This window comes from Camelus dromedarius, chromosome 18, assembly GCF_036321535.1.
Source record: "Camelus dromedarius isolate mCamDro1 chromosome 18, mCamDro1.pat, whole genome shotgun sequence".
Lineage (NCBI taxonomy): Eukaryota > Metazoa > Chordata > Mammalia > Artiodactyla > Camelidae > Camelus > Camelus dromedarius.
Window position 1 is genome coordinate 31,326,117 of NC_087453.1, and position 243,793 is coordinate 31,569,909.

At 39.8% G+C, this 243,793-nt stretch overlaps 1 protein-coding gene across 1 annotated transcript; it reads right to left on the reverse strand.

The window, feature by feature from the left end:
* Nucleotides 1–107,028: 107,028 nt before the first annotated feature.
* On the reverse strand, nt 107,029–243,542 carry LOC105101171 (serine palmitoyltransferase 3). Its single transcript, XM_010994272.3, has 12 exons — nt 243,072–243,542; nt 214,721–214,903; nt 200,999–201,153; nt 200,206–200,354; nt 176,508–176,632; nt 174,419–174,512; nt 155,995–156,100; nt 146,616–146,835; nt 137,696–137,822; nt 118,112–118,247; nt 113,428–113,557; nt 107,029–110,536 (listed from the first exon to the last, which is right to left on the reverse strand). The coding sequence occupies exons 1-12, from the start codon at nt 243,177–243,179 to the stop codon at nt 110,423–110,425; spliced, it is 1,647 nt and encodes a 548-aa protein (XP_010992574.2). The 5' UTR covers nt 243,180–243,542; the 3' UTR covers nt 107,029–110,422.
* Between the last annotated feature and the right edge of the window lie 251 nt (nt 243,543–243,793).

Sequence of the window (243,793 nt, forward strand, 5' to 3'; positions counted from 1 at the left end):
TTGAAATTAAATTTAGTTATATAAAAGAACAAGTTACATCTTGCACAAGGGAGCACTTGACTTAGAAAACCACACCTGCTGTAGGATCTGCTGGGTGTTTCTAAATGATTATGTCTGGATAATGATAAAGCTCAGGAGACACTGATACACAAAATCAACAAGTGAAAGCAATTTTTGTTTACATTTACTAGCCCTTCCCAAGTATCTTCTTAGCTTTGTAATAGCTTCCTCCCTGGTTTTTCCACCTGCATCTCACCCTCCTGCCTCTGTACAGACAGCAGGATACTGAATTCTGTTAAACTCTTAGATCACATTCTTTCTCTGTTTAAGATCTTCAGATAGAGGCCCATGCCCTTGCAGTGGGTTCCGGCCCTGCAGGGTCTGCCCGTTCTGCACCATCACTCAGGCCCAGCTCCCGGGGGATCCCCTCAGAGATGCCGGCTGCACACACACAGTTCCTTTTCTTGCAACACCTCCCAAGGGCTCGCTCCCTCCCTTTCTATAGGCTCTTACTCCAAAGTTCTCCTCTCAAGAAAGCCTTCCTGACCATTCTTATCTAAAATTTCAACCTCTGGAACTCCCCCACCCCAACATCAATAGATGGATAGACAATTTATTGCCTGACTCCCAGACTAAGATAATATCCCCAGGAGGCCGTGGGTTTGTGTTTGTTTTCATCACTTTTTTATCCCCGGCAGGGAGGATGGTGCAGCTCATAGCCTGGGCCATCTGTTCACTTCTGTTGAGAGGATACAGCGGCACATATCTCCCAGGAAGATGAGCACGCCATCCACAAACAAACACGTTCCCTTCCTCTAAGCAAGATGCACTGGTAGGAGAGCAACAATCTGTAGGAAACTCTTTTGCTTGGGAGTCCAAGATCCAACAGCAGATTCAAAGATGAGTTAACAATGAGGCACTGTCTCCTCACCATAGGACCCCGCTTAGCTCTTTTGGTCACACCTCTGTGTGAAGGCCCCCCTCCAGGAGTGGATACCACCACACTATCCTCTGTGCCCCACCCCCAGCCCCAACCAGCCAGAGGGAGCTGTTTCCAGAGAGGGAGACCCACTGTGCTTCCCATGCCCAGGACTGCATCCTGTGCTTGGTGCATTTCATTGAACTGAACTCTCCTTTTCTGATGCTTCCGAGATACAGCAGCACCTCTCTGGTGGATAGTCTTTCTTTGAATGTGTCACCATGTTTAATCAAGCATCAGTCAGATTTGGGGGCCCTGGATATCATCACAATGCCTGCGCATCTCTATTCAAGTCCATTATAATTAGAATTTAATTCTGAAAAGTCCTATGAATTTTTGGCTTCTGAGGGAATATCATTGTAGCTCTAGAGAATGCTTCCTCTGACTACCAAGACTTGTACTTGCAGATAATAATAGGGAATCATGTACAAGGGTCAATGAAAATAATAATAATTTAATTTAATCAGTTCCAACCATCTGCCAGAAAGTGCCCTAACCTTTTACATGCAGTAACTTAATATAAGAATCCTAAGTGGTAAATGCTATCATCCATCCCATTTTACAGACAAGGAAACTGACACATACACATATTAGGTAACTCACTAAAACTGCATAGTAATGAGTGGCAGATCTATTCTATTTTATATAACAGTATTAATATAATAATAATAATGATAATAATAATAATAATAATAAATAAAAATTAGAAAAATAAAACAAGGATAATAGTTAAAATATTTAACAACCTGCACACTAGTATAAATTACTGTATAAATAAAATTACAAGTCAAAGCATAAAGGAAAAAATATTTCCGTTTATTTTTTTAAACTAAAGCATAAATAAAAATAAAATCATAAGAATGCTTGTCAAGTTATATAAATTATAATACAAATCATTTATCAAGTCAACCTAATAGTTTCCCAGTCATATGTTGATTCTAGAAAATGTTGTGGGATCTTTTGCGGGATGGGGCCAGTCCCAGGTAAATCTATTTGACTCTGAGGTGACAGGGAGATGCTTCAGGCTCTCCTAATGTTTTCCTTATTGAATCAAGAGTGACTAGGTCCCTGGTGCCCAGCACTCTTCTGCAGCCTCAGAACAGTGGGGTTGCCCACTGCCCTAGATTTATTGACACCTCAGCCCCCACCCCCAACATGCCACCATACACAATATCAGGAGCAGTCCTGGAGCAGTGCCCTGGGGTGCAGTTTCTGTGGATGACTGGATAGGAATACCACACAAACAAAAAAAGGCTAGAAAGATGCGCAGACAACCTGATAGCAGGGTTATCTCTGGAGATTAGGGGAGGAAGACAAAAAGCTGTCAGACTCCTCTAAACACATTAAAAAGCAAATGTTTTCTTATAATACTTCTGTAAATAATATTTCATAGAGATATTTCATAAATTAAAAGTTCCATTACAGATACACACTACTATATAGAAAACAGATAAATAAGGACCTACCTGTATAGCATGGGGAACTCTATTCAATTTCTTGTAATACCATATAATGGAAAAGAATCTGAAAAAATATATATACATATATATGTATGTATGTGTATAACTGAATCACTTTGCTGTACACCTGAAGCTAACATTGTAAATCAACTACACTTCAATAAATAATAAATTTTTTAAAAGTTCCATTAACTATTAATTTCATCAAGCTAACTAGTTACTTGGAGGAAACAAGCTTTAAAAAAAAATGAATATCCTCTATCTGTAACACTAAATTCTAAATTCTTTCCATGGATCCACATTTCCCTCCTCAAACCTAATCCACTTTAATCCAATCTAATCTAAGTTTGTTACCTGGATAACAATTGAACATCAGCTCACAGTGTTAGTGCATAAGGTTCTTTGTTGTACTCAGCTATTGATTCACTTAAAAATATTGTTTTAATGAGCACCTACTTCCAGTCACAGTGCTAGTTAAGGAGTGAACACAGCTCACAGCACCATGAATAGAGACAGGAATTTTACAAGTGGAAAGGAAAATGTACGATGTCTTCACTGGGGACTCACAAACAATAAGAATAGTGAAGTTAAGAATTAAGGGAAAGAGCCAGACCTGAACTCACAGGACACTGCTGGCACTAGAGGATTCTAGACTAAGTCAGGGAACAGTGCAAAGTCACTGATGGGCTTCTAACAGCTAAGTCCCCCAATCAGATCAGATGCACATTTTTTAAAAAACCACTGGTGAAGGTGGATGTGGAGAGAGCAACCTGTGCCAACCACACCTGATTTTCAAATAGCCATAGGATTAAAACATAAAAAAATGCAATCAATGCCAACACTCAACTAGAAATGATTTAATCCCCAGTAATTAGGAAATAATGAACAACAAGGGGCAGCTCTCGTCCATAGAGAGAGCAAGTAATAGAGTTAGACAGGGTTTAATGTGGAATCATAGCAGCACAATTCCACCCCAAATTTCCCAATTTTAACCAAAAGATAATTTAAAGGGAAAAGACTGATCCTGTTTTAACTTAGTCTTTGCTTTATCATTTGTAGGGACGGGGCTGATTGCTCCTCCCTGTGACCCCAAAGCTCCCCTACTGGGATCCTCCACCTTCACTGAGATGGATGCACCGTCTGTGTGTTCTCACAGATGCTCATGTCTGGATTTTTGTTGATGAATCAAATAACTGCGGTCTTTATTAGCAGATGTTTACCAACTGCAAGTTTCTGATTCCTGGGGTCTTAACATTAAATGCTTTTATTTCCAATTCAGCAACTCAGCCAGTTGTCACTTTTTTTCCCCCTTTTTTAGATTGGTGTGTATTCTGATAAAGGGTCTTTGGAGGCATCAATTCTGAATGCCTGGATTATTACACATCAGAATTCTGATCAGGGCGTGCTACCCAGTGAGACTGAAGTAATGTGCTTTTATCATGCAGCTGACAGGTGAAATGTTGTTGCTTATTTTATAATAAGCATCACACTTGAAACTAGAGGCATTTGCAGCTCTGAGGGGCGATACATTCTTTCCGTTTATGGAAATGCAGACATCCATCTCACATGGTCCTCTTTAATATGGAGGTCTGTCAAAAGCAGCCCTGTCTTGCCAAGTCAATTACAACTGGAAAGCTGGGGTGAACAAACACCAGCTTTGGTATTTTATTGTTTATTCCCATTTTCATTTTACAAAGTTTAAAAGACATGAAAAAAGTATAAACAGGAAGTGAACCGAGCAACCACTGAAAAGCCTCCTGTTTTCAATAAAAGTGTATTTTAGTCTGATCCCAGTACTGTCTTGGCCGAGTGCTGGGCGTGGCAGCCACAGTGGGTCTAGGAGGAATTCACAGAGGTGGCAAGAGGTCAGGTGGTGGCCGAGGGTGTGCCCAAGAAGAGGATTTGCTGAAGCAGGACTGGTAAATCTGCAGGCTCAGTGCAAAATGAGAATGCATGAGGATTCTTAAGAGAGTGATGACAGAGCATCCCTGGGGCCCTTGTAATTGTGGGGTCCTGTGTGACATCTTGGCCCTGCCTGGAAGCACAAGTCCAGCCATGGGCATGCCATGCGGGTCAGGGCTCTGCACGGTGTCTGAATCCAAGAGGCTGAGAACCATCCACTGTGAGAAGAGATTTACAATGGGTTTCTTTAAACATCCTTGTCAGCCTCAAAGCCTTTATTTATTTTTCGTTTATGGACAGAGAGGCAGAGATCAAAAATACATTAAAATATAAACAAGGTTTCCATTAAAGGTATTTATTTCTTGTAAAAACGAGAGAAGATTCAGACAAATGGTTGAAACTAACCCATCTGGGTAGAGGGTGGAGGGAAGTGGTTGTCAACAGCAGATTTTCTGCTGATAGGAGGAAAGGGGATAAGGCTTCTCTAGAAACAGCTGGTTGCCATGGTGAAATGGTAAGGGAGCGTTTCCTCAGCTTTTCTCTGCATATTTGGAAATACAGAATTGAGGAGAAGGCCTGTGGGAGGGGGATGTCAAGTACAAGAGTGACATTTTGACCTCATATAAAGCTGTAGGACATGATCTCAGAGGAGTTAGCTGAGGGGAGGGGGGGCGGCAGCCTCTCTCTCAGGCCTGCTAGAGGGAGCAAAGCAAGGCCAGAGTGCAAGTTTCCCAGGAACCTCCAATTTTGGGGCAGGATGATAAGCCCTTCTGATGAGCATGGATCCTGTATCCAGAGCTGTGCCAGCATCCTGCTGTACCTCCCTTCATTTAATTAGTCTGCTCCTCACAGCCCACCAGCAGGGCACATATTATCACCCTCATTTTGCTAAGGAAGAAACTGAGGTCAGAAAGGTCATATCATTCGGCTAAAGTCATTTTGCTATTAAGTGGCAGGCTCTGGCTTTGAATCTTGACAGGACAGGGCCTATTAAAAAACAAAAACAAAAAAGCAAAGAACACACACACAAAAAGCAAATGCAACCAGATGGGGCCATGCTGCAGAAACTATACACTTTGTAGCAAGAATACTGGTGTAATAAATAATAAGAGTGGAATAAACTGTAAGATCAAAAGTTTAATTGGAGATGATGGTTTGACATTAGTCCCTATGCCTTGAATTTTTTTTTGAATCGATGTGTCTATTTTCTTGTATCTATTAGAAATGAGGTTTATAAGGTGATTTGTAAAGGCTCGTATCTTAGTTTTTCATCAGAAGAGAAACTGTCTCCTCTTTTGAAGGATAAAGAGCAAATACTCAATCTAATAGCAACTCAAACTGATACTAAAGGCTTGTCATACTTTTAACCCACAGGAGGAAGAATAAGGGAGGTACCCAGGAGGTTAAGAGAAGTATATAGTAAATGTTCAATAAATGCCTATTTAATGAATGACCACAAAATGGGGAGTAAAGGGAGGGAGAGGGTACAAAGGCACATGTAGTAAGAAGATTAGAAAATTTTTGTTTCTGCCACATTCTTATTCCCCTTCAATAATGCCAGTGTGTGCTTCTAAGCAGGTCGCTATAAAGTAAAGTTCATAAACCTTCACACATTGTGTCCTCCCCAACCAAGGATTTATTTATAAACCTACTATTGTCATGGGACTTGCATTTTATGGGCTTGCATTTAGCAACCCTGAATCCTCACTGCAGCTTCTTCATTTCTATGAAGAATTTCCCTTCACATTGGTTAAGGATTCTTGGTTACAAAAGGTTTTCCATCTCGCTCTACTCTAGGTCACTCACTCTCCTATCCTAAAAGTGAGCCAAGGGAGGTAAGTATCCATTCTTCATTACTGTCCAACAAGGGGCCTTAGAACCACCATGGAGTTAGGCAAAGTGGATCTTTACATGGGGCCCCTTTTTCTCTCCTGCCCCCTTAGAACCTGTTCTTAGAAACAGACAAGCCTTACTTGGTGCATAACCCAGTCACTGTTTCATAAACAATAGTCAGTGAATTGTTTGAATTAAACTAACCAAAGGAATAAATCTCTAATAGTAGAAGTTCAGGCACCAATATAAGCCAGGAGGGAAGACATTCTTGGACAAGGAGCTTTTCCGAGTGTAACTTAAATCTCACATAATGACTCTCTGCATAATCAGAAAATCTCTGCCCTACATGGAATGGAATTCCTTCCAGCAACACTTAACCCAAATCCCTTCCTGCACTGTTCCATGGAGAATGAGAAAAGTGCATTGCTTTCCTTCACAGATAAATTTTTCATATATTTGAGGATTATAATACTGGGGAGGAGGGGTAAAGAGAGATTGATTTATTAATCAAGTGAAATATTTATCCACAAACTTTCTTCTATGAAGTATATGAAGTAATCCAAATACATAAAGCTAATATTCTTTCAAATTAACTTGTACCACATATTTAATTGCTTATGCCTTTCCACTAATTAGCTGGTAGTAATTATACAATTTTTTTTCTAATCTTCATTATAGAATATGTTTCAAGAAATGTGAGCACTAAGGTTCAGGTTTTTTTTTTCTATTGAGTGAAATGTAACAAAAATCATACTGTACTGGGTTCTAAAGAGCTGCGTTCTAAAGCGTCTCCATTGTATGGCCTTGGTCACTGAATTTAAACTCCTTTTGCTTTAGTTCCTTTGTTGGCAAGATAGGAATTTAATTATTGAAAATTCTGTTTTACCTACTTTGGGCCAGGTGCTGGTCAGAGTGCTTTGCAAATGTGAATCCATTTAATCCTCATGGCAACCTCCGGGAACAGTACTATTAACAGACTTGTTTTGCGGATGAGGGAACTGGGGAAGAGAAAGTTCAAGTAACGTGCCCAAAGTCGTATAGCTGGCAGGTCGTAGTCAGGACTTGGACCCAAGCTCTTTGGTTCCAGAGTCTAAGGTCTTAGCCATGACACACCAGCCTGCATCTCACAAGCTGGAACCCTGGGTCCTGGAGTAGCAAAGAGCTTTAGGGGCGACTTAGCCTACAACCTTACTCAAGGGCCAAGGGGGCTGCAGCCACCAGACCTCGGGGCCATAGGTAGACACGATTAAGAATGGTCTCACCTAGGGCAGGGAAGCTGGGATGTTTAGCCATCCGCTCACATTCCTCATCATTTAAGGATACTCCTGGGGGAATTTGCTCCCTGACACTTTGAGCCCATGTCTGCCTTTGCATCCTACACGTGCTCCTATGGACAGAGAAAGCTTTCAGGCAGAGACACAGGTGCTGAAGCAGGAAAGCAGCTTTAGGGCACAAGGGTAGGACACTGACCACATGCATAACAAAGCACAAGGTACAGATACCCAACTGTGAACATCTTATCACTTAAGAACAGTGAGATAGTCTTCTGTGTGTGCAGATACCGTCAGCCCTCCAATATAGCGGTGTTCTCTCTTCCTGGACTTTCACTGCTGCCAGTTACTAACATCACTCAAATCCAGGAGCATGCCAAGTAATGAACAAGAATTCCATAAGAATTTCAACAGTTTATTGATTCATTTAACAAGTGTCTTGAGCGTCTCTATGAACCAGCAACCCTTCCAGGCACAGGGGATACAACAGTAAATATATATATATATATATACATGTAGGCAAAGAGTCTTACCCACAAGGAGCTTACCTTCTGTTAGAGGGAGACAAGAAAAAAACATAATTGATATGTGAATTGTATTATATGCTGGAAGTTCAGTGCTATCGGAAGTAAACAGCAGAATAAGGAGATTCTAAAGTGCTTTCGGGTTGATGCAATTTTAAATGTAACAATCAGGGAAGGTCTCATCAAGGAGTTGACGTTTGAGTTGAGATTGGAAGGAGGTGAGTGTCAGTCCTTCAGGCATCTGGGGTGTGGTGGGGGTGGAGAGGGAGTGAGATGAGCATTCCAGCAGGGGAACAGCTGGCACATGGGGATAGATTGAGGGACACTGGGAGAAGTGTGGTTATGCGGCTGGATGGGAATAGTTACGTGGGCGATGGTAGGCTTGGGATCAGACAGGTAAAGCTGTGTCAGGTCCTCCAGCTTTATGGGGTGTTATAAGACAGGCAGAGAACAGGAGACAGTAGGGGGGCTTTGGATGAGATCAGCCCATCTGCTCAGTTAAGAACAAGCTTGGAGAGCAGAAGAGAAAACAGACGTGTCAGTTTGGAGGCTGCTGCAGTAATCCAAGGGAGAGATGAAAGGAAAAGCTGGCCCAGGTGGGAGCTGTGAAGATGGTTGACAGAATCTGGCCATATTTTAATGATAGAATTTCCAGAAAGTCTAGATAAGGCATACTACAGAATCACAGCACATCATAGAACATAAAGCCTTAGGACTGGTACTCTCATGTTACAGCTGGGGAACCTGAGCTTAGAAATTCAGAGAGCTAGAGTTACCTGCCCAGGGACACACAGCTGAGCTGGGAGTAGACGCCAGGACTCCTAGTTTCAATGTCCCTGGACTCCTACTGAGGACCTCCAGTGATGGAGGCCAGCCTTTTGCCAGGGAGAGTCTACGAGTAAATGACCTGGCCTTGTTCCTGCCACAGCTGCCCCTTAGCCCTTAAGAGCAGTGACATTGTTCTTGGCAGAGGTACCCAGTCCCAGCTAACAGCCATGTTCTCATGGGAAGTTTACACCACAGAATTCTCTTTTAATTTATGGATGTATGGTAACCTCTGGGTAGAACTTTGGGGTCTTTTCATGATGGTGATGGTGTGCGTGCTGATGGGAACTTGCTCACCACCATGAGGAATGTGCTTTGCTCCCTTCTCTTTGGTTATCACCTTGACATTTCTCACAAACGCACCTTCTGCTTTGCTAAAAATGCCTATGGGACTATTTGGCTGTCAGCAGCAAAGCTCCCTTGGGTAATCTCAAAACACAAAGAAACAAAACGCTGGTTTCCCACACACCTTGCAGTCTATTTGTCATCAGTAGGGATGTTTACTGATCACACCGCTGTTTTATATATGTATTATATAAAGAAACTTCATAACAAATGTCTAAAGACTGATTTTCCACTCATATGAGGCTAAATTAAGGGCACTGGCTCTGGAACGAAACCAAAGTAATTTGGAGGAAAGGCTATTTTCTCTCTCCCATGCTCTGGCACTGAGATGCATCTCCTCCTCTCTCTTGTTAGACAAATTTAATTAATGGGAGCACCAATTCATCACATTTATCTTATATTTGTGTACAGAGTGTGATGTGTACAATTGTTTTACATACTAACTAAGGGGCTGTTCGGATTTTTCTTAAGTTAGTAAAAGAATCAGTTTCCATTCCCTGAGCATATATCCACCAGTGAGAAGAGAAGTCTCCAGAAGCCTGCTGAGAGACAGGAAGAGGGCTGACTTGACACAAAGCCAGCTTTGTCCCTTCCATAAAGCTGCTCATTCAGCTTTCATGGAGACTTTAATACGGGGCCCATATCTGCCAAGTATTATTCTGAATATCATATTTTATTCCCAAGACTAAGTTAAAGATCTCTCTCCCAATACTGATAACAGAAAAAGTTAAGCCTAACTGATTTTTTTTCAATTATCCTTTCCCGTTCTTTCCTTTAGCTTTGATACCCTTGTCATCATGTTCTGTTTTGGAATCTACAGAGTAACCAGTGTTTTTTTCAAGTCATGGGACATTGAATCCGAAACTCCTAAAATCTGAAATCACATTTGCTTTTTACAAAACACAGATAACAAGCTCCCATCCTTATTGTCCCCCCTTCACTCAAGATCTAAAGATGGGGTTCAAATGGAGACACTCAAGGAAGCTCGCATTTACCTCTGCTGATAAGAAACACTCTTGGGGCAAAGTAGTGTTACCTCTGCTTAACTAACTTCTGATGAGGAGAAAGAAAATTGGAGAGATCCAGAGAGGATGTGCTAGAAAGTGGGAGACGTGCCCAGACTCAACATGAAAAGTGATTTTGATGAGAGGAGTTTATGAATATGTGGGGGCAGAATCTGGATTTAAAAGTGACATGTTTACCGGGAGATGAGATGTTCATGCCTGCTTAAATACTTCTGTGGGGTTATTAATAATCCTCAAACATAACAAACTCACAAGGCATATGTTTCAGTTACAGTGAAACCAAGTCACTGCCTCAGGAGGGGGGAGAACATGCAGAGCTTCTCCTGAGCCCCATGGCACTGTCAGGAAGCAGCCAACTTTGGATTTGGGTGAGCAATGGTGCTGCTTCAATTCCTGGCACCAGGACCCAGGAATCTGGCATGGAGGGAAGGAAATGAATTAGATCACAGGCCAGGTGGGATAGTCATTCTGTTGGACAGCAGGATGAGCTCCGCAAGAAAGCATACACCATAACTCTGCCGAGTCCCAGCAGAGACGGACTTTGTTGCACTAAATACTTCCAATAGGACAAATATGTGACTTGAGAGTGGAGGAAGGGAGGATTTCAAGATGTTCATTGTGTGTCTGTTGCATTTGAAGCTAGTTATTTTACCTGTCTCTGCACTGGCTGCACACATTACACACTCATCTCCCCATCAGTGACCCTGCTTTTGGCTTAGCTTCTTTTTCTTCAGAAAGATAGTTTAAAAGTAAGGAGGTTATCTGAAAAAGAGTGGCATATTCAACCATCACTGCTTTAAGCAAAACTGGCATGCTGGAAGATCATTTCTCTTGGGTGGGAGCATCTGGGCACTAATCATGACCCTCGACCCTAGGTCCCTGCTACACAAAATGTGATTCATCAACCAGCATCATCACAATCCCCTTGGAACTTATTGGAAATGCAGGATCTCAGGTTCACCCCAGACCTGCTCAGTCAGAATCTGGATTTTAACAAGACCCCTGGGGTATTCATGTGTCTATTGAAGACTAAGAAATAGGGTTGTGGGTTACCTGGGATCATAGGGTCTTCAGAATCATGATGTTGGAAGTTACAGAAGACAATATATTCCTATTTGATCATTTGACCTTAGGGGACAAACATCTGCTTGTTTGTATTATGCCACTAAATGGCTGTATCTCTCAGGAATCTTTTGGATGCAAAGGAAAAGAAAAAAAAAGGAGAATAATGAAAGAACACAGGGAAGAGAAAAATAGTAACAATAAGAGAAAAATTAAACTGGTTAAAGCAAAAGTAGAAATGTAGTAGAGCATATGATAAAATGTCCATGGGCATGTCATCAGGCCTCACTAAACCAGAATTTGTCACTGAGAGTTTGTCTCTTCCTTCTTCTTGGAACTTTCTTCTATGTGAACATTAAATGAAAGCAGACTCTTTCAAGAGGTAGTAGTAAATGTGGCCAGTAGCAAGTTCAGGCTTGCATCCTGGCAGTTCTGCTACAGTAGCAAAGGAACAAAGTTCTCTCCCAATTATTTAGTCAAAATCCCCCACAAAAATCTGAGATTCACTTTAGTAAATCCAACTGGGTCATGGACCTGTGGCTGGAGCAATCACTATGAATCTGATTGGCCAGGTCAGGTTATATGCATGGCCCTTGGCCAACAGGGCAAGGTCAGTCTCTGTGCCCTTTGAGTTAGGAAGATGTGATTTCCAAAGAAAAATTTGAATTCTCTTACTTGAAGGAGAGAGAACTGCTAGATAGGCAACAACAGCAGATACCCAGTACTTTGGTGTCTTACAAATTAATATTTCTGTCATCATTCACTGAAGCCCTACTTTGTGTCAGGCAAATTGCTAGGAACTATGGTTTACATCAAGATGAATAATGCCAGTCTCAAAAGAGGGGGATAGTAGCCTCCTAAGTATTGTGCAAATAATTATTGTGCAAAGCTCAATAGAAACACAAGCCCTGTGCTACAGCTTACAAAGAAAGGAGTGATTGATTCTGCCACAGACACATGGAAAAGTTCAGTGGGCTTCAAGAATGAGGGGCTTCCAATGGGGGCTTCCAATACACAGAGCCCCCAAAAAGCAAACACTAAGGTTTGGAGACATGTGACCAAAGCTTAGAGTTTAGGAAGTGAATCAGTGGGGAGCTAGAACAAGATTACAAAGGGCATCTTTGAATGTGAACTTGCTAAAGAGTTTAGACTTTATTTACTAGAGGAGAGGAATCTGATTTGAAGAGGGGAATAACACCCAGAGAGTTTTGAGAAGGAAGTAAGTTTGGCAACAATTGTGGGAGGATTGAAATAGTGGATGGGGGGTAAATTTAATGTGTTTAATGACTCCTGGAATGAAAAAAGAAATCAAGATTCTCTAGCCTACATGCTCACATCTGAACTAGCTTCAGGTAGCTATCAGTGGCCCCAAACAGTAATACACTGGTTAATAGTTAAAGGCAGTTATCTACTGGGGAAGAACTGGGCGAGTTAGTTAAAAGTCAATCCTCAATGCCTGCTAGTTGAGTAAATTTTATAACAAATTTGAAACACAATCCTGCTCTAAACAACTAGACATCCAGCTGGTATGGCTTATATTTTAGTAGAGGGCTGCCCTATACTCCTTCTCTTGAAATACACTACAACAGCTTTTTCTGATCCTAACTTTAAAAGACTAAAGACTGTAGACAGAAGAAAGGAGAAAAGAGCAATGAAGGAAGCGAGGAAGGAAGGAAGGAAGGGAGGAAGGAAGGAAAGAAGGAAGGAAGCGAGGAACAGAGGGAGGGAGGGAGGAAGGGAGGGAGAGGAGGAGGGGGGAGAAGGAGGAAGGGGGAAAAGAGAGCAAGTAAAAATGGAAGAAAAATCAAAGGCAGACAGACAAAGATGAGCAGAAAAGTTTTTTAACTAGTCTACTAGGGTTCTCAGTATTTTCCATGAATTGATTTTCCAACTTTGGATAGCCCTTAAACTTGTGAAGTCAGATGACACTCCAAGTTCAAGTCTTCTCTGCACTTGACCTTCACAGTCAGTTCTGACAACAGTCTGCAGTGCATTTAGAACATTCTCTGAAGGTGATGCTGGGGAAAAGCTATTTCATTACAGTACACCCTGTGGTTTCTCAGGGGATGCCTGGCCTCTTATTGAGAGGAGTCTCCCTGAGAGTGTGTTGACACTTCTTGGAGCTTTCAAAGGCACTGAGCTGAACCCTGGACTCCCCAGGGACCCACTGGCCACCCCCAGGGGTGCAGGCTCCTGGTCTCCAGTGAGCAGCATTCCTGGCCATTCTTGTCTCTCCAAGTAATCGGTTGTTGGGAGGTTAGAGGTCAAGCACAGCCCAGAAATGCCATAGAGCAAAGGGGAGCCCTGGAGTGACAGGAGCATCCATTCTAGAGGGCAGTCAGGGCAGGACTGTCTCATCCGCCCCAGCAATGAACAGCCACATCCTCAGAGAGATCTCTTTCTTCTCATAACACGTGGAATATCCTAAGTACATTCTAGAATCAATACTGCCCTATGCCATTACTCCATGGATATTGGTGTGTGTGTGTGCGTGTGCACATGCATGCACCTGTAATTTGGTCAGATACCCCTGTTTCATTCTTGAACTTTTGGCCTTGACCTTTCATTTCATTTGAGAAGGAAAGGGTCTGAGGTGAACACAGCTAGGACATGACCAACAAAACCTGATTTTCTGTAAAGTTAGTAAAATTTCTGCAGTAATGTTAATTTCCATTCCAAAATGTTTCTCAATATATATTTCAATATATATTTCCTAGTATATATGTTTCTAATATATACTTTTACTTGTGTTAATTTACAAATTTTTTTTGCTACTGTTTTTGCTGGGTTAATAGTTTCATCCATTTTCACACCACAGGTTAATCAGGTACATTTGTGGTTTGTGTATAAGTGGATCGTAGGTGTACGTGCATGTGTGAAATGGATGTGTATGTATATGTATATGTGTCTATGCTGTGTTTGGGGAGGAGTAAAATGGATGAGATTATAGTGTGTGTATGTCTGTGCATTTGAGGTTGTGTGTATCTGTCTGGTGGTACAGATGTGCACTGAAGTATGTGTATTCATGCATGGTAAGTGTGTGGTTTATGCTAGAAGGACTATATGTGTAGATGGAGTGTGGAAGAGGGTACATGTTGGTGTAGGGTATGACGTATGTGGAATTCACGTGTGTTTACGGGTATCCATGTATATTGACTTTGGGGGAGTGTAGGGTGTGTATGTGAAAATTGTGTGTATCTGCACTTTTGGGTGCACACACTGAGTTTCTTGACCATGTCTTTATCTAATAGTGTAAGAATGTAAGAGGACAAATCTGTACTCCTTTTCAGAAATCTGTGTTTGGAGTAGACTTTGAATATTTGTTTTCATACATGAGACAGTTATTCTAGTTCATAGCCAAAGGCAGCCATCTTGGACTTTGGGGAAAATGCCCAGAATAATACTTCCTAAAAGCAATTTAAAATTGGAATGGACATGCCATTTTTAGATGTCCAAAGGGATGACAGAAGATAGCTGATGGTGTAGTATTTGAGTGAGATAAGAACTATTAAAATGTTTCTGACTGTAGCAACAATAAAATACTAATGAACAGAAGGAACAGATGGAAACTGAAAAGCATGTGCAATGTCAAAACCCAAAATACAGTGATTTGTTAAATTACAGGGTTTATTCTCCAGAGAGAGGAGCTGCAGTTTGCTGATAACTCAATGACAACCAGGATTCTCACTGTAACACAGCAATGCTATTTTCCTCCTGAAGCCTGCAAAAACTAGTTAATTGCTTAGCTTTGGTTACTAGGTTAGAACCAAAATTTGCTGCCCAGTTTTCTGAAGACTGAACTTTCTAAATTGTCAGAAGAACAGCATTTTCCTAATTGTCTACTGACTATTGTAGATAGTTACAAAGACACTATAAACTGTCGTTAAGGAAAATGCCTCTTGATAAATTCTGTTTGTTTTTTGACCATTTGGAAAGACTCTTTTCCTAACAGCTTTTAAAATTCTTGAGTCACCCAGACTTCTTTAGTGAACAGAAATTTGCTGTGTTGAGCTGCACCTCTAAAGATAATGTGTGAGTCAGGAGGGTGAGTGGTTCCTGGGAAGGGTTTTACATTAGTGCCAGCTGGGCAAACTAGGCCAGGTAGGCGATGGGGAAAAACACTGTTCTCTCTGCAATAAACAAAAGATTCCAGTCTACTTCTTAATCAGGTTTAGAAACTTCCTGATCACAGACAAGTGGGAAATAATGTTCTGTCCATTATAAAAAGGAAAAAAAAAAAAAGGAGTCTTCTTTGAATTATTTTCACCCAGGAATAGCTGGAAATTGGAAACTAAAATAAATGCAGGCAGTCCAGTGGAAGCAGAACACTTGTCTTGAGTCTCCTGTGGTTCTGGGGGCCCTTGCTCACCCCAGCCCACTTCCCTCAGCACTCGGTTGCATTCCTGATGCCAGGAAAGTGAGCCTTCTCCTGCCAGTGGGAATGTGAAGGGATAGAGCCACGCTGGAGGGCAGCTTGCTGGAACTTACTGAAATGGTGATTGTACGCACTCTATGCCCAGCAAGCGTACTTCTCAGTGTCTTGCCTAGAGAAACGTTCATCCATGATGATACCAGGAGGATGGAACTAGGATAGCCAATGTGGCATCGTTCATAATAGCATGGAATTGGAAGAGAACTTAATGCTTACCAATAGTGGAAGGGCTGGATAATAGTGTATTAGGGTTATTGAATTATGGGCAATCCTTTACATTAAGATGGATTTATATTAGTGGCACCACAAAACTTCCAACATGTAACACTGAGTTAAATAAAAGCAAGTCTCAGAACAAATCAAAAAAAAGAGCAGATCCTCATTACTCATGGATTCCATATTTGCAAATTCACCTACTCAAAAATGCATTTGTAACTCTACACTCAATCTTCACAGGCATGCACAGATAGTGAAAAATTTAAGCTGCCTGACACATATGTTTCCAACTGAGGTTGTACAAGACAACCCTGCTTTCTTGTCTCAGATCTCATACCATGAACAAATGTCCTTTCTACAGTCTATTTAGTGTCATTTATTTTTTCACTCTGTGCTTTTGGTTGATAATTTTGCTGTTTAAAATGCACCCACCTCAACAGCATGCTGAAGTGCTGTTCTGTGTTCCTAAGTGCAAATGGCTGTGATGTGCCTTTCAGAGAAAATACTTATGTTGGATAAACTTCATCCAGGTATGAGTTACAGTGCTGTCAACAGTGAGTTCAGTGTTAATCAACAGCATGGTGCATCCAGAAAAAAGGAGAGGAAATTCACCGAACTGCCCATGAGGCCGCGACAGAAAGTTCTCAAGTTAACACCCACAGTGCTATGGGAAAAATAAAAAAGTAGCTAACTTTGTGGATTCACGAGCTGATGACCCATAAAAGATGTGGAATGGACAGCATGGTTGTGAGGCTGAAAGCCACAGGAAATGATGGTCCTGTCACCTAGGGTCAGGAAAATGTCAGACCCTTCTCAGCTAACTGGGGCTTGAGCATTTCAAAAGCCACATGATATGCATGAAAAGTGTTAAATTTGCAAAGCCTGTGAAAGAACTGTTTGGTTTTTTTTTTAAGTGTTATACAGGAAAAGGAATAAGCGGAAAAATAGATTTTCAGTGATGATGACACTGACTCGTTTTAGAAGAATGTTAGTAAATGAACCCATATAACAGTAATGGTCCTTTGGTTGACCAAAATGTTGTGACCAGAGGCATACAAGGATATAACACCTGTCTTTCCTGTTGGAACAAATAGTTCAATATCTGCTAATTCAGTTCCATGACACGTTACAGAATATACCTACTGCAAAAATGAGAATATACTGTGAATATCTGTCTGTATGTGTGTTTAAGTATCTAGTGCCAACCAACAATGATTCCCCAATAAGTGAGGTTCGGTTTGATTTTCTGCAATTTCTCTAGTCACAAATGTAATACTAGAGACGGAGAAGATGGCGGAGTAGAAGGACGCTCGCAGGTCACCCTCTCCCACAAATACACCAAGACCCACATCTACAGACCCACTCAGCCAACCAGAGCACCTGCGGAACTCTGAGAAAACATCGCCCTCTTCAAAAGATAAAGAGGCCAAAAATCTGGTAGGAGAAAAGGAAAAAAGAAAGAACAAAAGGCAAAGCAGCGCAGGACAGGTCCCGCGGGGAGGGAGCGGCAAAGGAGGACTGGCGCTCGCTCGCTGGGTCTCCCCTCTCCAACTGAGAGGCCAGCGGGACGGAGGGGGAGCCTCCGAGGCTCGGATCTGTACAGAGCAGCCCTTGACTAACAGAACTAAGTTAAACGGGCACAGAGCGTCCCCCCGACACCCAGCCTGAGACGCGGCCGGCAGCGGCGGGCAGGGCCAGGCTGCACAAGCCGGGCGAAGGACGGGGGCGGCTGAACGGAGGCGGCTGAACGGAGGCAGCCCCGGGGAAACGCAAGGGGCTGCGCGCCGTGGCTGTGGGTGCACAGGGCATAACAACCTGGGCCCTCCATAAAACAGCAAGGTTGATGTGCTCTCGGGGGAAGGGTGCACACCCCCATCTCTGAAAACCCGTGGAAAGTTTTCGGGGGAAGAGAGGCGGGGCTCAGGCACAGCCGCCATATCCTCCGGCGCTTAGTACCCAGGCGGGGGCGGGGGCGGGGGCGAAACCTGCATCCGCACCAAAGGGCTTAGCAGCCTCAAAAGCCAGACTGAGACTGGCCTGCAGCCCGGGGCAGATAGGATCCTTCCATCCTCGTCCCTCAGAGAACTTGCCCCACAAAGACAACCAAGGAGCTGGGTTCTGGCTCTGAGCACGGACAAGGCTGTCCCTCGGTCTTCCCCGAGCCGACCTGCGGAGCGTCAACGAGGGCGGAGCGAGCAGCCGCACAGAGCAGCGGAGCTACCGGCGGCGCAGGTAGAGCGAGAGCGGCCCCCGGCCTTTCCGGCAGGAACACAGCCCCTGACCGAGGTGCTGGGAGGGGGCACGACCCGCCCTCCTACCCGGCCAGTCTGCAACATCTGACTGTGGCATCCGGAGGGGCAGCGACCCGCCCGCCCACAGCAGAGAGCTACACCTGACCCAGTGTTAGGAGGAGGCGCGATCTGCTTGCCGACAGGTGCTGGGAGCAGCACAGAAGAGGGCGCCAACGGAGGGCCTCTGAAAACAGCAAGCAGAGCTTCCAAAACAGGACGAAGACAGAAAGACTTCACATTAAAAGCACACAGACTCCAGGAGAACACCGACAACCCACCCCCCCCCCTTTTTTTTTTAATCTGTTTTTACCTGTTCTATTTTCTATTACTCTCTTAATTTTTACTTCTTAATTCATTTCTATTTCTCTTGGGGTTTGATGTCCTGTTATTGATTAGACACAGGTTTCAAATACATCTATTCATCCCCCCCTTTTTTTGTAAAGGTCTTAAAACGACGTCTCAACCCGATTAATACTCTGATTCAACTCGCTCTTCTATTATTCATTATACACTGTTTTCAAACCCTCTTTCTCCCTTCTTTTAAAATTCTTTCTCTCTCTCTTATTATTTTTTTCTTTTTTTCCTAAGTTTTATTCCTAAATAGGTATTAGATAGATAAAATCCTTAAGGACCAAAAGAAACAACTTATACTCCATAAACCACAGTGCCAGAGAGGTATGAGCAAGATGAAGAAGCAGAAAAACCTTTCCCAATTAAAAGAACAAGAGAAATCCCCTGAAAGAAAGATCAACGAGATAGACATCGATAGCCTACTAGATCAAGATTTCAAAAAAGGAGTGATCGAATTGCTGAAGGAATTAAAAGAGATAGTGTTTAGAGATATAAAATGTGTTAAAAATGAAATTGAAGCTATAAAGAAGAGCCAAGTAGAATGGGTAAACTCATTGACAGAGATGAGGAATGATCTAATAGCTGTGCAAAGCCGACTAGATAATGCAGAGGAACGAATTAGTGATCTAGAAGACAGGGAAATAGAAAGCACCCATTCAGAAGAACTACAAGAGAAGCAAACAAAAAATAATGAAAATAGCATAAGGGACCTATGGGATGACATAAAGCGTCCCAATCTTCGCATAATAGGGGTCCCAGAAGGAGAAGAAAGATCTAAGGGGATTGAAAAGGTTTTTGAAGAAATCATGACTGAAAACTTCCCAAACTTAAAGAAGGAAACAGATATCCAAGTACACGAATCTCAGAGGGTCCCAAACAGGAAGAACCCAAATAGACCCACACCAAGACATATCATAATCAAGATGGCCAGAGTCAAGGATAAAGAAAGGATTCTAAAGGCAGCAAAAGAAAAGCAAAGAGTAAGTTACAAGGGAACCCCCAAAAGGCTATCAGCTGATTTCTCTACACAAACACTACAGGCCAGAAGGGAGTGGCAAGACATATTCAAAGCCCTGAATGAAAAAAAGATGCAGCCTAGGATCCTTTATCCAGCAAGGCTATCCTTTAGGATAGAAGGAGAAATAAAGAGTTTCACAGACAAAAAAAAAGCTGCAGGAGTTTAGCAACACTAAACCCATGCTAAAAGAAATATTGAAAGGGCTATTCTAAATAGAAAAGCAGCAGGATGCTACAGAAATGAGAAACTCACGACGGGAAAGGTGATAACTCATGAATTACAAATAAAGTAAACATGAAATTATAAAAGAAGACACACAAATCACTGAGAGTGGGAGAGGGAGGCAGGGAAGTATAGAATATTTTTTTCTTTCTTTTTTAAATCTTTTTAACAGTAGGATGGGTTTGAGATCATGTTACTATCAGTTTAATAAAAACAGTTATAGTAATGGGTTGATAGATTTACAAAAAAGGGTAACCACAAGTCAAAAATTTACAAAGGAGTCACAAAAATTAAATAAAATCCATGAAAATACAAAGGAAAATTACCAAACCACAAAAGGAATAAGAAAGGAACAAAAAGGATATACCAACTCAACTGCAAAGATAAGTTCAAAATGGCAATAAACACACATCTATCATTAATTACTGTAAATGTTAATGGACTAAATGCTCCAGTCAAAAGACATAGAGTGGCAGACTGGATAATAAAGCAACAACCTTCAATATGCTGCATACAAGAGACCCACTTTAGGGAGAAGGACACATATACATTGAGAGTGAAACGATGGAAAAGGATATTCCATGCAAATGGAAAAGCCAAAAAAGCAGGTGTTGCAGTACTGATTTCAGACAAAATAGACTTTAAAACAAAGAAGATAAAGAAAGATAAAGAAGGACATTTTATAATGATTAAAGGAGTGATACAAGATGAGGATATTACACTCGTTAATATATATGCACCCAATATAGGAGCACCTAAGTACATACAAGAATTACTAACAGAGATAAAGGGGGATATTGATGGGAATACAATCATAGTTGGAGATTTTAACACTGCATTAAATCACTAGACAGATCTTGCAGAAAGAAAATAAACAAGGCAACAGAGAAATTAAATACTACAATAGAAAAACTAGATTTGGTGGATATTTTCAGAGCATTACACCCCCAAAAAATAGGATATACATTCTTTTCAAGTGCACATGGAACATTTTCCAGGATCGATCATGTACTTGGGCACAAAAGAAACCTCAACAATTTTAAGAAGATAGAAATTATCTCAAGCATCTTTACTGACCACAATGCCATGAAACTGGAAATCAACAACAGAGAAACAAAGGAGAAAAAAAGGAAAGCATGGAGATTAAACAATATGTTATTGAAAAAAAAATGGATCAATGAGGAAATCAAAGCTGAAATTAAAAAATACCTTGAGACAAATGATAATGAAAGCACAACCACTCAAAACCTATGGGACACAGCAAAGGCAGTGCTAAGAGGGAAGTTTATAGCGATACAGGCCTTCCTCAAAAAAGAAGAACAATCTCAAATAAACAATTTAACCCACCACCTGAATGAATTAGAAAAAGAAGAACAAAAAGCCCCAAAAAGCAGCAGAAGGAAGGAAATAATAAAGATCAGAGGGGAATTAAATACAATAGAGATTAACAAGACCACAGAAAAAAATCAACCAAACCAAAAGCTGGTTTTTTGAAAAAGTAAATAAAATCGACAAACCTCTGGCCAAACTCACAAAGAAGAAAAAAGAGAGAACACAAATTACCAAAATAAGAAAGGAAAATGGAGAAATTACAACAAACAAACTAGAAATACAGAATATCATACGAGAATATTATGAAAAACTATATGGAACCAAACTGGATAACCTAGAGGAGATGGACAAGTTTCTGGAAACATACTGTCCACCAAAACTGAATCAAGAAGAATCTGAACACTTAAAAATCCGATCACTAGAAAGGAAATAGAAATAGCAATTAAAAACCTCCCTACAAATAAAAGTCCAGGACCGGACGGCTTCACCGGGGAATTCTACCAAACATACAATGAAGAACTCATACCAGTCCTTCTCAAATTCTTCCAGACAATTGAAAAGGAGGGAATACTCCCAAACTCATTCTATGAAGCCACCATCACCCTGATACCAAAACCAGGCAAAGACACTACAAAAAAAGAGAATTATAGGCCAATATCACTGATGAACATAGACGCCAAAATCCTCACCAAAATTTTAGCAGATAGGATCCAACAACACATAAAAAAGATTATACATCATGACCAAGTGGGGTTCATCCCAGGGACACAAGGCTGGTTCAACATACGCAAATCAATCAATGTAATACATCACATCAACAAGAGAAAGGACAAAAAACACATGATCATCTCAATCGATGCAGAAAAAGCATTTGATAAAATTCAACACACATTTATGATAAAAACTCTCGCCAAAGTGGGTATAGAGGGAACATATCTCAACATAATAAAAGCTATATATGACAAACCTACAGCCAGCATAGTACTCAACAGTGAAAAACTCAAAAGCTTCCCACTAAAATCTGGGACAAGACAAGTATGCCCATTATCACCACTCCTATTCAACATAGTCCTGGAAGTCCTAGCCACAGCAGTCAGGCAAGAGAAAGAAATAAAAGGGATCCAAATTGGAAAAGAAGAGGTAGAAGTGTCATTATATGCTGATGACATGTTACTATATATAGAAAACCCTAAAAGGTCCACACAAAAGCTACTAGAGCTGATTGAAGAATTCAGCAAGGTAGCAGGTTACATGATTAACGTTCAGAAATCAATTGCATTTCTTTACACTAACGATAAATCAACAGAAGAAGAAAGTAAAGAAACAATCCCCTTTAAAATAGCACCCAAAGTAATAAAATATCTGGGAATAAATCTAACCAAGGACGTGAAACAATTATACACAGAAAACTATAAACCATTGATGAAGGAAATTAAAGAAGACTTTAAAAAATGGAAAGATATTCCATGCTCTTGGATTGGAAGAATCAATATTGTTAAAATGGTCACACTGCCCAAGGCAATCTACAGATTTAATGCAATCCCTATCCAATTACCCAGGACATATTTCACAGAACTAGAAAAAATCATAATAAAATTCATATGGAACCATCAAAGACCTAGAATTGCCAAAGCATTACTGAAGAGAAAGAAAGAGGCTGGAGGAATAACTCTCCCAGACTTCAGACAATACTATAGAGCTACAGTCATCAAGACAGCATGGTATTGGTACAAAAACAGACATATAGACCAATGGAACAGAATAGGGAGCCCAGAAATGAACCCACAAACTTTTGGTCAACTCATCTTCGACAAAGGAGGCAAGAATATACATTGGAATAAAGACAGTCTCTTCAGCAAATGGTGTTGGGAAAACTGGACAGCAGCATGTAAAGCAATGAAGCTAGAACACTCCCTTACACCATATACATAAATCAACTCAAAATGGATTAAAGACTTAAACATAAGACAAGATACAATAAACCTCCTAGAGGAAAACATAGGCAAAACATTACCTGACATACATCTCAAAAATTTTCTCCTAGAAGAAATAAAAGCAAGAATAAACAAATGGGACCTAATGAAACTTACAAGCTTCTGCACAGCAAAGGAAACCAGAAGTAAATCAAGAAGAAAACCTATGGAATGGGAGAAAAGTTTTGCAAGTGGAACCGACAAAGGCTCGATCTCCAGAATATATAAGCAGCTCATACGACTCAATAAGAAAAAAATAAACAACCCAATCCAAAAATGGGCAGAAGACCTAAACAAGCAATTCTCCAAGGAAGCATACAAATGATCAAAAAGCACATGAAAAAATGCTCCATATCACTAATTATCAGAGAAATGAAAATCAAAACTACAATGAGGTATCACCTCACACCAGTCAGAATGGCCGTCATTCAAAAATCCACAAATGACAAATGCTGGAGAGGCTGTGGAGAAAGGGGAACCCTCCTACACTGCTGGTGGGAATGCAGTTTGGTGCAGCCACTATGGAAAACAGTGTGGAGATTCCTCAAAAGACTAGGAATAGACTTACCATATGACCCAGGAATCCCACTCCTGGGCTTGTATCCAGAAGGAACCCTACTTCAGGATGACACCTGCACCCCAGTGTTCATAGCAGCACTATTTACAATAGCCAAAACATGGAAACAGCCTAAATGTCCATCAACAGGTGACTGGATAAAGAAGAGGTGGTATATTTATACAATGGAATACTACTCAGCCATAAAATCTGACAACATAATGCCATTTGCAGCAACATGGATGCTCCTGGAGAATGTCATTCTAAGTGAAGTAAGCCAGAAAGAGTAAGAAAAATGCCATATGAGATCGCTCATATGTGGGATCTAAAAAACATAAACAAAAACAAACAAACAAAAACAAAGCATAAATACAGGACAGAAATAGACTCCCGGACAGAGAATACAGACTTGTGGTTACCGGGGGGTGGAGGGTGGGAAGGGATAGCCTGGGATTTCAAAATTGTAGAATAGATAAACAAGATTACACTGTATTGCACAGGGAAATATACACAAAATGTTATGGTAACTCACAGAGAAAAAAATGTGACAATGAGTGTGTATATGTCCATGATGACTGAAAAATTGTGCTGAACACTGGAATTTGACACATTGTAAAATGATTATAAATCAATAAAAAATGTTAAAAAAAAAAGTGTAATACTTCCAGGTCAGTTAATATTTCCATTGCACATGTTAGCCAGGTGGTATTTTCACAAGTTTTTGCTTGTTTATTTTTGTTTGTTTTTAAATCTTTTAATTCTCTGCCATTTTCCAATGAGTTTTTAACATCAGCTGACGTGGGGATTGTGACCAATACTCTTTTCATCTTATTGCTTTAGCTATTTTTTGAGATGTTGGAGGGCTTGTTTTTAGACATTGGCTTTTTTTGATAAAAATGACAAGTAAGTTGTCACTGACTGTATTCTTCTACAAATTATCGTAATTGGGGAACATACACTCAAGTCTCAAAGGATGGCTAAGATTTTGTTATTTCCTAAATGAGAAATTGGATTTTTTCTTCCTGCTGCAAAAATCCCACAAGGCTCTGTGTCAAAGGGACCATTTGCAGCCATTTTGGGCACTGCAGTGTATGTGTGTAATTAAGGCAAAATCTGATAAATAAATTTAAGTCTCCTTTTATCCACACAGATCTTATTTCCTTCTAAGAATCTAATAATTACTTTTTAAAATCACCGTGGAATATAAATTGAAAATTGAAGAGCGATAAAATGTAATTCCTACTTCACCTCTTCAGAGATTTCCCATCTCCAGGAAACTCTGACTGTGGTTTAGAGGACAACAACCTAACTGTTCTACTTGGCTGGAAGTCACGAGACACGCAAGGAGACGAATCTGCCCTGGCAAATGTATTATTCAGATCTTCTAAATATGCTTGCACGGAGTGATGGAACTATTACTGCACCTGGATGGGAAGGAAATGAGAGAAAGCCTCTCTGGATTGTAGCACAAATAGGACTATCATACATGTGCAGTTATCTTGACATGCTGGGTGAGCAGGTGGTGCAGAAGGACAGTGGATGGACCATCTAAAATGAGAGCAGAGATTTCATGTGCACTGATGAAAAGCAACACACTGGTAGCTCTATGTATTGAAACTTTAGGAACCAGAATTCTAGGCTATAGGATTCTAGGGAGTAAATGTGGACTAGATCGATGTGGCAGACTCAAGTGTATGCCCTCGTCTTGTCCTGCCATTCTTCTGCCTGCTTCCCAACTGCGAGCATCTGAGACAGCCTCAGATCTCCAAGGCCCACTTTGCTTGCAAATACAGCAGGCCAGAAGTCCTGGGAAGTGAACACCACCCTCCCCCGACAGTCCTCAAGCAATGAAGGAGACCTGCCCACCTCCACTCAAGTGGTAAAGCTCTGGGGTGTGTTCCACCCTGGCTCCCAGAGCGCTCCACTGGACTGGGGCTCTGGACACCCATACTTGATATCACTCTCATTGGCCTCTTTTCCTTCTGGTCTCCCTTCTCCACTCCCAGCCTTGTTTCCTGGGGTCACCCCTAAATAAACCACCTGCACACACATCCTTATCTCAGTCTGTTTCCAGGGAAACCCAAACAAAGAATGGAGGTTTTCCAGGTTCCAGAATTCTCTAAATGAGTAGTTGCAGGGCCCTTATATTCACCTCTAGTGTCATAAATGAAAAGAAAGAAAAAAAAAAAAAAGAAGCAGAGGTTGAGAAATTACTGTCAGTGAGTGAAGCAGCCGGTTAGGCACCCTGTGTGAGCTTGATTTCATTTGGTGATACAACCTTTGGTTTTCCAGATCCTCTTATAGGAAACCTGATTTTCAAGTATTGAAAACTCATTCAAACATTTTACCAATGCAGAGCACAATACAACAAGTTTGGAAAACCGTTAGGTGGTGTCTGTGTAAGCAGAGCATGTGCATACCCTATGACAAAGCAATTCCACCCCAGGGCAGGTACCCAAGACAATGGCAAACTTGTAAGCATGAAAAGACGCGTCCTGGAACGTTCATGGAAGCTTCACTGCCTAATGCAATGAGATCACCCTCAGACCAGCAGCCTGCCTCTCTTCTTTCCCTCCATCAAAATGCCCTTTTCTGGGGCTTAGCCTCTAGACCCTCTGACCTGCCCACCAAAGGGCACTGGGTTTTCCCAATGAAACAATAAGTAAGGACTCACATGATAAACAGCTGGACTTACCCTCAGGGGATGAAGCCTTACTGCAGAGAGGCAGCTGGGGTGGGGTGTTCTGTCATTGAGTAGGCAAAGGAGAATTGGGGTTCCTTTGGGGATTTGTGGTGAAAGCCAATCACATCATATAAACACATGCCTATCTACTCAGCATGTGGCTAGGCTCAGCCTAGGTTCCTACCTACAGGGATAGTGATTTGCACTAAAGAACCAAAACTGCTGGCCCATAGTGAAGACAAGGGTGCCCTCAGACACATCAGAGGCCCCCTGCCATGTCGTTTGGGAATCACTGTGCCCCTCCACCCTTTAGTATCAATACAGTCACAGCTTTGCCTTGTGAATTCTGCAGACAGACATGCTAACCAGACACTACCAGCCAGTTGTTCCCCTAGAGAATTTTCATCCTTCCTGGAAAGAAATGTAGCTTCGGGGAATCAGAGCTATTATCGTAAGAGGGTGCTTGTGCTCAGAGCAAGAGCAAAGAGTTCTAATCAGATTGCTGAGAACTCAAAACTAGGCTCTGTCTTAAACTGATGGGACAATGGGCTAGCATCTCAAACTCTTGGAGCTTCAAGCCTCATACATATGTGAGAATGACCCTCACCACTTCACAGGCTGCTCTGAGGATTAATTGTGATGGTACCTGTGGATGTTCCTTGCAGACTGTGTATGCTTAGTCAAAGTCTTTTTTCTTTTCTTGCTGTCGAAGCAAGTCCCCACTATCATTCTAGTACAGAAAAAAACATATTTGAAATCAGGATTTTCTCTTTCTCAATCTATCTTTTTGGCTTACTTATTTCTTAAAAGTATTGCATGAGACAGCAATACAAACCTTCCTGGCAGAGTCAGCTAGTAACAGAAGTGTGTTTTGTCAAGGACAGAGAACTCCCCAGTTCCCCTCCTCGTCCCCCACATTGGTCTTAACCATTGCTCATTTTTGTGCTGTATCTACCCATTCATGATCTGCCAGATTCCACTGCAAAATCTGCCTTCGCTCCTGCCCAAAAAGATCATTTCCTCTTTCCTTGCTTCTTTCCAGACTCTCCCATTCTCTCCCAATGCCAATTGAAAACTTATCTTTCCCTCTCCAATCTATTCATCTTAAATTCATTCTCCCACTGCTATGATTTTCCTTCAGCATCTAGGTTGTTTAACTTCCTGCCTGCCATGAGGGACACAGATGTGTGGCAGATGCCAGGCTAAGTGGAAGGAGCATTGTGTCAAATGGAAAATACACTCAGGTTGTCATGAGGATGGGAGTATTATTTCCCTTAAGACCTCTGGCCCTGAAATTCGGTTGAAAGTTAAGATTTTTTCAACCTCTTACTGAAGCATAACTCTCAAGAAGGAAAAAAAAGTACACACCAGAAATACAAGTCTGGATGAATTTCACAAACTGAACATACCTGGGTAACCAGTACCCAGGTCAATAAAAGAACATTGCCAGAACTCCGCTTACCTACCCATCATTTCCCTACCAAGGTAACCACTATCCTGACTTCTAGGAGCAACTATTAGTTTTTGAATTTCATGTGAATGAAACCACATGTGATCTATTCTGTTCTGTCTGCTTACATTTCTTAAATATTGTTTATGAACTTTATTCGTATCTACTTTATAGCTTAGTAGTTCATATTTTCTCATTGGTGGGCAGTGTTCTATTGTATACACTTGACATAATTCACTCTCTCTTTTGTTGAGCATTTGGGAAGTCTCCAAAGTGAAGCTCTTATGAGAAGCTATGTTCTGAAGATTGCTGTACATGTCTTTTTGTGCACGTATGTTTTCTCTTGGGTATACATTTAGCAGTGGAATGACTGGCTCCCAGGGTATTAATATATTCAACTTCAGCAGAATACCAGTTTTCCAAAGCAGTCGGATCATTTTACATTCCCGCCATCACAGTATAAGGGTTCCGGTTGCTCCATATCCTCACAAACACTAGGTATTGTCTGTGATGTTTTTGTTTTCTTTTAGTTAGGTTTTTTTTTTTTTTTTTTGCATTTTGTTGGATGTGTAATTATATCTCACCGGTTCTAATTTGCATTTTCTAAGTGGCAAATACAGTTGAGCACCTTTTTACATATTTATTGGCCACTTGGATATTCCCTTTTGTAAAATATCTGTTCAAATCTTTTGTATATATGTTTTTTTAATTGTAATTATCTTTCTCTTACTGATTCAAAGATTTAAGGACTTAACGTAAGGCTAAAGCTGGAGAACGGGCCTCACTTAGATGGGCTTTTCTCACTCATCCTGACTTTCCAATAACCATAGATGTCTTCAGTCATCACTAATAGTGTCTCAAATTGTCAGAAGTCTCCCCAAGAAACCTAATTTTATTCAAAAAGGTATGCTATAGCCCTCTGAGAAGCAATGCCTGGGGAATCAGAAAATGGTGTGGTTATTTCACTTAATAGTTCTGTGGCCACAGGCAAATCTTTGTATCACCATCTGAAAAAAAAAAAAAAAAGGATCTGAGATCTGCCAGTTCTAAAAATCTATAAATACCAGTAGGGTCTATAGTTTGGAGGGATGAGGAATGAAAGAAAAGGAGACTATAAACTTAAACAATTTCCACAAAATTAGTAATTGTAATTCCTGCTTTTAAATTAAAAGAGCAACAAATGCTCTAACCTTAATTTCACAATTTCTTTTATGCTCTTGCATGTCTTAAATTTTACCTGAATTGTGAGTTTTCCATGTTAAGGAAAGAGACATTTTATATCAACAGGCTCTATTTGTCCTTCTCTTTTCTTTTAAGGAAAACAGTACTTAGTTTAGAATTGACTAAAATAAACAAATGAAAGAACAAAATAATGAATCTTCTTCATGTTGTTTTGAGTGTGTGTATGTTTAAAATGATGCTAAGAGGAAACACTAGTTATCTCCCATGACCCAACCGTAGGCCTCTCCTAAGACCAACTTCTTACATCTATCCTCCTTTCTCTACACTTTTACTTCCATGAACAGACTCTCATAAGCCATCTAAGGCAAAGTGGGTACCACAAGCCTGAAACCTACATGTCCTTTCTCTCCTTTCTCACTAGCAGCTTAGCTCCAGCTGCCTGATGATGAGCTCTGTTTTGGCATCACTTTAACTGCCAGCTTATGGAAAATAATTTAACAGAATGCCTGCACAACCTCAGAGAAAAGAAAGGTTTCATACACTAAGATACAAGAGGCCCTAAGCATAGAGGAAATTGTTAATAAATTAGAGGTTAAAATTAAGAACTTATATTCATTCAAGGACACAATTAAGAGAATGAAAAGGCAAGGAACAGCATGGAAAAATATACCTGGTAAAGATGCAACAAAGAACTTGTATCCAGATTATATAAGAAAAAAGTCTTAGAAATCAATGTCTTTTGATAACCCATGAAAATGGGCAACAGCTTTAAACAAACAGCTTTAAAAAGAGGGTAAATAAATTTATATACAGATACAATCTCATTAGTGATCAGAGAAATGCATATTAACACTTCAAAGAGATACCACTATATGCACACCAGACTAGTTAGTATTTAAACATATCACAATATTGAAAGGGTATAGAACAATGTAAAATCTCATACTTTGCTAGTGGGAATGTAAATCAGAATATCCACTGATAAAATAACATCTTAGCAGTATCTACTATGGTTAAAGATACATACAACCCATGATGCAGTAATTCTACTCTTTAAATAGCCAAACTACAGAACTGCATGCATATGTGCATCAAAATGCATGTACCTGTTTACAGATGCATTATCTTCTGGAGGAAAGGTTAGGAAAAACTTAAATGCCTGCCAATAGAACAAGATAAACTATTATGTGGTCATACAGTAGAGTACTAGATAGTAATGAAGAATGAATGGCTAAAGTTATATGGAACAAGATGGATGAATCTTTAAAATATGATACTGGCAAAAGAAACCAAATGTGAAAGAACACATGTTATTTAATTACACTGGCATAAAATTCAAAAACAAGCAAAACTGGATGATATTATTTAGGGATTATTAAAAAATAAAAGCATAGAAGTAATTGCCTAAACACTAAAATAGTGGTGACCTCTAGCGGGAGGCAGAGGGAGCACCAAACATGTGTGCAGTTTCTGGGTTCCTGGCAGTGTTACGATTCCTGACTTGGTGGTGGCTCACAGCTGTAAATTTCACAATGAATTCTTACACTGCATAACAATGTTTTAAAAACTTTTCTATACATATTTTATTCCACAATATAAAAATTAAAATAATGTGTGTCATGTTTGGCACTTAGTAAGTGCTCAATAAATATCAATTATTATCATAAATATATAATAACACTAACTTTATTTTTATCGTACTTTATATTCTACAAAATGTTTTTCATGAAAATCACCTAATTTTAATCCAGGCATTGTTATTATTGGCATTTCACAGATGAGAAAACTAAGGTTTAGTCTTCACACACACACACACTCACAAACACACACACACACCAGTCTTCACACACACATACACATACACACCAGTCTTCATACATGCATACACATACACACACACCCCCGGTGGGTGCACAGCTGGAACCATAGCTCTGGTCTCTGGTTTCAAATCCTTTCCCTGTTTTCTAGACTCCTGTCATGTTGGTGAATGGGAAGAAAATGAGCAGAGAGGCTGACAATCCAAAACTCCACACATAGCTCGTACTGTTTGACTGAGTGACCTGAGTCAAACTCCCTGATGTTTGTCTGCCTTGGTTCTCCCATCTGTCAGAGTGACATGAAGTCTTCCTACTCTGCGCAGAACTGCAGAAGGAGAAGCTGAGATGACAGGAATGCACATGCGCTGAAATGTGTGTGAAAGTGTTACACATATTGAATGAGTGCTATTTAGATGTACTTTGACCTATACTTTGAGCCTAAGCTGATTTTAACTGTCAATGCTAAGTCAGCATTGATGCTAGGGGTCTCCCTCACCTCCTTTCAAAGCTTCCATCCGTCCATCCACCAAGATAAATAAATAATAGAGAGAGTAATCTAATTGGAAGGCTTGGACATTGGGACCAATTGTAACCAAGCTGCCTCTGCCCAACACAGCCAAGTGCAACCGGAAGCAGCAGAAAGCACACATCTTTACTTCACTGGAAGTTGATACAAAACATTTTCTCAATGTATCAGCCTGAGAGAGGTTAGAGTGCACAGACTGGGTAATTAAGCTTATTCTCAGCCTGCTTCCACAGAAAGCAGTCTCTAGGACTATCTCGCATGTCTGGTGACAGAAGGACATCAACTGGGATGATTATGTCTGTTATCAGGAAAGCAATGAACTTCCCATTTACCCTGGGCTTTTATAATCTGATGAGAGAAAAGGTGCATTTATCTAGTATTTTAAAAAGGAAAAGGAAACCCTACAAATTCGTCCATTATACCTGCCGAGAATCTAAAGTGAGGTCAAGACAAAAGCAGATTACATTTGATAGTGTTAATAAGAGTTTATTGCAAGGCCTGCAAGCCAGATCGCCCTCCGTGGATTTCTGAATGGCTTTGGGAGCTGGGCTATTCTTAGAGTAATGAGAAAGAGCCTTATCTCACAGCATAGGAAATTCAAAGATTCCTGTGGCTTCAAAAGTCTTATTGATGCACTTTAGTAGAACTAAAAGCCAGCGTGGTTATTCTTCACAAATACTTGTCCAATGTGGGGGATTAGGAGGAAGCTTGATAGGCACAGATATGCAGTTTTCAGTATGGCATTATCAATAACAACACCCAAAGGACCCTCATAAGACTGGCTGTTTCCATGACTCAATCATTTTCTGAGGCAGTATTAGCAGTATAAGTATTAGTGAGAGTTACTGGTTGCAGGTATCAGACACCAACTCTGCCTTATTTAAGTAATGGGAAATGTATCAGAAAAATATTGGGAGGTTCAAAGAATGAGGGAGTGGTTAGGTTTGGGAGAACATAGGAACCCAGAACAGAAAGCAGGAAGCAAGAGGCACAGCAGCAGTCTTCTGTTTGGAAAACCCTAGTCAAGATAGCACCTTTATCATGTATGTTCTTGGGTCACTGCCTGAGGTTTAAAGTCCCAGAAGAGACCATCTGATTGTCTAAGTTTGGGTCATAGAGAATCTCCCTCCCCTTTAAATAAACTTATATGGAAGACAAAAGAGATGGAATATGGCCTTAAGCAGCTTAAAAAGTTGGCACTGTGTACCTGAAGTTCCTCTCCCACCAGGACTATACATGGTCTCTTAGGGAAAGAAATGAATGCTGTATTGGTTAGTTCTTTATTTCAATTATTCTGAATAGGTATCACCTATTGACACCTGCACCCCAGTGTTCATAGCAGCACTATTTACAATAGCCAAAACATGGAAACAGCCTAAATGTCCATCAACAGATGACTGGATAAAGAAGATGTGGTATATTTATACAATGGAATACTACTCAGCCATAAAAACTGACAACATAATGCCATTTGCAGCAACATAGATGCTCCTGGAGAATGTCATTCTAAGTGAAGTAAGCCAGAAAGAGAAAGAAAAATACCATATGATGTCGCTTATATGTGGAATCTAAAAAAAACAAAAAACAAAAATACAAAACAGAAACAGACTCATAGATATAGAATACAAACTTGTGGTTGCCAGGAGGACAGGGGGTGGAAAGGGACCAGGATTTCAAGATTGTAGAATAGATAAACAAGATTGTACTGTGTAGCACAGGGAAATATATACAGGATCTTGTGGTGGCTCACAGTGAAAGAAAATGTGACAATGAATGTATGTATGTTCATGTATAACTGAAAAATTGTGCTCTACACTGGAATTTGACACAACATTGTAAAATGACTGTAACTCGGTAAAAAATGTTAAAAAATAAAAAAAAAAAAGCTGAATAACAAGCATTCCAAACTCCATTGGCTTGGAACAACAAACACTTATTTTTCTTGCTCATGAGTCTATGAGTAAACTAGGATGGCTTTGCTTCAAGTGACAGATCGGCTGAGGCTGCCTGCAAACCACAGAGCAGGTCCATATCTGCTCCACACTTCTCCACATCCTCCTTAGAACAGTGGCTATCCAGAGCATGTTATTTTCTTATGGAAAATCACAAGAGCACAAAAGGGCAAGTTGCTGCTTGCTTGATGTCTGCTCACATTCCTTTGGCCAAAGCCCATCATATGCTCAAACCCAAATTCAGTAGGGCAGTCAAGTCCACTCTACCCCAGAAGGGAGCAGAAAGAAAGTGAATAACATTAACAATAATGTAATCTCCTACAGCTGCTAGGTAAGCATCTTCTACACACAGGTCTTAGTCACCTCGCTGACATCTTCCCCAAACCTCCATTTTGTGTCTGATCCAAATCCTCAGATAAAAATTCTTGAAAAAGATCCTGGTCACTGTTGCTAGAGGAGATACATTAATTGTCCCTTTGTGTGGCCTTAGGATCTCTGTCCCACATTCTTGGCTAATTATAAACGTACTTTGTTTTCATTCTTAGATAATGAATGCCTTTAGGGCAAAGCACGTATCTTTGTGACGATCCTTGCAGATGCTTGGCTTGTAGTTGTTTTCCCTGAATTGCTGATGAATGGAACAGTGGGTTTATTGGACTTCTGCTCCCATAGGGCTCACCAACCTAAGAAGAGAATGGGCATCTATGGTCCAGGGCAGAGACAGTGGTTGGGATCAAAGTTTGTTTAGACTTAATACCCAGTTTTCATGAACCCCAGTGTGAAGGAAAGACAACTCATTTATCCCTTCAAACCTCATGTCTGTCTCCTTATCCCTCCAACTCCTGACTCCACCACTACCAGTTAAGGTCTAAGGCTCTACATAAATGAAAGGAATGCCTAAATCCCTGTTTAAGGAGTTGCTCCAGGTTTTGTTTTCTTTGTAATTCTGTCTCAACATCATTGTTGTTGTCATTAAATGGCTTTCTCCTTCTTGAAGGCACACATCATGCTCTCAGTTAATGTTTACCATAAATAATATTCAGTGCCAAGTACTAATTTTAACATGAATTACCGTATTTAGTTCTCACAACTTCTACTTTAGGCAAGAACAATTACCATTTGGCTTGGCAGCTCAGCCTGGATGTTACTTGTTCTGCACTATTTATCTTGTTGGAGAGGTATAAAAGTGTGAGTGTGGAAAATGCAAATTCAGGAACCAGACAGCTTGGGTTCAAACCCTGCTCTCAACCTTTACTATCTGTGTGACGTTGCACAAGTCACTTAACTTCTGTGTGCCTCAGTTTCCTTTTCTACATTCAAGTTGTAATAGCACTTAATTAAAACAGTGTTGTTGGTATTGGATGGGAATAAACATCCAGAACAGTGCCTGAAACATGACAAGCATTTAATAAATATTTGGAAGGGCCATTGACCCCCCCCCATCTACCTGCTTGGCTCCTTGTCTTGTGACTCAGTCTCCCCCATTAAGGACAGACTCCTACAGCTGGAACTGAAACATAATTCTGGCCAGAGAAGACTGGAATGGGTCCATACGGGGGTCCGTCTCATCAAGAAGGTCCATACTCACTCTCATCTTGACAAAAAGAACAAAATGCCTTAGGCTCTTCTGTACCTTTTTCTCTCACATTGGAGCACTTTTATTCATTCTCCTTTATCAACACCTGTCGAGAGAATAGCAGTTTTTGATTATGAATTTGATGCTTTAAGCCAGTTTTATTTATTTTTTTATTATGAATTTGATAGCTTAGAGTTTTTGTTCTTAATTTTGGACATTTTAATATCTCATTTTCTTTATAAGAAAATCTAGGAATTATAGTTTTAATGTCATAGTAAGTAATATTAAAATAAATGGCAAGCCACGAATTGGGGTATTAAAACACATAATAATTGGATTGGAGAAATACAAAAATGCTGGATTCAGTGAACCAGCACCAGTCTAATTCAAATGTCTAATTAAAAGCTATTTGAAGGCACAGCATACACAAACTGCTTTACAGACTTCTATGGCTCGGAAGGAAGCTTGGTAACCGGAAGAAAAAACAAAATTGCATGTAGAAATTGGAATGGACTGTAATCTTTAGGCAGAGATCTCTGTTTTAATCAAGACATGTCCAACTCTACATCCCATTACCACTGTGTCAAAATACACTGTCCCCAGTGCTGAAGCTGCCGTTAGTTGTTTAACAGCAGAACAACCATGCTTCATGCCCAGGAAGGAGGTTGCAATATGCAGCCGCAGACAGGAGCTTTTGTTAGCTGAAGCACAGTTTATCCAAAGTTGCCTGAGAGTTAGGGAGGAAGAAAAAGAAGAAGGTTTGTGATTAGGGAAGTCTAAATTAGAAATGATTTGACAAGAACATGCCTGCCAGTAGGCAAGCTGATTCATACAGAGGGCTATTCCTAGCAGAAGGCTATTTAGCACATTGTCAAATATGACATTCTGAAAGTGCAGCATGATCATTGGTACAAATAACTAATGAACAGTGACATATTTAGATCGCCTGTGTAAAGGTGAATGAATGTGTGCAGCTAGGCAAAAAGAACTCCACCAACATAAGAGTGGTTGGGGTCGGGGAAGAAAGAAAAAAAAAAAAAAGACAGAAACTGCTCAAATCAAAATTCTAAAATTGGATCTGTTTTCAGAGGTTACCAATTCTAGCCCTATCCATTTGTCACTGTCACCTTTGTCTCTCAGTTTTCTCATCTGCAATATGGGATAATAATTGCACCTAATTTGCAGCCTTGTGAAAATTAAATTGAGATTAAATGGGTTAAACTATGTAATGCAACTAAGATAGTAACCAGGAAAGAAGAAAGCTCTCAATAAATATTAGTTGTTATCTATCTATCTATCTATCTATCTATCTATCTATCTATCTATCTATAGATAATGTAAGTGTAAGTATCACTAAACTACATCTACATGCTAAGTTGAACCCCATCTATAGTGGTAGTTAAGTGGTGCTTCTGCTTCTGAAGAAGATAATTTTTTTCTCTAAAGATTTTTCCTATGTTTAAGAGGTCAAAAATAGTCTGCATTCTTTCAAACACATCTCATTTTTTCCTTTCCTCCCACTTTCTTAATGTCATCAGTTTAGTTCATTCATTCATTTATTCTTGCATGCATTTTAAAGGTCTTTTAATGTATCAAGTTCCCTTGATGAACCAAGTATTGTGCTAGACCAAGTTGCTAAGAGATGCCAATCAAGGAGATTAAAGATCTGTCATGAATTAAAAGAGGTACCATAAACACAACAATCAAAAGGATATTATACATTAACAAACACATGCACGTTAAATAGATTTTGCTATTGTCTCCACGTTACAGATGAGGAAGCTGAGGCTTAGAGGAAGGAGGATCTGCCTCATGCACTCTGCCTTATGGACTCAAGGCAGATACCGCAATGTCCCATCTATACTCACACCTCGTTCAAAGGGTTGTTGATCTTGCCTCCCCTTTCTCAGGACTCTATGAAGGAAATAGTTTAGGGAAATGGGGTGACTTTGGGACTAAGAATTCCCAGCAAAGAACAAAGTCTTAGCTCTTCTCCCTTCCCCATGAGACACTCAGTCAACAGAAAGAAAAATCTCTGAAGTCAAAATGGGGTGTACATAGCAGATGAATTATCCCTTATCTTTAATTCCCCTTCCTTTCCTTGTGAATAAATGAGTAAGTCAATAGATTCCTAGGCCTTATGTGCCCCATCTTATTCCAAGCAAGTGTTGTTTTGGGTTTTTTTTTTTTTTTTTTTTTGGTTTTTTTAGACTAAGAAACCTAAATAACTGGGGGCCATTTTCACAGTTTACCATCTAACAAAATACAGCAGTGGTAATTAAAACAATCTGTGGCTAGGGAAAGATGGAAGGGAAATCTGTCACCACTGAGACTATCAAGTAGAGAAAAAAGGGTTCTGAGGAATGAAGCAGAAACACTGACAATTTGTCAGATCTAACCCGAGACTGACACACAGTGAAAGGATGAGGCAGAGTTTGTTGCTGGAAAATGCCAGCCTTATGTGAAAAGCCCATGGAAAAACTGAAAAGACGCCCATAGTTTCCATCTTTGCCAAAGCCAGGAAGAACTGATTTCCCTTTGCACAAATGGGAATTAGTTATTCTGTAGTTATTTGCATAGATTAGCCCTGGAAAGGAACAACCATGACCTCATGTCAGTTTAAAGTCGAGGGTTGAAAAAAAAAGTCAACCCACATCCTGACTTTAAAGTATTGCAAGTTTTACGTTAACTAGATTTCAAAAATACTGCAAAATTTTCAGGTTCATGGCTAGTCTCCTACTCCATGTTCTAACATATTTCACCAAGTCCCCATATCATTGGCTAAATCCTTTCAGTCCTCTGACTGGGGTGAATGACTGAGTAGCTTCCCACCTCCAACCAGAACCCCATAAGGTGAAACCAGCAAGAACTACCCTGCAAGACCTCCCACCGCTCTCAACCCACTTTTCAGGAAAGGTTCTCCCAGTCAGGTATAAACCATGAAATCCAGTCGGGAATTTCTGGTGCTCTGTATCTCACATAGCTGCAGTCTTACAGGAAAAATATTGCCAGAAATGTGAGAATTCTCACACAAAAGGAAAAATAATCATTGAATCTGGAGTAATTCAATTTAATAGAATTTGAATGCTAAATTCATTTCTCTTGTCATGCTGGTTGGTTAAAGGACACAGATTGGATAAATAACAACAATAGCAACAACAATAATAATAGCTAACCCCTGTGAGAAAGGCTCTGTTCTTTACATAAATGTTGTCATCATTTTACCTTAAAGCAATCCTGTGAAGTAGGGACATTTATTACCTTCACTTCACAAACTGGGAAATACCCACACTGGTTTAAAAGGATAGGTGGCATTCAATGTTCAAAAAAACTAACAGTAGAACTTCAGTATTACTGTCTTCTCAAAATTTGAATCATTTGTTTCACCATAACAAAAATATAAGCATAACACGGAATGTAGCCTACTTGCATATCCAGTAAGGGCTTTCCAGTATTTAGAAATTCAATGGGTTTTAGCCTGATTAAAAAAATGGAACAAACCTTTTAGTTTCATTTTGAATTGTCTTTGAAGAACAATAATTCTGGCCACAAGAAAACCTTCTCATCAGCATCATCAGTTGCAGAAGTGGGAGAACAGAAAATAGTAGGGATGGGGCTAGAAGGACATGCATCCAAGAGGGAAAAACGGCAACCCTGGTGGGGTAGGAGGTGGAATTAAATATGCTTCTTTTCCCACACATTTCCTAATTTTTGGTTAAAAAAAGACTAAGAAAAAAGACTACTAACTTTTCCAAAGAATTGTATCTACTTCTGAATAAGCAGTGTATACTTTTAAATTCTAGAGTACAGAGTAAGTGCCTACCAAGATGCACTTCTTACATCTCTGCTTTCTCTCCTCAACTATTCTTGCTGATTTAGAAAGGATCTGTTGCTATTATTGGCACTACCCAAACTCCAGCCGTCTAATCCAGAGTCAAGGGGGAATGATATCTCAAGAGAATGCAGGCAGTTCTGGGGAGGACAACCCTGGATGTACATTTCAGAGAGAAGCGCTGTAGCCTGAGAGAGTGAGAACAATCCAAGGAGGAAGAAACTAGTCACGACAAAGAGAAAATGCAAGCCAAGACAAAGAGAGATGAGGTACAAAAGAGAGCAGAGGCAAGGAGGCACAAAGCTGTGGAACAAAAGTAATTCAGAAGCACATCTTGCAATTACAAGAGCCTAATGATTAAGTCTGGTGTATACCCAGTTGGCCTTGGGTCTACTTGAACGTATCATAGTCCTTGACCAGAGGTGCAAGAGTCTCTTACATGTTTGCCATCACCCTCATTTCCCAATGGGAATCATTTTGACCTCTCTATTCATTGCTATTTCAGTAAACCATGTTCTGTGCTGGAAGTCACTGAAGACTGTTTTGTGCTCATAGAAAGAATGACAAGGACAATGTTTGTAAGTAGTAACAGTGGTGGTAAATAATAATAACAATAGTAATAGTTGCTAAAATAACAGTAAAAGTAGTCTTAGTAGTTGTAATAATCATATTTAATGAGAGCTTACTGTGTGCTTTCACTTTTTGCATGCTTATCCTAGAATAACTCATTTAATCTCCACAATTCTACTTCACCCATTTTGCAGAAGAGGAAATTGAGTCACAGAGGTAAGTTTCTTGTCTAAAGAGCTGTCATTAGCAAGATTAGAATCAGTCTGTCTGAATATGAGGCCTTTAAAACATGAATATGAGGACTTCCACTTGCAAGAAGACTTAGACATACTGTGCTTATTTCGTCTGCTAGTTACAACTGAAAAACTAACTAAATAAAAGGAATCTGAAATGCAGAGAGAGTAAGATGGATAATCAAAGAACCTCAGGATCCATGGAACAACAGAAGGTGGCAACCAAGAAATGTCAATGGACACAGACCAATAAAAGTCCCCAACAAAAGCCTGTTTTTTCTAGCCAAAACCAGGAAAAGAGAAGCCTAGCAAGACAGATAATTTTTAGACAGCAACCACATTTCTGCAGCCAAATAACCCAGGAAAAAAAACAAACAAACTATAAACCCACATCAATTAAAAGACATAGATTAACAGAGTGGATTAAAACTATCACCCAAATATATGCTGTCTACCAGAAAACAAACAAACAAAAAAACCGTTCAAATACAGCACTATAGACAAGTAGAAAGTAAAAGGGTGGAAAAACATATAAAAGCATGTATCATGCAAATATTAATTAAAAGAGGGCACAAATTACCAGTATCAAGAATGAGACAGGGGATTTGAATACAACCTAATTCTTTGAAAAACATGGACTATCACAAATTACCAAGTATTAAATAATTTGAGTAGTCTTATAATATTGTTATTTGAATTTATAATTTAAAATTTGTTTAAAAAAGATATTTCTATGTCCAGATGATTTCACCAGAAAAATCTACCAAATGATTAAAGAATTAACATCAAATTATGTAATCTCTTTGAGAAAAAACTTAAGAGTTTAGCAAGGTCACAGAATAAAAGATAAATCTACAGAAATCAATTATATTTCTGTAGACTTCCAAAAGTCATATGTACACTGAAATGATATATGCAATACCATTTTCAAGTGTTCAAAAATGAAAAATATAGACAGAAGTCTAATAAAACATGTATAGAACTCATTCACTGAAAAATGCAAAACACTGATGAAATAAATGAAAGATGAGATTAAAAATGGAGGTACATACCATGATCAGGGTTTGGAAGACTCAGCATAGTAAAAATGCCAGTCAGTTCTCCCCAGACTGATATACAGCTTTAACAAAATTACTATCAAAATATAAACAACAGTGTTGTAGCTATAAAGAAATTACATGTGTGGGTGAGTGTGTGTATATATATATATATATATATATACACACATATATATACATACAATATAAAGGTACTGTAAGTGACCTTTAAAATTGTATAAAAATTCTAAAAATTAAAAAAATTGAAAATAAGCAAACAAAAAGTTGCTAAGAGAGTATATCTTTAAAATTCTCACCCCTCCACACACAAACAGTTAAATATGTGAGGTGATGGATGTATTAATTAACCTTATTGCAGCACTTTGCTATATGTACATATATCAAATTATCATATTGTTCATTTTAAATATGCACAATGTTATGTCAATTGTACCTCAAAGCTGTAAAAGAGAGTCAATCTTTAAAAAAAAAAAAAGGTATTGTAGCTATAAAGATATATAAAGCATATATTCATATGGAAAGTCAAAAAAAGCAGAAATAGTTTAATATTAATAATAATAATAATGCAGTTTGAGGAATCAGTTTTCCTGATTTCAACACTTATTATACACCCACAGTGATTAATCAAGACTGTATAGTATTGGAAAAGGGATAAACACATAGAGCAGTGGAAGAGAACAGAGAACACAGAAATAGAACCACACAAATACATGCAACTGATTTTTGACAAAGGCACAACAACAACTTAAAGGATAAAAAGTAGCCTTTCAACAAATGGTAGTGGAAAAAAAATGGACATTCATAGACAAGCAACAACAAGAAAAAACCCTCAACATATGCCTCACACTTGGTACAAAAATTAACTCAAAGTGTGTCTGTCGTGGACTTCTGTATAAAACATTTTATAAAAATTATAAAACTTTTGAGATAATAATAATAAGATAGACTGGGATTTCAAAATGTAGAATAGATAAACAAGATTATACGGTATAGCACAGGGAAATATATACAAGATCTTATGGTAGCTCACAGTGAAAAAAATGTGACAATGAATACATATATGTTCATGTATAACTGAAAAATTGTGCTCTACACTGGAATTTGGCACAACACTGTAAAATGACTATAACTCAATAAAAAAATGTTAAAAAAAATAATAAGAAGAAGAAGATAGAATCTTCCAAATCTAGAGCTAGGCAAAGAGTTCTTAAAATTGATAACGAAAGCATAATAAATAAAAGGAAAAACTGATAAATTAAGCCACATCAAAAGCAAAAACTGTCACTCTGTAAATGACTGTTAAGAAGCTAAAATGACAAGCTATGGATTGAGAAAATATTTGCAATTCACATTTCTGACATAGGACTTTAAATAGAATATATAAAGAACTCATAAAAATCAACAGAAAAATAATTCAATTAGAAAATGGAAAAAATATGAAAATTAATATATATGTGTTTATGGAAGACTGAGACACTGTGCTGTACATCAGAAATTAATACATTGTAATTTACTGTACTTCAATAAAGGAAAGAAAATGGAAAAAAAGACATAAAAAGACATTTCACCAAAGAAGATGTGTAGATGGTAAATAAGCACATGTAAAGATGCTCAATATCACTAGTTCTTAGGGAAATGCAAACTAAAACCTCTAGCCACTTCTCAGGATGGCTAAAAAAAAGTGACAACACATGCTGGTAAGAATGTAGAGATTTTGGTTTGAGATTTGCAAATCCTAACTACTATATATAAAATAGATAAATAACAAGTTTCTATTGTATAGCACAAGGAACTATATTCAATATCTTGTAGTAATCTATAATGAAAAAGAATATGATAAAGTAATATATGCATGCATATGTATGACCAAAACATTATGCTGTACACCAGAAATTGACACAACATTGTAAACTGACTATATTTCAATTGAAAAAAAAAAGAATGTACAGATTTTGGATTGCTCATACACTGTTGGTAGGAATATAAAATGGCATGGCCACACTGAAAAACAATTTGTCAATTTCTTTAAAACCTAAACATGCAACTACCATACAATCCAGAAATTGCACTCCTGGGCATTTATCACACAGAAATGCAAACATGTTCACACAAACACTTTGCAAATGAATGTTTATAGGAGTTTTATTCATAGTAGTTGAAAAGTGAAAACTCAGGTGTCCTTCAATGGCGAATGGTTAAACAAACTGTGGTACATCTATACAATGATTACTACTCACTAATAAAAGGGAACAACTATTATTACACTAGACAGTTTAAATTTATTCCCAGAGAATTATACTTATTGAAAAACAAAAGCTGATTCCCCATAAGTTACATACTGTATGATTCCATTGTTTTGACATCCTTGAAATGAAAAAAATTATAGAAATGGAGCACAAAGTAATGATGGCCAAGGGTTAAGGAGTAGTTGGAGACTGGAGGGAAGTGGGTGTGTCTATAAAAGGGCAAAATGAGGGATCTTTTGGTTTTGGAAGTATTCTGTATCTTGAGTGTATCAAAATCAACATCTTGGTTGTAATATTTTGTTATAGGTTTTTAAGATATTGCCATTGGGGAAAACTGGATAAGGGATATATTGGATCCCTGTGCACTATTATTATATGTACATGTACACATGCATCTTATCTCAAAATTGAAAGTTTAATTAAAAAAAAAAACACGACATAGGTTTGTTAATCATAGTTCTGCAGCTGGTCTTCAGAATGTCTGTGCTCAGTTCTACCATAAGCTGTCAGGGGATGCTACTCCTCTGTAAGCTCACTTGGCAAGTGAAGCAGATCTGCCATCTGTACAGATACCATCCTCTAGGCTGCCCACACTCTGGTCTTCCTTCCAGACCCAGAAGATTCTGACTCATCGCTTTATTTTGATCTTTCACTTAACCCAAAAATACATACAAATGCTAAATCATGTATACATACATATAAATACTAAGTCATCCCAATTCCTACTTTCCATAAAGGTTTAAATCAGAATTATGACACTGACAAATGCTGAGAAGCTACAGCAGCACGTATGCCACAACAGATGGCTCACAAGTCATGGTTTTTGTCCCTGAAGTTCTGCCTAATAAACCTAGCAGTAGACATGTTACAAACAAGTATTGTATGGAGTAGGGATGAAAAGACAGCAGGTTTGGTTGGGTAATGAGATCTCAGAAAATGGGGAAATTCTGAAAAGTTCCAGCTCAGAGCCAATTTTATGGCATCCATTATATGGATCAAGAATCCTCAGTTTGTGTTTGGGGTTTTTGGTTTCTTTGTTGTTGTTGTTTGTGTGAAGGGAGTGAAAATATATATACATTATATATATATATATATATATATATATATATATATATATATATATATATATATATATCTCAAGCACTATTGAGACTAGAAGGAAAGTTTTGGACCCTGTAACCCCCAAAATACACACAGACATGTTTGTTAATTGGTCAAAAAATTAACCACTGCTGAAGTAGTTTTCTCCAAGCTGTTTAAGAGAATGTTCTTACATTTAAGATATGATATTGTCCATTTGCATATGTCACACAAATCTCTGAAGTCCTTGAGCCTATGATTACCAGATTTCATGTCAGGATCTTTAGAGACATTTGTCAACTATAAATATCTCCACTTTATTGAATCGTTTTATTCCCATATTCAGATTGCTAATCTTTCTTACTATTTAGGTACATTTAAATGCAGCAGACTTAGTAAATGATGTCTTTTCAGTGCATCATGTGTAAGCCAGCTATTGCAATTGCCACAATAACACTATGTAACCAGCTGTCTCAAAACTGAGTGGCTTATAACAACTAGCATGTATTCTCATGCTCAGAGGTCTACAGATCTGCATCTGGGCTGATCTTGGCTGAGCTCAGCCAGGGAGGTATGCTTTAGGCTGCACATCAGCTGGGCTTGGCTTGGTTTGGCTTGACTTTGGGTCTGATCCAAGGGGCTCTTACATCCTTGGACCAAAGGACTTTTAGGAATGGGTCTAATGGCAAGTGGCAGAAGAGTAAAGGGTAAGCCAAGCCACCCAAACCCAGTTAAAACCCTTACTTACATCACACTTGCTAACATTCCATTGGCCAAACAAATCACATGACTGATTCCAGCATCAGTGAGGTGGCCACAAGAGCCCACAGTAGGAAGAGAGGGAGAGTATTTTCTGAGCACTAATCCACTATTTCACAAACTTCCTTCTCATATTTCCATAAGGCAACAAAAATCCTCTAGAGATATTTTATCATACTCAAATACCTAAACCAGCAAATCAAAAACTTTACAACTGAAGCCAATTTTTCTAACCTGGCTATGTCTTAGAGCGTGATTCCTCAACCTTGGCACTACTGATATTTTATAAGGGACAATTCTTTTTGGGAGGGGTCTGTTTTGTGCATTGTAGGATGATTAAGCCACATTCCTGGCCTCTACTCACTAGATGCTAATAGCACCTCCATGTCATGAAAATCAAAAATACTTCCAAATATTGCCAAATGTTCCCTTTGGGTCAAACTTGCCAGCATTTAGAACCACTGTTTAAGAAAAATAGTCAAGCATTCAGGATATGGTAAACATTATAATATGGCCAGATAGAAATTATTAGTAATACAATATATCATTATTTCATGCAAACTGATGTTGAAATTGAGCTGCAGTTAAGTGAATTGTTCAAAGCCTCAAAGATAAAAAGACACAAAATTGATTTTTTTTCAGTTAGCTGAATCTGTATCATGAGAATACTACTGAATTCTGCTTTGAAATTAGCAGGTGAAAATCTCATTGTATTGTGTTTTATTTTGTTTTGCTTTTGATATACTCTTGAAACTATCAAAACAATCTATGCCATAACCATACTCGTCTACCTCCAAAAGTTTCTTACTGCCTTTTTAATTTATCACTATTTATTTATTGTGATAAATATTTATTGTTATTCCTTGTGATAAGAACACTTAGCATATACCACTTATATGAGGAATCTAAATTAGTCACTCTCACAGAAACAGTAACATGGTGATTGCCAGTGGCTGAAGGGAGAGGGAAACAGGGCAGTATTTGTCAAAGGGTACAAAGTTTGTTATACAAAGCAAATCCCTTCTAGTGATCTCCTGTACAACGCAGCACCTGTAGTGAACAATGCTGTATACCAAACTTAAAATTTTTGCTAATAAGGTGTATCTTATGTTAAAACCAAGATTTGAACCTATATTCTCCAACTTAAAATGAGCTTTGAATAATACATATTCTTACAGCCTCTGTAAGGATTCCCAGTTCATGTAATCATTCCCATTCTGCTTTATTAGGTATTTATTTTAAATAGAAATTCGTGAAAACCAGACCTGATAGAAAACAAACCAACATTTATGTAATATTTTAGCTGAGGACCCTTTATTATTCTCATCACAAACACTAAACATAATAATAATAAAGAGTTTGCTCCACTAGAATGTCCTCTCTACACAGGCAGGGACTGTGATTTGTTCATTACTCTGTCTCCAGGATCTAGAAGAGTCTATTGCAGGTCATTAAATATTTGGTGGGTAAATGAATGAATGAAACGTAAATACTAACAGGGGACTCACAGTCTTTTGAGATTTAGGTAAGTTTTCCTTAAGTGCTCCTACTGCCCACCCCACTATCACCACACATACCCATAGATTGCAGAACTCTCCCCAAGACTTCTGAGACTTCCCAAAGTGTGACTGCTTGCTTTCTCATTTTGTGAGTCATCTTGCCATCCTGTGGATGCCATCTTTGCCCCACAAAAAGCCTCATATGAATCAGCTTGTGTGTTTGGTAAACTTTTCTGAAGATTTATGGATAGTAAAAGGAAAGTTTCTTGCAGAGACATTGTACAGAGAAACTGTGAAGTACACATTAAACATTCTTCCTAAAAAGCCTTCAGTCACCACCCCACAGGGGGTTTTCATAAACATACTACCCTTTAAGATTTTCTAACCGCACACCAACCTCCCCATTCATTCCATCTCTCCCTCACATCACGCTCTCCAGAGTAAAAACAAACTCCTCCCTTCACTTCACATAGAACAATTCAGTCCTCTTCTTTCTTGCCTTTGATCTTTCTGACTTTATGCTTTAGAATCTCTCCTTCCATCCAAAAAAGCTCTTAAAGGCATTTTCCTAAACAAAGATTCTTCTTTCTGAAAGAATCTCTGATGCCAGCTGTTAAGATGATACATCTATTGCTTCTTTAGCTAGAAGAGGCTCTAAAATTCCACATGGACACCAAATATTGTCACCTGAATAAGGATTATATCTCATTCTTATATATGCTAACGTTTTGTTCATATATGTATATACACATAAGCATACATATACATACACATTTGTGTACATACACTATATTATATATACATAGTACTGTGATTCTTAAAAGAAAAAATATCAAAAGTATTACTAAGTTCAATTTCTTGGAATGACATAATGGAAAAGAATATGAAAATAATGTATATATATGTGTGTGTGTGTGTGTGTATATATATGAATCACTTTGCTGTACACCTGAAACTAACATGATAAATCAACTACACATCAATACATTTTTTTTAAAAAGTATTACTGAATTCACATGAATTCGTAGTAAGTCTTGGTCACTGTGTATTTTGTTAATCCATGAATTCCAAAAGATCAACTTTAATCAGGTAGATATCTGTAAGCCTTTCTGATATTAAAGACAGTTTGCACTTACCTGAAAAGCCTGCAAGTTTATCACCTACCCAATAGCTATTTTTCAAGTGGAATTTGAAAATTAAGAGTGGAAAGTGACCAAGGCAGCCATCCTTGTAGATTCACTTCATGCTTGTCAAGTATTTTCATTGTAGAAATTGCCATAGGGATGGAGAAAATATAAAGGCTGTTCATTTATGTAAATGACATGGACATATTGTTAAATGAAAAAAGTTATCTGCAAAGCAATATTTGGTGTGTCATCCAAAAATAAGAATATGTTTGTGTCATCATTGGATTGTGAGGCATAAGGTCTCACTTACCTGAAAGAAACAGCCCATCGCTGTGTAGGATGAGAGTACCTGAAACCTTAGGTAGTTGTAGTGATGATGGTGGTGGAAGGACTGATGCCTATCACTTCAATTGTTGTCCCTGGATCCGTGCAGTAGGACTGTCATCCAGGCCATCTGCATTCTTTTTCTTTTTAAACTGGACTTTTTTTTTGAGTTATAGTCAGTTTACAATGCTGTGTCAATTTCTGGTGTACAGCACAAATCTTCAGTCATATATAAATATACATATATTCATTTTCATATTATTTTTCGCCATGAGCTACTACAAAATATTGAATATATTTCCCTGTGCTATACAGTATAAATTTGTTTATCACTTCTATATATACCTGTCAGTATCTAAAAATCTCGAACTCCCAGTTTATCCCTTCGAACCCCCAGGGAACGACAAGTCTGTATTCTATGTCTGTGAGTCTGTTTCTATCTTATATATAAATTCATTTATCATTTTCTTTTTTTTTTTTTTTTAGATTCCACATATGAGTGATATCATATGGTATTTTTATTTCTCTTTTTGGCTTACTTCACTTAGAATGATATTGTCTAGGGATGCCCATGTTGTTGCAAATGGCACTTATGTTGTTTTTTTTCATGAATGAGTAGCATTCTACTGTATAAATATAACACAACTTCTTTATACAGTCTTCTGTTGATGGATATTTAGGTTGTTTCCACATCTAGACTATTGTAAATAGTGCTGCTATGAACATTGGGTTGCGGGTGTCTTTTTGAAGTAGGGTTCCTTCTGGATATATGCCCAGGAGTGGGATTCCTGGGTCATATAGTTAAGTCTATCTTTAGTCTTTTGAGGAATCTCCTTACTATTTTCCACAATGGCTGCACCAAACTGCATTCCCACTAGCAGTGTAGGAGGATTCCCTTTTCTCCACAGCTTCTCCAGCATTTCTAGTTTGTGGACTTTTGAAGGATGACCATTCTGCCTGGTATGAGGTGATACCTCATTGTAGTTTTGATTTGCATTTCTCTGATAATTAGTGATATTGAGCATTTTTTCATGTGCCTATTGGTCATTTGTATGTCTACATTGGAGAATTGCTTGTTTAGGTCTTCTGCCCATATTTGGATTGGGTTGTTTGTTTTTTCCCTATTAAGTCATATGAGCTGTTTAGATATTCTGGAGATCAAGCCTTTGTCGGTTTCATCTTTTGCAAATATCTTCTCCCATTTCATAGGTTGTTGTTTTGTTTTACTTATGGTTTCCTTTGCTGTGCAGGAGCTTGTAAGTTTAATTAGGTCCCGTTTGTTTATTTTTGCTTTTATTTCTATTGCTTGGGTAAACTGCCCTAGGAGACCATTGCTGAGATGTATGTGAGATAGTGTTTTCCTATTTTTTCTTCTAGGAAGCTTATTGTGTCTTGTCTTATTTTTAAGTCTTTGATCCATTTTGAGTATATTTTTGTGTATGGTGTGAGGAAATATTCTTACTTTAGTGATTTACATGCTGCTGTCCAGTTTTCACAATACCATTTGCTGAAGAGACTGTCTTTGTCCCATTGCATGTTCTTGCCTTCTTTGTCAAAGATTAATTGACCAAAACTTTGTGGGTTCATTTCTAGGCTCTCTAATCTGTTCCATTGGTCCATATGTCTGTTTTTGTACCAGTACCATACTGTTTTGATTACTGTAGCTCTATAGTATTGTCAGAAATCTGGGAGGGTTATTCCTCCAGCCTCATTCTTTTTCTTCAGTAATGCTTTGGCAATTCTGGGTCTTTTGTGGTCCCATATAAATTTTAATGTACTTTGTTTTAGTTCTGTGAAATATGTCCTGGGTAATTTGATAGGGATTGCATTAAATCTGTAGATTGCCTTGGGCAGTATGGCCATTTTGACAATATTGATTCTTCCAATCCAGGAGCATGGGATATCTTTCCATTTTTTTAAGTCTTCTTTAATTTCCTTAATCAATGTTTTGTAGTTCTCCAAGTATAAGACTTTCACCTCCTTGGTTAGATTTTTTCCCTAGGCATTTTATTACTTTGGGTGTTATTTTAAAAGGGATTGTTTCTTTACTTTCTTTTCGTGTTGATTCATCATTAGTGTAAAGAATGCAACTGATTTTTGTACATTAATCTTGTAAGCTGCTAACTTGCTAAATTCTTTTATTAGTTATAGTAGTTTTGTATGGAAATTTCTTGGTTTTCTATATAGTATCATGTCGTCTGCATATAGTGACAAATTGACCTCCTCTTTTCCAACTTGGATCCCTTTTATTTCTTTTTCATGCCTAATTGCTGTGGGTAGGACTTCCAAGACTATGGATTGTTCAGCATAAACACATCAATCAATGTGATACACCATATCAACAAGAGAAAGGACAAAAACCACATGATCATTCCAATAGATGCAGAAAAAGCATTTGATAAAATTCAACACCCATTTAGGATAAAAACCCTCACCAAAGTGGGTATAGAGGGAACATATCTCAACATAATAAAATCTATTTATGACAAACCTACAGCCAGCATAGTACCCAATGGTGAAAAACCCCAAGCCTTCCCTCTAAAAGCTGGGACAAGACAAGGTTGCCCATTCTCACCATCCCTATTCAACATCCCACATTCTTGATTGCATTTCCAGCAGTCAGAGTCCTCTGATCTGTCATGCTGCTGTTTCGGCCATACTGTGCTGGATCTTGGGAAGAGCTTGTAGTCATTACCATGTTCTCTGAAATATTGCTTCTACTACCCCCAGTATTCTGGCATGTTCTGGTGAATTGCATCACCTAGTACTTACCAGTGAAGCTAATTATCTAATATGAATTGTAGGTCCCGTGGCCACGTTAGTAGAAACTTCCCTTATTCTAAAATGACATTGTCTCCATAGTTAGTAGGAGAGGCTTGAGATCCATTCTGCAGGCCTAGATTAAATAATCTTGGCTATGACCATCAGCCACAGATGCCAGATTTAGCCAACTCCACACACTGTTTACATCCACTGATGGGAAGAAGGGCTACTGACTGGTTGATCCCAATGACTATGTGTGACACTTTCCTGGCTTGGTAGTGTTACTTGTCTGGGCTGTTATTCCCAAGTGGATCAAAGGGCTTCCCCCTAGTACTTCAGCTGAACATAATCTGAGTCCAAGATGCAGGTGCTCATCTAGCCAGTCGGGTTTTTCTGAACCTCTTTCAGGATCCCACCTGTTTCTTCTGGCCCAAGTGTGAAGGAACAATATTCCCATAGTATGTTTGTCATTCAGGACCATCAGGAAGCAGACACCAAGACAGAGTTAGACTTACAAGAGATTTATTGAGGGTAACACCTGTAAAATGGGAAAAGATGAAGAAAAGTCTTCAGACCATGATGCAGGTCTGACACAAGTGAATGGAGAAGAGAAAGAAAGCTTATATAAGAAGTTGCAAAGATTGTGGTGTAGCTCTGAAAATCAAAAACAAAAACAAAAGCAAAAACAAAATGAAACAAAAAAAACCTCAGCCATCTAATGGGGAGTTCCAGTGCAAAGAATGGCCTCTGAGGAGTTCAACGTTGAGCAGAAGAGCTCAGGCCTTAGTACCCCCAAGAGCTCAAGCATTGGCTGGGAGCAGCCCAGGAATAGTGTGGCTCAGCTCAGATGCCACAGCAGATCTTGGAAGCACCACAGTGGTTCATAGAAGTGCTACAGCTAGGCACTGGCTGCAGATGGTCTGAATTTCTTAAGAAGAGAAGAGAGATATGAGCATGTGTATCCATGTCTACCCCAGGGGGATACATAGCACACTACAAACTTGATCGTTCCTGGGTAGGGGATAGCTGTTGGTGACAAAATACAGACTTCCTCAAACATCTAGGCTAAGTAAACAACAAGGTTCCCCATGATTCAAAGACCAAGCAAATTAGCCTAAATTTTAAGGTCATCTTAGACCACTGAATCATTGAATTATTTGTTGGTTAGTTAGGGAGCATCTCAGCCTGGACCAACCCACCACCCATATACACACCAACACTAATGGGGAATCTGAATATTCAGCACTCCCCATATGGAACAGAAAGAAATGCTGTCTAGAGCTCTCAGAACCCTGAAAATTATCCTCTGGACAAGACCTGGGCTCCCTAAGTGTCTGTATTAGGGGAGAGCTTCAAATATTATTTACGGATTTCATTTTTCTATTCAAGTCATAGTCATTCTCCACTATCTCCTACAACAATACCACAGACTGATCTCTTGAGTTTACAGTTAAAATGGTGTGAGTTCCTGACTCAGTGTGTAATGATACACAATATCCATCCTTCAGGATAATGGAATGGGTGAGCAGAAAAGTAAAGTTTAGCTTTTTTGATTCCCTGTAGGCTAGCCCCTCAGGAAAGGTGATGATTTCCTTTAGGGCAGCACAAAAACTGTTAGCTTAAGGCAATTGATTCTGAAAAGGATGAGGCAGAGCATTTGGTCCTGAGGCCACTGAATGGATGTCACATGGCTGCAGCCACAAGTTTTATACTCCAGCCCTCTAATCATGCCAGGGAAGGGAGTCATGCAGCCTTCACCAATGTCTGGAGACGTCTCCTCAAAACTGACCACCAGCCTTTCTAGACCCCTGTCTGCCGTCTCAGAGAGTGATGGGTATCAGGGGACCAAGCACCTGCTAACTGCTATGAGTTTCTGTCCCAATAAATGCTTTCCCAGATGGTCTGTTGTGCATGCTCTTTGGTCATGAGCCCTTGTTTGCTAAGTAGCTTCCCTCTGTTTATAAATAAACCATGGAAATGTGCACAAGAAATCAATAAAAGTGCTTAAAACAAAAGGGATTAGGGATAGTGGCTAGATGTGGAGACAGGTAGAGGAGAGACTTCTCAATGTTCATACTTGATGTTTGAACAAAATAAACATATTACCTATTAAAAATACAATCAAAAGGAGAAAAGGTTAAATCAATAATTGCTAGAAATTAAATAAACATAGAAATAAATGCATTAAATTAATGCCACACAGTTTCCCTCTCAGCTTCAAATTTTTTTACATGGACTTGAAAGTGACATCATCAGCCACAAAAATAAAATCACACCATGTACAGCAGAGAAAATACCCCAAAAGAAAAACAACATCACAATGGCAAAAGAGTGGTGCACAGATTTCCTCAAATAACATGTTAGGATTCAATTTTAGTTAAATCTAAAGAAACGTTTAAAATCACAATAGACACAAAATTGCCAAAGCATTACTGAAGAAAAAGAATGAGGCTGGAGGAATAACCCTCCCAGATTTCTGACAATGCTACAGAGCTACAGTAATCAAGACAGCATGGTACTGGTACAAAAACAGACATATGGACCAATGGAACAGAATAGAGAGCACAGAAACGAACCCACAAACTTTTGGTCAATTAATCTTCGACAAAGGAGGCAAGAACATACAATGGAACAAAGACAGTCTCTTCAGCAAATGGTATTGTGAAAACTGGACAGCAGCATGTAAATCACTAAAGTAAGAATATTTCCTCACACCATATACAAAAATATACTCAAAATGGATCAAAGACTTAAAAATAAGACAAGACACAATAAACCTCCTAGAAGAAAATATAGGCAAAACATTATCTTACATACATCTCAAAAATGTTCTCCTCAGGCAGTCTACCCAAGCAATAGAAATAAAATCAAAAATAAACAAATGGGACCTAAGGAAACTTACAACCGTCTGCACAGAAAAGGAAACCATAAGCAAAACAAAATGACAACCCACAGAATAGGAGAAAATTTTTGCTAAAGATGAAATTGACAAAGTCTTGATCTCCAGAATATATAAGCCACACATACAACTTAATAAGAAAAAAACAACCCAATCCAAATATGGGCAGAAGACCTAAATAAGCAATTCTCCAATGTAAACATACAAATAATCAATAGGCACATGAAAAATTGCTCAATGTCACTAATTATCAGAGAAATGCAAATCAAAACTACAATGAGGTATCACCTCACACTAGTCAGAACGGCCATCCTTCAAAAGTCCACAAACTAGAAATACTGGAGAGGCTGTGGAGTAAGTAAAGGGAACACTCCTACACTGCTAGTGGGAATGCAGTTTGGTGCAGCCATTGTGGAAAACAATATGGAGATTCCTCAAAAGAGTAGGAATAGACTTATCATATGACCCAGCAATCCCACTCCTGGGAATATATCCAGAAGGAACCCTACTTCAAAAAGACATCTGCACCCCAGTGTTCATAGTAGCACTACTTACAATAGCCAAGACATGGAAAAAACCTAAATGCCCATCAACAGATGACTGGATAAAGAAGATGTGGTATATTTACACAATGGAATACTATTCAGCCATAAAAATGACAACATAATGCCATTTGCAACAACATGGATGTCCCTGGAGAATATCATTCTAAGTAAAGTAAGCCTAAATGAAGTAAGAAAGAGAAAGAAAAATACCATATGATATCGCTCATATGTGGAAAGAAGAAGAAGAAAAAGACAAATGAACTTACACATAAAACAGAAACAGACTCATAGAATACAAACCTGTGGTTGCCAGCAGGGAGGTGGGTAGGAAGGGACAGACTGGGAGTTTGAAATTTGTAAATACTGACAGGTATATACAGATTAGATAAACAAGTTTATACTGGATAGCACAGGGAAATATATACAAATCTTGTGGTAGCTCACAGTGAAAAAGAATGCGACAATGAATACACGTATGTTCATATCTGACTGAAAAGTTGTGCTCTACACTGGAAATTGACCCAGCATTGTAAACTGACTATGACTCAATAAAATAAAATTTAAAAAAACATTTTTAAAAAATCCAGAGAGGAAAATGAGCTAAAAATTTAAAAAAAAAAATTCTACTGTTTCAGAGTGATAGCAACTAAACATCATGCAGATGGTTTCCCTGTTGGGGGTTAGGAAAGAACAGTTGACATCCTTCCTCTTGTCTCTTCACAGCCTAGCTGGGGAGACAGACAACTAAATGGATAATTAAAATAAAAACAATTCCATGTAGATCATTGATCTAAATATTAAAGGGAAAGCAAGAAAACTTCTAGGAGAAAACAACCAAGAGCATCTTCTCTACTTCAGGGCAGAGAAAATTTTCTTAAACTGAGCAAAAAAGCAATGATCATAGGGAAAAACAACTAATAATTTGGATCACATTAAAGTAACTTCTAGGGGGAAGGTATAGCTCAGAGGTACAGTTTATGTTTAGCATGCATGAGGTCCTGGGTTCAATCCCCAGTACCTCCATTAAAATTTATTCATATATACATATATACATATATACATGTGTGTGTGTGTGTGTGTGTGTGTGTGTGTGTGTGTGTGTATGATTACCTCCCTCCAAAAAATAAAATTAAAATGTAGCAAAAAATTCACAAATGAAAAAACTTTAAAAAAAAACTTCTGTTCATCAGAAGACACAATTAAAAGATGTGAAGATGGGTCACATGGTGGAAAAATATATTTTCACCACATGAAACTGATGAGCCACTCCTACAAATCAGTAAGAAAAAGGAAAACACTCAAATAAACTGAACAATAGACTTTGCAGCTGATGTTCACAAAAGAGGAGGCCTACATGACAAACATCTGTGAAGTACCAAAAGAAGACTATGACCACTTTAAGATACCACCATCCAACCACCAGAATGGCTGACTATGGATGAGATCCTTTTTTGGAAATGATGGGGAACCTACATATACTGCTAGAGAGAGAAAATGTGTTAAGATCATTCTGGAAATTTTTTGAAAGTATTTATTAAGGCCAAACACACACCTGCTCTATAACTCCCAGACTGGGTACCCAAGAGAAATAAGTGTTTATTTGCCCAAAAGATACGGACAGAAATGTCTGTAGCACTATTATTTGCAATAACCAAAAACTGGAAATAACACAAATGCTAGTTAACAGTAAAATCAATATATGTATAAATAGTGGTCTATTCATACAATGGCATTCTACACTGTAATCATGATAAAATAACTACAGCTAATCACAATAGCACAGAAAAATCTCAAACACATATTACTGAGAAGAATACTAGACATAAGAAATCAAACACAAAATTATAGGTACTGTCTGATTCTATTTATATAAGTTCTAGAATAGGCAAAACTAGAGAATTAAAAGCCAAATGATGATTTGCTCTGGGAAGGAGGAAGTATACTGATTAGAAGCGAGCATTAAGAGGGCTTCTTGCATGCTGGTTATTTATGTTCAGTTTATTGGCCTCAGTGGTGGTTTCATGAGTATATTCACTTCAGGATAATAAGCTTATTGTATTTAAATTAAAAAGTATTTTTTTTTAAGAAATAAAGTGTGTTAGAACCCATTGAGGGGGCACATGGGAGGAAATGCCAATACTGGTTTAAGTAATTGTGAAATACTTCCTGGAAGGCTACACTGAACCCTGGAAGATGCACTGGAGTGAGCTAGGTCAATGGCAATGATGGAACATTCCAGAACAAAATCTGGAGGTGAGAGAGACTGTAGTGCCTTCTAGAAACTGTATCTATTTCTTATGGCTGGAGCACAGCATTTGGGGTTGTGAGGGAGGAGAGAGAGGAGTCGGGAGAGCTTTAAGGAGTTTCAAGATTTGTTAAGGAATTTGGACATTGTTCTTTGAGCTGGTTTTAAATAAGGAGTGATGTGATTAGATTTGCATTTCAAACCATGACTGGCTGAAACAGAATATTGAGAATAGAACATGGAGGTTACTGGAAAAATCTAGACTAGAGGACATAGAGTCAGGAAGACAGAAAAGTGAAGTATATTAACATGGTATTTTGACAACAGCACTTGGCAAAGGCTCAGTTTTGTAAGAGACACAGAAGAGTCTAGGATAACTCCCAGGTTTTAGCCTGGCCATTTTCTGAGAAGGGAACACAGAAGGTGAACAGTTTGGGTGGGAAAAATGGAATTCTTGGACCAGCTAGAACTGATACTTCTGTAAGGCAACACAACAGTGAGATTGTAAACATCCCAAGTGGGAATCTTATGTCTTATGACACTTTTCTAATTTTCTTAGGAGATTTATATAAGTGATCTCATTTCAGTCCCTCCATAGCCACTAGCATGGTCAACGCATAGCAAAGGTTGCCCCTCTCTCAGATCAGTGCAGCCATTCCAACACTCCCTGCAGCTGACACAGGACAGGGACGTATATACAATCTCTACCCTTATCTTTTAGGACAACGTACATCTCACTCTGTGACCCTTACCTGGACAGTTGGGATGGTAAACCAAGGCAATGCATTCCAAAATACTCTCAAAGATGAGAGAAGTACAAAAAAAAAAAAAATAAAACTTTCTTCTTATGACTATATCTGAAAAGTATCTCTAATCTAAAGAAAACCCCAAATGAGCCCTCAGCCATCTTCCCACCTTCCCATAGCCCTTGCTCTGTCTCCTCACATAATCGTCTAAGCCAATCTAAGACTGTCCTTGGCCCTGGCTTGTACTAATTTGCATGACTTCTGAGGTCCAGTGATTGATTTTCTGTAGATTGCCTTGGGCAGTGTGACCATTTTAACGATATTGATTCTTCCAATCCAAGAGCATGGGATATCTTTCCATTTTTTAAAGTCTTCTTTAATTTCCTTCATCAATGGTTTATAGTTTTCTGTGTATAATTCTTTCACCTCCTTGGTTAGATTTATTCCCAGATATTTTATTACTTTGGGTGCTATTTTAAAGGGGATTGTTTCTTTACTTTCATTTTCTGTTGATTCATCATTAGTGTAAAGAAATGCAACTGATTTTTGTACGTTAATCTTGTAACCTGCTACCTTGCTGAATTCTTCGATCAGCTCTAGTAGTTTTTGTGTGGACATTTTATGGTTTTCTATATATAGTAACATGTCATCAGCATATAGGAACACTTTTACTTCTTCTTTTCCAATTTGGATCCCTTTGATTTCTCTCTCTTGCCTGATTGCTGTGGCTAGGACTTCCAAGACTATGTTGAATAGGAGTGGTGATAGTGGGCATCCTTGTCTCGTCCCAGATTTTAGTGGGAAGCTTTTGAGTTTTTCACCATTGAGTACTATGCTGGCTGTAGGTTTGTCATATATAGCTTTTATTATGTTGAGATATGTTCCCTCTATACCCACTTTGGTGAGAGTTTTTAATCATAAATGTGTGTTGAATTTTATCAAATGCTTTTTCTGCATCGATTGAGATGATCATGTGGTTTTTGTGGTTTTTGTCCTTCCTCATGTTGAAGTGATGTATTACATTGATTGATTTGCATATGTTGAACCATCCTGTGTCCCTGGGATGAACCCCACTTGGTCATGATGTATAATCTTTTTTATGTGTTGTTGGATTCTATTTGCTAATATTTTGGTGAGGATTTTGGCATCTATGTTAATCAGTGATATTGGCCTATGATTCTCTTTTTTGGTAGTGTCTTTGCCTGGTTTTGGTATCAGGGTGATGGTGGCTTCATAGAATGAGTTTGGGAGTATTCCCTCCTTTTCAGTCTTCTGGAAGAGTTTGAGAAGGACTGGTATGAGTTCTTCTTTGTATGTTTGGTAGAATTCCCCACTGAAGCCATCTGGTCCTGGACTTTTATTTGTAGGGAGGTTTTTATTGCTATTTCAATTTCATTTCTAGTGATGGGTTTGTTCAAGTGGTCAGTTCCTTCCTGATTCAGTCTTGGTGGACTACATGTTTCCAGAAACTTGTCCATCTCCTCTAGGTTACCCAGTTTGGTTCCACATAGTATTTCATAATATTCTCATAGAATATTCTGTATTTCTACTTTATTTGTTGTAATTTCTCCACAATGATTGATTTTCTGTAAGGGGCAGCTGTATTCAGACAGGTAGGTGGGCTGGCTGTTTATCCAACAGCATTAAGACTAACTCCTGACAGTTTTATCTCTTTGCTATGAACACCCACGCACAGAGTCTCATCAAACATTGGAGATGCTCTGACTGATGCCTCCTGTTACCCCCACAGATACACGGGAAGGTGATGAATTCCATGTCAACTTATATTATTTATCACCTCTGAGATGGGCTGTTAAAAATCACAATTGTCAAATTTCTCATATATCTGTCACAAGCCAAATAGTCAGAAAATGTCCACAAATAGCTGACATTGGAATATTTCCTTTTTGGAGAAGAAATAAATGAAATTGGCCATTTCTCTAAGTTTAATATGAAATCAAATTTAAGACTATTTTTTTTCTGCTAATAAGCAGAAAAGAGTGTATTAAGTAGGAAATGTTAGTATCATTGGGGTATTTGATTATAGTCTGATGAAATGGGAGGAGAGATACAGTTTATAAATCACTTTCTCTAAAATAAATTTAAAATAAATAAGATTCAAAGAACTAAAATTGAGGATGAAAAAGTCTAAGCACAACTGTCAAAATCTCAAGAACCTTAGTATTTGTGGACAGGTCCTCTAGAAAAAGTCTGATACTTGACATCAAAATGCATGTTATTTCTACGTTTCCATGTGTTGTTTGGATCCACATAGACATATGGTACGTGAGAGGGCTTAAAGGAATTAATTTCATCATTTGTCATCTATAAACCAATAGCAGAAGCAAATTAGAAGCACAGACTCAAGAATTTATAAGTTTCAGGTTTGGTGGATTGTTGCAGGAGACTCGGGACAGGACAGGGAAAAAGACTGTCACCAGGTAACCATTGATTAGAAGGTGGATGTACTTACTGGAAAAGCATGACTTTCCAAAGAGTAACTATAAACTTTCATCTGAAGATTCCCAAGCACAGAATGCACTCTTATGTCACTATCTAGCTGAAAAAAGACCTTAAATATTACTGAGCTTTGGCCCTTCATTTTACAGAGGGAGCATCTGAGGATTGAGAGACTAAGAAGCTGAGCCAGCACCCCACAGCTGTTAAGACCGAATAGACCTTGGGGGTCTCGTGAGTCTCTGTGTATCCATCTTTCTATGACCTTCACCTCATGCATTATATTCACTGACCTCACATTTATATATCTCTATTGAACATTATGTGTGATTAAGGTATGATAACAACTTCCATGGGAATGATTTAATACCATTCATCCTCATTTTGATTGAACAAATGCATTAGTCTTTACCAAACACTGGGTTATCCACAGAGAATCTGACATCACAGAGAATCATTTATTTATTCATGTCATTCATCTCCCAAAATGACACTTCTGAGCATCCTTTCCATAACACACACCTGCATTTTCTGGTATAACTGCTCTTGTCAACCATCTCCACTGGCACCTCTTACTCTCAAAAACACAACAGGCCAGCACCCTTTTCCTCTGTCAAAACAGAGCTACATCCCAGCAGGTTTTATGAGGCCATGACTTTTGGATTGTATATCACAAAAATAATTTTTTATCATCAGTACTCCTGGTGAACCCATTGATGCAGGCATGTTTCAGTCCTTGGGCCATACAGCTGTGTCCTACCTATAAGGCAGACAAGAAGGAGGACACGTAGAGGAAGGATGTGGTCACAGGAAAGACCCGAGGGGCCATGGTAACACTGAGCATCCCAATATATCCCAGCTACTGAATCCTGCTCTCCCAATGATAAATATCCTATGGGATACTGTGAATCAATCACTAAATACACCTTTATTTTCCTTAAGCACTACCGTCTCCTTTTAAATGCAAATATTTTTGAAATGGTTAGTACAACAAGTTCAATATTTAGAAGAGCAGGTTGTTTCTCCTCTATAGAAGGGAGAGGTGAAGAAGGAAGGGGCACCCAAGGCGGTGGTGAGGTGATCACTGTGCTGACTTCAGATAAGTCTAGTCCTATGAAAGGGACAAGGATCTGGGGAGCATCCATTCTGTGCAGGCAAATTGGCTCTGGGCAGCCTTTGCTGGGGTGATGGTAACCATAATTGTCATCATAATCATTAAAGCAGCTGATAGTTATTGGAACTTATTATGTTCCAGACGCTGAGCTGAAAGCATGATACTGTTGAGGCCACTGACAGGTTCCTCTGAGCATCTTAAACCTTCGCTCCTGACTGCTGCTCAGCTGTTGAAGTATTATAAGCAGATCTTAGTATACATCCTTTGCTTTCGCCTCCAGATGAAGTGACATCCTCTCCTTGTGGAGTTGCCAAGATAAAATATATTACCGGTGATCCTTGAACAATGCTGGTTTTGAACTGCATGGGACCACTTATACAGAGATATTTTCAATAGTAAATACAACAGAATTACCCGGTCTGCAGAGGAACCATGGAAACAGAGGCTTGACAATAAATTATATGCAGACTAACCCTTGAGTTGTTCAAGGCTCAACTGTAATTGCAAACATGGTTACTTATTTAGTAGGTATAAATTTATGTCTACAAAGTAATCTATACATATAGGAAACATCACTTTCTTTTACAACCACAACTCAAGCATGGATCCCAGAGCTAAAGTGTCTAGGTTGTAATCTTGGCTGTGTGGCCTCAGTTTCTTCCCCTGCAAAATGGGTTGTAAAATGTCACCTGATAAGGTTTTTGTGACAATTAAATGAGTTAATATTTGCAAATTAATTAGAACTGTGGCTAGCACATAGTGCCTGCCATCTAAGAGCCACCTTTATTTGAGAGATATATAGGATATATCATTTATCATATTATATCATACTATTATATCATTTTATATATATACATATATATATATATATATATATATGTATATATATGATAAAGTTACAATTATTCCCAAAATATTAGCCGACTACATCTATACTGAGTCCTGACCAAGGGTGGGAAGAGATGGGGTATCTGAGCTCAGGTTAATGCAAAGAAGGTCTTCCTTTTTTCAGTGAGCATCTTCAAGTCAACAGCCTACTGATTACGAGCCACACCAGGGACCCGGGAACCCTGGATCTGTCTCCTAAATGTACATGAGGTCACTTTCTCTCCAGTGCTTTACCACTTTCCAAAAATGTTCTTGGATGGCTACTGCAGAGCTGCCTACTGTTTTTTCCTCTCTCTCAGTCCTAGACCAAGGAAAACACTTTTCTAGTCTGAAGATGGGAACAAAGCTCAAGTCCTCTTTCTTTATCTTACCTACAAATCTTCAATTTCCCCTAAGAGTATATTCTTTCTCATTATAGGCTATACAAGGTACTGAATAGAGGATGTTTGCTAACATGTGATGGAGAATATCAGTGACTCAGCAGAAGGCCAGTGTTCGTTCCTGAGGACCCAAAAGGTGCCCTCCTGCCTTTGCTGTGATTTCATCCTGCCCCCAGCACTGGCCCCTGGAGGGTGTAGAGACTGGTGAGCTGCAGGTGCCAAGGGGAGGGAGGCAGCTGGTTTCCATCCCTGGAAGATGCCGATGCTGGGTTTCTGCAGAACTGAGATCTAACTTCTCAAAGTGGCCCCTGACCACACAGCCATAGTATGTCCCTCTTCTCCCCACCAGAATACAAGGAGAGTCAGAGACACCAGCTGCCGACTGGACTTCAGGCAGGTCAGGGTGCCTCCAACTTTGGTAGAAATACTACAAATCAAGAGGCCATTTCTTGCTTCAGCCAAGGAGTAGAGTTCAAATGAACCGAAGGCCTTGTACTTCATTTCCCACTGAGATGCCTCCCCTCTCAGGTGTGTGTATATCTTTTACAGGCTGGAGTCTGGTGCTGGAGGTTGAAGTCCACAGGACATCATGCAGCTGGAAGGAAGACAGTTGTAAGGTGGGAAGACCAACAACAAGTTGGAACCCACAAGCGGGAGCTGGAGGAGCTGGAGGCCATGAGGACCGATGGAGATCTCTCCCACTCCGTGTTCCTCTAACCTTGGAAGCCTGGTGTCCCACAGAAGCTGAAGCCCTTTGTCATGTTGCTAAACACACACACTTGGCCCCCGAGTTGGAAGAGATGCAGGATGACACAGGACAGTGGAGTAGTTGCAGGCCTGGCTGTTGGCCTCCACCAGTGAAGTGAGTGAGCACTTCCGAGACGATGGGGGTAGACCACAACACGGCTGCCACCTCACTCCACACCCTACTTCTACCCAAGTCTCTTGTGTGGCTCATCTTCACCCCTTCACAGGAACTATACAGAAAAAGGGAGTCTGGGATGTAGTTCAGCCTGGTCTGGTCGACGCATTGCTAAACCACTGAGGTATCTACCCCCTCAGGCTTCATTCTGGGTTATAAGAATTCTCTCGCTGAGGTTAAAGCCAAGGTGGATTTGGAAAGAAAATGCTAAGCGTGTGTGTGTGCACGTGTGTTTGTGTGTGTGCATGTGTGTGTACATAGATAGGGCTATGGCAGGGACGTGTTTCTTGAAATGGTGCATTTTACAAGAATCCTATAAGAGTGGGTAGGATGATACTCATTCATCTATAAAGTAACAGTAACAGACGGCATCTATAATAACCAACAAAACTACACACCTCTCTAATCTCATGTTAGATTGCAACTATAGTGCCACCTGCTCTTTGACATTTTCTTCCTGCCTAAATCCCAGTGAGATTCACTAATGAATTATTTAAAAAAAAAAAAAAAGACTGTAAATCCAGACATGGGGGCTTCAGGGTCTGGGCCTCTGGACTCTCAGTGCAAGGCCAGGACCTCCTCCTGTTTTACAAGCCTTCAGCCCTTCTGAAATTTGTTGCCACTTGGAAGCCACAATTTAGCCAATTTCCTATTGGCTATGATGGCTGTATCACTTGGGGTCCTGGCTGGACAAAGAGGATGTTTAATCCAAGGACTGCTTACAGAGGGGATGGCAGGTTTCAGGAAGCCAGTTGTGATTGGAGAAGCCCCCAAGGGTTAGCAGCAGTAGGGAGCTGAGACCTTGGTGAGAAAGGAGTGTGACCAGAACCCTGGGGAGAGCTGCTGCTGGGGGGAAAGCCACCCTCTCCTGGCTGAAGTTGTGGCCCAGTCTCTCCTTCCCCACCTGATGATCTCTGGCCAGTTCTGCTCTCTAGCAGACCAAGCGGGAAACCAGAGATTAAGTTTGTTTAGAGGGAGTGATCTATTAAGGTCAGCTTTCTGGAGCAAAGAGTAAGGCAGAGAATGGATCTGGGGGAGCAGAGGGAACTCACTGGCTTCTCAGTTGTTAATTCTCTTTAAGAATCATCAGACTGAGAGTACACGGTGGTCCAGGCAGCAGAAGTGCAGAAATACCACGGTAGGGTCACAGCAGCAAAGAACAGAGTATCATGGCAAGGTGTCATGTGAGGTAATCCCCCCTCCAGCAGCTATGAAAGATACCTTACAATGCTGAAAACAGAGGCGGGGCCTTCTCTAAAGTTTAAATAGCAATTTGGGATGGATGTTTCCTAAACACTGATATAAACGTGATTTCTCTTTTGCTCTAAGGCTGTAGATGCCCTCTTGGAACTTGCAAAATAAGAAAAGTTTTAGGCTCTTGCTTCTCCTGCCTGTCTTCTGGCAGATACCTTTACATCTCCAGGTTGCCAAAAAGCAGTAGCATTATTTTTTATGAGCACATGGATAGAGAGGCATAAAAATACACAAACATAAAAATAGTGCTGCAGTCTATTAGCAGCGCAGTGAATCTGTGGGGTCATACCACCTGCACCATCCACCTGCATTGGCAGCCCTCAGCCAGAACATCCCGGAACAAGCTAGGCAGAGCAGCCTGAGGTCATTAGCCATGACACAATGACTGGGACCTACTCATGGAATAAGACACTTCCTCCAGGTAAATCGTGTGCTGTGGGAGAGAAAATGATGCTTCCAGACCTATGAAGTCAAATCGGGATCTAAGAGAAGAAAATACAGAAAAGCACACCAGGTGCAAATATAAGTATTGTGTGTATATACAACTATAACTATATATCTCCTTATTTATACAATATATTATATTTTCCTTATTTCCTTTTTATATGTATCTATGTATATATACAGAGAGAGAGAGAAAATTAAAGTACAGCATAAAAAATGCTAAGAAGTGGGGGAGTACAGAGTCTTAGGGACTAAGGGTCCCTTAGGGGATTAACTCCACCTTGGAGGCATTCGTATATACATAGTAGGTGGAACGCAACCGACTTTTTATAAACGATTTCTGATTTGTCTATTGTTGTTGCATACACTGAGTATAGCATAAAGTACCAAACTGAAAATTCTCAGGTGTCCATCACTGAGTAGGATGAGCTCACTGCCTGCGGTCACTGGAGAGGGATCCAGACGCAGGTAGCCTGGTCTGTGTGCCCAGCACTTCCCCAGAGACAACTACAGAAACCAATGGGTGACACGTCCCTGACCACATCGCCAGGTGAGAGGGGATGTGTGTGTGGCCCATGCCAAAAGATCAAGGATCATCCAGCCCAGCGATCTGTCCTGCTACAACGTCCCTTCTTCGTTCCCAGAAGACTATGAGAAGAGCCCCCACTTCAAATGCATTTTATGACATGGATCACTCTGAACTCTAGATGCTCAGTGTTTTCTCAGAGCTACATGTCACTTTCTGTTTTTATTTAATGATTTCTGTCTGTTGTGCAAACTCCTTTTCTTCTGTGAAAATCAAGCCTGGACTGAGAGAATAAAGAAAGACTGACTTTTCACTCTATACTTACTGCCCCTTTTTTAAAAAAGTTTTTCCCCCATTTTTTCATGTGTGGTTGATGACCTTTTCAATTAAAAATTAAGTTAAAAAGACCATAAATCTGCATGCTGCCTGCCACCCTTCTTCCTGCCGTTATTGGCAGGCGCTTGCTTTGCAGGAGCGAGACTGGCAGCATGCGAAGGAGATCTGCTTTGATCCCAGCCTCTGACTCAATCCCCTTTTCTGCTACAAGTAGGGCAGTGAGATACAGCGCATGAATGGTCTCCTTTGCTCCATTTATCCCAGTGCTGCAAGCCCCTGAGCTCCTTGAAGTGCAAGGGGACTGGTGTGCAGGACACAGCGCAGTGTGGCCTCCCTGCTGAGTGATTCTCTGGCCCTCTGTCAGAGGTTGGTAAAGAGGGACAGATGTGAAAAGCTCAAGTTCACTTTGGCCCATTCCACCAGCACCTGTGTCATAAACCTCTTTCCCGATGTGTGAGTAGAAAGAAGCAAAATGACATCAGGTAGTAAATCACATAATGACGACCCATTCTTTCACCTGATCCAGAAGTTTCATATCTGCCAACACTCACAGGACTTCAAATTCTTCCCAAATTCCTTCCCATATGTTTGCTCACGGACTTGGCATCCTGTTCACTAAGTGTGTCTTCCCTGCCTCTAGCTCATCTCCTCTGCTTGTGTGATCCCTTTCCTCTCCGAAGTCAGACAGGAATCCAACTCTTTTCTCTCCCCGGGTGTTCAGTTGTAACTCCTGCGTTAAGAACAATTGTGGAGAAGAAGGAAGAGGGTGGGTGGTTTAGAATCAGCCACAAGGAACCACAGGAGAAAGTGGAGGAAAAGGAACACAGAGGAAAGTGAGGCAAACTCTCCAGCTGGCAAAAGTATTTTAGGAAAATGGGCTCTAATTTAGAGGGGGTGAAGTCAGGGCTTGCCTTTTTCTATAAAATCAAGGCCATCTTCTGAGAGTCACATCAACTGAAGTTGGTCCCTCTTGAAATTAAGACCTTGTGCAAGCTCGTTTTCATATAAATATTTTAATTAATAGATGCCTTCATCAAACATGAGAAGAATTAAGCATTAACACTTACCAGAGACCCTGAAATTAGATTGATTATCTGCATCTTAATTTGCTTTTGCGACAACACTAATTTATTTTAAATAGGTCTGTAATTTAGCTTTATCTATTTCTTACTCTGCTTGGCAGACTAAAATGCCTGCAGCTCACCAGTCGGCCTCCACAACCTTTAGGCACTGCTGTCTGCACCCTATATTAATTTTTAAATTGTCAGTCCATTGCAAAGAAGAACGTCAATTAATTTCCATATGGAAGCCAGACTAACACTTCATCCTCCCCCAGTTCATCCTCCCCCAGAAATAGTGAAATTTAAATGAAGGAGAAGGCCAGTTACAGGGAGAATCTAAATTAAAAAAGTAAATTCTTACTCACATTATGGAATCTTCCGCCCTTGAAATATTTTCCATTTGAATTAGTGGCATTGGTATTGTTACTGCAGTGAAAATAAATTCTCCTCTGTTGGCACCTGTTATTGGCAGATTCACTCATGTAATATTGGTGAACAGAAGGCAGGGACCTTTCAAAGGACCTTTGCAATTTCTTCCCATTTTTGATTATATGTAAACTTTATCATTCTGAAAAATTCAACAGAATTTCTCTCAAGCAGGAAATTGTCTTCATTTTGGAAAAGCCCTTGGCAACCTCAGGGGATCAGGAGCAAGATTTAAAAAAAAAAAAAGTAGAATCCCAAACAACAAAGAAAAGCAGTTGTGTCTCTGCATGGGAAGAAAAAAAAATAGATTAAACAACATAGTTTTTTTTTTTTTCTTTTTTGCCTGATAGGGAGGGGTGGATGTAAGAAAAAGAGTGCCATTGGAGGGACTTATGTAGGGTGAAAAAAATAACAATGTGATGTTTGCATCCCAAGATCGCTGCTGTAGTGTGAGCAGGGAGGACAGTTGCATTAATCCAGAAGGTGCTCATGATGGTAACAACCAAAGGAGATTGGCAAGAGATGGTTAGATTCAAGACATTTATTAAAGGGATCCACTAGGGTCACTGATGATTGTATGTGGGAAAGGGACAATTCGTGGATGAACCCCTAGACTTCTGGCTTGAACAACTGGGTGGCTGGTCATTAGAGCCAATACTGAGAATGGCCACAATACAGATGAGTTGGAGTATAAATCCATTCCACTTTAGATGAGCATGTCTCAGCTGTCTGTGAGATATCCAAGTGGAAATAGCACATACACATTTGGAAAAGTAAGACTAAATCCCAAAGGAAAGATCTGGCTTAAAGAGATATTAACTGGCACTATCTTTATAAGATGGCATTTACATTATGAAAATGGATTAGATTGTCTAGAGAAAAGGGGAGAAGAGAGACAAAAAATGCCCAGTTCTTAATCTCTAGGAATCCCAAAATTGGATTGAGTGAAAGAAAGGGATCCTCCAAAGGGGAGGAAGGAAAGGCAGCCCTCAGGGGAAGGAGCTTTCGGGGAGGGGTAATGTCCCTGCAGCTAAGAGTATGGGAGCCTGTCACTCCCAGGAGGAGTGCTAACTGTGTCGAGTATTACTGAAGAACCAAATCACACAGGAACAAAAAGTCAACTTTACCTTAATTGATCTGTTAAATATTTTTAATCCTTTTGAAGGCACGAGGAGATGGAATGCTGAGCTTTCAGGGCAGGACTGGGCCTCTGACAGTACAGCAATGAGAGGATATATATACACCACATAGAGATTCCTGAGTGTCCATAGAGAATATTGTCCCCACAGGCAGCTTTCTGAACCAGGAAGCAGCTAATGGTCTTACATGAAAGCACCTCAAACACTTGCGGTCCCCTTAACTCTGAACCCCCCAGCAACAATACATCACCTGCTTCTCACAGCAGCAATCTGTGGATTTGTTTAAAAGAATGTAAATTCCTTGAGGGGATAAGCATGCCTTACTTTGCATTCTGTGCAGCGTCCAACAGAGTCTAGCTCAGAATATGTCTTCAATTAGAGCATTTCAATTGTGGTCATAGATATTTTTTCAAACATTTCTGAAAAGTCCTTAGCCCTATCAGTATATTCTAACAGATGGAAGAACCTGGCCCAGAAATCAGTAAAATCACAAGTAAATTAATCTGTAAAAATGTTACTTTTCTAATTTAATGGAAGATCTTCACACAGGCTTAAAAAATAATAATAATAAAAGGGACACTAGGGACAGGGCTGTCTGATAATGTACTAGTGGTTGGGTAAGAGAAAAACTCAAAGTCGAGCTCAGTATTTCTTCCAAACTGAAAAGTATTCAGTGGAGCAGACCAGAAACCAGAACCCACAGTGTTTACAGAAAATGCACTTTAAAAAATTTTACTCCAGGCTCTGAATGGTATTGCTTCCTCACAACACAGGGATCTGGAAATTGGGCAGGGGCTGTCTCAGATGATGTCATGTTTATGTCTCACACAGAGTAACTGACCATGGCCTTCCATTCTGAGCATATCACCCAGTTTTATCATCTTAAGAGTCGCAGAGAAATCATAGGATTTATAGGAGAGGTTTATGCAAAATAAATGAGGCCAGAAGTAAGAGGAAGATTTAGAGAGAAGATTGGAAAGTACTAAAAGAAAATGTGGTGATCAGGCAAGCAAGACAAAGCTCCTTTAACAGTCTCAAATAAAGCAGAAGGACATTAACACCCCTGTATAACTAGGAAGGGGAGTCAGGGACCCCTGAGAAGTAACCAGGAGGCAACTTCAGTTGCTGACCACATATCTTACACCTCGTGTTTTCTGATCAAAGTTACGTGCAGTCCCTTAACCCACCACTTTTCAAAAGCCTAGAACCCGAGTCCTCGCTTTCTTCAACCAAAGCAAGACAATCTTCCTTGACTGTGGTTCCCGCAGGTCCTAACAGTGGAGGTTCCAGATGGTGCTTCAGGTTCTCCCATGTGCTAAGGACCACGTGTACCTGTTCCACCAGATGGTTCCACAGGCTCTGTGGAACTCTGAGAGTCCTCTAACCTGTTCTTCCCAGAAGAGACCACAGAATCTACAGAAAATATGTTTAATATTAGAGTCCAGAATCTGCCTTCCAGAATCCATAAGAACCCTAGTCCAGCTCATGCATCTGACAAAGGAGAAAAATGAGTCAGAGCTACCCTGTGAGTTGGAACAGATCACACAGATAGTTAGTTGCAGAACCAAGACAAAAACTGCTAACCCAGCATGCTCCCATGGATTAAGTTTCTCACCTTTCATCTCTGTGTGAGTATCTGTCAGTAGGGATGACTGTGATCACCTTGATGAGTAGTGGGGCACATAATAATGAGTGTGTATAAAATACTGAAACAGTGATTGTCATGTCTGGCACACAGCACACGTTCAGTAAAATATTCTCTCCCCTTTACCCCTTTCTCCACACCCACAATGTGATACTTTACCTAATGCTACCAGAAACAACAGACTAAAGAAAACTCAAAACTTGGTCCGCTTTTAAGGACACCTAGGGAAAGGAATTTTCAGATACTCTCGTTCAGATTTCAAATGAAACATGTTTCTCTACGTTTCATCCACTGAGTGTTGAATACTTGGAAAATCTTTATGTTGCTTCTTAAATCCTGCTTTTAAAATCCACTTTTCCCTTCTTTCGTTGGTCAGGAGGCTCTGGGTAAGAGCTTGTGGCTCTCAGGCTCTCAGCAGCACCCCCAATACAACCACTCTTCACAGACTAAGAGGGGGGAGATTACTTCTCCACAGATAAGAACTGAATTCACTTCTTTCTGCAGCTCTTAGGGTCCAGAAAAAATGAATTTCAGTGATGCTTAGTAGCCATATTTTAATATTTCTATGTGGCCAAATGGGACAGCAACAAAATGAGAAATATGTTTTATGTGTATAAATTTTGGCAGAAAAAAATAAGGAAAAAAGATGCAGTATGCCGGAACTGGGGAAAATACAGATCTTGGAATCCACAGAAGTGCAGACAGTTGAGTTTTGTTTCTCTTACCCTAATTACTCCTCTTTTATCTTGAATATATAGTCCCCCAAATCTTGATCATCACATTGGCTTCTCTCTAAATCCTGCTCATCATCTTTCTCTTTTTTTTAATCCTGAAAAATATAAAGGCTAATCAATATGCTAAAGAATAAAATATTAATAAATTCTTGTAGAGCTTAATTCAACTTCAGCATGCTTCCTATGAGGAATCCCAAAAGTTGCAGGGATCCAAGCACAGAAAATCCCCCAAAGACCAAAGTTAAAATAACTTGCTCTCAGCTTAGCTGCAAATCAAAAGATGAAAAAGAAGAAGGTTTTATCAAGGTTATTTAAGTTTCACGGAAGGCATGTTGACTTCAGGTATGTCTGGTTTTCATCTAACTTGAAAAAAGGCTTAGATTTCAAAATTGAAACTATGCAAATGATTATCCAGTCATTTTGTGTAAATGCTTTAGACTTTAGATGTTACTGTGGAAAATAAAGTAAAATAAAACAGCTTTAGCACAGCCCTAGTAAGCTTAGTCCATGGACAGCACATTAAATCCTGAATTACATACTCAACCAAATACTTCCTAATAAGCCATCCAAGTCTCTGATGTATATAATATGCCTTTTTAAAAATTCATGAATACATATTCCACCTACAGGGTTGGATGGCTCCTTTGGGTTATTTAAGTTTCAAAGGAGTCCATCAGTCTCCTAGGTGTAATGTTCAATGAATGCCTGAAAAATGAAAAATCAGAAATTAGAAGCTCAGAATACTTTGAAGGGGAACAATACACCAGCCCCCAAGCCAGGCTATTCAAAGGCAAAGCTGATGAGGCATCTGCCTCCCTGAGTTTCCTACCTTTTGTCAGTTTGGGTCACAACCCTTAAAACAGCTGTATGTTCCTTCCAACCTAATTATACAACTCCAGCTTGTTTTATTTATAATTAGACTCCAGTAACCCCCTCTGACTCTTGTCTGTGCTGTTATGACATGGCTGTTCTTGGATGCTGGGATGTGATCGTTTTGAGACCACAAGGACAGAATGTTCAAAGCCCCAGGATGGGTTCCCTGTGGGTTGTTCTGCAAAGAATGTGAAGGCAGGAGCTTCCCAGCCTTAGGAAGCTGGCGAATCCAAAAGGAAGTACTTGTGGGTAGAAAAGAGAGAACGAATAGCAAGAGGGCCTTACAGAGAAAAAGTGAATATAAGCTTTCTTCTGTAGCAACATGAGAAATAAAGAATGCCAGACTTAGCAGGCCAAGGGAATCAGGGTGGAGGAGGGAAGAAGGAACGTTAGAGAGGTAAGGTGCAAGGCAGAGAAGAAAGTAGCTTTACTCAGGAAACTTCATTGTGCCAGACACTCTTATTATCCTTTAGCCCCCACTGCCATTTGACATATAAATGGAACTGCCTTCATTCTACAGAGAAGGGAACTGAAGTTCAGAGAGGCTCAGAAACATACCAAGAATCACACAGCTAAGAGTAGGGCCAGAACTTACACCCAGGACTAGGTGACTCCAAGGGCTGTAGCCTTGGTTCCTCCCCTTGGCTAAAGAAGGATGCAGTGCAACTGAATTCCAGGCATTGTGAAGATGGGACAGTGTGTCTGGAGGAACCCAGATGCACTAACCAACTCAACCTGAACACCCGTGTGTAGTGTGCTCTCTCAACTGTAAAACATAAACCTCAATCCATTGGGTTCTTATAAGAATTTAAAAAGGTAATATACATTTAGCACATGACACATATGCCCGGCATATTGAAAGCATTACATGCCTGGAAGCTAATTGCTTCTACGTTGCTCATTTAAGGATTCATTTCCCCAGTCTACTTGTGGGCATTTCCATTATGGGTCCATAAGTGTGAGAGCCAGTGTTTGATGGTTTCAAGTTTCTGTAGACACCACTCCTATTTTTTTCCAACAGTGTAGAAAACATAAATTAAGATGAGCTGGGTATGATTTGAGCAGGACAAGCTGGTTAGAAAATTTCAGATCATGACCCAAGTTTGATAAAGTAAGACCCAAAAATCTGGTCAATTTCAAAGGTTGAAGTCTAACATAAAAATGCATTTATTCTCCCCACAAAATTTAGATCTATAAAGAACCAATGTGAAGTATCTCTCAACACTGATGGAAGAGTAGGGGAGAATGAGCCTATCTAATCTGATGCCCTCATTTGGCATGAGTGGACCTGGTGGCTCAGAAGAGTCCATTGTGTCATAGCCAAGTCTGGACATCCCTTTCCGGGGTGTGGACAGTTCTAATCCACTATGCCAGTGTCCCAGTGGTGTTGACAGTCACTCTAGAACACATTTAGGAATGACACGCTGTCCCTGCAGTCAGAAGATAGACATCACAAGTTTTCATGGCATTAGTTGGTCAACAAGATGACATCAGTGAAAATAGAAGTCCCTGGCATGCAGGATCATCTTTTCCAAGATTACTCAGATACAGACTGACAAAGGAGCAAGGCACTTTACTACAGCCTCACAGGACTTAGGCATGGCCCCGACAAGTACAGGAGGAAACCGGAGAGGGGGCAGTTCTGTCTCCACATACTGAGAGGTGACTTCCCACTGCAACACAACCCCTGCTTGGATGGGATGGTAGAGAGAGTGTCCATGGGTCCTCTGCCAGCTGCGAAGCTGCTTCTCATGAGGATGCAAATCTCTTCAGAGTGCACATCAGTCTGTGAATTCCCCCTCTTTACCTTCTTCTCAATTCTTCCTCACTCTTTTCCATGACTCTTCTCCTTTCTCTAAAGAAGATTTTACACTGATATATAAAGATAAGAAGGAAAGTATAATGGAAGAGCCTTCTTTTCATTTGTTTTGTTGTTGTTGTTGTTAGTTTGTTTCCCAAGTCCTATATCCTAGACACAGGCTAGGTACCATTTCTTCAAGTTTCTGTTACCATCTTGAATTTCACCTTGTCCAAGCTGAAGCCATGGTCCACTCCATGCATCTCAGCACTGTGCTCTCATCAAAGTGCTGCATTCCTTGCCTGCACTGTCCTGACACTGCAGTCGGTGTCACAGGTAATCAGAGAAGCCCAAGACATAGTCACATCCAAGTTGGGAGACAAGGAAATGCAGCTCTGATGATTTTCCTCATAAGGATGATCTGATGTAACAGCAAAATTCTGACATGAAGAAGCCTAGGCTTTAAGTGTTATGTTTAAAAATGGGGAAAGGAGAAATACTTTCCTTAAACTGAATCCACTAATGGCTGTGGGAATAACTAAAATTCATACAAACTGCGAATGTCAGTCTGCCTTTCTAGAGGCTGTATTCTTCATTTGGTCTCACTCAGCAGCTGGCCCCACCTTGCACTTCTGGGCTGTCAGGCCCCTTAGGATGTTCTTGGTAACAGCCTACCGCTAGATAATTTCCTGGGTTCTAAGAAGTTCATCGACATCCAGACAAAAATCTGCCCCAACTGTTCCCTGGTGCTTGAAATCCCTCTGTCAAGAGGATGGAGGAAATTTATGCTCAAAGGCCCCCAGGAGCAACAGTCCAATGACTATGATTCTTAATGTAGGAATGACAGCCAGCAAAGATCCCTGCAGACACAGAACTTCTAGGGGGGTCAAAGAAGGTGGTGGAGATGGGAAGCGATGCAGAAGGAGAGGCAGGACCATCCAGAGAAACTTCATCGAGCGGCTAATGTGACCTGAACCATCGACTGGCCTCAGGGCATTGACTAGCTCTCCCCTCTGCTTTGCTACCCAGAGTGCTGTCTTGGGAGAGGCTGGCTTAACCATTTCCTCAGATCCCATTATCTCAGCAGCACTCCCTGCCTCAAGCCCACTTCAGGAGTGAGAAGGCCTTAAGTAAAAAGAAAAGAAAGTTGAGCTGTCATTCAGCCTTCTTGGCATTGTTTGTTTGTTTGTTTGTTCTCAGCTTTGTTTGGATTGAGTTTTCTCTTTCCTTTTTGGGCATAAGGCTCTGTCACCCAAAATGAAGTGTTTTGAAGCTCAGCCCAGCCAGTTCTGAACTATAAAAGACTGAGTTAATTAACCTTTCATCAGCCAATTACTTTCAACCTTTTTGTTGGCACATTGGGGAAATGTATTAGTGGTTACTAATTAAAGGTATTAAATATACCTTTATATTTCTTCAAATTCTTAGACTCCTGGAAATAAGTTGATTAAGAAGAAAGGGGGAAGTTTCTGTTGAATTTATCCTTGAAAATGGTTAAAAGAGACTATAAATAAATTACAGAAAAAGGGAAGCTTTGACCTTATTCTATAACCTATATTTGTAATTGAGTTTGGGCATTTGGGAACATTTTGTAAGTATAAGAACAGTTAAGATTTACTGTATGTTTATCATGTGCAAGAAATACAATAATACCTTTTAAATATACAATTTTATTTAACTTTCTCAATTCTATGAGATAGATTTGAATTATAATCCCTTATTAAAGATGAGAAAATTAAAGCTTAGAAGTCAAGCAAATTGCTCCAGGTCACAAAGTTAGTACACACCAGAGGAGGGACTTAATGTGGGTGACCTGTAGCCAGAGACAATGCATTTAATCTCAACAATGCCAACCTAACTGTATGACAGTGTATTCATTATTTTCAGAGTTGAAAGAACTTAAAAAACGCACTTGCAATTTCAAAATGCATCATGTTTTCTCACAACCCCTTCCTGCACTGGTTGTTTATTGCTGCATAACAAATTCTCCCAGATATTTATTACTTCTATCCAGGAGCAGCTAAGCTGGGTGGTCTGGCTCTGGGTTCTTCACAAGGTTGAAGTCAAGCTGGTGGCTGAGGCTGCAGTCATCTGAAGGTTTGACCAGGGCTAGGGCACTTGCTTCCAAGCTTACTCATGTGGTTGTTCATAACTCCTTGCTGACTAATGGCCAGAGTCCTCAGTTCTTTATCACGAGCCTGTCCATGAATAGCCTGAGTGTTGTCAAGACATGGCAACTGCGCATGACCCAAGAGAGACAGAGCGCATGATGGAAGCTCAAGTCTTTTATAGCCTAATCTCATAAGAAACATATTAATTCTGTCATATCCTATGGGTCACACAGATCAGTCCTGGGACAGTGTGGGAGGAGGAGACTACATACGGGTGTGAGTACCAAGAGGTGGGGATCACTGGGGGCTGTCATAGAAGCTGTCTACCATCCTTGCCTGTCTACACTGTTCTCTTGGTATTGAATTCCCTTATCCATCTTGTCTGCCTGCCTTACTTCTACTCATCCTTAAAGACTGATTGAAATGTAATTTTTCTGTAAAGACTTCCCTGGTTTTCATGATTCTGAAAAGTATTAACACACTGATCACATTATACAATGAATACCTGTTTACAAGTTATCTTTGGGATCTCCCACAAAACAGAGATAAAATTTGCCCTTAAGTTTCCTCATTTCCTTTGGAAAGTGATCCCAAGGAAGAAAATTGGGCACTGGGAAGAATGAGAGGAAGCAAGGCAACCCAGGAGGTAACTGTTGAGCTGATAAACACTGTAAGCATCTGGGTTCCAACCACTGGGACCCTCTGAGGGACTGTGTAAAGTGTGCCTAGAATAGTCTGCTCAAGAGGAAATAAGAGTATTTATTCTCTAAGTCCTCTCCCCATAATGATCAAGGGTGCATTGAGTATTGATAATGATGCAAAAAGCAAAAAATATGAAATGGGGGTAGCAAGTGCACTCAGGACACAGTGATATGCAGCAGGTGTCCACAGCAGTGGCCAAAATAAAATGATGGGATGGGGGTATGTAGATGTAAGGATCCCAATTAAGTCAAGGGACAGTGCATCATTTATCCTTGTGTCCTAAAGCATAGAACAGGACCTAAAAGCTGGAAAACCTGTACCAAACCATGCAACTATCTTTGAGACCCTTAATTTATTTAACAAATATGCATTGAGTACCTACTGAGAGGTAAGTGCCATGCAAAAGTCTGATCATCCTGTTGGAGTGATTGACAACTAGGCATGCACAGATATTGACCAATCAAAATGTGTGCAGGTATTTTTCTTTGGTGGGGGGCAGTAATTGGGTTTATTTATTGATTTACTTTTAGAGGAGATACTGGGGATTGAACCCAGAACCTCATGCATGCTAAATATGTACTCTACTACTTGAGATACACTCTCCCCTCTTGACCAATCAAAATGAACAGCAATGCTTCACAAGCAGTAAGATTAGCCAGGAATTTACTTTCTTAATTCAGACTTGGAAATAGGTGAATAATAAGGCCTAAACCAAAAATATTTATATGCATGTCCAAATGATGGGCCTTTTTGGATTTGGGGATGGATTACAGAGGAAAGAGATGTCTTAGGGTGCCTTCAAGTGAGTGAAAGGAGAATGGTCATTGAAGACACATAGAAGGAAACAGCATTTCCAGACTGAGGAGTGGGTGGGGAGAAATAACTCATATAAAAGCACAGATCAGCTATTTCAAAATGAATGGAGCATTCTTTTATGCAGCTGAAAATGAATCAAGAAACAAAGAGTCTCAAGAATTATCAAGCGCCAAGGTAGAGAAGGCTGAAGCACAAGTAGCATGTAAAAATGGGTTGTTCAAGGTCATATTAAAGATGTAAAACCTTATCCTAGGAAGTCACTAAAAGGGCAGTTTTGTGCTTCTCTATAACTTCTCTGTAACTGGGATGCTGAGCTTCTGGAAGATCTGCTCAGAAATATTTATTGGTCAAATAAATGAATGGAGTTTAAACGTCTCATTTTAAAATGAGCAAATGAAATCCTGGACTTCTGTTTCAGATTAAGAAAGTTGCAAGACACTGTCATTCCCAGTGTAACTGAGAATGCAAAAAGACCAGCTCTAACATCATTTTATCAAACCAACTGGAGAGCTAAGGACACCAAGAGACATAAATAAGCTAAAATGTAGAAAGTAATCATCTTCCTGGGAGAGAAGAGAGTCCAGGCTGTCTCAGCCCCAGCAGAGGGTGGAGGAGGAGGCTCCTCTTTATTACAGGGACCTGCACCACGAGAAACGCTCAAAGGCATCTTATAGACAAAGGAAACTCAGATCACTGATAAGGGAGACTGCCAGAGAGGATAGACATGGGAGTAAACACAAAACACTTTCGAAATTATCATATTATATTAAATTTCTTTAAAAGTTTATTGATTAAAACAAAATAGTTATTCTGTAGAGTTTATAGCATATCATAGTAAAGAAAAATGACAAGCGCCTAGAAGACAGGAGGGGGGTAATTTAATGCTAATGTCACACATTTTTACAGCATGTATGAAAGAATATAGTAGCATGTTAAAGTAGACAGATTTTTTTCTTCTTTTTTTGTATATATGTTTTTATTGAACTATAGTCAGTTTACAATGTTGTATCAATTTCTGGTGTACAGCATAATGTTTCAGTCATACATGAAAATACATATATTCATTTTAATATTCCTTTTCACCAAAAGTTATTACAAGATATTGAATATAATTCCCTGTACTATACAGTATGAACTTATTGTTTATCTATTTTATATATATTAGTAGGTATTTGCAAATCTCAAACTCCCAGTTTATCCCTTTCCACCTCCTTCCTCCTTGGTAACCATAAGTTTGTTTTCTATGTCTGTGAGTCTGTTTCTGTTCTGTAAATAAGTTCCTTTGCCTTTTTATTTTTTTAGATTCCACATATGAGTGATGTCATATGGTATTTTTCTTCTTGTGGCTTATTTCATTTAGAATGACAATCTCCAACTTCATCCATGTTGCTGCAAATGGCATTATTTTATTCTTTTTTATGGCTGAGTTGTAGCCCATTGTCTATACCACAACTTCTTTATCCAGTCATCTGTCGATGGATATTTAGGTTGTTTCCATGTCTTGACTATTGCAAATAGTGCTGCTATGAACATTGGGGTGCATATATCTTTTTGAATTAGGGTTCCCTCTGGATATATGACCAGGAGTGGGATTGCAGGGTCATATGGTAAGTCTATTTTCAGTCTTTTGAGAAATCTCCATACTGTTTTCCACAACGGCTGCACGAAACTACATTCCCATCAACAGTGTAGGAGGGTTCCCTTTTCTCCACACCCTCTCCAGCATTTATTGTTTGTGGACTTTTGAATGATGGCTATTCTGCCTGGTGTGAGGTGATACCTCATTGTGGTTTTGACTTGCATTTCTCTGATAATTAGCAATATTGAGCATTTTTTCATGTGACTATTGGCCATTTGTATGTCTTCATTGGAGAATTGCTTGTTTAGGTCTTCTGCCTATTTTTGGATTGGGTTGTTGGTTGTTGTTGTTGCTGTTAAGTTGTATGAGCTATTATATACTCTGGAAATTAAGCCTTTGTTAATCTCATTTTTTGCAAATGTTTTCTCCATTCTGTAGGTTGTCTTTTTGTTTTGCTTATGATTTCCTTTGCTGTGCAAAAGCTTATAAGTTAATTAGGTCCCATTTGTTTATCTTTGCTTTTATTTCTGTTGCCTGGGTAGATTGTCTTAGGAGAACATTGCTGAGATTTATGTTAGAAGATGTTTTGCCTATGTTTTCTTCTAAGAGGTTTATAATGTCTTGTCTTATACTTAAGTCTTTAATCCATTTTGAGTTCATTTTTTGTGTATGATGTGAGGAAATATTCTAACTTCATTGATCTCATGAACAGAATTTATGAACAAGATAGCATCTAAAGAAATGATCACGAAAAGTCCACAAGCCTGCTGCATGCAGTGAGGGATGGCGATGACTCTGACCCCCTATCTCAATGATTAACTTAGAGTACTTCCCCTTTCCTCTTTAAAAACTTTCATGCCTGAGCAGGATCTTTGCAGATGATTTCGGGGGAGTACTGAGTCCACCATCTCCCCAGATTGCCGGCATTCTGATTAAAAGCAACTTTCCTCTCTACCAGCATTTGCCTCTCGAGTACTGATTTTTGAGCAGCGAGCAGCCAAACCTGAGTTCAGTGACACCATCATGGCCACTTTCCATTCCAAAGCCAGTTGCCTGACCAAGCCCAAAGCCAGTAAGACAAGAAAGATGCTCCATGCACATGAACCATGACAAAGTTGGAGAGAAGAGGAGGAAGTGTGGATATTCCATGCAATCTCACCATCTCCAGGTAGCATAAGAAGTGGGACAAAACCAGGTTCTCTGACAACTAGCCCAGCACTTCTGCCTCAGCCCTCACTGTCTCCTTGTGGTCTGGAAGCCAAAAAACTCAGCCCCAGCTGAGTTCCAGAGGAAAGTTCCAGCACATCTTTGCACTCCTTGTCAGAGAAGTGTGATGGAATCCAAACTACACTACACAATGCTCCATGCAGATCTGATAGAAAGCCTCACTTTGGTTTCCCTGCTGTTTGGGAAGCTGCCTCCTTCCTGGGAGCCCGAGAGCCCTCCAGCTCTCTGTCTGCACTGGGAGAAGAACTATCTGTTAAGGGAAAGCAATGCAATACAGCCATCTAATGGATCCTGGCTGTCATAGACCGGCTGCTGCTTCCTTGGAACATCAGGAGTGGATGACAAGACAAAGTCCTGGCAAAGGTGTCTGCAGGCAGATGGACACCTGCAGAGGTGGGGGCAGGGGATGGAGGGACTCTTACTGGCATGCTGGTATTTGCATCAGCTACCCTTGAACTCTTTGGAGAACAGTGTTACATGACTTGAGCCCACCCCAACGTAAACACCCAAGAAGGAGATTACGCATAACTCTGTTCCAGGAAAAGGAAACAAAATAAGTCAATTTTTATCCCCCACCCCACATCTGGTGGAGACCAGACCTGAAGACAGAAGGCAGCCACTTCTACCACATGTACTTACATAAACCAACCACAAAGAAACTTCAGTCTCCTTGTTCCTTCCAGGCATGTTAAACTATATTCTCCCTGACTGACTATGGACATGGAGTCAGCACAGCAAGGGCTTCTGAGTTCAGTTTCTTTCCACAAAATTGTGGTCTGACTTCCCCACATCCTCCTGAATCCAGGCATTTGTCTACCACTCCAGTCAGCTGGAGAAGTCATTTAATCCCATCCACTCATCCAACAAACAATGACTGCTCACCTGCTATGTGTCAGGAGCTCTGCTCAGCCCTGAGGATAAAGCTCTGAATGAGAAAAATATGGTCCCTTCCTGCCCAGAGCTTATAAACAATAGACAAGATAGACATTGGCAAGGCAAGCTAAATGTGATGGGAGGTGAGAAGCAGAATAGCAAGGGGGTCATCAGAGATTCAAGAGCTGCAGGAAGTTACTCCCACATTACCCCAGGCTTGGTCAGATCCATTAAAAGGTTAGTGCTGCAGGGCCGTGTGCTTTGGCTGCAGTGTTTTTCCTGAAATTTGCCAACTAACAGGGCTTCAAAATCCACATCCTCCATGAGCTTCATCCTGCTCTATAGGATTTCAAGCTGAAAAGCATCAAAATGCACTTAAATTTTTATAGACACAATAGGTCAGTAGGTGGGAAAGTTAAGGGTGGAGACATGATTCTGACCACACCCCATGGAGAACGGAATTAGCTTTGGGGACCTCAAGGGCACCTGGCTAAGGCAACAGTGACCCCAGAGACCAGACACAAGCCCCTGTTACACAAGCCTCTGCTCCCACTTCATTCAAGACTGAGGGAGGAGAAAAAGTCCTTGCACTGTGATAAAGTGCCTCTTCTGTCCAGCCACTCCTTAGCCGTGCATCGCCAAGGTGGTTTTCAGAAAAACCACCAGGGGAAGCGGCATGGGGAGTCCTGAATGACGTACAGGACCCTACACTTGTGTGGAAAGGACCCATCTCCTTTTTAGTTTTCCATTAGTCGAATGAGTTGGGCAAACCTGAAAGCCTGGGTCTAGCTGACATTCATGAGGTATCATGGGAGCCCTAACAATGAGAATAATAAAATTCAAGTATAATTCCCACAGAGAATGTAACTGGAAAAATATCTTCCAGTTTCAATCATTTATTCCTGGGAAGGTCCTTAGAGCCAGGATCACTAAAAAAAAGGTCTGAAATAGTGTTATTTGGTTGTTTTTTGGGGGGAAGGAGATGGGGGAAGTGTTTGTTTTGGGGTTTTTTTCCCCTACCCAGAATGTTATATTTAGAAGAAACTGTCATTAGCAAAAGTTTGGTAAGTATAACTGGTATCCTACTTTACCTTTTCTGAATGTTTTGAAAAAAAAATCAATGAGATTGTTGTGGCAAAGGACAGGCCACCCCAAAACGTGCCTCAATGGCATTGTGATTACTTTGAGTTAAAGTTGGTTAAGAAATGGCCAATACAAAAGGGACACATTGACCCTCCTGTTTCCCTGAAAACAGGAGGGAATAAATCTTCCATGTGAAAGATGCCCTTTCTGTACCAGGAGGCAGCAAGACATCCTTATCACCAGAGATAGAAAATTCAGGGCCGAGAAGCGTATATAAATAAGCCTTGTTATTTCTTTAATAACTTACTACCTAAACCCAAAGTTTGCTTGAATTCCTTACTAATTAACCATTCAAACCTAAGTTTTTTTTCTGTCCTGTCAGTTCCTCTCAAATTTACTGTTCCTTTGTCTAAAACCTATAAAAGCTGCCTGCTTTGGCCACTTCTTGGGTCCTATTTCTATGAGATCTCTGTGTGCAGGAATTAAATGTGTTTCTTTTTATTCTGTTTGTTTTGTGTCAATTTTATCATCAGTCCAGTCACAAGAAACCAAGAAGGCTAGTAGAAGGGGAACTCTCCCCTCTCTGACAATGTTTGTGTTTTTTTTTTTTTTTTTTGAGATTCATCCCTGTTGATACCTATATAATATTCCATTATATGAATATACTACAACTGATTTATCCATTATTTTTATGATGAATAACTTGTTTCAAAAACAGTGGCAGTATAGGTCTCTTTGGGGATATGGACATGTTTTCTGTGATGCAGAGCTAACAAGAATAATGAAGATACTCTTACCATTATGATAATGGCTACTACTACTAATGATATGAGGGGCTAACTTTTATTAGTCTGTTTTATAGTTACTAACTCATTAAGTGCTAATAATTCTGTGAAGTAGACACATTATCAACTTCATTTACCAATTAAGAAAACTTTGGAGGGAAGTTCAAGAGTTATAGAATGCAAATTTTCTACCTTATAAAATATCACCAAACTATAAAAGTCTATATTCCTGACAGGCGTATATAAAAGTTCCTGTTGCTCCACATTCTCATCAAACCTGGTGCTGTCAGATTTAAAAATTATCTTCAAATATGTATATAAAGATTGAGAATGTAGAAACTATAGTCATTGACTAAAATATAGATCAAGAAAGATTGAGAGACAGAGATGGAGAAAGAATCAGAGCAAAGATGAATCTATTTTAGGAATAAAGAAAGGCAGTCAAATAAATTAGTTGAAAACTCAGTTAAAACACCCTAATTGAAATTACACCTAATTGGTAGTCTTGCACATGCCCATCCAGGCAATAGAGTTGTACACATGCTAATTCTATTACTTAGCCCTCACTTTGCTGTCAAAGAATGCAGGGGGAGAGCTGAATTAAAGATCGCAGAATGGAAAATTCCTTTATCTCAAACTCTCATTCTTCTTTACTTTTAATGTTATGACTTTTCAATAAATTTTGTGTCCCCAAGCACCTCTGCTTTCTTTTTCTTGTTATGAATAATGCATACAGCACAGAGCAAATCAATAGCATTCTTTTTAACTTCAAGTTATCACTTGTCACCAGCATTCATTCATTTTTTGGTGTCTCCTCTAGCAGGAAGAAGTTTTATCATGGATGCTTGATCAATGGGAAAATCCACCCAAACTATGAACACAAACACAAGAAGCTTAAAAGTGCAAATCAGACCATCCCTCCTCCTCCACCACCCAAAAGACAAAAAACAAAAACAAGAACAAAAACAAAAGCAAAAAACAAACAAACAAGAAAAACACCTAACAACTTTACAACTTCCTAGACCATAGTAGACACCAATTTTTCACTAGTTCATTTAAGTTAACCCTGTAAGCATACAGGGACTTTAAAGTGGCACCAGCTGGAAAATTCCCATAGTGTGGGAAGTGGGCTTCTCACTATGGCTGTTACAAAATTCTTCCTCATAAAAGGGCCTTTTGTGTTGTGCATATTGCAGGAACTTGAGCATTTTTGCAAGATATCCATGAAAGCATGCTTGACTGGATAAAAGGATATGCTTTGTTTTACTAAAAAAAAAAAAAAAAAAAGGCCATAAAAAGTTAAGATAGGCTCTAACAACAAAATAAATTATGTTTTAGTTACGCATTCTGTGTTTTTATGGCAGACTCCTTTCTCCACAGAAAAACTTCAAGGTATTATCACTGCTATAAAATACTACACCTTACTTCTCTAAAGGAGAATTACAGAACTCTGAAAATTCAAGAACCTTATTGAATTTAATTTAGGGATTTTTACTGGCTATAAGCCATCTCCTCAGATCTTGCAGCTCCAGTAAACATGACAATAGTAATCAAAATATCTCCCCTTTTATGATGTCTCTCAGTCCCAACCATTTTGAAACAACCTGAGTTTTTAAAATACCAATCCAATTTATTAATGGGAAATACTGAGAGAAACCAATATCCCTCATTTCAGTGTCAAAGAGAATCCCAGGTTTTGTGTCACTGACAAAATCACTTAGACTTAGGGATGAAAAGATTGAATTGTCCCTCTCTCCTTCTTTAAGGAAAATGATCAGATTTCTTATCATCTTTACTTCTTAGGGAGGACTGTGATTTTGTAAAGGATGACATACAGCAAATGTTTGCCCTGCTGTCTCCATTGCACCTTCTCCTCCTTGTCCCTCTCTCCTCCTTTGGTGTCTCTTTATTCCTTCCCTAAACTTGGTCTTTTCTGGACCTCTCCCACCCCATGCAGACACCTGAAAAAGAAGACAAGCTATAGATGACATCTCCAGATATCTGGCTCAGGGCTAACAGATTTATGCACAAAGACACACCTCCTATATCTTTACCTCTTGCTAAATTATTAAAAAAAAAAAAAAAGAAAACTCTTCTGGGGTTAGAGTTCAGGTATCACTAGTTGGAATATTATAAGTCATTGAGTGTTCTTAGAATCATGAATTATAGCTGCAAGTCTTATGTAACTTAAGAGCTTCAGACATAAATTTCCTAATGGAGAAAAAAAGGGCCTTGATCAAAAATTGGATGCCAGAGTGAGAAGATTCTGATGGGCACCAGCATCACCTCCTAAGAGTCAGGCTGGAATTCCACTCCACAGAGCACATCACTGAGACACTGCAGAAATGCTCTCCTTCAAAGCAAGGCTATTGAGGGGCTGCTGTCAGGGGGCAATTCCATTGTGGGTGGTTAAATTGACTTCCTCTGACACCCTAGCAAGATGCCTGAACAGAACAAGATGGAGTGCCACTCAGGTTCCAGAGCTGACTTTTCATTTCTCCAGATAGATCTAGAGTCAGGAACATGTGCTCTCTGTTCTGCAGTTCCTCATCTCATAGACATCCTCACATCAACACCACATGGGCAAACGGCCTGTTATCTGATCAAGAATTTGTCTGGTCTTTGCCTCTGATTTCTGGGAAGGAACCACCAAATCCTTGGTGTTTCCCAGGCAATAGGAGTATCTTTGTTGTTTGGGCTCCCTTGGGCCACACCTGAGTTTATGCTAATGAGATGACTCAGGGTAGAACCCTAGATAGTTTCAGAATGGGGGCTGTCCATACTGGAAAGACCAACCATGTTACTTGAGGGTCACATGATATCAGCACAACCTCTTGGGAGGGGAGGGGAGCTAGACAGAATTCAATCATGTGGCCAATGATTCCATCAATTAGGCCTACATCATGAAATCCCAAGAAAAAAAATCTAGACATTTGAATCTCAAGCAAGCTTTCCTAGATAAGGAGCATATGTCAATGTGCCAGGAGGGTGACATGTCCTGAGGACATGTACTTTTCACATTGAGAACTCTGGCCAACATCGCCTTGTGCATCTCTTCATTTTGTTGCTCCTAATTTGCATCCTTTTTAATAAAGTTGTAATTAATCATAAGTATAGTCCTTTCCTGAATCTTGTGAGACATTCTGGTGTCTGGTAGACATAGCTGGTATCTGAAGTGAAGGCAGTCTTGCAGGGGATTTTTGCCCTTAACCTGCAAAATCTGACCTAATTTCAGGGAGTTAGACTCAAAATTACACAGCACAGCACAGCCCAAGAAGTTATGCAATCTATTTAAGGTCCTTTGATCCAAAGTACAAGCCCTCCTTATTCTAGTTACAGGGCTGTCCACTACACCCTGCTGAATTTTAACCTATGTTGGGGAAGGTTCAGTTTTGGATCAGGGAAGATTCTAGTTAAATCTAAGTTATGACCTCTAAGAATATTATAAAGTATACCATGTCTGCAAAGACATACAAAAATAACTAAAAATATATATGAAATTTGTTTCAACAAATAATTCATCTATAAATGCATCTGGATGCAACAATGCCTCAATCTATTCTTAAACTGCTACAGCCTGAAATTTAATCTAGAGAATTTTGGCTATAACTGCTTGAAAATTAAATATCCAGGCAGTTTGAGTTTTTCCTTATGGTATTACTGCCATTGTATTTGGGGAGTTTTCCAAGTTCATTGATTTGTGTTCCTTTTTCTTTAGTAAAAAACACACTTTTGCTCACACTAATCTTAAGAGTGCAGGAAAAAAATAATGTATTTTTAAACTTCTCTATTATTGACTTTAAGTTTCTTACAAACTCTGTGTGTGTGTGTGCATGTGTGTGTGTGTGATATTTCATTCTGTGGAATAGAGTGTAGATGATTTGTCTAGATTTTTTATATCATATTCTGAAGTATTATATACACACAAAAATGTGTACAAATCATAAGTGCACACTGGGTGAATTTTCTCAAAGTGAACATAACTCTCCAACCTGAACCCAGATCCAGAAATAGAACACTTCCAGCACCCCAAGAAGCTCTCCTGGTAAACGCCAGTGACTGTCATGTGATTCTGAGTCATGTGGTCACTTTGCAGCCCTCCAGGATGGAACTTCATAGTGACATCCCCTAGCATCCCATCTATTATCCTGCCAACTATTTCTCTTACACCTCTTTGGGGAGGAGAGCAAGGGAGGTAGGAAAATTCAGGTTCCATCCATGGTACACACAGCTCAAACTCTCCCTCCTTCTGCCTAAAAGGATGCACCATGAATCTGCCTTAGATGGGACTTGCCCCAGGCTGGAGTGAGGGCATTCTGAGAAGCAGCTGCTGGTCGATGGAGGGAGATCAGGTACATATGTCTAGCCCCCCTTTGCTCTTCTGCTTTGTTTTCTTATGTCGTGTAGGCAGTAGCCATATGCAGAAATAGGGGCTTGCAAACTCCATCTAGTGTGCCCTCAGAGGCCTGCCCAGCCCTAGTGTTCTTGGGAGGCTGCATACTCAGCTGAATGAGTTTAAGAAAAGCTGGCCCCACCAGTAGATCCAACTTCGGTTGAGGAAGAAATCTCCAGCACCTAACTTAGTACTTCCGCTCCATCTCCCTTCAAAGTTTCCTTTAATCCATATCATATCCTTCCACTCTAGGGCAGTAATTCTTCTAGCTGAGCTTTTCTTTCATCACTGTGGATTATCTCTGTCTTATCTCACTGGTCATAACAAAAGGGGTATCTTCTCTGTTGTGGAAGAAAATCAGAGTCCTTCAAAGTTAGAAAATACTTTCTGGTCCTCAAAATCCTGATTTTCAAGATTCTTGCCTTGTGGTGAGAATGAGGGGGACCCTGTATTTCAGGTCAAGAGCTGAATATCTTTAAAATCTCTTTAAATATTTTCTATAATAATCCTAATACTTATCTGTTTCCCCTCCCCACCCCCAGCACTCTATTTGTTTCCCTGCTTTGAAGCAAAAGCAAAAGCAAAAGACAAAAAGCAAAACTCCCTCAGGAAGAGGAGGGAGAAGTCATACAAACAGAAACAGAATCAAGAAGCATATTCATATCTTTCAAAATATTAATCAGGAGATACAAAATGCATTAATATAAAATACACAAAAAAGTGGTTCTGGTCAAGATGGCGGAGTGGTGGACCACGAGCTTGCCTCTCCTTGTGACTACAAGGAAACCACAACTGAATGATAAGCAACCGTTGAAAAAAGACTGGAACCTAGCAAAAAAAATCTGCAACTGGAAATATAAAGAGGGAACCACAGCAGGACGGCAGGAGGGGCATGCTCGTGATATAATTGGGCCCTGCACCCCTCAGGTGGGCGACCCACAAGCTAAACATTTGTTAAGTCACAGAGGCCCTCCCACAGGAGTGAGAGCTCTAAGCCCCATGTCAGGCTCCCCAGCTAGGTCCTGGCATTGGAAAGAGAAGGAGACCCCAGGACATCCGGTTTTGAAGGCCAGGAGGCTTGGCTCTGGGAGCCTCAAGGGACTGGGGGAAACAGAGACTCCATTCACTTGAGAAGCATACACGGAAACACATGTGCACCAGGTCCAAGGACAGAGGTAATGATTTCATAGGAACCTGGGCCAGACCTGCCTGCTGGATTTGGAGGGTCTCCTGGGGACATGGGGGACAGGCAGCTCACTCAGGGGACATAAAAGCTGGTGGTGGACATTCCAGGAGTGTTAATCTACATGAGCTTTCCTGGAGGCTGACATCTTGATTGAATCATTAGCACCAAGACCTAGCCCCACCCAACAGCCTGTAGGGAAGCCTCAGGCCAAACAACATACAGGGTGGGAGCACAGCCCCACCCATCAGCAGACTTCCTGAGCCACAAAGGTCTCTAGACACAGCCCTGCCAAGAGGTTGAGGACCAAGCTTCACCCAGCAGTGGGCAGGCACTGGCTTCTCCTGCCAGGAAACCTGCATAAGCCTCTAGTCCAGCCTCATCCACCAGGGGCAGATACTAGAAATAAGAAAGTAATAATCCCAAAGCCTGTGGAAGGAATCCCACACACAGAAAGATAGACAATATGAGGTGACAAAGGAATATCTCTCAGGCCAAGGCACAAGATAAAATCCCAGGAGAAGAAATAAGAGATGAGGAGATCAGTAATTTATCTGAGAAAGAGTTTAAAGTACTGATGGTAAAGATGTTCAGAGAACTCAAGAGGAGTATATTTTCACAGAGTGAAATTTTTAGCAAAGAGTTGGAAAATATAAAGAATACCCAGAGTTGAAGAATAAAATCACTGAAATGAACAATAAAATAGAAGGAATCAAGAACAGACTAAATGAGGCAGAAGAACGGATCAGTGAGCTAGAAGATAGATTAGTGGAAATCACTACTTCAGAACAGAAAAAAGAAGAAAGAATAAAAAGGAAAGAAGATAGTTTAAGAGAACTCTGGGACAACATGAAGCACTCTAATATTCACATTATAGGGATCCCAGAATGAGAAGAGAGAGAGAAAGGACCTGAGAAGATTTTTGGAGAGATAATAACTGAAAATTTCCCCAACTTGGAAAAGGAAACAGTCACCCAGGTCCAGGAAGTGCAGAGAGTTCCACACAGAATCAACCCAAAGAGGAACATACCAAGGCACATAGTCATCAAATTGACAACAATTAAGGACAAGGAGAAAATATTAAAATTAGCAAGAGAAAAGCAACAAATAACATACAAGGGAATTCCCATGAGGTTATCAGCTGATTTTTCAGCAGAAACTCTACAGGCCAAAAGGGAGTGGCACAATATATTTAAAGTGATGCAAGAGAGAAACTTACAACCAGGAATACTCTGTCCAGTAAGACTCTAGTTCAGACTTGATGGAGAAATCAAAAGCTTCACAGATAAACAAAAGCTAAAGGATTTCATCACCACCAAACCAGCTTTGTAACAAATATTAAAGGACTTTCTCTAGTCATCAAACCATAAGAAAAGAGAACAAAAAGAAGAAAGACAAAACAAAAGAGACCTACAAAAGATTGCTTTGGCTGTTCGGGGTCTTTTGTGGCTCCTTATAAATTTTGGAATTGTTTATTCTAGTTCTGTGAGGAATGTTGTGAGTATTTTGATCGGGGTTGCATTGGATCTGTGGATTTGTTTGGGTAGTGTGGCCATTTTGATAGTGTTGATTCTTCCAATCCGAGAGCACAAGAAATCTTTCCATTTCTTTGTGTCATTTCAGTTTTCAAAGTACAGGGAGTATAGATAACCTCCTTGGTTAAGTTTATTTCTAGGTATTTTGTTGTTTTTGATGTAATGGAAATGTCTCTGCCAGTTATAAAATTCTATTTTTTGAAGTGAAAAAAAAAAGTGAATGAAGGGCTGCAAATGGCAAAAAATCCTTCTTTTTTATGGGTGAGTTGTATTCCATTATATATATACATACATACTGCATCTCCATTATCTATTCAACTATTGATGTGCACTTAGGATGCTTCCATATCTTGGCAATTATAAATAATGTTGCTGTTAATAGCAGGGTGTATGTATTTTTTAATTTAATTCTTATTTTGTGGTTGGCTTTATTCCTTTGATAACTATGTAAGTTTAAAAAGCGAAAGCTTTAAACGTTCTTATAAACAATGAACAGTGCATATATGTAAATTTAAAAAATGTATGCAGTAAAAAAAATAATATACCAAGCCATGAAAGACAGAAGAAACTTAAAAGACGTATTACTAAATGAAAGAAGCCAGTCTGAAAAGGCTACAAACTGTACGATTCCAATCAAATGACATTCTGGAAAAGGCACAGCTACAGAAACAATAAAAAGATTGTGGTTTCCAAGGATTTGGGGAGAGGGAGGGAGGGAGGAATGAATAGATGGAGCACAAGGGGTTCTTAGGGCAATGAAATTATTCTGTGTAATATTATAGTGGTGGCTACATGTCATTATGCATTTGTCAAAACCCATAGAATGTACATCAAGAGTGATCCTAATGTAAACTGTGGACTTTAGTTGATAATAATGTGCCCATGTTGGTTCATCAATTGTACCAAATATGACACACTGATGAGGGATGTTGAGGGTAGGAGAGTATATATGTGTGGGTGGGGAGGGTTATGTGCAAACTCTGTATTTTCTGCTCAATTCTTTTGTGAATCTGAAACTGTTCTAAAAGAATAAAGTCTATTAAAAATAAATAAATACATTTTTAAAAATACAGCAAAAGTAATTTCAGTATATTTCCCAATATGCCTGCATGTAACAAAACCACATTTGGTAACTAATGAAGTCTAATTCATCACCTTCAGAAGCACTGGGTCAATAGTTTCTGAAAACAAAAGAGGGACATTAGTAGCTTGCATTTATATAGTGTTTTATAGTTTGCAGGATGATTTTGAATATTTACTGTATTTAAACTTACAACACCCTTATGAGATATGTTCTGCTATCTTCACTTGGGCCTAGAGCAGTTCTTCTATTTGCCAAAAACATAGAACTAGAATTTGAAAAAAAAACAAAAACAAAACACATTTAAAGCATGTTTTTCTTATGGTTTTAAAGGTAGAAACAAAATGTGTACTAGGGCAAACATCCTTACCTTTTGGAGGAGATATTTTGGACAAGTCCTTTCAGTCATTCAAATGCTAACCCAACACTCCAGTGCCCTGGAGAAACGCTCAAAAGGTGAAGGACCCTAACAGATCTGCTGCTGGGGAAGAAGTGTCCTGCTTAGAAGGGAGATGCTGCCATCTTCCCAGAACAGCCCCCCCCCCCCCCGGAGGTTATTATGATGTGAAATGATGCTTCATTTCCTGGGCAGGGATCAGAGGCAGGGTTGGAAGCTTGCACTCTGGAGGATTCTGAAAAATTGGAATCTTGAAATGGGAGGCAGGGAGGTTCCCAGTAAAGAAGTAAGTTGCTAAATTCTAGGAAAAAGGTATCTAGTATTTTAAGTTTCCTTTTTCTGCACTGTGATTTCCTTAGATTACCTTCAAGCATCAGTAAGGTCTGTTGAACTCAAAAGGCACATGCTAATCATTCTCTGAGGAATCATCCTTGTCCATATTCTTTGGCAAAACAGACCAGAGAGAGGTCAACCAAAAATAACAACAATTATAATTATGCAGGAAGCTGAAGATAAGAAAAAAATTGGGGGTGTTCTTAAGAACTGCAATTTGGGAGACACAGCTTCAGGTAAAACCAAGAGTATTGTGGGAATCTACTGACCAGAAGCACAGGTAACAACCTGAACTTCCAGCTGGCATCTAAAGTGGGGGCATTCTTGTGGGGCTGAACCCTTAACTTGTGGAATCTGATACCATCTCCAGGTAGATAGTGTCAGGAGTGAGTTGCATGGTAAGATACCCAGCTAGTGTCAGAGAATTGCTTAGTTTGGGGGATGAATCACCATGTTAGAACTGGATGCAGAATCTTTCTGACCTTTAACAAGTGTATCATGAATGTTATTCTATGCTGAAGACAAATGGCTAACTGGTCATTGTTTTTCAAATTTATCTTAAGGAAAATGAAACTACAAGTTAATTGGAATTAAAATGTTCTGGGCCCCTGTATGTGGGAATTATAAAGACATTGTTTTTCAAAATGATAAGGGAAAAAAATCCCTCTGTTTATTTTAGGAGTGGCTTCCAGCTATTCACAGGTGGCATTTGCATTGGTCTGGTGGTAAATCTGTCCAGGATGCTGAGTAAACAAGAGTCTGCCTCTAGTTGGATTTTCAATTATACCAGATATATAATCTGATGTCTGGAAGCCCTAGGCTGCTGAGGACAGGACTGTCTTTGCAAGGTTATTTAAAGGAGATCTTTGTTGACGTGCCCTCGAATGTCCTTATCTCATGTATTTCCTGTAGTCTGACAGGCTCCGTTGAAATCCCAAAGGCTTTCTACGTTCAAAAACTTCTTATCTATTATATATAATGCAAATGTCTCTGGGAAAAATAATAATTCTTTATCAACCAATATTTCAAGGAGGACCATAGCGTCAAAGGCTAAAAATTTCTCACAACCTGAGGATATAGGAGAGGTGTATATACGTTAGGGAGGAAGGCATGGGGAGACAGGCAGCTGAAGGCAAATTGTCTTTAAAGTGGAGGCAGATGAGAAGAACAGGCTTTGGAAATCGGACAAGGTTGAGATCCCACAGAGCCAACGTCCACGGCCCTCAGTTTCCACTTCATTTGGGGAAAAAATAGCATAGTAATACAATCCGTAAATTATAGGGTGGAAAACATTAAATGAGACAAGTAGAGGCCTTTCTTGTCCTCCTCCACATTAGAAGGAAGAATGATCATATGCTCCACTCCTGGCTCTGGGGTCTGAGGGACCTGCCCTCAAGGCCTCTTGGGTCACCTGCTGCCTGTGTGACCTCAGGCATTCCTTGACCTCCATCAAGGTAGAATGGGACATGTCTGCTGCCCTACCCATAAAGAAGGTTATGTGTGATGCCTGTTTATTTTTTGGTTTTTAACTTTTAGTTAGAAAACAACACGACTCACTCAAGTCTATTGAATTATGTTGACCATTTAAAGAAAGGAGTCATCAGTTGATATTCAGTGAATGGCTTATTCATCTGAAACAGAATTAGTCATAATAATAATTTATTATTATCCAGAAATGTTTGTCTGTAGTCATTACAGTTAAAATAATTATCTTTCTTATAGCTATACTGAAAAGACTATTGAAGTACGACATCTAATTAAAAAGTGAAATGGAGAAAAGTGAACGTGAAATTTAAAAGGTTCAAATTTCTTATTCTCAGACCTCTCACGCCTTCCCCCACCCAGAGATGCCCCAGCCGCTCCATTCATTTCTTAGTGAAACGCCTTTTTCCCGGTCAGCCACCAGATGTCAGCCTAAGCTTAGCCATGTCTATTTTTTGGGCGCTTGACCTGATTTCTTCTTTCTGGTCTCTTCCTCTTACTTGTCCCTAAGCAGATAGACTGGGATTTCAAAATGTAGAATAGATAAACAAGATTATATTGTATAGCACAGGGAAATATATACAAGATCTTATGGTATCTCATAGAAAAAAATGTGACGATATATATATATTCATGTATAACTGAAAAATTGTGCTCTACACTGGAATCTGACACAACATTGTAAAATTATTATAAATCAATAAAAAATGTTAAAAAAAAAAAACAAAAAAAGACTCTGGATGGCAGGCACTGAGTCAACCGTCATCAGATACCTTGAACTCTGGGCATTTCAAAGGGCATTGGCTCACTCAGCGCAGTTTGCAGTTTCGGAAGGAGCCGCCCTTTCTTCCCACCACCTCCCTCCTCCTCCAGCGCATCCATCGTGCTTCCTGCGCAGGGTCCAGACTGCTGTCCAGCCCACGTAGAGGACACCGCATACCCGCCTCCCAGCAGGTGCACCTGGTGACTCTGGCGTGGGCTCAGCCTCTCCCCGGTGTGTTCACTGGTGAAAACTGCTTTCTTTCATATAGCCTGTCCTCCTCCTCTTCCCACCCATCTCGTGGGTGGGAGACGTCTGCAGAAGCTCCCGGAATCATGTTCTTGCCATACAACACAGAAGATGAAAACAAACAGAAATGCAATTTTTCTTTGCACTGGGTCTGAGAAGGGTCTGCCTTCCTTGAATATATTGCTCATGGCAAAGATTCACAATCTTGGGCTGAAATTCTAGGGCCTGTGGTGAAGAAACTGAACTTAGGACACTGGCTTGTCTGCCACGGGTTGGGGGAAAATGTACAGTTGTGGCTGCCCAGGGATGGCTGAAGAGCATCTGTGAAGGAAAGCAAGGAAACCACCAACTTAACTACTGCCTTTTGCTGGAGGAAAAGGAAACCTAAATAGACATTTACCCAAAGAAGACATACAGATGGCCAACAGACTGCTGAAGAGGGCGTGGAGAAAAAGGAACCCTCCTACACAGTTGGTGGGAATGTAAATTGGTGCAGCCACTATGGAGGACAGTACAAAAGTTCCTTAAAAAACAAAAACTCCACTCCTGGGCATATATTTGAAAAGGATGAAAACTCATTACAAAAGATAAATGCACCCCAATGTTTATAGCAGCATTATTTGCAATAGCCAAGACGTGGAAGCTATCTAGATGCCCATTGGCAGATGATTGGATAAAGAAGTTGTGGTATATATACACAATGGAATACTACTCAGCCATAAAAAATCATGAAATAATGCCATTTATAGCAACATGGATGGACTAAGAGATTATCCTACTAAGTGAAGTAATCAGACAGAGAAAGACAAATATCATACGATATTACTTATATGTGGAATCTAAAAATATGATACAGATGAATTTATTTACAAACCAGAAACAGACCCATAAAAAACAAATTTATAGTTACCAAAGGGGAAAAGGGTATGGAAGGATAAATTAGGAGCTTGGGATTAACAGATACACACTACTATATAAAAAACAGATTTAAAAAGCAAGGTCCTAACATACAGCACAGGAAACTATAGTCAATATTTTGTAACAACCTATAATGGAAAAGAATATTATATATATATATACTGAATCACTTTGCTGTACACCTGAACTAGCACAACACTGCAAATCAATTATATTTCAATTAAAAAGAAAAGAAAAGAAACAAGTGCCACTGTCACCTGCCTGGGCCCCGACGTCAAGAGTGGCAGTACAGGGCCAGGTGTCAGGGGCCAGGAGCTCTGAGACTGTCCTGCCGAGGCTGTGCGGGAACTTAAGAAAGTGTCTCTACTGTCTGCGCCTGTTTCCTTTTGAGAAACACAGCCTGTGGCAGGATGCCAAGCTGTGCACAGAACCGCCCCTCTATGGGAACAGGTGGGCTCAGGCCCCTACACATCTGCCTCTCACTATGACCCTGGGCCACCAGAGTCATGGCAACCAGTAGTTTCCAAGCAAATGAACTTCTGTGCTTGTGTAAATACTGGGGGCATAATCCAGAAGACACATTCTCTACTCTTTTCTGGAGCTGATCTGTGGGGATAAACTACCCAGACACAAAAGCAAGGTGTCCTGAGGAAGTGGACCTGAGCAGGACAGGGACTGTGAGGTCCTAGATGTGCACACCTGTAAAATAGGAGACACGTTGACATACTTTTCACTGGACAGAGTTGTGTAAAAAAAGTATTCAAATACCGTGCCCTAGGACACACCACCTTCAAGATAATGGTCACTGCGGGGAAAGGGAAGAGGGAATAGCAATGAGGATTCGAGGATTGGGTTTTGGCTATATGTGTGCTGCCTCTTCTCTTACAAAGCATTTTTTTTTTTAACAGAAAAAAACCTGCTGTCAGTCGAGATGCTGATGACACAGGAATAGTCACCGCACCTTTGGGTGTGCCTCCCACTGGAGGCTCAGGGCCTCAGGAACTCTAAAAACCACAGAGCATCAGGGTTCTCCTGACACAGTCCAGGAATCAACCCCAGGGTAACTTTCATTGGGGGAGAAAGAAAGTATATAAGGCAAGTTCAACTTCTCTGAAGAGCAGATAAATAATGGGTGAGAGATTCAGTTACATTCAGAGCAATTTCAGGCCCCACCAGGAACAAATCAGGCCTGGGAGCCACCCTTGACTTCAGCCTTGCTTTTCTTCCCTGACTGTATGAAAGAGAATCTGGCATCACAGAGAAGTGCCACATTTTGAAGGAGTCTCTAACAAGGCTGGACAGTACAGTTGTGCATGCTACTCCCTGCTCTCATCTTGTCCTGCTTTTTCCCAAGAAAAGAACGCAAGAGAGGAGGGGTGTGGGAGTGAGGCTGAAAGCTCTGTATGTGGAAAGAGAGTAGAGGGCCAGGTTCTTGCTGGGATCCAGACTGCGGTGTGTAAGACTGCAGACCCTGGACATGAATGCCCCTGTCCAGTGCCCCATGCCCCCTCCTAGCTTAGTGCCCTGGGGCAAGTTTCCCATGTATCTCTGTAGCCCAGTCTTCCCCTTGGTGAATCGCACCAATAATAGTACCTACCTCTGGGTTGTTGTGAAGTGAAAATCGCCAAGATTCAGAGCAGTAAACAGCACCGGAAATGCTCAGTGTATGTTAGTTCTTATCATTTTTGCTGTGATTTACCAAGTGCTCTGATTTTGAGCAGATGATTTCTCTGAGCCTTAGGGAGTCCCACCTAAGCACTATCCTGGGACCCAAGGAGACAATGGGTGAGGTGATTTTATGAGAACCATCTACTGCAAAGTTGCCATGAAATCGAGACCCTCCTCATCTCAGTCCATTGATGTGGACAAGGGATTCCCAACCTGAGCTCTGCATCAGAATCACATGGGGCTTTTGTAAATAAAAATATTTTTAAAAGAATGACACCATCATGACATTCTAAATTGTCAACTATTTTCATAAGTAAATACAGTCATTCTTTGGTATCCTAGGGTGATTGATTCCAGGACCCCCCCATGAATGCCAAAATCCATGAATGCTCAAGTTCTTTATGTAAAATGGTATATTATTTGCATATAATGTATATACATCCTCCCATATATTTTAAATCAACCTTAGTTTTCTTATAATACCTAATGCAATTAAATGCTTGTGTAGTTGATCCTTGAACAACAGAGAGGTTGGGGCGCCATCCGCCACAGAGTCAAAAATCTGAGTATAACTTTATAGTTGGCCCTCTGAGAATCATGTAGTACTATAGTAGCTATTTATCAAGCCTGTGTTGTCTAAGGATATCTAAATACAACTTGAATGCTATGTAAATTATTGCCAGCATGCAGCAAATTCAAGTTTTGCTTTTTAAAACTTTTTGGAATATTTTTAAAATATCTTTAATCCATGGATGGTTGAATCCATGAATGTGAAACCCACAAATACGGAAAGCTGACTGTAAACTAAAACAAGCAATTCAATCACTGGGAGCTCCCAACTTGACTTTGTGCCTTGAGGTCATCTTCTTTGGTAGTAATTTCAATTTTTGTTTAAACCACAGTCCTTGAAAGTGTGTCTCTAACCAGGTATACAGGGATGTACCCCTGGAAGTTTTCTTTACTCCTTGTTGTCAATGGTCTCCAGTCAATGGCCACCAGTAGCACACGAGTTGATTTATTGCTCATTAAAACTAGGGAAACACCATGGAATCTGTGAGATCTCTCAGTAAGAGCCAAATAGATGTTGCAAGTTACTAGATTATAAGATTTGGGCTTGAGTTAGGCACTTTAGGGGAACGTTCAAGGAATACAATCTTTGCTTTGCAGTGGATGCTGTCAGGAAGTGGAGTCAATTCTATGATTGGGTGCCTTAAAAAATCTTACCTAAAAATTAGAAAGGACTAGGGTAGGCTGCATAAAGATCCCTGAGGGGCTGGAATATGGGACATGCCAGGTACAGGCTGAAACTGGAAGTGTGTGTAGTGGAGACTGGGTCTGCCATAAAAGCCCCATTGTTAATGTGCACTCACAAAGGGAGGGGAATTCTTCTGCAGGCTTTGCTGTTGAGTCAGAGCCAGGCTGGGAGGAGCCAGGCCAGCCTAGGCATGGAGCAGACTCCCCTGGACCAGGCAAGGGAGCCAACTCCCTCTTCCTTGTGGGGCCCAGTGTAGGTGGTGGCTCGGAGGTCTGCATCTCCAGGACTGCAGCATAAACTTTGTGGACTTTCCAGGCACCTGTAAATGAGTCTCGTACCACATGGAGAAGAGGAGCCACAGCACTGACAGATTTTCTTCTGGGAGTTATCAGACGTGCCAAGTATTGGAGAAATATTTTCTTCCCCTTGGATAGTGTGAAGTGAGAACATACAACCCAGCAGGAGGCTACTGAAGAGAGCAATCACAGGCTGCAAGAAAGAACTCGATGAAATTTGTTGTGATTCACTGCTTAACACTTTGAGCTATTGCTAGTCAATGCCAGGAAGGCATTGAATCTTGTACAGTGAGAAAATAGAATAAAAACCATGCAACTCAAAATAGAAGCTTAAGGAGTTACCAAGATAGTAGAGTAAGAAGACCCTGAGCTCACGTCCTCCCATAAGCACACCGAAATTACAACTATTTACAGGACAACTATTGAACAACCTGTAGACTAGCAGAAAAGACCTTCTACAACAAAAGATATAAAGAAGGAACCTCATGAGATGGGTAAGAGGAATGGAGATACAGTGTACTCAAAACCCAGCCCCGGGGTAGATGACCCGCAAATGAGAGAACCATTACAATCACAGAGATTCTCCCCAAAGAGTGAGGGGGCCCCCCAGCCTGGGGGTCCTGCCTTGGGAAGGCAAAGCCCTAGAATGTTTGGCTTTGAAGGCCATCAGAGCTTATTTTTGGAGATGCAGAGGGCTGAAGGCAATAGAGACTTCACTCTTAAAGGGAAAAGAAAAAAGCTCACATGCTCCAGTTGCCAGGGCAGACAGTAATTTGAAAGGATCCTAGATCAGACCCACTTGGAGATCCTGGAGAGCCTCCTGAACAGGCAGAAGGCAACTTGGACACACTGTGGGGACATAGATGCTGGCAGCAGACACTTTCACTTGTTCATTCTACCGAGGACCCTGCTGCTGGCAAACACCATTTAGGAATCCTTGCTCTAGCTTATTAGCACAGAAACCCAGCCCCACCCACCAGCAGGGCAGCTGCCATAGGATCCCCTGAAACTGCAGCCACCCCAGAACCCATCTCTGCCCACCAGAGGGCCCACACTAGCCCAGGGAAGCTCTGGGACCATGCAGCCAACTGTCAGGACCCAGCTCCACCCACTAGCAGATGGATACCAGCTCTGAGACCCTGGGCTCCTCAGTCCCAGCTCTGCCCATCAGTGGGCCATAACTAGCCCCAGGACCTGGCTCTACACATCAGTGGATGGACACCAGCCCCAGGACCACTGTTGGCCTGCAGCCAAATCGGTTAGGAAGCAGCCCACCCACTACCAGGCTGGTACCAGCCTCAGGACCCTACAACCAGCCACAGCAGGGTCCAGCCCTACCCACCAGTGAGTCACCACCAGTCTTGAGATCCCTGGCACCACAACCAGCCACCCCAGGAGTTGGCTCTGCCCATCAGTGGGCCAGCAATAGCACCAGGACACTCAGGGCTCTGCTGTCAACCACCTCATGACCCGACAGGCCAGCACCAGGAACAGGACTCCCCAGGCTGTGCAACCAGCTGTGCCAGGATCTGGCACCACCCACAAGCAGCCAGAACTCTCAGCCTAGGCACAGCACAGCCACCAACCAGACCAGGTGCCAGCCATGCCTACCCGCATGTCCACAATAGTTAGCCCACCATGACAGAAGGGCCCATGCAGCCCATAGAGAGGGCACTCCTAGAGGATACAGCTCTGATGACCAGAGGGGAGTTTGCTGCTGGGCCTCATGGGATGTTCCCTAAATAAAGTCATTTTGCCAAGATTGGGAAATGTGACCAACCTATTGATACATAGAAATAAAAACAAAAGCAGGCAAAGTGAGGTGACAGAGGAATATGTTCCAAACAAAGGAACAAGATAAAACCCCAGAAGACCTAAGTGATGTGGAGATAAGCAATCTACCAAATTAGGACTTCAGTGTAGTCACCACAGAACTTGGGAGCAGAACAGATGAACACAGTGATAAGTTTAACACCCAAACCACATGGCAAGACCACTTGCAGGTGTCCTAGCGGATGGTCCCAGATGAGCGTCAGCTGCCAGCCAGGTGAGAATGCATGCAGTACACACAGCAAGACAGTGTGCTTACTGGGGAGGTTTCAGGGTAACTTTTTTACACAATTGAATAAAGGCAGTAATGGGACAAAGTGATTCACCGATTAGGATCAGTCCTGAAAGCAACTGATCTGTTTAATGTGTCTTTCCACTTATTTAGCCAGGTTGTATATCTTCCCCTTAATGCTCTGTTTTTTGTGTATGTCTCCCCATATATATTAATTGATACGTATGCAAGAGATGCTTTTACTCTAAAAGGAAAAGGTCTTGCTGCTTGGGCTGATACTTACCCAAGGTACACTATAGTGAGTTTGGGCAGAGGAAAGCCCACTTAGCCCTTCACATTCATGGAGAGTTTTAAATGTAGGACTGATGTTTTCTCAAATGAAGTCATGCTTATGCTCAGAAAGATACCCTGGCACCAGTGAAAAAGATAGTCATCATACAGCTTTAAACCTGAATTCTTGATCTGATTACTCCAAAAACTTGTAGTACATGACAATTTTTAAAACTAAAACAAAATCCTATGAATAGCATCATTGTGTGGTGACGCATGTGTGTGGATATGTGTGTATATGTTAAAGCTGTTGAGTTCTTTTAAATACAGACACATTCTATTGACCACAATTTTTGAACTCTGTTTTAATCTTTCCTTATTTTGCTTCATATCTGGGGCATCTCAAGAGATAACACAGGCTTTTGTTATCTTCAAGAAGCCAACATTTTCTGGCAGTCAAGAAGACAGTATAAATGGCACTCTGTTTACCCAATTCAGAAAGTTCTCCTTAACTTTACACAAGTAACATAGGAGAAATATTTATCTTCTTAGCAGCTGATGCAAGAAATTCACTTGTGGGAAAAGTCTAGCTCTTTTGTAAAAATCCTTTAATACATGGCTATAGTATGAAAGTCAGCTTCAGACTAGCTTCCATATTTACACAATAGACAGAGGAGGACTTTAATAATTGTGTGGGAGGAAGGGGGAACAGCCAGTTGAGCAGTGATATGTGGAGGGAGTTCATGGAGGGAGAAGACTATAAAAATTTCATTGTGTCATTCTTTTTAGATTTCACATAGAAGGACATCATATGATACTTACCTTTTGATGTCTGACTTACTTCACTTAATATGATAATCTCTAGGTTCATCCACCTTGCTACAAATGGCATGACTTCATTATTTTTATGGCTGAGTAATATTCCATTGTACATATATACCACTAATTTTTTTTAATCCAATCGTCTGTCAATGGACATTTAGGTTATTTCCTGGTCTTGGCTATTGTAAATAGTGATGCTATGACCACTGGGGTGTATTATCTTTTTGAAGTAGAGTTTCCTCTGGATATATGCCCAGGAGTGGGATTGCTGGATCATATGGTAACTATATTTTTAGTCTTTAAAGGAATTTCCATACTGTTTCCCATAGTGGCTGCACCAATTTATATTCCCACCAAGAATGTAAGAGGGTTCCCTTTTCTCCACATCCTCTCCAGCATTTATCGTTTGTGGACTGTTGAACAATGGCCGTTCTGACTGGTGTGAGGTGATACCTCATTGTGGTTTTGATTTGCGTTTCTCTGATAAGTAGCAATAGTGAGTATCTCTTCATGTGCCCATTGACCATTTGTATATCTTCTTTGGAGAAATGTCTGTTTAGGTCTTCTGCCCATTTTTTGACTGGGTTGTTTGTTTGTTTTTGTTATTGAATTGTATAAGCTGTTTGTATATTCTGTAAATTAAGCCCCTATCAGTCGCATCATTTGCAAATATTTTCTCCCATCCCATAAGCTGTCTTTTTGTTTTGTTTATGCTTTCCTTTGCAGTGCAAAAGTTTATAAGTTTAATTAGGTCCCATTTGTTTATTTCTGCTTTTATTTCTATTACCTTGGGAATACTGCTGGCCTCGGGAAATACTGCTACAATTTATGTCAGAGAATGTTTTGCCTATGCTCTCTTCTAGGTGATTTATGGTGTCCTGCCTTACAGTTAAGTCTTTAAGCCACGTTGAAGGTACTTTTGTGTATAGTGTGAGGGAGTGTTCTAACTTCATCCATTTACATGCAGCTGTCCCAGCACAGCTTGCTTAAGAGGCTACCTTTTCTCCGTTGTGTATTCTTGCCTTCTTTGTCAAAGATTAATTGACCATAAGTGTGTGGGTTTTTTCTGGGCCCTCTGTTCTGTTCCAGTGATCCACATATCTGTTTTTGTGCCAATACTACACTGTATTGATTACTGTAGCTCTGTAGTATTGTCTGAAGTCTGGGTTATTCCTTCAGCTTTTTTTTTTTTTCTTCAGTATTACTTTGACAAGCCTGGATCTTTTGTGATTCCATATAGATTTTAAGATTATTTGTTTCAGTTCTATGAAAAATGTCCTGGATAATTTAATAGAGATCACATTATATCTGTAGAGTGCTCTGGGTAGTAAGTCTTCCAATTCAAGAGCATGGGATATCTTTGCTTTTCTTTAAATCATCTTTGATTTCCTTTATCAGTGTTTTATAGTTTTCAACATATAAGTTTGTCACCTCCTTGGTCAGTTTTATTCATAAGTATTTTATTTTTATAGATGTGATTTTAAAAGGAATTTTTAATTTTTTTCTGTTATTTTGTTGTTAGTTTAAAAATGTTATTCTTGCACCCTGCTACCTTGCCAAATTATTTTATAAGTTCTTGTAGTTTTTGTTTGGGGTCTTTAGGGTTTTCTATGTATAAAAATGTCATGTATAGAAATGTCATCTGCATATAGTGACCATTTTACCTCTTGCCTTCCAACTTTGATCTCTTTTCTTTTCTTTCTTTTTAATTGAAGTACAGTTACAATGTGTCAATTTCTAATGTATGGCACAATGTCCCAGTCATGCATATACATACATATATTCAGTTTTCTTTTTCTTTTCTGATTGCTGTGGAGAGGACTTCCAATACTATCTTGAATAGCAATGGTGAGAGTGGACATCCTTGTCTGTTCCAGATTTTAATGGGGAGTCTTTCAGCTTTTTGCTCTTGAGTATTATGTTGGCTGTGGGTTTGTCATAAATAACTTTTATTATGCTGAGATATGTTCCCTCTATATTCACTTTGGTAAAAGTCTGTATCATGAATAGATGTTGAATTTTACCAGATGATTTTTCTGCATCTATAGAGATGATCATGTGTTTTTCTGTCCTTTCTTTTGTTGATGTGGTGTAACATATTGATTGATTTTCATATGTTGGACCATCCTTGTGACTGTGGGATGAATCCAACTTGATTGTAGTGTATGATCATTTTTATGTGTGGTTGAATTTGGTTGCTATATTTTGCTGAAAATTTTTGCATCTATGTTCATCAAAGATATAGACTTACAACTTTATTTTTTGTTAGTATCTTTGGTTTTGGTATCAGGGTGATGGTGGCTTCATAGAATGAGTTTGAGAATTTTCCCTTCTCTTCAATCTTTTGGAAGAGTCTGGAAAGGATTGATATGGGCACTTCTTTGTATGTTTGTTAGTGTTCCACAATGAAATCATCAGTTCCTGGACTTTGGCTTGCAGGGCGTTTTTTAAATTACAGATTCTATTTCACGTCTAGTGATCAGTCTGTTCAAATTATCTATTTCTTCTTGATTCAGTTTTCATGGTCTGTATGTTTCTAGAAACTTGTCCATTTCTTCTAGGGTTTTTTGGTTTGTTGGCATATAATTTTTCATAGTATTAAGTTTTTTTTTCTTTTTAATTTCTTTGGTATCAATTGTTTTCTCTCCTCTTTCATTTTTTATTTAATTTATTTGGGTCTTCTCTCTTATTCTTGGTGAGCCTGGCCAGAGGTTTGTCCATTTTTTTTACTCTTTCAGAAAAATAGCTCTTGGTTCTGTTGGTTTTTTCCTATTGTTTTTTATTCTCTATTTTATTTATTTCCTCCCTGATCTTTATTATTTCTTTCCTTCTGCTGACTTTAGGTTTCATTTGTTCTACTTTTTCTAAATTTTTTAGGTGATAGGTTAGGTTGTTTATTTGAGATGTTTCTTATTTTTTGAGGAAGGCTTATATCACTATGAACTTCCCTCTTAGGACTGTTTTTGTTGTATCCCATAGATTTTATGTGGTTTTCTTTTCATTTTCATTTGTCTCAAGGTATTTTTTTTTTAATTTATTCTTTGATTTCATTGTTGACCCATTGGATTTTTAGGTACATTGTTCAGTCTCCATGCAATCATTTTTTTCTTGTTACTCCTTCTGTGGTTGATTTTTTTGTGGTTTCGTGACATTGTAATCAGAAATGCTGTTTTAAATAATTTCTATATTCTTAAATTAGTTGAGGCTTCTTTTGTGCCCCAGTATGTGGTTTATCCTAGAGAGTGTTCCATGTGCACTTGAAAAGAATGTATATTCTAGGGTTCTTTGGATGTAATATCTTAAAAATATCAGTTAAGTCTAACTGTTCTATTGTGTCATTTAGAGTTTCTGTTGCTTTATTGATTTTTCTGTCTGTAAGATCTTTCTATTGATGTTAGTGGGGTGTTGAAGTCTCCTACTGTTAACATATTCCCATCAACTTCTCCCTTTATATCTGTTAGTATTTGTTTTATGTATTTAGGTGACCCTATATTGGTTGCATATATGTTAACTAGTGTACTATCCTCTTCTTCTATTGATACTTTAATCTTTATATATTGCCCTTCTTTATCTTTCTTATGACTTTTGTTTTAAAGTCTATTTTATCTGATATGAGTATTGCTACACCTGCTTTCTTGTCCTTTCCACTTGCATGAAATATCTTTTCTGTCCCTTCACTTTCAGTCTAGGTACGTCCTTCACCCTAAAGTGTGTCCCTTATAGGCACCATATTGTAGACTCTTATTTTATTATCCAATCTACCACTCTGTGTCTTTTGATTGGAGTATTTAATCCTCTAACATTTAAGGTATTTTGATAAATATGTATTTATTACCATTTTAAAACTTGTTTCACTGTTGATTTTGTTTCTTTTCTTTGTTCCTTTCTTTTTGTTTTTCCTTTTGTGGTTTGATGATTTTCTTTTGTATTATGCTTAAATTCTCTTCTTCTTTTTTTTTTTTTTTTGTTTTTGTTTTTGTTTTTTGTCACTCTACTGTATGCTTTTGATTTGTGGTTAAACTTTTTTTCAAATAGCTTAACCCATTACTATACTTAATGGCTTTAGACTGGTAGTCATATAGGCTCAAACACATTCTTTAAAAAAAGAAAAAAATAGCATTTTCTTACTCCACTCCCCCACACTTTGATTTTGATAACCTCTTTTACATTCTCATGGTTATTTTTCTGCTGTTTGTTGTAGTTATCACACTTCCAGTTGTGATTTTTCTCTTTTCTGTAGATTCTTGTTTCTTTTCTATTTAGAGAAGATCTTTTAATACTTCTTTTAGGATAGATTTAGTATTACTGTAGTCTGTCAGTTTTTGTTTATCTCAGAATTTCTCTCTCTCCTTTTACTCTAAATGATGATCTTTCTAGGTAGAGTATTCTTGGTTGCATGTTTTTCTCTTTCAGGACTTTGATTAAATCTTGCCACTCCCTTCTGGCCTGCGATGTATCTGTAGAAACATTAGCTGATAGCCTTCTGGAGGTTCCTTTGTAATTAACTCTTTGTTTTTCTCTTGCTGCCTTTAGAATTGTGTCTTTACCTTTAACTTTTGCTATTTTAATTATAATATGTCTTGGTGTAGATTTGTTTGGGTTCATCTTGTTTGGTGCCCTGTACTTGGATATCTGTTTCCTTCTTTAGGTTCAGGAAGTTTCCAGCCATAATTTCTTCAAATACATTTTTTATCCCATTTTCTCTTTCTTCTTCTTCTGGGACCCCTATTATGCATAGATTGGCACACTTCTTATTATCCCATAAGTCACTTATATTGCTTTCTTTTTAAAAAAAAAATTTGTTTTTCTGCCTGCTGCTATGATTGGGTGATTTGCATTATTCTGCTTGCAGATCACTCATTTGTTCTTCTGCATTATTCAGTCTGCTATTTATTGCCTTTAACTTGTCTTTCATCTCAGCAAGTGAGTTTTCTGATTTTAATTGGCTCCTCTTTATAGTTTTGAGGTCCTTTTTATAGAAATCTGCATTTCTATCAATAGTCTTTCTTAATTCATTTAGCATTTTCATTTTCTCCTTTTTGAACTGTTGATCTGGTAGACTGGAGCAGTCTATTTTATTGTTTGTTCTTTCAGGTAATTTGTGATTTTAATTGAGAGTAGTTCTGCTTTTTCATTTTACTTATATTTTTCTGTCCCTATGAATTTAAGAGTAACAGTTGTCTACTGTGGTCTTAAAGGGATGATTTTATATGGGAGTGTCACTGGAGCTATCTACCAGGAAGTGCACTCTGTGGTGTTACCTGTCACCAATTGTGTGAACTCCCAAAGTACACTGTTGTTGGCAACATCCTTGGTCCTGGCTCAACCATGGGAATGCAGGAAGTCTGCCCAAGTGTCCCTCAGATGTTATTCTCACCTAAGCAGATCCCTTGAAGTCAGGCACCAGGATCCACCATAGTCATGTGCAGTAACACACCTGGATCTGCTCTGGGCTACAAGATCAGTACAAACCCTAGCCCTGATTCTGCATTTGAGTACTGCTATTAACACCAGGCCTTCTCCAGCCACATATCAGTATTCTGCTTGGATATCCCACATGCATTGAGCTTACAAAGGCACCAGTGGCCTAAATTTGACAAAGCTGCCTGGTACAGGCTTCAGATTTCAGCCCCCTCCCTTTGTGAGTGCACATTAATAATGGGGCTTTTATGGCAGACCCCGTCTCCACTGTACATACTTCCAGTTTCAGCCTGTAACCAGCCTGTACCATACTCCAGACCCTCAGGGATCTTCATGCAGCCAACCCCAGTCTTCTTCCCTGATCTGTCCTCTGAAGCTCAAGTTTCAGCACTCAGCCCCCACACGCACTAGCAAGCTTGTGTCTTGGGCCAAGGACTGCATCTAGGTAGCAGCGGTCCTCTGCATCCATCTCTCTCTCTGTTATGCCTGCCAGAAAGTGGCTGCCACACTGTCCTCTGAGCTTCTGAAGCTCCCTTTCTGTCCAAGCTGATCTCCCTGATGGTAAAGGGCTTCCTGGGGTGAGGGAATGTTTCTTCCTTCACTGCTCCCTCCTAGAGGTGCAGGTCCCATCCTAATTCTTTTTTTTCCTTCCTACCTGATTTTTCTTATAGCTTTGTGTGTATAAAATCTTTTGCCAGAGTTCAGTAGGCATTCCGTGAGAACTGTTCATAAGTAGACATATTTTTGATGTAATTGTTGGAGGAGGTGAACTTCTCATCACTCTGTTCTGCCATCTTGAAACCCTTCCCAGGTATTTTTTTTTTAATTGCCAGTTTTGGTGATTAATTTATTAAAAAATTAAAACATCATAAGCAGATTGAAATGAAACTGGTCACCTCAAATGTTTCAATGACACACACATACACACACACACACACACACACACACAAAACACACCACAACACCGTAAGACAATGTCCCACAATAATTTCTTAGAAACATTTAAAATTCAAACTCCTTTTAATTTCTTAAACATTACACAGCTGTGTATGGCATTCTGAGAATATAGACTTCAAATATGTTATACTTCCTGAGACCAGGAATAAATTGCCAAGAAATCATCAAATAAGTTCAAGTCACAATTGTTATTATTGCTGTAAATCAAAGCATATATTTAAGAGGGTTAAGTTTTCCTCATCAGAACTTTTAAGTCAGAGTAATTAATTTATAATATTTGTTATCTCTGAAGAGAAATACAGAGGAACATTGCATGTTTGAAGAACTGTTAAGACTTTCACCCTGTTCAAGAGCTGTTTTTGGAATTAATAAATAATCAGAGATTGAAGACTTTTTAAAGGAGTAAGAAGGGAAAAAAGGAAAAAGATACCACATTCAATGGGACAAAGTGATGAAAAGGAAAAGGGACATCTTGCAAGAAATGATACAGAGAACTAGAAAAGAGACAATTTTGTTCAAATGAATGGCAGATGATTCTTTAACATTGGATCCATTTTTGTGGAAAGAGAAGGCACCTAGAAAATGGGAACAAAATGTCCCATTGAGGAGAAAATTTTGGAATAATTAGTTTTAGTATTATAAACACCTTAAACTATCAACAGAAAATCAGAACAAAGTTCCTGGTATGTTATTAGACCCAACTGATCTACCAAAACAAAAGTTCCAATAGTAGTTCTCAAACTATGACATGGATTAGAATCCCCTGGGAAGTCTGGCTAAAACACAGATTCCTGGGCATGAAAGCTAGTCTGATTCAGTGGAGGTCTGCTGTGGGATCCAGGGATCTGCATTTTTAACAAGCTTCCTAGTAAACTCCATATGTTCTCTGGCAGGACAAAACATGCTGAAAGGCAATAGGGCCAAACATCCAGGGCACTGCAGTTCCATGACAAGACTAGGATGGTGTCTCCCTAATGTGCAAATGTATCCTCCTCACGAATATTCATCTGGGTCCTTTATCTTTTGCTTCCTTGAAGGTAATTTTTAGAACAGCATCTTCTATCTGTCTATCAACCAACCAGATTCTCATCTCTGTGTTGTTAAACTCTTGTTTGCTCTGTAAAGGAAAAGAAGGGTGTGTGTGTTTGTGTGTGTGTGTGTAATTGGCAGAGTAAAGACTGAATAACATAATAGTTCTGCTGGAAAATTTCCTTTCCAAACAGAACCAACCAAAGGGAAATTTTTGGCTCTGGCATTGTTACTAGGACCCAGTAATCCCTATTGAATTGAAATCATGGTTTTACTAACCTTGCAGTAGTTTTTTTTTTTTTCTTATAAAAAATTAAAAATTCTCACAATAAACCTCTTAACCAACCTTATTGTGTATGACATATATTTTTATATACTACCAGCCCTTTGGGACCTGGGCCCCTCTAAATGTGCTCAGGAAACATTCTACTTTGATTCCAGTTATTCTTCTAAGTGTATTCTCAACACAGATTCTCTGGCACAGATAGATTCTTTATATTGTATCAGAGAATGTAGTGAATTGCCCAGGACTCTGGGATCTTGATGAAGATGCATTTTGGACAATTAACTAGGATCAACTTCATTTAAATGCACGTTTTCAAGAGAAAAGATCTACAAGGCTTCCTTTTCATTGTACATTTATACAACATAGATTTTCTTTGCAAAAGGAATGCTGCACCAGTTCATTGAGAAGAGTTGGAATTTAGTCTGGAATTGAGGTATTAAAATCAGTCCTTAGACAGGACAACTGGATTTTCAGATCCCATTTCCTCTCCTGTTCTGCTTGTACGACTCCTTGCAGACAATCATGAGGAAATTTATCATTGTGATCCACTTTTAACCTGATGTTCCTACTGAGGGTTATCATTTCCCCATGATAAAGGTCTTCACACTGATCCCCTTTATCCTTTAATAAGCTGTGAGCATCAGGGCCTGCTGCTCCACCGGATGCCATGCTGTGGGCGGAGTTTCTATCTCAGCTCCCAGCATGAAAGTCTGGGCCCATCTATGTCATGCGAATTCGAACCTCTCTTGAAGTGATTTCTTTATAGTGTCATTTGATGGATTGGAATGTTCTGTAACTCATTTGAACTATTACAGAATCTTTGCTGAAAGGTCGCCACTGCTTTCTACAGTTTCCCAATCTGAATACAATCTTGGAGCTCATTAAAGATAAGGTTTTCCACTGGCTTTTTCCATACCAACCAGGTCCAATTAGCAAAGGGCTTCTTTTGCAGAGAAGTTTGTGTTTACTTTTAGAGAGAGAGAGAGGCAGGCGGGCAGACACCCAGAGACAGAGAGAGAGACAGAGAGAACACAAGTAAATTACAGTTGGTTGCCCAATAGTGTACAAGCCCACCCAGTACTCAACTGGGGCGCTGGTGCCAGATACAGTGCCATTTAATAGGCCTGAATGGGGGTGTCAGAATTGGAAAAGTTGAATAGAATTTACTTTTAAATGCCTTTTTTGAATTAATATGTTCTTCCAGTGTAGTCTTGGGAGTCAACTCTAAAGGACCTTGAATTTCACCATGTATTCCAAATTCAATAGGAAAATGACAACTCATTCCTTAAAGAAGTGAAGGCCATGCACACTGAACGTTCAGTCCACGTGGCACCAACAACATTCAAGTTGTTACCGCTTCAGAGTTTTAAGTTCAGGCCTAAAACTGGCTGACTTGCTTTCTGCTCCCTTCCTGATGAAACAAGAGTCCTGAATTTTCCAAACTTCAAAAGCTCAGCTGTAAACCTGTAGGAGACCAACAAGAGGAAAAGGAACGTTTCCTTTAAAGACACCTTTGGTTGCTGCTGGTCAGGTCTTCTCTCTCACTCGAAACATTGACTATGGCTTTTGATACTTGTTCTTGGGAAAAGTCCAAATGCAGCAAATGGTAGAAGCCACATTTCTTCACCCTCTTGCCTGAGATGTCCTCTGATGTGGATGCGTTCTGGCTGGTGTTGCCGTGGGTAACAAGGAGTTCAGCACCTGCCCCCACCCGACCCTGCCCTGTCTGCAGATGAAGTAAGTAAGCACACAGTGAGCTCTACTGAGTTAAGAATCGAAACCCTCTCATTTGGCTGGAACTCCTGAAAGGGTCTGGACCAAAGAGGCTGCACAGGAGCAGCTAAAACACAGGCTCATTGACATTAAAAATATTCTAAGAAGAGCAGGTGTGTATTTGTGACAAGACACTTGGAAGAGGAGAAAGGTAAACTCTGGAACCGAAGCTTTGTCTCTGCAGAGACATTAAAAACACAACAAAAATCATATCTCTCTTGGGTCAATAAAGCTGGCTTGGAAACCAAAACCGTCCTTAGAAAGGAGGAGAAACACATTTGTATTTCTTTTGACGAAAGGAGGGAGGTCTTTCTGGCGAAGTCTTTAGGTTCCATCCGGGACCAGGAAACTCAATCCTCAAGTTCAAAGCTGGTCTCGTCATAGAGTTCGGGGCGAGCTGACTTCCTGTGCCGGGAATATTTAGCATGCAGCAGGTCACCCATCTTATCCAGGGCTTCCAAAACCTGCAAAGAGATTGACTCTTATCAGTTCTCCTTAAACCCCCAAGTGGCCCTGCTCTCTGGAGCCTCACACAGGACCACAGTCTCCTTTTGCCAGTTTATTTGATTTTAAAGAAAAGAAGAAAAATTCAAATCATTAAGCTGTGGTTTGTAAGCCAGCCCTGGAGGAATGTCAGAGGCTAATGCATTTTACTTCTTATTCTTTAGTAGTGTATTTCCACATTACAAATGTTTAGTTTATTTTTGGGGTGTGAAGAGAGGAATAAAAAGCATCCAATCCATGCTTACCCTTGAAGGCTTTATTTTAAAATTCAATGACATATATAAACTTGTGGGAGAAAAAGATAAGTTTCAGATTACCTTTGAACTGTGTCTTCATGACACAGCATAGACTTCTTGCCCGGGAGACAGCAGGAGTAAAGTGAAGCTAGAGCTGTCCTCGGTAAAGGAGCAGCTGTCACCCATGTTAGAAGAGGGACATTTCAAGTCATTTAGTGTTTGCAAAGTGGCTTCATTTCTGCCTTGTTCCAAACAAGATCACTGAGTGGACTTATCTAACGAGCAGTGTTTCTAGTTGTACATGATCAGTTGCTACCTTAATGCCTGGACTGTATGGGGTCATTTTTCACATTCTCTTATACTTAACAGTAAGAAACCTGCTTAAATGTTTGCACTGATAAATGTTTACATGATCCCAAAAGTTTGGAAGTGCCTAGATGACATCTCTCTGCTCCTTCCAAATCAGGTATTCCATAGGAATTAACTCGTGAAGAGAATCACAGGTCTGATCTCTACAGAACTATGTACTCATGAGCACATCAGTGCTGTTTGGATCAGAAAAATAATACAAATCCATCCATGCTGCACATCCCCTCCTGGCATCTCTGGGAGTTTGCTCCTGGCTGTGTCCTTTTCTCCCCTTGCCCATAGTACCCCTCTCTTCACTCCCTCCCTTGATGTTTATACATGCTCATCTTTCCCCACTTGCAAGGGCTTCTTCAAAATCTATTTTTCCTGCCTTTACAAACTTATTGAATGACTTGCCTATGATTTCTTATCACCAACTCATTACATTTAAAAGAAACAATTTGTTAAAAGAGGTGCACTAGAAATATATACTCATTTTAGAGAATCTGGACACTAGAGAAAAGCGCAAAGCACAAAAGCAGCAAAGTTCACCCATCATCTCAAAACCTAGAGTTAGCTCAGTTGTTGACATGCGATCCAATCAACTGTCACTGTGTATAACACTGGTTTAATTCCTAAGAATATAATGGTTAAGCAGAAAGATATGGACGTGTGTGTGCATGTCTGTGTGTGTGTCTGTGTGTGTAATTCAAGCTAAAAGTATCCTCGATCCTCTTCATTTCTTTTCTTCTTTGAATTCTTACTTCTGTCCCCACACTCCTCTAACACTGTCTTCTCTGAGGAACATCAAGTTCCTACTAATTGCTAATCCAATAGTTTCATCTTCTCTCTTACCCGACACGAACAAACGTTCTGCTGTTTCGTAGGGACATTTGCTCCTCCCCTTCCTTGGAGCTTTTCCCTTTTTACTGTATGTAGCACTACACTAGCTCACAACTCTCCCGATTGCTCTGGCTCCATTTAAGTCTAGTTCCTCGTCTGTGGTCCTACATCCACCCTGGGATGGAGGCCCTCCACTGGAGTCTGACCTTGGCCCGATCAGTTATATTTGGACAACTACATCTTCTACCATTGTCTTTAATGGTCCCTCAGTTCCTCAAATTACAGCAGCTCCAGCCATACACAGTCTCCTAAGCTCTAGAATTGGATTTTCTTTTTCCCAGGTGGCCCATAGACAGGTAATCCCAGCATGCCTACAACTGAGCCTCTTTTATTCCCCTAGTCTTGTTGATAATTTGCTCTTTCTTACCATAGACCTTATCTCATCTACACACTTAGCTTTGCTGTTCTTCCATTCACTGGAGGGCCACAGACCTTGGATTATCCTTGATTCCCTTGTCCCACAGGTGCCCCACATCCAAATATTTGCCACGTCTTGGCAGCTCTATGCATTTATAACGTCTGTTCCTAGATCCATTTCTTTTGTTTATATTGCCTTGACCTTGTCAGATTTTGTTTTGTTCAAATAACTCTATATAGATAGTAACTCATGATACCCTCCTATTCCTGAAGCTGTCTGTATTTATTTTTCAAGACCAATTTATTCTGTCCACTATTGTCATCTCATGCTTGTTACAATATCTTCTCTTGGACTTTTTACCCCCAGGGTTTTGCATGTAGTGGACACCCAATAGTGTTTGCTAAACTGCACTGATGTTACGAGACAGTTTCAACAATACCAAACTGACTGACCTGGCTTGGTTCTCTGATATTACTCATTCACACAGAGATTGAAATCAAAGGACAATGAAATGTGGTTTAAAAATCAATTACACCTCATGTAGGACTAGCTTATACGACAGATATGCCTTTGTTGCTGGTTTTCCAATATGTGGCTTATTTGGGTCATATTTTCTTATGATGGATGTGGTGGCCGTGAGCAACGTCAGGATGCAGGCAGTTAATGCTGAAATAGCACATGAGATCAGCATCTGCATTTAAGAACAAGTGAAGAGCAGGACATTTGGCTACTTGCTCAGTCTTTACTATGAAACCAAAACAACAACTTGACTCAAATCTTCACTGAGCTGATTTTTTTTTTCTATCTGCTGAGTTGACCATGTTGTTGGGCATTGCTGGGATACCTTTGTTTTTTAGCAATGAGTTTTATTATTTATTATTTTAAAATGACAGTTTTCTTAAACCATGCAGGAGAAACCCAGGGGAACCCAAGTGAGATCAATAAATGAAAGAGCCCAGAACTGGAGACCAGTCCCACAGGTTCTGGTGGGCTGTGGTGTACTCACTGTGTCTAACATCTCCTGGGTGTGTGCTGCTGAAACACAAAACCGAGCCCGGCCTTCTGCGAGGGGAGTAGCTGGAAATCCAACGACCACCACACCAATTTTTCTCTTTAATAGATGCCTTGCAAAAGCCCTAAGGGGAAGGTTAAAAAGAGTGTTAACTGAGGGATGATAAAATTAGCCTACAAATAAAGGAATATGGCTAATTGACTTCTACTATTTTTATAACAATAAGTAGATGATTGAATTAATGAAATTCTGTCAAACACGCCTGACAAGTGCAGGCTATCACTTGATTACGCTCATAACTGAACATGTATATTAGGGGGCCTGGCACACTCAGTAGACAGTTATGTGCACAAACTTTGACACTGAGCAGAAAATGTTGATGCATGTGACCCTGATTTTAAAAGTCTGTGTATGTGTAAACTCTCATCTGCAGGATCCCTAGAAATAAAACCATAACACAATGCAAATGCCAAAAGAAAGAATATCTATTAGGTGTAAACTTCTATGTTCTAAAAACTTAGTACCAATAATATAGTGTGGAAATTTCAAGAAGCCTCTACTTTGTGACTATAATTTCAGGACCAGGATCAGAGTGTCTGCAGGAGCCAACCCCAAGCCATATTCTCACTCCAGAGACAAGGATTTTATTTTCCATCAAGCCAAAACTAGGAAATAGCAAAGGCCTCCTCATTTGTCACGTGTATGTTCAGGGATGGATGGATTAAGGGGGAAAGGGGCAGGACGGAGGCAGAGAAAGAAACATGGATACACAGGTCTGCCGGTAGATGCAGACTGTGACACAGGTCATTTAACTCTAAAGCTTTTGACTCAGAGCAAAACCTTTTTAAGCTATGATTCCTTCCCCTTAACTGCTTCCAGCCTCTTTTTATTCCCAAGTTAATTTCAGTAACGATTCTGGAATATCAAGCTCTCAAACTCTCTAAATTTCTGGTGCCAAGATCTAATGTCAGATCCAGGCATGTTCCCCAAGTGAGCTTTTACCCCTTTGTGCTCTGTCACTCTCCACAGGGACCCTGAATCCCAGAGATGCTCTACCTGCAGGTGTGCTAAACGTCTTGGGTCTGTTCTTAGCATTCAAAGGTTGCTGGTGTCTTATTTTAGGCTGGCAGTTGACAGAAGCACAGACACCTTCCAGTGGTAACTCAGAAGGAATCCTTGATGCAGATGTTGAGAGAAAGGCCACTGGGTCTTCCATTCCTCTCCCATTTAGCTGTCTGCCTTTGGGTTGCCTTGGGCAAAACACAGGCTGTCAAATGAAGCTATGGAGATTCCAAGACCTACCAGACACAGAGCCTCCCTAGCTCCTGCCTCAGACAAGGCAAGACTCACCCTCTGATTTGGACTGGGGAGGTTACAAGAGATGGCACTTTCTGACTGAGAAAGCTTGACAACAGGCCATTCCTCCTCTTTCTTGATCACCCTACACAAGACTGCACAGAATGAGAGCTCATAATTCTCTGGGAAGCAAGTCAAGTGCTTTCATTGCTAGAGTAAAAATCACCTGGCCCATGATCTTGGACCAGATTTTGGGACTCCCGAGAGACCATTCTCACCATCTGCACTTTTCCCTTTGTAGCAGAGGAAGCGAGTTTTGCCAAAGAATGTAGAGCAAAATACATGACTGTTGGTTCATTAGGTTAATCTGAGGCCTCCCTGGAGCACTTCTGAGTTAAAACTTACACTACCAAACCTAGATTTCTTCAGTTAAAGAATATGACTGTCCTGAACATTCTAGACCCTCTGGGTTGGTACTCCCCAAAGCAAATTAGAGCCAGCCTAGGTGGAAATAAACTAAACTATGTGAATAATAATAATAAAATAATAATAATAATAATAACAACAACAACAACGATAATAATAATAAAAAACATAAGCACTGCACTGCACACAGCATTACTGCATTGCATGCATCGCCATCCTCCAAGTGTATGATGAGGCTCGTGGATAGAAAATGTAAACCCTGTACCGAATAGTAAATCCAATACATTCTTGATTATTTAAGTGAATGTTTTATGGGTGAAATCATGTTATACTAAACTCCATAAAAGATTCCAGTGGTAGAGTTGCAACTGGACTTTGTTCAAAAGGATAACTGGTGAGAGATGATATTTTCATTTTGTGGTAGGTGGAGATAGGGAGAAATCACAGTTCTTTAATAAAATCCAAGGTTTTTAAATGAGCAAATGAAAAACGTGCTCACACACTGTCATACAATTAACTCCTGTTTCTGAAGCTTCTCTGCAGATAAACTTTCCACTGAAGAAGCATCATAGAAAAAAACAGGACCAGGCAGCAGGCCAGCTCTAGCCAGCAACTCCTGCCAACAACAGATGATGTTACCTGATGTAACTCACCTGTTCTGTTTCCTGATGACCCAAACAATTTGATTTTTCCCCATTGTAGTAAGTGGTGCCTTTTGATTCACCAATAGTGACATCAAAGAGAGTTAAGCTCATACTCTGCACTGCTTTAATGAGATGTGTATTTTCCCCTGGGGACTAAAGCTTGAGAGATTGTGTTCAGTGCATTGAAAAGAACTCTGGTTCAGGAAGCAAATGGAACTGGCTTGAATTCTGGGTTCTAGTACCTACAGGGTGAGGGACCCTGAGAAAGTAGTTTGACTTTTGTGTGCCGTGAAGTCTTCATTTGTAAACTAAGACTAAGCATCCAGTTTTTGGTGCGTGATCACTGGGTTTAAGAGGCTTCCTTATCATATGATTAACTTTCAGCAATGTTAGCTCCTCCTTAAAAACTACCTTAAATTGGAAGGCACTAGATGGTTTGTCACATCACCCAGGGTCTAAAATAGCATAATTGGGGCATAACATAGCAGAATCTTTTCCTACTATTTTCTCTGATGTTCTGTTTTTATTAATGTAACCAAATATTGCAATAGTTGTTTTGAAAAGCCATGCAAGTATGATGACTCAACCTTGCGCTCAGTTGAAACTAATAGTCATCATCATTGTAGCAGCAGTAGGAGTAGAAATAGTGACAATAACAATGGGTACCACTGATTGAGTCCTCACAGTATGACAAGCACTATATTAAATGCTTTATATAATTATTAATATTATTAATAATAACAACCAACACTGAGTAGCTCCTATATAAGAGGTGGCATGTCAAATGCTGATAGACCTCATCTAGTTTAATCTTTGAATGATCTTATGAGATAGGTGCTATTATATCTCATTTTCAATACAAGAAAAAGTAAGGCTTCAGAGGGTTGGATAATTTGTCCTAGACTGCCCAGAGGTCAAAATTCTTTTTCATTTCAAACAACTCATTATGCCCTGGAACATAACTTTTCCAGGAAACTCCCTCCCAGTCTCATTCTCATTTTTCACAGTAGCTTTGTCTAGTCAGGACCCATGGCATAGAGAGGAGGAAGGGAATTCCCTCCCTTGTTCTGTTATCTTGCAGTTGAACTTTTGCTTTTCAATGCATTTGTTTTTATTCTTCACGGACTCTTCTCATTGGATCGGCTCATTGTCCCAGCCTATTGAGATTCCATTCCCAGCTTCCATTATCAAAGTCAGAACTATTCAGCACACTCCCATCCAGTGTTGTGTACTTTACGCTCTCAAAAATAAAACAGGTTTACTTTTGGCTTCTTCATTTGAGCTAATCATATAACATTAGGGACACATGGGCTAAATGTGACGTCAGAATCCACCACTTCCCGAACCACTCTGAGTAAATGTGGGTTTCCTTTCCTGTCTTCCAAGATCGGATGGTAAAAGGTCTGGGTTATCCACCACTTTGAATCACCACTGTCACCCTTCCCTGTCATTAGCACAGAGCAGTGTCCTGTGACATGTCTGTAGCACACTGTCTTCTTGGCCACTCCAGGCACTGAATTGTCAACCCAGATCCAGGAACAAGGGCTGAGTGGTGGGAACACTGTGCTGCACTAGATAACTCATGCTTGTGTTTTAACTGCTTGTTATTCTGCTGGGCTGAAGGGGCACAAGAGTATGCTCTGAAGAGTCTTCTGGGAACAGTCCTACCCATCATGAGCTCTCAACTAATACCTCCAGAACTTCTTTCCTCTACTACTTCTAATACTCTGCCGATCCATTTAGGCTATTAGAGAATCAAAAAGAAAGTTCCAACAATGGGGTTGTGTCAAAGGAGAGTCAGGACATCTAGAATCTGATAAACATACAATGAAAGTTACTTTCCACCATGCACTTTGTCAGACACATATTTTACACTGAGAAGGGGTTTTAATTAACTTCCTTTCAATAACAGAGTTAATTAGTCTCTAGCAGGTTGGAGAATGGCTCATGTATAAAATTATCTATGCCACACTGAGGAAAAGTCATTTTTTCTCTTTACACAGTTGTTATTGATGCTCAACTACAGAACTGCAATTTACAAATGAGGCCTCAGGTGGTAAGTGACTCCCCTCAGTTCACAGGGCTTGAAAATGATGGGCATCCGCACCTGGTTCCCTTCCCATAAGACCCATGCAGAGGCCTTGCTGATGGCAGATGGCTTCTGAGAAGCTGGACAAGTGAATCCTGAACTTGGCATCCTGCTCAATGTGCATAAGCAATACCTATGCTGAAGGAGCCTCCTGGTGTCAAAAGCACCATCAGTCAGATGTCCTGGGGCTCAGGTGTTCTCCTGAGGGCCCTTGGATACTCACGCTAATTTAGCAGGCATGTAAAGGAGCAGGGGGACCACTGGAGATTCCTCATGGCCGTAGATAATGAATCCCATTTCTTTCAGTCTCTGTCTGAAGTATCTTGTGTTTTTGGCAAGTTGCTGTACTCTCTGCAACCCTGAAAGGAGATAGGCATGAAAGCCATCAATTCCCACTTGGAAGAGGAAAGCAAAAGTCAGACTGTCTTGGCAAGTGTTCCCAATTCTTTGTGCAGGCTGCATTATTAGCTGGGAGGGGGGTCACAGCACGGTGGGAAGTACCTCCTGGGGAGTAGGTATGGGTGCTGATGGCCAGGACCCACCCTGAGCCTGAAAGACAGGATCCAGAGGAGATGGTGCTGCTAGGTACTGCTAACAACTAAAACCAGAGTAGGCTGCAGGGCAGTAGGGGAGCAGGAAGGGTGTCTAACAAGAAGGAAGGAGATGAACTATCATTTACCAGATACCTATTGTGTATGGATTCTGTGCTAAGTATTTTAGGAGAAGAAGGAAGTGTGACAAGAAGTAACAGAAACACACACACAGGCACACACACACAGACACACTCCACCTCACACCAGTTGTTGGGTCAGGCTTTTCAGCTAAGCTGAGCCAGCCTATTAATTTGCCCCTCATTTAGGTCTCTAATCAAAGAACACTTCATCCAATCTGAATTTGAAAGGGTAGCACATCCCGGGATGAAGATGGATCCAGCAGAGACCAGGACTGTTTTGTGAGGCATTTGGCAGTGGTAAAGTAATAGAGAGAAGGAAAGAAGGGGACCTCTGCTTTCCTCAGCCAGAAAAAATGACAGTATTGGCCTCAAATAGAGATCAAGCAAGTACATGTGTCCGTTTCAAGGTGCTTCAGCTCAAAAGCTTATATTCTGTCCTAAGGGTGTCTCCCAGTGGGGAGGTCACACACATGATGAGATGACAAAGGGAACTGAAGAGTAGAAAGAGTTCAGGAGACGCCTGTCCACTCAGTTCTACCTCTAATAGGGAAGTGAGTAAACTAGAGAAAGCTAAGGGGTGTTTGCTCAATAAGGAAGATTGACTAGGATTGGATATTTAAGTCCCCTAGAAACTAGTCCAAGGTTCGCATTTGATGCAGGGTTGCTATGCAGCAGGAGTCTGCTAATACAGCTGACCTTTATTCTAATTGGTTGGGCATCCATTCAAAATGACCAGCCCTTTCTCTACAAGTTATTCAATATTTTGAACATCACTCCTGGGTGTTTGAAACTCTTTAGATGAAAAATGGAGAAAATTTTCAGTAAACATGTCAATCATGGTCTTCTAGTTTCTTCTTAGAGACATAGCCTCAGATTGTGCCTAGATTAAATGTTGAGCAGTGGGTATCTCCTGCTCAGCATCCTTCCTCCAGGGCATCATGATGTTCAGGTAGAGTTGGCCCCATTTTTCCTTTCTGATACAGGGGTAGGGTGTGACCCAGGCCTGGCCTATCCATCCCCCTGCTAATTGGTTCAGTGAACCACAGGAACCCAGGAATACAACCTGGGCCTACCAGACACTTTCAGATCCACTGAAGAAGAGTAAAATCAATGTCATCTCCAAGCTACATCTTTGTCACCATATGGAGAAAACTTGCTTGAGAATAATGTTGACTCAGAAGAAAGGCAAGACTCAAGACAGAGAGAGTCCAGGTGGCATCATTGGAACTCTTGGGCCTAGCAGCTGGTTTACTGTACTTTTTCCGGAAAGCTGACCTGTCAACCATGCTGGCCACAGCCAGTGGATGGAGGACAAGCTTGACCCAAGGAAAGTATATCTGAGGGTTGGCCTGGGAACCATGAGTTGGTCTATCATAAGAAGTTTGCCAAAGATATATTAAGTATGAATTAAACCAGTAAGATTATCTTGCTGTTAGAGTGTCAATGTAAAAGAGTTAGAGAGAATCAACAATTGGAGGAAGACTAGAAATTGAGGATCATCAAGAGAAAAGCTAATTATCAGAATCTATGAGACAGAGGAAGCCACAGGTCAGTAGAAAATGTGGTAGCACATGAGGAAGAAAAGTGAGCAGTGCAAGGTTAGTCAGAAGCAACAGGAAGAGAAGAAATAGAAACAGGAAAGAGTTTATACTCTAGTAACAGACAGACATTAATCAAATAATCATATAGGTGAATGTAAAGTTGCAATTTAAATGAGTGCTGTAAGAATGTTATGTAGTGTTAGGAGAGACCATAGAGTTATGTGGTGTTAGATTGGACCAAGTCTGAGGAAGTCAGTAAATGATGACTGAGCTGAGATGTAAAGGATGGATGAATGTTAACAAGACAGAGAACCAGAGAAGAGAACTCCTGGCACAGGAAAGAGATGCAATAGTCCTGTGGCTTATAGAAAAATAGAATGGCTGAGAACCAGCAAGATGTGGTTGAGTATAGGGCAAGGCAAGACTGGAACAATGAGTAGACTGTCTAAAAATATCAGGAGTACAGGGATTGAGGGATCCAACACTGAATGGTTGGTAAGAGGAGGATAAGCTTAAAAGGGAGACAGACAGGAGCAATCAGGGTGGGAGAAAAGTCAGGAGATGAAATTGGAGTTATCAACATGGCAGTCATTGATAACCATTTCTCTGGGGTCCCAGGGTGGGACTTTGGTTTTAAAGAAACAGGTAGTTGCAACTATGGTTTACTTTAATTCATATGGGCTTTTAGATTCCTACCCACCTCATTAAAAAAGATAAGCCCATTCCCCTAAAATTTCAGATTTGCAACATGAATACAAGTAAGGGATATGGAAAAGTGTAGTACCATTTTCACAAATTTTGTTGCACAGACATATCCTCCTTTGTGTTTAAAAAAAAGAACTGTTTTGTAACATGCTGACGTTTCCCTTGGAAACTGTATGCATACAGAGAACAACCTATTTGAAAAACAGAACCAAGAATGAGAAAGGGAAATATTTGTCATAACTTTCAAAACAATTTTACCCATACATTGAGACTGTGTTTTAGGAAGATGAGAACATAAGGGGTAGTGGGACATTGTGGACCAGAGAAGGACAAAGAAGAAAGGCTGGAGTAAGACTTATTTTAAAGAAGGTGATTCAAATGAAGGCACAGTCTACATCCCATTCACCAAAATGTATTCCATCTGGTTTGTCCCCTTGTGTGTTCAGCTCTTTTTACTGATTGTTGTTTGCACAATGAATAAATGACTTAATCAAACTGGGTCTGATGATTGCTACACGATCCTCCTCAAAGACTAGAAGGATTTCCTGGCCTGGAAGTGCATGAATGACTTAAATTGCTTTTCCCAGTGGCATTATCTTTGCCCTTACCCATAATAACTTGTCCATCACTGGGTTGCCCAGCTCCTTAATTGGCCCTGTCTGTAAATCTATGCTAAAAGAAATACTGAAAGGTCTATTCTAAATAGAAAAGAAGCAGGATGCTACAGAAAGGAGAAAACCATAATTGGAAAGGTGATAACTCTAATGAATAACAACAAAATAAACATGAAGCTGTAAAAGAAGATATCTGCATCATTAAAGGTGGGAGAGGAGAGCAAAAAAATACAAAGTTTTTTTTGTTTTGTTTTTTTGTTTGTTTTTGTTGTTGTTGTTTTAGGTAAGATGGGTTTGGGCTCATATTATTATCTATTGAAAAGAAACAGATATAGTAAGGGGTTCATATATGTACAAAACAGGGTAACCACAAGCCAAAAACTTGCAATAGAGTCACAAAAACTAAAAAGAAACCAAGATAATACAAAGGAAAATTATCAAACCACAAAAAGAAAATAAAGAAACAAAGAGAAAATACCAAATCAGCTGCAAATCTGAGTTAAAAATCACAATAAAACACATCTATCAATAATTACTGTGTCAATTTACTAAATGTTCCAATCAAAAGACACAGAGTGGCAGACTAGATAATATAACAAGAACCTACAATATACTGCATACAAGTGACCCACTTTAGGGAGAAGGACACACATAGATTGGGAGTGAGAGGATGGAAAAACATATTCCATGCAAATGGAAATGACAAGAAAGCAGGAGTAGCAATACTGATTTCAGACAAAATAGACTTTAGAACAAAGGCCATAAAGGAATATAAATAAATACATTTACACTCGTTAACATATATGCACCCAATATAGGAGCACTTAAATACATAAAGCAAATACTAACAGATATAAAGAGAGAAATTGATGGGAATACAATCATTGTAGGAGACTTTAACATCCCATTAACATCACCGGACAGATCTTCCAGGCAGAAAATTAATAAAGCCACAGAGAAATTAAATGATACGATAGAACAATTAGACTTGGTTGATATTTTTAGATCATTACATCCCCCCAAAATAGAATATACATTCTTTTCAAGTGCATGTGGAACATTTTCTAGGATAGATCATGTATTCAGGCACAAAAGAAGCCTCGATAATTTTAAGAAGATAGGAATTATTTCAAGCATATTTTCTGAGTTGTGTCATGAAACTAGAAATCAACTACAGTGAAACAAAGGAGAAAAAAATGACAGCATGGAAATTAAACAACGTGCTACTAAAAAACCAATGGGTCAATGATGAAATCAAAGAAAAAATTTAAAAAATACTTTGAGACAAACAAAAATGAAAATGCAACCACAGAATCTATGGGATGCAGCAAAGGCAGTGATAAGAGGGAATACAGGCCTTCCCAAAAAAAGAAGAACAATCTCAAATAAACAATCTAATCTACCAGGCAAAAGGATTAGAAAAAGAAGAGAAAAAAAAAAAAAAGTCAGCAGACAGAAGAAAACAAGAAAAAAATCAATCAAACCAACAGCTGGTTTTTTGAAAGAGTAAACAAAATTGACAAATTTCTGCCCAAGCTCACAAAGAAGAGAAAAGAGAGAACACAAATAAACAAAATAAGAAAGGTAAATGGAGAAATTATAACCAATACCACAGAAATACAAAATATCACACAAGAATATTATGAAGAACTATATGGAAACAAAATGGGTAACCTTGAAGAAATGAACAAGTTTCTGGAAACATAAAGCCCACCAAGACTGAATCAAGAAGAAATGGACCACTTGAACAAACCAATCACTAGGAATGAAATCAAATTAATAATAAGAAACTTCCTTAGAAACAGAAGTCCAGGACCGGATGGCTTCACTGGGGAATTCTACCAAATATAAAAAGAAGAACTCATACCAGTCCTTCTCAAATTCTTCCAGAAAATTGAAAAGGAGAGAGTACTCCCAAACTCATTCTATGAAGCCACCATCACCCTGATACCAAAACCAAAGACACTAGCAAAAAAGAGAATTACAGACCAATATCACTTATGAACATAGATGGAAAAATTCTTAAAATATTAGCAAACAGAATCCAACAGCACATAAAGAAGATTATACACCATGATCAAGTTGGGTTCAACCCAGGTGCACAAGGATGCTTCAACATAAACAAACCAATCAATGTAATACACCACATCAACAAGAGAAAGGACAAAAACCACATAATCATCCCAATAGATGCAGAAAAAGCATCTGATAAAATTCAACACCCATTTATGATAAAAACTCTCAACAAAGTGGATATAGAGGGAACATATCTCAGCATAATAAAAGCTATTTATGACAAGCCTACAGCCAGCATAGTACTTAAAGGTGAAAAACTGAGTACATTCTCACTAAAATCTGGGACAAGACAAGTTTGCCCACCCTCAACACTTCTATTCAACATAGTCTTGGAAGATCTAGCCACAGCAATCAGGCAAGAAAAAGAAATAAAGAAGACCCAAATTAGAAAAGAAGAGGTAAAATTGTCACTATAAGCAGATGACATAACACTATAAATAGAAAACCCTAATTGCTCCATACAAAAACTACTAGAACTCATAAGAGAATTTGACAAGGTAGCAGGATACAAGATTAATATACAAAAATCAGTTGCATTTCTTTACACTAATGATGAATCAACAGGAAAAGAAAGTAAAGAAACAATCCCTTTTAAAATAGCACCCAAAGTAGTAAAATACTTAGGGATAAATCTAACCAAGGAGGTGAAAGTTTTACACATGGAGAACTACAAAACACTGATGAAGGAAATTAAAGAAGACTTTAAAAAATGGAAAGATATCCCATGCTCCTGGACTGGAAGAATCAATATTGTTAAAATGGTCATACTGCCCAAGGCAATCTACAGATTTAATGCAATCCCTAAATTACCCAGGACGTATTTCACAGAACTAGAACAAAGTATATTAAAATTCATATGGAATCCCAAAAGACCCAGAATTGCCAAAGCATTACTGAAGAAAAAGAATGAGGCTGGAGGAATAACCCTCCCAGTCTTCAGATAATACTACAGAGCCACAATAATCAAAATATGATATTGGTACAAAAACAGACATATGGACCAATGGAACAGAACAGAGAGCCCAGAAATGAACCCACAAACTTTGGTCAATTAGTCTTTGACAAAGGAGGCAAGAATATACAATGGAATAAAGACAGTCTCTTCAGCAAATGGTGTTGGGAAAACTGGACAGCAGCATGTAAATCAATGAAGCTAGAATACTCCCTTACACCATACACAAAAATCAACTCAAAATGGATCAAAGACTTAAAAATAAGACAAGATACAATAAACCTCCTAGAAGAAAATATAGGCAAAACGTTATCTGACATACATCTGAAAAATGTTGTCCTAGAGCAGTGTACCAAGCATTAGAAACAAAAGCAAAAATAAACAAATGAGACCTAATTAAACTTACAAGCCTCTGCACAGCAAAGGAAACCTTAAGCAAAACAAAACGACAACTTTCAGAATGGGAGAATATTTTTGCAGAAGATGAAACTGACAAGGGTGTGATCTCCAGTATATATAAACAGCCCATATGACTTAATAAGAAAAAAACAAACAACCCAATCTAAAAATGGGTGGAAGTCCTAAGCAAGCAATTCTCCAAGAAAGAAATACAAATGACCAATAGGCACATGAAAAACTGCTCAGCATCACTAATTATCAGAGAAGTACAAATCAAAACTACAATGAGGTATCACCTTACACAGAATGGCCATGATTCAAAAGTCCACAAATGATAAATGCTGGAGAGGCTGTGGAGAAAAGGGAACCCTCCTACACTGCTGGTGGGAATGCAGTTTGGTGCAGCCAGTGTGGAAAACTGTATGGAGGTTCCTCAAAAGACTAGGAATGGACTTACCATATGACCCAGGAATCCCACTCCTGGGCATATATCCAGAAGGAACCCTACTCCAAAATGACACCTACACCCCAATGTTCACAGCAGCACTATTTACGATAACCAAGACATGGAAACAGCCTAAATGTCCATCAACAGATGACTGGATAAAGAAGAAGTGGTATATTTATACAATGGAATACTATTCGACCATAAAAAATGACAACATAATGCTATTTGCAGCAACATGGATGTCCCTGGAGAATGTCATTCTAAGTGAAATAAGCCAGGAAAAGAAAGAAAAATACTGTATGAGATCACTTATATGTGGAATATAAAAAAAAAGACAAATAAACTTAAATTTAAAACAGAAACAGATTCACAGACATAGAATATAGATTTGTGCTTTTCGGGGGGCAGAGAGGAGGGAAGGGATAAACTGGGAGTTTGACATTTGCTGATAATGACTGGTACATAAAAAATAGATTAACAAGTTTATACTGTATATAGCACAGGGAAATATATTCAATATATTGTTGTAGCTCATGGTGATAAAGAATATGAAAATGAATACATGTATATTCATGTATGACTGAAGAATTGTGCAATTAACAGAACATTGTAAACTGACTATAACTCAGTTAAAAAAAAGAAGGTTCAGATCAATGAGAAGCACAAGTATCTTATTAGCAGTGATGAGCTCCCCAGTGGAATGGAGAAAACTGTTTGCAGTGGTTGCTGAAGGTGCAAATATGTTTACTGAGCACTGAAGCTCTCCCTTTTGATGTCCAGATTCCAAGGTTACAGCATGTTTTATTGTCACAGACACATGTTCTGAGGACTGTCCAGGCCACTCAGTCAGGCCCCTGTGGGATGCACACAGGGGCAGGAGCCATAGGGCCTGACATTGGGGGTGGACAACTGTCTGCATGGCTGGATTTCACACCCCTGCCTCCACCTCCCCACCCACCACTCAGATATACCATGGGGGCTAATCCACAAGGGAGGTGAGAATGGACACCACTTGTGAACCTACTATGAGCCAGGAGCTGTGCTTTGGGGCCCTTTTCACAGTTGAGGAAACCAAGGCTGGGAGATCATGACTGCATCTCCCAGCTGACCTGGACATTGCCCCCAGGTCTATCAAAGTCTTCTCTGCAAAAGAAGCTGGAAATTCCTTCCTGATAAGGTGTGAGTCCCATGATTCATGGATTCATACACTTCACAGGTGAAAAGCACTCACTATGTACCAGAGCCCACTGCCAAGGTGGAACAGAGGGTGAAAAACTTGTGGGGCTGTTTGAAAAGAAATAATCTAATAGAAGACAGTGCAGATATCTGATAACATTCACATGAGAAGAGCCAGAGGACAGCTCTAGACAGAGTTAGCAGGCCTGTCTCTTAGCAGTACTTCTCAAATACTTACAGAATGAGTGATAAGATTTGATGTGAATTTGCATTTACATAGAGAGCAGTATCTTAGGAAGTCACTTATTGAGGAATTTTACACATCGGATGGGGTACTTTGGGAGACCAGAAGGGAAACTTGCAAATTGGTAGTTCTTCCTCAGGGGAACACACAAAAGGCTTCTGGGAGTGTTACTTTATTTTTTTCCGGAATACTCACAGGAAGGCCCCCTGTAAAGAGGTTCTGTCCAGAAGGTCTGGAGTGTGGACCTTCTAAAAAAAGAAACCCCTGTGTAACTGGGGCTCTAAACCCCACTTTAGAACCACGACTTGAAGTCATAAATTATATTGTGGTGGGTTGATTCTATGAAGAAAATTAGGCTGATTCTAATAAAATATGCCAAGAAAATTTTGTCTAATTATCATTTATCCTTCATCACAGATCCATGTATCAGTTTCCACCTGCACTTTTCTCTTTTCTATGGAGGTGAGCAAGTCACTCTTCTCTGAGCCTTAATTTACTGATCTGTTCAATGAGGATGATAACAGTTGCTCCTCCTATTTCCCAGGACTTGGGGGAGGATGAAAAGATGAATAAATCTACTATTTCCAAGGAGCTTACAGACCAGAAATATTATTACCCATAATAATGACGGAAAGTAGAAAATTGAATTCCCTATGGAAGAAATGCTCTGGAGCTTTGGAGCAAAGACCTAGAGGTGGTAAGTTAACCCCTTGTGCACTTGGGGAGTTGGGAGCCCACTTGCCTAGAACATTTGGTTTACAGTAGTGAGAAAGATCAGTGGAACCAGACCCTGAGAGCTGCAGATGCTGACTGGAGAGTTGGTGGGGACCAGGGAGCCATGGCAGCATCACCAGCAGGACATGCCTTGTTCTGAGGGGGTTTAGGAAGAGGTTACACTGTGTAGTGCATGGACTGGGACAAGGAAGAAACTGGAGGTGGTGAGACAGGTAAGGGGGCCAGAGCAGCAGCATAAGCGTGGAAGGAAATGGGAGCCAGCATCTGCCGTGGGAACAAGGCAAAGCACAAGTCTTGGCTGAGTAATCTGGTCACCGGGTCCCCTGGAAGGGCTCTGAAAACAGCACAAATGAAAGTGGCCACTAGGAAGCCCCAGCAAGGCAGCACCTACAGGTCAACCCTCTGGTCTTCAAAGTATTTGCTGGGGACGGTGCCCTGATGAAGCCTCGGTGAGGGCGTGCAGGAAAGGACTGAGGGAGAGTCTCAGCAGACGGAAGATGTGACTGACACCCCCAACCTGTTTCTACTACAACAGCATCATGGCCAAGCCCACAAGGACTGTGAGCTACTTTTCTGGGTTCAAAATCAGCTCTGCCATCTTGAGCAAGGTATTTCATCCTTCTAAAACTCAGGTTCTTCAACTGTGAGGTGCGAATAATAACAATGACAACAATCATTAGAATACTGTTAAGAGGACTCAATATTAAGCACTCGGGAGAGTGTCTGGCCACAGTAAGTCCTTTATGAGTGTTGTAAAATTTAAAAAAATTATAAAATGGACTTTTATATACAATTTCATTTGAAAAAAAAATTGGTGTTTCAAAAATTTGGAAACCATTCATTTGAATTGGTTTTGCCCTCTGAGGCTTGGAGTTTCTCTCTAAGGCTGGGTCTCTGTGATCAGTGGAAGTGACCTGGGACACCTGCAGCCAATCTGGCTGTTCCTGTACCTTCCTCAGTTTGCTGGTTTGTTTTGGTGTGTAGGACATATCCTTTGATGTTTTCTTATCTCCCAGAATTAAGTGTTCACCAGAATAATTCTCATTCTGTTTTCAAGTTGAAGCATATTATCCCTAGACATTTGACTATATAACGCCTCCTCTTTTGTGAAAGTGCAATAAATTTTAGGGACATTAGCCAGCACCGAAGACCTAATCAGGTGAGCCCTGAGAAAGGACTAAGCTCTTCCTGCAGAAAAAGGTTCCAGTAGAGAGAAAGGGATGTGACATGGGGAGTCTCCACTGCTGGGTTTGAGGATGGTGGGGCTTCAGGTTAAGAAATTCAAGTCTCTATAAGCTGGGATGGGCCCCAGTTGACAGCTAACAAGGAGCAGGGACCTCAATTCTGCAGCCCTGGGACCTGAGTCCTCCCACAATCACATGAGCTTGGGAGAGAAGTTTGAGCTTCAGAATAGAGGGTAGTTTCTGACAGAGTGATTCACCCTGAATGACTCCAGACCCCAGGAGACTCAGAGATAGTAAATGGGTGTTGTGTTAAGCTGCTAAGTTTGTGGCAGTCTGTTCTGCAGAAACAGAGACCTAATACATTCTTTCTAGCCCAGAGCACACACAGAGCTTCTCCAGGCACAAATCCACCTGCTTAATCCTCCCCAGCTGTGGATGGTGGGGGAGATGGTTTCCTCTACAAACCTCTGTAGACAAGAGTGGGGCTGGGGCATGGCTGCTGCTGCATTTGGGGTTTTGCTGCTTAGCTGACAATGAACCTGTGGTGGGGAAACAGAGATCCAGCAACAGCAGCTCCCTTTAACCCTCAAAGATCCTACAGCTGGAATCATGTCCTTTCCTTGTCCATTGTACAGAACCAGCAGGGAATTCCATGTGGGTCAGGTCACAATGCCCTGACTCAGAGTCCGTCTACACAGAGGAAACACAATAGAAGAGAACACTTCTGTAGGACACGTATCCCTTTGCAGTGCCATCTAAAAGACAAACTGATTCTCTTTACACTCTTGCTGGGGAACTTTTTTAACGCCTCAAAATGAGTGCAGAATTCACTGATCTACCATAAAATTCTACCCTTGGCTAAACTTTTTAGATGAAGTAAATGAAGGGAGAGAATGTTACGGAATGTTTTTCGAGCCATTTCTGCACAACCAGACAAAATTCCCCTCCTAGTTGGGGTCCCGATGGTTGGTCATTCTGTGTTTCTGGGATTCACTCCAGTTGTCCCACAAGCTCATAAGCAGCAATAGAGCAGAGAGGCAATGCCTGTCTCTTTGCTTGCTAACCCCCACTGTAGGCCCCACACACACACACACAAAGACCAGGTAGAAGTCTTTACCCCCCAGCACAGGTGGTTAATCATGGACGGAGGAGCCCCTCAGTTGAAAGCCAGCAGAGTGTAGCACCTCAATCTGTTTAGCATTAGCTGTTGCTGAAATGCCAGTGGCCTGAAACCATTTAGAAAAGGGCCCTCTCCATGCCTTGTCTCCTTCTCTGCCTCCCTCTGCATCTACAACTGGTAACCAAGAGACAAAGCTATTTAGGGAGGAGCAACTCTGTCCTCCCTCAACGATGCTGTGAGCCTTGGATGCTGGGAGCCTCAGACAGCCCATTTGAGGTGGAATTCTATTTGGACTCCTCTGCTTCACTGAGGGACTTCAGAGGGATAGAACTAACAACATGGCTGAGTTTGGGGGGTGAGAGGTGGAAAGTGCTTGTAGGAAGTCAGGTTTGTGTCCTCTGAACTCTCCTCCAGGGTAGATGCTGAGAAGACCTTTAAAAGCTCCATGTCTAACAATCATAGTTTCATCTCCCTGATCAGTCCTCACTGTCTCTTCCCCACAGAGGTCCTGGGTGAAGAGTAACTTAGCAAGAACATCTGTGAGATAAGCTTGATGGTTCAGATGGAAAAATGTAGTTTGCAGCCCCAAACAGCTTGCTCTGCAGACGAGCATCATCTTAAGAGAGAAGTTTGCGAATAGATCTCATGTCAAATATAAACAGTAGGAAAGTGAGAAAATTCCACTCGGCAGAGTGAACTGCTGTCACCCAGTGTACTCCTTTCTTTCTTCTTTCAAAGCTCCAAATCTTCCCAGTTAGTCACTCCCATTTTTTTTTAAAGCTATTAAACTCAACTGTAGAAATATGTGTGTCCTGTTCCAGGGATCAGAGCAAAGATCCAAGGTCACAGCTGGAAGGCACGGGGGCCACTTCTCCAAGTCCACGTTGGGTTAGAAGCAGGGTCAATACCTCACCTGCAAATCTCATGATAAAATTTCACAAATGATCAAGTTGAAAGAAATAATCCAGACAAAATAATGCAACTAGGTGGCCTGCTTGTATTTTACAGTGAGAATGCATTATATTTTAGGTCTCACTCTTTTTTTATTCTTTTATCTTAATTTCCTCTCCAGAGGGTAAAGAAAGAAAAATGATTGAGGTTCATAAACTAATGAAGTTACTCAAAAGACCTTGTCATTTCATTCAACTCCTTCTCCTAATAGCTGGTTAAATAACAGAAATTTAAGCATTTGGGGAAAAAACTTTAATAAAATCCCAGAAATGGAACAGAATGAGTTATCTGGAGTGAACTCGCTCAAGTGGAGGTAACAACAGAGACACACCGCTTTTAGTGCTTCCCCAAGTAGATGAGATGCTTAAAGTGATGTTTAAACGGAATGATATTATCATGTAAATTCAGTCTCAATACGAAGTTGCTAGCTTTATTTTTCCACCTGGGCTCAGTTTTCTCTTGTGACTTTATTACTTTGATTAGTCACGTGCTGGGTGCTGACGAGATGAATATCAGAGGTTTGATATTTGTTAAGCCTCCTGGCCATCCTGCTAAAGTTCATGCAAGCTTGGGTCTCCATACTCCGACAGGCCAATCAAGCTTGTCCTTCACATTGAAAGTGGAGAATTGAGGCAGTTGTCTGGACAATATTGAGTTTGATTGATAAATTCTAAGGTGATGGAGAAAGGATGCCAGAAATACTACTTGTCTCATCTTATTGCAGCAATAAACCCAGAATACTATACTCAGAAAACAAATTAAATTAAAAAGATAAAACATCTCATTGTGTTCCATCCTGTCAAATTCCTGTATTTTTGAGGATACTGATAGCTAATTGCTTTATTTCCAGGAAGAATACAATTCATTATTCTGTCTTAATCTGACCTTATTTTTCCTCTACCTATACAATGTGCAGACACATCCCCCACCCTGCCACCCAGAAACTCCTTCCATTTAAGGGCAAAGAGGGACAAGCATGACTTTGAAGAAAAATAGAAAATTCTATTTTTTTTTTAACTTCATTGTTTAAGCACAGGAGCTTTTATAAGCAGTAATGAAGTTATAATCTACTGAAATTGGATACTATACATTAGGAATTGGAACTCTGTATTTATTTTCACTTGTAAGTGTATTTCCACCTCTCCAGGGAAACACTATTGGCTACTCAATTGTAAACAAATCAAGCACTCAGGCATATGATCACAAAGGGCGGTTTTGCAATTCACAAAGTTGATGATTATCCCATCAGACTCGGCCTGAAGTAACAGCAGGAAAAGTTGATTGAATCACAGGGATTATTATCCTACAGCACGTTTTCATGAGATAAGGAACGTATTAGCCACGGAGCGATCCTCTGTTTTTAGGTGGAGAGATGTTCATCACCTTTTCAGTGACTCTGATACAGGCTCAAGTTTCAGAAGCACGTTTCTACATGACGTAAAGGAAAAAGAGGGGCACGCTTTTGCAAGGGGAAATGTAAAGAGAGTAGAGGACAGAATTATGGCAAATGAAGACAGAGAAAAGGACCTAGCAGGAAAGGGGAGGAAGAACAGACAGAAATAAAAAACCAGAAAAGAGGAGCATCTTCCACAACTAAGGGAAGACTGTTCTCAAGGAGAGAGGAGGAGGTGGAGAGCTCAGTCAAGTCTGGCTGGAGGAGGACCAGCAGGGTAGGGTGTCAGCTTGGACCTCTGAGGGAGCAGACACATGGAGATGGGCAGAGGATGAGGGCTAATGGCTGAGTGGGGAGGATGAGGGAGAGTGGGCAGAATGGGCCACTCTTTTGAGAAGATTTGCAGCAACAGAACGGGTATGATTTGGTGGCCACTGAAACAGAAGAAGGGATAAGGGGAAGCTTTTTAGGATGAAGGAAATGAACAAGTTCATGGCTGAGCAAAAGGGTGGGTGCCTTTTGAAGGTGGGAAGGGAGAGAATCAAGAACAGATAAGTGCAGGGGATAAAGGTGGTTTACCTGCTGAGCTAAGAGGGAAAGAGGGGAGTCAATGAATATCTGGTGAGAACTTGTAAATTGTCAGGCTCTGTTCTCAGTGTAACGAACAAAATAGACAAAATGCTTGCTCTCCTGGAGTTTACAAACTAGTGAGGGAAACCAGAAACTAAGCAGATGCATATATTATCTGTCAGCTGCTCATAAATGGAAGACTGAAGCAAGGGAAAGAGTATTAGCGGGACAAGGAGGTGTGTACCATTAAGGATACAGCTGCCCCTCTCCTAAGGCTGATTCTGAGCAAAGAGGGGAGGACATTGAGGGAGTGGGCCACATGGGTGTTGGACTGACATGCTTTTCCAGAGTGGCCAGCAAGTGCAAAGGCCCTCTGTGGGAGCTGTTTCCCGAGTTCTAGGAAAAGTCAGGATGCCAGTTGCAGGGAGTGGACCAAGCAAGGGCAGGAGTGGTGGGAAACATGGAAACCACATCCCGAGAAGCCCTGAAGGGCTCAGTCTGGACTTTACACTGAGTAAGATGGGAAGTTCTGAGTGAAGAGGTTATATTGTCAGAGCTACATTTTTTAAAATATAACTTTGGCTTCTGTGTAGAGAACAAGTCAAGGGCAGGAGTGAGGAGACTGTTCAGGGGCTGCTTTAGGAATCCAGGGGAGAGCAGATGGAGGCCATGGTGGAGAAGGGGAGAGGTGGCCAGATTCCAGGAATATGCCAAAGGAAGTGCTGTAGGATTTGCTGGCGGAGTAGGTTTAAGACCTGAGAGACAGGAAGATTCCAGGATCTGTAAAAACTATTGGAAAAATTGGAGAAAGAAGGGGAGAAAGCAGATGAGCTAAAAGTAACAATAATTGTTCACCTTCATCAAGTGTTTACTTATGCATCAAGCATCAAGCATCAAGCTAAGTTCACCATATATATTACATCCCTTAATCTTCTCCCCACAACCCCAATTTATAAGCACCAAACTGAGGCTAGAAAGGGTAGGCAACTTGCCATTCATGGAACCAGTGTTGGGTAGGGGACTGGGCCCCAAGGTATGCACCTTAAACTCTTCTTAAGGTCCAAACTCTCTGAAAAGTGAATGTTTACCCCGAGTTGGGGAAAGGGAAAATAGGAACAGAGAGCCAAAATTGGGGATTCAAAAAGAATGTGGACTGATTAATTGAAAACCATGCATCAAAGATTTAAATATATAAAAGACAAATGCTGACAGTGCTTTCTTTAGGGGAGATGTTAGCATGGTTTGGTGCTCACCCTCTTGTGATTATTTGTGCCACATCTAGATGAAGAAAATGACTGAACTGCCACTTTCCTGGGTCTTTTCAAAAGTGACATCCATCCTTGAGGGGTCCCCGTGACCGAGGGATCCCTGCAGCTGCCACAACTGGTGTGGGCCTGACTCCCAGCTCCCTGCCCTATGAGATAAACGCCCCTCCATCTTTTTAGCATAAACACTGACCTGAAGTCGAGTGTATCTGCAAGATGGAAGTTGAGTTATGATGTATTTATTAAGCTTGGAAGTGGGTTTGACACTCAGAGGAATCCCAAATTAATTCAAGGCACAGTTCTTGCCATTGAGGATTTTCTCGTGTTGGTCTGGCTGGTGGACCCCCCAACATCCATTGGTTTGGAAGGACCAGGTCTCCACTTTGGGCTCAGTGTGCTGCATGGAGTGATGGCCATGAGACTCCTCAGGGCCTGTGTAAGGCACAGGCAGGTCGCTGCCCCTCGCTTATGTGCATTAACTCTGCCAGCAGCCTGGCTGCAGAGTGAGGGTGGCTGTTTGTGCATAAACACTGTAATTTCACTGGAACTGCTATTTCATCTTTGAACCTTGGCTTCAAAGGAACACTGACCTTATTCCTGTCGCTTGTCTTTCTTTGAAGCATACAGCTTTGCCTTGCAGATTAAAGTTAAGACATTCATCACGGAACAGATCCAGCCAACAGCTCCCCAAACTCAGCCCAAAACAAAGCCTCAAAAGGCTCCAATCACAGCTGCAGGGGAGAGGGTGGAAGCTGAAGGCTGGGGCTGGGCTCTGTCTCAGGTCCTGTAAGGCAGCTCTGGCTTGATATAGTGTGTCCATTTATGCTCTGGGCAACCTTGCCCTAAGAGTTGATGTCTCTGCAGAAACGGGTGAGTTAATGCAAAGCTCCCCGCCAATCCTATTTATCTTATTTAAAGCAGGCATCGTAGTTAATGAGGCCAGCATAGTCACTCACTGTCTGCCTTTGAACTCTTCAAAAGCCAAGTCAGGCTGAGCATCTGAAACTTGGCTGATGATTCTTGTCAGTTTCTTTCCTAACACTTTCTTTTGCTCATTCCTTTGAAAAGAAACTGTCCCATCTTTCCCCCGATTCTCCTCTCTTGACTCTAAGAGCACAGTCTGTGCACATAACCTTCTCTGTTGTTGATTTCTTTCCTCTCTTAAGATGGCAAGAAGAGTGAAGGGAAAAAATTAAAATGGGAAATTAAAAACAATAACCAAGCAATTCTTAATTATAAGGCTAAGAGAGAGAACCAAGGGAAGTATCTCCCACCAGAGAGGAAGAAAAATTGCTGATAGACAGCTATCAATGGACCTATGATCACATCTTTAAATGCAATTTTTCTGCAGTTCTTTTTTGATCAGATAAACAGAGTGAGTTCTGTCTGTGATGACGTGGTAAAGCAGTGCAGAGCCTTGAAGGAAATGATTGTCTAATTGGGTAAATTTTAATCAACTGATTCTGATAACATATACCCTGCAGGGCTTAAGAAAAAATGATATTTATTAAGACTTAGACAATTTTCAGAGTTACTTTTTTCTAGTTATTCATCTTTAAAATAAGACCAATGGATAATTCTGGTCAGTATAAGACAATTCACCTAACTTGCATTTTAGTTAAAGTCTCACATCGTTGTTTTCCATTAAGAAATGTATGAGGTCAAGATCATTAAGATGACCTTGTGAGAAGCCAGTGGTTACAGACCTGTTTTATCACACAAACTGACAGCTCCTGTGGGAATGGAGACAGCTCTATTTCCAGCTTCAGTTTTAAAAGGTTGAAAGATATCTGCTTATTCTTATCTATACATATCCCTTACTTTACCACCACCAATCCTGGAAATTCAGGTGGGCCCTACGGCTGGTTTTGGCCAAGGAACTGTAATCAAGGAGGTAAGTGTCACTTCCAGGCCGATGTTCTTTCTCTCTACCATGGAGACTTGGGGGCCATGTGGTGAGATGGCCAAGCCTCAAGCTAGCAGCAGCCTCAGTCACTTCCCACGGAGGGGCAGTGTGCAGAGAGGGGTCGACTTTGTATTAGATCTGGTGAGAGCAAGAAGTAAACCTTGGTTCAGTTAAGCCACTGAGATTGTCAGGGTTTATTTGTTACACTGGCCCACTATGACTCATACTCACTAATCCAGGCCTTTGAAGGAAATCTAGTCTTACTCCACTTCCAACAAAGGAATCCTTCCTGCAGCATTCTTGAGACCCCTTGAGAATAATACCAAGCAATGTAGCAAGCAATTATATAATGCTTACCATATATAAAATTTTCAGTCATAATGCATTTTATATGTCTTAATTTACCTAATCCTTACAAAAATCTTAACTCATGAATGATATTTTCCTCATTTTACAGCTGGAGGAACTGAAGCACAGAGAAGTAACTTGCTCAGGGTTGAACAGATAAGTTAAGTCATTTGCCTAAGGCCACACAGCAAATCAAGTAGTCTCCCAGGGATCCAGTCCAGGCAGCTGCCATTAGTTTATGCCCATAACCACTGTAACATGCAGTCTTCCTAGACTGGATTATCATTTCTTTTTCATGGGGACTATTCAATAAGACACAGAATCATAAAACCCAAAACAAGCCTTGGAAAAGGAAATTAGAGATCAATCCATCAATGCATTTTACCTGGAAGAACAAAATCGCCCTGTAAGCCATTTTCTTGCTTCAGTGAAAATGAAAGTTCTCACCTTTCTGTCCAACCCAGTGACCTAGGAAGCACTGGGGCTCAATAGAAAGGCTTTAAGGACTGTCACGTTGGAGGCAGGTAGAGACATGACTTCATCCAGACCAGCCCTGTTCTAATCGGTTTTATATAGTAGGCTTCTGGGTAAAATTCAGATGTGAACAAAGTATTCTGCTGCTTTAATGAGTTTGAAAAATGGTGGATCTCTCCATACTTCTGAAATAGCAGACTTGGACAGTTGTGCTAAACAAGGCAGAGCTTCATGTCATTTGGAGTTGGAGGGGTATGGATTTTACAGCCTAGTGGGCAGGTCTGGGGCCAGGGGGACTTGATTCCATAAATGCACTCACTAGATTGCCTATTCCTCACTGTCCCCCATGGTGATATGAAATACAAGCTCCATAAACTACCTGAAGGAAAGAAGGAGAGTTCCAAGAGCCTTTGATGAAATGATTTCTCAGAAAGAAGATAAAGCCCATTTGAGTTGAACAAACTAGACACCTTGGCTGTGGGGACCCAACATCAGAGAAATGGCTGGAAAATTATTATTGTGAGTTTTCTGTCCATGTGTCCTTCAATGGGCAGTGGGAGTTTCTTCTCCCCAATCCCTGGTTGGTAATGAATAAGTGAATGAATAGATGGATGGTGGGTAGATGAAAAATAATGAATAATGAATTGACTGATTTGTTCTTGGGGGAACACAAGCAACAGCCTCAACCAAGCACAGGCAAACACACACCAAGATTTGCTTCATTTTAACACAACTAATTAAACAAAATTATCCACATTTGCTGATCACGTTAAGAGGTGAATTAGAAAGCTTTCCCTGCTTTAAAAATCATCCCCCCACTTTTTTGTGCTGACAGCAGTTCTAGTACATTTCTGCTCCCTGTACTATTATATACCATGTACTGTTGATGCACACATGGCGTGTCTTACAAATTGGTTATGTCAAGACAAAAGTGTATATTTGAGAAAGGCAGAGTTTGATGGGGCAGAAGAGAGACAGAGCAAGGCCTAGGGAAAGAGTTCAGGGGAGGTGTGCTCACTGCAGACCTTCTTACCTTGTGTGGTCCCATCCAGTCCCATGATGAACTTGATTGACCTGATGATCTGCTCAGCTACTGGGGGGCTCATGGATGTAGCATATGCAGCACTGTGCGAGTGAACCCGTAAATAATCCACAAGGTCCTTTAATAAAGGAGGGCAATCCAAAAAGAAGGCAAATGAATCTCCATGTTGGTGGTGAGAATCACATCTAGTCCTGTCTCCATCCATCATAGCACAAGGCATTTGAGTCTTGAATGTGGTCTGCTTTTCAATGGGCATCACCAAACTGTTTATATTTCTATCCCTTCTTCTTGGTCTCACCCTTAAAAACCTAAAAGGTCTACAAAAATGGGATGCTGCAAAATTGGAGTTGAGGTCTGTAAGGCAAACCCAGATGTGTAAAGGGAAAATGGTTTCCTTAACATGTGTTTGGGTAGCTGGCCTATAGGAACACTGGGTTAGTATTCAGGAGTGTCCAGAGAATATGGGATGCGATTTTTGCCCTGAGCAGTCGATTGTGCCGATGGAGGGGTAATGGCAGGAAAAGTAGCAAGACATGTAAACTCATATATGCAGCGGGGCTAAGAGACTGCAGAGGATAGAGATGGGGTATGGCCATGGGAGTAGATAAGGGAGGCTCCAGTGAGAACCTGGAGTGAAGTCTCAAGGAAAGAAGGCAGATAAAGATAAAAAGAAAACTTCCAGGGGAGGGGAGTGGCAGAACTAAGAGATGAGAAATTAAAACCAGATTGGAAGTGAGGACCAGATGAGCTCTAGTTGTGCCCGGGCAGGAGAGAACTACTGGAATTTTCTTGCAACACCATTTGGAGTGCTGACCCCCTGCAGGATTCTGCTCTGTGCTGTGGTGGGCATGATTCTCCACCCACAGGCTTGGGCCCTGAGGCCAAACATAAGGTCCCAGGTAAGCCTGCTGAGAGCCCAAAGAAGCTCCAATAACCTAATTCTACCTAGTGGGGTGGGGCAAGGTGTCTCAGACCTGGCAACTGGAAGCCCTCAGCCCTAAGTGGGCAGACCATTTATCAGCCCACCTGCACTGGCCCATAGCCTGGGATCCTCAGGGTGTTCTGCATGAAAGCTAGTGGCCCATGACAGCTTTAAGTTAGCAGTAGGGTCTGCAAGGGATCAACCACCTTCTCTTCCAGGAAAATGAGGCAGCTAAGAATCCCACTTAAGTGTCTTCTCTGATCATCCCCTTGAAGATGAACTCGGGGGAGCTCTGCTATGGGAATGTTCACAGGCCACGTCCACTCCCACCTTTGTGCCTGGGACCATGCTGGCCTTTCACCTTTCTCTCTCTGGGGGTGTGCGTGTTGTAGTTGTTACCCAGGAATTTTATTCTTTTTACTTAAAAAAATTTAATTGAAGTACAGTCAGTTTAAAATGCTGTGTTTATTTCTGGTGCACAGCATAGTGATTCAGTTACATATATATATTCTTTTTCATTATAGGCTATTACAAGGTATTGCATATAGTTCCCTGTGCTTTATTCTAGGACCTTGCTATTTGTCTATTTTATATATAGTATTTAGTATCTGCAAATCCCAAACTCCCAATTAATCCCTCCACCTACTCCTTCCCCACCCTGGTTACCCAAACATTTTAAATGTTCATCGTTCATCTTCGTATGAACTAATAACTAAAGTTATTAGCTCATTAAGTAGAGAGTACCTAAGGTTAGTAGGAATTTTAGTAAACATTCAAGTAACATGAGTGGCCTGCCTCACGGGCAGTTGCTGACATGATTCCCCTACCTGGCCCTGGGGGGATCTGGTAGCTTCACTCTGGCTGCCACCACCTCCCCCGCAGCCGCCTCCTACAGGTCCATCATCCTAAAACCTCTCTTCCACACTCTTTCCCCAACTTTCATTCTCCTTCATTTCACACTCTTCATGCCTTGTTTTGTTTCTTCTTTTCCTTCCCCATCCCATCTACTCTGATCCCCTCTTCACTTCCTTTCATTTTAAATTCTCCATTTAAATCTTTGTTCTTTCCTTTTATAAGTATTTCCTCCCTCCCTCCCTTCCTTCCTTTCTTCCCTCCTTCTCTTCTCTCCCTTCCCCCCACCTCTTCCTTCCTTCCATCTTTCTTTCCAGAAGTTGGTACAAGGACTTGCTCTGGGCTCTGTTCTGGATGCAGGGGTCCCAGAAGAGGAGGGCAGAAAGCCTGGTCCCTGGCTGCCCTCCTCTTGATTAAATCAAGGTGAAATTTCTGCCCATTCTTTTGTTTAGTGAATCTCATAAAAACGGTTGGGTGTGTTATCACCATATCTAACGAGGATGTGAATGACGTTGGCCTGACCTGATACCCAGGCCACATGGTACCCAGGAAGCCCACTTTGGAGGATGGGGGAGGTGGGAAGGGGCTCAGGGAGAAAGAGGTGGTCATTTTCCAAAGCAGCTACGGCCAGGCTGCCCTTCAGACTCCTCCGTGAGCAGCAGCAGGATTTTCTTTCTCTGTTGAGAGCAGGTGCCTCCCCACAGGATGATGGGAATGTCAATGAGGAGGGAGTGGGTGGGACACAGAAAACAGGATGATAGAAGCTCATGTGGACCCAAGTCAGGAAAGGGCTATTTTGAGGTGATCTGACCTTGAAGAATGGGGAGATTGTTGCAGAGGAGGACAGAGGCAGGGACACATGCTAAAATTAGAAATGAAGATGATGTCTTAATCAGCAAAGGATGTAGAAGTCAAGTGGGAGCAGAAGGAGAATCTAGTGCCTCCAAGGAAAGGTGCTGAGGGCTTGTTCCCTCAAGGGCAGGTCTGACAGCGGAGTTATGAGACAGGCTCTGGAGCCTGGTTCACGTGGGTTCAAATCTTGGCTCTGCCACTTGCTGATATGTGATCATGGGCAAGTTACTCTCTGTGCCTTAGTTTTCTTCCCTAAAAAGTGAGATAATGGCAATATTTATCTCAGGATCATTTTGCGGATTAAATGAGTTTATATAAATGTGGTGCTTAGAAAAGCATCAGGTACATAGTGAAGACCTGATGCTGCTGGCAATGATTGGTAATGGACTGCCAGCTCAGAGCTTCTTAAAACTGGAGCATGGAGTGGGAGGAGGGGACCAAAAAAAAAATAAAACTTGTTGGAGTGTCTTTATTCCAGCTCCCTCATTTTGCAGAGGGTGATGCTGTAGGTTATGTAACTGCACATTGGGAGACTTAGACATCAAACCAAAGGTTTTTAGCCCAGAACTTTTTCCATCCTTATTGGGCAGTAATGGTAGGAGTGAAAGATAGGAAAACAGAAGCATTTTAAAGAAAGGAGATCACAGAGCTGATGACAGATTGCATGACTCTGCAGAGATAGGAGAGATGATACATCCACTGATAGACCGAGAGCTGATAATCATTGGCTGCTTGAAGCCCCATTTGAAGAACTTTACAAACATTAACTCATTTTAGATTCACAATAATGCTATGAGGTAGGTACTATTTTTGCTTCCATTTTATAGATGGGATCAATGGGTCACCGAACAGATCAGAAAATTATCCAACCAAAACATTGTTAGATAACAAGGATTTCGATCCAGAGAGTCTGACTCTAGATTAACCACTGCTTCCCCACTTCCCTGTTTTAGCACCACAGTATATGATTTCTTCAGACCAGAGGAGCTGGCTTGTCTTGGACGGGGACCACCTTCACTGCTCCTTACCCCTGTGGTGCTTTCCTAATCCACAGAAACTGTCCTTTGGAGGAGGAGGGGAAGGGGAGCATTCCTAATATACTAAAATGTTCATAGTGATAAACCACAGAATGAACTGCATCAGTCTCAAAAAGTTTCACACGTATTAACTGTATTTCTGCAAAGAGACAGGAACCCTATCGAGAGCAGGGAGCAGAGATAGACACTTTATTATACCCTCGCTTAAAACCCATAGAGGTGGGTCTGTCAATACTGATGGTCTAATGGAAAGCAGAGGGGTTTAGAGACTGAGGAAGGATGGTGAGGGTCCCTGGATTATAGAGGGGGCAGAAAGCTCCATTCTTAGGAACAGGTGTAGCAATATTCTCTTAACACTGGGGCATCACTGACAAAGATCAAAGAAACAAAACAAATCTGCCTCTTATCCCTAAATGGCTCCTTATGACCCCAACCCCCAATTTTCCTTCCCAGTTCGAGGAATTTCACACAGCCAAAGTCATTTGCATCCTTCGTTTGAATTAGTACCTCATCAGCTCAGTATCACTTCCTTTAAAAACTGAGACTGTCTTGCCCATAATCTTATTTCCTTCAGACAGAGTCCACCTTCTCTCAGAGTCTGAGTGTGTGGATGGGAGCTGATTTGCTTGTGTGATTCAGAAAGTAGGTCTGTTGGAGTAACTTCTGCAGAGCATCAAGGGAGACTCGATTCCTGGTTTCTGATTCCCTCCTGTCACTCACCCACTGGGCGCCATGAGCAATGAATTAAGAATTGGCTTTGGTCTCTGGCAAGGCGGGTCTGGGTTGTGTTTTCCTTTGGGAGTTGGGTGGGGTGGGGGTGTTACAGGTCTCCTCAGACTGAGTTTCCAAGACCATTAGTAAGTGCAAAACCAGAGCCTGCAAAGTTCAAGGACAAGGGTGGCTTTTCTGAGGAAATCAGACAGGAGGCTCTCAGAATAAACATCTTGGCGTTCATGGCATGACATCCATTTACTTCAAAGCACTGTTGAAAACAGCCAGGCCTGAGCATGCAGGACAGAACTGGTTTCTGCCTTGGTTTGGTGCCAGGCTCCTGGGGTAACACTCACTCCAAACCTGGCTGCCCTGCCCCACCTTCCTCCTGCAGAATCCCAGCCCTGCAACCTAGCAGTCAGGAGGGTTGCCTTGTCCCCATTCATTTGCCAGTGTCTGGCCTTGTGGAGGCTGTGAAAGCCAGTGGTCAGCCCCAGGTAGGCAAGAGGACTCAGGATCCTGCCTGAGAAAAATCTGGACCCAGAACCTGGGGTCCACAGTGTCATCCACATCTCAGAGACTGGATCAACACAAATTAAAAAATAAAATAAGGAAACTAGCCCTGTCAACTCAGGCTTCCTTCAAAGAAGCCGTTTATGGTGGGGAGCTCTGAGAGGTGGAGAGAAGTAGGGACCTGGCATTTCAGTGAAGGTCTGGGAAGGATGGAATTGAACTTCAAGTTGGGTTGTTCACAGGTCATCTCCAGAAGCTCCAAACTCACAGGGAGCAAAACAGCAAAACCTTGCTGGCTCTTGAGAGACTATTTTCAGGTTCCCTGAGGCGGGGAGAGTCGGTCTGGCCAGGGCAGTAAACTCCAAGAGCAAAGATGAACTTGCAGGACGTTTTGTTACAGGAAGGCTGAAACCAAGACAAAATTTCTCCTCTCTGTAGTCATATCTTAGCACCAAACCATTTCTTTTTCCTCTTGTGTGTTTCCAAATACATTTTCTTACATGACACAACTGGTTGCTAATGGGTGCAGTTCTGACCTTGATCTGCTCCATAAAGATTTCTAGAGCCTCGTTGAAACTGTTACTAGGAATATTGTCCCTCTACCACTAACACAGATGTTGACAGTTAAAAAGAGAGTGAAGAGCTAGGCAGTTTTATAGTTTTCTAGAATTTTAGAGCCAAGTGATTACTTTCAAATCTCAAGATTTACTAGGAGCCCTATGAGCATAGTGAACTTGAAATTATTAAGATTTCAGGAAAACATAAAGTCCTAGTGTGTGCACTTTAACATTTTTTATGGATAATTTTGTTGCTTTTATACTCATTGGTTTGGAATCTAGAATGCTGGATATTTTGCAATACTCCCCACATCGAGATATATACTTCAAAATATCCAGAAAAAAATATGTATGATGATATTCAGAAAACTAAACTCCAGTTATTTAACTAGATAGTAGGAAGATATCTTTTCAAAGATCTTTAGCATTTTCCCATCCTACGTCCTAGCAATTAAAAAGCGTAGTTTAAAACAAACTGTGATAATTCTTCACAACATTCTTCAAAGTCCAGGGGAATAAAAACTATGATTTAAATTGAAACTACACATAATTTAAAATTAACATAATTTCACAAATTAAAGGCACAGAGGAGCAGATGCATAAGTCCCATTGACTTATGGTCTCACTAGGCTGGAAGGAAACCAGTTTACCTGGGTTTGTCACAGTCTCACCAAACGACTCCGGACAGGTATTTTATCTGACTGATTTTCAAATCATCAGGGAATGACATATGCAGACACTTTCTCAAGTGGTCTCCTATCTCCTGCTCACCCTCCACGTCTTGAAGACTGCCCTGCATTCTAGGTTTTTCGTCTTGTATGTCAGGGCGGTAGGTCTCTGTTCAAGCCAATGGGTCTCTGCCTAAGACGCTCTAATTCCTGCTGCCACCTAGTGGTAAATTCGGAGGCTGCAGTGTAACACCAAGGGGGACGTCAGAGGAGATGGGGTGGAGAGGGGAGTGGGAGAGAGGGCACAGGTAGGAGGGAGAATGATGACTTTGGGCCCAAGTATGCATAGAATGAAGTGTTTAAACAGAAAAAAAAAAAATCTATAAACGGTTTCTTCATCCTGATTAATGTAAACAATAAATAAGTTTTACAGTTGCTCAGTATCTACCCCAAATCAATAAAAGTTACATAGACAAGATCAATTACACTTTTGAAGTAAATCCACCAGACTTCAGGATGGAGAGTATGAGATAAACACAATGAACTGGTCGGAACTTCAGACCGTCAGGAGACTTTGTTTAAAGTGGGTTTCAGAGGGAGGGTATAGCTGAAGTGGTAGAGCACATGCTTAGCATGCATGAAGTCCTGGGTTCAATCCAAAGCACCTCTATTGAAAATAAATAAATCTAATTACCTCCCCTCGCCAAAAATAATTAAAGAATACAATCATAAATATAAATAAATAAAATATTTAAAAAAAAATAAATGAAATGAGTTTCAATGATAGAACTCTAAGGGGAAAATTGTGAAAGCTACCAAATTTGACATTTCAAGCATCCACTCACTTCAGTTTATTCAGGTGTTGTTGGTTCAGGAAGCAGAGTTATGCTTGGTGAGAAAAATCTGTAGCTCAGAACTGCTGCTAAAGTCATCACAAAGCACAAGTTCACAGAACAGAATAGCCAGGGTGAGGGCACTCCTAAGTTTGAGACCCTCTGATCCCACGGCTTTGACAGTCGAGGAGAGGAACATTTAACCTCTCACCAGATTCAGCGAGTTCTGTAGCATCCTGGGCATTCCCTATGTTTTTAGCATCTCCCAGCTAACTCCCTCAGGCCAGAGGAGGGAGGATGAACAATGTGCCGAACTCGGAAGATAGTGATGCTTATGGAAGGGTTAAGATCACTGAAAGCTCTGGACATTTTAAGCATTTGTGCACCTCGTGGCAGTGTGAGTGGCCACAATAAAATCTGTTGTTCTAAATCCTGGGCTTTCAAAACCAGACTGTTTTCCACTGTAATTCCTGGTCTGTTGAACCGGTTTCCAAGAGTCTAATCTCCTGTTCCTGCTGGTAACGATGAGTAAGGATTTGGGAATTTCAGATGAGCTGTTAGCCACCACCTGCCTGCACTGCTTTTGGGCCTGCTGTGCCCTCCTAGGTGGAGCCAACACCACCCTGACAGTGTCTTGGGACAGGCGTAGACCTGTAGGAGGAGCTACTAGGATTTGGACAAAACTGTCATATGAGGGAGCAGATGGCTGAGTCTTATCCCTCAAACCCAGGTTTTAATATTTCATTTTCTTCCTCTCCTTCTCCTCCCTCTTCTTTTACAATTTTTTTGAACCTTTGTTTTGTGTTGGCAACCCCCCTGGTGATATTAGCACTAGAATGAAAGGTGTGAATAAAAAATGTTGCAAGCTATATTAGTAAACAAGGATGCTGTGGCCATCAAGTCATCAGCTGCTGCTGCCACCCCCTGACAGTGAGCGAAGGGAAGTCAGGATGGAGATAAACAGGCAGCACAGCCTCTGCTGCCATCCCCAAAAGGGTCCCCAAAGTACTCAGGATGGGAAAGGACAGGATACTGACCCTAAATAGCACTAAATTCCTTAACTTGAGATGTCTGGTTTTCCTTAATTAACAGTAATCTTTTGATGTTCCGACCACCTGATCTTTTCTGGAAAAATTCATGTATCCTGGCTTCTGCCTTTCCACTTTGGAACAATCTCTTAGAGTGATCTGAGAGGCTGCCTCCTGGGTTTGAGTCCTCAGAAAATCCACCAAAAAAACCCATAACTCTCAGCTTTTAGGTTGTGGATTTTGTTTCGTTTGACAGAGGGATAACACTCACTTAAGAGTCTAATCCCGTCAGATCAGAATCTGAAGTCATGTAGATATTGGAGGATGACAAATCTTGACCCATAGCTCATCCAAAATTGTAGGAGAGAATTATTTTGCAGAGGAAAAATCTCAGAGAAAGACATTTCTGATCTTGCTGCTATTTTGATTAAAACTCTTAAAACCCACATCTTGTAACACAGGGTTAGACTCCTTAACATCTGACCTTTGTCCACTGTTTCTACCACCCACCTTTTGTTTTTCATGCCACACGAACCAAACTACTTGCAGTTCTGTAACATCCCATTATCACTTCTGTGGCTTGATACTCATGAGTCCCTCTTTCTGAAATATACTCTCCCCCATCATTTGTCTACAAGACTGACATTCATTCTAAGGCTTCTTAGATTCTGCCCAGCAGAGGTCATCATCCCTCTCCTTTGTACTAAGTCTGTGCCTGTGAACACAGTGCTGTCTTTTTATGCTCACGTGATCACTCATCAGGCTCATCTGCTCTATCAGAGGGTGAGCTCCTTGACCTTCTGGGTCTGACCTGGCTGTTATCACACTGCAGCTACCTGTGCTGATGGATCAAAGTGTGCTGAGCTGAACTGGAGCACTCATGGGAATCAGAGAACCCCAAAGAATGCCTTCCCAGGCACAAGGGACCTCTCTCTTACCTTTCTTCCAGCTATGTAACCTCCTGAGGCTCCAAAGCTTTTGGTGAATGTGCCCATGCACACATCAACATCTCTGGGGTCCATTCCAAAGAACTCCACCACACCACGACCGCTGGGGCCCACAGATCCGATACTGTGAGCTTCATCTATGTAGAGGTAAGCCTTGTATTTCTTCTTTAGGGCCACGATCTGGGGCAGACGCACGATGGAACCTTCCATGCTGGAGCATAAGAAGAAATGCTGGTCACCAGGCAGCACCCTCCTGGGAAGCTCTGTGTCACCTCCCTTTCAGTACTTCTCAGACAGCCTGCCCGACGCCAGACAGGGATGACAGCAACAGGCCTTTCCTTTTCTCTTAAGGCAAATTTTATTTGGTTGAGAAAACCTTCCCAATCTTGTAAGGCTACTCTGGCAGTATTTTACTTGGGGAAAAATAATTTACATTCAATGGATTTACATGCCTTGAGTTGTTATTGCTAATTCCCAAGCAAACAACTAGCGACTGCCTTGATGATGAGTTTATTTGTAAAGCCACCTAGGGTAGCTATACTGATCATGTTGGATTCTAGGGATTTTGCTAGTTTTAATTAAATTGCTCTGTGGTGATCCATCTTTATCAGTCTGCTACTATCTTTTTGGCCAGTTCTGTGTGGCCTAAACTCAGTGCTTGAATTACCGAAGATGAAAAGAAGGAATTAAAAACACACAAAAGAACTTTAAGACATCATAATATTAATTGATGCATAGGAGAAAGTCCTTAGGCTCTCCTGTCCAGTCCTCATGAACTCAGTCTTATTCGAGGCACCTGGTGCTGTCCCTTCTTTCTCTTCCTTCAGGGCAGTGGTTCTCAGTCCTGAGTGAGCATCAGAATCCCTTGAATGATTTGTTATAACACAGATTGCTGGGCTCCACCTCCAGAGTTTCTGACTGAGTAGGTCTGAGGTGGGCTGAGAATTTGCATTTGTACTAAGCTCCAGATTACAGCACTGCTGGTTGGAGACAGTACTCTGAGAACCACTGCTCTAGATAAATTTTGTTTTAGTCCCAACTGCTAAATTTTTCATGGTATTATTGTAATTTGGTAAATTTACATGGTATTATAAATTGCAAAAACACTTCAAGTTCTCCAGCAAAGGTAAACAAGGCAGTAAATAAGCAAGAAAAATCAGCATTCATATTTACATGGTGCCTCTGGAACACAATGAATTTAAAAGAACTTTTGTCTTTAATCAGTTCTCAGAACACTTTGTCAGCTGTGTCTACACTGTGTACCGTTTTGACTGATCTGACAGGCAAGTTCTGTGAAAACTCACAGACTTGCACCCTTACCCCACAAAGGGGCTTGTCAAGCAATTCAAGCAACCCATCATCTTAGTTCAAGAATGAGTCAGTTGACCGTAAGAGAGAGATAACTTCTCCCTTCTTCTTACTTAATTTATTTAATAAATTTGATGTATTAAAAATAACAAAATTTAAGGCATTCAGTCAAAACAGTTTGGCTGTTACATAGTTACCTAGACCAATGGGTGCTGGATGTAGCATTTGTGCTTTTTTTTTTTTTTTTTTTAAGGACTTTATTTTTCAGAGCAGTTTTAGGTTCACAGCAAAATTAAGTGGCGGGTAAAGAGATTTTCCACATACCCCTGGCCCCCTATATGCCTAACTTCCCCTGTTATCAGCATCACCCACCAGAGTGGTACCAATGTTACAACAGATAAACCCACACTGATACATCATCATTCAAATCTCATGGTTTGTATTGGGGTTCACTCTTCCTCATATACGTTCTGTGGGTTTGGACAAATGTATAATGCCATGTATCCATCATTATAATATCCTACAGACAATTTTCACTGCGCCACAAATTCACTGTGCTACACCTCTTCATCTCTTTCCCCACCCAACCTCTGGCAACCGAGGATCCTTTTACTGTGTCCATAGTTCTGCCTTTCCCAGAGCATTATGAGGTTGGAATTGTACACTATGTTACCTTTTCAGATTGGCTTCTTTCACTTAGTAATATGCATTCAGGTTTCCTCCATGGATTTTCATGGTTCAATAGCTCATTTGTTTTTAGTGCTGAATGATATCCCATTGTCTGGATGTTCCACAGTTTATTTATCCAAGCACCGACATTGAAGGGCATTTTGGTTGCTTCCAAGTTTTGACAATTATGAATAAGGATGCTATAAATACCTGTGTGCAGGGTTTTGAAAACACAAGTTTTCAGCTCCTTTGAGTAAATACCAAGGAGCAGGATTGCTGGATTGTAAGGTAAGAGTATATTTGTAAGAAACCACCAAACTGCCTTCCAAAGTGGCTGTACCATTTGCATTCCCACCAGCAGTGAATGAGAGCTCCAGGTTGCTGCATATCCTCACCAGCATTTACTATAGTCAGTGTTCCTGAGCTTCTAATCAGTGTGCAGTGGTATCTCATCGTGTTAATTTTAATTTCCCTGTTCGCATATGGTATGGCGCACCTTTTCATATGCCTATTTCCATTTGTAAATCTTTTTTGGTCTGATATCTGCTAAGGTCATTAGCCCATTTTTCTAACCTGGTGGTTTGTTTTCTTATTGTTGAGTTCCAAGAGTTCTTTGTATCTTTTCCATAACATTCCTACATCAGATGTATCTTTTGCAAATATTTTCTCTTGTCTGTGGCTTGTTTTCTAATGCTCTTGACATTGACTGGCAGAGCAATGGTTCTTAATTTTAATCAAGACCAGCTTTTTGCATTTGTTTTCTCAAAAGATCATTCTGAATGGCTGTTTTCAGATTTTAATGAAACAAAGATCAGAGTCATTTCTCTTATGTAAGTTTGTGAGTTTGTTCTACCATTTTCTTAGAGGAATTGCTTGTTAAAGTTGTTTCCACTAAGAGGGAGGAGGTTCAGCTCTCTGACAGCCCACGCTGAGATGGTAGCCACACCACTTACTAATTGAGGACCTGAGCAACTTACACGATGTTCTCTGCCTCAGCTTCCTCAGATGTAAGATAAGCACAATGGAGTCACGCTGCTCCCAAGGTCTTTATAAGGACGACTAGAAACAATGCTTGTAAAGTGTCTGACATACAATGAGCTCACATTGAGTTGTCTCTGTTCTCAGAAGGAGTTCAGGTGGAACTGGTTGCAACGACGAGCCCTAATGTGAGAAATTGGGAGCCCTTGCCAATGCTCTGTGTTGGATCTTCTAGGAAAAAGGGTGTAAATAGCTGTATGCCCTGAAAAATTCTAGAATCTTCTTCTTACCTTTTAAAATGTTATAAGTTGGTAACACAAACAGGCTAAAAAATTGAACATGTCACAAATAGCCAATCTTGTTCAGGAACTGAGTTTGGCAGGAGCCAGAATTGAACTTAAATAGTTTGCAGACACTCAGGGCAGCTAATTAGCCATCTTTGCTGGGGCTGGACTAGCTGATATTAGGAGTCTGTCCACCTGGTTTATAGTTCTTCCTCTAAGATCAATGACTCTATGATATTTCCCATATCTGAAGTTAATACAGGGCACATATACATCCACAGAGAACTCAGTTTTTATAAAAAGTTATATTCACCTGCACTAAGTTTTCATTTACTCAGTGTGACCAGATTTGAATTGAACCTTTTCCTTTTGTGGGATATTGAGTTTTTGTACATAAGAAGGCTGTGTTATTCCTGTGAGTTGCTATCAAATAACACTGTGCCAAAAATGATAAAAGAAAATAAGAACAGCATTTGACATTTTCTTCCTGAGTGGAAGTTTGTTCTCTTTTGACTTCAATAGAAAAAAAAAAAACTAAAATACACCTGCAGGTAAATATAATTCCACCAATTAATCTGAAGCCCTGTGCAGGGACCTGAATTATTCTTATACCAGCAAGCCAGTGAGTAATTTCTTTATATATTTTCTATTACATAATGTATTAGCTAAGTGACAAGACTCCTTTTAGAAATCTCCCTCTCACCACCTTCTCCTCCACATAAAAACCATATTACCCACTGGCAGGTTTGGGAATGAAACCACTGGTGTGCCAACTTACATGGTGAAAAAATCTCCTTGGTGGCCCGAAGTATAATCCAGGAGAAGAAAGGGAGGTAGAGAGAGAGGAGGGAAAAGAGCTAAGATTAATTAAAACTAGAGTAACTACTGTTTTCTTTTTCTTTGTCTTTATTTGCTTGAACATACAGATACAGGTTAGAGTTTACCACCAAGGTTCTCAGTCTTTCAGCTTACATTATTTTGGGCAGAAGAGTGGCTTACATTCTTAGAGAAAATGGAATTCTGAGATTTCAATGTTTGTTTATATGTATTTTTTGGAAAGGCTGGATAGTATTTCTTGATTAGTTTTATCTTGAAAGTTCAGGCTCCAGTATGCTAGTTTATATGCCAGGATATTTGAGATCCCTCTTCCCATCTCTAGTGTATTTTTGAATAATACTGAGATTTCTCAACCACAGGGAATCGACAACTAGACTTCTCAGAGACACAAAACTAGAAAAGAGTGACTTTATAACAACACTTAAAGGAAAATGAAGATGAAAACAATTTTTAAACCTCAAATCATGGAATCATAGAACGCTAGATGTCAAGTTTCAATGTCCCTATTTTACAGATGCAGAAACTAAGCCCTAGAGAGGTTAATGGAGAAAGTCAAATGGATGACCTTGCATTGTCCATGTCTACTTCATTGGATGTGGACATGTGGGCTGACTGTCTGTTTACCCTGGGCCTCTGTCCCAGCAGGGCCACCTGGTTTGAATCCCAGCTCTGTTTTATCTCAATTATCTGCCCTGGGGCAAGATCTCTAGGCCTTGGAACCTCAGTGTCTTCATCCTCACAATAACTCAAGAGTCCTGGGGAAGCTGACCCAGGTTGGCCCACGTGAAATGTTTAATAAGGAGTAGACATATGATAAATGTGAGTCCTGTCTCTGAGTCCCATCCTCCAGGTGTCAAATAGCTTCACTATGCAGATGGATTATTGTCTTCCAAGTTGCAGCTTCCTCAACTGGACATAAATTTAATGATGCAGACAGCTGTCCCTGGTTGTGGGTTCACTGTGGTCTGGGCTTCTGCCAAGCACTAGCTTCTATGATCTCATTTAATTCTTACAATAGAGCCCTATGAAGGGGACATACCTGTAGGCAGCAACACAGGATTGAACCCATGACCTAGGCCCCCCACAAATCCTGACTCCCCTGTTTATATATAAATAATAATATCTACATAATCTATTGATTATGACATTATTATTGTTACTATAATTATTATCATAACTGCTTTTGTGGAGTTTGCTGACTTCTCAGATTTGGTGTGTAGCCTTTCTATCTTGACACCTACCTGAAAATGTCTGATTTTGTTCGATGCTCTTTTCTGGAGTTTTGAAAATTGATTTATGTGAGTTGCCCGTGGTGGGGTAAGTTTGCCCGTGGGGGCAAACCACAAGTCAGAGATAAAAAAGATCTGGGAGGGAAAACTCTAAGGAGGCTTTGTGTAGACAGCAACAAGTATGTGTCTATAATATATCTCTAAAGAGTAGAAGTGCATATGTGAAGCATTGATTTCACATTCCTAACCCTGGCCCTTTGGAAAATTTTACACAGAATAGTTTCATTTTCTGGGTATAGCAGCAAGTAAGAACATCCGTATGTTCTAAAACTCTAGTCTAGGCTAGCCTTATGTTACAGATGAAGAAATTGAGTCCCCAAGAGGCACTGAGACCTGTCTAAGAGATGCCTTGTTTCCAGCCTTTTAGGTCACAGTCTCATCTAAAGACAGTATTTCTGTGAAGATAAGATAAAAGAAACCACTCTGTGAACCACGTCCATAGACAGTGGAGACATCTCTCTGTATATGGATCAGGTTGCTTGAGCTGCTGTGGTAGACTGCCTTCAAAGGTGGCTATCTGCAAGTCTTCCCAGCCCAGTACACACAAGCCAACCCTCCCACATAGTGGTGGGGTCTATTTCCCCTCCCCTTGAATCTGGGCTGCCCTTGTGACCAATAAGTTACAGCATAGTGATGCTGTACCAGTGCGGGGCCTAGCCCTTAAGTGCTGGCAACTTCTGTTTTCATCCTCTTGGAAGCCGGCTGCCATGTTGTAAGGAAGCTCTGGCTAGGCTGCTGAATGACAAAAGCCTTCATACAGAGAAAGCACCCCAGGAAGAGGAGAGAATAAGGCACCTCAGTTTACTGCCAGTACCTAGAGCTCAAATGTGGGAGTGAGGTCATTTTTGGATGTTCCAGCCCCAACTGAATACTTCATTGCATGCAGCCTGATGAATGACCCCAAGCAATGCCACATGAAGCAGAACTGCCCAGTTAGCCCAGACACCCCACAAAGTGTGGGAATCATCACTCAGTGCTGTGTAAGCCATGGTGCTTTGGGGTGGCTTGTTTCACTGGGCTGTCACCATTGCTAATGAACCCAAAGCTGTGGTTTGGTGACAAAGTCCAGACCTGGCTCCCCTATTCTCCTGAGATCACAGTAGGACCCAGGCCCAGCACAGCCATTAACAAGCGCTGCCACTGGAGTGGTTTCTCTGGGTAACTGGTGGGGATATTTGACAGTGAACCTCTGGTAGTCCACTTAATGTCAGCCATGATCAAAGGGCTGAGAACACAAGTTCCCATTAGTGGAGCCAAGTTCTGTTTATGTGCAGTTGGGTTCTGTTTACTCTGGTTAAAGGAGACGCCCAGCCTGCCCTCCCTCAGCAGATCCAGGCCTGGCTGACAGGAGTTTAGATAATGGCTCTCCTTCCAGGCTGGTATCTGGCACACATCATACAGGGAGAAAGACCCATGCTTGAGGTTACAGCAGCCAAAAATCAAGATGAGATTATTTCCTAAAAGGAGCACGTTCAGGGTCAGTGAGTGGTTAAACTCTTCTATAGCAGAGTTTCTCAACCTCCACGCTATTTGTGGGAGCCCATGATTGGGTTAATAAATTGTAACAGACACCAGCCACTTGTAACCTTTAAGAAGAACAAATGTGCTTTGCTAGCAGGAGCCTGTGCATCTGCACTGCTGTCTCCTTGCTGTAAAAAGCAGAGATAATGCCTTGCTTGCATAGTTGAGGTTCTAGCTTAGGGTTCCTTCTGCAATGGCAGAGCCATTGTGTGTCCCTTGCTATAAGCACAGGACATGGCTTGTTTATCATAAGCATAAGTTCAGGGTTTACTCTGCTTGTTGCAAAGCGAGGACCCATGCCCTCAGCTATAAATGCTGGGCATGTTTTCTGCTGTTTAAATAGTCTATAATACCCAAGTCAAGAAGCTGGTGGTCTAGTGGTCTGTTCTGTAATCAGCTTCTTACATCTGAAGAATGTACCTTGTTTCCCTCCGTCCATGACTGCCCTAAGGATAAATTAACCCTTTGTACCCATGTGGAATTCATGATCTCTACCCTATCCTGTTTTTCCTTAAGCTCCTGCATTCCATGACACAATTGTTTGTGATCTTTTTTTGATTGTGCACAATAAATATGGGAGTATTTGAGAGGCTCGGGGAGTTGGTCTCCAACTCCCTCTCACTCTCTTGAGTTTCCACCCAGTCTTGAGTAATTCATTCCATCGCAGTGAGAATTCTGCCAGACAGAACCTACAACTGTTGACATTTTGAGCTGGATAATTCTCTGTTGTGGGGGACTGTCCTGTGCATTGTGGGAGGTTTAGCGGCATCCCTGGCCTCTGTCCACCAGATACCAGCAGACCTCTACTCCAGTTGTGTCAACTGAAAATTGCCCAACATGCCTGGGTGGTGCACTTGGTGGGGGAGTGATTATGTTAGAGCAGGCAGATAGCTAGATAAGAACAGAGAAAGGGGGGCATGGACCAAATGGCAGGAATTGGGCAGGAAGGAGGGACTGGCCAAATACAGAAACCATACATCATGTAAGCACAAGAGGTCCCTGGGCAGAGAAGGAAAAGCAGGACCTTCTGAGCTTATAAGTGGTCACATCTTTTGGGGTGGTGAGTGGCCTGGAGGCCAACAAAGAAAGGTGAGAAAAGGCAAGAATCTATAGGGTTCAAAAAGAATCTTTTGCTCTCATGAGCAAATACCCTCATTTCAATAAAATTAGCCTTGCATATTAGAAGTATCCATCATGCATGAAGCCATGACACTTCCAATCAGACTTAATAAGGACAAAAATCCCTTCTCCCTTTGGAAAGGTGGAGTTAGAATGAAAATCAGGGAATATGACTCCAAATCTTTCCCTTCCCAATAAGTATTTTTCCCATTCATTTTTACACTGTATGTAACCAATCTGACAAAAAAACAAAACAAAACAAAACAAAACAAAAAACCTCAGGGCAGCTGCTTGCCTGAGCCTGCCCGCTCTCGCCTTGAGAGTGTACTATCCATCCCTTAATAAATCCTCACTTTGCTTTCTTAATGTCTGAGTCTTGTCTCTGAATTCATTCTGGGACACGACAAGAACCTGGACACCGGCTACATCTACCAGCAGCAATTAGATCAGCTGCTTGAAAGAAATGCTGCTTCTGATCTCCAGCCTCCTTTGCAGCCACACTCCTCCTTTTTGGGAAATTAAGCCCTCATTCCCTTCCTTTAGTATTGTTCATTTTTCTAGAATCATTTCATAGGAAACATCACCCTTGATTCCTCTAACATGAGGACTGAGATTGTTTTAGGAGGGAGCAGCTCCAAGATACTGTTTCCTTGACCTATGGACTTGGGCATCCACCAGAAGAGAAGATTAGAGGTAATTCCCATCCCAGTATCTATAACAGATTTAGAAAGAGAATGAAGCAAATTCAATCACAACCTGCAGTATCAAAGTGCAGCTCTGAATGGCTTAGTGGATGTTTTGTCTGCTCAGCCTAAAAGCTGTGGGAAAACTGAGCATTCCGTCAGATGCAAAGACCATCTCCCCCTCTTCCCAGCTCTGGATAAAGAATTGCAATCCAGGTTAGTCTTACCTTGAGAAAAATGTGCAGGCCATCTACATTCTAATGCCAACAATTGGCCAAGTTCCCCCAAGGAACTGGAATTTGGGTGCCATGTTGAATTAGGGGCTGCCATGCACCCATCAGCAACATTAACTATTGCCGTGAAGACAAAGAGTGTGATGTTGAGTAACCCAGCCCCTATAGGCCTTTGAAACTGTGGGGCAGTCAGACGTAGTGGAAAGAATCAACGCAAGTTAGCAATGCCCTGTGGGGACTTTTCTGAGGACACCTTCTCAAGTACACCAGCTTCCAAGGTGCTCCGCCATATGTGTGGTCACTGAAGAGGCAGGTGACCCAACACCTGACATCCCTCCATAACACGTACATCTAGCTCCTTCTTCCATTTAGCGAGAAGAGGCCAGCTTGCCCCAGTTGTCAGCTTGCTGTGGGCCTCAGTGTTAAAATATACCTGGTTATTTACATACCTGTAGATGCCCTCCACTAGGATGAGAATCTTCTTCCAAGCTCTGCGGGTTCGGGGCTGACCATAGATTACAGCATCTCTCAGGAGCTTCTCTAGGCTTTGCATGTCTTTAAATAATATAAAAATTCAAGTTAGGAGAGGGTTTTTCTATTCCTCCTTCATCTTCCTTTTTCAGGAGTCACCAGATTTTTTAGACTTAACCTCAGCTTCGAATATTCATAGGGCAAAATTGGAACCAGATAACACCTAGGGGAAAAGAGGCCTATTTTTAAAATTAATTTATTTTTATTTATTTTTATCAAAGTATAGTTGATTTATAGAGAGACGTCTATTTTTTAGTAAAATTTAACTCTGACCAGATGACTAGTCTGGTTTGTCAAGCAGGCAGAATGAACCTTTAGGGGAGAAACATGGTTTCACACAGGCTCCTACACGGCTCTCCTCTCCTGTCTCAGCAAGATGGAAGCTTTACATTAAATGTGTTTCTTAAGCTTTGTTGCCAGGTTAAACTTGATCCTGAGAGGTGTCCTTAACTAACACCAATCTGCTAGCCCCCAGTGCTTCAGAGTTCAGCAGGGTTTGCCTTAACAGTAGCATTTTTGGCCAGCAGGGGTCTCACTGCCTAAGCATTTGTACCTAACTTTTGCAATCCTCCATCTCTGGAGGTTTCAAAACCTTATGGCAGGGGAACAATTAGCATCTTTTGCAAGTTATTTTGAGGCTTCTGGAAACATTAACAAGAGTTCACAATTATTGGGCTTTCTCTGCATCCCAGGCATCCATCTAAGCATGTTCTTTGTAATAACTCTTGCAATCCTCACAAGACCCTGAGGAGTGGGAGCCTCCATTTTACATTTCAAAAAACCGAGGCAGAGAGAGGTCTGGTAAATTGCCTGAGGTCTATGATCAGATCCAGCAGAGCCAGGATTTGAAACCATGCAGCCTTGTACCCTGAGCCACGTTTGCAACCACTACCTTTTACTGCCTGATATGACAGCCATGGTCCTCTCTTCCCAAACTCCATGGTGATGTACAGCAAGGAAAGATGAAGGTCTGGTCAATTATTCTTGTTAACTTTCAAAATCAAATATAATTAATGGTAACTTTTCACTTATCTGCAATCAAGTGTGGATGGCTTGGGCAAGATTTGCTTACCAACCCAGCTTTGTGTGTGTGTGTGTGTGGTGTGTATGTGTGTGGTGTGTGTGTAGGGGTGTGTGTGTGTGTGTGTGTAGGTGTGTGTGGGTTTAATCTGCAAAGCCCAGAGGAGAGAGAACAAAAGTAGAGGTTTATAGGCATGTTTTTCAGACTCATCATATTTCTGCTCAGGAAGCTTTCCCTTTTTGAGAGTCTGAAACTGAATTACTTTAGTTACACAATAGAATTTTAACCAATAGAATTTGACGGAGATGCTGTAGAGCTGCTGATTTGCCTGCTACGTAATGTTCACCAGGCATTTGAGATCCCACTTAAATGCTCAGAGGAAAGACCCAGAAGAGATAAATCTGAACCAGCACAGTCAGTACTGGTTTTGGCCGTTGCTTCAAGCAGCAGACACTCATTGGTTTATCACTGGTCCAGGCTTAAGTTCACTGAGGTTCTTGGTCTCAATGGAGAGCCCCTCAGCTTTGTCTTCTGCCCCTACTCTGTGTTTGGATCTGGTTTAGGGTTTCCTTCAGTGTTCAGGGTGGGCACTGGTGGATGCTTTCACATTTCCACATTGCAACCCTCTACCCCCAATGATGCTACAAGGTATTTCTTTGAAATAGAACTTGGATGTAATATTTTTAAAATGATATAGTACATTTGAACAAATTACATTTAAATCAAGGTGCTGGCAGAAGAAGCAGAGAGGGATAGGATCAATTACCTTGATAACCCAATATGAAAGCCTCTTAATCTGAGGCTTTCCTGGTTAATAGAGTGCCTCCCAAGCTGTCCCCAGCATCCACTCTCTAGTGACTGAATCTTGAGTTCTGGCATTCAGAAAAAGTGTATGACAAGTGATTAGGGGTGCTGTGTTTTAGAATCTCTTGGAAACCCAAGCATTAGATATACTCTTTGACATCCTTTGACAAGAAGACTAACAGTACAAATAAAGAAGAAGACAAATAGTTATTGGAAATAGCCTTTTTGTAGTATGCTATCAATAATATTACAATAGAAAAGAACAAATCTGACTCCATATTAGATCTGTTCCTTTGACTTCAATCCTGTGTCCTGTTTTCTGGGCTTAGTCTTGTTAGTTCTGCACATACCTAAAGATAACAAGTTGCAGAATAGAGAATAACATTTGTTTTGTTGGAGATTTTGCAGGAGCACCATGAACAGGCTCACGTCAACAGCTGCAAGAACAAAGAATTCCTACACCAAGAAGTTTGCAACAACCAAGCACACCCCCTCCCGAGAGTCTTTCTATATAAAAGGAGCCTGTATTCTGACTGGGGGAGGATGGTTCTCCAACACATTAGTCTGCCATCTTCTCGGTCTGCTGCCTTTCCAAATAAAGTCGCTATTCCTTGCCCCAACATCTCGCTCCCAATTTATCGGCCTGTTATGCAGCGAGCAGAATGAGTTTGGACTCAGTAGCAATATCTGGCATGATATGGGAACCAACGAACATAAAAAAATGCCATTTTTCTTTTTTTAACAATAAGCCAGAGACTGACTTTTTAGTTGACCTATCAAGGTTAAAACTGGAATTAATCCATTTCATCAGGATAATACAAAGCCCATGAAAGAAGAGATGGAAGAGATGGAGTGCCTTCATTTTATTTTATATCCTGTTTTTTCATCTTCAGAACAGATATAATGATACCCCTGGGGTCAGTATTGTGTCCTGGTCATACAATATTTCCTCATTACAAAATGTACAGGACTTTTTTCATCCTCATCCTACTTGACTTGTGGGCAGCCAGTGACACAATTACACACACTTGAGTTTGCAGCTTCTCCTTATTAGTGTCTGAGAAACTCTTTCTTGGTTTTCTCTTATTCCTCTTCTCGCTCTTCCCAGTATCCTTTGTGGGAGCCATTTCTCCTTTTCACGCTTTTCCTTTTGGGACTTCCTTCAGGGTCCTTTTCTTTGTTTTGTCATTTACTTGCCAGTGGGTCTCACACTTCCGTGAACATGAGTCATCATCTGGGGAACGAGTTACAACGTGGATTCCCCAGCTCACTCCAGAGATTCTGAACAAGTTGGTGTGGGGTGGTGTCTGCAGTGTGCATGTTTGGGGTCTTGGGACTTCTGGGTCCATCATTCAAAGTCACCTCTATTTCAGTTGAAATAATGATTTTTCTCACCATATTTTAGACAAACCCATGGGTACCTGAAACCCAGCATTTCTGAGAGAGAACTTGCAGCAGACTGCACCCCAGCCCCAATTCCTACACCCCCCATTCCAGTCCTCTGGCATGTGACCTCACAGTCCTTCCCACCAAAGGGTGGAGGTTGTATCCTTGCCTGAGACGTAGGTTCAGCCAAATGACTTGCTTTGGTGAATAGAAGCCAGGGAAGGGAGAGCAGGCTAGTTCCAAGCTTGGCTTTAAGAGGTCTTCCATGCTCCTGCTTTCCTCCTGAATTTCTACCAGTAATATGAAGAGAACACTCCCAGACTAGGCCACTGGTCCTGGGAGGGTCCCAGAGAGGCCGAGAGACAAGAAGGGCACAGTCAGCCCAGCCCCTCTGCAGTCATGAGTGAGAAACGTGTGCTATTTGTTGGATGCCACTGAGGTTTCAGGTCATTGGTTATGGTAAGAGCTACTTAACACCGTATCAAAAGCCCTTCCTGATCTGGCCCCTGGCCACCTTCCTGATGTAGTTTCACATTGTTCCCTGGCACACAGCCTCCCAGCACTTGCTCCTATGTGCTTCCCCTCTCGTCTGTCTGGAGAACCTCCTCACACCACTCAAGCCTCCACTCACACTCTTCTGGCCAATAAAACAGATTTTCTTCCTTCTTGGTGTCCTTGATGACTCATTGATTCTGTTTTTAAGCACTCATCATGCTGTTCATTATTTGAACTCATTTCCCTCCATGGAAGGTAGGGACCTTATCTTAGTCATCCTTTTAGCCTTAGTCCTAATGTCCAGTATTAGCACTAAATTGATATTTGATAAGTGAATCCCTTGTCTTTTCATGGAAAATATTATAGACCAGGAAACAGGAAAGGGGATGGCACTTTTGTATCTAAATAGGAATTATGACAAAGAATAACTGTGTCATGCCTAAAACTATATGTATAAACACACACACACACACATAATAATTAACTGTGTTAGTGGCTTTAGTTTTAAGGGCAGGCAGATATATCTTCTGAGTCTTCACCTAAGATGCTGTGTCTTAGTGACACTACACCATTGACCACTAGATGGCAGCCAGGGAAATAGCATTCTCATTTTGAGAACTTCAGAGAAAATAAACCTTCATCTTTACTGAAGATTTGCTTTGGACTGGGTTCCTAAAATGTTAAAGAAACCCATTTGATTGGGGGAACCAGCTCCCTTCTGTATAATCCACTGCAGGCTTGTTAGTCTCTGAACAGAATAAAGAGATGATGAATGTAAATATTCCTGTTTAAAGAGTTTTCCTTCTGAGACTTGGAACTTACAAGATTTTGTACAGAAATAACACGAGTGTGGTTCCAGGGCCAAAGTAATAAAAGCAAACCCACTGAACTAAATTAGTTGTCATTTAATAATGAATATACTAAGGTTTTGAAAAATCTGTTCATGTAGAGATTATTGTGTTGTTTGTGCAATCAAAACAGTCACATACATATTAGAGGTTGAGTTTGGGAGTTTAAATAAAGCTTACTAACTAAAATAAAAGCAGGACAGAAAACAAGCCTTCAAATAACCTTGATGTGTTTTACATATTTTGCAAATGGAAATGAGAGGAATCCCCAGTCCCTCTGACAGGGGACTCATTGTTTTCAGTGTGAAAGGAGAGTTCCTTGGGGAAAAGCTTTCAGTGGAACTTCAGAAACCCCTGGTGTCCACATACTGGGATCTCTGAGCAGAGGGAAAATCAATCAGCTGTTTTTCCCATGGGGGACAAACTCACTAACCTCTTCACAGAGACTGGACAGAGAGGGTATGACTTCACCCACTGTAGGATCTCCACCCATGTTAATATCTGGTAGTTTCTCTCTAGTTCTGAGGGCCTTGCTCTATAATTCTACAGTGTGTGGGTTACAGACCCATAGGATTCCAGGGATTGTGGTTTATGTTCTGCAGGCCTTAGGAGAGTCTGCTGCTTCAGCAAAGCACATGCTGACATCTGAAACTGATTTTTACATAATGATGCTTATTAAAGCACTTATCCTTGCACGTTGTTAATCCTCATGATACCACTGAGAAGTGGGAAGAATGATTAGGTGATTTTTTTTCTGATAAGCAAACTAATGCCAGAAGGTTTGTAAAACAAACAACAAGAACAAACAAAATAAAGAAAACACAAAATAAAAAGCAAACAAATAAGTCCTTTAAATCCAAACAAACCAGTTTCTCCTTGGGTTATAAAGACAATTCTGAGCTATGGAAATTAAAAGAATAAATTTGATGCCATCAAGGTTCACCTACACAGTGCTACTGTACAAGGTTGTTATGAAGTTATAATGACACCCTGTGGACTTGTAATCACCACAAATGTGAGTATCACCAACGCCTTAAACATTATTCACCACCAAGTCTGCCTCACCAAGGCGTGTCCCTTTGGCTTGTGAATGCGGGGAGGACTGAACTGGCACAGTGGGTGATGGAACTTGGTGTGGAGGCCACATTCTGGTGCAGAGTAGTCCTGTTTTGTCACAGGCACGGCTAACTGGATTATGGATTTCTAAATACCAGGGGAGGCTGGTTTGTGCCTAAAGCAACTATCAGGCTTAGGTGACAATTACACATTGCCAGCCTGTCCCTAATTTGCAAGCTCTGATAATATCAGCAAGCCTCCAGGATCTGGGATAACTACAGGAACTGTCCTGTGAAAAAAGGACACAGGTGAACAACAAAGCATAGTCTTCTCTGAAGGAGGGTTCGGTGTAATTCAATGTCTGCCTAAAGAGAAGAACTAGGGCTATGGCTTCTTTCCTGCTTTCCTGTACAGACCCACCCTGAAAACCTGCACCAACGTAACGACAAAGAAACAACACTGTCTATTCAGCCCTGGTGGCCTATTTCCTCATCTCTTGTGCAAATGAGCTTTGCTGAGACTTGAGAACCCCTCTCCTGGCCACCCCTCAGTACCCTTCCCCCGTTCCGGAACTGGGGCCCCTGGTCAGGGCTGAACTCCCCGTCTTCTCCCAGTTCCTCCTGTTCCCTCTGAGATACTCAATTCATCCTTCAATATTGAGCCCACATGTGATACATTAAGCAATCGGTACTCAAATACCTGTGAATGATGGTAAATTATTCTTCCTTTTAAGATGGTTTTGCAGGGAGACTTCCCCCTTGTTTAGCCTTTGGGGGAAAACATAATCATAATGGCCAACTCTGGCAAGCAAAGCAAATATTTTTCTCGAAGTCACAAATAGAGAGTCTCTTCTCCATGAGATCAATGAGGGCATTTCTGATGCATTGAAAATTTGATGCCTTAAGTCTTACAAGACAGTTTGGGTAATACTCTGGTTCAGGTTTTCTGGATGGGTCTGTAAATATGTGGACAGCTATCACATGGGCCTTGGTAGGTAAAAGAAGCAAGGTGACCTTCCTGGAAGAACCAAAAGTCAGCTGGCGGCAGAGGAACTGGGCTGGGCAGGGGGTAGGGGGTGCTGGGGGCAGGGCCTGCTTCCCCAGTGGAGAGGGTCATACCAGAAAGTTCTGGCCTTGAGGACACGAGATGAAGAACAGGCAGAGCCTAATGCATGGGGACAAAGTGTCCTGTGTGCTCAGGCTCTGGGCCCAATGTCACATGGAGGGCTCTGATCCTCAGAGTAGGGCCTGTGAAACTAGACAGAGTACTGAGCTGGGACCCGGAGTGAGCAGGGTCAGAGTAGGAGGTGAGCCAGGATTCAGGGGTGCTATGGGAGCCCAGGGCTCAGGGGCTCATGTCCAGGTGCAGCAAGGACAACCACTGAACCTGGCTGTGCCCACCTAACCTGACTGCCTGACCCAGGAGAGCTGCCTGGGAGATGGAGGGTACCACACCCTGCATGCATCATGCTACCATCTGGGGACAGCAGTGGGTGGAAAGGAGGTAAAAGTTCATTGCGCTTAGAAATGGGAACTCTAGGGTCAGACCTCCTTGATTTAAACCCCAGCTCTGCCTCTTTCCAGCTCTGTGACTCTAAGCAAGTCACCTCTCCGTGTGTGCCTCCTGTTTCTTCATCTGTAAAAAGGGAATAATCTGTAGGTGCCTTGTTGTGGTTGTGAGGCTAAACTGAGTGAATACCTATGAAAATTCATTCCAGCAAAGGTTCAAGACTGTTATTGTTAAAAGAGATAGAGGCAGTTGCTGTATTTATTAAAGGAAACAACATGATTCAGAACTCCAAGTCATACCTTGAGATCTAAAAGGTCATGGTTTGAAAAGTGGTCTAAGGGATGTTTACAGGTTTGACCTTTCACTCAAATGACACCCATGCCCTCATTCCACAGAGAGGTAGGGCTCAGAGTGATCCCACCAACACTGCATGCTTTGTTCCTCCTCCTCCCTGCCTTCAAATGCTTCAGATTCTATCATTTTTCTTTCTACTTTTTTTTCCCAAATCACCCAAAATTCTTGGCCTGCCCAGTCCTCTGACCTCATGACAACTCTCCTAGCTGAAAAAACTTCTCCTTTTTGAAGCCAGCTCAAGAAGCCCTTTGTGACTCACCTGAGTGAGGGCATTATCTACAGCCCCCTAGTGCACGTGTGGTCCTGCACAAGCAGCTGCAGCATCACCTGGGAGCTCCTCAGAAATGCAGAAGCTCAGACCCCACCCAGATCTACTGAATCAGAGTCTGCATTTTAACAAGACTCCTCCCCACCCCAACCACAGTGATGCCTGTGTACTTTAAAGTCTGGAAACATTGGTCTAGATTCTATATCATATGCAATTACCAGGAGAGTGAACAGATTCAGGGAAAAGAGTAAGTCAATTCTAATTTTCCCAACTCTCTGAAAGAAGAGGTTGACTTTTCCAGAGAGTTAAAACTCAGTCAGGGTTTGAGGTCCTAGGATGGCAGTGTGCTAATATACTCAGTCCCAAGGATGTGTTTATCAAAGGCTTCCAGTTACCCCTTGGGGTTCATATCCATTTCCTCAAATGCACCAGAATCATTGAGGAAAATGAACTTGTGGGTCCCTGGTTGAAGCTGATTTCTTAGCTTGTGCTTTGAAATGGCTGGAGAGTCTGTTTTGTGGCACTGATGAGTCATAAAGGTAAACTGAGGATTGGCTATTTCACTGAAGTTGCCAACTGTAGAAAGTGCAAGGAGAACTTAGCACATAGCCAGAAAAATTCAGAAGCCAAACTTCAGCTTGTGGGTGGAAATTTAGGTTACTAACAGGATAAGCAATCCCACTAGATTGGTTTTCACACAAGAACCCACAGCTCTCGGTGTCCTGCATGTGGCCAGGCAGTGGCTGGATTCAGCCAGTGGATAAAAACATCAGCCCCAGCTGTGCATGTCCTACTTGTACCTCCCAGCCCAGCTCCTTACTGCTAAGACAGGTCATTCTTTGTCCAAAAGGCTTTATTTCTAGCTGTGGTAGCATACTCCATCTGTGTAGGGACAGCCCTCAACCAACCACAAGTGGTAACTGGTGGATAAATACCCCAGCTCCCACCCCTCAGGTGGGATAACACTAAGGCACGTTTATACTGGTGCCCAGCATTTCCTAGTAGGCTGTATCTCCAGTTGTCTATTATGGTAACTTGCTTCACAGAACACCCTTTATTTGCTGCCTCCCCTTCCCTGTCTTCATCCCCTACTTGTCTACTGGCGTGTCCTGGGATCCCTTCCTAAATAAATGACTTGCCCTCACATCTAGGTCTTAGATCTGCTCCTGGGGGAAATGAACAAAGACCAGAGTTACCGACTTGAGTTTGAAAATTGAATCTCACCATATGTCATCTGTGTGTCCCTTAAGGGAGGTCATTTAATCACTTTGAGGAGGGGTTTTATCTCAATAAGTGGGAACAATGAAGAGAAATATGAACCTGGATTTTTGTTAAATTTAGATGAATTAATTATATAAAGGGCTTGATGTAGTGCTTGGCAGCAGAGAATGCTGATCTCTGATATGATATGATCTCAGTAGAGTTGTCCCTCAGTATCCATGAGGGATACTAGGAACCCCTGTGGACACCAAATCTGCAGATGCTCCAGTCCCTTGTACAAAATGGCTAAGTGTTTGCATGTAACCTATACATATCCTCCCACATGCTTTACTTTGATTTACTTTAAGTCATCTCTAGATTACTTATAATGCCTCATGCAATGTGAATGTATCAGCGTTTGTCAACACATGATGAATTAAGGTTTTGCTTTTTGTAACTTTCTAGAATTTTTTTCTGAGTATTTTTATCTGTGGATGGTTGAATCTGGTGGACATGGAACCTGCAGAAATGGAGAGCTGATTGTAACTGTCCACATTCACTATCCAGGAAGGATTAATCCACGGTGATAAACTCTGCTAAAAATGTGCTTCAGAGTCCTCTGCTTTTCTTTAGAGAGTACAGCCTTAGGGTGTTCTGATTTGGTTTCCTTTCAGAATTTTCCTCCTTTTATTCTTCTCAGTTCCTCATTCTGATTTGGTGGGAAATAGAGAAATGATGTATAGCTTGAAAGTATTGGGCAAGCCTGTTTACACTGGATTCAAAGTTTATTATACAGTCTGAATAGTTTTAACAACACTTCAGGTATATTTTTCCCATACAGAATGCAAAAATGCAAGGGCCCAGAATTGTGATTTATTTACAGTTGCTCTAAATATCAAACTGCTATCCACTGGTACTGATCTACATGAAAATAGGACCTTTTCTACCCCAATGTGAGGAATGTATCCTTAATGTGTGAGCAGAGGACACAGAAGGAGCAAAGTTCAGGAAAAAAAGAACAAGTGTAGTTGTGTGAAATCCCATAATCCTGATGTTTATGAACATTCCAGTTTAGGTGGACATCCTTCAGAACTCATCTCACAAGTTATTAGCTCCTGCATGGGCTGGTTGTATGCCTCACACACACACAGGAGGGCAACATCTTCGGCAGAGCCTTGAAAAAATCTCCACATTATCATTCCAATGTGCATGGATATACATTAAGGACTAACGTATCATTGTCTATGGAGGTATTTAGTATGATCCTGGGAATAGCAAAGCACGAAAGGGAGCCAGCAGTAACTGATGCCTTACGTGTAGTGACTCCAGTTCCAGGAGTCATATGCTCAGTCACAAGCTCAGTTCCAGGCTGCTCCAGTGAGCAGTTATGATCTTGCACAGGTACTAAACAATATTTTTAAGCCTGAACCTCCTCATCTATAAACTAGTACCTATCTATGGGGCTGTCCACAGGGTTAAATAGATACATGAGAGAAGGTCAGTAGCTCAGTATCTGGCACAGGGTAAATTCTCAGTAAGTGCTAGTTGCTGGTATAAAATAATCACAGCTAACATTTATTATAAAGATATAGATAAGAGCTATTATTGATTAGTTGGGGGTACCAAGAAAGAGCATGAGGCATAAGTTACTGAATGCTTTCAGAGCTTTGTAAAACTGGAGGAGAAAATGAAATTCCTGAATTGTAATTTCAGCAAAGGATTAAGGAATTAAAATTTTATTTAAAAATAATTTTAAATCCATCACAAAATTTGCAAGAATAAGAACACTACAGAGAACACCCAGTTACTTTTTACCCCAATTTGTCTATGAACACATCATCCCATTTGATTTATCATTGTATCTATTGACCTATCATTGATCTATTTATCTATCTATCTATCATCCATCTAGCTAACTATCTACCTATCTATCATCATCATCTCTATAGAACCTCCAAAGGAAGACTAGTGAATGGTATAATTTGGGCTGAATTATAAATAATAATAAGTGCAGGATAGAGAAGGTGTGATATTGTGATTTATAATAAGAAATATATGTATTTGGTTTTCCTCCAATCTTCCTGGCACATAGCTGCTAAAGGGATGATAGCTTTATTGGTGTCTTTTATTATGTTAATGACATGACTTTTGGAAAGCACCTGAGGATGGAGACTGATTGCCAGGGATATCAGCTCTGTGATTGGATGGTTGGAATTTTCAGTCCTATCTCTTAACCTCTGCAGAGGGGTAAGGAGTTAGAGATTGAATTCAATTACCAATGGACAATGATTTAATCAACTGTGAGCATGTGATGGGACTTTCATAAAGCCCCAAGAGAATGGGGTTCACAGAGCTTCTGGTCTGGGAAACATCAGCCTGGAGATTCAGGGAGAGAGCTTGGCAACTCCTGCATAATTTCCCACCTCCCTTGCCCTTGGCATCTCTTCCATCTGGCTGTTGTTGAGTTACATCCTTTTATAATTAGCTGGTAATTCAGTAAGTCAGTTGGTTTCCTGAGTTCTATGAGCTGTTCTGGCATATTAGTTAAACCCAAAGAGGGAGTTATGGGAACCTCTGATTTTTAGCTGGTCAGTCTGAAGCACAGGTGACAACCTGGACTTGCAATTGGCATCTGAAGTGGGGACAGTCTTGTGGGACTGAGCCCTTAACCTGTGGAGTCTGATGCTATCACCAGGTAGGTAGTGTCAGAAGTGAGCTGAATTGTAGGATATCCAGCTGGTGTTGTGGAAGTGCTTTGTGATGTGAGAAAACCCTCAACATATTGGAATTCATTCCTGAACTATTAGAGGGTGTAAAGAACTGCTTTGAGGTGAACCAGTGTTTACAAACCATAAAGAAAAGTATTTTCTATCCAATACTGTTCAAAGTTTTAACTTAACTCAAAACTGCTTGTATTTCTGTTTTCATCTCCACTGGACAGATGGGAGGGCTTCTAAATGCTTTGTGCAAAGGGGATTCCTCCAAGGAACAGCATGGCACAAAGCGAGCTGCCCAGGCTCCTTTCACTGCTTCTTGAAGTACATACATCTTAGCTTGTATGCACGTTTTTGTGGTCTTACTTTAACTGGCCAAGGCCTCAAGGTTCTTCTCCAGTAGTTCAGCCCCACACTCAGGATACACTGGGGGTCTTGCTGTCTTTGCACTCTCCAGATTAGTCTTCTGTTTGAAATGTCCTTTCCTTCGTCCCTAATTAGAATTCTCTTAATCTTTCAAAGTCTTAGGCAGACGCTGTCCATTTTATAAAATCTTCAAAATTACATGACCTCTGCATCCTTCTGGATCACCATAATGTTTTCTACTTTTTTAGTGGCACTGGTGATGAGAATGATGAGGGGAATAATAATCATAGTAACAGAGCAGGTACAAACAATATAGTAGTTTCCATAACTAGGTATATGCTAAGTGCCTCCTCCAACATACCATGACTAAGTCATCATAATTATCCTCATTTTTTGGAATTAGTTAACAGAGATGCATGAAGGTTAAGTAATTTGCCTAGGACCACGTACTTGGGTTAAAGTGTATAACTCTTTAAAATACCAAACAACTGTTTTAAAATTTATATATGCTATATGATAATCAAAGTTTAAAGAAAATTTATTTACAAGGAACTGTGCAGATCTTAAGTATAGAATTCAGTGAATTTTAATAAGAAGGTAAGCATCAATCCAGGCAAAATATCAAATTCTTTTCATTCCAGAAAGTTTTTCATGCCTCTTCTGACCAATTTCCTCCCCTACAAGAAGTGTGTATTGTTTTGATTTATATCACCATAGAATAGTTTTATCTGTTTCTGAGTTTTCCATAAACAAACTCATACACTCTTTTGTATGTGGTTTATTTCATTTAAAATGTTGAGTGTCATCCATGTTGTGTGTATCAGTAGTTCATTCATTTTTTCTTTATAATTGTATTCTATTATATGAATAATGCATAATTTTTTTCTATTCTCCTGTTAATATTTAGGTTATTTCCAGATTTGACCTATTATGAATAAAGCTGCTATGAACATTCTTGTACAAGCCTTTTGTGTGTGTGTGTGGACATATGCTTTCATTTCTCTTAGAAATTCTGATCAGTTAGATTTCTGGGTCATTGTATAGGGGTATGTTTAGCTTTGTAAGAGTTTGCCAAAGAGTTTTCCAAAGAAGTTGTGGCATTTACACTCCAGGAATGGGTGAGAGTTCTAGTTGTTCTATATCTTTGCCAATATTTGATTTTGTCATCTTTTGCATTTTAGCTATTACAGTGGGTGTGAAAAGGTATGGTGGTCAAAGCCTTTACTCTTAACCACTGCCTAATGTCATCATGGCCCTTTTCAACTTCAATCCATGATAATTACCTTTGTATATATCTGCCTCTCCAAATAGACTCTCAGTTATCTAAGGTATTATCCTATCATTTTTATAGTTCTCCAAAGGTCTAACATAGTGCCTAAATGAGAAGAAGTGTTCAATATATGCTCAACAAGTTTTGGCTCAAAATACTTTCTGCATTTTGTGATTCCCTTTGCCAACTTTAGGCCAAGAGTGTAAGAGTGCTCCTCAAGGTCAGAGGAAGAGGGAGGATAGTTAATATGACAATGTGTGTCTGCTGATATATCTCAGGGCATTCTGGCAAGTTCCAGGGTCAGGCTAGAAAAAATAAGATTAGAAGATAAGTTTCTAGGGCTTATATCCCTCATTATGTGTCAGAATCACATGGGAAGCTTTGAAGAAATACAGCTGCCTTGGTCCCAACCAGATATTTGGATTCAGTTGGTCTGGAGGGGAGTCAAGTCATTGATCATTCATAGATATTCCCTAGATGTTTCTATGGTGCATCTAGAGTAATGGCATTCCACTGCTTTCAGTAGAATGGGGTGAATAAATGAGAGGTTGACACTGATAGATGTCTCCCTCCAAAAGAGAGATTATCACATTTAACCATATCTATGGATGGAACTACAGTTGAATAATTATCAACTATTCCATTTATCCTTCCTCAAGTAGACAGAATCTTTGATCACCAATTGTATGCGCCAAAGAATCAAAAAGGCATAGCACATTATACTAATATCAAAAGCATTTTCCTTCATCTCCTAACAAATTCACTTCCTGAACCCCTAAAAGATGTCTACTCCCAACACCATAAAAGTAATTTGAACCTGGTTGTGACAACTGGTGATAAATGAAACAGAATTGGAGGAACTGAACTTGACTTAACAAAGACTAAAGCCAAGACTGAGTGTTTGATGCAAAATTATGAAATGGAACCAACTAATAGAGAAGCAAGATGGTGGAGTAGAAGGATGCTCGTAGCTCACCCTCTCCCACAAATACACCAAAACTTATATCTATGGACCCATTCAGCCAACCAGAGCACCTGTCAAACTCCGACAGAACATCGCCCTCTTCGAAAGACAAAGACACCAAAAATCTGGTAGGGGAAAAGGAAAAAAGAAAGAAGAAAAAACAAAACAGTGCAGAACTGGTCCCACGGGAAGGAAGTTGCAAAAGAGGAATAGCGCTTATTCACTGGGTCTCCCCCCTCCAACGGAGAGGCCAACTGGATGGAGAGGGAGCATCCAAGGCTCAGATCTGCCCCCAGCACCCCTTGACTGACAGAGTTAAGATAAATGGGCACAAAGATGCAAGCCAGCAGCTGGGGGCCAGGACAGGCTGCCTGAGCCAGGCAGAGGACTGGGGCAGGTGCACTGAGGCAGCCCCAGGGGACTGCAGGGTGCTGTGCACCATGGCTAGGAGAGGATATGGAGCAGAACAACCTTGGTCCCCCATAAATTGCGAAAAAAGCAAAGCAACAGGGCTGGTGTGCCCTGGGGGGAGGGGCACCGTAGCCTTTGTCTCCTCAGGCCCACAGCGCCATTACTAGTGCTTCTCATGAGAAGAGAGGTGGGGCGCAGCCACCGCCACCATCTCCTCCTGTGTGCAGTGCCCGGGCTGGGGTGGGGCTGAGACCTGAATCGGCACCTGGGGGCTCCACAACCTCCTAGGCAGGACTGAGACTTGTTTACAGCCCAAGGTAGATAGGATCTTTCTGCCCTGCTCCCACAAAGAACTCATGCCACCAAGACAAACAAGGAGCTGAGATTTGGCACAGAGCAGGGGCAGGGCTGTTCTGTGGTCTTCCCTGAGCCCGCTTATGGAGTGCCAACCCAAGGCAGAGCGGGCAGCTGCACAGAGTAGCAGAGTGACCAGTTCTGGGAGAGAGCAGGCGGCCACCCACCTTCCTGGCAGGAATGCAGCACCTGACCATGGTGCTGGGAGGGGGTGTGCCCGCCCACCTGCCTCACCCAAGTGCAGCATCTGACTGCAGCATCAGGAGGGGGAGTGACCCACATGCCCACCAGCCCCAGAGCCAGAGAGATATAAGCAATATGAATAAGCAGAGGAACCACTCCCAATTAAAGGATCAAGAGATATCCCCTCAAAGCATGATCAAGGAAATAGACATTGATGGCCTACTAGATCAAAATTTCAAAAGAGGAGTGATCAAAGTACTGAAAGGACTAAATAAAATAGTGTTTAGAGATATAAAATATGTCAATAATGAAATAGAAGCTAAAAAGAAGAACCAAGTAGAATTAGTAAACTCATTTGCTGAGATGAGAGCTGATCTAAAGGCTGTACAAAGCAGACTAGACAATGCAGAGGAACGAATAAGTGACCTAGAAGACAGGACAGCAGAAAGCACCCAATCAGAACAGCTGAGAGAAAAACAAATAAAAAAAAACAATGAAAACAACATAAGGGACCTATGGGATAATATAAAGTGTGCTAATCTTCACATAATAGGGGTTCCAGAAGAGGAAGAAAGAACAAAGGGGATTGAAAAGGTATTGGAAGAAATCATGACTGAAAACTTCCCAAACCTAAAGAAGGAATCAGATATCCAAGTACAGGAAGCTCAGAGGGTCCCAAAGAGGAAGAACCCAAGCAGACCCACACCAAGACATATCATAATCAAGATGGCCAGAGTCAAGGATAAAGAAATGATCCTAAAGGCAGCAAGAGAAAAACGAAGAGTGAGTTACAAGGGAACCCCCAGAAGGCTCTCAGCTGATTTCTCTACACAAACACTACAGGCCAGAAGGGAGTGGCAAGATATATCAAAGTCCTGAATGAAAACAAGATGCAGCCTCAGATACTCTATCCAGTAAGGCTATCCTTTAGAATAGAAGGAGAGATAAAGAACTTCACAGACAAGCAAAAACTAAAAGAGTTCAGCAACACTAAACCCATGCTAAAAGAAATATTTACAGATCTACTCTAAATAGAAAAGAAGCAAGATGCTACAAAATGAGAAACTCATAACTGGAAAGGTGATAACTACCCTGAATTCCAAATAGAATAAACACAAAATTGTAAAAGAAGACATCTAAATCATTAAGAGTGGGAGAGGGAAGCAAGGAAAGCCACTGTTGAAAACAGTATGGAGATTCCTCAAGGGATTAGTAATAGACTTGCCATATGACACAGGGATCCTGGTCCTGGGCATATATCCAGAAGGAACCCTACTTCACAATGACACCTGCACCGCAGTGTTCATAGCAGCACTATTTACAATAGCCAAGACATGGAAACAGCCTAGATGTCCAACAACAGATGACTGGATAAAGAAGAGGTGGTATATTTATACAATGGAATACTATCCAGCCACAAAAACCGACAACATAATGCCACTGGCAGCAACATGGATGTTCCTGGAGAATGTCATTCTGGGTGAGGTAAGCCAGAAAGAGGAAGAAAAATACCATACGAGATCACTCATATGTGGAATCTAAAAATAAATAAATAAATAAATAAATAAATAAATAAATAAATAAATAAATAAATAAATAAATACAAAACAGAGGCAGACTTATGGACATAAAGTGCAAACTTGTGGTTGCCAATGGGGTGGGGGGTGGGAAGGGACAGACTGGGATTTTAAAATGTAGAATAGATGGACAAGATTATACTGTATAGCACAGGGAAGTGTATACAGGATCTTGTGGTAGCTCACAGCAAAAAAAAAAAAAAAAAAGTGACAATGAGTATATGTATGTTCTTGTATAGTTGAAAAATTGTGCTCTACACTGGAATTTGACATAACATTGAAAAATGACTATTACTCAATAAAAAAATGTTAAAAAAAAAGAAAGAAATGGAGCCAACATATTCTGAATTAACATTGAGCTAAATGTCATAGTTGAGCTGTAGGTCTGAGGGGCCTCAAGTGTGGTTCTTGCAGAGGGCCTGGCCCCGACCTTCACTCCAGGGAGTTCATCTTTGCACAGCCGCTGAAAGCGATTCAGTAAACACATAGCCAGTCCTCACCTCACTCAGTGAGAGAGGAGATTTTTCATTAGAATAAGTCTACAAGCTGGAAAAGGTAGTTCACTTTATAACGTTCCTGTGCATTTGCTTTCCTCTCCCAAAGGACAGCTGTTCTTGCCCTGAGATTTCTGTGAGGTGATATGACAGAACTGGAACAATCCTTCTCCCTCACTTCTTTGTTTTCTTCTCTTTACTTCAATCTTTGTTACCTCCTTGGAGAACAAGGAGAACCGATGAAGAGGAACAAGGAAAAGCAGAGGGAAAGGGAAAGCAGGAGAGAAAGTGGTGAGAAGGAAGAGAGAGGAAACATGTGTGTGTGTGCATGTGTGTGCATGTGTACACGTGCATGTACACAGAGTGAAGGGGGAGTTCTGATGACAGAAATAAAGAGTTAGAATCAGGAACTTTGAACTAGATGGATCCTTACACATCATATAGTTCAACCCTCTCATTTCACAGATGGAAAACTAAGTACAAGAAAGATGAAAGGATCTACACAAGGTGATGCAACAAATCAGGCACAGAGCTGGATGGGAGATCTCAGGTGTCCACCAGCACCTCCTTCTAAGTATTTCCTAGTACTTCCCATGCCACCCTGACCTCAGCACCGAGCCTCACAACCTGGAGCCAGAAAGGGCACATCAACGAAGTTGACTTGATAGTGTGTGTGGTGGGGGGATAGTAAAAGGAAGTGTTTATGCTGAGGAATAAATTACTTTTTCCCTGACTAGTACATAAAATGTAAGTCTTCAAACTTTCTCAAGACAGGGTTACAAAACAGGAAGCACATTACACTGCTGATAATTACACACAGCCTAAGATCAGTCATGTCCTCCGAGGTCATGTCACAAGATCCCTAATAACAGCAACACTAATGCCTTTGGGTTACCCTTAGCAATCTGAGTGCTGAATGCATTTCAACTATTTGTCCCCGGTCACCAGAGGTTAACAAGCCTGTAGTGAATGTAAACAATTTGAAGAGCAAGGACAGAGCTCCATCAACCATCTTTACTTTCATCTAAGAGCAAGCGGTACATGTTGGATAAAGACATTGATACTCACTGTTGTGTTTGAAGATCCTTATGGTTGCACCTGAGAGGCGGGCCCCAAGCACAAGAGATGCGTGGTTTAACTCATCACTTAAAATGAGGCACCCCTGTGTAGAGAAAAGAAGCACACAAAACAGGCCGATAAATAAAGTGAAGGGAAAATATATGGGAGCAGGAAGACACTTCAAGATGCCTAACACAGATTCCCCAAACCCTCTTTAATTTTAAAAGGCCAAGAGTTCAACTGGTGTCTATGTGGATAAAACCTCTAGAGCAATCAGTTGATGGAGATGGGGATTCTCTTAAAGGACAGCATCCTTTTGAAATATATACATAAAATTTTCAGCAGAGAAGGTCATTCAAGGTCTTGGTTAAGCACGGAGCAGCATCTAAAGAATTGACAGCTTGCTGGAGAACTAACATATTTTTTGGTATGTTGACTTGCTGTGGATTTTCATTCCCACGCTGGATTATTTGGGATGATTTTGGGATATTCTTACTAGGACACAGGGATCTTTTCTGTAAAAAATTTCAAGCTCTTGTTTTCTGATTCTCATTCTCCACTGTATTAACATCTACTTAGAAGCATCATTGCTTTACAGTTAAAAACTTTGCATTTGCACAAGTATGGATGGCAGTTCAGTCTGAGGCAAGGAGAAAAGGTCAATCTAATTTACTGCTTATAAATTCCTATTTGTAAAATTATTTTTCTTTATTAATTTAAAGATTTCTATATTATGAGGTTGCCCAAGCACACTAAAAATGCTGATATATGTAAAAAAAAAAAAAAAAAAGACATTTGTCTTTTGTGGCCAGCCAGAATCTTGAGTTCTCCCTTATATTAGAAATTTCACACGTGACAAGTTTGAAGTTTTTGAGACAAGGGCCAGCAAAATCCTAAATCTCGTTACTCCAAACATTGTGTGTGCATTTATATATTATATATATGTAAACATTTGAGTTACTTATAAACATCGTGATACCTCACCCTGAAACTCTTTAGCACGAATCTACTAGGAACAGGGATATCCTCCTACATCACAATGCAATTATCACACCCTGGAAATTAAACATTCATAAAATATTATCATCAAATATACAACTCAAATTCATATTTTTCCAACTGTCCTAAAAACATCTTAATGCATTTTATAGATGTATTCTTTACTTCCATTTTTTAGTGCAGAGTCTGACCAAAGATCACATATTGTACTTGGTTGTCATGAATCTGATTTTTTAAAACATAAACTTGATTATGATACTTGCTCATTTAAAATGAACCAACCGACTCTCCATTTATCTCTAGAAGAATCTCAAACACTCTAGCATGATTTACACTACAAGGCTGTTTACAATTTAGTACCAGCTCTTGTTTCTGGTCTCTTCATCCACTCTCCCATGTTCTGATTCTCCCAAACTTCAGGGCTTTACACACACTACTCCCTCTTCTTTGTCTTGAGTAAATAACTTACTTTTTGAAACAGATGAGTAATACATTCTGTTCTCATGTCTTACTTTGCACAGGCATCTCAGCCTTTCTCAAGAAGAGTTAGCAGGCAACTCTTTTGTCCTTCCTCATTTATGTGCATACCTTTATCGTGGTATTCATCCTATGTTATTTGGTGTGTTGCTTCTCCCACGAGACAGTAAACTGAATGAATTTACAGGGCAAAGGTCTCGTTCATCTTTGTATGCCCTGTATCTTGCCTCATATGAGGACATAATAGGTTTTCAATAAGTGATATATTGAATGAATAAGTTAATGAACAACAGAGCAAAGTGTTTTGTCAAAATAAATGCTTAATAAGCATTTACTACATTGCAAGTGGTGACTCAGGAGCCTACAAATTTAATTAGTTTTGCTTAAACTGTCACTAAAGATGAATTCTGACTCACTTTTAGGGCTGCAATTCTGTAACCAGAACATCACAATGAATAAATTTGCTGTATTAAGCTGGTATATGTAGTCAAAAAGCTGAACATCGAATCAGGTTTTCCTAGGAAAAGAAACTTCTCAGTCATTCTTCTAACAAAGGACCTGCTCAGAGTTATACCTCTTAGGAATAGCACAGCTGAAGACAATTATATTAACAAAGTCTCACCTTTCCAACTAGTGCAGGGATATTCATTGAGTTAGTTGCAAATCCCATCCCAAAGACCATAGCAGCTTCTACATTCAGGAACTTTGCCACGAGGTCCTCTAACTCCTTATGCTTATCCAAGGTTCCTGCATATGAAATAATAGGATAGGTGAGTCTCCTGTTTTCAACATATCCAAGATTGAAAACCAAAATTCTGGTACTAACCTATCACCAAAGTACACAAACAAGAGTGCACATAGCAAGTCTGTTTACTATAGCCCCAATCCAAAAACAACCCAAATATATATTTATTATATAATGGATAAATACATTGTGGGGGTCTTTACATAGTTCAATTCAACACAGAAATGAGAAAGAACACACTAATATCCCATACAACATGGAAAATCTCACAAATACATGGTTGAGTGAAAAAAGTATTTACTACTCTACTACACTTATGTGTCTACTCTCTGACCCCTTCTTACACATAATGCCTCATGTGTACTGAGAGTAAATATTAATGCTCCCCATAGTTTTATATTCATAATTACTCACACTTCTAGATCTACTGTCCAATATGGTAGCCACCAACTACATATGGTTCGGGCAATGGAAGAATTGAGTTTTAAATTTGATTTAATTTTAGTTAATTTAAATGTTAAAACTGAAGCACTGTAAATATTATCCACTTTACTATTTTGGGAGGATTATTTTCCATTTATTTCACTTTAATGAAAATTTTGTGTCTAAATTGACATGTGCATAAAGTTAAAATATACACCATTTTTGAAGACAGTGCAAAAACAGTAAACATAATATAATATTAATATTTTATATATTGATTACATATTTATTGATAACACTTTGGGTACATTGGTCAAATAAAGAGTATTATGAAATTAAGTTTACCTAATTTTTTATCTTTTTAAAATGTGGCTACTAGAAAAAAATAAATTACACATGTGTCTTGCACCATATATTGATTGCTCTAGATTTTACACTTAACAGAATTCTTGGTGCCCAATGTGCAGTTTAAACCACCCTCTTGTCTAAGAGAGATTTTAGGCTCCACCTTGCTGCCAGTCCAACAAGGCTTGAATGATTGCTCCTCTTTTCAGACAAGAGGGACAACAGGGAATAAGGCCCAGCAGCTGCCAGAGAATATTTTGCTCTGGGGATCCTTTCATCTCTTCCCTTCCACCCATCAATGGACTGCAGTCACCCAAACTAACTCCTTGGAGGAAGATGGCTCTATTTCTCCTGAACCATCACATCTGATCGGCAGGCCTAGGGTAAATTTCCCAGTGATGGTTGAGGCCCCCTGATCTCACACTGGGGAACTCCTGTCTGAATTTTATTTTTTTTTTCTTCTTTTTAAAAATATTTTTTTATCTTTTTTTTTTTTTTTTTTTTGGTGGAGGGGAGGTAATTAAGTTTGCTTGTTTGTTTTTTTGTTTATTAATTTATCTTTAATGGAGATAATGGGGATTGAACCCAGGACCTCATGCATGCTAAGCATGCACTCTACCACTTGAGCTATACCCTCCCCACTGAATTTGAACTTGGATTTGAAATGGGTAGCCATCTGTAATGGAGATCTCTGTCTAAGAGAACTTGGAAGCAAAAGTAGAATTTGATTTGTAAGTTTGGAATTTGAATTTGTTTTAGCTTGTCATTTGTAAGTTTGTGCTTTCATCTACCGACAAAAGCCTGATATTATAATCTGAAATCTGTATTTGTATTTTGTATTTGAAATAAGTTACTAAGGGGGGTGTGTAACATCTATTTCATCCAATAGCCCATTGGGTAAGATCTTGAATGACTGGTCTAACAAGTAACTGAAAAAATTAATGGTTTTAGAGGCCACTCAGAAGGAGGCCCAATGTCTAAATCAATGGAACATGCAAATGCCCACCATAGACAATGTGTCCTAGCTGGCCTCAGAAAAGGCTTCCCAAAATAGGCTAGCTTTAACAAGATACAAGCCCTAAACCAAGAACCAACAGAAAACTCATCTGCCTTTTTGGAATGGATCTGTCAGTTCTATCAAAAGTACACTACCCTAAATCCTGATGATCCTGAAAATGTACACATGGTAAATATGACTTTCACAAACCAAAGCTCAGGTGATATAAGGTGCAAATTAAATAAGGTTAAAGGAGTGGTAGCCAGGAATCCTGGGGAACTGCTGGAAATTGCCTTCAAGATTTATAATGCAGGAGAAGAAAGAAGCAGGAAGCTAGTTATTGTTGTGATAACAACTCACCTGGGGGCCTTTAGTAAACAAAAGCCCAAACAGTAAATGGGAGATAAGAAAAAGACACCCATGACTATTAATCAGTCTGTCTATTTTATTTTTATGGTTTTATATTTGTAGTTTATTTTTTGTATTTATTAAATTAAAAATATTTATTTATTCATTCTTTCATTTATTTATTTAAACATTTTTTATTGAGTTTTGCCTATTGCAAAGAGAAGGGACACTGGAGAAAGAATTGCCCAAAATTACAATAAAAGAAAGAAAAGAGAAAGAATAAGCACCTTCCAAACTAATGGCCACCCAAGGAACCATAGATGAGGAAGGTAATGATTGAGGGGGCCCTGGACTCTTATCCATGTTAAAGACCCCCCATAACAATTGCCACCCAAGAGCCTCAGGTACAACTGACAGTGAGGTCTTAATTATAGTGGCCTTTCTAGTGGATACTGGAGTGACATACTCAGTTCTGAACTGTAAATTGGGAACACTATCAGAAACTTCTGTCCCAGCAGTGGGAATTAAGGGGGTACTAATGACTCAACCACTGTTAAACCTCTGGAATGCAAATTTTGAAAAAGGGGGAAAATAATTTGGAACTTGGCTTGTCAAGGATAAACAGAAATCTTAACTGCCTTTCATAGAATTTAGTAAAAATGTTTAGCTATCTAGACAGGCAACTTTGATTTGTTCCATCTGCCAGAAACCCAATTTGAATTCAACCTCTTTTAACTGATGAGTCTTATATTGTTGTATCTGATTCATGGCTAGAATTTTGGGATAGGAACTATAAGGTCTCTGTGTTTATGTGTTTGTACGTACCTATATGTGTATTGTAGATATGTGGCATTGCCAAAATTAATTTGTAAAAGAGCTCTATTTGATTAGCTTAAAGAAAATTAATTGCTTATATAAATACTCAGGAATATAAAAGAAATTAGCTAGAATGAAAATCTGGTTCATGTGATCTAGAAAATATTCAGTACTTAATAGAAATTTGGTAGTTGAAGTTAGCATAAGCTTATTGGTTTGACTAATATAGACATATCTTTAGATTCATTAATGTTAAGAATAAAACTTTCATTGTACTTAGGTTTAATAGAAGTCCAACAAGACCTTGTCATATCTGTTACAAATTTGTCACCAAGAAAAATAATATGGTATAATATTCTTATAAGTAACAAATACAAATGAGAAAAGAGTTTTATATGTGGTCAGGATTGGCTAAATTCAGAATAAAATTAATCAAGTAAATTAATTTTAGAAGTAAGCTGGTACAAGACTAGATTTAGTTTTCTCTCTCTCTGTTAAGAGGACAAAGTTTTCTTAAAATATTAATCTGCCTTTAGTAACAGATTGTAAAGTTTCTTTTACCCCTTAAGTGATCTGTTCTGTATTTATCTTTTAAATATTTTATTGTTATTGAATAAGTTTTGTTTCACGGTGACCTATGCTTTTATTTGACCAGGTGTTTTGAAACTTTTTAACAAGCTTCCTACATATCAAATTTTAATCAGCATTCTTTTGACCTCCAGATAACCTTGGGATGCTTCAGAGGGCCCCTGAAATATCCCAAAGAGAGATTTCAAACTAGTAAATTTCATTTGACATGTTAAATTACATGGGAAGTATTGTCAAATGAATAATAAATCTTCTTAGGTTATATTGTATGAAAAATGTTATTAATGTAGATATTCTAGAAATTATATGAAATCTCTAAAATCTGGTATCTCTGAAATGTTATTAGCCATAATTCTGGTTATTGTATCCAGGTTTCTTTATCAATTACAGTGTAACTAGGTGTTTATCCATGTTTTTAAGCCTTTTGTCACTTATAGACAGTTATTGTTTTGTTCTGATGCCTTTGCAAAATGTTTTCTCTTTAGGGGTATTTTCTAATAAGTTTCAGATTATAGCACTGAACTGAACCGGGTAAGAAATTTGAAAATCTGATGGAAACTCTGATTTCATAAAACTATTAACAACAACAACAAAAAAAGGATTAGTTACTTGGGACTCAGTAAGCTGATGGATACAGTTTTAATTTTTGGTTTTGCCTGAAATATTACTGGCTTTTAATCTGTGTTTTCCAGATATAAAGAAACCCTTTTCCTTAAGCTAATTATGACTCATAGCAATTTGGCAAATTATACCTATGTAAGCAGACTTGGAACAGTTATCTTTTCTCTCTATCTGATCCCTCCAGAGGCTGGAAGGTTTTAGGTTATCAGTAGCTTTATCAGATAAGTTAAGATCACTTCCTGGCCACCCCTCTCTCTCTCTTTCTTCAGAGACGACCCACATTCTGTCTGTGGATTGTGTACTTACTTTTAATCTGAGCACCTAACTCCCACACCTCGTGGCCTTTCTCTTGCCTTTCAATGTATCTCTCTGAATAAATCTACCTTCACTCGAAAGAAAGAAAGAAAGAAAGAAAGAAAGAAAGAAAGAAAGAAAGAAAGAAAGAAAGAAAGAAAGAAAGAAAGAAAGAAAGAAAGAAAGAAAGAAAGAAAGAAAGAAGAAGGAAAGAAAGAAAGAAGGAAAGAAAGAAAGAAGGAAAGAAGAAAGAAAGAAAGAAAGAAAGAAAGAAAGAAAGAAAGAAAGAAAGAAAGAAAGAAAAGAAAGAAAAGAAAGAAAAGAAAGAAAAGAAAGAAAGAAAGAAAAGAAAGAAAAGAAAGAAAGAAAAGAAAAAAAAGAAAGAAAGAAAGTAAGATAGATAGGTCACCTCCTAACAGGCATAGGAATCTCAAGGTATTTTAAGTTCCTTGAAAAGAAAGCAATTCACCTAAACCTGTAAGGCAAAACCTGTGACAAGCCCTTAATGTGGCTTTCTTGGCCCTAGGAGACCTTATTAACATTTTAGCCAAAGACTCCTTATGAAAAGTTCCAGCACAGCCAATTTAAAAGAGTCTATATGATCAAATAATTAGACTTAACTTGAGGACAAATTAATCTTGATTTGGTTATATTTGATAAAAATGAAGGAGGAAGGTAACCTTAGAGAGAAAAGGATTATATTTCAGTGGATATTAAATTCTAGTTTTGTTAATTGAGGTCTGTGTTTACTAAGACTCAATTCCCAGATCATTCCTTGCTGTTATGTTATATTGTTGCAAAGTTTAATTGAACTATTAAAAGGACATTCTAGGTTTGTTTCTAAAGCTCAGTAATCTATCCTTGGATGAAGATCAGATGTCCCATGACCTGCAAGTAGGGATTATACATACTGGAACAGACATGACTTAAAAAACTATCTCCAACCTGGATGGAAGGGCCCTTTATCAGGTACTCTTAACTAGACCATGCCCAGTAAAAGCTAAAGGAAATTGACTTTTGCATTAATTACCAGTCAGAAAGAGCCCCTGCACTGGGCTGGCCTGTAGAGGACTGCTCACCTTAAAACAATACTCAGATGGAGAAGAAATTACCAGACCAGGATGAGAAGAAGAAGATATCTGAGGTAGACAGATGACCCAAGACACTGGACCAGGCCTGTATACCAATTACTGTGATAATTGCTCACACATTGGCTTATGAAATAATCCAATTGTTAGGTTTATGGTCAATTACCTATATCTAGTATTGTGTGTTACCTTGGTGGGTTTCCCCACCATTCCAAGGCTCTAACTAGATAGCCCTTAGAAAATTTATTCTAGAAAAAATAAATTATAGTTCTCTTTAGGTCACTATTGATATTGTGAGATGGGAGCCCTCACCTGGCCAATTAATAGTGCTTGCTCTGAGCCTGGCCATAAAGATGAATTTTCTTATAAAATCATTCAAGCTCAACCAAGGCAACAAGCAAAATTTCAGCCAAAGAATATAACCTCCCTCAATTATGAAAAGGACTTATATGGTTAACACCAGGGTATGGAGATTTAAGTTTAAAGGCTTCCTTACACTGGGGGGAAAAAAAAGAAAAACAACTATACTCAGGATAACCAACCTAATAACACTCGATAACTTGGCTGGGTGCCTTATAAATTATGCCTGTATAACACCTTCCTTGAAGATAGGGATGGGTACAGGACAAAGTCAGATGACCTGGGGATATACTGGGCTGCATCTAGTGGAAGTTCTTGACTTAAATTCTTACTTATGATCTTACTAATACTGCTAACTATATTATTTGCAATTTGCTTGTTTTACAACATTGTTGTTTCTTGCATTATCAAATGTGTAACTAAGCCTCAGATAAAATAATAACTAGGAGATTTGAAGCAGTAGATCAGATATATACTTCTGTATGAGACCAATTATTGCAATATTGTAACTCTTGATATGGGAAAACACAACAAGAGGGGCTCTTTTTCTGGACCATAACAGACTAGTAAAACAGGTGGCCCAGAGATGTTGCTACTGTTAATAAGGCCTAGTCCCATAATAGCACATTAAGTGGCCTATCAAAGAAATCCTCACCTGACCTAGGTATAAACATTCCTAGCACCACGAGATGAAATGGTTGTGCCAAGCCATGGTCAAATTTATGATCATGAGGGCACTTGCCATCTGCCTTTACCAGGATTGGATCATGTTAACACTTGCCATTTAACTCTGCTTAGGTTAAATCACAAGCTGCTGCAGTCACTGACCTCCAACACACCCTAAAAGGAATTCAGGATGGAAATCAGGAATGAGATCCTCTGTGCTCTGGGAAAACTAGCAGAACAGGCCTTCAGATGGTTAGATATTTTCAGGAGGATATTTTATGAGCCCAAATTCTTGCATCTCCTCATATCTAGAAAAGCATTAAAATCATTAATGGTGACATTTTCTTTGGTCATTAAGGAAAGAAATGCACTTGAAAATCAAAATAGAATAACTGTAGTTCAGACACCCAAGGTGAAACTAGGTAATTTTGTGGATGTGATTTCAGGCAAGTTTCTATACTGCTGAGATCTTGAGTTTTCTGAGAGGTGTCAAAATTGAGACACAACCAGCCATTCTCAAATCAGTGTCTTCTGGTAATTTGTAGCTGTAAACTTATGGGTTTAGGTTCTTCTTTTGTAATTACTGAGTTTCTAGTTTCACACTGACTGTTGTTCTTTCATACCAGATGAATCCAGGAACATCATAACTACCCTGGATAACATAAAGAAACAAACACATAATATAGCAGATTCAGATGCATATGTGTGAGAAGTCACATCTCAAGTTAACACCTTTTTTCATGGATACCCCAGGGTCTCAAATCCATCCTTATAGGAATTCTACAGTTTTGTCATCACTTCTGTTAATAGGAGTAAGCATATATGTGATATTTATATTGGACTTTTTTGTCTAATGTGCAGAAGATGAGCATCCGAGGTTCCTTTTGAACTCCCAGTCACATGGCAAGATCAGGCTCACTTGTTCCATTTCAGAAACCCACAAATAACACCCCCATTCAGCAGGAAACAGACAAACACGACACCCATCTCCCTGTTTCCATAGAAATGGAATGAAACTTGACAGTGGGGATTTTGAAAGAGGAATAGTAAAATGGCCACACTTAGGCCAACAGATTCTTACCTTTATGCTTGCCTTTAGAACGGTCAATAATCCTGACTGACCAGTTACTATCTACAGCTCTCAGCCCATTGTTAAATCTAAAGCTGTTGATCTTACTGTATCTACTTTAGTCTGGTAATCAAAAGTTATATTCATGTTTGGCTTCTGAGTTGTTCTCCAAGAAGAAGGTCACAAAACTGTAACCCTACAAAAAATGCTAAGTTGTCAAAAAGAAGCATGCCACAGGCATTTGTGAGATGAAAGGATTGAAGAAGTGATAATTATTAGCCTCTATAGAACTGGTTGCCTGAAGAACCATGACACCATTCTAAACCTTATGACAAGAAAATAATTGTACTGATTGTTACCTATGTTTTATTGTTTGAGCTGTGGTTGTATAACCAACCCACCCCATCCCCAAGGCAGGTTCACAATTTTGAAGGCACTAGCCTGCAGTGGGTCCCCTTTGCCTGGCAACGTAATAAAGCTGTCTCTTTCCGTCTAAGCTCCAAGACCCTGTCTCTGAGTTATTTGGCTCATCAGGGAGGATGGCCAATCTTTTGGCAACAAAAGGAAAAATGTACAAGTGAAGAGATGCTGTAATTTTATCCACAGACTGTAGGAGAAGATTTAACTCTGATTTAGAGGGATAGTCTTAGCATATTCAGGACTATTATAAACATGCTTCTTTTAAGCTAAAGATCAACATATTTTACTATACAGAGTGTGATATCAAAATTTTATTGAAATTGGTAAATTTGCTTGCTTATTGAGCTAAAATGGTGAGAGATTAGTTTCAAAGTTTTATTTTGCATTTACATAATGGAGGACATTTGATGTCCACTTTCCCCTTCCTGAGAGGTCACAACTGATGGCTGGTGTCCTTTCTTCTCAAACCAGAATTCATGTATCCTCCAAACTGTTAGAAAACATAACAAAACCAACATTCTAGTTGAGGCAATTTAACTCAAGATTTTGGGATGGGGTAAGTTACAAACTTAAACTGTAATTTAAAACTTTATTATCAAAGATACAGAGTAGAAAGAGAAACTGAAATTTAAAGATAAAAATGTGGGCACATAATCACTTGTCAGGTTTGTTTTTATCTACAGACACTGCAAACCGAAGGGAATGGCTCCAACAACGAGTGGTGAAAAGACAATTATCTTGGGCATGAGCAGAGTTGGTTCTGACTCCAGCTCTTCCACTGAACAGCTGGGTGGCCCCTGGCTGCCTCTCCTCGCAGTTTCTGGAGAGGGTGGGAGAGGTGCTGCTTTAGGGCTCCCTGACGTTGGGAGGGCTCTTTCGCCCACTTAGAACGGTCTTCTTGTATCTCCCACTCTTTGCGATCCACCTAACATGACATCCATTCTTGGATGCTGTCTTCAGCTTCCTCAGCTCAATTTTGTCATCTTCTCTTCTGAGGCCACATGAGCTTCATAACATAATGATCACAGCACTTACTAAGTTGAACTGGGGATGTTCATGAGGTCATCTTCTTTATTAGAGAAAGAGCCCTCAGGGAGCAGATACATGTGTGAGATATTTGTCTTGGCAACCGTGGTGCTCACTGCAGTACTGACACATAGTAGGATCTTGTTGAGTTTCCTGATGTCTTTTGATGGAGAATAAAGACAAAACTGAAACTAGAGTAGGGGATGGCATAGGGAAGAAGGTCAAGAAGCCATGTGATGCCAGGGCAACAAGGTGACCAGGTAGTGAACACCAGCTTGAAAACACCAATACCTGAAGAAGGCTTCCAGCAAGGATGGAGGGTGCTCAAACTTTGTCAACATGGCAACTTTCCCCATGAGACTTTCCTGTCCATAGCTTAAGGGATAACTGTGCCCTGGCCCAGTCGCACAGAAGTGCATGAGTAAAAGTTCACAATGAATCTTCATAATGTCTTCCTTCACCTCCATTTTCCCCAAATCTGCCATTCCAGGGTTTTGTTTATTGCAGTCGTATCACTTAAAAGTCCTTAGGATAGTATGGGATGTGTTGTAAATAATTAAACAGCCAACCAACTGATAAGGAGTGGGTGTGTCTATGAACAGCCTGGGAAATTGCCCTCTACAAGTTCTCTTTCACTAGGCCAGACTTAGAAGAAGGGAAGAAATGAAGGTGACTGTATTAGGTCTCCAGAAACCAGCCTTCTTCTGAGTTTTTGGTTACCATTGGTTAGTAAAGTAATTTTTAATATGCCAGTTTCTATGACCTGACGTCTCAAGATGAGTTACAAGTTATGAGGGGTTTTGCACCTAGGGGATTACCTTCAATTTATAGAAAACAATAGACTCCATTCCCAACCCCCATTATCATAAAATTTATGTTTAATATTCATAGCTCAAATTCCATCAACAGATTTGAGAAATCCTCAGGATGGCTGGACATTTTCTACTCCAGGAAACCATGTCTTTAACAATTAGACTGGGCTGGTCTGGGGTTGGGTGAGGTTTGTTTGTTAAGGAAAATTTTTAAAATATGGCTTATTCATATTAACTGCTGCTTTCCTCCTCCCATTCCTTGAATTCAATAAATAAAAATATAGGGAGTCCCTGAGGCAACAGAAAGATCCCTACATACTTAACTAGCTTGTTTCCACCAACATTTGGGCTGTACCCTGATTGAACTAAGATGCCTGAGTTGTGTCAATTTGCAGTTTTGGTCTGAGTTCTTGAATGGTTCTAGAAATTATACTCAACCTTTCATTGTTGACATATAAATCTGGGCATTTTTTTAATCCTAAGAAGGCATAGCTGTAGTCCACACTGAAGGTACAAATAAATTCACAATAATCTTTATTTCTCTTTCTTTCTGTGACTTTAGTCTTTTCTTTAGTCTCTAAAGGTCAACAGTAGCCATGTATAGGCTACTGCAGTGGATCTCCAAATTGTGATGTTGTGCATATATTGACACTTGTTCCTGTCCTGAAGGTTTATTTACCCAGTCAGATACTGAAATCTGCTTTGTGAATAAAAGAATAAATACAAGCTGGATGTATCCTCTTGCCAGCTCTCAGCAGTATTTTAATATGCCAAGTACATGGTATGCTACCATTAGTTAAATCAATAAAAATCAAATTTAGGAAAAAGTACCAATATTATGTTTATGATGAATACATTTCAGCTGATCTTTTATTGATCTCACCTGGCTCATACTTTTTAGTCAGGAAGAGGACTGCTGGCCTTCATATTGACACTGATTAATAGTAAAGAGTGTGGGTGTTATTAGCAAGCTCATTTCACAACCACCAATTCTTCCTGTGCAGCACAAGTGAAGACTATTTTCCAAACTGTGATTGTCATACTTTTCATCCAGGATATCATGTTTGTTGATTGTTCCTTCACCTTGACCTAGAAGTATGCTGTCATTTATCATGGTAACATGCCAGCTATCTCATCCAGCTGTTCCTACTATGCCATGGCTCTCAGCCCACTTCTGAGCCACTTTGCTTAAACTGGTAATTACTGCATGAAAACCAGCATCAGCCCTTCTGCCTAAAAGATTCCACCTTCCAGCTCTTCACTCCAAAGCTCTTAGAATACCCTGCTCTCCTTCTTATTCCACTTGTGTCCAGTGTGGTAGGGGTGATGGAGCTATTAAGCCTCTTGAGGGGCTTTGTTTTGCTGTGAAACCTTCAAAGAGTCTTGGTGAAGCCAGTTTTGGTGTCTGAAATGTTTTTAGAACATACTGTTACTTTGAATGTAGGTCACAGCTGTTGAGTCAAGAAATCTTCCATCCTGGCTAAGTCCAGTAAAATAGCAGGAATAATTTTTATCTGCCCATCTTCCCGGGCCTTTATTTTTAGCAAACCACTTGCCACCTCTTGGCAGGTTATAACATTAATGGATAATAAGAATCTGATACAAACAAAAGCCTTAAGTCAGGTGTGGACCTAGAATTATGATGAGCTTTCCTGTCACAAATTGTCTTGATAAAAGAAGAATTTTTAAGTGGATTTTTAAGTGGAATTTTAAGTGAAATCATGCTCTCTGCCTCACCTCTGACCACGGGCTCAGTAGAGTCATACTTCTTCCTTATTATTTTTTAACATTTTATTTTGATGTAATTGTAGATCTATAGAAAAGTTGCAAGAATAATACCAAAAATCCTCAAACACTATTTACCCAGATTCCCCAGATGTTATCATTTTAATATGTTTCATTAAACATCATTCTCTCTCTTCCTCTCTGTCTCTCTCTCTTCTCTGAGAGATTGTATGTAATTATATATTTTTTTCTGAAATACTTAATATGTTACAATCATTATGTCCCTTTTACCCAAGTATTTCACTGTGTTTTTCCTAAAATCATGGAACTCTTTTATGTAACTATAGTACTATTATCATTGATACAATAATATTTTCTACTATACAGAAATAATTCATATTTTATTCTCTCACTTTAAAAATCCACCTCTAAAAACAAAGGCAAAAGAAGGATGTTGAATGAAGTAACTTATAATGAGGGTCCACTTATATAATATGATTATTTAATTATTACAACTTCACACACACTATATAACAAGCACTCTTAGTCCTTATTTTAACAATGAGGAAACAGACAAAGAAGTGATACCACTCATGAGTTAATACGTTCAGGTCACCTATTTAACAAGGTGATAACTTAGAATGCTGAAACATTTCAAGCTTTATCTCAATTAATTGTCATACAATTTTTTTTTTTTTTTTTTTTTTTTTTTTTTTTAGTTTGGTACTGCTGCTATCCAGTTTTACAGAGAACAACACCAAAGCCTGAGTTTGGATCACTTGCCCAAGTTTGTGCAGTAAGTCCAGAGCCAACATTCAGATTCAGCATGTGTGACTCTAGAGATGGAACTCTTCATCACTATTCCATGGCATTTTTCCAATGCAGAAATGTTTGTCAGCTACTAGCCCAAAGAGTACTATGCATCTCTGTATTTTTTTTAAGATATTACAATTTTTATTGTGTACATCATAGGACAATTTTAAATAATAACTTATGTATATTCTCCTTAAACTTTTTGCTTATTTTTTCTTCCATGTTTATAGGTAGACAGTCACTATTTAGCCCTTTGTGTCTGAATAAATTCATGATATAGTATGGAAAGTGGAAATTGCTTTCTTCCTGTCTTTCAAAAAAGCTTACACAAGTTGAAGGGATTACACTAGGTGTACTCAATGGAGAGAAATCAGGGTATCTGGGAAGCAGAGAGGGCAAGGGGAATTTGATTAAAACTGGGGTAAACTGATCCAGGTACTTCTTTTTTATTGAATTCAAGATTCTTTAAATTCTATAGTGCTTTAAAATGTTCAAAAGTTTCACGCATATGATTTCAAAATCCCACATATGGGTTTAATCCCATAATAACTATTTTTTCCTTCTATTCCTGTATTAGCCCTTGCTCTTCCCTCTTCCCACTGGTAACCACTGGTTTGTTCTCTGTATCTGTGAGCCTGCCATTTTCTTTTGTTTGTTTTATTCCCTAGCTTGAATTTTTTAGATTTTTTTTAGATTCCATGTGCTTCTCTTGGTGGTAGCTGCCTGGGGACAGTTGCAAGTTGCATGAGGGTAGACTGAGTGCTAGACACTGGGCTTTGTATCCTTGTTAGATGCTCCTCAGCCCCCAGCATGAGACAGAAATACTTGGGCTGGCTGGACCACTGGGACTGTGTTCACTGAAGCTGTGTGCTTCTTAACAGGGGACTAAAGACTAGGGAGACATTCCTAATGTTTGGGAGATGCATCATTCTCTAGAATTGTTGCTCTATCTTGATGAATGGTAGCCCCAAAATGGACTACAATAAAATAGCTAGATTGGGGATTGGAGTCAAATTTAACTTGTTAAAAAAACAAAAAATACTTGAACACTTCTTGCACTCCTGAGTTTGTGATCCACATGACCTTTTCATTCATTATATCTGTGACCTTAGGAAAGTTATTGAAATTTTCTACACTTTATTATGCTCTTTCATAAAAGGAAGTTAAGCAAACACTAGAGGCCTTGTCAAAACTCAGTTCTGTGATTCCATTACTCATTCTCTGTTTTATTTCTATTAAATGGCACATAATTAAGTCTGGAAATGGTGTATAATAAAATGGGTAGGTTCTACCCTGTAGGATGGCTGGAGATTAATATTTGGGCTCCTGTATAGTCTTTCAGTTTCAGCTTTTTACTTGTAGAGTTTATACAATTCTGTCTTGGCTCACTAACAGACATAGTACAGAGGGTGTCCAGGTTGGTGTAGAGTTCAAAGGAATATGTTTGCCCTGAAGGAATAGGAAAGACACATGAACTAGGTAGAAGAAAAATAAAATCTGGATAAATTCCTTGATTATGCAACCTTTCTCACACCTGCTCGTCAACTCCAAATGAAATTCAGGTCACACATTTAAGTTATGCCCAGTGTATTAAAAGAAACACAGGTGTCAAGATGAACAGGAGTGACTTCAACTATACCTCCATCTTACTCTTTTGTGTTAAAAGGAGGGTACAGAATAAATGGGTAAGTATTATGTTTCTGTCAAGTAGCACATTTGCTATCTCAAATGCTCCCATACCCACAGATAATGGCCTGAATGTGGGAGGTTAGGGGTAGATGTTGATGTCCTTGGTCTTTTTCAAGTTGATATTGAGGGAAGGAGGATTAAAATGGAGCCAGTATTGCTAAAGAGAACTCTCTAAAATGGAGCTGGGAGACCACTGAGGACACATAATTATGCATGTTTCAGCCTGGATTAAATCTGACTTTTTGATCACTTACTGTCCTAATGAAGACATCCAGAACATGTGCCAGAACCTTAAGATACCTACTGGATCATTATCCTAAAATAACTTGTGATAGCCTACCTACAATAACTTGTGACAGCCTACCTGCTTATCAGACCTCTACCCTAAAATAATTTGTGATTGCTATAGGACAAATATTTTCTGACTTGTATCAGAACCAATCACAGTTCTTGTCAGGCATCTTTTAATAAATAATCCTGTGGGCTTTTTTTGTCTATAAACCTGTGACTCTCTCTTCTCCAAAGCACTCTTGGTTTTACCCAAATCTGTGTCTCCTGAATTGCCATTCTTAAGACCCCTAAATAAAACTCTTAGTACTTTGTAGCCTTGATACTAATTATTGACATTACCAGTGGCTTTAAATGATAAGTACAGGTACTGATATCATTGAAAGTTAATCTGTATTCTTAATATATTTGGATGTAACAGGAATTTTAGTCTAAATGGAGTAAAGGAGACTATGGTTTGATGTACATTGATGTGCACTGGATTTGGAAATCTGCACAATTGCTAGTAAATCTAGGGGACTCTTCTCCCCAAGTCATCATGATGGCAGGTACTTAACTATATCTGTCCATTTTTATAGAGATCCAGAGAGAAAATATTGTGGCTTTGTGGGCCATATGGTCTCTTTTGAAACTAGTCAACTCTGCCATTATAAAATGAAAGCATCCCTAGACAGCATACAAAAGAATGGGTGTAGCTGTGTACCAATAAAATTTTATGGGTACTCGAATTGAAATTCAATAAAATTTTACATGTCATAAATTATTATTCTTATTTTTATTTTTTTTCAGCTACTTAAATCTGTAAAAACTATTTTTAACTTGCAGGCAGTACAAAAACAGGAGCAACTCTAGGCTTCATGTATCTTACCTTATGGTATTTTTGTAGGCGAAGGGAGGTGGTAGGTGATCTACATATTCTGAAATTCTATGAGTTTCAAAGTTACTCACCCATCTTAGGTATTACTTTACTGGCAACTATTATCCTTATGTAAAACTATTGGCATACCTTGTTAAATTGTTTTTTGTTTGTTTGTTTGTTTGTTTGTTTGTTTTTCGGCTTTGTTGAAACTTCAGGGCCAAATTCTTTATTTGCAGAAACATGTCTGCAAGTTGAAGTTTGGTTCTGCTATAATTTCTATCACTCTCAAGAGAAGGCAATTGCTTCATCAGAATTATAGCAGGTATCAGGAAATTGCCAAAAAGCTTTCAGAAACCAAGATATACGTTCATTTTCCTCCTCCTAAATAAGTCCTCTGAGAGTCCACCTTCCTTTACAAATACTCTTAAGGGAAAATAAAGAGGCTTTGAAAGCAGCTCTTTTACCTCTTTCCTGTTTGTGCATTTCTGTTCCCTTCTAATCTTGAAAGAATCTAATGATAGAAATGAGATCACTAGTCAATTTAAACTAACTCTTGCCTTATGCTCTCCTGAATGTACATCATACTTTCCTAACCTGTTGATTCTTTCCTAAAAGAAGTAGGAATAAAGAATTAAGCAGTTAAAGAATGACTAGCTCTCCACCCCAAATAGCCCCCTTATCAATCCTGCAGGCAGATTATGCAGGCAAGATAACATCTGAAGAGTCAGCCAGCCTGCACATAATGGATAATGATGAAGAATCCAACCTCCTGCCTCAGGTATGATTTGGGTAAGGGGTACTCTTTCAAGCCAGGTGGTTCTGATGTGCATATGCTGTTGAGAGCCATTCGAATTTAAGGGAGAGTCTGATTGGGGCTTGTACTGCTCAATCTATGATGGCTATGCCTGTGAGTATTTTGTACTCTGTGGTCTGTGTTATGATTTATAATTGTCATTCTGCCTTGTAAAATGGGAAATACTGGTTCTTTTCCATGATGAAGCCCTCTTGGGCAAATTCCATCTGACTGGAAATACTAAAATCTATGATTAAAAGTCTATGAGCCTATGACTAAGAAAAAATTGATATTTTATAAGAACACCATGTGGCCACAATATTCTTTAGATTCGAGAGAAAATTGGTTTAGGTGAACTCCTTGGAAAATTCCAAAAAAATTTTTTTTTAATTTTTTGAATATACAGTTAGTAAAAAAAGCTAGCTTGATAAAATATATTTTCAGAATCCTGGCCCTGAGGGAACAAGTCCTTCCAAGAGAACTTGCTTTTCTCTCTTCTACCTTGAGACCAGGGCTCTCAGGAACACTTATCTAGACCATATCTAATTCTTGAGAGTGAGGAAAAAGGATGGGGAAAGAGGTTGTTTTTTCAGTTTAACTTATTCCAAGTGTTGTTAAGAACTAGTGAGTTTTACATGATATCTCATTCATAACTAAGTTTAGAAAATAAAGCTATGGGATATTTGGCTGTGTCTGTCTATATGTCTATGTGTGCATTATATATGTCTTTACCTTTGGGTGGTATAATCAAAATTAACTTGTAAATGAGCTCCACTTAATTGACTTAAAGGAAATTAAGCACTTATATAAATTCTCAGAAGTACAAAAGAAAAGCTAACCAGCATGAATTTCACATGAACTGGGAAATATTCAATATTAAGTTAATATTTGGTATTAAAGTTAAAGTTTATTAATCTAATTAATATAGACATGTCATTAAAGTCATCAATATTAAGTATAATACTTTTATTTACCTAGGTTAAATTGAAGGCAAATAAAATCTTGTTATATCTGTTGCAAATCTCAGCAAGAAAAATAACTTGGTATGATGAAAGTTTTGTAAGTAAATTAAATGCAAGTGAGATAAAAGCTTTTGCACAAATTCTTTAGGAATAATTATATTTTAGGAATGTCTACTTAAGAATAATCTCTCCAGATATTTGGAAACTTGAAATTTAGAGTTGTGCTAAATTAAGCTAAATGATGGAAGTTTATTTAATAACTAGGTCATTTTCAAACAAAATAATTATTGAACATTGGCTTTTCTTTGCAGAGAAACTAAAGGTATTTGGACTATTGATGGACGTGTTTGGTACGACCCTGATATGTTCTCTACAACCATATGCCTTTAGAAAGTATGGGTATTTACATTTATCAATCTACAGAATGCTAATATAAGATGGTTCATAATTGCTTACTTCTTAGTTTTTAATAGAAATTAGTTTTTAAGAGTTGAGGATTCAGATTTAAATATATAACTAAATCTACTAGGAAAAATAAAGGAAACATTTTAGTATACAGTAGGAAAGTAGGATGTATGTTTTCAGTAAAGAAGTCATGAGGAATGTAATTGCAGTTCATTAAGGGAAAAGAAAGTAATGTTGTTCTAGGGCTGGTTGTTTCTAGATGGAAAAAAAAATAAGAGATAAAATAATATGAACACAAAGTGATGGAAGGTTTGTGGAAAAGGAGCCCTAAGAAAACAGCTTTGTCCATGGTCAAGATTGGTTAAGTTTAGATAAAATTTAATTGAATAGATTAATTATGTTATTAAAAGTAACCTAGTGCAAGACTAGATTTGTTTTTCCCTCTCTGCTAAGAAAACAAAGTTTTCCTGGAATGCTATCTTTGATAATAGTTTGTATGAGTTTCTGTGCTTTTAAGTGATCTATATTTGCTTTTGAGATCTCTTCTCATTTTGGTTAAGAAATAAGTTACTTTCTCACAGAGACCTATGATCTTATTTAACCAAGGGTTTTGAAACTTTTTGACAAACTTTCCAAATATAAAAATTTAATTAAATTTTTTTGACCTCCAGCTAACTTTGGGATGCCTCAGAGGGCCTCTGAGGCACCTCAGAGAGAAATACTTCACTAATATTATTTTGTATGTTAAATTACATGGAGAGTATTATCACAGGAGTGATAAACTTACTTAGAATATACTATATGGATAAATGTTATTAATATAGACATTCTAAAATTATATTTTTTTCCTGAAATTTGGGTATGTCCTAGTATAATATAATTCTAGCTTGTTATTGTAAAATGTTATGTGTCCCAGCAATTTGGTTAAACTTCTTTGTCAAAAACATTGTAATTAGATCTTTAACCTCGTCTTTTTAAGTCTTTTGCCATTCATAGACAGGTAAAATTTCGCTTTACAAAATAGCTTCATTTTCAAGGAGATTCACAGAAAAGACTTTTTGATAAGTACAGGTTTTTAATAACTTGTAAATCATACCACTGAACTGGGTAAGATATTTTAAAAATCTAATGGAAACTGATTTCATAAAACTGTTAACAAAAAGATTTAATTACATAGGACTGAGTGAACTGGTGAACATGGTTATATTTTTTATGGTTTCTGTCTGAAACATTACTTGCTTTTAACCTGTGTTTATCAGATATAGAGAAACCCTTTGCCTTAGGTTAATTGTGACTTTGAGCAATTTGGTAAATTATACCTTTGTAAGCAAATTTGAAACATTTATCTTTACTCTCTATCTGATCTCTCCAGAGATTGGAAACTCTTAGTTTCCCAGTAGCTATATCAGATAAATTAGGAAGGTCACTTTCTACCAGGAGCAGGCATCTCAAGGTATTTTGGGGACCTCAAAAAGGGAGCAATTCATGTAAACCTGTATGGCAAAATCTGTGACAAATCCATGGCAAGGCTTTCCTGGCCCTTAGAGGCCTTTTGGGAACCCAGTCTGAGACTCCTGGGAAATTCCACCATGGCCAATTTGGAGGAGGCCATATAGTCAATTGACTAGACTTGTTTTGCAAACAAATTGTCTTCCTTTGGCTGTGTTTTGTGGAGATGAGGGTAATTTTAGAGAGAAAAATATGTTTTATCAAATATTAAATTCTAGTTCTGATAATTGAGGTCTGTACTTACTGCCCAAGAATCACTTCCCAGATAACTCCTTGCTGTTATATTATATTATTATAAAGTTTAATTGAATTATTAAAATGGTACCCTAAGTTTGTTTCTGAAGCTTATTTCAGTAATCTATCTTTGTATGAAGTTCTAATGCCCCATGACCTGCAACCAGGAGATTGTGCATACTGGAAAAGACACAATTTAAAGGACCATCACAAACCTAAATTTGTCAGGTCCTATAACTAGCTCATGCACAGTGCAACTGAAAGGAATTGACTCTTGGATTAATATTTTCACTTACAAAAGGCCTTTGCACTGGGCTGGCCTGTAGAGAGGACTGCTGACCTCAAAATCACTTTAAAACAATGATCAAACAGAGAACCTACCAGACCAGAAAGAGAAGACAATATCTGAAGTAGACAGCTGACCCAAGAACCAGACCAGGACTGTATACTAATTACTTTGATAATTGCTCACACAGTTGCTTATGAACCAGATGTATTTCATAACTTTATGCATAAAGTTAATCAAATTGTTAGGTCTATGGTCAATTACTTATATCCAGTATTTCTAGATTACATTGGTTGATTTCTCCACTCCAAGGCTCTTATTGGTTGGCCCTTAGGAAATTTATTCTTGAAGAAAGAAATTATATTCTGTTCAGGACACTGTTGATATTACTAGGTGAGATCCCTTCACATGGCCAATTAATAATACCTGCTCTGGCCTTGGCCATAAATATGAATATTCTTCTAAAATTACTCAAGCTCCATCAGAGCAACAACCAAAACTTCAGCCAAAGAATATTACCTCCCATAATTATGGGACTGATTTATGTGGTTAACACCAGGCTATGGATATTTAAGTTTAAAGGCCCCTTATGTTGGGAACAATTAAATCATACTAAGGACAACCAGTCTAGTAACACTAGGAAATTGGGCTGGGTGCTTTATGGACAATGTCAATATATAATTTTCCTGAAAGATAAGGATTGGTACAGAACAGACTAAGTCAGACAGCCTGGGGATATACTGGGCTGCACCTAATGGAGGTTCTTGACTTAAATTCTTACTAATGACCTTACCAATACTGCTAGCTACATTATTTGCAAAACTGACTAGGCAACTTGAAGCAGTTGATCAGATAATAGTTTTATATGAGATCAATGATTGTAATAATGTAACTCTAGACATGGGAAGAAGCAATAAAAGAGATTTTTTTTTCCCCTGGACCATAACAGACCAGTAAGACAGGCAGTCTAGAGACTTTTGGCTACTGTTAATAAGGCCTAGTCCAGTGGTAGCACATTGAGTGGTCTATCAATAAAATCCTCACCTGACCTAAATGAGAATTCCTATCACCACGGGATGAAATGGCCATGAAATGCTTCCCACATCATGGTCAAATTTATGACCATTAAGTGACCCTGCCAAATAAAAATTGTCACTTGACATCTGTCTATATAAGAATTAAGTTACAAATCACTGCAGTCACTGACCTTCAACACACTGAAAGAAAGAAGTTCAGGGTGGAGATCAGGAATGAGGCACTCAGTACTCTGAGAAAAAAACTGGCAGAACAGGCCTTTAGATATTTTTAGGAAAAGATTTTATGAGCCCAAATTCTTCCATCTACTAATATCTAGAAAAGCAATGAAATCATTTATGGTGTCATCTGCTTTGGCCATTAAGGAGAGAAATGTATTTGAAAGTCAAAATGGAGTAGCTGTGTTTCAGATTTATAAAGTAAAACTAGGTAGCCATTGTGGGCATGATTTCAGATACATTCCTGTGTTGCTGAGAACTTGAATTTTCTGAAGTGTGTCAGACTAAAATGCCACCATGTATCAAAATAATCATATGTTTTCTTTCTTGGATCTTTCAATGTTACAAATTGCCTTCTTGAACTATCTTTATAATCCCTGAATATAACTACTTGATCATGGAATTCTGTTATTTGAATATACTGTTAAGTTTGCAATACTGATTTCTTACATTACTTTCTCCAAGCAATATTGCTTTATAATTTTCCTTTTTTAAAAATGCTTCCTAGTCAAATTTTGGGATCAGGGTTATGCTAGCTTAGTGGTTGTCAACTCTGGCTGGCCATCAGAATCTCCTCTAATGTCTTATTAACATATAGGTGTCTCAGCCCAATAGAAATTACTGTTTTCTAATTCATAATCTTCTGTTTTTATCTTTAATAATTAAGTACATTTGCTTTCCTTTTATTCCATACTACACTGGTTGTGTAATTTACTAGCTTCAAACTTTGTTCTTTAGTAAACTAAGAATATACATATTTTCCTCTAAGTATACAACTAATTGAATCCTATGGTGCTCTCAAATTGTTAGTTTCTAAGTATGATGTAATTGTAACTTCATTTCCCTATTGATTCAAGATTTACTTAGGAGAGGGCTTTAAAACTTTCAAGTGATTTTTAAAAATGGTCCATTTATAATTTTATTATTAATCTTTAGCTTTATTTCACTGTGACCCAACAATGTGACTTATAGATGTCACTATCTGAAATTTAATGAGATTTACTTTGTGGCATAGTATGTAGTACATTTTTATGAAAATTCAGTAAGTGCTTAAAAAGATAAAGTCATTTTTATGTTTTAAGTTTCAATATTCAATATACAAATATCAAAATAAACTCAACAGCTGCATTGCTAATGTCCTCTTTGTCTTTTTTTTTTTTTTTTTTTTTTTTTCATTTTTCAAGGACTGGGGCATACTTTATGGTTGGTCTTCCATCACTATTTCATATTTTTATTTTTTTCACTTTTGTTTCTAATCAGGAATGTTAAGTTGACCTATGTGATTTTCAAAGCCTCCCATAATTCATTACTCTATTAATTTCCAGTTTGTACAGAAGATAAACAGCCATATATACATTTTCTGTTACTTGATGCACAAAGGCTATAGGAGTTTTATCTTATTATTTTGTTCAATTTGAAGTTACTTTGTTCAATTTGAATTGTTATTTGTTGCACAGGTCTGCATAATTACAGGTTTTTAAAGCCCTCTGACCAACTGGTTATCTAAGAGGGGCATGTGACTCATTTTTCATTAAAGGTAAATCCATTTTCCGCAGATTTACTTCTGATCCTTAGACGGGCCTGAAACTGACCTGGTGAGCCCTGCATGGATTAACTTAGATGGGTAACTGCTTAGTAGAGAAGCTGAGCTAGACTGGGAGTTAGGACAGGGAATCCAGCCCTGTGGGCAAGTCACTTAGTCACTGTGATCCTCAGTTTCCTCCTTGAGAAGACCTGTGCTGCCCCTTTAACAAAGGGTTTTGTGAGGAATGAATGAGATGCTATATGAGAGACAAGGTGCCAGGAAGAGCCAAGCTCTCTACCAGAGTAGACTTGTCCACTCATACTCCCTGAAGTGGGGAGAGCAGAAGTTTGCATCTCAGAGATTTTACTGCTTTGAATAAGAGAAAAATGTTTCAGCCAAAAGAGAATTAAATAGGCAGTCTGCTCACTCTTTCATGTTCATTCATTCATCATTTATCATTCATTCATTCAACACAATGGTCAGCAAGACCCTTCCTCCCTTCATGAACCATATGCTTTAGTAGCAGAGATGGGCGATACACAAGCACAAAAGCAAGATCAGTGATGGGCATCGTTAAGAAAAGTGGGAGAAAGAGCCAAGTGCAAATGGGAAGTTGTTCAATGGGCACAAAGTTTCAGTCATGCAGGATAAATAAGTTCTGGTCATCTGCCCTAGCTCATAGAGCCTACAGTTAACAGTACTGTGCTGTGCACTTGACAACTGTGTTAAAGGGTAGATCTCTAAATATAGGATCACTAGGTGTACACCTGAAACTAATATAATTTATAAATCAACTAGACTTCAACAAATAAAAATAAAATAAAATAAAATTTTATTTAGAAAAAAAAAAAGAGTAGATCTCATATGTAGTGTTCTTACCACAAAAGAGAGAAGCAAACTTCCTGAGTTGATGGATATGTTTATTTCCTTAATTGTGGTGATGGTTTCACAAGTGTATGCATATGTCCAAACTCATCAAATTATGTAAAATAACTAAGTACAGGGTTTGATATTTTTTTTTTGAATATCGATTATACCTCTATAAAGCTGTGGAAAAAAAGAAAAGTGGGAGAAAAAACCCAGAAAAGGACCAGATGGAGGAGGTATAACAGCTGCTCTTTTAGAGAATGTGGTCAGGAAAGAACTATTTTTATTTTGGAGAATTAAAATCTTAACTATTAAGCTGCCTGGTAAGAGCACAATGTTTGAAACTTTCAAAAAGACCTTCATATTCCTTTTTCTTTTGCATTTTTATAACAGCTTTTTGAGGCACACAGTCTAACATGATCTGGATTTGAGAAGTAGCCACAAGGAATCTGAGACCCGACTGGACAAAATTTCAAACTAGTGACCGCACATACCCATTTCTTGTCTGGTGCTGCTCACACCTAGGCCGTACGTCTCTAACACATCCTTTACTGTCCTCATGGATTCATCATACTTGGCTGCCAGGCCAAGGAAGTTATAGGAACCCATGTTGATGACATCTTTGATGATTCTTCCAGTAAACCTGCAGAGAGAAGGGCCAGTGAACATAAGGGGCTTGCTCACATAATGCCATCCCAGTGCCCATAAAAGACTCTCACAGAGAGATCTTAGCTTTGGCCCAAGTCATATATTTTCTTTTTTAATTTTGATTTGCACCGTTGTTACTACACATTATTTTGCCCTTAGGGGAGAGTAAGCCCGTCATGAAGCTGGGCAGAGCATCAGGAAAAAGTTTCTGGGTCACGGATTATTACTTAGCCCTGGTTTTCCCTGGGTGCTTGCGTTTGTGACCCCTGTGCTCTGGTGTAAATTTAAGCGAGAACTTTCCAATGAGAAAGAGCCATGGTCATCACTGTCTCCTGCAGCAAGAAGGAGGAGGAGGATACAATTTGTCAATAAAGTTGAAAAGGACTCTTCCCAGCTGGCTCTATGTACCTTGCACCTTCTGATACACATGTCTCTTTCACTACAATGCAAGCAAGCCACCCTTGGTCACTTAAATATTGTGACTTCCCCCAATGGGCTCAGGAAGGCTTGCAAAGGGATGAATAACAGAAGGCCAGCTGTTCCATGCCTTGGTTTTTCAAATCTGTAATCTGGTGCCCATGCTAGAATTTCCTTGAAAGGGTTTTCTTTCAACCAAGCCCCTCCAGGTGGCTGCCTCACCTAAATGTCCAGTTGTAGTCATCTGAAACCCTCTCCATCACATCGAACAGAGCCCCCGGGGCACTGCAGATGGGCCGGTTCCAGTTGTCTCTGATTCTCATGTAAATGTTCCGTGTATAAAAATTCTCAAAGTTTTGATACAGCGGCACAAAATCCTGTTATAACAGAGGCAGAAGTTTACCTTTGGTTCCTCACTTTTTGTATAGTTCATTGGCAACTGAAGGCTAAGAGACCTGGAGGAGCCATGAAAATATTTCATCTCAAATATTCTGAGCAAGGGTACCTGGGGAAAGGGACAGGCAGTGTCAACAAATATCTCTGCGAGGTTTCCACCCCCAAAGGACTTACATTTTAGTGGGGAAGTGAAAAATGTTACAAATAAGGATCACAAATATGACAGCACCATACCAGACCTAAATGAATGCAGGAGACAAGGAACTCCTGTCAGTTCCATCCAAAGGGTAACAGATTTTATGTCTAAAGCAATTTACTTGGAAAAAAATTGTTGGATGATAATTTGGTCTTAACCCTGTTGAACATGAGTCTCCCCATTTTTTATGTTTTTAGACATGGGGATGAACTTGAGCTGTTGGCTCTGTTGGTATAACTGCTGGTAGGTGACTGAGGGCCCAGAATCTGAGTTGAAGAGCTTGTGAAGACACCTGGCTTATCTCAAAGGCACAGCCCTGTTTTGCTGTATAAAGTCTCATCCATGCCCAAGGCATTGCTGTTCAACTGAGGCTCAGAGCAAGACACATCTTACTGTGGCATCTAACTGCAAATAGTAAGTACAAGGCAAAGAATGTAAGACGTTGGCCAAAGCCATGTACTAAAGGTGATTGTAAGATTTGATCCATAGGAAGAGGCACATTTTGCTGGAGGAATCAAGTGGCTTTCTGTAGGAGGGGCCTTGGAGATGGGCACTGAAGGTGGAATGAGGTTGCCACAGGCAAGAATGCTTGGCGAGGGTCCTTGGGGTGAACGGGTCTCTTTGCTGGAAATTTGGGGTGTATTTGAGAAGAATGAGTAGAATAAAACACAAGGTGAAGACTGTCCCTCTATGTTCAGAGCCTATAATGGCTCCCATCTCACTTGGAGCTAAAGCCAAGTTCTGACTGGTCTGGTCCCTGCTTCCTCTCTGATTCCCTTATTTGCCCTGCAATGTCAGCTGGGCACAGAGAATGGGAGCCGTACGTGTCCATAGGAAGAACTTGGAAATTATCCTGGAGGCAGCAGGGAGCCACTCAATAATAGGGAGTGAGCTTCCCATCCTCCCTCCCATCTTCTCTGATTTATTTGCTCTCCTTCCCCTTAGGGAATGGAGCTGATTTCCTGAAGGAACAAGGAAGACCCTGGGGGAAGTCTTTGTGGAAGACCTTCTTATGCTACTCCTCTGGCCCACCTATCTTCTGAGCTGGTCCAGTCTGGAGGGAAAATATAGAATCTGCATCTTTTGTGGCTTGGTGGTTGCATCCAAGCCACAGTGTTTTCTATCACTTCACCTTTTGGTTTTTAGTGACAACAATATCATATCTGGGGGGAAATTGTAATTATCTACAAGAAAGAATGTTCACAACGACACACTGGGGGTCATCTACTGCATGTGAATTTGAAGGATGGTTGAGCAATTCTCCTGGCTACTTGCTCAGAGATCCAGAATTTCTACCTATGAGGAAATGAGCAGGTAGCTCTTGATTGAGATACATGCTCTGAGGGCAAGACAAAGGGATTCTAACCAATTCTGCAGGGTCAGTAAACACTTTCTGCCAGGGAATGATCTCCACACTCAATAGAAACTTTTATCAATTAGGTACTTGAAACATCTCTGTCAAAGGGATGGGCCAGTTTTTTTTTACCACATGGAGCAGCCATTGCTTGGTGGGTGGTGTGAACACTAACTCAGATCTGAATTTCACACTCAGCAGTCTACATGTTCCTGAATGGGACGGTGGAGTTTGAAACCTGCTTAGAATTCAAGATCTGGCCCAGGGAGGAGGGGTTGCTTCTGGGGCACTGTCCTATTTCTCTGTAACTGTGAGGCTCCATGCCTCTGTGTGGGTGTATTTTGACCCCACCTCATTCCTCTGTGCACTAGCAAGGTTTCTTCAGGAGCAGTCAACACCTTCAAAAAGTCACTGAACTCTAGTCTCAGGTAAGCCTCCCACAGCATTTTAACTATACTATAAAATGAATCTGGACTAGATATGGCAAAAGCAGAATCATTAAAATAGGATATATCTTTATCTATCTGTAGATTACTTATCACTTGGCCTACTTACCATCTTTATTTTTCTTCCTTACACAAAAGGCTAAATATGACTGAACCCCAGCCACAAGGATAAAATCACTTTGGGGAGTATGGTGTACATGTGTTGAGCAAAGTCTAACAATTCAGCCACAAAAGTGGCTTTGTTTCTCCTACAATATGACAAACTTTTTCATCCCAGTTAGAAGTTTATAAGGTACTTTATAAATTTCCAAGTGTTACAGACATTTTTTTAATCCTACATTTGTAGACAAATCAATAGAAAGTCAGAAAATTCAAGTGGACAAATTGAGAATTGTACCATGCTTCAGGGCTAGGTGTTTAAAAGGAAGTGAGGAGAACATATCCATGGCCCAATGTAAGAAATACTACCAAATTTGGAAGCATATCCCTTCTCATTTGATTTAACACATGCTCATTCATCAGCAGACAGATTTGTAGGGAGATTTGTCGGGAGAGAAAGAATCATCATAAAACACAGTTTGTCATTTGTGACTACACTGACACTTCTCATTTTATGTCATTATTTCCTTTTGAGAAACAGCTGTTTCTCTTACCACAGGTGAGTACAAAATAATAATAAAATATGTTTTGGGTTTTTTTTGTTGGAAACAGTAATTATTTTATTATATCATAAACAATTCTTTGAAGTATGATTAATACTAAGTAAAGATAGCTAAATTTAATTTTTCTTATAATTAGAGGGAGGTTGAATAAAGATGGCAGACTCCATGCTTGTATGTAATCCACCACTCACCTAAAAGTCCTGTGAAATGACAAAATGTAGATATTTAAAAACAAAATAAATTTATAAGTGCCTAGAAAGACAATGAAGAGTATCATCAATGAATCAGAAATATTGAAGTAATACAAAAGATAGAGTTTAAATGAGATCTGATTAATGTAGAAATAAGATCATAGAAAATCATGGCCCTGTAACATCTATGGAGAAGACTGATGTGGACAGACACTAACTGCAGGAATCTAAAGCCAAGAGTGAGTAACAACAAGAAGTTGATACCCCAGGTGATCAGTTGGGAACCAAGACCTCTTCGTCCTCCTTTCATTGGGTTAATAAGTAAGAAGCAGGTGCACTGCCCACAGCACAGAGCACTGTGCTGGGTGGCAAGACCTGAGTGAAAGAGCACTGCCCTTGTGTAGAGAGGTGGGACACCCACACAGCAAGAACGCAAGCCGCTGGCCCCAGCAACTCATTCCACTTCCCTTCTACAGTCACTCAAGACAGCTGAATATGTAAGCAAATAAGAACCCTTAAATACAAAAATGAGCATCAAACAAAATGTCATCGCTATTTGAGGAAAATAGCACAATATGAGGCACCAAATTCAATAAACAGAACTAACATTTAATAAACGATTAATAGAGCAAACAGGAAAAGAATTAAAACTACATAAGTAACATGTTTAGAAAGACACAACAAAACAGTGCATCCTTTAAAACAGTTAAAAGTCCAAAAGTATAATGGAGACATCAGAGAATGAAATTAATTAACCAGCATAATCAGCTGACTATCTTTCCAGGTCATAATAACAAAGAACAGAGGAAAGAAAATATGAAAGAAGACACAAAAGATATGAAGGGCAGATCCAGGTCCAATGTCTCAAATTGGACTTGCAAGACTGAAGGAAGGAGGAGACGGAGAAGGTAAGGTGGAAGAGGAGGGAGAGAAGGTAAAGAAAGAGGAGGAGGAGGGGAAGGTTTCACAGAGGAAGAAAGGTTTGACTCCCAAGACATATGTGTTCTCTCAACTCCTGAACAGAGCAAATAGGAGAAAACCCACACCAAGCTACATCCTGGTTAAATTTCAGAAGGATAAAGGGAGAATCTTAAAAGTCTTCAGAGAAGGTGAAAAGTCAGTTTATATACAAAGGAATCAGAATTAGATTGCTTCAGAATTTTCTTAGGTGGCAGTGGTGGGAAAGATTATGAGGGAAAATTGTTTTGAACTTAAAATCCTATACTCAGCCAAGCCAGCAACCAAATGAGAAATTCAAATACAGACATTCTAATATATGTAAGGAGTCATGAGTTGCACTCCCACAGGCCTTTTCTGTAATAATTGAGCATGTACCTCAGTAAAACAATGAAATAACTATGGAGGAAGACAGATGCCAGAAAAAAAATAGTGAATGAAGAAACTGATAAAATATGGGTTAGCCCAAGCAGTTCTGTATATGTACTATAAAGAAACAGAAACTAAAATTTATAAATAAATGACAACCTGGAGAATGAGTATGTGGGAGGAAGAAAGTGAAACTTTATGAACTTCTTCTGGTCAGGGGAAGACTCTAATTGCTAAATAATGGTACATAAATCCTAAATACATGTGTTAAGTATTCAAAGAGAACCATTAAAAAAATAGTAGGGGATATACTATATATAACTTCTTAACAGTGACAAGGAGGAAAAAATGCAGAACAAAGAAAACTCAATCAAATGTACCAAAAATATAAAAGGGAAAATATTTAAAATTTAATAATTAAAAATAAGCAATAAAAAATGTGAATGTAAAATATAAAGATGGCAGAAATAATTTAAACAAATGAGTAATTAAATATTAAGTTTAACCATGTGGAATTATCAATGTTTGACTATTTTTGACCAATAAAAATAGGAAATTCATATATTTCAAGTAAGTAATTGTTCATAGACTATATTATTAAAATACAGAAGCTTTCACATTTGTTTTAAAAATAAATCTGTATGCTTCTCATAACAGACATACATGTCTGCAAATGATGAAAATGGAAAATAAAGAGATGTCTATTGAAGCAAAAGTAGATATGTAAATATTAATATCAAGAAAAATAGAGTACAGGTAAAAGCATGATAAAAGGAAAAAAATTCACCAAAAACTATAGGAGCCATGGTCTTTCGTGCATCTGACAGTTATACTGAATTATAGAAGGGGAAAAAAAAAAAAAAAACCAAGAAATCCACAATTAAGGTGGAAAGCATTAACACACAGACATTAAGACACATTTCTTAGAAATTATAAGTTTTAGTAGACCAAAAAGATAAATCTACAGGAGTCAAGTAACATAATTAACAAGTTTGATGTAGTAGACATAAAATACAATATAATGGCACATACGGAAATTTAAAGAAATTCCAATACAACATCTAAGAAGCTGTGACAACAGAGGAGATAATTTATTAAGGTGGTAGTATGTGAAATTAAAATGTGAAAATATTAACAGCTTTCCCATACACCATCAAAAACTAATTAGTATATGGGATAAAGAAAAAATATGGTATTCAAATAGCACCGCTGTCAAAAAATTATACCCAAATAATAATCATAAGAAGAAAGGATAAGGCTTTAGATTATGAAAAAATGTAGTTTATTGAAGGACATAAAAAATATTTCAATAAATAAAGAAACATACCACCTTTCTGAGTGGAAAGACTATTAAGATGTCTAAAGTTAACCTATATGTATAGATATCATATATTACCAACTAAAATGGCAACAGTTTCTTTTTTAAAAAATAAATACCTGACAAGTTAATTCTAAAGTCTATATAGAGATAAAATCTCTAAGAATTACCTAAAAACTTGTAGATTCTCCTTAAAAATGTGACAAAGTAACCAGTTATTCAAATTAGTGAGTAAATAAATGAACTAATCAATTAATGATATTGAGACAATTTGAAAATCTCTTTTAAAAAATAGTTCTTCTATCTCACACAGCAAATAGAAATAAATCCTAGGAGATTAAATGTATAAACACCATAAATCATAAAAGTATTAAATAAAATTATAGGAAAACTTGTTATAAGATGAAAAAAAGCCTTCCTGAACATGACTAACTCCCCATCCCCAAGTTGAAAAAACAGCAAAAGTAGTAACAACAACAAAGAAAACGTAAAGGAAGTGTTTGATACGTATGACCTAAAGATAAAAAAAAAAAAAAAGTATATATAGCTAAATATAACATAGAAAAAGTTAAAAACCTTGAAACAGAATTGGAAAATATTTAAAACATTTAATAGATGAATTATTGATATAAGGATATATAGAAAGAGCTCCTGTGAATCAGTACGAAAAAAAAAAAAACAATTAAATAAAAATATGAGCAAAGGATATGAATAGGCAGCTCAAGAGGGATAAGTACAAATAAGTAATGCTCATAACACAAGAATCCCAGTTTTACTATTTATCAGGGAAAAAGACAAGAACATAAAAACGTTTACTTATCAGATTGACGAAAATGAAAAATATGCTGATAGTATCAATGCATAGCAAGCCCTCTCATGCACTGCTGACTGGAGTCTAGCTAGGCAAGTTTTTTCAAACACAACTTGATAATATTTCAGAAGTTGAAATATACGTTTCTTAGACCCAGAAAGCCACTTCTAAGAAATGTCCTTGAATAAATGCATATGCTGTTCATTGAAGGGTTGTTTTCAATAATAAAAAGGGAATAAAAATAAACACTCATATAACTATATTTTGGAATACTGTCATGCAGCTGTTAAAAGGAAGGAGGTAATCTTGTCTGGAATGAAAAGATCTTCAGCATATGGTTAAATGAAAAAAGACAGTCACATAGCATATGATATGAACCCATTTATATTAAGGGAAAGACAGAGCAAGTGCAAATGAGCATATGTGTAATTAAGTGAATGAAAAAGAAAGGAAAGATACACAAAGAGATGGCTTTGGCTCTCTATTTCCATAATAAAAAGGAAAAAAGACACAGGAAGGGCTCCTCATTAGAGCTTATCATAACCCTCTGGCTTCACACATTGGCTTAGAATTAGTCTACAGATATTAATAAAGCTCTATCTTATCAAAATCAGTCAAGACTTCCTACTATTGCAGCTTCCTTCTTTCTAAGGGAAGCAGAGAGGTCTACATTGCAAAAGAACTAAGGAAAAAAATGATTTAACTAACATTTCAGTGACACATCAGAAATTGTGTGTATGTGTGTATGTCTGCTTGTATACTTACATGATTTGGATATAAATACCCAAAGTGAGAAACTTGGCTGTGCTTGACATTTTTAAAATATAAATATCCAAACAAATATTGACTTGGGCATCCAATGTGGGAGGCTGTAATCTGATTTTACTGATGGTCTTATTTTACAAAATATTTCTAGAACTTTGATTTTGGAGTTTTATTTCTTAATCACACGCTCCAATGCCAGATGCAATCATGGAAAATATTCATTCCTTGTCAGGGTGCATTTGCTTTTTACAAGCAACCAGAAAGTATTTGAAACCAAACCTGGTTGGGGTTTTGGGGAAGGTCAAGTCTACTGATTCCTGTTGCATTTAAAGCTATTGACTTCTTGAAATATTTAAGCCAAGGAAGTGAGAGAGTCATGCTTGAGGGAGGACCATTCCAGACAGAGAGAAGGGCAAGTACGAAATCCCTGAGGTAGGTGCACGTGGGCTGTACTGAAGGAAGAGCCAGGGGTTCCCCATGTCTCAAGTAGTGACAGGGCTCAGGAGGAGGAGGAGATAAAGTTAGAGACATAGAGGGGCTTCAAGCTGAGGCACCTTGGCTAGTTCTGGCTCTGACTCTGAGTGAGAAGGGAAGGTATTAAAGGCCAGAGATACCCTGTGAACTGACGTAGGTTTAAAAAAAAGTCATGTTGGTTGTTAGTTGGAAAGAGACTGGAGGTATTGAAGGTGGAAGCACATAGTATGACCACCCATAAGCTGCTGGCTAGCATGGATAGTTCTTAGAGAAATCCCAGTGAAACTCTCATTGTGGACCCACCTAGATCCAAACAGGAAGGCCAGTGCTTGGGCCATCTGTTTGATTTGGACAAAACTATACCTCACACTCAATTATAGACACCATCCTTCAAATCACGCAGAAGAAACTCCCTCTGGGCTTTCCTGCTATTGCTTCAGATACCACGTGTGAATGAGAAAGAGCAAGTTTTAATTCATGCAAATATTCAGACGTTTATCTTAAAATGATCTACAGTTACAACTCGCTAAACCGCTTTTGTTTCACGTGGGAGTAATAATCTCTGGAGATGGGCCAGAGATGTCTGGAGTTTACTTGTAGGGACACTGGGACTATCTGGATGTAATGTGAACATGGAATTGCAACTGAAATATTTTATACCAGGCTGGTGCCACATGGCCTGCCTCATGCTGAACCTGCTATCAAACCACGGGGACTGAGAAATGTGACTGCGTTTGAAGTTTTTAAAATCTCTGATGATGCTTGACATTCCTTTGACTACATTTGCTGACCTCCTCTTCTGGATTAAGCAAAGTTGGGCCATTACATCATTGAGAAAGTAACTTATCTAGAAATCTTTAATAAAGTGCAATTCAACTCTAGAGTTGCCTTTGAAGGGTTAAAGGAAAAATTTAAGCAAAATATTTAACGTTGTATCTGTCTGTGTTGTCCTTTCCCTTGTTAGTGTCTTCTGGTTACCTCTGAAGTCCATGGAGGCAGCAGGGGCTCTTGGATGTGTGTTCTCTATGCTCTCTTTAGTGTTCTCCTGGAGGGAGGTTTTGGTTTGTCTGTTCTTTTTACTTAGCATTACTGGTTGACTCAGTAAAAACTGAGTGAATCAGTAATCAAGTGATTCAGATAAAGAGGATTATCAGGGCTTCATGGTTTGGAATCAATTTCTGGGTGTTTGGGCTAGAAATCAAAGAAGATAAAGCAAAAAGGAATACTGCATTTGGGGCAACACTTCAGTTGAATGGCTGGTTTGGTATGAGAGGAGTCATGAGAGTGAGAAAGATAAGAGAGAAAGTGGATTCATAAATTCTTCTATTCGATTAAGAAAAAGAAGTGAGGAGACGGACATGTCAATGAGCTTGACCACAGTAACCACTTTGCTGCATAAGCGTACTTTGAAACATCCTGTTGTGCACACTAAATCTATACAACTTCATGAAAAACAAAATAAAAATGGAAAGGATGAGTGCATAGTAAACGAGTGTCACAGGACATGAGAGCATCCAGTGATGATCTTTGTAAAACATCCATGAGCTCCTCTCCACCAGCCCTTCCTGGATGCGCTCGCTATCCTGGTGTCACGTTGCTCAGGGCTGGTTTGTCTGATGGGACAAACTATTCTGCATATACAACAACCAGATTTTAGATTAGAATAACACTCATTTTTGCTACAAAGAACCAAGGGTCATTGGAAAGCATCACAGTCCACATTTCAAGCAAGAGCCTTCAGGATGTGCCTAAGACAGCTTGTTAACACAGCAAGAAGTCCAGGACTGGGGGCAGTATTAAAAGGAGAAGGCCAGTCTGAAGGCCAGGGTTTCTGGTGGCCAAGTCCCACCAAAAGTACACATGACTGGAGCCATTGCAGATTGTTAGACCCTGTTACTCTGAAAGGCCTCAATCTCTAAAAAGCAGCTCAAAAGGGAAGAACACAAAATAACAAGTGTGTCGTATAAAAGGTGTGTCTATCAGTCAGTGGACTGATGCCCTCTACCTCACAGAGATCAAACAGATGGAAATCGCTTATTTTGTTTAAAAAAATGAGACACAGACCTATTTAATGCAATGCCTTCTTCCTGGGAGGTAGTTCTACAGCTCTTGGGGCAATACTGAGAGGTGCTGCGGTACAGACAGCTGTGCACTATGTACATGCTGTTATTCAGAACTCAAGCACCCTGCCCCCAGATGAGGGGAGCATGGAGCCTCACAGCTGACTGCAGGGGACTGCCGGGCTCAAGATCACATCCCGCTCTGATGGCAGCCCCATCTAGCATCATGGAAGGCTTCACCTCTTCCTTTAACTAAGAATGCTTCTGAAGGACACTCCCATCACCAGAGAGCCCTGTGGGATCCCCAGAGGCCTCTGCTGGGACTGTCTCATAATTCACATGCCTCATCTTGCCTCTTTCACTTCCTCACAGGTGTCCAAGTGTTGATCCCAGGAGCACACCCACTCACTTCTCAGCCCTCAGCCTTCCATCTCAGAGCCTGTTTCCCTGACAAGCTTGCCACATGTATGTGTATATGTACGCACACACACACACATGCATTCTACTTGAAATGTAAGAAGTGTTTTAGAAAAACCAAAGTGACAAGCCCTGCTGGGCTGATAGAGCAAAAATATTGCAATCGGTTGGAAAATAGATGGCAGATTTGAAGCCTATTCCTGCCAAGCATGTTACACCTGAGTCACGTATATTTGACTTATGCTGTGCTCCAGTAAGTATTCTAGAATATGCTGATTTACTGTGCACCAGTTAATTGTGCCTGGGGAGCAGACAGACTGGTGATGAGAGCTTCTAGAACAGACCAGCTGGTGGCAGGGAGGGGCTGTGGAGATCCTTGTGAGAATGGCCAAAAGGAACTTGCTTTCTCATTCCAATTTTCCAGTTTCACCATCAGCTCTGCTAGGATCTGGGAAAACTGCATTCTTCTCTGGAAGTGCGCTGGGTTGTCTCCAGCTTGATTTAAACATTACAATCCTATATCATTAAAGGACTTTTACATCCTCAAAACTGTCTGTGGCTATCTTTTTGCCAAGTACAGGACCATTCTGTCATGACTGGTGTGCTGCAAACATTCTTATGTCTGACCCTACTAGAAATTTGGGGTTATTCTGATTTCCTCCCTCTGCTTATTTTCCATACATTCCAGCATCAAAACTTGTTGATCCTACCTCCTGTATCTCTAATTAGTTCCCTTTTCTTCATTCCTTCTTCCCCAGATGAAGTACAAATTATCTCTTCCCTAGATGATTATAAGGCTTTTTATTGTCACTTTGCTTCCAGTCTTGATTTGAAATTCCATCTCTAACATCTATTAAATTCTCTAAAGTTGTTTGTTCTCTTCTCATCCTTTCTCTTCTTCCTTGTACAGACTTTCCCTGGGAAATCTCATCTGCTTCAGTGGCTTTGACGACTGTTAACATGCGCCAGATATGTGTAAGGTGCCATGATGCCCATCTGAGAATTTTCTCTGTGAGGTCTAGACCTCTATCTCCAGCTGCCAATTCGTTAAACTCAATTTGTGAAAATGTGATTTGACCACTTTCCCCCTCCAACCAACCCTTCCTTCTCTATTCCCCATCTCAATGAATGATAACACCTTCTTTCTACCCAGCTGTCCAAGTCATAAACCTAGTGGGGTCTTCGATTTGTACATTTCCCTAATTCGTCAAGTCAAATCAATCATCCCTAAACAAACTCTTAAACATCTTTTGGCCTTGTATATTATCATCATCCCTATGATCACTACCCTGGGCACAGCCCAAGCCCTTAGCTAGAATTTTCCCTACAACCTGGATTTCTGCATCAGCCTCTTAGCTTCTTTTTTGGTCCTTTTGTTATCTCCCTGCAATACATCTTTCAGAGGGCAGGGAACAGAAACTTTCTAATCTGCAAATCTGCATTCCTCTGCCTGAAATCCTTCAATGCCTTCTCATTGTTCTTATAATAAATGCCCATGGCTTATAAAAACCCATTGTAGTGTGGTTCCTGCTTCCCTCTCAAACAATCTTTCTCCCCACATACTCCCACTCTCACTCGCAACATTCTGGTCATTAGAATTCCTTGGTTCCTTAAGTGGACAAAGCTTTCTCTTACTTCTTAGCTATTTTGCACCATATTTCCTATCCCTAAAGACTCCTTCCCTCACATCTTGCCTCACCCTTTACCTTACTACTTACTCTTCAGTATTTAGAAATTAATTTGACTTCCTCTTCCTCCCAGAAACCTTCACTGAACACCAAGTTCAGATTAAATGTTTCTCTTATTTGCTTCCTTGATGTCATATTGTTACCTCTATGGTACTTCTTATCAAAATCTGATGCAATTGCTTTTTTTTATGGTTAACTCTCTGAAGCCAAGAACCAAATCTGGCTTATTTATTCTTATATCCCCAAATTTAGCACAGTGCCTGGCACAAAATACATGCTCAAAACAAATCTGACTTAACTCTTCTGAAAGTGTCTACTTTCCACCCTTGCTTACTAGATAGACTCCTGCTCACATTCAAGCCCCAGCATCATGCCTTTCTGACTTCCCGAGTGAATCACAGGTCATAGATCCCTGTTTCTTATATCACCTTCCTCCCCATCATCACTTTTTCTCATTCATTTTGCTCCCGAGTCTGTTCTTACACACCCAGCTTCAGATTCTCTGATGAAGGACCTATTGTTTCTTCTCTATTAGCCTTCATTACTTGGTGTAGAGCATGTGCTCAAATACCAGCTAAGGGTAGGAGAGAGTCAAATGATAAACCCAGACCTGATCTCCTTCTGAAGGCAATACACTTGATCTAAGGTAATTCTAAAATAAGTGTTCTACATGATTTGTTAATGATTGTGTTACTTTATCCAAGAGTTTATCTTACTCCAGGTATTGGTCACTAAGTTACAGTTTTCAAGGTTCTCTCATTACATGGAAGTTCATGCCTCACCTATGTTCTTTGCTTAGGTATGTTCAAGGCTCCATCATGTGGATATTCCATACCCACAATCATACATTCCAAAGCAATTTTTTTAGGAAAAAGAGATTCATGGCATCATAAATCATTTGAACCAATTTTGGAAAACATGTTAATAGGACACAGGCTCTTCCCAGATCTCTGAATGTTTTCCAGGTTGTCCTGTTAGCTGTGTGAAAAGGGGATTATGTAGACTTTTATAGGTTAACTACTGAAAGTATCTAAATCAGTGGTTCCAAACTGAGGGTGATTTTGCACTCCATGAGACATTTGGCAATGTCTGGAGGCGTTTTGATTGTCACACGTAAGTGGGAGAGTGTTAATTGCATCTAGTGGGTGGAGGTTAGGGATGCTATTGAAAGTCCTACAATGCACAGAGCAGCCTCCCACTTCAATTAGCTAGCCTACAATGTGAACAGTGCCAAAGTTGAGAAACTCAGGCCTAGATGAAATTATAATCTCACATTTCATTCAAGCATACTTTTCTATTCCAGAATAGAATATAAAGGGGGAGGGAATAGAGTGGTAGAGTGCATGCCTAGCATTCAGGAGGTCTTGGGTTTAATCCCTAGTACCTCCATTAAAAAAAAGAGAGAGAGGGAATTACCTTCCTCCAAAAAACAAACAAACAAACAAACAGAATGAAACATAAATAATACTCAACCTACAACTAGAAGCCCAGAATACAGTCCCACTCCAGTGCCCTCACACTTGTATTTTGATTTTTCATCTTTAAAATGGTATTTAAAATATATCTCATGAGGTTATTATAAAAGTTAAATATGATAATATATGAGAAAATCTTTAGTTCAATATGGCAAGTAGTAGTTGCTCAATAAATATTTGTAATAAAAAATCCATGAATACACAGGGGATGATTAGGGTGTCCAGGGGTGCAGAGTAATAGGATTTACCCTGAATAGTTCCTGAGTGTGTCACTCTTTTTAGGACCTGAACATGCATCACCACAGTGAGAACACTTCAGAGAACAATAGGCATTGACAGAGATCCAAGAAGATGCCCATACGTACCTTTTGTTCTTCTCGTTCTACAGCTGCATTGCATTTTTCTATTCCCCTGTTTCTCAAAAAATCTCTGAGATAGCCAAACAGCGTCCCAATTCCATATCCCATATAAGTAAAAATCACAGCATAAAGAGGTGCTTCCTCAAAGGATTCAACAATTGGCTTATAGAAATTGGAATTTCCATTTTGCTGCAAAGACAAAAGAAAATTGAAGGTTAGCACTCTCCCATTACAATAAACTCTGATACTTGAAATTTTGGACTTTCAACCTTTTACATTTCAAAGAACATATTTAAGATTGTAAAAGCTCCCTGGAGAAAAGTAGAAACTGATCATTGAAGAGGATAATCAAAAATGTCATTTTATTTTACAATTCCTATTGAAATAATTGATTCATGCAAAAGTGATCAACAGGCTCTGAATCCATTAAGTGAAAAGTTAATGAGGAATAGGGCTTTCGCAAGATGCCAAAGTATCACCCTACAGGTTACTGCCCAGTCACAAACCTGGGTTTACATCCTTAACCAGGCAGTCAAATTACAACACAGATATTAGAACAACTCACCACTCTGTGGTCTTATCATGATCTAATATTCAATACGCTGATGAAATATTTCACCTGAATTTAGTCAAGTTCTAATATGTAACTTTCATTTCAAAAGAAATATCAGATAAATTAATTCCTGAAGAAACAATCAGATAATCCATGACATGGGACATTCTATATGACAACTGGTCTGTTCTTTAAAGGCAAAACATAAACAAATGGGACTACGTCAAACTAAAAAGCTTTTTCATAGCAGAACAAATGATTAACATATGGGGGGAAAACAACGAGAATGCATGGGACTTGCTGAGTTGGAGTGGTGATTGCTCACATAAGTGCACATGTTTTCTGGGCAGTTAGAGATGCAGGAGGTAAGAGAGGCCTGACTAAAGGAGAAGATCTGGGCCTCAATGAATCTGAGGCTCAACGTGCACCACAGTTGAAGGTGAATGTGATAAAGGACAAGATAAAAAGAATAGCAGGAAGCTTAGGACTGAATTTCAGGACTCACTGCTTCTAAGGGCGCCATAGACGAAGGGTGAGTGAAGGGTGCCCAGTGTGGGTGACTTCAGAACCCTGACTTAGTGGCTCACAAATTAACTCCTCTGGCTATCTTAGAGGATGGCAAAGTCACATCAGCACATATAACAGAGAAACTTCCAGGATATTCAAGGCCATCCTGGGAGTCTCAAGGTGTTTTCCCTTTTTCCTAACCTGGCCCTGTATCTATTTCTGAGCTCCATATGTTGCCAAATCAAGCAGAGCATTTCCTCTGAAATCCATGGGAACTTTCTGCTTACATTGGCTCTGAGGCAAACCTGCACTGTATGTAACAGACTGTCTACAGAAGCAAATAAAACCCTCATTTGGGTGCACAGTCCAGAACTGTGTAATTTTTCGTTTCTTTTCTTTTCCTTTTTTTTTTTTTTTTTTTTTTTTTTTGGCCCCTGTGACCTTGTTCTGGAAAATAGTTATATAACAAAGGAGATGTTTCCAACAATGTCCATCAGCCCAAACCAAAATTGATTTTACCCTCTCTCCCATAACTTTACATATTTTTAATTTAATGTAATGTAATTTTATTTATCAGAGAGAAAATGGCATATCTTCTTGGAGGCAGACAGGTCAGGGAACAGACAGGCCAGGAAGGTTTTGCTAAAACCACAGTCATCCCAGCACATGGGCCAAGGCTGTACCTCTGAGGAGCAGTGTCAGAGGCTTCACATTGGGAGGTAAAGACACTTTATGAAAATAGCCGAGCCAAGCTACTAAACAAGTAAATAAGCAAGGACAACAACAAAAATTCCCAGGGGAGGTGTGGAGGAAGGGATTAGTATCCGGAGTTGCTACAATATATAATCTAAAATGTCCGATCTTCAACTGAAACTATGAGCCATACAAGAAGTAGGAAAATGTGACCTAAAAAAGAGAAAAACATCAGGCAACAGAAACTGCCTATGAGACGAATGAAGATGTTGGGCTTTACAAAGACTTCAAAGCAGCTGTTATAAATAGATTCAAGGAACCAAAGGAAACCAAGCTATAAGAAGTAAAAGAAAACGTGATAACAATGTCTCATCAAGTAGAAAATATCAATAAAGAGAAGAAATTATAAAAAAGAAGAAAAATGGAATTTCTGGAATTAAAAAATGTAATAATAAACAAAAATTACTAGTGGTGTTCAACAGTAGAATTATATTCAAAGATGAAAGCAGCACTAAATTTGAAGACACATAAATAGTGTTTATACAAGCCCTCTCCTTCAAAATGAGAAAAAAATCAAGAAAAGTGAATAGGATCTGAGAAAAATTTGGGATATCATTGAGTACACCAATGTACACAAGTCTTTTTTTATATATAAACTTTATTAATTTTTTAGGTTGTTTTCCTTTGGGAAGAGGTAATTAGGTATTTTTAATTTGTTTACTTTTAGTGGAGGTACTGGAGATTGAACCCAGGACATTGTGCATGCTAAGCATGCACTCTACCACCTGAGCTATACACTCCCCACAACATACACATGCCTTAATACAAGTGTCATCAAAGATGTGAAGAAATTGTGATTCTCATACATAACCGTTTTTCTAAAGGTTAAACATAGAGTTGCCATGTAACCCAGAAATTCTCTTTAGGTGTACCCAAAAGAAATGCAAAAACATGTCCACACAAAAACTTTTACTCAGAAATTGACACATTGTAACTGACTATACCTCAATTAAAAACAAAAAACTTGTACTCAAATGTTCATAGTAGTTTTATTCAAAACAGGTAATGTGGAAACAACCCAGATGTCCATTAACTGATGAATGTATAAATTAGTGTAGGACAATCATACAATGGATTATTGTTTGACAATAAATACAGAAAATATACTGACAAATGCTCCAACATAAACGACCCATGAAAAAATTATGCTAAATGAAAGAAGCTATTCACAAAAGACCACATCTTGTATGATTCAATTTAGATGAAATATCCAGAATAGGCAAATCCACAGAGAGAGAGGCAGATTAGCGGCTGATTCAGTGCGAGGGGTGGAGTTTGGGAAGAAATGGCTACTGACTGCTACTGAGTACAAGTGTTTTGGGGGGATGATGAAAACTGACTGTAGTGATGGCTGCGTAACTCTGTGATTAAACTAAAAGCTGCTGAACTATACACTTCTAATGGGTGAATTGTAGAGTGTGTAAGTTGTATCTCAATAAAGTGTGTGTGTGTATATATATATACACATACACACACACACATACATCTAGTCTATGGAAGGCTGCTGCTTCTGCATCTGGTTGTTGAACTGGAGTTTTTGTAGGTCAGTAGCAGGGCCAGCAATTGGGAAGAATTGGGCCTAAAACATAGGAAAGTGAAGACAAGTGGGGACCCATTAGGACAAACTGGATTTCAAAAAACAAAACAAAACAAACAAAACAAAGCGTAAATACAAAACAGAAATAGACTCATAGACATAGAATACAAACTTGTGGTTGCCAAGGGGGTGGAGGGTGGAAAGGGATAGAAGGGATTTCAAAATTGTAGAATAGATAAACAAGATTATACTCTATAGCACAGGGAAATATACACAAAATCTTATGGTAGCTCACAGAGAAAAAAATGTGACAATGAATATATATATGTTCATGTATAACTGAAAAATTGTGCTGAACACTGGAATTTGACATAACATTGTAAAATGATTATAAATCAATAAAAAAGTTAAAAAAAAAAAAAGGACAAACCAGAATCTATGTCAGTCTGGCACCTTATTCAACTTTGATGATGAATGTGTCCTTCACAAAGTATTGGAGCCCTTTGCCATGAATATGCAAACTCACCAGTCTCAGAACTCAGAGAAGCTGAAGGAACCTAGCAGGACCTGGAGAAGCCACAAGCTCAGTCGCTGCCCTTGTCAACAAAAGGAGCCCACAGATCAGCAACAAGGTTTACATATTGCAACTGTATCTCATGCCTTTCAGTGGCCTTTATATTATAATGAGTTCTCCCCCTTTCCAATATCACACAGTTTATCTTGGGTTCAACCCCAACCAGGAAATTTTTAGAGATGAGGTTCCAGTTTGACTAAATTGACACAGTGCAAAACCTGCTCAAATGTTTTGGCAAAAATGATGTTTTCTATGTTTCCCAGCTTTCTTTGCAATTATGGAGGGCCATATGACTCGTTCTGGCTAATGGACTATGAGTAGAAATGGCTTGTGTCACTTCTGGGTTGAGGCAATCAAGAGCTCGTGTGCCTTCTCCATCTATCTCTTCCTCTACCATGGGCAACTTGTAGGTCACTGGATCCAGGTGGTGAAGCTACAAGATTGGGGGGGGGGTGTCTGATCTCAATAAGTTTTCCATATGTGATTAATAAAACTCACTGTGTTGATCTAGTGAAATTTATGATTTTTCTATTTCAGCAATTAATATTATTCATCCTGATTAATCCACCTATCTCTACAGATAAAATATAAAGATGCTTTCAAGGATAAAGACCATCTGAGTGTCTAAAGTTGATTTCATTTCTGATAACCCCATGTGAGTACTATTGTATGGGATGGACTTTTAGAGATAGTAAGAAGTCCAATCTTCACTCTGGGTTAGATACTAGCACTTCTCCCTCAGAATCCTGAACCAGCCCTCGGGTCCAGTTGCCATTACTCCAGAAGAAATGAAACTTGGGGATGGAATATAATTTTAGGTTTCATGAGCTTAAACACTGAAACTTGAGTACAAGTGTGTGCAAGGACTATAAACTTTCCTTTCAAATCTCATCTAGTGGGGTTTGTTACACAGACACTGTTGGTTGCCTACCTTACAAACACACACTCCTTATTTATTACTGGAAGAGCCTTAGTAACCCTGACCCTGCTTCAGAAGGTAAAGCATGATTAGTCCAAGCTAGCCATAGTGGTTCTTGCCAGTGACTGGTTTAGACATGTGGACCAGTGCTAGCCAATGGGAACTGAGAGAAAGTCCTTTGGGTGAATTTTGAGACAGGCTTTACTTAAGAAAAAAACTGGATGCAAAAAAATGCTCTGTTCTTCTCTAGACTTACATTGTTGTGTCTGCTTGGGACATTTGGAATTAAAGCAACTATTTTTGGCCACAAAGGGAAGATATTTATTTATGCATAAAAGATGGTAGAAAAAAGAGGTGGAAAGCCCTGAGGACCTTAAAGACACTGTTAAGTCAGTGAATCAACCAATCCAGAGACCACCCAAATCTAGACCCTTCCCAACTCTAGGCTCTTATTATGTGAGAATAACAAAATCTTTTTAATCTACCTATATTTGAATCTTCCACTACTATTTGTAGCCTAAAGTATCCCTTCAGACCAGCTCTCATCCCCAGTCAAGGGGGTAACAAGAACTGTAGACTAGATGAGACTGTGGTGGGGGGGGGGGAGACTGATATTCATCTCATACACATCAATATATTCATCTCAGTTGTTCGTTCTTAGCATCCATTCTTATTGGCTAATGAGCACCCTGTTCTGACTGATAAGTATGCATTCCTTATTGTGTGTGTGTGTATAAACTATATATATAAACACACACATGTATATAATTTTCATTCCCAATGGCAGATAAAATTCAAAATGCTTTTTTCCTCAGTAGAATCCTCTACTTTTACTCTAAAACATTTGAGAGTCTTATTGATTTCAAAGTTACCATTTATTTCTCTTCTAAAATACTTTGGAATGTCAATCAGATCTGGCTAAAGTTACATAAATGATGTAGCACCCAGTCTCATGCAAGTGGAATGACACAAGAATGATGAGAGGACGTGGTTCTACCTTAGTTGGAACAGTACTTAATGTCTTAAAGTTGTTGGTGATTTTAACAAATGCGTACTTTAATCTCAGCCTTGTGTCATCGTATCTTTTATAAATATGTGTTTAAAAATGCTTTGTACCATTCCATAGGTTGTCATTTTGTTTTGTTCATGGTTTCCTTTGCTGTCCAGAAGCTTGTAAGTTTAATTAGGTATAAGTGAAAAATTGTTATCCATGCTGGAAATTGACACAACATTGTAAACTGACTATAACTCAATAAAAAAAAGTTTAAAAAAAGCTTTGTGAAACTCATATGTCTCAGGCTACTCTAACTTATACCATCTTATCACAAATAGTTGAGTTGTTTTAATTTCACACCATGATTTTTATCCCCTCCAAGCCTCTCATGTTGCCACTTTCCTACAACTTCCTCAGTTTCTACTCCTTTTTCCAAGTGTTCTCTGCTGCCCCCTCCCCCTCATCTCTACACAACACTTGGACACCCTTCGTCTGCCTAATAGCTCCTGTTTAAGACTCAGCTCTGGCTTCATTTCCTAAAAAGATCTCAGCTATATATTCTCACTGCATAACACCATTATAACACTCAACACATTTTACTACAATAGTATTTTTAAAAGACAAGTTATTTAACAAAAGGGTGGAAAATAAAGAATCATTTGCAAAAAAAAAAAATCTCTTATTATATCTCAGGCATTTCATATATCTCAAATATTTTAACAACATTGTCCAGTGTGGCAAAGGCTGGCTGTGCATCAAACCATTTCCCTCCCCTCTTTCTCACAAGCTGGACTACACTCCCCACATCCCTTGCAGACAAGTGTGACCACTTGATTGAGTTTGGACCAACGTGAAGTTGGTAAAACTGAAATGTGCCATTTCCATGCCTGGCCCACAAAAGCCTCTCTCCTGATCCATCTGTTTCTCTCTTTCCCCTGTTGCCATCTGAATTCTGATGGCCAAGGTGACCTTGGAAGCCACACAGTATAGTGTCCAGAGATTTCACCAACCTTGTTCCCTGAATTACCATGTGGAACAGAGTCCTCATCATCTCCCCCTCCAACTTCCTATCACTGCCAATTAGACTGAATATGAGTGAGGAATAAACTTCAATTGGATTACACCATTGTGATTTGGCGGCTCATTTATTATGACATCTGGTATTACCTTAATGAATTTGTACTACAGGAATTGCATTCAAATTCTTTCATATCTAACCCTCGTTTAGAAGCATTTGGAAGAAGTCTGAGAACTGAGTTACCTCCCCAAGGAACAGTTTGTATCAGGACCAGTCTGGGTGGGCCAAAATTCAAATTTAAATGTGGGAATGTAAATTGGTGCAGCCATTATGGAAAACAGTATGGAGGTTCCTCAAAATATTAAAAATAGAACAATCACATGATCCAGCAGTTCCACTCCTGGGTAAATATCCAAAGAAAATGAAAACACTAATTTGAAAACATATGCACCCCAATGTTCATAGCAATAGACAATAAACAAGACATGGAGGCAACCTAGGTGTCCATCGACAAATGACTGGATAAAGATATATATGTAGGGACGAGGCCAAGATGGCGGAGTAATAGAATGCTTGTGGCTCACCCTCTCCCATAGATACACTGAGACTCACATCCACGGACCCACTCAGCCAACCAGAGTACCTGCAGAACTCCTACAGAACATTGTCTTCTTCAAAAGACAAAGACGCCAAAAATCTGGTAGGAGAAAGGAAAAAAAGAAAGACGAAAAGGCAAAACAGTTTGGGACCAGTCCCGTGGGGAGGGAGCGGCAAAGGAGGACTGACGCTAGTTCGCTCGCTGGGTCTCCCCTTCTCCAAAGGAGAGGCCAGCAGGACGGAGGGGGAGCCTCTGAGGCTCAGATCTGTATGGAGCAGCCCTTGACCTACAGAACTAAGTTAAGTGGGCACAGAGGGTCCCTGCGACACCCAGCCCGATACCCGAACCGGGAGCTGGGGGCCAGGACAAGCTGCCCGAGCCAGGCAAAGGACCAGGAGGGCTGCAATGAGGCAGCCCTGGGGGACTGCAGGGGGCTGCGCAACATGGATGAGTGTGTGCACAGGGCAGAACAACCTGGGCCCTCCATAAAACAGCACGGCTGATGTGCCCTGGGGGAAAAGGTGCATACCCATCTCTGAAAGCCCAAGGAAGGTTTTCAGCGAGGAGAGACGGGGCTCAGGTTCGGCAGCCATATCCTCCAGCGCTTGGCACCCGGTGGGGACGGGGGCGAAACCTGAATCCATGCCTAGGGGCTCAGCAGCCTCAAAGGACAGACAGCAACTTGTTTGCAGCCTGAGTCAGTTAGGATCCTTCCACCCTGGTGCCTCGCAAAGTTCGCGCGGCCAGGACAAACAAGGAGCTGAGTTTGGACACAGAGCATGGGCGGGGCTCTTCCGAGGTCTTCCCAGGGCCCGCCTGCGGAGCGCCGACCCCGGGCAGAGTGCAGGGCGGCCGTGGAGCTGCTGAGTGACCTGTTCCAGGAGACGGTGGGTGGCCTCCTGCCCCGAGGCACAGCACGCAGCAGCACAGAGCCATGGAGCGACTGGCGCCAGGAGACAGCGTGTGGCCCCCTGCCTTTGTGGCAGGAATGCTGTACTGGAAGGAGGCACGATCTGCTTGCTGACAGGCACTGGGAGCAGCATAGACGAGGGCCCCAACGGAGGGCCTCTGGAAAAAGCAAGCTGAGTTTGCGAAACAGGGCAAAGACAGAAAGATTTCTCATTAAGAGCACACTGTCTCCAGGAGAACACTCCCTACACACCTTTTTTTTTTTTTTTTAATCTGTTTTTACCTGTTGTATTTTCTATTACCTTTTTAATTTTTACTTTTCAAACAATTATATATCCTCCCAGTTTTAATACCTTTTAAATTTTTCTTTTAAAATAATATTATTTTAAAAAATCCGCGTCATGTCATTTTTATCTCTCTTGGTATTGATCTCCTGTTATTGATTATACACAGGTTTCAAATATATTTTCTTTCCTCTTTTCACCTTTTTTTAAAGGTTTTTAAGAGATGTTTCAACCCGATTGCTATTCTGCTTCAACTTGCTATTCAATTACTCATTTTACAGTTTTCAAACCTTTTTTTCTCCCCTTTTTCAAAATTCTCTTTATCATATCTTTTTTTACCTGTTCTATTTTTTATTACATTTTTAACTTCTACTTTCTAAACAATTTTGTGTGCTTCTAGTTTTAATTCCTTTTAAATTTTTCTTTTAAAGTAATTATATTATTTTTTTTTAAATCCACCTGATTTCATTTTAATTTCTTTTGGGTTTGATCTCCTGTTATTGATTATAAATAGGCTTCAAATATCATTTTTTTAAATCATTTTTCCTTTTTTTAAAGGGTTTTTAAAAATATGTCTCAACATGAATGCTAGTCTGATTCAAATTTCTCTTCTATAATTGATTATACATTGTTTTCAAAACTTTTCTTTCTTCTCTTAAAATTCTCTGTTTTATCTTTTTTACCTGTTCTATTTTCTATTACCTTTTTAATTTCTACTTTCTAAACAATTGTATATGCTTCTAGTTTTAACTGCTTTTTAAATTTTTCTTTTAAAGTAGTTATATTATTATTATTTTAAAAGAATCCACCTGATTTCATTTTCATTTCTTTTAGTTTTGATCTCTTGTTATTGATTATAAATAGGTTTCAAATATCGTTTTCTGATCTTTTTCCTTTTTTTTTTAAGGGTTTTTAAAAAAGATGTCTCAACTCGAATGCTAGTCTGATTCAAATTGCGATTCTATAATTGATTATACATTGTTTTCAAACCTTTTTCTCCCTTCTTTTAAAATTCTCTTTTTCTCTCTCTCCTTTTTTTTTTAAGTTTTATTCCTACATAGGCATTAGATAGATAAATAAATAAACTTCTTTAAGGACCACAATAGATAACTGATAATACATAAGCCACAGTGCCAGAGAGATATGAGCAAGATGAAGAAGCAGAGAAACCATTCCCAATTAAAAGAACAAGAGAAATCCCCTAAAAGAATGATCAATGAAATAGACATCAATAGCCTTCTAGATCAAGGTTTCAAAAAAGGAGTGATCAAATTATTGAAGGAACTAAAAGAGATAGTGTTTAGAGATATAAAATATGTCAAAAATGAAATCAAAGCTATAAAGAAGACCCAAGTAGAATTGGTAAACTTATTGGCTGAGATAAGAATGGATCTAAAGGCTGTGCAAAGCAGACTAGATAATGCAGAGGAATGAATTAGTGACCTAGAAGACAGGACACAGAAAGCCCTCAATCAGAACAACTGCAAGATAAACAAACAAAAGCAAATGAAAGCAACATAAGGGACCTACGGGATAATATAAAGCATGCCAATCTTTGCTTAATAGTGGTCCCAGAAGGGGAAGAAAGATCAAAGGGAATTGAAAAGATATTTGAAGAAATCATGACTGAAAACTTCCCAAACTTAAAGAAGGAATCAGATATCCAAGTACGGGAAGTTCAAAGGGTCCCAAACAGGAAGAACCCAAACAGAACCACACCAAGTCATATCATAATCAAGATGGCCAGAATCAAGGATAAAGAAATGATCCTACAGGCAGCAAGAGAAAAGCAAAGAGTGAGTTACAAAGGAACCCCCAGAAGGCTCTCAGCTGATTTCTCTACACAAACACTATAGGCCAGAAGGGAGTGGCAAGATATATTCAAAGTCCTGAATGAAAAAAGATGCAACCTTGGATTCCATATCCAGCAAGGCTAACCTTTAGGATAGAAGGAGAGATAAAGAATTTCACAGACAAGCAAAAACTAAAAGAGTTTAGCAACACTAAACCCATGGTAAAAGAAATATTAAAAGTTCTACTCTAAACAGAAAAGAAGCAGGATGCTACAGAAATGAAGAACTCATAACTGGAAAGGTGATAACTCATGAATTACAAATAAAGTAAACGCAAAATTATAAAAGAAGACATACAAATCATTGAGAGTGGGAGAGGGAGACAGGAAAATATAGAATTTTTTTTTTCACTTAAAATGTTTTTGTTCTCAGTAGGATGGGTTTGAGATCATGTTACTTGGACTTACAAAAAAGGGTAACCACAAGCCAAAAACTTACAAAGGTGTCACAAAAACTAATTCAAATCCATGATAATACAAAGGAAAATTACCAAACCACAAAAGGAAGAAGAAAGGAACAAAGACGAAATACCAAATCAACTGCAAAGATAAGTTCAAAATGGCAATACACACACATCTATCATTATTTACTGTAAACGTTAATGGACTAAATGCTCCAGTCAAAAGACACAGAGTGGCAGACTGGATAATATAGCAAGAACCTTCAATATGCTGCATATAAAAGACCCATGTTAGGGAGAAGGAAACATATAGATTGAGAGTGAAAGGATGGAAAAGGATATTCCATGCAAATGGAAAAGCCAAAAAAGCAGGTGTTGCAGAAGATTTCAGACAAAATAGACTTTAAAACAAAAGCCATAAAGAAATATAAAGAAGGACATTTTATAATGATTAAAGGAGTGATACAAGATGAGGATATTACACTTGTTAATATATATGCTCCCAATGTAGGAGCACCAAAATACGTAAAACAATAACTAACAGAGATAAAGGGGGATGTTGATGGGAATACAATCATAGCTGGAGATTTTAAAACCGCATTAGCATCACTAGACAGATCTTCCAGACAGAAAATAAATAAAGCAACAGAGAAATTAAATAATACAATAGAAAAATTAGATTTTGTGGATATTTTCAGAGCATTACACCCCCCAAAAGTAAGTTATACATTCTTTTCAAGTGCACATGGAACATTTTCTAGGACTGATCATGTACTTGGGCAGAAAAGAAATGTCAACAATTTTAAGAAGATAGAAATTATCTCAAGCATCTTTACTGACCACAATGCCATGAAACTAGAAATCAAAAACAGAGAAACAACGGAGAACAAAAGGAAAGCATGGAGATTAAACAATATGCTATTAAAAAACCAATAGGTCAATGAGGAAATCAAAGCTTAAATTAAAAAATACCTTGAGACAAAAGAAGATGAAAGCAAAACCACACAAAATTTATGGGACACAGCAAAGGCAGTGCTAAGAGGGAAGTTTATAGCAATACAGGCCTTCCTCAAAAAAGAACAATCTCAAATAAACAATTTAACACACCAACTAAAAGAACTACAAAAAGAAGAACAAAAAAACCCAAAAGGCAGCAGAAGGAAGGAAATTATAAAGATCAGGGAGGAAATAAATAAAATAGAGATTAAAAAAAAATAGAAAAAATCAATCAAACCAAAAGCTGTTTTTTTGAAAAAGTAAATAAAATCAACAAACTTCTGGCCAAACTCACAAAGAAGAAATAAGGGAGAGCAAAAATAAGCAAAATAAGAAAGGAAAATGGAAAAATTACAACAATTAAAATAGAAATACAGAATATCATACAAGAATATTATGAAAAACTATATGGAACCAAACTAGATAACCTAGAGGAGATGGACAAGTTTCTGGAAACATCCAGTCCACCAAGACTGAATCAAGAAGAAACTGACCACTTGAAAAACTGATCACTAGAAATGAAATCGAAATAGCAATAAAAAGTCCAGAACCAGACGGCTTCACTGGGGAATTATACTAAACATACAAAGAACTCATACCAGTCTTTCTCAAACTCTTCTAGAAGATTAAAAAGGAGAGAATACTCCCAAACTCATTCTATGAAGCCACCATCACCCTGATACCAAAACTAGGCAAAGACACTACCAAAAGAGAGAATTATAGGCCAATATCACTGGTGAACACAGATGAAAAATGCTCACCAAAATATTAGCAAATAGAATCCAACAACACACAAAAAAAATCATACATCATAACCAAGTAGGGTTCATCCCAGGGACACAAGGGTGGTTCAAAATATGCAAATCAATCAATGCAATACATCACATCAACAAGAGAAAGGACAAAAACCACATGATCATCTTATTAGATGCAGAAAAAGCATTTGAAAAAATTCAACACCCATTTATGATAAAAACTCTCACCAAAGTGGGTATAGAGGGAACATATCTCAACATCATAAAAGCTATATATGACAAACCTACAGCCAGCATAGTACTCAATGGTGAAAAGCTCAAAAGCTTCCCACTAAAACCTGGGACAAGACAAGGCTGCCCACTATCACCACTCCTATTCAACATAGTCCTGGAAATCCTAGCCACAGCAATCAGGCAAGAGAGAGAAATAAAAGGGATCCAAATTGGAAAAGAAGAAGTAAAAGTGTCACTATATGCCAACGTCATGTTACTATATATAGAAAACCCTAAAAAGGTCCACACAAAAACTACTAGAGCTGATCGAAGAATTCAGCAAGGTAGCAGGTTACAAGATTAACATTCAAAAATCAGATGCATTTCTTTACACTAATGATGAATCAACAGAAAAAGAAAGTAAAGAGACAATCCCCTTTAAAATAGCACCCAAAGTAATAAAATACCTAGGAATAAATCTATCCAAGGAGGTGAAAGAATTATACACAGAAAACTATTAACCATTCATGAAGGAAATTAAAGAAGACTTTAAAAAATGGAAAGATATTCCATGTTCTTGGATTGGAAGAATCAATATTGTTAAAATGGTCACACTGCCCAAGGCAATCTACAGATTTAATGCAATCCCCATCAAATTTCCCAGGATATATTTCACAGAACTAGAACAAATCATAATAAAATTTATACAGAACCATTCAAAGACCTAAAATTGCCAAAGCATTACTGAAGAGAAAGAAAGAGGCTGGAGGAATAACTCTCCAAGACTTAAGACTACACTACAGAGCTACAGTCATCAAGACAGCATGCTATTGGTACAAAAACAGACATATAGACCAATGGAACAGAATAGAGAACCCAGAAATGAACCCACAAACTTTTGGTCAACTCATCTTCGACAAAGGAGGCAAGAATATACAATGGAATAAAGACAGTCTCTTCAGCAAATGGTGTTGGGAAAACTGGACAGCAGCATGTAAAGCAATGAAGCTAGAACACTCCCTTACACCATACACAAAAATCAACTCAAAATGGATCAAAGACTTAAACATAAGACAAGATACAATAAATCTCCTAGAAGAAAATATAGGCAAAAGAGTATCTGACATACATCTCAAAAATGTTCTCCTAGAACAGTCTTCTCAAGCAATAGAAATCAAAGCAAGAATAAACAAATGGGACCTAGTGAAACTTACAAGCTTCTGCACAGCAAAGGAAACCATAAGTAAAATAAAAAGACAACCTAAGGAATGGGAGAAAATTTTTGCAAATGAAACCTACAAAGGCTTGATTCCCAGAATATATAAGCAGCTCATACCACTTAATAAGAAACAACCAAACAACCCAATCCAAAAATAAGCAAAAGACCTAAACAAGCAATTCTCCAAGGAAGACATACAAATGATCAATAGGCACATGAAAAAATGCTCAATATCACTAATTATCAGAGAAATGCAAATCAAAACTACAATGAGGTATCACCTCACACCAGGCAGAACAGCCATCATTCAAAAATCCACAAATGACAAATGCTGGAGAGGCTGTGGAGAAAAGGGAACCCTCCTACACTGCTGGTGGGAATGCAGTTTGGTGCAGCCACTGTGGAAAACAGTATGGAGATTCTTCAAAAGACTAGGAATAAACTTACCATATGACCCAGGAATCCCACTCCTGGGCATATATCTAGAAGGAACCCCACTTCAGGATGACACCTGTACCCCAATATTCATAGCAGCACTATTTACAATAGCTAAGACATGGAAACAGCCTAAATGTCCATCAATGGATGACCTGATAAAGAAGAAGTGGTATATGTATACAGTGGAATACTACTCAGCCATAAAAAATTGACAACATAATGCCATTTGCAGCAACATGGATGCTCCTGGAGAATGTCATTCTAAGTGAAGTAAGCCAGAAAGAGAAAGAAAAATACCACATGAGATCACTCATATGTGAAATCTAAAAAAAAAAAAAAAACACAAAAACAAACAAACAAAACATAAATACAAAACAGAAAGAGACTCATAGACATAGAATACAAACTTGTGGTTTCCAAGGGGGTGGAGGTTGGGAAGGGATAGATGGGATTTCAAAATTGTAGAATGGATAGACAAGATTATACTGTACAGCACAGGGAAATATACACAAGATCTTATGGTAGCTCACAGAGGAAAAAAATGTGACAATGAATATATATATGTTCATATGTAACTGAAAAATTGTGCTCTACACTGGAATTTGACACAACATTGTAAAATGATTATACATCAATAAATAATGTTAAAAAAAGATATATATGTATACATATATACAATGGAATAATACTCAGCCATAAAAAAGAATGAAATTTTGTCATTTGCAACGATATGGATGGAACTTGAGGACAATATGTTTAGGGAAGTATATCAGACAGAGAAAGATAAATACTGTATATTCTGTCTTTAGTCCAAAAAAAATACAACAAATGAATATAACAAAACAGAAATAGATTCAGAAATAAGAGAAAAAAATAGTGATTATCAGTAGGGAGGGGCAAGTTAGAGGAAGGTGTTTAAGAAAGGGGTACAAACTACTAGGTATAATATAAGTAAGATAAGAGGATGTAGTGTAGAGCACAGGGAATATAACCAATATTGTTTAATAAACTTAACTGGAGTATAATCTATAAAAATTTTGAATCACTATGTTGTAGACCTGAAACTAACATAACATTGTAAATCAACTATACATCAGTTAAAAAAAATGGAATGAGATATTTAATCAATCAGTCAATCAATCGATCAATCTGCGGAAGTTTTTGCCAGGAAATCAACTGAGTCAAAGACTCATTTTTTGATTTATTGAGCATCTCTCTGTGTTAGGTGGTGCATGAAAGAAAAAAAAAAAAAAAGCACATTACAAGATTTAGGCTTCAGTGACCACAGAAGTCAAAGAGAGAGAAAGACAGATTAGAAACATGGAATTTTCTGAGGGGACAAGTTCTTTATGTATTAGCTACTCCAAACTTTCTTTCTAGTGATGCCCCAGTTCTGTTCTTGAGATGCCAGGTTGTTTTCCCATTGTCTTTTCTTTCCCCTTCATCACCTGAGAAGTCAGCTAGTAAGCCAGGGCAGCCCAAGAAGAGAGTCCCAGACTTCCACAGATACACCCAGGTTGAGAGTGAAGGTTTACAGAAAAGGCAAAATTGCTTGGAGGGATCTAAATGAGTCCCCAGCAGTGTGTCTAATGAAAATCTGCTGTAGGAATAAGTGAATGAGAGAGAGTGAGCCAAGACTGGGAAGCGTGGAGGGGACAGGTGAGGGCCTTTCAGGACAGCATGGGCATTTGTTTGTGGGTGGAAATCAGAAGAACAGGACCTTACAAGGACTTCTGGCTGGACTTCCGTGTTTCCTCCTTGGAGATGAGATGTGGAGAGCCAGCTGGAACTGAATAGGCCTTTTATGCAAGGTGAAACAGACCTTCTGTTTCAGAGAGCAGTGAAAGAAATGCAGGGAAGAAAGAGTTGTAGGACCCCAGGATCCTCCCTGGGAAGACAGTTGGGGTGGGTTGTTCTAAAGTCAATTGGACAGAATTGAACTTTGGGACAAATTGGTTGTCTTTCATCACCCTGTGATGACTGCATTCTTCTGATCTTACAACCAGCTGGGTCATTTGAAGAACACAGAGCTTTTCTTAAGTTATCCTGATAAACTAAAGAAAACAATGCATCAGTATTTTAATAGCACTGAGATTAACTACCTTCTTCAGTTACTATGTTCTCAGTTCTTGTGAGAACAGTGCTTATCTCTGAAGTGCTCAAAGCTCCTGTGGCCAAGATCTCATTTATTTACAGAATATTCCTAAGAGCTAGGCGGTGGGTAGTTATAATAGGATTTGAATTATCTTCACTTAATAAGACACAGGGCATTAAGCATTTTCCCCTAAGCTATAGAGCAGGAAAAGACAGGACTAAGTTAAATTTCTGAAGTCCACAACACTGGGCTGAAGCAGAAAGAAGGATTAAGTTAGAGTTTTGAGACATGACAGATTGGAACATATTTTAGAAATAAAATAGCCACTCTCTCTTCTTTACTGGTTGGGTACTGGTAGCTGTCAGTACTCTGTGGGAGGGCTGACTACCATGTGCATGCACCTGTGCTGGGCATTGGAAGGGTCATTCAGGTGGTTTCTCTTATGGTTCCCATCCTTATGGGGCTCATAAGCTAAAGTGGGAGGTAGGGCAGATAAGACACATTTGTTCATTCACTCAGCAAACACCTATGGAACACCTACTCTGTGCCAGCTGCTGGGTTAGGTCCAGGTGACACAATGGTGACCAAGAGGGACAGAGCCCTTGACCTCATGACATTCATGGTCTCTATGTGAGCTGTCCAATACAGTCATCCCTAGTCTCCTATGGCTACTTACATTCAAACTTAAATAATCCAAATTAAATAAATTTAGAGATCTTAGACCCTCAATGGCACTAGCCACATTTCATGCATTTGACAATGAGCCTACCTTACTGGGTGGGGTAGTTATACAATATCTCCATCATCACAGGAGGTTCCATTGCTCTGAGGTCAGCACATTGTGACTCACAAGCCAGATGTGGTCTCTGACTTGCTTTTGCTCTTTTATTTAAAAATAAGTTTGATTGGAACATAGTCACACCCATGTGTTTATGTCTCATCTATTGCTGCTTTCACGCTGTAACGGCAGAGCTAAGCAGTCACGAAAGAGACTGTGTGTCCAACAGAGCTGAAAATATGTACTATCTGGCCCAGTATGGAAACAGTTTACCAACCCCTGGTCTAGATGGACATATAGATGCAGAGCAAATACTGACATAAAGGGAAATGATGACTACGTAAGGGTGCTGTGGAGTGGGTAGGGTGGGATCTGACCTCATTCAGGAAAAAAGAAAGGCCTCCCTAAAGAAGGTGGTGCTTACAGTAAGATCTGAATAGTTGGTAGTTTACTGGGCACAGGGTTTCCAGCAGAAGGAAGAACCTGAGGAATGGAGGGAAGGGGCGGGGGGGAGGGGTTGGCTGGCAGGGATAGGGAGGGGACAGTCATGGCTGTATGTCAGTTTTAAAAGGGGAACTCCATTCACTTTGTTCATTGTTAGTGCCTAGAACAGCATCCAATATGGAGTCGGCATCCCATAAATACCTGATGAATAGATGGAAGAATAAGCTGGGGAGGTTGTGCAGAGCTCATAAACCGAGCTCAGGACTGCAGCCTTGAGCAACAAGGGAAACCATTGATGAGTTTTAAGCAAATGGTGGCTGAAAAACCTGATCAGACATGTGTTTTCCAAAGGGCCCCTTCAAAGCCACGTGAACAGATCTTTGGGGAGTGCCTGCATTTAATGACTCACAGTGATTCACTGATTTGTGGTTGCTCATTTTAAAGTCTCTCTTGTATCCATTGTGGAAGAATATTTGATGAAGTAAACTAGTCCCGTGGATGTTGAAATTCTGAACCGATGACCAAAAATCAAAAGGAAAGTGTCCCTTAAACTGCATGAGGATGAACCAGCCAGAGAGACCAGCTTTGCCATCAAAGTGAGGTGTGTCCTGTGGCATTTCCTCCCCATGCCAGGCAGCTGATGACTCACAGGGGAGTTTTAATAAGGGTGGGGCTCTGGGAGCACACAAAATGTGGTCTGAGCCTCCCTTGGCTGAGCTTAGGTTTTTGAACTTGGATTATAAACAGGTTTTTCTTTTTTTTTTCCTCTTGGCATCAAACTGAAACAATTTCTTCTTGCATCTTGATGAGGCTGAATTACCTACCATCCCTGGGCCTCAACCAAAAACTCTCCATCCCCTGAAGCTAGACCAAACAGAGCCTGCTATTCAATAACCTAAAGAAGCAGAAAGCCTTCCTGCCCAGAAAGAGAGAAACCTGCCAAGGATTCGGTTGCCCTTCCTTCTCTCTGTGTTTATTAGGTTCAGGCTCACGGTTGTACAGACCTACTCTCCTTGGCTCCCTCCCTTCTTCCCTGCCTGTCACCCTGTAAAACCGCTCATATTAGATACATGTCAAGAGCAGCCTACGAAACTAGGATGGTTGAGCTTTTGCTTGTCTTTGAAGACCACGTGTCCTTAAAGAGATGATGCTTACTTGAATGTATATAGCTTCTCTGTCAGGCATCTTTGGTTTTCATTGATGGTGGTGTGTATTTTATTCTTCTTGAAAACCTTTTTCTCCTTGGAAAAATAAGCATACTATCTCCAAACAACCAATTCCCAAAGAATATGACACCAGAACAATTTGTTTATTTGCTTCCCCCAAAGCTCTGATAACATCCATGGTCACAGATTATATTTACATGATTAATTTTTCTTATGTGGCATATCATGCAGGAAAAAATAAAGAAGCAACCTGTCCCAGAGCAAGGCTAGTCTTGACTAGCTTTTACCTGTACTTCTGAATTAACATTTAGCATTTCCAAGCATTTTCTTTAATCCATCATAATTTATTAGCCCTACATAATGTAGGGGTGTGAGGCATTAGTCATCTGATTGGTACAAAGACTGCTACTACACTTAAAAAAAGAAAAGTGATATTCAAAACCTATTTATTTCAGCCATTAAATCATTTTCTCAGGCCACTCTGTGGAGAACTTCTGTGTCTTAGTCGGCAGGCACCTGATTCAGTGGTCTTGCTAAGACTTAACCAATGGAAAGCATGGCTCCTTAGAGAAAATGTCACTTCCTCTTGTATAAACTAACAAATCAAATCTAAGTACATCAGTTGTGGGATTTTCCCAGGTGCCCCAAGTTATTTGTATGTTTTGAAAAATATGTTACTACAAGGGGCTCCTATGGGGTTTGTTTTTGGTTCTGTGCTGTGAAAGGCAGAATTGTGTAGAGGCTCTAGAAACTGGCAGTAAATAGGGATGTGTCTTGCTCTGGACTGGCCATTTTGAGATGTTGGGCATGTGAGTCTCAGTAGCCTATTGAGAAATGTGATGCTAAGATTGAGAAAATGAGATAACATGTTTTCCTGAGATCTGAGTTCAGTTCTGCCATGATTATTCAAGTGTTTAGCTTCAAATAACTAGGTTCAAGTGATCACGATCTGGAGCCTAGTTTATTTAGGACTGTCAGAGTAGATGAATGAGAAACACACCATGTTGCAAGACTGAAGAAACCTTACAACGTCCTCAATGTCGTTTGAGGCATGTGTTTGAAAATGAAGTCGAGGATGAGCAAGGGCTCAGAAGAAGGGGATTCTGAGGAATACGCATGCTATATAACAGAAAGGTGTAAAGACAAAGGTCAATGATTTTTAAAGAAAGATGTGCATGAAGTTTGCTAGCTGGTGCACCATGTAAAATCCACTTTGCTGTCTGGCTATGGAATTCTAAGGTAGTCCCTAACATCCGTGTGGCTTTGTTCACAATATTTTTCTGAGTTCTGTTTCTTTCATCTCTGAAATGGGTCAATAGCACTCATTCTGTTTACTTCACAGTATTGCTATGAGAGTCCAACAAGATCTTGGATATAGGAATCTATAGTTGATGCTGAAGGTTAAAAGGTCAAAGCACTGGTTAAGTTTTTAAGAAGACATTCTAAGTCTTTGCATGTACGATCATAGTTAATTCTTACAACGACTCTCTTGGGAAGACACTAGTTTTATCCTCATCTTCCAGATGAGGAAACTAAGGTACAGAGAGTTTGAGCCACTTGTCCAAGGTCACAGAGCTATCATGTGAAGCTGGAATTCAAGTCCAGGGAGTGCAAAGAGGAGGCCCTACTCCTGATCTCCATATGGTGGTTCAGTTTACTAGGACAGAGGACTGCAGAAGTGTTGACAGTTTAGAAGATATTAGGGGTCAGAAAATCCTTTTATTACTTGCCAGGCACATGGGTGATAATCTGACCTCTTTGAACCCTGGATCCTTGAATGTGAAATTTGAAGACAACATGTAAGAAATAACAATAATTCAAAAAGCATAAACACATGGTAGGACCTTGTGTGTGGCAGCAATCATTAATGATAATATTGATTTCTCTGACATGGTGTTCTAAGATATGCAAAGAAGGAAGCTCCCTACATGTGGCTCTTATTTGGGGAAATACTGCTACTACTAACTAGTAGTTTAATCTTAGGCAAACTGACTTAACTTTTGTGTGATCAGTTGCCTCATATAGAAAAATGGGGATAGTCACAGTATGAAATTCTTAAGTTTGTAAGGATCAAGTAAGCTTGTATTTATGAATTTCTTAGCAAAGAGTGTGATGTAAAAGTTTGTTAAATAAAATTTTAAAAATCATCTCATATACAGAGTTATGGGTGGGAAAACAGATTATACTGACTTCTCTTGGACACTCAACCCTGAGAATGCAGGATATCATTACAAACATATGACAGGTTTATATACTCTGGGTTATTAGTCATTATCCCTCTAACCCAGGCACATTTTCTCTCCTGCTAAGAGGTAGTGGAATCATGGGGATAAATCAATAATATTTAATTTCCATTTTCATTTCCATAAAAAAGTTCTACTTGCTTAAAGCACATGCCCTGATACTAGGCTTGGAGTATTTGTAATATCTGGATATCAATATAAAAGCATGTAGCTTCTGGTCACACAAAATAATCTAGTGACTTAGTGATTTTGAAAAGGAGGGCAGTGAGTACTAATCATATATTCCAACAAAGTATAGGAAAAAATTAATTATTGACTAATTAAAATGCTAAATACTTAATTTATCAATTCAATCACTGAATAATTAAATTATTGATAAATAATTTGATAATTAACTTATTAAATAATTACATTACCATATTATTTACTAAGAAGTTATACATTTTGAAGTCTACAAAGAAGCCCCTTTATCATATGAGGGCATTTCCAGTCATTTAAAGAACCAGGCCTCTGGACAGCAAATGGCAATTTAAACAACAAACAAGTTGAAATCAGAATTCTTACAAACAATATATTAGTAAGAACATGTGGGTTTTATTAATTCCACAACTATTATTGAGCAACTATGTAGACTCTGGTCTAGGTTCTGGGGATTCAGCAGTGGGTAAGATAGAAATCTCTGCCCAGATGGGGCTCACAATCTAGAGCCAGAGGCTGACAACAGATGGGAAATAAGTGTGTGTGTGTGTGTGTGTGTGTGTGTGTGTAGACAGCATTAAATACTAAAGGAAACTAGCAGGAGAGGGAGCAACCAGATTGTGAAGTTAGTCTCACAAAGAAGATAGCATCTGAGTAAAGACTTGAAAGGAGGGAGGCACAGGCACTGGGAAGTCTGGGAAGTGAAAACATGAGAGAAGTGCAGAGTCCTCAGGTGGGAGGATGCAGGGCTGAGGGCCCTAGTGTGGCTGGAATACAGGGAGCACCTGGAAACAGCAGAAGGTGAGTCAGAGGACCAAGCCACATGGAACTGAGGCCATTGTATGAATCTGAGCCTTTACTCTGAGTGAAATGGGAGACTTGGGAAGGATTTGGGCAGAAGAGTGAGATAGGGGTGTCATATCAGCAGGGTCACAGAAGCTGCTGTGTTGAGAGACTCTTAGAGGAGGGCAAGGTGGGGGTGGAGGTGGGGTATGGCAATATAAAGACATGTCCATGGATTATTTAATAATCATCCCATTTGGATGTGGGATGGTTCCATCCCCTGAAGCTGATGGGCTTGTCTGGGGCTGCTACAACCTACAGAGCAGGGACATGAAGCTGACCTCTGAGGCTAGCTTATAAAGGGCCATGAGATTTCCACTTCATTTTCTAGGAAACTCTCGAGGAGCCATCCCTGCTGGAGAAGCCACATGGGGCGCACAGTCCACAGTCCTGGCTTGTCCTGTTTCTCATCCATCCCAGCCTGGGTGCCACACACGAGGGTGAGGAAGCCATCTTGCAGGCAAATCTCCTGGTCCAGCCATTCAAGGCCCAGCCAACTGAGGCCCCAGATACCATGGAATAGGGAAGAGCAGCCCCATGGTCTGCTCTGAATTCCTGCCCAACAGAACCCATGAGCATAACAAAGTGGTGGTTGTTTAATGCCACTCTGAGCTGGGATGGATTGTTATACAGCAGTGAATAACCAGTGCACCAGGAAAAGGCATGAAGCTCCCATAACAATCAAAGTGAGAGGCAGTGGTGGCTGAGACCACAGTGGCTGCTGTGGGAGAGGTGAGGAGTGGTCAGATTTAGGACGTGCCTGAAAGTGGGATCATGAGTTGCTGACACACTGACTGTAGAATGAAAGAGAGAAATCATGAACCATGCCCAGGTTTTTGGTGTGAGCCCCTGAAAGGACAGAGGTGTCATTTACTGAGATGGGAAAGGCTATAAGGGAAGCAGGTTTGGGACAGAGGGAGGCAGTATCAGGAGCTCAGTTTTGGACGTGTTCAACTGGTGATGCTTTTGATCATTCAGGTGAAAAGGTCAAGTAGGCAGTTGTAAATTATATACATATATGTGTATATACATGTATATATTTTATATGTAAGATACATGTATACACACACGTATACATATAGAGAAGAGACAAGGTCAGATCTTCATGAGAGATACGCAGTTAGAAAAGAGGAAGGATACAAGGACTGACAATGGGTTACTCCATTGTTCAAAGGTCAAGGAGAAGAGGAAAACCAGGAATAGAAACTGCAGAGGAACAGCTAGTAATATAGGAAGGTCATAACCTGGCAGCCAAGAGAAGAAGGTGCTTTAAGAAGGAGGAGTGATGACTAGTGTCAGGTGCTGTTGACAGGCCAAGGAAAATGAGGATTGAGAACCTATCTTTGGATGAGGGCATTCAAGGCTTTAAGACTGTCACTTACTGAGCGCCTATTAAATGCCAGGCACTGTCCTGAACACTCATGTATAATAGCAGTAGAGAAGGAAGAGGCAGCTGCAGGCTAACTTTAATTGATAATAGCTGCCATTTATTGGGTCTCTACTCCACATGTGATAGCTATTGGGAGCCTTACATATGCAATTCATTTAATCTTCCCCTTGCCTTGTGAGGAATGGCTCAGAGACATGAAGCTACCTCCCCCATGTGGCACAGCTATTAAGAGGCAAAACTAAAACTCAAACCCAATTCTAGCTGATGTCAAGGCCTGTGGTCTTCTGGATATCATTTTTCCTTAAGCAGTTCCCTGGGAAATCCTGAAGGGTCCCTGGGGTGTGAAAAGTCAGCAGGAAAGATACATCTTTCTGTTGCGATCAGTTTTACTCAAGATTTTAAGGGAGGATATGAAAGTAATTTTATAGTAAAAGAACTATGAATGTAAAGTGGAATGCAGAGTTCTAATATCAATTTTTAAATAAATGGATAACACACGTGGGCTTGTTGTCTGAGTCACTTTGGCTTATGTGTCGGTTTCTCTCCTTGGAACATCAAATTATGAATTTATCTTCTCTGGAAAAGCTGATTTACTGTTTTTTCTAACTGGGTTGTGAGAACTGAGGTTCTTAACCTGGGGATCATAGAAAGTCTGGGAAGACATGAACCCTCTACATGGAAAATTTTCTAATACAGACAGACTCACTTTTCTGTGACAGTGTCTACCAGCTTCTTAAAGGACCCTTGACTTCCAAAGGCCAAGCTCCACATGGCAGAGGAAGAACAGTCAGGGGTGACTTGGGGGTAACGGGTCGTGACTTGTATGTGGCCATTTTCCTGGGCAACTTCTGAAGGCCCAGTTGTACCACAGCTGGACAACAATCATGGTGACCAAGCTACATGAATGCTACCAGATGAAGTTTGAGCTGTAAAACAGTGTCGGTTCTTTGACAGTTTGGCACCTAACATTTGAAATCAGGGCCAGTCAGGGAAACCTAGTAAAAGTATTGGGTCATAATTGTTCCTCAGACTTGCACACTCTGGGATCAAGTGTTCATAGAACCACTCAGGGAAAAGAAGATATCTTACATCCATCTATTGCTTTTAAAAAATATAAATAAGTCTGAATTAAGAAGATCCAAGATTCCTTGAATCATTTTTCCTAAATGTGTATGAGAAAATAGGACCTTACTTATGACTTCTTATTCTTCTCACCCTTTCTGCCTGTAGTTCAGAGGTGACAGATTAGTTCCTGGTAGCAATGTCTCCCTGAAATCTACATTATTGCAATTCTGAAGGACAGGATGCAAATACTTAAAAAATCAGGAGAGTCTATCTCCCTTCCCACCCCATCAGGATTTCCAGCCTCTTGTGAAAATCATGAGATTTGTCAACATGAGACCTGTGTTTACTCAGGAGACAATGAGCTTTGTTCAGGTAAACCCATTCTTACCACTTCCTATTGTCCACACCTGACCCTGCCAGAGTCCTAGTCATTTGTAATCTCAGCCTCTGCTGTAATCAAATGCTCTTAAATGTTGCAAAACTCTTGAATGTGACAGATGAAGGAAACTGTGTAGAACACTTTTGAATACTACTTAGAGCTATGCTCAATAGTTTTTGTTTGAATTGTTTTCAAATGTTTAATATAAATTGTGAATTAACAGGTCAATGACTTTGTTTCTAATATGGTGCCAACTACATCTATCTTCTCACACGAATTTACAGCTTGGTAAATTTTAGAATTCCAGGAACTAATTAGTTCAGGCCAAATGAAACAGAGGTGAAAAAACTTAGTAAAAAGATTAAATTTAGTGCATTTCAAAATAAATTTCTTGATAGTAATTGAGTTAATGTCAATCTACCTCTAATAGAGTTTTCAAAGAGAAACAAAGAGGTAAAATTAATGTATAAATAATATTTAAATAAATTTAAAATAGCTATAATTAATTTATAATTGGCAGATATTAAATATACCTAAACACAGTTATCATTTTAATTAACAAAACACATTTATTCTTTTAATTAAAACATCTGAACCTGAACACATACAAGTTGCTTCACCTGTTTCTCCATAGACAACACAACACATTCTAGACCTGCTAAGGCTGAATAATCACACTTCAGATTTGACAGCCTTCAGACAACTGAGCTTTTGCATTGCAGATATTTGTATTTATTTTATTTGCATAGATCAGCCAGACACTCTTCTTAATCACAGAGTCTTTAGGCAAAACACAAATTAAAAGAAAAGAAAAATATAAAACCCAGGAAAGCACATCTTTGCCAAGATTGATGGCCAAAATAAACTCTTTCCTCAAAATGTAAATTCCAGCTCTGAAAATAGTTATGATGAGATTGCAAAATGATTTTTCTCAACATTTTAATGAAGCAGAATAGCTATGTGTTCACTTATTTATTTCTGTTTAACAAACCACCACCATATTGAAAACAACAAATCATTTGTTTACTCAAGAATCTGTAAGCTGAGCAGGGCTCAGTGGGGAGAAGTCATCTCTACGCCATGGAGTATCCATTAGAGCAGAGAGATCTCGGGTTGGAAGACCCATTTCTAAGTTAGCTGTCTCATACAGCTCACAAGCTGGCGCTGCATCTCAGCTAAGAGCACAGCAAGGGAACTTTGTTTCTCTACTTGGGCTTCTCCTGGGCACCCTGGGCTTCCTTCAGACATGGTGGCTGGGTTCCAAGAGTGAGTGTTCTAAGATGACTAGGTTTAAACTGTGAGGTTTTTAGTCAAGACCTAGTCCTCAAAGCAAAATGAATTAAAACCAGTGACTGAGGACAATGAAAGTAAAGACAATTACATCCACATCCTTGGAGGGAAATAAAGGTCTTTGTCTGTCTGACTACACTGAAAACACAGCAGGGTTTCATCTTTCCAGAAAATATTTTCTCAGCCATAATGGAGGTTCCCAGTGGAAGCCAATTTCAACTTAGTAATATCTATAAATACATCTGAGCCAACAGGCTCTGGATGGCCCTCCAGAAGGAACCGTCAGAAAAGGCAGTAGCTGCGCTGATATTTCCTGCTGATCCTAGGGAAGCTTCAGTGTCCAGAGGTACTTACAGTCTTATAGGAGCACTTAGTAATGAGCCTTCAGAATCCTGGTTTTTGTCCTTACCTAGGAGAGCTTGTAACCAGCTAGCCAAGCCTCTAACTCAGATGCTGGAAGATAGTTGCAAAACCAAGATAAAGGAGACAGAGAGGAGAATGGCTTTGAGAGCGTCGCTACCCAAATGAGAGCCGTCAGGGTCAGAGTGGTCCAGAGGGGGAGTCGGCCGGGGGCCAGTGTTACAGGCATTTAAGGGGAAAAGAGCATCTGGAGTGGGAGTGGTCTGATTCGAGGCAGTGATGGAGAGGTGGTGGGTATTAGCATGGTTGTCCTCATGTGAATGTTGAGAGTTGATGGCTTTTTCTTCACAGGATACTCAGCTGGGAGAGGCCAGCCCTGAGGGTTGTGGTGGACACTTCCAAGGCTAGGGTAATGCCTTTTGTTAAGAGGGGAACACATTTGGGAGACCACGGCATCTTCTCACACCACCCAGGTTGCAGAGTCCCTGTCACCTTCTTCATTTCACTGGATGCACAGATTTTATCCACTGAATCCTGGGTTGGCCCCCAGTAGGCTGCACCTGTCCTGTGATCTTAGAACAATCTGACTTTCCCTGGTTCTCTGTGCATGGATGCATGAAACAGGACGATATGGGTTCCCTGCCCAGGTTCTCATGTCCACCAGTGAAGTTACCTGTGTGGCTGTGCCGATCTGCTCCTGGAGCAGGTGAGCTGACCCCGGCTGCATGGAGCCCAGGGCATGGGCATCCTGTGAGAAGTGGGGACTGCCTGTTTACCAGTGGCCAGCAGACCGCCTGCCTATTTGAACAAGCTGACAACATTTCTCGGTTCTTCCTCCTCTCCTCCTCAGTAAGTTCCCATCAAACATAGTGTCCCAGCAGGAGCCAAATTTTTTTTTAAAGTATCAAGATTGAAAACAACTCAAAGGTTGCTTGGTTTGCAGCCTTTGAGTTGCAGCCTGTTTGCAGACTGTAACAATAAGCCACCCTTTCTGGAGTGTCTTAGAAAGGAATGCTTGTGTTGTCAAGTTTCAAAGAAAGACTCTGGCCCCAAATCATGCTGGAAGCTATGACAATGCTCCAGTAAACAACGAAATACAGTCCCCTTTCAGAGAAGCATTTCTCATGTCCCAGAGGAGAAGCCATCCTCTGTCCACCACTCACCCCCCTCAACCAGGATCTCAGCTGTGTTTACTTTCACTTCCTCTTTGTCTTACAAAGCAGGATGAAAGCAATCTGGTGTGATTTCTTGATGGACTTAAGTTTAGCTGGGGAGATTTAGCCTTCAGAATCACGCTCCTCAAAACGCTTGAGAGAAAACAGAAGTCTAGCTGCGAAGAGTGCACGTGAAGGGTTAAGGCTCTCGGGTCTCTGTGTGTCCTCTTTCTCAGAGAGAAGAAATTCCCTCCTTAACCCACGCCCAAACTTTTTGGTAGCCAAGTGTTTAAAATTAGCTAAAGTGAAGAGTCAAAACACACAAAACACTTCCTGGAAAGGATTTTCAGTTAGGACAGCTTCAAACAGCTTTGCCAAGGAAGACTGAAAAGTTCAGGTCATTGAGAACAAGGGGGAGGGCTGGACTCTTACCTGGGCTTCTCTCACTGTCCCGTTCTCTGTGCAGTTTTCACTGTGACTGTCCTCGCTCTGACTGTGAAGAGTCCCATTGCAAACAGCTCCACCTCCAGGATCAGCCATTTGTCAGAAATGATAGACCTGGCAGGTTTTCCTCCACAGGATCTTGGTGAGCTCTAGTTTTGAAGTTGGTGAGGGAAAGAGATAAAGCACGTCTGCTGAACTGGAAGAATCCTACCAATCAGGCTTTTCCGGAAGAGGAGCAACGGCCTATATTTTGGGCTGATCTTTGAGACTAAAAACAGCTACCTTTACACTCCTCAATTCACTGTGGCCTCCATGACAACAAAACTGCTCCTGGAACTACAAAGGAGGTGCCCATGCTGGGTCCCTGCATGGACTGAGGCAACCAGGAGGCTGCACACCCCAGTGGCAAACTGTGAGGAGGCCGGCAGGGAGGTGGAGAATCTTTTAAAGACACACACACACACACCCACCCCACTCTGCATGCTCAGTCAGTCTTCTCCACAGAGTCAGTGCAGAATTTACCTCCAACCCTCCCACACCTCCCTCTTGCATCTAATTACATCTTTGGTTATAAACCAAGCTCAAAGTCAACATTTCTCTTTGTGGTAAAATAACATTTAGAAGTGCTTTACAGGGGCTCCAGGGAGGAGAGAATGTGAAGTTACTGGGTTTAATGGGTGCAGAGTTTCAGTTGAAGAAGATAGACAAGG

Bases quoted from the DNA above. Each gene is read 5' to 3' on its own strand.
- LOC105101171 (XM_010994272.3), bottom strand. From the start codon at position 243,179: ATGGCTGATCCTGGAGGTGGAGCTGTTTGCAATGGGACTCTTCACAGT. The intron at 118,248-137,695 runs GTAAGAAGGTCT...ATCTCCTTTCAG, and splicing joins ACTGGATGGGACCACACAAG to GGTTGCAGAGAGTACAGCAA. The intron at 113,558-118,111 runs GTGAGTATCCAA...CCTTCCCCTTAG, and splicing joins TACATGCCTGCTAAATTAGC to GGCTTTTGCAAGGCATCTAT.